The sequence below is a fragment of the Lepisosteus oculatus genome, chromosome 21, assembly GCF_040954835.1.
Source record: "Lepisosteus oculatus isolate fLepOcu1 chromosome 21, fLepOcu1.hap2, whole genome shotgun sequence".
Classification (NCBI taxonomy): Eukaryota; Metazoa; Chordata; class Actinopteri; order Semionotiformes; family Lepisosteidae; genus Lepisosteus; species Lepisosteus oculatus.
Window position 1 is genome coordinate 2764157 of NC_090716.1, and position 258341 is coordinate 3022497.

The 258341-nt window shown below is 43.7% G+C and overlaps 5 protein-coding genes and 2 long non-coding RNA genes across 13 annotated transcripts; 3 read left to right on the forward strand and 4 right to left on the reverse strand.

Moving 5' to 3' along the window:
- The first annotated feature begins 14441 nt into the window (after positions 1–14441).
- ano3 (anoctamin 3) lies at positions 14442–125869 on the forward strand. 7 transcript variants are annotated; one of them, XM_069181812.1, is made up of 27 exons: positions 14442–14999; positions 29134–29307; positions 74587–74781; positions 86550–86680; positions 88161–88316; positions 88925–89025; positions 90126–90170; positions 91511–91642; positions 93884–93990; positions 95149–95204; positions 95948–96069; positions 96358–96492; positions 98520–98616; positions 100959–101019; positions 114864–114946; positions 115455–115595; positions 116071–116235; positions 116838–116874; positions 116974–117085; positions 117719–117776; positions 118565–118662; positions 119780–119925; positions 120217–120369; positions 120966–121113; positions 121427–121507; positions 122129–122234; positions 122539–125869. In XM_069181812.1, exons 1-27 carry the CDS (start codon positions 14852–14854, stop codon positions 122719–122721), a joined length of 3171 nt encoding a protein of 1056 aa, XP_069037913.1. In that variant the 5' UTR covers positions 14442–14851; the 3' UTR covers positions 122722–125869. The 7 variants fall into 7 exon arrangements, with proteins under 7 accessions (XP_069037913.1, XP_069037915.1, XP_069037914.1 ...); XM_069181814.1 differs by having other exon boundaries at positions 115458–115595; XM_069181813.1 differs by having other exon boundaries at positions 14443–14999; positions 86553–86680.
- On the reverse strand, positions 101311–108616 carry LOC138224456 (mucin-15). Its single transcript, XM_069181820.1, has 4 exons — positions 108500–108616; positions 105662–106193; positions 104270–104440; positions 101311–103188 (listed from the first exon to the last, which is right to left on the reverse strand). The coding sequence occupies exons 2-4, from the start codon at positions 106170–106172 to the stop codon at positions 103064–103066; spliced, it is 807 nt and encodes a 268-aa protein (XP_069037921.1). The 5' UTR covers positions 106173–106193; positions 108500–108616; the 3' UTR covers positions 101311–103063.
- Positions 125870–128200: 2331 nt separating the features above from the next.
- slc5a12 (solute carrier family 5 member 12) lies at positions 128201–141733 on the reverse strand. The gene is made up of 15 exons (XM_006642723.3): positions 141018–141733; positions 140280–140345; positions 139308–139359; positions 138936–139003; positions 138407–138561; positions 138174–138314; positions 137260–137389; positions 136363–136451; positions 135302–135414; positions 134845–134912; positions 134446–134532; positions 132790–132968; positions 131414–131517; positions 130767–130891; positions 128201–130293 (listed from the first exon to the last, which is right to left on the reverse strand). The coding sequence occupies exons 1-15, from the start codon at positions 141369–141371 to the stop codon at positions 130126–130128; spliced, it is 1899 nt and encodes a 632-aa protein (XP_006642786.2). The 5' UTR covers positions 141372–141733; the 3' UTR covers positions 128201–130125.
- Positions 141734–182065: 40332 nt separating this feature from the next.
- Positions 182066–185066, forward strand: fibina (fin bud initiation factor a). Its single transcript, XM_015338630.2, has one exon. The coding sequence runs from the start codon at positions 182837–182839 to the stop codon at positions 183455–183457; it is 621 nt and encodes a 206-aa protein (XP_015194116.1). The 5' UTR covers positions 182066–182836; the 3' UTR covers positions 183458–185066.
- A 14053-nt stretch (positions 185067–199119) lies between these two features.
- Positions 199120–238502, forward strand: bbox1 (butyrobetaine (gamma), 2-oxoglutarate dioxygenase (gamma-butyrobetaine hydroxylase) 1). The gene is made up of 8 exons (XM_069181720.1): positions 199120–200452; positions 201817–202257; positions 203200–203314; positions 225860–226058; positions 231187–231292; positions 232209–232405; positions 234321–234487; positions 235400–238502. Exons 1-8 carry the CDS (start codon positions 200288–200290, stop codon positions 235558–235560), a joined length of 1551 nt encoding a protein of 516 aa, XP_069037821.1. The 5' UTR covers positions 199120–200287; the 3' UTR covers positions 235561–238502.
- LOC138224431 (uncharacterized) lies at positions 219565–222481 on the reverse strand. The gene is made up of 3 exons (XR_011182930.1): positions 222420–222481; positions 220709–221036; positions 219565–220105 (listed from the first exon to the last, which is right to left on the reverse strand). It is a non-coding gene; the product is annotated as an uncharacterized lncRNA (long non-coding RNA).
- Positions 235855–254384, reverse strand: LOC138224430 (uncharacterized). The gene is made up of 5 exons (XR_011182929.1): positions 252131–254384; positions 251121–251224; positions 246978–249397; positions 246163–246312; positions 235855–235943 (listed from the first exon to the last, which is right to left on the reverse strand). It is a non-coding gene; the product is annotated as an uncharacterized lncRNA (long non-coding RNA).
- Between the last annotated feature and the right edge of the window lie 3957 nt (positions 254385–258341).

Below are 258341 nucleotides of genomic sequence, written 5' to 3' on the forward strand. Positions count from 1 at the left end.
CATTCCCCAGCCACACAGTGAGTGCAATATAGTCACAATAGGCAGTGTAGTTTAAAGTAATTCTCTCAAATTGCTCAACACATTCCCCGCTGTACAAAAGAGTTCTCTCCAGGTCATTCCTGGAACAAATTGACTTACCTAAATAAATAAGAAAATAAAGTTTCAAAATATTACCTACTGTATACCAAATTAATGCATTTAAATATACATAAAACAAAGTTCAAGTAGGGAGCTCCATCAGCATGCGTAGGCTGCAAAGGAACAAGTAAAGGTTTAAGTAATTCAGGTGGGTAGCTATGTCAGCATGCGTAGTCTGCAAAGGAACAAGAAATAGGTTTATTCCCTGCTGAAAAGAGGAGAGAGAAAACAACGTTTCAGCTGTAAAGCCTTCTTCAGGTGTGAAGCCAAAATGTGTTTTCTTTCTTCCCTTTTCAGCATGGAATAAACCTTTACTTGTTCCTTTACATAAAACAGATACGAAGCATTTAATTTCTGAATGGTAAGTTCACATCTGCTTCAGGATGGGCAGAACATCATTCCAATCTAACGCCAGCCTTAAATACCAGTCACTGACATTTAGCAATACTTGTTCATCCATGGCCTTTAGACACTTCCTAGTTATCTTATCTATTTGCTGGTGTGACACACAGATATACTATATATATTTTGGCCCCGTCATCGCCATCATTTCCAGTCTTCAAGTGCAAGGTGAAAACTCTCCCACTAACCTGTTTTTCAGGATCATGCCAGTTCCATACTCCTTTTGTCTCTTTTGGTTTCTTGGAAAAGAGCTCAGCATTTCGTCATTCTGATCTTGCCGCTGTACGTGTCCAGTCCGTTCCATTACTGTGCCATTCTCCTAACTCTTAGGATGATGTCATACCTTATACCTTTGCTGGGCTCTATCACTTCCCAAGCGTGTTGTATATCCCACTGCATTTTTTCCTGTCACCTACAGTATTATTAGAGGATAATCTTTGTATTCTACATTTTGGTTTTACACTCGCATGTTAAAACTGGCAATATACCTTGCTTCTTGCTTTGTATTACCTACTTTCTTACATGTATGAGAGTCAGAAATTTGAAAAAGAGAACCAGCTTTCACACCCATAGATAATGAGGTGCTGTCGAGCTCTTTAAAGACAATTTGTTAAAGCTGATGGTTCAGCCACCTTCATCAGCACATGGAGTACTGGCATAAGACATGACCATTTCCTTTGCATACAAGCACTATAGACCCCGACAGTGGTTTTATTATCTCGCCTGCATAGAGTGGAAATCATTTTATGTCTGATGCAATGCAGCCTCCGGGGAAGAATCTTAAAGAAGGCTCGGAGATTAAAGGAGGCTGCAGTAATTAAAAGCACATGCAAATGAAGCAGAAGCATGCTGGGCTTCTTCTGTGGCACCTGAGCAACGCAGTGGAGTCCTGCCTGTGCTTCTCACCCCTATGTGTAAAAGTCTGGCCAACCCACCTGGTTCATAGGCCGAGCTCAAGTGAAAAATTAGGAGCTTAAATTGAGTCATGAATCGTTCAACCCTCTATAATGAGAATACATCTTACTCCTCGTATGGGTCAGGACAACCAGGACCACACCCCAGAAGAGTAGGCCCCAAGCCAGGTTTCCAGCCTGGATGGGACACAAGCACACACACAAAAGTCCACAGGGCCAGCCTAGAAATCCCAGCATTCCTAGCTGTATCCCAGAGGGGTCTAGCGTTTCTCAGCCTTTTTGCCAAGATGAAGTGTAGTATCCCAGAGGTCTCATCAAGCCCAGCACAGAGTGGGGAGTGAGGGAACTGGAGGAGAGGATCCTTGGACTGTGGACCCTGCACAGGGACTGAGGAGGAAAGTTCCTTTGAGGTCCTGCAGAGGACTGGCCAACAGCAGTTTCAGAGCTGGGACAGGGAAAAGAGACATGGACAACAGCAAGTGGCAGGGCTTGAGGGGACTATACAGATATTGTGCAAATCCAACCCCAGCAACTACTTGCTCAAGGAAAAGGACAATCACCCTTTTGAGAACTTTTTGTAGTTGTATGGCTGGTTAGAGTGTGTACGTATTGTGAGATGTACAGTATATCGTGAAATAAAGTGTATTGTGTTAGAAAAAAAATCCGACAGAGGTCCATCTCTTCTCAGCCTTTTGGCACAACACAGAGTGGAGGGTGAGAGAGCTGGAGGGGACGCTTGTGAAGCTCAGAGGAAGAATGAAGCAGGTGGGGTTTCCCACGGCAAAGGAGCAGGACTGTGGGTCCTGTATAGAGACAGAAAAACCTGGTCATTTGTGTTCCTGCGGAGAACTGTGCCATTGTAATGTTGGAGCCAGGACAGGTTTTAAAGACACTGAATAGACTACAGCAAGTGATAACAACCCAGAGGGACTCTGGCCTTAACGACCTTAAGGCTAGCGTGATGTGGCCCTTCCTGCTCACTAGTCACTGTAATAACTAATGTTGTTAGGCTTCCCAAACAAAGTGACCGACAATGGACAATCACCCCTTTGAGACTTCATTAATTTTTTTTTGCTGCAATTGTATTGTTTGCAATAATTTTATAGGTCAATGAAATAGTTTATTTTCTTAAACAAAAATCTCGGATGTTAACTCTGAATTTCTGTATTTCTATCTGTAAATGTCTGTATTATGACATAGAAATTGATCAAATTCCATATCGGCACAGTTGTCTCTCTTTATCCCAGTCCCCTTCATAACGCCACCCTCATATTTCATCAGTTCGAGTCTCTGCGGTATGCGGACGAAGAACTGAATTTGGCAAAGGCGAACATTATACACGGAGATGAAAAGCTTCGCCCACATGCCTATTGTTTCACAACGCTTTCATTCAAGATGACAGCTGTATCAAATGTCCTTTTGTCCTGCGGCAGGCAGATTCGTCTCTGAAATTCCAGCCCAATGTAGGCAGCATTGTTCTCCAGAGTCAGTGCATTGGCAGATTAATTACCTGGCCTCAGACTGACAGACGCAATGAATCAAAGGGGGTTCCTTTTGTTTGCACGAACAGAATTTGAAACACTTGCTTCCTGCCCCTATTCCTGTCTTCAACTGGTACAGAAGAGTCCAGACAGGTGCCCGCGTGGAGCAGATCTTATGAAAACAGTCCATTCTTGGCTGTATCTGGGGGGTGTAACTCTAAAAGGGGGCAAAACAATAGGAAAGCAGACCTCCTGAACACCTCAGGTTGAAGAAATCCAAAATATGTCCATTATTAAAGAGATAGTAAGCCATAAAGTGCCCAGGGAGACACAGCATAACACCTAATAAAGCAAAGCTCTTCGGCACCAGGCCTCATAGAGATTTATTCTTCTTAATAAACGTGTGGATTGCTGGATTTATATTGTTTCCCTGCAGACTGTCTTACATTATGTTTAAATTCACTTGTACTCCTCTGAGGGTTCAGATAATGAGTGAAGTTTTACACAGGGTGTGGGGAAGAGTTTTATACAGTACACAATAAAGCTTTTATGATGATCCTGGGAGTTTTCTACGGGTCTCTGGTCTTTTTGGCTGTTTTCAAACAGAAGGTCAAATTGTCCATGTCTCGTCTTCGCCAGTGTGAGCAGTGAGGAATAGTAGGACAGTGACCACAGAAATCCCTGGGGTAATTCTTAGTAATGCCGAAGGACATAAGACAGTGTGCATGAAACTGTACCAGTCGGTGTCGAGGTCTGTGTCGTAGTTACAATAAGACAAAACGTATACCACCCCCATACATGTAGGTGATCAAATACCATGACATACCGTAACCAACCTGAACACAACTTACCCAAGATGCTCTGACACTCAACAAGCAGCTACTACAGTACTTTGTAAAGCTAGAGTAGCTGCCAAGACATTTAATACTATTCAGTACTACTGCAAGTCCCTATCTTCCATTTGAACCTACATTTGAAGAACAAAACTGCAGTCCTGATATGCTTATTTACAGTAAATAAGTACTTTTTTCGAATCTCACAGTATTAGCTTGTTTGTGCACAATTACTGGTAGATTATATTTGGAGAAAACAGATCTATAAGTGGTTGACATGGATGGTTATACCTACTTTGAAATCTGGAAACTGATGCTAATGTCTATTGAGATACAGCCTGACGCACACAAGCAGCCTACTGTACGTCCCCTTCTTTATCCAAAAGAAGCTCCACTAAAAGCGACACTTGTTGCTTGAACAAATCTCTAGTGTTTCAGCGCCCCCTAGCGGTTGATATAGAAAGTACACATTGTAATAGTGTAAGTGTAGTTTTACAATTGCTCAAGCAGTGTTCAGCAGCAGTGCCTTCTAAGCCTTAATATTTTCGTATTTAGTGATCCAATTAAAGATTAATGATACTGTTAAATAATAGAGAATAATAATAGTAGTAGTAGAATCTGTAAGAGTAAATATATTTTTTTGGTTCTCCTGTGATCTTTTGAGTAATCAAATATTTTCATTCCATTTTAATAGTGATCCCCCCCCCCGATTAGAAATCCATGATTTGACTGTAAAATGATTAAACATACCTCAAACTCAAGTAAAAAATAAATAAATAAGGTTGGGCACTTCAATCTTCAGTTCAGTTAGACATTTCCCAAATTCTTACCGAAACAGAGCACGCCTGATTCAGTGGATCTCCCCCTTTTCTTGACATTGAAGCAGATTCCACACTGATGATGGAAAGTGATGTTTTTCAGTCTTGAGTTGCCTGAATCTTTCACAATGGTTTTTCACAGGCCCTTCAGAATTCTCTCGCGTTTGAGAATTGTTAGGAAAACCTGCCTCCTAGTGGTCAGGTGATTCAGGCATTGTATTACAGACAGACTTTTGAGTCTAATTAGGAAAGGTTTAATACTCTTGCAATCTCATAAACTAACCCTCTGTAACAAATTTAAAAACTGTATCTAAGCAATACCTAATCAATGTGCAGCTCAAGAGGTGCTGTTGAATCATGTAAGTTGGAGAAGACGGACAGTACATGATTTATGAAAGAAATCGCTCAACCCCCAAAGCTTATCCATGGGCTTTATATTACAATGCTATTGAATGTCAGTTTAGTGACTATAATGTGGCATCTAATAAGTGTTCACTGAAGACAGTTCAAATGGCTGAGTTAAGGAGATGCAAAAACAAACCTTTGTTAATGTGGAATTAAAAACTATTTGTTGTACTGTTGACCTGGTGTACAAATACTGAAAACCTTAAAAGAATTGAGCACGGACATTAAAATTTCAGCTGTGTTCCCTCCTGTTACTTTTCCCTCGTGTGCAACTTGGTTACGGAGGCTAATGGAGACCCATGAAACTGAGATGAATTGAAATAAAACAAAATTTAAGGCCCACTGCACTGATCCAATTAACATCATTATCCTGATGAACCCGTCCAATTTACTCATCCTGGGTCATTACTCTTTATCGGTTTGACAGGCACTGCTCTCAGCAGTATAATCTGTAAATTAAAATTAGCAACGTGCCAGACCAAATAACTTCATGACTATCAACACTCCAGTCCTCGCGTCCATTCGATCTTTCCCTTGCCTGGTCACAGGGACAGCACTGTCCCTTGTTTTAGCTGGTTGTTTAAAGGTCAGAGTGTCTGCCAGCCATCTGTGTCTCAGATGACCTGAGCCCAGCCGCTGAGTGTATGCTACACACAGTTCAGTTCAACAAGCTTTTATTGGCATGACCAATGAATAAATCAGTGCATATCAGTTGCCAAAGCATATACACTTAACACAACATCTACAGATTTTTACAATACAGACACATCATAAGACATTTACATACAAACATATGGAGCATTATTGAGAGACAGGCTCACTGTTGCTCAGGCTGGGTCAGGAGATCACACACTGTATTATTATTATTGAGAGACAGTTTCACTGTTCCTCAGGTAGGGACAGGAGATCACACACTGTATTATTATTATTGGGAGACAGGCTCACTGTTCCTCAGGCTGGGACAGGAGATCACACACTGTACTATTATTATTGGGAGACAGGCTCACTATTCCTCAGGCTAGGACAGGAGATCACACACTGTATTATTATTATTGGGAGACAGGCTCACTGTTCCTCAGGCTGGGACAGGAGATCACACACTGTATTATTATTATTATTATTATTATTATTATTATTATTATTATTATTATTATTATTATTGGGAGACAGGCTCACTGTCTGTTCCTCAGGCTGGGACAGGAGATCACACACTGTATTATTATTATTGGGAGACAGGCTCACTGTTCCTCAGGCTGGGACAGGAGATCACACACTGTATTATTATTATTGAGAGACAGGCCCATTTTCTAACTAGTTTATCCAATACACAGTCACATGGGAGCTGGAATCTATCCCAGCAAGCAACGGGCGCCAAGGGGGATACACCAGGGATGTACAACAGTCCATCACAGGACACACACACAATCACATCAAGGCCTGTCCATCACAGGACACACACACACTCACATCAGGGCCTGTCCATCACAGGACACACACACACTCACATCAGGGCCTGTCCATCACAGGACACACATAACACACACTCACGTCAGGGTCAGTCCATCACAGGACACACACACAATCACATCAGGGCCTGTCCATCACAGGACACACACACACACTCACATCAGGGCCTGTCCATCACAGGACACACATAATGTAACACACACTCACATCAGGGCCAGTCACTCACAGGACACACACACACTCACATCAGGGCCTGTCCTTCACAGGACACACACATACTTACCTCAGGGCCAGTCCATCACAGGACACACACAACACACACTCATATCAGGGCCAGTCACTCACAGGACACACACACATTCATGTCAGGGCCAGTCCATCACAGGACACACACACACACTCACATCAGGGCCTGTCCATCACAGGACACACATAATGTAACACACACTCACATCAGGGCCAGTCACTCACAGGACACACACACACTCACATCAGGGCCTGTCCTTCACAGGACACACACATACTTACCTCAGGGCCAGTCCATCACAGGACACACACAACACACACTCATATCAGGGCCAGTCACTCACAGGACACACACACACTCATGTCAGGGCCAGTCCATCACAGGACACACACACACACGTCAGGGCCAGCCCATCATAGGAGACACACACACACTCCGATTTGTCCAGAAGCTAATTAACCCACCAATGTGTCTTTGGGCTGTGGGAGAAAACTGGAGCACCCAGAGAAAACCCAGGCAAACACTCTGAGACCATGCAAACACAAACACAGCACCCCAGGAATTGAACACAGGCCCCCGGAGCTGCGAGGCAGCAATGTAAATGATTGTGTCACCGTGCTGTCCGTCCACCACGATGACATTAGGAAATGAAACACAAACAGAACCGCTTTGGAAGTTGCTCAGGAAGTGAGATCTTTTCCATCTTGAGAGAAACGATCAAAACTGAAGACATACATGGAGCGTCACTTACCCCTTCCATCCAGTTTTAATCAATCGGCAGATTAACCGCAGACTTCCTTTTAACTAAAAAAAGTAATTCAATTGAATTTCGTATGAATTCAATGAGAACAATACCCAACGGCCTCAGCAGCTTCATTTCAGAAAGAAAGCCTGCCTTTCTTCATGTTTTCTCAGCACGGATTTGTCAGCTACCCACTGCAACAATCGAATGTCTCTGAATAACTGACAGGCCTTTACAAAGTCAAAAAGAAGGGCTCAGAAATGTAAATGAGAGAGAGTAAATGATTTTCTGAACAAGCGACTTCTCCCTGTAAGACAGTCTCACGATATGGTGTAATGTCATTGACACACATACTTAGAAAGGATTGGGTGGAAATGTGCAAAAAGTGAAACAGCAAAACTAGATGTAACTTGCTAGCCTTTTGCATTCTCCTAAGCCTTTACAATAGGATTCTACTGTTTCATCATCATCATCATCATCATCATCATCATCATCATCATCACGGTCCTGATCTTTATCTTCACCATCATCATCCTCTTCATCATTTTTATCGTTGTCATCTTCACATGATTACAGTCTAATAAAAACAGTCCAGATGGGAATCCTCTCCAGTTTGTTTTTTTTGTGTCAAGGTGTTAATTCTTACCTTTGAAATGAGAGGTTGTATGAATGTATATATTCTTTAGTTATATGGAAGATATGGTGGTTGTTAGCTGACAAAGAGAACTTGCTGCTAAATTAGACATACAGAAGGTCAAACCCTTGTGCGTGTTATTACAACTGTTCCTTCACTCAGCCTGGGCTCTCTTCCACAAGTGAAGGTGACCCACTGTAAGAACTTTTTAAGGAAGACAGACTGACTGAATGTTTAAATACTGTGCCTGTGTTTTGTTTCCAGTTTGATATGGTCAACAAAATTTGATATGTGATGGGAGCTTTGATTTTTCTTTGCAAAAGCTAGTACTGTCTGCAGTTACCGTATAGGTCATGACACCATGACTCCTGCTGTATTGCAGGGTTACCCAGGTATTATACAAGCTAAGCACTCCCTACCTATTACTCCTTTTTAACTGATTCTCTGGATTTCGCAGCTCCCAGTATGCACTTGGTCTACTCTAATAAGCTTGATTGTGCTTCCAAAGTCCCTGCAATTTGGGTCAGGTTTTGGATGTTAAAAAAGTGAGTCCATTTTCACTGTTAAACACAGAGACAGATGACCTCTCGAAAGGTCTAATTTGCTCTGAAAGTCATTCATTATTTTCAGTCCAGGTTAATGTAATACTTGACTTGCTTGACAAATTTACAGTCCTAATAGGAACTCTTGTTTCAAGAGAGCACTGCATCAGACTTCCTGCTGGGAGGCCATAGGGAATTAGATCATTTACTCGTTTAACTGAACAACATGCTGTAGAAGGAATGGCTGAGAATATAAAGTCGATGGGCCTTATAATCAGGAATTGTACAGCCTCTTTAGACCAGTCCAGTACCAGACAGTGGCATAAATAAACAGGAAGTCTTATTTACTCAGCTTTACAGCATTTCTTTCTATTTTAGCTGGGTTTTTTTCTTCAGTTCTCTGCCTGGGACTTATAAACTGCAGTACTTCAAATATCTGCCATCTCATGTTAAACCAGCAGGGGTCAGTGAATGCTAATAAATCATTCCTCCAACATGAGTACAGTATATTATTGCTTTTTTACCTTCAGTCAAAAAAATCATGATTGGAACTGCAATATTTACTGATGGACAGCATACTTCCTAGTCTGAAATGGCATTAAACTAAATCCCTACCAGATTTAACAAAGTGCTATAACTAAGTGCTTTACGTTTTCTTAAAATTAAGTGCTTAATTGTTTTCTATTAACGGCTTATCAACATTCACAGCTAACTAACACCTTCCTGTTCTGGTTAGAAAAATTGAAATAAATGCTTACTATCACTGTATTTCTGTTCCAAAAATGCCCCCAAATTTCTGATATCTTATGGAAAAATGGGCAAATTCACAGGAGAATCTATTAATCAGTACGCCAATCAGTTTATTTTATCATAGCAAATATTAAGTTTAAACTCTGTAACTAGTCCTTCTTTTCATATTCATAAGAATTTGTGCCGATTTTGACCTTCCGTTTCTTTTCGGCTTTTCAAATAATTTATTCCACAGCTGAGCAGGACTCCGGAGAAAATCGTGATCCACAAGCTGCTTTGCATTGCCTTTTTTTTAATCAATTTTGCTATTACACTATCATCACACATATTTCACATTCGATATGCTAGAATACTTGTCTTCGATTCGATTGCAGTAAACGGGTTCACAGTCAGTTTCTTTACACTGGGATGTGCCCAGTTGCAGGTTACATATTGCCTTCCCAATCCACAGTATTAACAAAAAGACAAAAACAGTACCTTGCTTCAATTTAGACATAGAATTTTGACATTCAGCATAGAACCACAGTTAAGGAACCATCCCCTGAGACATATTTTCCACTGCAGAAGCATGCCTGATATTTGTTTACAAAAGAAACAATACTTTTGTATTCTTTTTTTGTAACAATACAAAAAGAAACAGCCAGCAGCCATATCACCCTCCAGCTCCTAGCTGGCAGCCCCACTGGAGCTCAGCAGGTGTGAGCCTGGTCAGTACCTGGATGGGAGACTCCTGGGAAAAACCAAGGTTGCTGCTGGAAGAGGTGTTAGTGGGGTCAGCAGGGGGCGCTCACCCTGCAGTCTGTGTGGGTCCCAATGCCCCAGTATAGTGATGGGGACACTATACTGTAAACAGGCGCCATCCTTCAGATGAGACGTAAAACCGAGGTTCTGACTCTCTGTGGTCATTAAAAATCCCAGGGTGTTTCTTGAAAAGAGTAGGGGTGTCACCCAAATTTCCCATTGGCCCTTACCAATCATGGCCTCCTAATAATCCCCATCTATGAATTGGCTACATTACTCTGCTCTCTTCCCCACTGAGAGCTGGTGTGTGTGGGAGCGTTCTGGCACACTATGGCTGCCGTCGCATCATCCAGGTGGGGCTGCACACTGGTGGGGGTGGAGGGGATCCCCATTACCTGTAAAGAGCTCTGTGTGGAGTGTCCAGAAAAGCGCTATGTAAGTTTAAGGAAATATTCTTATTACTTACAATACGCATTTGGCCTCCGTAGTGCTGAGAACAGAGTACCCTTGAACCCCAGTACGCAAGGATGTTCAAAGCATTAAATTCAGATTCAGCTCTAAGCGTGCATCTGTTTGTACTGCAATATTCTCTACACGTCGTTTTGTCTGGGATTTCACCTGCAGCTGCCCTTGAGCAGCGCAGGCAACTCTTGATCACAGAGCTGTCATCTTTCAGGTGACTAACCTGGAACCTTTGCACACATGTATGCAATGTACACCCTGCTCTTGTAATGCATAGCCATTGAGCAGTGGGCATTGCATGGCTTTTTCCACTTTCTGTCTCGTTAAAATCATTCATCAATGTGTCTGTTCATTTAGTCTACAAATGTCTAATCATTTGGGGCTTTCTAGCTGCTGAGCAATACTCTTTTAAATGCATTCATTACTATTAGACATACCCCTGCCCTGAGCCTTGAAATTAAATACAGACATGGAGTCTCTAGCCCTGCTTCAGCAATTTATTAAGACCAATTTTTCACTTAACTGGGAAAAGTGATCACATTTAGCAGTCCTCTGCTTACTGTTTGAAACTTCTTAGAAAACCTTCAGATTCTATTGATCCTTTGTTAAAGAAAATAAAAGCTTAATTCTAAGTTCCAGGACTATGGATCTCCAGGGCGAGCTCTCTAAATTTCATTAATCTATTTCTGAAGGAAAATAGGAGATTAATTAAGGTTTGGAGCTAGGTTTTTTTTAACTAATTGTAGTAAACATATTAATGTAATTAAATCACTTAAAAGACTATTGCAGTCTCTTCAATATAGTAAATGATTAAATCTTACAAGGTACCTGCTCTAGAGAGCTAACATGTTTGTCATCCTTAAAGCCGTATTTAAGTATAATGAGCTGCCTCCAGTCTTAAATGTATAAAAAAGGGAAATAGCTCAGCAGTAATATGTCCTAGCCAGGATATTTGGGTGCTAGTGTGTTCAATTTTCTCCTAGGTTTGACATCCCATTCTCCAACCCCAGGATGAATACACCTGTATAAGGAGACACAGACTTCTTGATGGGGTAGGACATTTTTAGGGTGATTTTCACTTGTATTCACCTGTTCTGCCATTAAGTTCTTCATTTTATCTAATGTTCATACTGTGTCCAGAGCCCAGGAACTCAACTGGCTTTGGAAGTTTGCCTTTAAAAATGCTGAGGAGGCACAAAAACTACTGCTAGATGGATTTTTGCACAACTCCGTGCAGTAAGCATGTTTCGCCTTTTAATTAATAAGCTATAAAACCACTTACTGTGGCTCTCATAGGATGACTGGGTGAAGAGGAATAACAATTCACTGTATCTGTGGACTCAATCAAATTGCTTGGGGTTCTTAAAGCCCTGTTAAAAGACTCTCCAGTTCTCATGCGGTCACTGTAATAGAAGCATGGCATTGATCTCTTGACGAAAGAGGTGCGCTATCTGATAGATTGTTCCAGGTAGCTGAGAAGGATGATAAGGTGGGGACTGGAGTGCATGTTTCTTGCAACAATGGAGTTATGATCCTGGGACAGATGATGGAGGACTTGGTGTGTGAAGAGAAAGTGCTCTACGCAGAATGACATCAATGACACAAAGGAGAAAGCTATCTGAGTGAAGTCTTCAGTGCTTCTTCGCACACAGCATAATTCTGGGTTTATGTGAAAGATGGGGAGTCCAGAGAAAGGGGCTTGAATACTGTCAAAAATGTTTTATTGCACTGAGTGATTTATCTGTCTCCTTTTGTTAGCTAGAAGGACAGCCACTTTTATTTTTCATTCATGTCTTTAGCTGATGCCTTAAGCCAAGGCAAATTCCAAGACATGCAGAATGCAGTGCCCCACAAATACTGCACAAACTCATGTTTTCACAGTTTAGCAGTTTACAAAGTACAATACAGGGGTTGGAGTGCAATAGCCAGTTGAACGGACACAGGCACAGAGAAAAGGTGTAGTTCAGTCGTCTCAGTCAGTTCTGAGATGTCACCTGGAGGTTAGCTTCTGATAATGTGGTACTGCTGTAAGAACAGGGCCATGTCTTTTAATGCACACTTGTTTACAGAGAGTGTTTTGACATCAAAGAAAGTTCACGGTTCATTTATTGGGATCTGATACTGAATTTCAGCTCAAGATCTGCTAACATTCAATTACCTCTCAATGCCTGGGTGTCAGAGAGTTACTTTGTTACCAGAGGGCTGTCATACACCCTGTTTACAGTACAACATGTCCAGTTCCCTCAGTACTGATCCTCTTTCAGATTCAGAAAACTGTTAGTTTTCCTTTTAATGGGTGCAAACAGGGACCAGTCATTTAGCAGGATATGCTAGGAAGGATATCGGCCTTTAAAGTAAAGGAAAAAACATGCATTTCACATAATGGTTACAAAATTATCACAATGGATGGAAACAAAAAACACGATGGTTCCTTCTGATAAGATCCGGCTTTACTTTCACAATAATGTGATTAAAGCCTTACTTGGCAGTAAAAATGAGAGATTTGTTGGAACTGAAAAAAATATTGTTACAAGTTGTTAAAAATGATTTGTTTTGAGTTTTCCAGTCCCTTAACTTTCTCCTGTTTTTCCTTTTAAAACAAACATGCTGGCTCGGTGAATAATTACTGTATTTCTCAGCTGAGCCTGTTGTCCTGCCTTGTGTCCTGTCCTCTGCTTCCATGTGACATTTGAACAGATTTGTTCCTTATCCAGTGGATGCATGTTTCTGTTTAGCCAAAGGCTCAAATACAAAATACTTCTGGTTTGTTCCCCAGTGCATTCCTCATTCCTCCAGCTGGGATGGGCTTGACCCTGGCCAGTTTTGTGCTGATGCTGCTCAGTGCTCTGCTGTGAGTGAGAAAACCTCTTTCTTTAGTACAGGTGTAGCCAGCCCAGCTGGCTCAAGAGATACTGGGAAGCTCATCCTCTCCAGGTGCTGCAAGAGCTGGCGACAGGTGGAGACTCTGTCCGGTCCATACTGTGTAGGTGTGGCCAACCCTGGCCCTGCAGGTGTGTTCTAGAGGCACTTTTCATTTAGCACCTGAATAAGGCTTTGCGTGCAGCCAGCTGCAAGCATCATTAACTGTAATCTTCACCTATAACCTTCACCAGCACTACTTCTTTCAGTTTTAACCTGCTTCATGCCCATTTCTTCCCTGCTGCCCACTGCTTTTAAACTACTCTGTCTTTTGTTCTCCTCTTTTATTAATCTGCCACTCTCCCTCACACCTGCAGAAAGACCCAAGCACTTCTCTGTGAATAGCAGGGACCGCAGCCGACAGGCTGAAGGGAGATCTCCCTTTAGCTCAACTGGCTGGGTCCTTGTTAAGTAACGCCGGAGACCCGGGTTCAAGTCTATAGCGGTGGAGGGGCGCATACCCACGTGAACCCGAGAGCACTGCACTTTTTTTTTCTTTTCCTTCCCCGTTCATATATCTTCACTCACGCACTCTCATCACGGGTTAATTTGCGCAATAGTTTACTAAGTCCAGGATTACACGAAATGATGGAAAACTGTGAATAAAAGCGGTCCCAAAAAAAAAAACTGTTACAGTATGTGTTCCAACGCGAGCGACATGAGCGCTCGAGGTGAACACTTCCCTCATACTGAATGTTAGCCGGTCAGTTTGCTGCCCGGTGGCCATAATGAGACCCATTCAACTCCTCTGAAGCCCAGAGCGGTCCCTACAGACAGATACCTTATTTTCTATCAGCGGGTTAAGCGGGGGGAGGGGGGAGGGACGCTGTTCGGCTTCTCCGCATTCATTCAGCAGTTTGAAAGTCAGCGCGGCTTGTGGAAATTAACGCGCAAGCCCCACCCTTTCGGTCTGCTCCGGCTGGAACTCGGGACGCAAGTTGCAGCGGAGCGAAGGAGACGCTCTGTCTCTGTGGGTAGCCGGGACACGCTCTCTACTCCTGCTGTTCCGAGAAGCGTTTTCTCCCACGTTTCATTCACCCTCTTCAGTTTTTTAAACTGTACTTGTTGCAAAGCCCTGTTTAGGATTCACCTAGTTGACGGGGCACCTTTGAAATCTAGAGGATGCTTCTACCCGCAAATGTCACGTCTGTAACTACATAACCTCTGGATTCCATATCTCGTTTTTTTTTTAAGGATTGCTCCGTGGTCTAAATCATCACCTTCCGGAATATAACTTGTGATCACCGTCGTTCCCTACCATAAAAAGTTCTCTGTATATACTTAATTCTTTTACTGAACTTTCAACCCCCTCGGCATTGCTGTTCCGGGTATTAATTGCTAATTGAAATTGCTGCCATGGATGTTGAGCTACAAGAAGTTACTTCAGAGAAAGCTGGCGGTAGCACTTCGCGGTCAGATACAATAAATACCAGGTCCAGCGACTTGCCCAGTGACGCCAGTGTGGACTTTAATTTGTGGGCAGTCTCAAGGTCTGCACCTTCTGGTAAGTTTATTTTACGCTCCTGAAATGTTTGTCGTTTCAAAGATTTCCCCCCTCGCCGGTTATTTGGCGTGCTCGGGTGTTTTTTCATTGATACTATTTACCGTGTGTGAGTATGTATACTGTATACACTCTGCCTCTTTAGAAAATGAACCGACATCACTACAGACTTAGTATTATCTGTCCCGGTTATTATGCCCGGTCCTGTCTGTAGAGTACAGTGTTACTCAGCATCACATGGAGGTGAATGGTTATTTCACAGCGCACTGATGGAGTTTAGTAAAAACGGAGTGAACGATTGGTAAAAATATGGTTACACGTTATTAAAACTCGTATAGTAAGGTGTTCCAACCGTGCGCAGACGGCGTGCAGACTTGTTATTTTGTGAGGACAGTGCTGCAGAATTACACTCATTCTGAGGAATCCCCACTGGGGTGAAGTCTCTACTGCTGCTGTCCAGGCGCATAGGAACACTGTGACCATAATGTCGCCGATCAATGATTATACAGTACTGTGTGTAAGAATGTTAACATAGAAGCGAATAACTTTGTTTCAAATGGAGAAGAGAGCCACGCTTCTGTCAATTTAGAAAGTCCGTCAAGTAGAGAGACTTCAATAACTATTGAAATTTTCGAACACCATCTTTTTTTCAAAAAAAGGTGTCTTGTAGTTTCGCCTAAGGAAGGATTCCGGGTTAATCGTAAAGGGGGCATTTTATGAAAACGGTTCAACGAAACAAGGTTATTGCATTTTCTTTAAACCCGAGGGGCTACACAGACCAAGTTTGCCGTGTACTCCTGTGTGGTTGCACTGAGTGTATCCAAAATTAAGAAGGTTAGTGATGATTCTGTTGATATACGTATTTCTGCACAGCCTTTCGAAATCCTAAAGAGGCAGAAACAGCTGAATGTCAGCAATCGCTTCTCTGTAATAATCTCACTTTCTATGGCTTGTTTCTACTGGAGACAAAGGACTGATGGACTGACCAGCAAAGACCAGTTGCCAGTAGAAAAGGAGGCAAAGATCACAGGCAGGTAGTCAAACACTGGGGGATTTGGGGAGCAGAGAGTGAAATCAGATTCAGGGAAAAGCTGTTCCCAAAGGGGACCGGATCCAGCTATTCACAATCCTCCAAGGCACTGGCAAAGACAGCCCCGGGTACATCTTCAGAATCAACAGTGAAACAAACACGAGCCAGGGGACACAACTGAAAACTAGTGGGAAATGCATTTACAACCGAGAACAGGAGGCACTTCTTTACACAGAGAGTTGTGGGAGTGTGGAACACGTTCCTCAGCCATGTTGTTGAAGCTGATATTCTGGTTTGTATCAGGATGAGATCATTGGATCAAGTAGCTACTACCTATGTCTAAACAGGCTAGAAGGGCCCATTTGTAACTGTTATTAATGGACATTCTTGCACATTGGGCGGACGAATACTTTGGGAATGGATGATCTCAGAAAATGTTTTTTTCTGTACTTTTTAATTTTTCTGTACTTCTGAAACCAATTAAATGAAAATACTTTCAGTTTTGTTGCAAATGTTGTTTAAAGTTAAGAAGGGCCACATACTGTATGTTTAAATAAGGCAGGGTGTAGCCTTTCAAAGATTAATCTGTGCAGTTTGGGATTTCGCCGTTCGATAGTTTCCTATTGAGGTTACCAGTCAGGAGGACAGAGACCATTTTAATGAGAAGTACTCTCAGCTCTCTGAAGCTCTCATTTTGTCCAGCATCTTTTTAGATTCCGTAAAGAGGAGTAGACTAATTCCTCAGAATCCAGTCATCCCTAACTACTTATGTAATGAGTCACTACTGTAGATAAAGCAGCCACAGGTTTTTGGGAAATAAACCTAAGAGCAGGCAGATCAACAAGGCATGGAAGCATCTGTGTGAGTAAACCGCATGGTGTTGGCAGCCAGCAGGGGAGACAGACTAATGCATCGGATCTCAACACAGGCAAGCACATTCCAGGCAAACTGTCCAAAGCCTTAAACAAAGATAAGCAAAGTTCAAAACCAAGAGACACCGTATATACAAAGGATCAAAGCAGAATCCAGAGAAAGTCCAGGAAGCAAACACAGAGAGCATTTGGGAACTTGGGCAAAGCTATAGACTAAGTACACTCTATGACGTCTATGGCTTAAGTAGTCTTGAATCACCTGAGGCAGGTTGTGGATAACAGCCTCCAGGTGGAATGAGACTCCTGTTTAATTACTTACTACAATAACCTGCCCTGAATGACTGGTGGGTGGCTACTGTATAAATATCAGCTTGTCCCACTGCTGCTCTGTGCTGAAGAGCATGACCGCTCTGTTTGAGAAATTCAAATGTGCTGCATATCCTTCAGCACCCTGATACTGATATTCTGTTTCCAAGGGACATTCTGCTCATAATTAATTGGGAATGCATTCTTATATTGCAGACTTAATTCTTTATTTTTGAAATAGGAGACTTTGACCTACTTTATAAAAAAATGTGTGATACATGGCCAAAACTGAAAGAATCTCTTTAAAACACTCAAACCTTTGTTCCTAGGTAGTCAGATAAACATTTTATCTAGTTTTCCTAGTGCTACATGTGTATCCCTTTTGTTAAGGTCTTCTAGATTTTAATACATCTAAATATGTACTTCCATCAATGGTTCATTTCTTAGAAACAATCTCAGAGTAGAAGTATTAATTTATACTAATCTTTATTCTACACAGCTGTGCAGTTGATAGAGTAAGTATAAAAAGTTAACAGAGGGAATACCTGAAAGCTCAGGTGAAACAAAAGCCAAGAGATGCTACTGTAGGTCCTCCGGGAATGAAGTCTGAGAAGTCACAGACACTAAAATCATCTCTGTGCAGGTTGTGCACGGTGCCTGTGAACTGCTAAAACTACGAAACTAAACTGTAATTCCCACTTCGCCCTGCGTTTCCGGGTGATTTCTCCCAGTGCTCCAGATTCCTATTACTTCCAAATAAAAAGGACTAGCAGGGCCGGATTTTGGTGTTCGTAGGCCCTGGGCACTTTCACTCCGAAATGTGCAGAAAGAGGGGGAAACGCCCATTGAAATACATCGACTGACATGATGCACTTTAAACTCTTCTAATGCTAAACCTCGTGATTGATGGAGCGAGTCGAGTGACCATCGCTTCGATACTTCTAGTTTCTAGAACAGGCGCTAGAGATCGTAGGATTATTGATTTGGAGCACCGAGAGTCGATCGCAAGCATGTTGTTTCAGCTTATTTTTCGTCAGTCACGAGTGTTTCCCTCCTTCGTCGGCCCTAAAAGTTTCATAGGCCCTAGGCACTGTGGGCCTGTGCACCTAAAGGGAAATCCTTCGCTATCTAGCGGCTGTTCTAGAAACTAGAAGTATTGAAGCAATGGTTGCTCGACTCGCTCCATCAAATACACGGCTTAGCATTAGAAGAGTTTAAAGTGCATCATGTCAATCGACGCCATTCAATTGGCGTTTCCCCCTGTTTTTACACATTTCGGAGTGAAAGTGCCCAGGGCCTACGAACACCTAAATACGGCCCTGGTGCTGTCCCCTTCCCAGCAGGATGTAGTAAAGAAAGATCTGGGATCCCACTGGGAAGTGGATTGTAGCCAAGGTGAGCAAAGACAAATAGTCTTTCATTCCATTAAACTATATACAGGATATAATTCACTGTCCAATAGTGAGCTTTGGAGTTATGGTAACTCAGACGGCAAGGGCATCTAGCTCCTGACTGGAGGGTCCCGGGTTCAATCCCAGGTAGGGGCAAGCGATGGAGCTCTAATTCCTTCCAGATGGCTCCCAGATCCACTCAGCCTGCTTTCCAGATGAGTAATGGGGGTTAATCCTTCCGGGGGTAATAGGCTGACGGAGTGTGATGGTGACCCCATCACCTCCACCTCCAACGTTGCATGGTTGAGAAAGATGGTGGCCCTTGCCCCCCATTCCCCCCATAGGCCTTGATGGCCTGAAAAGGGACCTACCTACCTAATATTGAGCTTTAGTTCAGGTTCTGCTGAATAAGGTTGGTCTTGGTCTATTGCTATGGCTCACATCTTGCATTCTACTTGAGTTATTTTCTTGTAACATATGTTTTAGTAAGAGCTAAAAGGGATCACGTGCAAGCAGGTGAAATGCCAGCGATTTTCATTTAATTGAAGTAGGTTATTTCTTTCCATTATTAAAGCAGGAGTTTCGTTACTTAATTCAATCACCTGGTTTTTAAGGGCTTTCTTTCAAAATGCAGACCTGCTGACTGACACTTCTATAAGCGATTGCTCTTGTGCAATTACTAATAGCTCAGGTTATCAATAACTCATGCATCCTAAAACCTTGTTACAAAGACAACCAGGATCAGGGAACACTACTGGAATGGCATCACTGTCTTCGGGTTCTTCTTTGTCCATCTGTGATCTTCAGCAGTAATAATACCATTCCCAGGTGTGGGGGAAGCCATGGTCTAAGAATGGAATCCACTGATGTTGGTTCCTTCCTGAGAAACTCTATTTGCAGAGGAGCCGAATTTGTTTATCTCATTCTGTTTCCATTTGCCTAGTATATCCACAGTTCTGTGCAAAGTAGCATCACTGAAATGGCCTTGAATGATATCCCATGTTTTGTTTAATGGGAAAAGCCAAGGGAAGATTTATGAAGAGGGTTTGAAAGAAGATGCAGTGCAAGTAGGTGGAGAACTGTTCTTAACATTAGTTACAGTTTGTGGTGTTCATGTGGTCAACACCTGTGTTCCTGACCTGTGCTTCAAGGGGCCGAAAGGGAGCCTCCTGGTTTGAAATCCTCTTAAACACTTAATTCATTGACTAATCAACTTAATTGACCTTAATTAGGACTGTTGTCAAATCGTGGAGGAGTTTGAGTTGTAGGAGGATCACCGGTCTGCAGGGTATGCAAGTACAGTTTTAGGTCTGTATTCAGACAGGAGCAGTTGAATCACTATACTTCACACTAACACACAGATTTTCTACAAAAGACTAATGAAAGTTTCGAGTGATTTAATGAATGTCACTCATTGTATGACCATTCAAAGTACATGTTTTCAGCTAATAAAAGGATTGGGGATCAATGAGCCACACAGGAGGTCTATAGGAGACTTCCTTTGTTGGTGCCAGGAAAGCTTTTGAGCTTTGGTTAAAGAACAGCTTCAATTGCTGGGCGTCTCTTGTTGGCGTCATTGTTGTACACTAAGTGGTCTGCCCCCACCACTGTGTTTTCTCTGTTCCACAAATCACCTTTCAACCTCAGTTGTAAAAGTTGGCCATTTGTGGGCTGTCAGAACGTTCAGCTGCCTCAAAGGACCAAAATATGAGAAGTGTCTTTCTTATGCTTTAAGATACTGCTGGAAGTATTTGGTGTAAAGTCGTGGTAGACAAACTGGTCAGTGATGGAATGATTATTTTTACTTTGTCTGCGACTGAAAAAGACCTTTCAGCTCAATTTGGACCCACTGATGAGGCTGCTTAAAATAAATCTCTTTTGTGCCTTTCCTTATTCAGGATGCAGGGGAGTTCCTTCATCTTGGGTCAGGAAAGCCCCACTTGCTGTTGTTACCAGTGAAGTATTGACCTGCAGAATTTGTGCAGCTGTGCATTTCCTTAGCCTTGCCTTTGCACTGACCCTTCAGCTTGCTGTGATGTCTGCTTTCTGGCTGCCCAGTGGTTGCATGCTGAGCCAGGGTGCAGAGAAACCACTGTGAGGTCAGGGAAAACACCAGGGAGTCTTTCTATCTGAAGTGCAATGCACCGATCAGTCCAAAAAACAAAATGTCAGATAAAATGTAGGGGTTAAAGCTTTCATGTTAAGCTTAAACCAGCATGTTTGCCCAATGTACCGTACCTTTTTCCAGGATCCACTTTTGACAGTAGATGCAGATTTGTCCATCATAATGAACAAACCAGTCAAGCACAGAGCACACACTGATGCTTCCTGGGTTTGCAAAAGAATGTTTTATCCTTTCTCTCTGTGTTTTATGGTATTTGTTGTATCTAGATGTTCCTTTTTTCCAAGAAAGTGGAGAAAAGTATTGGATGGGTGAGACCTGGAATTTGAGAGCCACATATTTGAGCATTATTTAATGGCAGGCTTTATTGAATTCTCTCTAGGTCAGGGTTTTCTTATTTTCCTAGAACAGTGCCAGGAGTTTGAAGAAACGCTAGGCACACCGATACAGAGAGTTCAGTAGCCCAGGAGGAGTGAGAGAGCAGCCCTGTCATGAACACAACTCTAGCCTGTGCTAGTTTCAGCATCGGCGTGATTCTTAACATGACCTTTACTTCACCTGAGATTCCCCAGCTCGCACACACACATAACTACTCTTTAGCGGAGACAGAACTACTCTTTAAAGCCTTATTTTTTCCCGGATTCGGAATTTATGTCTGGGAGTTGAGTTTGATAAGCAGCCTGCAGAATTGCCAATCATAAGGGAGGAAAGTGAAGACGTCTTCACTGCTGCCTTTCCTGCCTTCCTCGCGATTTATAGGAAATTCCTCACGATCTGCCTGGTTTATGTTAAGTCTTCTGTGCTGGGCTGGAGAAAAAAGGACAGAGATTAAAAAAAAAACATGAGAGACTGAAAATAAACCAACAGCCAGTGTCCTGTTGAAGACATCTTTTCTTCTTTCACTGTTCGTTATCTATTTAGTTTGAGTTCGCTGTTTAGTTTTCAATTAGAAGCAGCCGAGCTGAAATTGCATTTTCCTTCTTTTTAATGTCTGTTATTGTTTGTGAACGGCTCTAATGGATCAAGTCCTTCTGATCCTTTTAGTTCCACAGCTCTACATGGGGGGAGGATAGAGGAGGGGTCCCTTTTACAATTGCAATCTGTAAAGCTTAATAGTTTTTATAACTGATGAGGCGCTGAAGTCATCTGATCATTTGACACAGGGAAAAAATCACTATTTTCACGTTAGCGTTTCAGCTCTGGGCCAAAGTACTTTTGGTGGTAGGAAGTCAGGTACTCTTGTCCGAAGGCCTTTGCGTAAAAAAAAATAAATAAAAAAACAAGTGGAACTGTGGAAACTACATGGAATTGGGGGCTCATCTGAGACACAGAAGCAGCTGAGCTTCTGCAGCCAAAAAGCCATAGCCCAAATAAATCTGAAGGCCATGCAGACGATTTATCATTAATGATGCCGGTTGTGCACTGTCTCCATTAAATCATTAAAGTTCTGAATGGGTATATTCCAGCGTCTGATTCCCAGCATCTCCCAATAAAGAATTAAAAATGTGTTTGTCCCTGAAGTGGGCGCTGAGTGCAGACATTAACAAAGTTCTCATCCTTCGGAATAAGCGTGATGCTGCTTTGTTAGAATGTATTACTTTATGAAAAGCCTGGAGTCTGCTTCATGAGCTGTATTTAAGAGGGGAAACAAAACTGAACAAAAACCTGCCAAGATGCAAAGCATTTTGTGTTGTGGAATGGTGACTCATCGCAAAGCCCACATCGTGACATTTCTGATCATGTGGGATTGATCAAGGAGAGAGTGTGTCTCCAACACACACACATTGTTCATAGGGTCTGTGGGAAGGGCCTGCAGGGGCTTGAATTGTTTCAAAGCCGCATGTAAAGAATCTGATAACTGTCAGATCATGTGGAGAGTTTGTATGTGCTGTGTGTTGCCCTTACATAAGCCGAGACGATCATTTCAAACAAATGGGAAATAAAGAAATAAGAGTCAGCTTGTAAACTTTCTTATAGTCTCGTGTTCTGAACCCTTTACCAGATGAGTCCTCATCAGGTTGGAGAAGCAGGCAAATGTGTTTTTAATGGAGGCTGGGATTCAGTACAGTCAGCAAATGAAGGGAAATGTAGTTGTTTTTTGTTACAAAGACTTAATGTACTGGAAGATGCAGAGCGATGCCATCATCGATTTCACTAATGCATTATGTATTTCCTAACATTTGAAATATACATAAACGGTGGGTAAGCATATGAACTTTGCCAGATATTGGGAGACTCATTCAGAATATTCCATAGGTGAGTTTTAAACTGGCTGGTTTCTTGTGTCAGTAATTGCACCTGTTGCCCATTTACAATAGGTTTTAAAAAACAACTGCATGTTGAAATAACTACAGGATTTTTAGTGTGTACTTATGGAGACATGCTTGTCTCTTGACCCTTTCCCTGTAGTACAATTGCTTGCTTGGTCTACATCGATGAACTACAGAGATTCACAAGCTCTTAATGGACTAATCAGTGTTCCAGCAGAAAGCTGTTTTAGCGCCTGATCCCCAATCACACAACAATTAACTCCTACACTATGCCTCTGCTACAAAGATTCAAAGTTTTGCCGAATTGTTAGCTGATGTCGGTCTCATTCCTGGATGAGATGGACAGCATAGAGTCTGCTTTTTGTATCCCTCTGGAAAATAATTCACACAAAAGAATGCTTTGCTTTTCCTCCAGCTGCTCAGTTGATTTTCTTTCACTTTGGAGAAAAAAAGTTTATTTATTTAATTTAACTTTGAAGACTGCTGCAACAGATCTGTAGTTTAGGGTCTTCCAATAGCTCTGTTAATCCCAGAAAAGTTAATCAGCTGTATCATAGGAAACCTAGCAGTGAGTACCACTCAAGAGTGACCCATGTTTAGTGCTGTTTGGGTGAGTGCTGTAAGTACATCGGACTTACTGATTTTTGTGTAGCTGAACTTCTTGTTAAATCCCAGTTCATGGAACTAAGTAAATCCATTATAACTCTGCCCTTTGCGGGGTTAATCATGACAGAATCACACCACATCTCACTGTGATCCATAATACTGAGCACTTTAATATGGGTATGCTTTTTAATCCTACACGTTAATATCTTGAGTTAAAAGAATAAAAAACAGAAGTTTACACTTGTTTCCCATCCAGATATTTAGATGTTCCCCAGACCTTTTCTGACCGATAGTGGAAATCAGTAAGGATACATACCTAACAAAGTGAGGCAAATTTCTATCTTAAAAGCCTTAAAGGGCAGAACATTTCATTTGTGTTATTGTACCATACCTTAAATTGCTCCCCCAGAGATGAATAAAGTATTTTGAATTAAACTGAAATTGAATTAAACTAAGTGCTAAGTACATACTGGAGGACTGTTTTAATTACATATTTTAATCATAGTTCATTTCTGCACGCTCTTCCCATTAATTCTAATTCTAATTTGGTTTTTATGATCATTCCAAAATTCCCTCACAAGGCACTGCACATGGAGGAGAAAACAGACTGAAACAGATATATTTCTGGTCCTTCTACAATATCAAAGAAGATGTAGGAACACAGGACTCCAGAGATGCACGGACACACACGGTCATCTTGCTCGCTGAGAGCAGGAAGTTTTAAATACCTTCCAGCCACAAAATGAATTGAGAGTGAAACACAACCTACTGTTCTGTGCTCCCACCAGCAGTGTGGACCTGTCCTTTCCCAGCAGATGGATGCCTCTCTCAGGCACTGTTAGCTGGTGCCTGGCAATAGTAAAAGGTATAATGGTCAACCTTGTGCTTATTGCTCCCAGATATATTTGGGATCAACAGTGTTGCCCAGTGTCAAAGCAGAAATGTCGCTGCTGATGTGCATAATGTGTGCTTGCACGCCTTGCCTTTTCTGGAGGAAAAAACAGCAGATTTCTAATACGGAAGTGAAGGTTATTCCACCTTGTGCCTCTAGCTGCCAGCCGTGTTTTTGCCTTGATTTATGTCGTTTGAAGCAATCCGATTGGCCTAAATATGCAATGCTTACTTTTTATAAAAACACATGTGTGAAATTGTGTTAGTGTCCCACTGTGCTCTTGAGTTCCACTGTGGAAAGGTACAATGGTAGTCATTTATTTAATGTGACGAGGGCAATTTTGTAGGGGCAGTGATATTTTGTGTGTTTTATCTTTTCTGCTGCACGCCTCTTGCTTGGTTCCTGGTTTGATTCTGGTCTGGGATGCTCTGCAGGTTCTCTCTGTGTTTGTGTCTTTGTGCCTCAGCCTTCCATGGACGTTCTGGCTCAGTTAATTGCTTTCTTCAAATTGCCTCTGTGTTTGATTCTCATCCGTGGTGGAGTCTGACTTTGTACCTCCTTTTAACAGGACAGGCTCCGGCTCAGTGCCGCCCTCCAGAGCAGGAAGCGATACTGGAGAATAGATGTTTTGAACAGTAGATTCAGAATCATACCTTACGTAATCAGTGACTGGCAGAAAACACGAAAGACAATAGTATAGTTACGCATCAGGGAATTTGAAAAGCTGTATTTTTAAAACTGTTATGTAGACCCTCCCAAAAGTTTAAATTTCTTTACTAACATGTCAACTGCCTCATTGGGGTTATGATTGTCTTCTAATGTTGTTTTTGTATTCTGAACAGCATAAGCCAGATTCTATCACTGACTCCAGCATTAAAGCCCATACTGGTTCTCCAACAAGTGAAAAGGGCATATTGAGGGCCCAGTTAATGTCTAAAAACTACTTGACAACAGGAGCATAGATGCCAGAGACCAGAGTCCATGTTCTATTCTAATTAATGCCTTAGCTGCTGCGAGAGGAAACTATTTTTATAATCCCAAATCACCTGAAAGCCAGGTTCTGAAAGAGGCCACGAGTAGTCAGAGCTTTGAAACCTCTGAGGGAGCTGAGAACTGAGTGAGGTTCTCAAAGTGCATCTCCAAGATCGTACAAGGTGCAGCGTCTTCAAAAGAGATCAGGCTGTGCTCCTTAGAGAGAGGTTTACGAGAATGGAGTGAATGTGCATGCACTGCTCGAAGCTCTTTGCATGCTAAAGAATGAAGACGTTTTTTTTTTTAAACGAAAGGTTTCGTTCTCTGCCTACACACCGCTGTTTGAGTGATTTGCTTTAGGGTTTGAAGACCAGGGAGTCTCGGCACCGGGATTGCCTGTTATTCATGTGACTGACACCGGATGGCGCCAGAGATGCAGCCCGAAAAGATCCTACCTACTCCTGTGGTTTTTAAAACAAAGGTGGACTTCTAAAATTAGGCATGGCATGTGCCCACGTGTATTTAAAAGATCATTTCAAAGTTTCCATCGCTTAACCTAAGACTAAGAGATGCAGTGGCATTGATCAGCTCTGCTACATCCACATCTCCTGTCAAGGGGAAGTTTCTATTTCAAGGCCTGAAGCCGTTGCTGTTGGCAGAGTCAAAATCGGGACCCTCCCAAGAGCCATTGCCATATTTCTAGATCAAATAAACATTTCCCTTCATCCTCTTCCTCTCCCAGGGTCACATTTACATTGACAGTGTTCAAGATGTAAAGCCCTCAGAACAGATGTCAATAAATTTTGCCTCATTTAAAAAAAAAACAAAAAAAATATCTAGTAGCATGAAAAACAGTGGGTCACTAATTCAGGCAAAGGGATGAAGGGGTACATGTCGGAAACAGCCTAGCGTAGCTGCATGTGAGAGGATGCTTCCTGTTGGAGACACCTCCAGCCAACAAGAGAGGTTTCAAATGTTGTATTGTTGTTCATTTCTCAGTTGCTGGAATGGAAGTACTTCAGTTTTCAAAGGAAAGCTCCCTCAAACAGCTTCCTAGAAACCCCATGTGCGTGCTTAGTGAGAGCTGACGTGTACTGCCAACAGGGGCTCTTTTGTTTGGTAGTGTAGACTCTGAGAGGTCGCAGGCTAACCTGTAAGGGGTAAACATTCGGAGTAATGCAGGGATCAGGGCCCAAAGATTGGGAATTGGATGAAGCTCTGCTCTGTTCTATATTTTGGCTACTGTTCCTGCGTTGTGGCGCCTATAAACATGCAGAGAACCAGTCCTTTAACACAGAAGTCATTCCCTCGCTTTCACTGGTAAACATGAGATTTTTTTCAGGGGTTGACAAGCCTGGCCCTAGAGTGGCAGTGTGTCTGCAGGTCTCCTTTCCAGGTCGGGTCTTAAATCAATTGACTTATTATCGGCTAAATTGAATCAATTTAACAGCTTCTCCCAGGTCTTCAGGTGCTGGGGTTTTGGAGGCTATAGGGGACACTCTGAATTGTCGATTTAGCTAAAATATCAAGCTTACACTTGCCAGGATGAACGAACTGAGAAGCGCTGCAAATCCATCGAGTTTAACAGACAACCTAATACTTTAACGCACAGCACACAATTGCTTGTTGTCTGCAACTTTGTTTCAGCCTGATGAGAAAGATGAGCCTCGCACCCCCCAACTGGAACACAGCACTGAGAAAGGGTTTAAGAGCCCTGTCCTCTCAGCTGGAAGGTTGTGGGTTCAAGTCCCTGCTGTGGGCAGGGGTGGCTATATCCTCAAACAAAGATCTTCTCCAGCCTGCTCAGCTGTACCAGTAGTCACCAGCACTGTGACGGATCTGCATCCCAACTGATGGAGAGTCATATGCACTCCTCTTGCTTGACCTTTGCAAACTAGGATGAGGTCCTGACTGGTGAAATTTGAGGTTTGAAAAGCGGGCATTGCTGTTGGATTTTTTTGGGTTGTTTCTGGCAGGTGATGGGATACCCTGGCACAGTAAATTGGTCAAGCGTGGGAGTCAGAGTGAAAAATTAGGCATGTTTAAAGTGGAATACAGCACTGGATGTCTGTGCTGTTGGTCAGTCCTTATATTCTACAGCCAACTGCAACTTGGCTGAAAAACTTGTGAATCATTCGGTCCACAATGAGTTTAAAGGCACATCAGGGAGTCTTCTGGTTCATTCTGGGACCAGGCTTTCATCCAGTTATCTAGCATACCTTAATATCCATGATCAGAATATCACTCGGCAAAGCTTACTGACAGGAAAGAGTTGCACACAAACACTTAGTGTACCAAACCTCGTGGAAAACCAACGCAAAAATTATCCTGGGTCCTTGTTTCATTTGCCTTTATTATTTTGAAATGTTCTAAGGAGCAAAGATATGGCTTTCTGCTCTTTAATCCTTTGCGTATTGCAGAGGACACAGAATTTTCAAAGCCGCTAAAAAATGCATGAGGCTTGAAACCTGAGCAGAGTGAAAAGGGCAGGCTCTTTCTGAGTTATTTATGGTTAACGGAGAAACGGAGACGTGCCTCACAGGCGAAAATGTTCCTGCAGGTTTGGAAATAGAAATTTCAACAGGTACGGTACAGGAAGTAGGAGTTATGAGTCTCTTCAGAGAAGAGGCTGTAGTATAAAAGAATGCCAGTCGATGCTTAAAAGTAATGAAGGCCCCATCAGACAAACCTGGATGTCCTGGATGAGCAGAGCTGACATGTTCACAAATAAATTAGTGATACCTAGTCCCTTGGATGTTTTATTTATGAATTGCTTTTCATTTCTGACAGCCCTCGTAAAGCCTCCTCCCACATTATATGACCTTTTAGCTTCATTAGATAAGGGAAACAACTCAGTTCAGAGCTGCAGGCCAAATCTTATTTCTTTGAGTGTGTTTTTTTAGGAAATCCACATATTGCTCATTAGACCAAGACTTTGTGCATACATCTCCATAGTTCACTAGTAGCCAGCAATTCAATTTTAATATTTAAAGAACTTAAGAGCTTATACTGTATGTATCGGAGCATCGGCTTGCGTTTTTGCTGAAGTCTCTGGACACTTAAGCTATACCATTACTCTGCTGAGAGCCTGAAAAGTAAAATTATGACACTGGGAACAATGAATGCTGAAAAGCTCCTGTCATCTCCTCAGTCATTCATTGCACGTAATGGACTTTTAAAGCAATTACGAGTCTCCTAAGATGGTAGGACTGTAGAACTAGCTGTTTATAACACTTAACTTCATCAGTGGCTGGCTGCACTGTTTATTTGGCAGAACTCCTTTGTTGAATTTTTTTAGCATTTATCAGCACGCACAGCTGGTAATTGTAGTAAATTGCAAAATCCTCATGGAAAAAAATAAACGCAAGTAACTCTGTGGCTTAATTGAGCATACGGAAGGCAAGAAAAATGAGTGCAACTAGATTCAAAATGTTTTGCTTCTGTGCAGTGTCCTCCTGGAACTTTCTCTATAAAACCCAACTGTTAGACTTTATTCACACACAGAGATGATTAAATGTGTTTTCCCCCTTTCTGTGCGGCCCACTGTGTTGTCACGCCTCGCACGTTCCCTCTGGAGCCTGGAGTCGGGGGGGGGTTCTACGCAGACGGAGACAGTTGTCCGTCTTGCCGTGCTCATGGGAAGTAACGCCACCCTTAACTCTGTCGTTCGCTGCAGGGCTGTCCACCTCCTGCGCCTCGCACCGGATGAACTCAACGCCTTCCCTGCCGGAGCTCCTCGAGGACAGCTGCCAGCCGCTGTTGAGGCCATCTGCCTTGCACCACTCTGCCTCGTGGGCGTCTTCTCTTGCCACCAACCCCAGAGCTCCGGATATGGACACACTCTACTCCGGTAGGCTCCGGCAGGCCCTGCAGCCTCTGCCCTGCCCTGCTTAAGCCTGCAGCTGCATTTTCCTATTGCTAATGAAATTGTGACACTGAGTTTTCGGGGTGACGTTTCAAGAGCCTCTCCAGGTTAGGAGGTGCCCAGTTTTAGTCCTTGGGCTCTGCTGTTGTCTTGATTATGCACTGAGAAGGGCTTCATCGCATCGATACATAGATAGATAATACTTTATTAATCCCGTAGGGAAATTGATGTGTTACAACAGTCCAGCCCAAGACAAGCAAAACAGACATCAGAATAGTTATAAAACAAAAGACAAACAAAATAAATAAATACATAGGTGTGTGCAAAATGTGCTGATCATAGTCACTGTAGAAACAATAAAATATGTGCAAAATGTGCATAGGTTTATACAGACTGATTGTCCAAAAAGTACAATGGAGTAAACATGCTGTCCATAGAGGAGCAAATGAAGGGCTAACAGTCCTAGCCTAGGGCAGCGTCATACACCCTGACAGCCGCCGGGAGGAAAGACCTGCGGAAACGTTCCCTTGAACACCGTAGCTGGAGCAGTCTGTTGCTAAATGTGCTCCGCTGCCCAGTAACAGTCCCATGAAGCGGATGAGAGGCGTTGTTCATGATGGCTGTGAGCTTGGTCAGCATTCTCCTCTCAGCCACCACCTCCATGGGGTCAAGGCTCATCCCCAGCACAGTGCCAGCCTCCTTGGTGAGTTTATTGAGCCTATTTGCATCTTTTGTCATGATGCTGCTGCCCCAGCACACCACAGCGTAGAATATACATCTGACTGATATACATCCGTCTTCCAGAAGTCTGAAGCTCTCGATCTTTCAGAGAAAGCATGTTGCTCTGCACCCTTGAGGCCCAGGAATAGAGAAAGCTTCTGTAGAGAATTTGAACATTTGCTTTTTTTTTCTTGTGCAATATTTGGAAGTTTACATGCTCTCCCACAGACAGGAAGGCAAACGTTCTGTGAGCCATCCAGAAAGGGCAGACAAGTTTCCAGTAAGTTATTACTGTATGTTTTATGCTACCCTCTTGTGGTGAAAGATGGTCAGCACAGCTTTTGTACTCATTTAATAATAATATTCAATAATAATAATTCCTTACACTTATATAGCGCTGTTTCTGGACACTCCACTCGAAGCGCTTTACAGGTAATGGGGATCCCCTCAAACACCACCAGTGTGCAGCACCACCTGGATGAGATTTGAACTTAATATTGTTTAAAAATAAATTGATTAAATTAATTACAGCATGTAAACGTTTTTTAGACAACTTATTAATTCAGCATTTTCAACTTTGAGATTTCAGCAGTGCATGTTTTTTAGACAACTTGGTAAGTTATACTGTGTATTGTGTCTCGATATCAACTGTAAATGTGCTATGTGCATTCTCATTCCTTTGCTTAGAATAAGACCTCTTTTGCAAGCATGAATCATTAATTAATAATTGTCCTTTGGAACACAATTGTTATTGAGATACATTGCCAGAAGGGGGCGCTCAAGAGGTAACTGTACAGTCACCTCAGCCATCGATCCTTCCAAAACTTTAAGTGTGTCCAGTTCTAGAAATGTACCAGGTTTATAATAATAACTTTTATTTATAAAGCGCCTTTCCAAACCGACGGACACTGTACATTATGAATAAAGAAAAAGACAAAAAATGTATTTTTGAGTTTGTTGGGGAGTGGAAAAGTTCAGAGATATATGATGTTTAGACCCTTGAAAGTCAGTAACTGGATCTTATATTGAATATGTGACTTTACAGGCAACCGATGTAGAGACTTAAGTGTAGGGGTGATACCTGTACTGTATGTTACCAGAGTCTGGTGTGAGTCAGGTGTCTAGCTGCAGAGGTTTGAACACATTGCCAGTTGCCAAGAAGAGTTAGGGAGCCCATAGAGAATTGAGTTGGAGAAATCAAGCCTTGATGTTATACAGTACATGCATGAATCAGGCACTCAGCATCTAGACATTTCTAAGGTGAAAGAAAGATGTCCTCATCAGATTTTTCCCGTGTGGCTCGAAAGACAGGAGATCATCAAGTACAGTATGACTCCCAGATTCCTGACTATAGCTGAGGCGTGAATGGGGAAGCATCAGCCATTACTGTGAAACCCTTAAATTTATCAAGCTAAGATTTGCTACCCATGATACGGTTTCTGTTTTGCCCTATCATATATTTCATAATTTATATATAATTTTGTGGTTTTAAAGTTAAGGCCTGATAATTTGCACTTTATATGTTGTATATACAGTACAACATGGCTGGAATGAAGTTTAAAGCTTCCTCTTTTAGAGCCACTGTTTTGTAGGAAGGTATACAGTATACTGTGATTGCTTTTGACCCCTAACACGCTGCAGTCAGGAATCCAGAGTGACTCTGGCCTTTCATTGTGCTTCATGGTTTGACTTCTAATATACTGTATTTAGCATAGAGGTCTACAAATGTGGCAGCAGAATTAGATTCTCCCCTCAGTTAAGCCTTTTGTCGCAGCCTGGGACACTAACGCCAGCCGTGAAAGTTTCACTGGAGTTGCAGAAACGATTGTTTGTTCTCATGCGTTATACGCACCAAGTTGCAATCTGCCAATAGCTTGTAATTTTCCACGTCTTACCCAGGCTTGTGTATTCTGAGTTTCTTATATTGCTGTAATTGCATTTCTAAAGCCTGTTTTTTAATTGCCTTATAAAATATGCATGTCCATGATAAATTATCCATGATGTGAAAGTACTGCTCTGAATGTACATGTATATATAAGATTCTTTAACTCATTTATCTGAAGTAGCCTTACAAAGAGATTTTTGGAAGCAGTTATTCATTTTGATTTATCATCATTTCAGAGCTAATTAATGGAATGGAATGATCGTTTGCTTGTGTACCAAATCTCATTTCCGTTTGCTCATTAAATGATACTGTACCCTTTAGTTATGCAAAAACATTTTGGATGCAAAACACATTCCAAATAATGTATTTTAATTTGAATCAATTTCGAATATTTGTGAAGTTCTGGAGAAAATGCAGGCTTGTAATTAATCCATTTGCAGTTTAAGATTTCAAGAAAATTTGTGCCCTTTGAAAGAAGGGTGATCAATTCCGAAACTGAGGGGAAGAGAGGACATCAAGTGTACCAGCACCAGAGCACCAGACTATCAGCTGCAAACTGTGGGATCCAGAGGGTTTTCCTTGTTTCTTTGAAACATTAATGGCTGAAGGCTGGAGAGAAGGAATAAACTGGTCTACAGTAGTTCAACATGAATTGGATCAATATTATTCTTTTTCCAGGTGAGGAGTTGATCATACCTGAAGGATACAGGGAAAACCTTGTGAATTCTGGAAACTAGAAAACATCCAAGGGTCTCCCTATAGGAATCACGCTTTTCTCCCTTTGGTTACATTTGTTAAATTTTGTTTGGTTGTCAATTTTATCCAAGGCAATGTCCATTTGCACTTACTGTAAATGGTACATCTGGGTATGTCACTGAAGATAAGATGAGATCACTTTATTGACTATATACAATATCATACATTAGGAATTTGTCTTTTCGCATACCCCAGCTTGCTCTCCATGAGACACACAGGCACACAGATGGGGAGAGAGAAGCTTGGGGTCAGAGTGTGGGGTCAGCCATTTATACAGCACCCCTGGAGCAGCTGGGGTTAAGGGCCTTGCTCAGGGTCCCAACAGAGTAGGATTCCTCTGCAGGCCGCGGGATTTGAACCAGCAACCTTCCAGCCACAGGCGCAGATCCTTAGCCACAGTGCTACCACTCCACCCAAGCACTACTGGCTGAAGTACTGTACCTCACTCAGGTGGATAACAGCAGTGTCTCACCGGGAAATTGAGCCCACAACCTTCAGTTACAATCCAGAACCAATGCCACTACCACTGACCTCACAGTGCTGCCCTTAAAGTTCCTAGCCCTGTCACCTGATAATACCGCACACGATATTGCACAAAGTGTTAGCAGGTTAGATGCTGAGAAAGTAAATCTGTGGTACCTGGATTGCACCAGGCTGCCATGTCCATGTCTGCCTCCTCGCTGCCATTGCTGCCCACAGAGCACTGGCATCTTCTCTTACTTCAGAACCGAATGATTTACCCACCAAAAATCAGCCGATTCTGTCAAAATGACCTGTTCCGAATATGAACTGAGTTGGGGATTGTGAAACAATCATTATTGAAGAACAGTCACTCACAAGAGAGGGCATTCAGCCCATCGGCCCATCCGGTAGTTGGCAGCTAATTGGATGTCATCTAGATGTTTCTTGAATGAAGCCACCACCTTCATCAATATGACTGGGCAGCTTGTTCCACACTCCCACAATCCTCTTGGTAAAGATGTTCCTCCTGTTTTTGGTTTTAAATGTGGATCCATGTTGTTTCCACTTGTGTCCTACATGAACATAGTTGTGTCCTATCAGAACCGTCTCTTCTCCGGCCTGTGGTCTCAGGTGGCCTCGGGCTATGCATATTTCTTGGATGGGCTTTCTGCAGCATATTTGCTGCTGGTTTTGCACATGCGTTTCCATGACTTTGTGCTCAGGAGTGTGTCAGAAGGGGGTGTTGTGTTGATGTCTCTGGGTTAGGGGAGAAACAGCCTGTGGGGGGCTGACTCAGACTTCAGACCATACTAGGAATTTGTAGGCTCTGCAGGGGCATAACTTTTAAAACTAAAGAAAAATTAAATATGATGATTTTTTCAATGCTGATGGGGAAAAATGGCATAGGGTACTGTCCTGAGATTCTAGTATCAACTATATGTTATGGTTATACTTGGTAAAAAAAAATGTTTTCATGCAAAAGAACATTTAATTGCATTCTGAATACATCTTTCTCTCTCTCTCTCTCCCTCTCGCTCACATATACTATAAGGCTATTGAAGTATTTAGGACCAGGCAGAGCTGATATTTTACTAGAAACTGGAAGTGCAGTGATTTCTCCAGCAGTGATAACTGGAACTGAATTGCAGTGAAGTGATTACTGGAAATGAAATGAATGTGGACTTTCTAGTAGTGAAATTGCTTTCGCAATGGAAACTAGAAATGATTTAACAAGAACAACCCGCTCTGTAAGTGAAATAAACGGCAGATGATCGTGTTGTTGTTATTGCTATTAAGAAGCTGCCGATGTAATGCAAAATACTTGTCGCACCGGTTTTAATAGCTTGGTCTGACCTTTGCAGAGATGTGCGAGGTGTTGTTTTAAATTTGTCGCTAGCGAGGAAGGTGTGTAAGCAGACGTCTCATACTCCACTGAGGGGAGGTCATGGCAATGTAATATAGTGTCAAGACAAGACAGGTCTTGCTGTTTCCAATGTGCAGCCTTTGCCAGTCTGGGGACAATGAGACTCTACAGATGCAGTACTACTGTGTCACTGGGGCACAGCAGTCCTACACAGTAGGACAGACCCCCGCATTTAGCCACGTCTACTTTTTCTTGCTTTGCCAGAAATCCATCTTCCATCCCCAGTTTCCTCCTGTCTGTTTTCCCCAGTTGAATCCCCCTCAAACCTTTTTTCCATCGTCTTGCATAATGGGGGAAAAAAATGCACCAATGTGTCCGCTGTACTACAGCCGCTAGGAGTTCTCCTTTAACATGCTTTTTCACAAAACACTGAATTGTTTGGTTTTTTCGTGCCGTTTCTGTAATCTTGGCTTTGTGACATAACTAAACATTGTGCAAAAAATTCAATTCTGTTTTAACTTAAAATTTTAAGGTTAAAAGTAAAACAATATTTTATAAAAACTGTTGCAAGGTTTGGTGTGTTATGCTGCCTGGGTGCAGTAGTTTAATCGTACCACTAGAGGCCAGTGTTTGACTCCATAAAAACTCTGAAGTCTGCCGCAAGAGCATCATCTGACCTATATTCTGTTACAGGATTTTCTCTAGAAGAAAAAAAAAAGTGGAAATAAAAGGAGTTCACCTTTTTAGCTCAGCTAATCTTTTATTAATTGGTGCAGCTGACCTACTTCTGAAAACATGGTGCTCATCATCGACCGGGACCCACCTCGCAGGATATCTGGGGAGGGGCTGGGGTAACCACCAGTTTTGCGCCAGTGTGCTATAAATATTCTGAAAGTGGGAAGATGAGAGGAGCCACAGGCAGCGAGGGAGCAGATGGTACTGACAGAATAGAGAAAAGCACACCATCCACACAGACCCCTTGAAACCAAACCAAAACAAACAACAGTAGCAATTTCAATTGTTGCTTTCATCCGATCACACAAAAGCTGTGACAGTACATTCCACAATAGATATGGAATGGTACAGTTAAATGGCAGGAGTACGAAATGAATGGAGATGGTCCTGAGCTGGTAGCCAGCTGAAATGTTGTTCTCGATAATTGTCTCTTGAAATTTGTGTTTTTAGTCCGCCAGATCATTTCCCCTGCTTTTTGTAGAAGCTGTTTCAGCTGAAAGGAGATTTCGGAGCTCTCTCAAGGATTGCGAAGCCTGGCTCAGGAGATTTGTGTCAGATCGGAGGATAGCTAGGAGATAAACTCTTCTTGGGGGGATTTGGAACTGGGTAATTAAAGGTCATTTAAAGAATAAATATCCTTACATTGCAAACTCCTAAGATGGTTATCTGGCCATATCAGAATCCCACACCTGGCAGATAATGGGACTGTGAGCACAGCTCCTGCCCATTCAGCAGAACTGCCTGGCAGCAAAGAGCTGGGCTGTGCGCTGGGCTTTACTCGAACTGTGAAAGCTGCAGTGTCTAGGGACAAGCAGGAAATGGCTGTGGTGAGTGGAAGTGAATCTGCCATTCGGAATTGCACTTGCTTGGCAGTAATAAGTAGCGAGAAATGCTTTATAAAATAAGACCTTGTTTTTTCTTCTTGCGGCATTGCATTCTCCTACAGACCCCATTATGCTGTAAGTGTGTTTTTAATTCTCTCAGACCATTGGCCTTTACCTGATTCTCTCACACCCTTGACCACTCAGTCCCTTACAGGATCCCCAGTGAATCCCAGATAAGCCCTTGGACAGAGAGCAGAAGTCTCTTTGCAAAATTGATTCCAGCACTTCACACTCTCTCACACCTCCTATTGTTTTCATTTCCAGCGCCCTAAAGGCCTGACATATAACCTCTCCCAAGACAGCTAGGACACCGCTAATTACAGACTTTGATTACTCTGTGGAGAGCCTGGAGGCGCCCGTGACAAGGTTATAAGGCCACGAGCATCACTGCATTGTGTTTTATTAATCCATACATCATTTGCAGCCATAAGGGGTGAGATGGAGGTGCTGTGCTCTACGCATACCCCATACATCAGCATTAACAATCCTGGAGTGAACTGGCTCTGTAGCCCTGGCAGACTCCCTTGGCTTGACCCCGCCGAGCTCGTAGGATCTTGAGTTGATGTCACAGTAGCTGACCTTGCAAGAGCAAAACAATCCAGGTGTTTGGCGACTCAGATTGGGCCAGGTCACACAAGAGCTCTTGGCCGGCTCTCTGTCTTGGCAGGCTGGGAGAGTGGCCTTGCCGTCCTGGGCACAAAAGACGGCTGGGATTTCTCTTCAAGATCTTTTGAAAAAACGTCGCCCAGGGGAAACCTCGTTGCTCCCCAGCGCGGTGCGGGAGCTTGGCTGTCCATTTATAACTACGAGTCCCGAAACAAAAAGGATTTGTTTTGTCTAAAAAGAGTTGGAGATTAGGGATCCTGGCTGTAGACCAGGGCTGGACAATCCTGGCCATGGAGTTTGGATCTACAGGGTTTTAGAACATTAGAACTGGGACCATAATAATAATAATAATAATAATAATAATAATTGCTTACAGGAGGCCATTTGGCAGCTTGTACAGTAGGGAATTGATCCTAGGATCCAATCTAGGTCTTTCTCGAAAGAAACCTGGGTATTGGTTTCGACAATAAGGGTGGGTAGCTTTCTTCCACACTCCCACAGTTGTGACCAGGGTTTTCATGGCTTTGTGTTCTTACTGAACTGTAAGAAATCAACCCATTGCCAATTCTTAAACCTACCTTTATACGTGCTCAGTGGCTTTACCTGATGATAGCGGAAGGTGCCCCTAATTAATCCGATTTGTTTTCAGCACTTGGCAAAGCAGTCTCGTCCTTTCGAGACCACCTCCCTCCCTCCCTGCCTGCCAGCAGCACCTCCTTGCTTTTCGATTCTCACTTTAGAGCTGTCCCATTCACGCGCGCAGCACACTGCGCGAAAGATTCTTCGGAAAATGCAAACGACGCGTATTCTTCAAATTCCAAACAATGAGTTTCAGCGCTATTCCGCCAATGCAGTAAACCCAGCACTTTTTTTCCCCCATCGTGTTTGATCATACGTGTGACATGCAGCATGACTGAGCATCTCGGTGCAGTACGCCGACAGTCTGAATATCTGAACTCGAGGCAGTTTTGCGAAGGAGGTCCCATGCCGTTTTTGAGGTGCATCTGAGTGAAAGCACTGTTGCCAGTTTCTCTCTTTTTTTGGCTTTATTGTTTGTTTGTTGATGCTGAGAAAGCATTTGCCAACCCAAAACAATCTGCCCAGGAAGCTGTCCCGGCCTGACCTTCGCTTCGATCGATTGACGTGCAGAAGGAACACGCCAGTTGCTTCAGACTCCGATGGAAAAGCGATACAGGGCCCTGGAGACCAGAGCATCTCGTTTGTTTAGAGAGAACTGGGATGGGGGTGGGAGGAGGGGATCAGTTATGACTTCAGAGAAAGAATGGTTGGATTAATGCAATCCCTGTGTGTTCTTTGAAAATAAACAAACAAGAGCGAGCCTGACACAGCTAGTTTTTTAAATCCATGGATTACCTTTACAGCTGGGCTTTTTGTGTGCTTTGATGGAAATTTCTGAAGGGCTTTTGAGCTATTAATTAAAGTCTGATATAAAACTAGTGTTAAGCTGCAAAGCGATATGTATCAGTAATGATAAGAGATGCACAGAAGAAAGTATAAAATCTAAGGCATTCTTTGCATAGATTTGTTACTAAAGATATGTTTTGTACTGCAGCACCCAAGTATTCTAAGAAAGTCCTCAAAAGTATTTGCAAAACACATTGCAATTGGGGAAGAAAGATAGAGGAGAGGCATGTATTAGTTTCCACGTTTATGCACCACTAGCAATATGACTTGCTAATAATTAGTTTTCTATTGCATCTATCTCTGCCACTGCTGTTGACTAAAAAAGGGTTTTGCGGTTTGATTTTTTGGTGTCTTGTCCAGGGTGTGTCCCACCTTGTACCTACTGCTTTGCTGGGATAGACTCCAGTTCCCTTCCTACCCTGAAATGGATGGAGCTGTTTGAAAATGGGTGGATGTTTTAAATCTGTATTCATGATGTATCCGCCTGTTATATGATCTTGCAGGTTAATTCTACACATTGCTGATTTGGATGGTGTTTGGGAGGTGTTAGATCTTTTCTTTCCTCTCAAGATTTCTCAAAGTAGACGACACCCACTGAGATGGGTACCAGGGTTCACCTTTTTGTGTAGGTGAGCTGTGCTAATGTACCTAGAAATTCTGACAGTTTGTATACATTTATATTTACATTTAAAAGGAGTTTGTCCTCAATCAGCATTACCATACGTGATGAGGAAATGGAAATACCCTCCTGTCCCATGTCACTTGTTCTAAGAGTGTTAGATGTACTGTTTACCGTGAACAATAAACTCTCTCCCCTGGACATTTTTATATAGTTATACAAAATATATAGTTAATGTAGAAATTCACCATTTTGCATGAATGCCATGTAGCTCTGTATTAAATATATACAGTGCTTAATATAGCAATATCATAGTTAATATAGAAATTCAGTATATTAAGCAAATCAAATCCAGTGTTTTGCATACTATATATTTAACATAGAAACCCATTTTACTAAGTCGATGTTTCTATTATCATTTCATGTTGGAAGTTATAAATACTGCAGTCGTCTCAGAGATATAATTTAACACTATATGGTGAAATTGCAGTGAGAATTTTTTTAAATAATATATATATATAGTTGATTAACGTGCAAATATGCTGTATTTCAGTCTCTGGATTCCAAATGAAGAATGTTTATTCACATAGGCATATTTAATTTTAGAAAGCAAAATAAATTTGACCAAAAAAATACACTATTTTTAGTTTGTTGGGTGTTGAGGAGCAAAAGCGAAACACTGCTGAGAAGAAAATATTACCATTTTGCTTTTTTCCCCGATCGTTGTCTTTCACCAGGCGAGTTATAATGACAGCGCTGTGTTTTTTTAACAAGCAGGGAGAGGGAGGTTTGCTCCCTTTCCGGTGTCTGAAAGCTGTGGTGGAGTCGTCACGCAGTCTGGGGAATGTGCTTTAACTGTAGGGGAGTTGTGTGAAAATATTGCATCCGCTGATTTCGCTGATTATAATCACATGAAACGTAAGACACTGTAATGGGCTGGTGTTTGCACTTGCCAAAATGTAATGGAAATTGGAGCTGCCATGCTGTTGTTGTGCTTAGGTCATAATTTGCTTAAAATGTCTGCTAACAGATTGTCAGACACTCCTTTTGGCTTTGTATGTCAGTGACTGGGAGGATGAGAGGGGCCGGACCAGGAGCAGACACCCTGTTTTTCACTGTTGCTCCTCAACTCTTTATCTTAACCTGTGCTGCTTCTGTGTGTCACACAAAGTGTGTGTGTTGGACTTACAGACAACAGAGCAATGCTTTGCTTAGGATGCAAATGAAGAAATTGGAGTAGTATGGACACTTGTTGGTGTAGTGTCAAACAAATGACAAAGTTCAGGTGTCTGTGAAGCAGAAGTCCCTTTATTTCATATGCATATGGAAGTCCGGCTTGCAACCACCAGACTTAAAAAATAAGTAGCTGAAGATGGTCCTCTATACCTTCAAACAAAAAGAGTTACTATGACATATTCTAAACAAATGCTAAAACAGCAACACCTGCCACTTAATTATATCTAAGTTGCAGACTAGACAACAGTTAGTTCTTTTCATATTCTGGGTGTACAGCCAGCTTACCAAATACATGCCCCTTATCTTACTGACCAGGGACAGGCAGCATCTTTATATATATTTGAGCCCAAACCCTACTTCAAGCCACTAGACTGCATAGTTTGCAAAAACATACAAAAACAAGAAAATTATATTATAATCTCACTTCCCGGGCATTTCTCTTATCTGTTCATCCTTCATTGACTAGATGGGAGACCTCCTGGGAAAAACTAAGGTTGCTGCTGGAAGAGGTGTTAGTGGGGCCAGCAGGGGGCGCTCACCCTGCTGTCCATGTGGGTCTTAATGCCCCAGTATGGTGATGGGGACACTGTACTGTAAACAGGCGCCGTCCTTCGGATGAGACGTAAAACCGAGGTCCTGACTCTCTGTGGTCATTAAAAATCGCAGGGTGCTTCTCGAAAAGAGTAGGGGTGTAACCCCGGTGTCCTGGCCAAATCTCCCATTGGCCCTTACCAATCATGGCCTCCTAATAATCCCCATCTATGAATTGGCTTCATTACTCTGCTCTCCTCCCCACTGAGAGCTGATGTGTGGTGAGCGTTCTGGCGCACTATGGCTGCTGTCGCATCATACAGGTGGGGCTGCACACTGGTGGGGGTGGAGGGGATCCCCATTACCTGTAAAGCGCTTTGAGTGGAGTGTCCAGAAAAGCGCTATATAAGTGTAAGCAATTATTATTATTATTATTAGATGGGATCACCATTCTTGGAACTTGGGGAAAATATGGATTTGGATCCTAAGAATCCAAAACTGCTAAATAAGGAGACTTGTTGCAAGACTACAAGACACTTGTGCAAGAAAATGTTAGGTGAGGAGAGCTGACGACAGGAGAGTTTGTGGGGAAAATTTAAACGAGTCCTACATCTCGCAGTAGATCGATAAAGGCTGAAACCTGTAATGTCGCGTTGAACAAAGCTATCTTCCAATAAGGACCAAGTAAGAGGTTTATTCCGTGCTGAAAAGAGAAGAAAGAAAACGCAACGTTTCGGCCGTGGAGCCTGACACCTGAAGAGGGCTCCACGGCCGAAACGTTGTGTTTTCTTTCTTCTCTTTTCAGCAGGGAATAAACCTATTACTTGTTCCTTTGCAGCCTACGCACGCTGACGCAGCTCCCCACCTGAACTATCTTCCAATAACACACACTGGAAAACAGATTCCCACAATTATGGGAATCACTTGATGGGCTGTGACCTTTCTATCATCCAGCACTACCAATACATTTTCCTACAAACTCTGGCAAACCACGATCAAGTTTATGTACTGTAGCTCTGCGCTTCACTGCCATTATAATACTAAAGTTGTGCCGTGGATGTAATGAACTGTTGCAGGTTCCACTTTCATCTCTTAGGAGAGAGCGAGGCTGTGACACTGCGCCACACAGCATCCGCAGTTTTCTAGTGTCCAGTTACTGAATGGATGTTTTCAGCCTGAGAGCTTTAAGTGCAGGTATCCTGAAACAATAAGAGCATAAGAAAGGTTACAATGAGAAAAGGCCATGCAGCCCATCTAACTGTTCATCCAAAGGCCAGTGGGCTTCGGGGGCTTTATGAGACTGCGCCACATGTGCAGTAGATTAGACCTATTTGGGCATACATGGTGTTTTGATGGTAATCCCAGTGTGAGGCAGAATGACAGCATGCGAAAGACAGCATGGCATGTTTTATCACAGAGCATACTCGCCCCAGCTGTGCATTAAGAGAATCCTATAAATATCGCATGAACCAGCATTTAAAATTAAAAACCTTCCCCACGGAAGGGTGGATACAGCAGACCGAGAGCCTTTTTAGACTTGGGATTTCAAATAAAAAAAAAACACAAAAGGAAAAGGAAAACCCGAATTTCAGATTGGTGACCTCTTCCAGTCTAAATCTTGATTTGAATTTGAGTCTTGAATTTAGATCAGAGCTGGAAGCAGTGCCCTTGTAAAATAGCAGTTTCACTGACAGCTGTCCCGGACCGCATTCTTGTAACACGCTGATGTAATTTAGCCTGAAACTGTCTTTCGCTCAACAGCAGGCGCGTGTTTTCATGTCTCCGAATTAGCATACAGGGGAACAACTCCTGTTTTTGCAACTGTGAGGTTATTTTTTTCTTCCCTGGGCTCTTTCCCGGAATTCGCATTTCTTTCCAAAATTGATTAACAAATGTTGTTTTTTTTTTTTAGTAAAGCACGGATCCCCCCAGAACCACTCCCTAGATACAGAGCTTTGTTAAAGAGGCAGGATTTTCAAAAGGGTGTGCGGATCGTGACAACAGAAGTCCCTTGGGTGGGGGGGGGAACCCACCGGCATTCGTTTCAGCTGCAGCAGATCTGCTTGTGGCGCAGAATTGTTGTGTGATCAGGCCCATCGTTTGACTCACATCTATTGATTAAAGACTTCCCATCTGCCAACACCTGCTGTCCAAAGCTCTGTAGTTCAATCATTTTGATGTGACAGGCATTTCTTCCCCTTATTGTTTTCCTTCCGTGCACTACAGTACATCAACCAATTTTTAAGAAGCAATAAAAATGTATTAATCTCTCTCCTGGGCATAGAGATACTGGATCACAACATCCATGGGGTCTCAGTGGTTTTGAACAAGCTCTTAGTGGGTCAGCAGTGGGTTCACCATTTCAGTACATCTCAGCCCAGCATCTGAATATGATGAACTTTTCATGTATTCATTATTAGAGTAAGGTCTGCAGTAGCTTATGGGTAATTATCGCCCTGTGTTATTGATCGATGAAAGGAAGCTTTAGTCAAGATCGCTCCAAACGATCAAACAACTAAAAAAAAGGGCTTTAAAGCCCTTTTATGAAAAGGGCACGGTAACTGATTTCTTTTTTTTCGACCTTGTGATCTGAAAGGCATCGAAATGCTTTGTTTAGTGTAATTTTGACATGTCTGTGCTTTCAGGTCAATAAATATTTAAGTTTTTTCCCCACTGCCCCCCCCTACTGTGTTTAATATAAAAACTGGATGAATTATGAAGATATAAATAGGTCATTCAGCAAACTGAAATATGAGATACCTCACTTTAGCTTTGCTGTCGCAGGAATGCCTGACCATACGTTTCCAAAGTGTTTTAGTGCCATAAATGTTTAAGGAGCAGGAAATTCAGGTTTCGCAGAATCTTTGAGGATTTTTTTTCTTTTTTCTTAAAGAGCAGGAGTATGAAAATTTTAACGTGATACTATAGCCAATCCAAGACTGTAATGTGCTAACAAAATATATTTCAAGTTTTGTTTTAATCAATTTTAAGTATTCTTATTGGAAAATCTTTTTTGGTTTTGCTTTTAATTTTCGATTTAGTTGTGGAACCAAAGCATGACTCCACGAAAAGGCCCAGCTGCTTACAAGATTTAGTGTTTCTAATTATTTTTTGTAAATGTTCTAGGGATTATCTGACTCACTGGTATCTGTGAATCACTGGATTAAATGTCTACCCTTTACATTTTCTCAGTAGATGGATTGATCAGTCTAGGTTTTTATCACCAGTTTCTTTATCTTACTGCCTATAGAATTCAGCATTTCACAACTCTTTATCACCAGAACCACTAATTCTAAAGTAGAAAGGCATCAGGCATATACAGCAGAACCCTTGAAACATGTTGAAACAAACAGGTGATACACATGTAGAGGACATGCAAACATGAAGCATGAAATGGAGGAGACTCAAACACAGTATTACCTGGTAGAATGGCTCATATACAATACAGGGCCTGATGCCGAGACTCATGCAGAGGGCTATTATTTATACTGTAGGGGCCAAAGTGTTGAGGGAAAGCTGGATAACCACACTGTTTGCCCACTACAATAATTACTTATAGTTTTATTGTGCTTTTCTGGGCTCTCCACTCAAAGCTCTTTACAGGAAATGGGGATCCCCTCCACCCCCACCAGTGTGCAGCCCCACCTGTACTCTGATGATGCTCCAGTCCTCTCACACACACCAGCTCTCAGTGGGGAGGAGAGCAGAGTGATGAAGCCAGGTCAGAGATGGGGGTTATTAGGAGGCCATGACTGGTAAAGGCCAGGGGGAAATTTGGCCAGGACACCGAGGTAACACCGCTAGTCTTCCTGAGAAACACCCAGCGATTTTTAATGACCACAGAGAGTCAGGGCCTCAGAAGAACAGCGCCTTTTTCGATACTGGGGCATTTGAACCCACATAGGCCACAGGGTGAGCGCCCCCTACTGGCCCCACTAACACCTCTTCCAGCAGCAACCTCAGCTTTCCCAGGAGTCTCCCATCCAGGTTGTTACCTTCACCAGTTGTGAGCTGAAGGGTGATCAGACCTCTGACAACAATAATAAGGCGGCACTGAGTCACTGATACTCATTTTTTTAGCAGCAGGCTTGCGATGTGTTTCATTTAATTTCTTCCCTAGTCACCCCTTTCTTCCCCTTGTGCCCTTTGTTGCAGATATATTAAGTCACCTCGCACTGCACTGTTTTTATACCAAGTCTCACCATCTGGCCTGGGTATTCTCAAAGCTGTTAAGAGAACAGGGACCCTTTTGGGAAAGAACATATCCTGTCCAGGATTTCAGAGCTATAGTGTTTATTTTAAAAAAATAAAAATAATTTATTTTAGTAAAGAATGGCAAAAGGTTCAGGCCCATAGGTTGTTTTACTCTTGAGTGATAAATGCGTTCTATAATGCTGAGAGGGGAAGCATTGATTTTTTTTTTTACTTTTAAGGATGAATACTGTAAGTTTCAGAGGGATTTACCACAAAAATGTTCACCAGGTGTGTATCAGATTGCGAGTTGAGGGGAGAACTGAAGCAGAGGGTGGTAAAAGGTCCGCAGGTTACCAGACAATCTTACAGATGAAATTCAAAGTGTCTCAGACTTGTGCTGACGTGATGACTCGTCCTTCGGAGCACTGTTTCACCACAGGCAGGGTTCATCTCTGTGGCCCAGGCTCCTTCTCCAGGAGGAGGATACTTCACAGGCAAGCAGGGCTGGCTGAGGCACAGCAGGTCAGACTTACTGACTTACTGCCCGTGACGGGTAACAAGAGAACTGTCACCAGCAACGCCAACTGATTTAACACTTGTATACAGTTAATGGAAGATAAATATCACCAGCTTTAAAAGAGACAAAATATGACTGAAGGCTGTGGTCAGCACATTCGTGTGCTAATGACATTCCTCTGACTAATGTGTACAGTTATTTGACATATTTTAGTAGTTTGAACCGGCTTTAGTGTAACTCAAGTGGCTGAAGGAATGACACCCTGGCTTGTCTGTACTGTATATCGGTTACCCCCACCCCTATTTTGCAAGGGATGAGCCGGGGAGCTGTTGCAAAGGTGGAGGGCGGTGTGGGAAATGAAATGCGTATGCTGGGGAGACAGGAGCATGATATTTATATGCAGGTGAGTAGAAGGGAGTGAGATTAGGGTTTGACCTCCCCCTTAGTCTTTGTTTGCTTGTGATACTCCCTTTAGACAATATCAGTGAATTGGGTCCTTCAAAGTTCCAGTTTGTTGGACCCCTGTGTTTTAGCATCACACGATTCCTGCATTTCCTATGCTGTAACCCTGTTTTGTTTTTTTTTGCTGTATTTCTAAGCTGTCCTCCCTTGAGGCGATCCAGGATGAGAGTAGCTCCTTCTCCTCTTTGATGTAACATGGATCATTTCGGCCGACAGTCCCATCTGACTGAAATGCAAGAAGCCTGTTAACTGCTTATGCAGTAGCACTGCACTCTTTTTTAGTGTTTTTTTTTTTTTTAGTTTTCAGCAGTCTAAGAACCTTTCCTGTTCTTTTTGGCCTCCACTTTAGAAGTTTGAGTCTAAGTACAGAGTGTGCTAAAAATGACACACATTAGTGAGTGCGCCTTCAAAACCTGAATCTCAGCAAGTCATTTTTCAGCTTGACAAAGAGTGTTCGCTTTTCTGATGGACTGAGACTGGGTGACCTAATCTCCTCCTAAATGGCTGAATTAATGGTTACTCTGAGTCTCTTTTGCAGATGGTGTTTTCCTCCTCATTTAACCCGTATAAGCAGAATCCTGCCTAGTGGTCTTGTAAATGACATGGGGAATGATGCAGATGATACAGCAGAAGGCTGATATTTACCCTACAGGTGCAGAAGTGTCGTGATAAAGATTGGACGTTTCTGAGATTTAAGAGTACGCATGTCATAATTTGGCATTGCTGTGTCAAATAATTTCTAGACAGGTTAATACATGGAAAACTGTAGTAAATCACAGTGAAACTGGGGTGAAGCATGGAGAGGGGTGGTGAACTGTCATACCAGCTGATTGGAACCACAAAAAGCAAAATTGCTGTAAAAGCCTGAGAACAAAATTGGAAAGCTTCATAATTACCATGCAAATGTACAGTGCTAAACTTTTAAGTGTAGCTACTGCTTTATAAAGCCTTTGGATACACCAAATACAGCACAAAGACGGTGAGCACTGCAACCTGCAAGCTGCAGAACTCTGCAGGTCTTCGACTGCACTTAGAGATCATATCAAAGTGTGTGCCAGCACACTGACACTGAACAGACCACTACCCTGCAGGGCAGGACTGGAAAGACCACGTTCAGTGAAAATAATCTTCTGTACGCCGAAGGCATATCTGCTGCTAAAGCCTTCACCCTTGGGATGATCATGATTAAACTGCAGGCGAACAATCTAATTGGCAAATCCTCAACTTGGTCTGTTTACCAACCAGACTTTAACGTGGGCTCAAAATCAAATATCGATCAGCCTGCCCCTTCTCAATCACAGGGCACAATAACACGCAATCAGCATTATTTTATGCAAAAATACTGGTTTTCCTGTAGCTCGCGTTGATTAATTAAAATTGGCATGACACTTCAGAGTCTGCTGTATACGTCTGCATTAAAAGCTAGGACGTGGAACTCAATCCAATGAAGACAGTCTGCATGGAATACAATAGGAGACTTATTTCTGACTGTTAAATACTATTTTACCTCAAAAAGTAATATTTTACGATAGTTATTAATAGGTTAAAGTTCTTTAAGGCACATTTTACTTTCAAGGTATATGTTTTTTTATAAAAATGTTTTTACTTTTGCTTTTTATGATACATTTTCTTTTGAGCTTGAATTATGATGTTTAAAATGTGCTGTGCTTTGCAAGTAATGTTTTTAATTTACATATATTGCAACTTCACTGAAGTGTAATATTATTTTGTTAAAAAATGGGGGTTTGGATAAATATTTGATAAATACAATTTACAGTTATTTCTTTTGGGCTTATGCACTATATCAATACCAATGAGGAAGTTTCTATTATCTTCAGGTAGTGATTTTTTTTTAATAATCTTGTTGCAGAGATTCCTAACAAATGTATGTTTGAGGTCTGTAGGATAAAGTAAAAGAAAAAAGCAAAATTAGGTTGCAGTTTGAGGGCAGTTGAATTAGAAAAGAAGTTTTGATATCGCTAAAGAAATGACAAATTAATGGGAATGCAAGACAGCCTTTCAAGATATTCTGACAACAGACACTTTACAAAGCAATTCCCAGAACTTGGAAAGATAAGAAGAGGCTTGTGGGGAGAGAGCCTAATTTAGCTCCTTCCAACGACGCCGAGTTGAAGCTGAAAAATGTTCTCTTTGGAGCTCGTCTTCAAACAGGACTAAACCGAAATTAAAGAAAATGAAAGAGTGCTCGGTAAAAGTACTGTAAAACCGTCTTTCGTGTTCTTTTCACAGACCGTTGTCTGATTTACTCAGACGTGAAACGGGCAGAGAGGAATACACAAATGACAGTTTTTACACTTTGGCAGTTGAGCTGTAGCTGCGTGTGCTCTGCAGTCGAGGATGAAATACGACATGACAGGTCGCTCATCTTAAGATCACCAGACTCCATGTGTGCGTGTATACTGTATATATTTACATTAAAAAAAAGACCAGTTCACTTTTTTTTGTGACTCCGGTTCGTGTGAGGGCCTGGCGTAATTCTGGTCCTCCCTCACTCCGCGTTGTCATGACAACCCCCCGCGGACCGAGGAGCTGGCTGAGCTGCAGCAGGTGCCGGGGCTGCGCATCGCTTCAGTCAAGCGTCGGCAACGGGAAGCTCCGACGCAGTCGTAGCACATAGGTAGTCTTGTCTCCGTTAGGCTGGGAGTGGTATATAAGGTGTATTGAGAAGGGGAGGGAGACTGAGGTGCCGAACACACGCCGCAATGGTGCACCACTCCGGGTCTATCCAGTCCTTCAGACAGCAAAAGGGTTAGTAATGGTTCTTCTTCTTCTTATTGATAAGATGCTTTTTTTTTTTTTTCCTTTTTCGTTGCTTTTTATTAAGGCCGGTGTCTGAAAGCACGCTGCATAGGGTGCCTTTCTCCTTGAAAGACCGTTGCACGGCTTGGTGCAGTTTGTCACTTTTTTGGGGGGACGCTGCGCCTGGACCGCGTTTCTCCCAAACTAGGCTCGAACTTGCTGCAGCGCCGGCTGGAGCCGTTACGCGAGAGTGAGTTGGTGGGGTTGCAACGGCTGTAATAGCAGTGATACTGTGTTATTAATAATCCATTTATCCCTTCCTCACTGCGTCCACGCCTTCTCTCCGAATACACCTTCGCTTAATTGCCCTGCCTTTTGCTTTTTGAAAGATGATTTACTACCGTTGCCTGGATATTAGCACTGTGCCGCTGTGTTTGCCGGTTCCAGTCCTGACGTGCGCCGCCGGGTCTAGTCCTGACGTGCGCCGCCGGGTCTTGCGGTGTTCATCGCAACTGAACTTTTGTTAGTTTCATTCATCAAGCGCTGAAATTGTATTGTTGGTTGTATGTTTTTTTTTTCCCCCGAAACCGTTTCAGTTTTTAAATAGCAGCACGGGGTTAGAAATGAGCACGAACGAGCTCATTCTGTGTAGTAGAAATCTCAGCCAGGGGTCCAGCTCTCCGCAAGGTTTGTCTTTTCAATAACCCATGAGCCCCTGCAGCACTGAGAAGTGTGTGTGTTTGACAGAGTCATTGACATCCGTGTCTGCACATCATTAACCGATGAAAGGCTAAACACAGAGAGCTGTTCGGAAAGATGCAGCAGAGGAAAATGTATACATTCTGACAATATTATAGTCACTATGTTTCTGGGAAATGACATACTCAGAAGACGTGGCTATAGAGTAGAAGGACAATTTAAAAATCGATTACTTTCTTCAATTAAAGGTTATAAAAAAAGGTTCAACTAATTAAGAGCCCAACTGCAACAACAACAACAACAAAAACAACAGAAGGGACTCTAAAACCAAGACTGACTGTAAAACAGCTGATAAAAACTGTTCTGCACTTACAGAAGCAGAAGCAATTTACAGTAGTGCAATGTAGTGAAGGTATTCCCTGCATTAAAATTTGCAGGTACTTTGTGTTAATAATGTTTGTAACATATTGGAAATTGAACTTCCAACTGAGAAATGTATCTCTGACCATATCTCAATAACAAAACAGGACAGTATGAGTTCTGTAAAACATGTTTGGAATAACTGAGAGCTGTGAAGCTTTTATCTTTTCACACACAGGCTGATGGAGGGTTTGACCTCCCAGGGATTCTGGGGATGTCTTGACACACTAGACAGTAGCTTTGAGCTGGCTTTTGTGCTCAGGCTCTGAGGAAAGCAGACAGCTCCCCGATCTGTCGGCATTCAATATGAGGCTGCCACTTCACCCTGGGGATGCACTCTGGAACAGATAAAGATTTGTAATGATACTAAACCATTGGAGTTTATTACTTTGAGAACCCCAGTTAAGAATTGTTATTAGACCATTTGTCCTGTCTAGCCTGTTTTAAGTGGCTTGTAGTTAATTTAGCAGAAGTTCTCTTTCAGGTGGTTCTTGAAAGGAAACCGGGGTATGAGCTTCAAAAACATGGCTGTTTTGCTTGTTCCAGGGAATTCTTTCCTATACATTTTAAATTGAACGTTATCTTTGTTCTGCCCATCCCGTTTGGAATAGCCAGAAGGATGTTTCCCATGCAGTGGTTCACGGCTGTTAACCTCGTAACCACACACAGGAGAGAACGAGGAAGTTTGGACTACTCTGCCCCGCCCACCTTCGAACCACTGGTCAATTTACCCCCGACAGGCAACACAGACCTCTCCCAGAGTTTCAGGATAGATTGGACCAAAGGTGCTTTCCACCCCCAACAGCACAGTGGATCTGCAAGTGCACTGGTGGCCACAGGGGGTCGCTGTGTCCCCGAGAGAGCCAGTTGTGCGCCTTGGCTTGGGACAGCCCAGTCACAGTGGGCTTGTGACCTGGCACAGTCTCAATGATACACAGTTTAGCTTGCACCAGCTCATCTCACCCCATTGTCATCTGAACTGCCTCTGTGGCTGTGTGACGTTCTTTCTCCTGCTACCTCCTTAGTAAAGCTCGTTTCAAAACTCATTACCTATAACTTAGGCTTCACTCTCCAAACGCTGCAGCTGTAAAGAGTAAGGAACATCTGAACCGCGTTCATGTGAATGGTTCTAGATTGAGACTTAATTATGTCTGGTATTCTAGGGCTTTGTAATTATGGATATTTAAACCTGGAAATCAAGTTGGATTAACCATGTCACTGTTGGAAGAAAAGTGTGTTGCAAGTTACCTGTAGTCTTTGTTTGAAGGGCTTTCCCAGACAAGTGGCCAGGTGATTAAACTAAAGGGCTTGTTTCCAGGAGGTTCCTGGTTCAAGCCCTGGCACTCACTGCCAGCAATTTGTTGTGCATCACCATCAGCAAGTTCCTTAGCCCTCTTTGTGCTTTACATCACTTTATGAACCCTTTACAATTTCTTGCATTGGGAATTTGTCTTTTCGCAGACCCCAGCTTGCTCTCCATGAGACACACAGACAGGGAGAGAAGCTGGGGGTCAGAGCGCAGGGTCTGCCATTGTACAGCACCCCTGGAGCAGTTGGGGTGAAGGGCCTTGCTCAGGGGCCCAGCGGAGTAGGATTCCTCTGCCGGTTGTGGGATTTGAACCGGCAACCTTCCAGCCACAGATCCTGAGCCACAGAGCCACCGCTCTGCCCCAGAGTTGCTCTTCACATGAGATCTACAGCAAAGTGGCTCTGCGAGACACCTTGCATTGCTAAAAGCAGTGATAAATGGGTAAATTTGTATCTTTGCTGCTGTAACACAAAGCTATTTTATTTTCAATTTGCTGCCCTTCCTAGCTTGCTGCTGGGCTTGTTGATGAAATAGTGGATTCTGAATCTCCCTCACTAAAGAGCTATTTTTGTGTGTGTTGGGGGGGGGGGGATTTTCACAGTGCTTAGACTCACAGACCTAGTCTATAGGAAATTAGATAGAGGTTGTCTGTTTTATACAGACCTCATGATCCATGCTGCCTCCTCTCCTTCTCTAAGAGAAATGTGGAGGGCTTCTCACTTGCCGCCTGGACTCCTGGATTTCCCCTTGTGATCCGTGCAACACCTGGTTGAGTGTAACCCCAGCTGCATGATTAAATGCTGTGCTTTATATTTTCAATAGGCAGTTACAGTGAAAGGATTTTAAAGTTTATGCTGTTGACACTGTAAGCAGATCTACAGTAAAGAGCAAGGGACAGCAGATGAAGGCAAAATTCTCCGAACACTTTTGCTTTCCCTGAAAATCCTAAAGGAACTGTTTAAATACCACTGTGAGTAATGAAAACCGTATCATTTAGAGATCTTACCAGTTGCATGTCAGCAAATGTAGAACTAGATGTTACTGCGGTAAAGAAATATAATGAAATGAAACAGAAAATTAGGCAGTCTATTTCTACATTAATAAATACCGTATAGTCATCATCTGCTGCCTCGCACTTACATTTTAATTGTTGTTCTAGCAAGTATTAATTTTAAATTTAATTAGAATAAAGTGATTTAATCAGTTACAGTAATTAAACATATTTATCTTATATGTGGCAGGTGATAATGACTTTTCCATTTAATTTGTTAAATTGGGCTGCATAACAGAACATATCCTCATAATCCCGAATCTCTGACTATAAGGGGATGAAGAGGATTTGCAGGTGCTTCGAGACTTTTGCTTTCTGTGCCTCTGATGTGGAGGAGTAGGGCAGTTAGGCCATCAAGATGTATCTCTCTCATCCTAGCGTTAATCCCGCATCAGCAGGGTCTGCTTGTCGGCCCGTCTCCATTTGGTGGTTTGAACCAAATCTTTGGGCTGACATTGCCATTAAATGCGACCGAGAATACTCCAACCAGCACGTCGCTCCGCCTGCCCACATGGGGGGAGAACAAAGTAGCCAATTTGCTACTTTGTAGCCATAGATGGGGATTATTAGGAGGCCATGATTGGTAAGGACCAATGGGAAATTTGGCCAGGATGCCGGGGTTACACCCCTACTCTTTTCAAGAAACACCCTGGGATTTTTAATGACCACAGAGAGTCAGGACCTCGGTTTTACATCTCATCCGAAAGACGGCGCTCGTTTTTTTTACAGTATAGTGTCCCCATCACTATACTGGGTCATTGGGACCCAAATGGACTGCAGGGTGAGCACCCCCTGCTGGCCCCACTAACACCTCTCCCAGCAGCATCCTTAGTTTTTCCCAGGAGGTCTCCCATCCAGGTACTGACCAGGCTCACACTGCTGAGCTCCAGTGGGGCTGCCAGCTGGGAGTTGCAGGGTGATATGGCTGCTGGCTCAAGGCCATCAGAATGTCTAACAATTTGAATATGGGAGTTAAGTTGCCAGCTCAGCTTGTTGTGGTTTTCATGGTAGTTACTAACACAACAGCTCAGGAGACAAAGAGCTTTGTAAAGTGGAAATCAAAAAAAGAGTTGGTTTCATTGCCCACAAGAGAAATGTTGCCTGTTTTATCCAGTTATTGCCATACAGGGAGAACACACACATTAAGCTATAGAAGAAAAAGTGCTGTTAGGATGTTTTTAGTGACATTAAGCCACTATCATCTGACTGTTTATATTGTGTCCGTTATTGATTCAAGAATAAATTCCTGTGTCACAAAAGAGCATTAACATTTTACTACTGGAGGAATGGATTTATTTGTTTTGGAATTATCTGCCAAGTCTGTTTCCCCTCATGTTCCTGAAATCTTTTTTCTCTTTCTTGTGAATGTAATACGTCTACAGCATTGGTACCATGCTTTTTACCCAAGGTCAGCGAGAGATGCATGAGAAAAACAATGCTAATGATTGATGTTTTATCAGCGCCTCATACACAGTGCGATAATAGTGCCGCGAGGACATATGTTCTGTATCGAATGAGGGTTGGATCTCAGTCAAGGCCACGTGTTAGTTTCCTTGCCAAGATTCCACAGTGGGGAACACGTCTCTGTTACAAGCAATGAAAAGGGTTTATAAGTTAATAATGAAACTTGTGGTGATTTGATTTTGTTGAGTCGTGTAACCAGAAATGACAGCGGCTGTTAAATGCATCGTTGGCTGTCAAATGCTCAGGATAGATCTTTCATTAAAAAAAACACAGGCTGTCAGAAATAAACTCAATTAAAAAAATGTAATAGTCTTTATTGGGAGAGCTGGGTACTGGCCGTGACAGAGGTGGCACAGGGATTCTTAGTTCGTACTCCATCTGGGATCTCTGGTACTAACTGGTAATAACTGGAATGATTAATTACCTAATTTAGCCAATTTAACTCATTCTGAAGTCTTAAGTGCTTGATTATTTGAAAACTGCTCCAAAACAGAATGGTTTATAGACCCTGGAGGCAGGGACTCTGCCTCTATGCTACTGTATGAATAGTCCATCTCATTTCCAGTTCAGGTACTGTGTAGAGAGATTCCATTTGTCATTATAAGTGCTGTTACAGGAATTGCTTGCATTTATATAGCACTTTTCATCCCAAAGGGTCCCAGAGCACTTTACAGTACACACTGTATGCAGTGGGAGAGGACTCATTTATCCACCAATGAAATGCAGCCTCACCTGTATTATATCATAGTATATCATTATGTTCCACTGCAGGTGCCACACTTTGCTGCAGATCAGGTGGGGAAGTGAACAACTACTTCACCAGCTAAATGAAGAGGGAACCTTAGGTGTAAAAGATTGTGCAACCCCAGGATGGAGTTTAGCCAAGACAGCAGGCTAAAGTACACATACCTTTATGAGCGGTGCAAAGGAATTTCTAAAGACCTTAAGTAGACAGGACCATGGATTCATGCCTCCTTTGAAGGAGGGCATGTCCTACATCACAGTTTCCCAGGTCACCATACTGGGGCTTTGGTTTAGTTTGGACTGGTCCTGGTCCATGAGAGAGTCCGACGCCTACTGGTCCACAAACATCGCTTACTGTCCAACAGGAGCTTGGTTTTTCCTTGGGCTGCTTCCTCTCCTTCTCTAAGAGAAATGTGGAGGGTTTCTCACTTGCTGCCTGGACTCCTGGATTTTCCCTTGTGATCCGTGCAACACCTGGTTGAGTGTAACCCCAGCTGAATGATTAAATGCTGTGCTTTATATTTTCAATAGGCAGTTACAGTGAAAGGATTTTAAAGTTTATGCTGTTGACACTGTAAGCAGATCTAAATACCAAGGGACAGCAGATGAAGGCAAAATTCTCCGAACACTTTTGCTTTCCCTGAAAATCCTAAAGGAACAGTTTAAATACCACTGTGAGTAATGAAAACCGTATAATTTAGAGATCTTACCAGTTGCATGTCCGCAAATGTAGAACTAGATGTCACTGCGGTAAAGAAATATAACTCCCATAAATGAAACAGAAAATTAGGCAATCTATTTCTACATTAGTAAATACCATATGGTCATCATCTGCTGCCTAGCACTTACATTTTAATTGTTGTTCTAGTAAGTTTTAATTTAAAATTTAATTAGAATAAAGTGATTTCATCAGTTACAGTAATTAAACATATTTCTCTTATATGTGGCAGGTGATAAAGACTTTTCCATTTCATTTGTTAACAGAACATACCCTCATAATCCAGAATCTCTGACTATATGGGGATGAAGAGGATTTGCAGATGCTTTGAGACTTTTGCTTTCTGTGCCTCTGATGTGTGTGTGGGGGGTCTCCCATCCCTGCGATCTTCTGAGACCCAGACAGATCTGGAAATAAGTTGGTAACACTGCTGTCACTAACGAAACAGAGGAAGAAGAATACAGCAATCTCTCTTGTCATCTCCCCTCTGATGGGCTGTACATCTCCGGTCCCCTCTGGCCAGGAACCTAATTCAGAATGGCTCACACTTCTGAGTTGCCGGCTGTGTTGTGTTTTGCTGTGCTATTTGAAGAGGTAATGTTTCTGTATCGAATTTTGTCCCCCACATCTAGGATAAGGTTCTTGAAGCCTCATCTACTGAAACCTTTAATGCCAAGAGCGATTTTTTTTGCAAGTACTACAAGCCTCCCACCTCCTGGATCATAGTACAGTACATCAGAAGGTGTTAAAGCACCATGTGGATGTCAATCTGTGCTTGCCATGACCAATATTAGCATCATGTTCATAAACAGGCTGGCAGAGACAGAGTCTCAGTAGCTGCAGGGCAGTCATCTCCGTTGTGTGTTTAGATATCTCTGATCCCCATGTTCATCAAGAAATCACAGGTACACATCTTACAGGAGACATTAAGGGGAAATTAAAATATGTATTTATTATATTACCTTTAGGTTCAATATATCTTACGGGTTGAAATAAACCTTTTATTGATGATATTTTTCACTAGGGTGAAAGACTTAGAAAACCAACTGATTGGGGGTTACGTTGTAAAGTTCGCTTGCCTGATACAAAAATGTTCATGGACATATCATACGGGATTCCAGGATTTACCCAGTTGAGACAATAGCAACACAAAAGATTCTTGGGATGGAATGCTTAAACATAGGGAATGCCCTTGCTGTTCTCCAACACATGCATCCATGTCTCTTATCAACACGTGGTTACAGACATTCAACCTGGCCAAATGTGGTCACCCAATGGACTGTTCTTCTTTGCATATCTGTGCTTCTTCATTCTTCTTCCTGTTAAAGGAAATGGCATGCTTAGATTTTAAATAATTAGTCCATATATAAGTGGTTAAATTCCTGAGTATCTGAATTAGGTTTGATGGGGGTGATGTACTATAAAAGCCCAGAATGAAAAACCATAGGAAACCTACCAAGAACATCCCTCATTTTCAGTGCAGGTAAATTATTATTCCTTTGCAGAATTTTATCTGTTCCGGAGAGACTTTATATGCAATTACCAGATGGTGGCTCAGATATTCAGGCAAGGAAGATGTCAGAAATGAGTGCCAATTAAAATCACCAGTCCTTTCAAAAATAAAAATAATGAATACGATCAGCAAGACACCTAGACATCTGAAAGCAGAATGAGCAAAAAAGCCCTAAAACAATATCTGAATTTCTAAAGTGTGTGTGTTTTTTTTTTTTACTGGTGCTGCTGTTGTAGTGACATACATGAACAGAATTTATGTAGAGCCTGCCAGTAATCTGCCTTGATGAAAAGCATTTAAGAGTAATTATGTGCAGTCTTTATCAGTGGCCTACAGTATCTATCTGCCATTTGGCAGCTGTGCTTCATGTAGCTATAAGAAGGATTTCTTTATACACAGTAGTGTCTGTCATCCCAGTGGGATCCCAAGGCTCACTGCATGTAGGTTTGCACTTCATTCCCCAGCAAAGTGCAGTATCCACATGGGTGGCACATGCCAGAGCGCACTTTATCCAGGGCACTCTTATGAACAGTGCCAGGGGTTCTCTAATGACCGGGTAGAGGGGTGGAGCGGTAGCACTGTGTCTCAGGATCTGCGCCTGTGGCTGGAAGTTTACCAGTTCAAATCCCACAGCCTGCAGAGGAATCCTACTCTGTTGGGCCCCTGAGCAAGGCCCTTAACCCCAACTGCTCCAGGGATGCTGTACAATGGCTGACCCTGCGCTCTGACCCCAAGCTTCTCTCCCAGTCTGTGTGTCTGTCTCTCATGGAGAGCAAGCTGGGGTATGCGAAAAGACTAATTCCTAATGCAAGAAATTGAATATGGCCAATAAAGTGATCTTATCTTATCTATCTTATCTTAATGACCAACTAGACAGGACCAACAGTCCAGTCTCTCAGTCGAAGGGCAGCTCCACCTAAAGCGCAGGGTCCTCATCGTTTTAGAAATGCTAAGAACGTCCTCGGTCCAAAGAGTGCCACCTACTGGTCCACCAGCTCTGCTTGCAGCAGCAACCAGCTCCATTAACCTTAGGTTCTCTGGGGTGACCCATTTACCGGAGGCCAAGCCTGGCAATTGTCACAGGTGCAGCAAAGTCACTAAAAGTGTGGCCAATGTAGTCATAGCGATGGACGGCATGATGGAGAGGGTTCTTGTGTTCCTCCGTCCATCCACAGTGTGCTGGGTGCCCCTGGGAAGCTGACGCCTCCTCAGTCACAGCTTGGTGCTCCGTTAAACAGGTGGCGTTCCTGCTGGCATCTCTCCTGTGCTTTTCCCCCCAGGAGAGAACTTCTTGCTGTCGCAGAGGGACAGAGGGCCCCTCTGTTAGCGTTCTGCGGGACCAGACTGTCTGAGCCCACGAGGAATCTTGTGGCAGACTAAATAAAAAAAAAAACCCACACACACTTAAATCTCTGAAAATCCGAGATTGTTGCAGAGTCCTACGAAGAAATTGGTCTTTTTATCGTGCTGTTCTTGAGTGTGTGTGATGGGAAGGAGGGGGATTGCAGTTCTCGGAGCTGCTCATTTGTAGCGTAGTACAAGTGACCTTGCTAATGTCACATCTGCTGTACAGAAATGGAATAAGCAAGTCTGCATCATGACAGCAGGTCAAGTCCTGCGCTGCACTGCGTGCTCGAAGTGCCAGCCGATCACTGACTAATAACCAGCAGGCCTCTGTTCGCCAGCTGTCTGTGCAATAGCCTGCTCACAGACGCTGAAGGATTGATGCGACTTTTCTCTTTCCTCTGTCACTGCAACGTACAGGATATTAACAGATTATCCAAACGGTATTTCTTTATGATATTCCCTGAAGCGTTTCTATCTCCGAAAACTACGTGAACGATGAGGGACGAGGGGAGTGCATGCCCATAAAAGGTTCAGTAGGGTGTAGACAGATCTGATGACAGCACCGCAAAAAGCAAATAATATTTAAGCCAGTTGGTGTCCTTGTGTGAGGACACTGCCTATTGCATCACAGTTCGGCAAGGGCTTGAACTGCGATGGGTGGCTTTAGGGACATTTAATTTTGAGCATGTTTCCACAAGAAGAGGCTTTGCACAAATCCTGTGTCTGTCGTAGATGAGGGTAGTAGTTGCAATGAAAATCCTAAGCAAATCGCAGGCAAACCAGGTAGATGAAGGGTGGCAGTGGTGGAGACCATGAACAGCCGGCTAATCTCCTTAAGTGATGCAACAGGAAGGCCCTGTCATAACTGTATTATGGCCCTTAACTCCTCTAACCCCAACAGTGTTTCTGTGCTCTGGGCTTTTGAGAGTCTCATGTCACATGGCAGAAAGAGGTGGTCTGAGTCGATGACCTTTCACTCCATTGACCCCCAGCAGTGCTGTCTGTGAAAAGATTGCTTATGGTTGCCACTCCCTGAAGCAGGGGTGATCAATGGACCAATAAGTGAATCAATAAACACCAGACTCACTACAGAAGCACACATCCCATTTTTCCTTTCAGCTGTAAGATTATGTAGTTAAAAGTAGAGGCGGCTGCCGATTGTCTCAATTGTTGTTAATCAGTTTAACACTTGTTTTGTTTTGCTGTTGCCTCGCGGCAACAAAACAACAGCAAAAACAACAAAACAACAGCAAAACAAAATTCACGCGCTGTGCGGGTGAATGCCATTATAAGGTGTGAAACTTGGACGGGTCTCTGGTTGCGGTGTCTTTTGGCTCAGTGTCGGGTCAGCTTCCTTGAGAGCTAGCAGGCACCAGAGCGCAGAGCAGCGAACCCCTTGAGGAGAGAAGCAAATTGCAAAGCAAACTGGAATGTGTGACAGCAGCACTTCACACAGAGGAGTGGGCAGTCATGGGTGACGCAATGAGCGAAAAGCCGTTGTTCAGTGGCCTTAATTATAATAATAATTGCTGACACTTATGAAGCGCTTTTCTGGACACTCCACTCAAAGCTCTTTACAGGTAATGGGGATCCCCTCCACCACCACCAATGTGCAGGCCCACCTGGATGATGCGACGGCAGCCATAATGCGGCAGAACGCTCCCCACACATCAGCTATTAGTAGGGAGAACAGATTAAGGAAGCCAATTCATAGATGGGGATTATTAGGAGGCCATGATTGGTAAGGGCCAATGGGAAATTTGGCCAGCACAGCGGGGGTTACACCCCAACTCTTTTCGAGAAATGACCTGGGATTTTTAATGACGACAGAGTCAGGACCTCGGTTTTGCGTCTCATCCGGACGACAGCGCCTTTTTACAGTGTAGTGTCCCCGTCACTATACTGGGGCATCAGAACCCACACAGACCGCAGGGTGAGCGCCCCCTATTAGCCCCACTAACACCTCTTCCAGCAGCAGCCTCAGCTTTCCCAGGATTCTCCCATCCAGGTACTGACCAGGCTCACACCTGCTGAGCTCCAGTGGGCTGCCAGCTGGGAGTTCCAGGGTAATATGGCTGCTGGCACATTAATGATCAAATATTATATTATCACATTAATTATCAAAACTAACCATCCTCCTGTGGCAGTGCATGCATCCTCAGAGACACCAATTAGCAGATCACTACTCAATGTACGTCACAATTGTTTTTGGCTTTATTGATTTATATTGTGATATAGACCACTTCTCTAACCTCTGCTTCTTGTGTTCTGCTGAAAAAAATAAGGGAAACAAACAAGTAAAAATATGAAGATATGATGTTTGTAATGAGACATGAGGAGCACATGGCACCATCATTTTCATGAGATTATTCAGTGCAGGCCAAGAAAAATTGGGAAGTTGATCAACATCAATTAGTCACTTGTTTTTCATCTTTTGTGATGGGTGTACGCTTTGGTCTTCTGCATTTTGTGAATTAGAGCTTGGCGGTCTGTGTCTGACAAGCACCCACTTTTAACAAGGGGCTCGTAAAAACGAGAACACGCGGCTCATGAACTGTTTCTGAAAATAGAAAAGCAACCCAATGGCGCTGCTAAAGTTTCACTGGGGAAAAAAAAAGTAATTAACGTAGCAGTAAGTTGAATTAGCATTTCCTCGGTTCGATCCTCTTTTTATTCCTTAGTCTTCCTGCGGGCCCTTATCTCTCCCAGGCAGCCGCCAGTCCCCCTGTCCTTCTGCATGAGCGTGACCAGCCGGTCCCTCTTCAGAGAGGGGAGTGTCGTCGCAGGCCGGAGTCTGCTGCCTGTTACAGACGACAGTTCCAGTCTGCCAAGCTGTTCCTTCCTCTTTCGGATTCGCCTGCTCCTTGCCAGCTCTGTTTACAGTGCGTGATAGTTACAGGACATGATGGATGGCAAAAACAATGGTTTTATTGCCCCTTCCAGGACCAGAAGCCAAGATATTTTTTTGCCTTCAAAAGCACAAACTGCGAGACAGAGAGAGAAAGCAAGACTGACATGTATAATATGATCAAGGCGTTTTCCAGTGATACCAGGGCTCTTTAAGCACAAGAGCATTCAGTTTTGTTCCCCACAAGAGGAGAACCCTTGAAGAAAGAGAGAACTGGGAAAGCATCTTTACTGCCCTTGGTGTTAGGGCACTGACCTCACAGAACCTTCCCATCTGGGAGAAAGAGTGCTACTCCCTTATCTACTATCCATTGTATCCCTACTGTGATATCGGCCATTCGTCAGCGCTTTACAAACATTCAAGCTGTGCCGTTGCCTTAGAAGCTCCTTTCTAAGTTGTGTTGAACGTTGCTTTTTAAAAATTTTATACACACTGAGGGGCATTAACATAACAAATGCTATGTGTTCCAGTAGTCTTTTTTTGCGTTTTTAATGTCTGTCAGTATATAATAATAATCTTTATTTCACATACTGTAGCACCTTTAAAAGCAACACTCACAAAGAGGGAATCTAACAATTGAAAAAGCAAATTACTCATGAGTGCCATGATAATACCGAACAGGAGGATATCAATACTATATTATAATATGACCGAGAGAAACAGGAACGCATATTGGGATGTTGGGTTTGAATGCAGCATGTCAAAATTCGAGGAGTTTTTTTTTAGAGTGACAGCTGTAGCTGTCGTAAGCAGATTTTTAATCTCCTTTTACTAGCTAATCCCGAACAGCAATGACCCGCGACGAACTGCAGATCAACAGCGAAATAATTCCACGCTCTGCATCTGCCCTGCGATTGGAAGAAAGACATAACAGACAAACGAGAAATGATTTCTTTCAAATCTGCAGTAAGAAACTGAAAGCTGCGAGACAAAATCCATCCCACTGCTGGCGCTTGAATTAAAAACCTTTCCTACCGCTTTCCTAATATTTTACTGCTGCTGAAAAGGAAAAATAATTCTGTAAGAGAAAATGAGTCCATGGATGTTTAGTAGATATATATATATGAGGTACGTAGATATAAGTTGAATATTTAATAATAAATCTTAAAACTGTTCTGATTGATCAGGGGTTTGGTATTCTAATACTTAAGGTGTTCCACCCTTAAATTAGTCCACATGTTTTTTAAGGGGGACTATGTTTTTGTACTGTAGTTATATAGGAAGTGCTGGAAGTTGGAATGCTTCTTCAAGCAAGAGGAACTTCATCCCCAACCACACTCATTCACTATTCAAGTCCTAGGTGTATCTTGTTCTTGGAGGGTGAACACACAGGCACTGACACTGACAGGTTTGGCACACCTGCTGGAATGCCTCTGTATGAGTATTTAGCATGTTTTTAGTTCAAAGTAGGCAGCTACGTGAGCGTCACTGCCGAAACGTTGTGTTTCTTTTCTTCTCTTTTCAGCGTGGAATAAACCTTTAATAATAATAATAATAATAATAATAACTCCTTACACTTCTATAGCACTTTTCTGGACACTCCACTCAAAGCGCTTTACAGATGATGGGGATCCCCTCCACCCCCACCAGTGTGCAGCCCCCTCTGGGTGATGCGACGGCAGCCATAGTGCGCCAGAACGCTCACCACTCATCAGCTCTCAGTGGGGAGGAGAGCAGAGTAATGAAGCCAGTTCAGAGATGGGGATTATTGGGAGGCCATGATTAGGTTTGATGAGGTACATATTCTAACGAACGCTGGTCCTGACTCCCGTGAAGTGCGTAGTTTAGGACCGTGTGCAGACGGTGTAATCCGGAAGTGACTGGAGTAGGGCTATGGGGAAAATGCAGTGAGGAATGGAAGGGATGGCGAACAGGGGGCAGTGCCGACAGTGATCGGGTGCAAGGGGGAAGCGCAGGCGAACAAGTCCAAAAATCTGGGCGCAATCCAAAATCCAAAGCTGGGTGATCCATCCGAGACAAAACAGGGTTAAAATCCAGACTTGCGTGCTTTAAGGCTCTGTGTTGGAAAACGTTAGGGTTTTTTTCATGTGTTGAGAAAAGCAGAAAAGAACTGAGACTTCCATGACAACGACTTGAAGTTGTTCAAAGCCTTGCGAGAGAAAAGCTCGGAAGATTGCTGTAGCGATTATTTTAGCAAGTCAGCAGCTGCCTTAGAGAACCTCTGCAGAGCTGCTCTTGAAAGAGATCTGCATATCTCACCCCCCTTCCCCTCCTCCATTCACAGGTGCTGCTCTCATCAAATACACACTCTCACACTCAGATCTTTCAGGAAATCTAAGGGGTGCAAGCTGCAGAGGAGCAGAACAAATATGTTTTCTGTATGTTTCCCCTGTTGGGTGTGTTTGTGCTGTGGAAATGAAATGACAGAGTTGTGGACACTGTACAAACAAGACGTCCTTGCCTGAATCCCAGATCCCATGTCCTTCTCTCGTAACTCATTGCCAGCAGCTAAGGCGAGTGGATAAAGGCAGAGGGACACAATCAGAGACAAAACAAATATGACATATGTTTGTGCATGAGCATAATGCATGTTGCATTGCATTGTAAATAATAGAAATAGTGTAATTACCATGGTTTTTATCTCACCTACAATATCCTGATTAGGATTGTGTGTGTCTTCTGTGTTGTCAGTGTTACGGACCTCTTGCTTCAGGTTTAAATGGCAATAAGGGAATCTGTAACTGGCTAGACCTGAGCAAGTGGGAGGATCGTAATGTCTAAGTGTGCAGTAATTGGCTTGACCTGAACAAGGGGGAGGGGCACTGTATTTAAGTGTGCAGTAATTGGCTTGACCAGACCAAGTGGGAGGGTCATAGTGTTTAAAAGTGCCTCTGCCCTGTGTTAATCGTTGGGGAAGAAGTAGTTGGGAGTTTTCAGCCTCAAAATAATTTAAGGCTGTTGGATATTTAGAAATAGTGAATAGTTGAGATAATGGGTGGAGGAAGAGCTCCACTGTTTGGGGTTACCTTTCAATAAAATGTCTGTAGTTCGTTTTTGCTGTATTTTGAGACTCACGGTGCTGTTTTCGTTTAACTAACATTTTGTAGATTTTTGCACAGATCAGGTATCAGGTGAGACAGTGCAGATGAGTTCAAGGTGTTAAGACACATTAAAGAACAGATGGGAATACGCAGAGCTGAAGCCCAAGATACACAACACACCATTCTCTTTACACAAAGCTGTGGTTGTATTTTATAAATGTTCATCAGGTGTTCTTTAAATTTGGGATTAGTGTGAAGACAGAATGCAATTCAAAGTCAATTCATTTACCCTCCTTGTATCACCAAGCATTTGACATTGCCAGAAATATTTCTGTGTTTTTGTGTTTTTGTGTTTTGCTATTGACTGTTTGTTATTGTGACTTGCTTTACAATTACCTCTGGTAGAAATTCGCCCTTTTTTATAAGGTGTGATTTTTATTAAGTGTTTGGATTGCCTTTATGGAGGATAGGGGGTAGAGAAACACAATGATGGATTAGTAGTATAATCGGGGAGAAACAATGAAATCTTTCCTGCCTTTCATATATCTTTCTTCTGTCAGAGCTGAGCTATAATGCGGAGCCCACAAATGGCTGTGCTGTTCCATACAGTACTTTTGTAATATCTGAGGCATTCTATAGAATTGAATCTATGAATGGAGTGGAACTTCAGATTGGCTCAGGGGTATCTTTGAGCAATACTATCTTTCGTTTCATTTGCCTTTTAACAATTTTATGCAGTAAAGTGGATTTAGCTAGGAGCATTACATGAAAAAAATGTATTCCAGCATATACAGTATGCTTGACCGACTCATTTTCTGATTTCTGGTGTTTAATGCAACAATCACAGCATTTATGGAATACAGAACCTATTTGTAAAGAGTTGTTGAGAAGGGTTATAGTCTATACACGAGTGGAAGCATTCTATAAGTTTAGATGTTATCTGAGGAGAGCTGTGATCTATGGACAAATAAAAGAGCTCTGTAGGCTTAGAAGTTCTCTCCTCCAAATACACCCAACTGGTTCTTCTGTGAAGAGAATTTCACAGGCAGAGCATCCGTGTCAATCTGCTGAAGCTCAGTTAACTCACTGTCTGTTAGGTTAATGATTTAATTGCAGAAACAGTGGCAGTAACTGTGGGGAAAAAAACAGCCTTTTTTATTCAAAGGGAAGTGGGAGGCTGTGTGCAAAGCAATTTTGTTCTCCATTAGACACTTTGCTCTTTGATTGAGGTATCAGAACACTGTAGGCGTCCTAAAAGAGGTGGGTGGTGGACCCTAGCAGCTATTCACAAAGAAAATGAAACAAGCACGCAGTACATTTGAAAGCTGCTCCTCACTTACTTCACTGCAGTGTTATTTTTTTTTGCGTCAGACAAGTCTGCTTAATGATTTTTCCTTTCAGTTATTGTGCTTACCATTCTTGGTAATAGCTGATAGATTCCTTTTCGAGCTGTTAAGAGTCAATTTTCTTAAACTCCCAATTTCATGATTAGTGGGGCCAACAGGGGGCGTTCACCCTGCAGTCCATGTGGGTCCTAATGCCCCAGTATAGTGGCGGGACACTGTACTGTAAACAGGCACCGTCCGTCGGATGAGACGTCAAACCAAGGTCCTGACTCTCTGTGGTCATTAAAAATCCCAGGGCATTTCTCAAAAAGAGTAGGGGTGTAACCCCAGTGTCCTGGCCAAATGTCCCATTGGCCGTTACCAATCATGGCCTCCTAATAACCCCCATCTCTGAACTGGCTTCATCACTCTGCTCTCCTCCCCACTGAGAGCTGGTGTGTGAGAGGACTGGAGCATCATCCAGGTGGGGCTGCCAGAAAGGCGCTATATAAGTGTAAGCAATTATTATTATTAGTAGTAGTAGTAGTAGTAGTAGTAATAATAATTATGATTGGAGATTGTTGAGCAACTTTGTTAGAGAAAGGGGTGCATGTGAAAAGCCATTTATCCTTACAAATGATGTGTTTGACAGGGGGCTGGAATCTGCAGGACTAGGAATCACATGTGTGAATTCATGTACTGTAGTGGATTCTACGAGACCATTGCCCTACAGCAAATGAGAAGAGTGTTCTCCTGTTTGCAGAATTGTAAGGATATCTGATGAACTCTGGGACTATGGAGGTTTGGAACACTGACCTGGTTGCTTTCCCAGGAAAGTCTGCTTTCCTAAAGATGCACTGGGATATACAGTAGATTTTACATTAAAGATTAACAGTTTTTGTGAACAAATCAAATATTATTTAAACAGCGTTGCAATAATATACAATAATCTAATTGGTGGTCAGACAGTCCATTATAAAGTGATCCCGAGACATTGAAATCAAGATTTCTCTCTAAGGTAGGCTGCTCCTCTCAAGAGACCAGAGACCAGCTCTGTCACACAGAGCTGCATCTCGGGCTCTGAGGGTGCAGGGCTGCAAAGCTGGTACTGTTGAGAGTGGGAGCTGTTGAGGTTCCTTAGTGCAAATTCTCTTCTGGATAGGTGAAGCAGTCTTGAAAATAATTCTGCAGGACAGTAAAATACACAGTGGTGCAAAATGGTGTCAGTGGGTATGCAGCAGCTTGGAAGCCTTTGCTTCAACCATTTTGCTTTTTGTTTCCTCTCCTCAGCAATTCTGGTTCCACTTTTTCCAGCCCTCTTCATCTAGGGCGCCTGCTCTTTTGATCTGGGGATGCCCCGTTCTGTTCTGAAACCAGTGATTTCTAGAATTGTCCCGTTACACTACCTCCATTGTGAAAAGTAGGGTGCAGACTAGGGGCTAAAACCTAGGGGGCCCCAAGTATAAGCCTGCATCTCATCCTCTGAGCATGGTGCTTTTGAACCAAAGCTTTTAAGCTAGTTTCCCACTTATTTAATACCTCACTCTAAAATGTATGAAGTGGATTGCTATGAAATTGTTCAGTTGCAGCTCTTATCTTGGTTGCCTAGGGCTCTGCTTGCTTTTCTGCACATATTATTCCACTCCTTCGTTGACTGTGACCACATCGGGCCCTTCCTTCCTGCTGAGCCTATTTCCTCTTGCTCTGAACCTTAGTCATACTTTAAAGAAAGCAGTTGCGTTCATTGCCTTTATATGTTCTTAAATAAGATCACTTTATTGGCCATATACAATTTCTTGTATTAGGAATTTCTCTTTTCGCATACCCCAACTTGCTCTCCATGAGACACACAGACAGGGAGAGAAGCTGGGGGGTCAGAGCACAAGGTCAGCCATTTATACGGCGCCCCTGGAGCAGTTTGGGTTAAGGGCCTTGCTCAGGGGCCCAGCAGAGCAGGATACCTCTGCCGGCCACGGGATACGAACCGGCAACCTTCCAGCCACAGAGTCACCACACCGCCCTGCACTGAAAACATTCAAAGGCTATTTGTGGTGCACATCCATTGTCATTCAGATCAATTTTTGAAATGCAATGCACAAGTATCTCAGGAAGCTGGGCTTGTTGTGCTTTCCTTTAGAGTGCTTTTGTAACACATTACCACCTACTGTATCCTCTAATCATCCTTCAGATTCCCTCTGTCCCTATTTATTATGCACAACACCATAAACTTCTGATACTGTTTTCCCGGTAAGTCGCTTCTCGGATGGACCAAGGAGCTGTGGGGTACCAGCTGACGCCCCAGTTGTTGACAGAGCCCCCCGTCTGGGGAGTGCCAGGACAGAGCACTAATGCGCTTAGTTGATCCGGTTCACGGGTCTGCAGTCATTTGCTCCTTGAATTAAACCATCAAAGGGTTCTTTCATCCAAAGCCTTTTCCTGTGTGTGTTTTTTTATTATGCTCCTATCCCAGAGGGGAAAAGGGGAAAACTTACCGTGCTTAAATAAGAAAGCCTTGTTCTTCCCCAAAGGGTCCTGTCCCATTTTCATATGGACTATATAAAGTCGACCCACCGCTGTGTGGAACAGCAATGGTGGTGATGCTGACGGGACCGAGTTAGGGACTGTAAATCTCAACTTTAAAATGTACAATGTACTCAGCTGAGAATATCCACTTTCCAGCTACAGATTTCACTGCAAAGCACTGGCCAGTACAGTTTCATATGGAAGACAAGAGACAGCAAAGTGTGTCACTGCATTGACCAGTACAGTTTCACATGCAAGACAAGAGACAGCAAAGTGTGTCACTGCACTGACCAGTACAGTTTCACATGCAAGACAAGAGACAGCAAAGTGTGTCACTGCATTGACCAGTGCAGTTTCACATGCAAGAGAAGAGACGGCAAAGTGTGTCACTGCACTGACCAGTACAGTTTCACATGCAAGACAAGAGACAGCAAAGTGTGTCACTGCACTGACCAGTACAGTTTCACATGCAAGACAAGAGACAGCAAAGTGTGTCACTGCATTGACCAGTGCAGTTTCACATGCAAGAGAAGAGACGGCAAAGTGTGTCACTGCACTGACCAGTACAGTTTCACATGCAAGACAAGAGACAGCAAAGTGTGTCACTGCACTGACCAGTACAGTTTCACATGCAAGAGAAGAGACGGCAAAGTGTGTCACTGCACTGACCAGTACAGTTTCACATGCAAGAGAAGAAGTGGCACAGCAGCAGCTTAAACACTATAAGAGCTCCAGACCACAATGTTCCCAGCAGCAAAGCCGAGCTGATGAGTTAGAAAAACCACCCGCTTGATCAGTAAGACATACTGTACAGTAGCAGCTGCTGATATTACTAATACTCCTACTACTAATATTATTGTAAGTTATATATTATATTATTATTTTTATTATTATTAATAATGTCATGAATAATAATAATGTAATAATAATTAATAATTTAATTTTAGTCTACTTCAGTGGAGCATGCTAGTTCTACAAACATACTTCAAGCTGTGCCCCAGGTTAGTGATACTGTTTCCTGGGGAATAGATCAAAGGCGATGTTAAACCCTGTGGGAGTGGAGGGGAAATTAAACCGGGAATATGATACCACTCATACTGATCCAGCGCTTTTAATCTGGATTTAACCTGCTTTCAGGGAAATAAACAACTGGAAAGAGATGCTAACAAAAGCACAATGTTATTACTCGGACATCAGGATAAAAAATAAATCACCATTTCTATCGTTATGGAATTCAGCCCATTCAAATGATTTCACTTTGTCACCATAGGTTTTATTTCTTGAACCTTCCACAGCCTGGACATTACTGTGTTTTGGGAGCCATATTGAGTTTGGGTTTGTCGAATTGGTACAGTAGAAAAAAATATTGCACAGCATGTGCCCAGCAGAACACCTTTATGTGTTGCACAGGACACACCATACCTGATGGAATCCTCAGTTTCTTTTAGCTGGTATTGCACCATTCATAAGCATAACACCACTATGTGCATCCCTGCTAAAATACATGACTGTGACAGCAGATTGAAACGTACCCGAAACCGGTGTGAGTCAGACTAGGAGAGTAGAAGTGGTCGGTGAGCGAGGTGCAGTCCTGTGACCGTGCAGAGCTTTCCTCTCATGGCAACAAGATTGACTCCAGTTCTGCTCGTTGCATCTGCCTTCAGATGCTGGGGCTGCGTGTCCTGTAGATTTTAGAAGCTATGGAGAAGTAGATCACTTACATGTTGAGCCTAGAAGGTGGAGTAGCAGAATGTGGCCAGCAGGTGGCAGGTTGCCATTACAGCTCTCAGTTGTGATCAACCCTGGTCCTGAAGTGCTGTGTTCCTGCAGGTTCTAGAGGCACCATTCAATGAGCTCCTGATAAGGACACTGCTGATTGAACTCGTTATCCACTGAATTGGTCCAATTACGTCCCGCAGGTGGAAAAAACTCGAAAACCCATGCAGCACCCGGTGACCAGGGTTGGCTCATATTCCAGAGCTGTTGTGCTGTGCGTTAGAAACGGTGGCAGTAAAAACATGTTAAAATTAGACGTGCTTGACAAAATGAGTAATTCAGTTTCCTGCTGTGCATCTCAGTGGGGGATTGTGATTTATGGTCTCTGTCAGGCCGAGCTGGAGGAGGCTGGGCTGGTGGCAGATACAGCGTGGTGCTGAGGGCTCGAGTCCGGATGGGCCAGGGCTCTCCAAGACGGAAAACCACAGGAGACACCACGAGGAAGATAACCATTTTTCTGTTGTTAATAACATGGAAGCAGAATGCTTAGTACTATTTTCATTCATTGCTCAGTGTTTGTTGATGGGTTTCAGATCATATGAATGTCGTTTAATTGTGCAAGAATTGCACTGTGCTCCAAATATCGTGCATTTTTCTCACGGCCCTTTCATTCTTTCTCCCATTACCCATTCGTTGTGAATACAGAACCATCAATAATGCACTAACCCATTAGTGTTAACCCTATGGTAATGGGGAATGGAGAATCACTAAAATGATTTAATACTGTGTCCAATTGTTTCTCGTGCAGACATTGCAGATAGTAAAGCTGAAGGCGGAGGAGCTCCAATCAGGGTCTTATTTTAATCTGGTTCTCCTTCTCCTCACAAGGAGAGCTATAAAATTGCATCAAAGTGGTGTCTTACAGTAAGATCAATATCACATTTCCCCTCTGAAGAGTCAGGGTTTGTTGTCCAGATGAATAATGTATTGTCTGTGGTGTTGCACTGTGTATGGAGTTGGTGACAGTGATCTGTGTTTCATAGATCCTGTGTCTCTGAATCCTGAGATGGAGAGTTTCCTGGCCTGTGATACCCTGTACAGCTGGATTTGTAAAGCCTGTCAGTGCTCCTGGTATACTGAGAGTCCTGACAGAGCCACAGAGTAAAGCAGAAGAGAGAACCCTATATTTTAAATCAGTCCAGTGCTAAATACTGTATACCTTTTTTCTTATTTTAGAATGCTGTGTACGTCTCTCAGATGAGTCTCAAAACATTTCAGTTCTGTCGTTGGTCTTGGGCTTCAACAGTGTGAGGACAGTCTCCCTAAATGGTGTTAATTTCCTCCATTAATATGTCCAGCAATGCTGAACACCCACCTCAGGTCACATCCTGGTGCAGCTGCTGAGCAGTTTGGGATCAGGCGCCCCGGTGCTTCGGAACTGCGCTGTATCAGAAGCTTCTGATTTATTTGTGTACTTTTTTAACCTTTTCATGCTGTTGCAGCACATTCAGCTTCCTGTCACCTTTTTGTTTATTACCTCCAAAATGTCAGAAGCTCCTGTGAATAAATTCCCTATGCAAAAGCATCGGCAGAGGTACATAGCAGGCGTCTGTAGTTGCACCGCAGGAACCGAGATAGAAAAGAGCAGCATATTGCAAGTGTGGAAGGAAAAATCTGAAAAGCATTGTGACATTTTGAATTTCCAGACTGTGATTTGGAAAATCTCCAGTTCGTAGTTGCTGTTGTTTTTTTTTTCCATTTTAAGAGCAGCTGCAGTCCAGAAAGTTCCTGTTATCTGCAAACAGAATCACAATAATGTGCTCAGATGGGACTGTGCTGCAGGAACTCTCATTATGTTCATTACTGGCATCATTGCCAGCTCTGTAATGGCTCATTGCATTTTTTTAAGTGCTGTACAGCGATGCACATCTACTCTCCTTTTTCATAACCACTTGATTTAATCATAGACAGTTTGAAGAACTCTCATTAAAATGTACACTCCTGCAAACTGGCATGGCTGAGCAAGCTTTTACTCTTGGTCAGCAGCCTGGCAGGGATGAAGGAATCTTTCAGAAGTGGACTAGTGGGCCTCTTGTTGCTGTCAGTGGGTGGATTTCAACTGGAGAAAGAACAGTGATGAATTTAGATCAGCAGGATGTGGAGTAATATGCAGTTTTTCAGAAATGTCCGGCTTCAGTATACAGTACTTATTCTGCTGAATTATTTTATCAGAATAATTTATTTAATTTAACTCTGTTATGTAATTTACAGTGAACAGGAGTTAAATGGTTTACATTAGTGTATGTGAGAAGTCATTTTCACATTAAATAAAAACATGAGCTTCTAATGTACCAGTGTAATTACAGTATCTAAGATGGACAATTTCAAGACTTGCTTTGAGATCAGAGACTTTTGCTTTGTCCTTTAAGGCTTGAAATAGTTATAGACAACTCTTGGTCTATGCTGAAACAGAGTTTTCTCTGACTCTTAAGCAAGGCATTCATTTTGATTGACAATGCTGAATCAAAGAAGGATTTCACTGCTTTAACAAACGAAGTCAATCAGAAAAGAAAATGAAAGTCATGTGATAAAAGGAACAAGTAAAGGTTTATTCCGTGCTGGAAAGAGAAGAAAAGAAACTGTGGGACCTTCTTTGACCCAGAGAAGGTTTACTTGTTCGCTTGCAGCCTACGCATGCTGACGCAGCTACTTACTTGAACTACATAATTTAATAAAATACAACAAAAGGAGAATAATTAACTCCATCAACAAAATGCAGCTCTACTAACACAGTAGTTATTGAAAGTAGTTTATTGATAGTAGTAACATCAATAGGAATGTAAAAGCAGCAGCAGCAGTAGTAATAATAAAAATTAAGAAAAACTATTTGTTTAAAAATATAACACACATCTTGGATTCTCCTACCATGGTATCACTGTTTCTGTGTTCTGTCTGAATGGGAGGAAATTCTGTTCTCTACCCCAAGAAGAGAAGTTAAATATTGGGTAATAGTTCTTGAGAATAAATTGGTAGGAATAGTGGTTTGAGAAGTGGTACCTTTAACGGCCACGATCTTTCTGATCTCTCCAGCTGCATCCCATCCTCACAGGGGGGTTTCAGAACTGCTCTTGCAAAAGACATCCGAAACCAAAATGATCCTGAAACTTGGATCACACCTTCCCCTTTCTCTAAATGGCAGGCTCATCTCCTCCTAAATCCTCTCTTTTCATTTGCAGATTTCGGCTTCAGACCTCTCGTCCCGTTTTCCCTGAGTTTGGGCGTTCACTCTCTCCAGTCTCATGCCTGTTTCCTCCCTGCTCCCCACCCCCTCTTAACCACTCTGTCTTTTATTCTCCCTTGCTATATGTATTTGCTACTTTCCCTCTCCACAGCCAAAATGTTGTTTCTTTTCCTTTCAGCACGGAATAAACCTGTTCCTATGTGTGCACATTTGTCTCATAAGAGCATAGGCTGTACAGTAATACTGGAGGACATGCCTTGGAGCAGCCATTATGATCAGTAAGGTTGTGGGATTACCCTCAGGCTACCCAGCCATGTTGTTGAAGCTGATCCCCTGGCTTCTTTCAAGAAACAGCTGCATGAGATCCTGGGATCAGTTAACTACTGTCTTCTGAATGGGCTATATGGGCCAAATTGCCTCCTCACATTTTTAACTGTTATGATCTCTTATCTCTTATGTTCTCAGTAGCAGCTCCTGTGAGACTTTCATCCACACTCTCACAGACAGTAATTGCACATTGCAGTTTTAGTCCTGAACATCCTGGAAATGAGCCCGCCGAGCTGAACTGACCCCTAACACAAACTGAAAGAACCCTGTTTCATACACTGTCATTTACTCATTGTTAAATCCGAGAATTGTTAAATCCACAAAGGAAACATAAAGGGGAGTTTCTGAAAGCCAGCTCATAGTTCACAATAGCTTCTGATAGTTGTGTTATAATACTTTTTAAACCGCTGTGTAATATGATTTGTATGTATGCTTTACTGTATAAGCATATTCTATCAATTGAAAATTTAATCTGTGAAAAACTATTTATCTAACTGCTTTATCTTCATATATGTGAAATGTATATATTTTAGAGCTTAAGTTTTATCATATTTCCTTTTTTCATTATATCATGTTAGCTTGCCCAAAGGGTTAGGGCAGCCAGTTGACCTTGGACCCCAGGGGTTTTTTCTCTCCTTACGAAGGAGTTTTGGGTTCCTCTCCTCCGTTGTCTACTGGTCTTTTCTGTTCTGTATTGACAACATGTCTGGTCACTTGCACTGTTAAGTGCCTTGAGGAAACCTTGTTGTGAAAGGCGCTATATAAAGATCAACTGAATTGAATTTTTTTTTTAATCTAAGAATGGAGTATTTGCTTCGAGAACATTACCCACTCCCATGACTTTCGTGAAGCTGTTCTCCGCTCTGCAGTCAATGCACTTCCACGTAGTTTCCTCTTCTGTCCTCTGGTTTGTGTTTCACTGTTCGCTGTGATGAAATCCTCAATCCTTGTCAGTGTCCTGGGGGACTCTGGATATTTGTATCGGGTTCCGTCGTAGTCTCCTCTGCTCAAGACTAAAAGATTTGGTTCCTGCGGCCTGTCGGTGAAGGATAGTCCCTTCTTCCCCTACTGTATGTATCTCGTTACTCTTCTCTGGTCTGATTCCAGAGCAGCAATGTCTTTTCTATAACTTGGGGATGTAATAAATAATAATAATAATTGCTTTCAGTTATATAGCGCTTTTCTGGACACTCCACTCAAAGCGCTTTACAGGTAATGGGGATCCCCTCCACCCCCACCAGTGTGCAGCCCCACCTGGATGATGCTCCAGTCCTCTCACACACACCAGCTCTCAGTGGGGAGGAGAGCAGAGTGATGGAGCCAGTTCAGAGATGGGGGTTATTAGGAGGCCAATGGGAAATTTGGCCAGGACTCCGGGGTTACACCCCCATTCTTTTCGAGAAACGCCCTGGGATTTTTAATGACCACAGAGAGTCAGGACCTCGGTTTTACATCTCATCCGAAGGACGGCGCCTTTTTACAGTATAGTGTTCCTGTCACTATACTGGGGCATTAGGACCCACACAGACCACAGGGTGAGCGCCCCTACTGGCCCCACTAACACCTCTTCCAGCAGCAGCCTTAGTTTTTCCCAGGAGGTCTCCCATCCAGGTACTGACCAGGCTCATACCTGCTTAGTTTCAGTGGGCTGCCAGTTGTGAGTTGCAGGGTGATATGGCTGCTGGCGTAATAAACATAAGATCACATGGTTCTTAGCTCTTCTCTTGCACGTTGCCTAGGAATGTTGTCTCTGCGAGCTCAGGCAGGTGGCTGACGTGCTGCTCTCCCTCCTCCCCTTGCAGTCATGCACACCAGCATCAGTGAAATCATCAGGGAGAAGACGGTGAGGCCCTCACGCCGAAGTCTGCCCTGCCTGGTCCAGAGCCAGACTCACCCCCAGAGCCTCAACAGGGTCCTGTCGGCCCACCCAGCCGGTCAGGTGACGGCGCAGCCCCCGAGCACCAGCCCCTCCGTCGACAACGTCGCCTATGGCAAAGGTCAGTCTCCATGGTTACTGCCACACCCCCTCCCCCTGCCCCGCCCACAATCCCACAGTGCTTTTGCCCCAGATTCACAGCCGGTTCCTCACACCTCCCTCTTAGTAAATGCACTTATTATTTCTGTATTTCTCATTAGGGGGACTAATTAACATTTTTAGAGCCTTATTAGATATGTGAAGGATAAATCAGTAGTAGGCAGTGCATGTATCCCTGTGTTTTTTCATAATACAGGACAATAATAAATAAAAAATACAATTCATTTCCTGATTTCATGAAAATTATGTTTTGAAAGAAAATAAAAAAAAACAGTCTGCTGTCTGCTATTATGTCAACAAGATGATTTTTTTGGGGGGTCAGCTTCCTTTGGTTAGGAAAATTATACATCGCACCCAAAGGGTTGTGTTCAAGGAAATTTCACAAGAGATATTTTCAGGTGAAGCAATCCCTATGCAGGTGAAGAGGATCTCTCTGTGAAGTTCACTCATCGGGAACACCTGGGTCTTAAGGGAAAGACCTAATGACTGGATTCCAGAAAGTGACTTTATCTTCTGTAGATCATTATCTAATTGCTCAGCAAAGGTTATTGACTCTCTGGGCCAGTGTCTTGTTTCCCCCTCTTGGGGAGTGCCTTGTTTCTCCCTGTGCTGGCTGCAGCAGGCCTGAAGATGTACCTGGCCAGACAGCAGCTGCCCAGGAAGTGTGGAAGGATGACACAGTGGTACACTGTCCTGCAGCTGTGGATGTGCGATGCCATTTAAAACAGGGGATTGAGAAGAACAGCAATGGTTTAAAACTGCCTCCTCCACAAACTTCAAAACCCACGAGCCTTTCGCACAAAACCTATTGCTTGCACTGATTTGGAAACATGACCAACTAGTTTGTGATGCCCAAAAAAAAATCATCCAGAAGCATTTATGACATCTATAAATAACATTGGTGGCATTATTAATAATATCCCGGTCTGGGCCGGATTCTCAAGTTAACACGATAAAGGGGTTTTCTGCTAGTTTTGTTTTTGACACTTCATCTCATTGCTCACCTCCCATTACGGAAATTGGCAGGACATGAATCAATTAAGAATAATGCTCAAGCAGTCTGGATCAGAAATTTGGTTTAACGGTATGCCCACTGCTGAAGATGGCTCAACTGCCAAAACGTGTTTTTTTTTCTATCTGCTTTTCAGCATGGAATTAACCTCTACTTGCTCCTTGTCTGTGGTGGTACAATAGCTTGTAAAATTGAAGTCTTCCTATGGATCTCCAAGGCTTATAGCATGTAGTGATGTTCTTTTGCCATAATTTCGCACAGTTGATAGCATGGTGTGCCACACCTCTTGTGTCTTTTTATTATAATATCACCGCATCACTCTGCTTTTACCGTGTTATACCACAGTACACCTACATAACAGATGCTATAAACTAGTTAATACTGTTCTCCCTCTGATGTAAACTCTGGAAGGCAAAGTGCAGCCTACCCAGATAAGGAAAAGGCTTTGGACTCAGGAGTCGATTTTACTGTATGTTTAGTCAAGTAAGGAGAGCCACAGAAAGCAATATGAGGTGGTTTTATCAGCCTACAAAATATTCTCAGAGAGACAGCTGCAATAATGCCCAGTATACCCAATAGAACCAGACAGCTATAGATTTCTGAGGCACCCTTCGGCAGAGAATTGCCTTCGATGATGAACATATTGTTCACACTGCACGCGTGTCCACCCTCCCTGCTTTTCTCACCAGCTGATGGGTTTGGTAGCATAGCTGGACAGGGGATGAAGGAGTGAAGGTGGCACATCTGGATGAGAATGAAACTGCTGGCAAATGCTCAAGAGCTGTGCTTTAATACTTGCAGGGCCCTGAAGCTTTCTTCATAACTCCAGCGGAAGAGGAACAAAACATATAAAAGAACTAGCCGTAGATTGGAAAATGTCTTACACTAATTACATACTTGTTTTCAGTTTTTTTCCCTTCTTTGTAAAGTGACACTGGCAAATCTCTCTGTATTCCTTTTTTTACAGTTTTGCACGAGTGTACAATTGCCCCCATTTATAGCCTGCCAGTCTCAGTGCTTGTCCAGGACGTGGTGGTGCATCATCATTAGTATTAATCCTTTATTTGACTGATGCTTTTTTCTAGAGTTACTACATTTATACCCATTTAAACAGCTGCCTATTTCGTCACAGCAGTCTCAGTGAAGAGTTTTGCTCAGGGGTACACTAGCCATACCCCACCCAGCATTTGAACAAAGTCTTCTTAGGAAGAGTCCAGAGCCCCCACTGCCCCTTCGCCTTGCAGCAACAGAAGAATAAATAGCACACATCTTGAACTGCCAGAGGAAGAGCCCAACAAGCAGAGTTCCAGCTTGCAAACTGGAGATCATGACAGTTCTACAGACCACTGACTACTTGGCAGTTGTCAGAAGCAGTTGAGATCAATTGTGTTAAAGCTTCTTAATTTCAAGTCACAGGTAATACATCACTATCAACCTATTGATGAGCCATAGTAGTTCCAGAGGGTAGCTGCGTCACATCCACCACCACACTCATTCAAGGCCCCTCAGGACAATTCCGGATCACCCAGACAGCATCTTGTACCTCCAGCAACCTTATTTACTGTATCTCTTGCAGTAAATGCCCAGCCATCTACATTGGAGAAACAGGAAGGAGACTCGGAGACCGCTTCAGAGAACACGTCAGGGCTGTGAAGATTAAAGATCTCTCCAAGCCCATTGTTTCTCATTTCACCTCTGACGGCCACGACCACTCTAATCTCTCCGTCTGTGTTCTCAAAGACGGTTTTCCGAACTCATACATCAGAAAGACCACCGAAACCAAACTTATCCTGCAGCTAGGATCACACATTCTCCCTTCTCTTAACGACAGACTACTATTCTACTAAATTTTCTCCATTCATTGGAAGTTTCATTTCACACCTCTCTGCACACATTCTGACTTCTGACTTCACACCTCTTGATTGGCCTCTCTTTCTGTCCCCTGCTCCCGCCTCTCGCTCCTCCTCCCTCCCAACCTTTGTTCTCCCGCTACTTTACCTTTGCCTACTGCCCTGTCTCTCTCACACCTGAAGAAGGCTCCACGGCCGAAACCTTGTGTTCTCTTTCTTCTTTTTTTCAGCATGGAATAAACCTATTACTTGTTCCTATTGATGAGCCATGCCCTTAAGAGATGTTTACAGAGGTTGAGAGTCATTATAAATGCCTGCAGTGCTCTCTTTACTCTAAAAGATAAATCAGGTGAAAATGGGAAGAGGAATGGATTTTACTTTTCTGTGGTTTGCTTAACCAGTAGTATCTTTTCCCCCCCTGTTCTCCTTCAGGAATTGGAATGGACGTGAAATAAAAAGTGAAAGATGTTCCTGAATTCTGCAATGGGAGGCTCAGTACTTTCAGAGTAGCACAGTTAATCATGTGATCTTCCATTTGTTCATGATGTGTATTTGTTGTGGTGTTTCTGTATAGTAAGAGACGGCACACATGATGCTGTTAATGTGGCATTGCTATAAATCAAACAATCATAGAAATGGCTAATAGGTTTGGGCGTGGAGCCTTCTTCAGGTGTAAGAGAGACAAGGCCTGACGCACCTGAAGAAGGCTCCATGGCCGAAACGTTGTGTTTTCTTTCTTCTTTTCTTCAGCATGGAATAAACCTACAGTATTACTTGTTCCTTTGCAGCCTACGCATGCTGACACAGCTCCCCACCTGAACTAATCATAGAAATAATTCTTAACACTTTACTCCTGCCATGTACTGTAAGTGAAGCATTTGACCTAACAAATTTAACCCCACTATTGAAGAGTTATACCATAAAGTATTTAGAAACAAATGAGATACGAGCTGCAAATTGCTTATGCTTCCTTCTGAAATCTATCATAGGAAGGAATGACAGACTGGGCTTGTTAGTATAAGTCTATACAGTAAGTCTAATTTCTAATTCTAAAGCGATCCCATGGTTTGCTGTATTTTCTTCCGTTTCACCACAATTTCATGGTTCTTTCATGTTTTATCACAGTAGATGAGTGATATAGTTTACTTTAGTGAACGTCTGCAAAACTGTGCTGCCACCAGTAATGGTAATTAAGTTAAGATTGTGGAAGAGGTTATAGATTTTGTCTTTTATTCCTCCATAATGCTCTTAAAGTTCTGTAGGCTCTGCATTTTAAGGGTTTTATGATGATGGATGGCTTTTCCTTCAGGAATAAGGGAGATTGTTTTTTTTACAGATGTAGGCTGAGAGGATTAATGAATCCCACTGGAATTATTGTGAGCCACTGATTCTGTAATCCGCATCAAGAATACCTTTACTTCAATCTATATGTCGATACTCATCAACTCTTGAGTCATGGCTGCCTGAACGTCCAGTTTTTGACCTCAGATTGGAGCAAGATCAGAATGACTTTCCTGGCTAAGGCGGCAATGAGGACAGCAAAGGCACTGGATCAGGTTATCGATCTCTTCAACTCAATATGGTTGTCATGAGTGCAATTGCCCAGGATCTGCTCATTGACGGCATCGTTAAAAAATGTGATCGTTTAATCAACACATTGGTTCAGTTTATCCAACAAAAAGAGGGTGAATGAGCACTGACCTGCTCAAAATATCCTATCAGACAAATCAGTCAGTTGGTCATTGGGGCTTTGTGTTGCTGTGCGTTTGTTTTAATCAGCAGCAAGGTCTCAAAATGCATTCCAGTAATTTAAACGCATCTGAAGGTTCAAAAGTGTAATCCACCATATGTTCTGAAATGAATGTGGTTCAGTTTTAATTGTATGCTTAATGTAATGCAAATGCTTCAACATTACCAGTAGGCTCAATCTCTTGGCTAATTGGTCTTCAAATCTTTCCTGATTTTGCAATACGGGAGGTTACAAAAGCACAAGGAGTGTTAGGAAAGCTGTTGTCTAATTAAACATAGAGCAGACAGGCAATCACTGCCAGACAATTGCAATTATACAGAGCAGACGGTTCTCATTTAGGAAATTCACTCTTTTAAAGGACATCTGATGTAGTTCACTTGGCATTCTTTCTGTACTTTCCCTACGGACATTCACGCGGAAGCGAATCAGTAGCTTCCAAAACAAAATCAGGAGGATGTTGCGTTATTTTAAAATGATGAAACCACCCACGAGTCGACATCGCATCACCTCCTCCTGCAAAATGCCTTTTTTTTTTGGTCAGCCCTTCCATTCATCTTGCCTTTGATATCCCACGGTGTGCAAGTGAGCAAGCTGCCTTCTCAACGAATCACCGAGGTGAGAAAACTGTGTGTCATGAACAGTGAGTGTGCTCGCACGCCGGTGCCATCATCCCGTTTCACCTCCTGTTCTGTGAACAACGATTGACTGCCTGGAGCAGTGCGTCTTGCCCACACAATGTGCAAAGGCTACAGTAGAGTCATTAGCCAAAAAAAGGTGTTACATCATTCAAAGACTGAATACAAAGGGACTTTTACCTGAGGCCACCTGCTGTACAGTACAGTATGTGCAGTACATTTACAATGCAAAGCCCCAGCCTAAAGTACTGCAGCTCATAACAAGTGCAAACTTAATGTAATGCAACTCATAATTAAATGCAAATAGACAAGGATCTGGAGATAGCACAGAAGTCGGATTTTTTTTATGAGCCTATAAATAGCAGCTGCACCCATCTTGACTGACCCCTGAGCTCACAGCGTACACTGATGCTGAGGAAAGGGGGGAGGACAGATGCGTGTGCGTCTCGGTGTGCGAAACCAGATCTTGATTGAAACTGGAATCACTCTGCAATTGGAAAGAGACGCCAAATGTCCCGCCGCTCGGATCTCAGAGGCGGTTGTCGCTGCGATGCTTATTTCTGTGCTGAAGAATAATTAATGGGGGTGCAGTCCCAGAGTTTAAAAAAAAAGACCCCAATGTAATCAATGGCATAAGGTGTTGTTCACTTTCTTCAACCTCACAGAAAAGGTCGACTGTGCCACACAGCCTGCAGTAATTGGATTTTCAGTTTTCTTGTTTCTCTGCATTGCTTCAGAAGTGCCCCCCCCCGGCCTCCCTAAGGGGGGGTTCCTGGAATGGGATTGCGCAGTGACTTTTAGCTGGTTTTGACTCTGAGCTGCCGTGTTGCTGACGAGTTTTTCAGACTTGAGAGTTCAAGTTTATTGTCATTATACTCATGCACAGGTATATGGTGTAATGAATTGCTATTTAGCTAGCTCTCAGACGGTAAGCAGTACAAAAAAAAAAAAACAATACAATTGTATAAGAAAAGAAAGACAGTGACAACAGGCAGTGTGCAAAACAACAACAGATAATGTGCAAAACAACAACAGGTAACAGATAATGTTTAAAACAACATCAGTTGTGCAAAATCATACAGCAACAGAATGAAATAAAGGATAGAAAATTGTGGGGAGTGAACTTCTGGACATGTGAGGTGGAGGTAGATTTCAATGCATGTTTGAGTCTTGATAAAGAGAGGCACTGGAAGCCCCTGGAAAAGGCAAGGAAGTGGGTCAGAGGACTCTGCCTAGAGCAGAGCTCTGAACAAAGGCATTGTTTGCTATGATAGGCAGTTTATTATACCTGTAGTTGAGGTGGGGAGCTGCGTCAGCATGCGTAGGCTGCAAAGGAACAAGTAATAGGTTTATTCCCTGCTGAAAAGAGAAGAAAGAAAACACAACGTTTCGGCCCTGGAGCCTTCTTCAGGTGTGAAATAAAGGATAGAAACTCTTCCCACTAGAAGAAGGCTCCACGGCCAAAACGTTGTGTTTTCTTGCTTCTCTTTTCAGCAGGGAATAAACCTATTACTAGTTCATTATTATACCTGTGGCCACAGATTACATCATAGTTGCGGGACGCCCTGCAGGCGAAAGTTTCCCAGCCCAGTGCTCAAGGGTTGATTTCTCCTTGCCAGCAGCTTCTCATCTCTGCGCAATAGAAATCGATCGTCAATCGCCTGGTTTGAAATTTGGGATTTACAGGTGGTGTGGTTTTCTACATTCATTCATTTTTCAGGGTGGGCATAAAGTTCTCCTAACACTCACATAAGACCAGAGGAAACGTTACAAACGGCAGGAACCTGTTCAGCCAATCTGGCTCAATTTGGTTGCTATCAGCTCAATAATATAAGAATTCAATCAAGCAATCTCTTAAAGAGACTTTCATGTTGTTAAACTTAATGTGATCTACTCACTTGCTGTCATTAATAGAATTTCACAAATCTAAATTTATTGGATACGGTATAGAAAGGTCGGTATTTGTTCTGACAAATCATAAACAATAAAACAGGTGAGAGATACTGTACAGTGCTGTAGTTTGTTCACATTTGGCATCTGTCACAGTGGAATGAAAAAAACAAAGTCTTTATGATTTTTTTTTCTTTGCATTGATATTTTTGGCATTCCTGCTATTGGATTTTTAAAATCCCCCCTACAGTTTTTATTAAAAATACAGCTATGTTTGAGTTTCAGTAGCTTAACAAATATGGCACAAATGATTGTAGAAAGAAGTGTGCATGGTTAAAACTAAAAACACCATGTCTTAATGCATCATTCCTGTATGTGTTCCCAGTTTTTACTTTCTTAAGCACGGCACTATGTTTTTATCTGTTGCATGCCTGCTGTGCTCTGCAGAGGTGTAATTGCGTTGATACTGCAGGGACAGCAGTACTGCAGGCCTGTTTTACAGAGAAATCCTTTGTGATATCCACTGTGCAGTGGTCTGGGATCATTGTGCTCAAATACATCTCTGATTAAGAACAATAAGATAAGCTTATCTTGTCATGATAACGAAAGAAAGGTTCAAAAAGGGCAGAATCTGTTTGCCTCATAGAGCTTGATTGTTTTGTATTCATTCATGAATCCGTTGATCTCATCCAGACATTTCCATCAGCTTCAACAACATGGCTGAGTATCCTGATCCTCACTCTGACAGCCTCCTGTGTAAAGACATGCCTGTTTTAAGAGGATTTGAATCCTCGTAGTTTGCGTTTGTGTTCTCTGCTTCAGCTGTGTCTTCCTATCCATCGTCTATGATTGTTTTTCAAAGCTCCAGTCAAAATAGTGTATTATTCATTCATAATAATCATTTCTGTCATTCTGCCTGTGGTCACATGTGTTAATTTGTGCAGCAGGTTTCTAACAAAATGATGCTGTAACAATAAAACAAATCTTTTATCGAAGGATTTTTTTCTGGGGAAATACAGTTCTCTTCCTGTCCAATGAGGAATCCAGGGAGAAATGACAGTAATTTGCTCAGCGAGAGGCTATCAAATAAATGAGATAAATGACCACCAACACTCAACAGTTATAACTCTCCTAAATCATTGTATACTGTATTTTGTTTTATTATAAGGCCTTTGGTAGCAAAACTCAAAAGATTTTTTTTTTCTACAACAGAGTCAGAGTCTAATGGATCTCCTACAGTGCATTCATTTTTCATGCTTTAACAAAAAGTTACATTTAATTACATGAATATTATATTTTGGAATTACAGTATGCAGAAAAGGGTGATTAGGTGTGTAAGTGGGTGATGTGTTTATATTCGTAAAGATTTATGAGTTCATACACATTTAATCACACAGATCTGATAACATGGGATGCAGATGAAGGTGATTACGGTTCACTGGGGTAAAAAAAAAAAAGATTATATCAGCTTACAGTAAATTTAAGTCAAATCATCCTTAGCACAACAATCCTGCACATTCTCAAACTGCAACTATAGTCTAAAAACTATAATTGCAGGTATTTAAAAACAATAAAGCACTATGGCAGTGCAGGATATGGGTGTTTTATTTTTGTTATAAGGATCTGCGCCTGTAGCTGGAAGGTTGCTGGTTCAAATCCCACAGCCGGCAGAGGAATCCTACTCCGTTGGGCCCCTGAGCAAGGCCCTGAACCCCAACTGCTCCAGGGTGCTGACCCTGCGCTCTGACCCCCAGCTTCTCTCCCTGTCTGTGTGTCTCATGGAGAGCAAGCCGGGGTCTGCGAAAAGACAAATTCCTAATGCAAGGAATTGTAAAGGGTTAATAAAGTTATGTTATTATTATTATTATTATTATTATTATTATCCTTGTGATCTCTTCATCTGTGGCATTTTGATAGAGCCTCATTCTAAAGTTCACAACCAAGTTGGCAAATAATGTATTAAAAAGACACATATACCTGCCTGTGTTTGGCAGCATTATGTAAATAAAGGATTTTGGGGGGGTTATATTATCTCAGCATCTCCTGCCACAATCCATTTTGCCATCTGTTAAGTTTCTTCAAAAGTGCCTTTTCAGAGAAGATGAGTTTAGGACTGAAAAGATCTGTATACAAAATGCAGATGGGCTCTGGGGCACATTCACCTGGCCAAGCAAAATAGTCCTTTGAAATATATCATGTGACAGATGGAGTCCATAACAAAGATTTGCGATTTCAGGAAAAATGAATTGAGACAGAATAAGTCCACTCAGGGTCTTCACACTGTGGAACAGTCTGAGAAAAACACGAGAGGAGAAGTGATTAATTCTGTCGGTGATATAACTCTTTTAGAACACAATTTTAAAAATCTGTTTCTGAGAGCTGTTTCTATGACCTACATAGTGACATTGTTTTATTTCGTTTTTCATTTCTCAGAGGTAACCTACAAAACGTGGAACTGTGGAATAGAAATAAATAACTGTGAGAATTCAAAGCCTGATCGAGGCCCACTTGGCATCAATATTAAGAACGTGCTGAAAAGGCATCTTTCTGTGGTAGAAGCTCCGTTGAAAAGCCACTTCATTCTGGTTAGGCATAATAAGGGCTCGTTAAGAGAACTGGGGAAAGGCCCAGTCATTTTTCAATACTGGGAAACTGTCAGCAAGCGTGAAACTCACGTTAGGAAATTAAGAGGATATATCCTCCTAGCTTAAAAATTGATTTATTACGCCCACATTGTAGAGAAGATGGATTGTTTTCTTTTAGTGATTTTCATTACTGATTAATGTGCAAAAACTAAAATATTCTGTTGGGCTTTGCATCTGCATGCTGTTACATTACTGTATCTCAGTGTGTGGTTGAGGCTTAGTGGTCAGTTTGACCAGACAGTAGAAGCAGCTGGAGGAGACCATGTGGATTTAAGCACAAAATGGCTTTTATGGACTTTAAAACGTTAGACACGGCCTCTCTTCACCACATTGCGGTGTAGTCTACCATTATTATTGTGACTAGATGTTATATCGGTGTTCAAGAATGAATAAAACCAATCAGTGATAGAAAATAAAGCTCTTCTTCAGAAAGTCTTTCTGTGGCCAAGCACACTTGTACTGGCATTAGAGCTAATTCATTTTTTGCTCAGAAAAGATGGTCACCACTGTTAACAAATGCTTAAGGCCGTAAGGTTTTCACAGCTCTGGAACTATTTGCTTAATAATGGTCTGATGTGTTTTTAAAAGAAAAGGTGACATGTATCACTGGCCAGGAAGATGTACCCAGATTCACCCCCACTATTCAGAAATGCCTTTTGGCACCGCAGGAAAACTTATTGTTTTGAAATTGCTGCGATTAGTCTACATCTGCCAACCGTTAGTTTTAATATCTTTTTTTTTTTGTTTTTACTTTTGTTTAATTTGCAAAATTGCAAGCAAAGCATTGCAGTCCCTCCTAAGAATTAATAATGACTGCCTGCTGTCAACAGCAGCTGTAATTTAAACCCTGCTGGTGCCATTTCGTGCCAGAGCTTTCTCCCCTTGCTATACAAATTGCCATAAGCATTGATTCAATAACAGCTAATTGAAACACAGAGGAAGACTAACTCCTTAACAGAGCTGTAGAAAAGTGACCAAGGATACTCTTGCAGACCTGGTATAATGACCTGCAGTAATTGAAGGGGAACTGCAGTCCCAATTTCTCAGACCAGTTATTCAATCTCAGTAACAAATTCATTAATGTTATAGAAAAATTATACGAATTTCAAAGTGAACTAAAAATTGTGAACTTTTTGAAAGTACTGTATGTCGCATTTGATTTCCCATTAACAGTGACGTGATGCAGCCCTTCCTGCTCACTAGTCACTGTAATGACTGATGTACTGTGACGTACGAGTGAATACAGGTCATGCAGCCGACATTTCACTGTAGAAATGTTCCAATGTGATCTGTATACAAAGTTAACAAGTAAGTCGTATTTGGCAGCAAAACCGTCTCAAAACCAATATTTCTATTGGATTAAAAGAGATGTATTCACAAGCCTGCTTCTTTACAATGTAATAAGGTCGCAACACATCAAAGGAAATCTTGTTGCCTTCGTCTAAATCGCAGAACATAGCGCTGTGCATACCTGGAAATTTCGTCTGTTTTGTCATGTAAATCTGACAGTTTTGATGTACATTTTAATTTTATTGTAGTCTGAAATGCACTCATCAATGCTGATTCTTCCTAACCCCGAAATATAAGAATAGCATTGCAGTTCCCCTTTAAAGCAGTGGGAAACAGTCATTTCCTTCCAGGCTAAGCAATTAACAAATCAGTGTGTAAATTAGCAGAATTAGAGGACAGGTTTCCAGGAAGAACAGATAACTGATATAGATTATCCCACTCTCACCACCAAGTGGGGCTATATATTTTTTGTTCTCCAGATGAGTGCAAGGAGAGGGAGAGGATACGACAGGCCTAGTTTTGTTCATTATAAATGCTGGCTATATACTGTCCGTGGTGTGCTACAAGCACAAGGATGGCCATGAGTCAGAGAGCACAGTGTGTGAAATCCGTGAACTGAAAAGCAATGAGTTTATAGCTTTGGCTTCTGTTTGTCTAGCAGATGTTGGGAAGGACTTGTACACAGAGGAATCCGAACAGGGAACCTATGACTCCAGGACGGACCAGTCGCTTCTTATCCAGAAAACTACCATCCGTTCAAAACGAGAAGCCCTCACGGAGTCACTGCAGGTACGCTCCTCTGTTCATCTGTGTGTCCTTCAGAGGGGAGCTTCTTGGTCTCCAGAGCAGCCGAGGAATCTCGGAGGTTTGAAATGGATTCCTTTCCTACTGGCTGTCAGGCTGCATCTTCTATACTCAGGTTTCTCATTGAGTCATTCTGCTCTGCCACCCGTGACTGGGCTTTCATCACGGTGTGCTGTCGCTGCTTAACCTTTTGTAATGGGGAGCAGATGGACAGAAGAATGCTTCCAAAATCCTGGAGGGTAAAAAGCGGAGCTAGTGCTTCTAGCATTGTTTTCTAAGCCATTGTTACAGAATAAAAAAACAACACCTTTGTGTCACAGATTTTCCCCTCCCTTATCAGAATTAAACCAGGAAAACTCTTTTGCATTTTCTCAGCTCAGATTCTCAAGATTCTCTTGGTGCTCTATCAATCCATAAAGGACAGATGCCTCATTTGTCTATGTAAATAATTCATATTAATTTATTTAGCTGATGCTTTCTCCAAATGAAATTATGTTTACTGTATACCTATTATGAACACATGTGTTCTTTTAGAGCTGAGTATTTTACTGCAGCTTAAGGGTGTAACATCAGTGCCCCCATCTAATTAGGAGTCCAGAGCCCTAACAACTCCACCATTCTGCTGTAGCAGACAGATAAATAGCACATACAAAAGGTGCTTACCAAGGAGTTACCAAAGGGAGAACCCAACAAGATAGGATACCATGTTAGTTTTTTAGCTATACTTGACAGTTCCCAAAAGCTGTGGTGATCAGTGGTGTCAAAACCTCTTAATTTGAAGTCACAGTTATTACATCCCAATCAACCCATTAACCAGCCATACTCTTAAGAGATCTGGACAGCAATTGAAAGGTCTTCTTTAGTCTTCTTCTCAGTGTGTTCCCGTTGCCCTAAAAGATCAATCCCACACACCATGAATCCAGAGCACTCCACATTGCTATCACAGAATCCTTTCTGCTAAAGATTGCCTAATTGCCTAACATTTTCTCCTTACCCTGATTGCAGCTGAAGATAGATAGATAATACTTTATGAATCCCGTAGGGAAATTGATGAAGGGGATGTTCAGCTATGAAACACAGCCTATATGCAAGTGTCTCTGCATCTCATTGGTTCAGTGTGAATGGGCAGTTTGGTCAAGGAGGTACAGTGTACCTAGACTGCTGAGCAAGAGCACCTGGCATAAAGATCACGAGGGGGATGGGCATCTTTTTGGGTTGTCCACTTCAGGGAAGCAGATCAACCGCAGATCGTCTGCAGATGAGCAGATTGGAAAAGCTGAATAAGCAAATTCTCTGATGAGCGGGGAAGGACGAATACTGCATCGGAAAATCGACGTTTCCGTTCAAACCCCCCTGTGTTCAGTTCAAACCTCCGTGGCTGGACTTCCCGAGTGGACGCCCTCCCACTTCCCGAGTGGACGTTGTTGGGGGGCGTGTAGTGAGCAGGACTGCTGTTCATTCTTAGGAGAGCCAGCCCGAGGCACCAACGGGGCTGTTCTTTCGAGACAGGAAGAAGCGGGTCGACTACATCCTGGTCTACAAGAAGTCCAGCCTGCAGGTGGAAAAGCGGTGCACATTCGAGAGGAACCTGCGTGCCGAAGGGCTGATGCTGGAGAAGGAGGTGAGGTTCTGTCCGCTGTCTACCCCTCTCTGAGAACAAAATGTTATGAGAACCAAAGAAGGACGTTTACTCACTCCTCTAATGGAGCCACCCTGAGGGCCACCCAGTTTTATTCCAGTGGGGAACAATGTGCCTACCGTCTCTCTTTGTCTCCCCAAACTTGACAGATTTGGTAGCCTTCCATATCAAATGAGACTCAAACGTGGTCCTAGAGTTTCTCGAAGTGGTGATTCAGTTATTGAAGTGTTTTTTCAGAAGGTTGATTAGACTGACCTGCAGTGAGGTGAAAGGGTCAGGCACTTAGCAAGAGAGGAAAAGAGTTCTTCACATTTTATGTTTTGCCTGTTAGCCATACAGTATGTACTCTGAAAAGTTATTGATCGCAATTGTAATTTTTCTCACAATTTCAAAATTGAAGGAACCTAGTGTCTTAAAAACAGTAAGATCTATGCCTTTCCATCATGTTACTATAACAACACCACCAAAAAGGACACAACTGACTTTCTGGCTCTGGGAATTGTTAAGCGTTAAGTCCAGGTATTTTCTCTATTGCCGTAGAACGATTCGATCTTTGACTTTATGTCCTTGTATGACTGCTTTTTTTCCAGCCCTCGCTCACTAACAATGACATCATGTTCGTTAAGATCCACGCTCCCTGGGAAGCACTCTGTAAATATGCAGAGCAGATGAGCATAAGGATGCCATTCAGGTAATCCTTGCAAAAAAAGATCAGTGAGAGGCATGTCTGGAGTAAATGCAATAGACATAGAGGATTTATGTTTGTTTGTTAAAGTATTTCAGATGTTAATATGACCATGATGTTGGTGTATTTACTTATCATGTCTTAATAGTTTCATATTTAATTTAGTGGGACATGATGGTGATTGAATTTATATGTCATTGTGTTTGTAGTGTTTGAATTTAATTGCTATAGTCTGTTATCAACATATATCATGATGTGTTGTGGATGTGACTTAGTATATTGTGATATTGAGTAAATTAGTGTATCATGAGTTTGATGTACTGTATTTAAATGGTAAAATCCAATGTAAATAAAAAAGAAATCAAAAACATTCAGGCCAACACTGCAAGTCACTGCAGTATTAGATCATCGGATATTGTAAGAGCCATACACCCTAAAACACCTTGTTTTCTTGCTCTTGCCCCGCGCAGCGAGCATGTTCAAAGTCCATCAGGAAGCACCAGCTCTGAGCTGTGAACAACACAGGACAGTCAACCCAAGATTAAATTCAGGAATCTGGAATATTTCAGTCTGGTGCCAAGGACAGCTTTTACCCTACAATGATCACCATGCAAAGCTATAGTTTCAACACATCATTGATGGGCAGGCATCAGTACAGAGGCCTCGGTACATACAGAGGGCGTCATCCGTGGCCATCGAGAGGACCGATTTTTAAGATTGGCAGTGTGCCATTATAAGTTTGGAGTGTACAGTTGTTACACAATGGCTCAAAACAAGATGGGTTGGAACAAATGATTGTCGTACAGTGATCTAATATGTTCTGAACTGCATTTTGGTGGAGCTTTAAGTTTTATTTTGCACCAGATTACACCTGTAATTAGTGTATGTTGATGTTGACATACAGTACTTGCTCGCTATATAGCAATGTATTTGTTGAGTTTACAGTATATCATATTGTCAGTGAGTGTTCAATGCATATGGAGAGTTCCCTCTTAGGAACACTGCAATACATTGCTTTCTGGTTGCTTTACAGAAATGCCTTTCTGGTGACAATGTCAGTACACTGTAGTTTCGAGATACCTAACAGGCACTTTCTGTTCCTTTAGGAAAAAATGTTACTTCACCGACTGGAAGTGCAAATCCTTGGGCAGGTTGGTGGGCGCTGCGAAATTTAATTCCCTGTCTAATTTGCACAGGCAAACAGTCAAATGATCATGCACATATATGCGTGTTCATGCATGCATACTGTAGGTGCCCATTCATGCTTACAACAAAAGACATTCTTCCAGCTAGCTTGCATGATTCACACCAACAAGCCTCCAGGCACATGCTCGAGTGCTTCATTGGTTTTCCATTACTATAATCCTCTTTGTTGTGGCCATATTAGCTGTGTCAGATTGATTACAGACGTTTAAACACTCTGATCCTTTTAACAAACATCACTCAGAGAGCTCACTCTCTCTCTCTCAGCTGATGCTAGGGAAATCGGGGCTGACGAAGCTCAAAAGATTCCGAAATGGGATTGCAAGGCGGAGGAACGGCCAACAGAGAGCAGTCAGTGTGGATGAGCTTAATACTTTCCAAACTGACTCCTCGAAGTATAGAGGGCTGTGATTCCTCACGAAGCTTTTCCAATTGGAGGCTGCAGGTCATCCCCACTGACAATAAAGTATAAAGAACTATAAAGCCTACTTTACAGACGAACATTGACATTGATTTTATTAAATCTTAGGTATTTACTTTCTGAAGCCAGCAATAGATTTCCTTATTATTTTCTGATTGCCGTTTAGTTAGTACCGTTCCCTTTTCAGTTATTCAGTGAGGGTGCATTAATGTTTTCTGGACAATATTGCTATGCTCTTAATCAGAACTGATGGGAAATCTTGGCTGTCATGTCTGCCGACCTCGGAAATCCTCTTTGTAGTGTTAATAGTCTCTGGCTGAAGATTACTTTTGCTAGCGGGGCACAACAGAGAGGAACGGTGTGCACCTATTGTTTGCTTCCTCTTTGATCTGAAAGAAAATGCCAGAGAAATGTGGCTGGTGAAAACAGTAGAGTTCTACCTGGAAAGACTGAGTCAGCAAAAAATGTCCGTATTGATACACACATATTGACGGCATGGATAATATTGTGTGTATGTATTTGAAAAAAAGCATTCAAATGGGTAGATTTGTAAGCAAAGACTGCACACGTAAGAAATAAAAGTCTTTAAAGTGGAAAGCATTCTTTTCTATGCCACAAACTAAATGTGGAGGCACAACAGCTGTTCCTGCACTATCCCTCTGGCCGCCCTGCAGAGGAAAAGTATTTTGCAGCAACAGGAGTGTGTGTAGGTTTAACCTGACAGACACTGTCCCTGTTGTGCATTAGCTGGTAGCTGGGAGGAGCGATTGCTCACAGCAGTAACAGTAGCACGGTGTGCTGCAGTTCAGACCAGGTGGGGCAGCAACACTATAAAGCAACACCCCTCATTGCCTCCCCCTGTCCCAGGTTTCAGCGGAACTGGCGGAAGCTGAAGAGCTGGCTGCCGCGCAACCCCATGCAGCTGGACAAGGAGGCCCTGCCCGACCTGGAGGAGACGGACTGCTACACCGCCCCCTTCAGCACGGCACGCATGCACCAGTAGGTCAAGCCCTCCCACCCGCCTGCCGCATCCAGTCCTCCCGTCTCGCGCCTCCGAGGCGTCAGGTGGCCACAACGGCTTTATCCCTTTACAGCAGCCCAGGCAGGGAGCTGCGTCAGAGTTGCTTAGGCAGCAAAGGAACAAGTAAAGGTCTATTCCCCACTGAAAAGAGAAGAAAAGAAACATGATGTTTCGGGTGTGGAGCCTTCTTTGGGTGTTGATGTCTTTATTCCAGCTGGTTTAGTACAGGGGTTTCAAGCTGCCACCTCTGGCACCTCCAAGCTCCTCAACTGTTCAGCCCAGATGAGGGACAAGCTCACAATAGCCCTGCTAAACTCCTCCTCAGCAAGGCAGTGGACACCTCGGGGACCAATAGGTGTTAATCTCGCTGATGCATATGGGGGACCCATTACCCCCCCAATCCATACACAGTCAAGCATCCAGGCCACTGGCCAGCAAGGGTAGCACCCTGTGACACAGATAGGAGGCCAGGTGCCCCCTGGGAGTCCCAGGCAGTGACATCATCATACCATGCATTTCATTTTCGCTTCTCTGAAGCCAGCTGGAGGCAAAACGTCCTACTGACCAGTTTTACACCAAACATCCTGCGTCAGTCTTGGCAGCAGACAGAGGGAAGACTAAAAAATAAACTCAGTTAAAATAAACCAAGTGATTTCGTTCTTCATGCCTGAGTTTTCAGACGTTATCACTGCCCTTGATTTTGATGAGGTTATTATTGTGTCGTGAACTGTTTGCGCAGGAGATAGCTGCTTTTCCAGGAGAAATCAGGCTTTCTTCCAGCCCCTTGTGTTCCCCTGTGTGGTTGAATTGTTTGCTGAGCCACTGTCAAGCCTGGCTGGCCAGTCCGGGCAGAGATTCTCTCTTTGTGTTTCCTAAGTCTGTGATTCTGTTCAGAACATAAAGCAAAATGGCTGCCTGGTAACAAATGTTATGGGTGGGTTCTGGCTTGCTTTTCAGCTGTTACACAACTGCAGTTATTTAACTACGCATCTAGCTAGAACAGGCTCCTAGCTAGAACAGTCATCTGGGTCCCTCATGCTCTGCTGTGCTGTGAGCTCCAGTTGTTTCGTTCTTTCTAGCACCAATGAAGCTTCTGTTTTCTGAATTGAAAAAAACCCTGGTAATGGTCCTCCTGTTCTACTTTCATGAAGTGTCTTGCACATCCAGGCTCATCACCTAACTTCAGTTAGACAGTGGCTGTATGTTTAATATTTTGCTTTCAAAATCCTGCTAACAGACTGAAGGTTAAAGGATCGTAAAGCAACAGGATTTATTTTCCCCTTACATTATTCATTATTCTTCAGCGTCAGAGCAGCACTGTATATTAATTCCCTTTTCTAGCTCACTGTCTTTCTGCCACATCAGGTTTAGAAAAGCTGGCCACCAGGAGTCATTAGTGCAGGCACAGCCCCTTAGTCCAGATATCACTGTCCAAAACCGTCTCATTAACTGGCTGTAATCAGGATTCATAAAGCTTTGACAGAGAAGGGCGAGCTGGAGCTGTGAGAGTTTTGGTACTCTCACTGTGCTATGCCTGTGGTTTGCTATGCCCCTCTGAGCATGTAGCGTTAATCATTGAGAGCTCCATTCAGTGCTTATTCAACTGCAAACACTCTGGGCTTGTAGTTTGTTGAGTGAGAACTGCGTCAGTTCTCCCTTCAGTTCAAACTGTGCTGTTTAAGACAAGCTTCCACTTTTAATTAAGATACTTGTGAAAATGGAATGGAGATGTTTCACAGATGACAGAGCATGACTGAGGATTGACACCACTGACAGCTTGCAGTCAGAAACCCAAGTGTGTCTGGATCACAGGGATCACAGGATATAGGCAGACAGATGTGGGTTAGTCAGTGCAAATAGGCATGTCAGAGTGTTTCTGTGTTCTCGCCTTGTACGCTTTTCCAAATGTGATTCATGCAACACAGTGCTGTTCTAAAAATGGAAGGAAACTAACTGAGGAATCAAGGTAGAATTAAAGATTGCGTTCATTTTCTTAGAGTTTCAGGAATGTAGCACACTTAATTATTTTTTCAGAATTTAAAACCTTGTTGTGCAAGCTCTCAAGAAGGATATACAGTAATTCTTTCTCTTTAGCTGGCTAAAGAACTCTATAATTCTCTTTCAGATGGCTCCATACAAAAGGACTGAAACAATTTCAGCTTTTCAGGACCCTAAAAGGGTTTCACAAATGTGTCCATTTGTATCTCATTCATTTTCAGCTTTACAATCAACAACAAAGAAACATTCTTCTCCAATTCCACACGAAGCAGAATAGTTCACCATGTCCTGCAGCGTACAAAATATGAGGATGGGAAATCAAAAATGGGTAAGGATCTTCATCCCAGGGCTATAACATCAGCAAGAGGGGACTGTAACATCAGAAGGATCCTGTTAGAGCAGGATGCAACAAGTGCAAGAGCAGACTTGTTGTTACAGCTACTGTAGTAGCTGTAATACAAGAGCTGTAAGAGCAGACTACAACAACTGTAATACAACAGCTGTGAGAGCAGAATAAAACAGCTGTAATACGACAGCTGTGAGAGCAGGCTACAACAGGTGAAAGAGCAGACCAAAATACAGTAGCTACAATACAACAGCAGGTGTAAGCATAGACTACAGCAACTGTAATACAACAGAATATAACAGCTGTATTAACAGACTACATGTGACAGGACAGGGCTTTTTGCTGCCATGTCCGGGATAACTAAATGACTCCATGTTAACTGGGTGCAATTTGGGACAGGTTTTTAAATCTGCCCTTAAATAGAAAGACTTTCATTTGTCAGTTCTGAATTCTGTCCTTTTCCGAGATGACTTCTGCAATATACAAGTAGGTTATCCTGATCACTTCTCTATAAATCCCATCTTGCTTTAAGGTGCTTGATGAGTCGTACAGCATGTTCCACCAAGGTATTAAGGATACTTATAAATCTGCCCTGACAACATGCTGTACATTTTTAGAATGTTTTATGGTTTTTATATCTTACATTTATGTTTTGTTTTCAACATTGTAATTTCTGATCTTATTCATGTTAATATGTGCTTTTTCATATTGAGATGTTTTTTTAGAGGCAGTGTAAAAAACACTGAACGATCAGAAAGTCCAGGCTCAGTTCTATACAAGATTTTAGCTCTGTCGTGTTTTTCGTTTCTCCTTTGGGATGGGCTGTACAGAGTAATTTATTTCTCTTTGATACTTGGCCTTACATTCACTCTTCCTGATATTACATTGCATATAATGACTCAGTCATGTGGGGTTGTAAAAATCTAAAATAAATGCCAGACTAACTTCAGACGAGAAACAAATTAACTTGATTTAAAGTCTATAGTGGATGAGCGAAGTGGTTTTGTCATTGATGAGCTCGCCCACCTCTAGCCAAGTCATTTGTCCTTGTACCTGGTAAAAGAGCCCTGTATTATTATCGTTAAAGCCTCCTTGTCTTTTTGTGTACAAAAAACACTGTGTTCTTTTCTCACAATGTAGGTGTCAACCGGTTGCTAGGCAACGGGACTTATGAAGCCGCCTTCCCACCTCACGAGGTAAAATTACCGGGCTTTTCAATCAGGGCTGAGCCATTGAGTGGATGAAAGAAACCCCGGTGTGTACGCTGTGCTGACCAGTGGAGGATGTCCCACCCTAGTCTTACACTTTAAGCCCTTTGTTTGTGAATCAAAAAGGTAAAGGGGTGTCTAATGCCGCCTGATGGCACTGCAGTTCAGTCGCGCGTTGCGTTAAACGACGACGGAGAAGCCACCTCACTGTGGCTGGAGCATGACTCGTCTGCAGTCGAATATGATGACAAGAGTTTCCTTTTCGGCTGCGTTACAAGATTGAATCGGAGCTGAATAACGACAGGGTTCTCCCTCTGTCAGAAGGCCGGCTGTCTTTTCAGTGTGGCAAGGGAAGCGCTGAGCAGCACACACACGGGACCTTGTGTTTTAGTTGTATTTTCTCCTTTTGCTTAATTGATCTAATTATATTTTTATTTTATAATGATGTTATGATGCCTGCTCACCTGAAGGCCCCACCAGAAACAACGTTCTCTCTACAGAGGACTATTACGGTCCCACCAAGCGGAATTCATGAGTCCACTCATGTCCAGGGTTTCTTTTACTTCAGTACAACATTCCTCACTGCTTAAATTGATACTTCATGCTCACCCTCTTCTTCATGAGCCCCCTTTCCTCCCTCAGTCATTTAGAGAAGCCTCTCGGTTAGCCTCAAGGAGGCGCTGTAGAGGCGCTTTCACAGGTTTTGGCCTTGTGCTTTTGGGTGGCGGCAGGGCAGCTACAAAAGCAGACACCCCATCAAGACCTACGGAGCCCAGAATCACAGGCACCTGCTCTACGAGAGGTGGGCCCGCTGGGGGATGTGGTACAAGTACCAGCCTTTGGATCTCATCAGGTAAGTTTCTCCAGGAAATGAGACACCAGTCAGTGCACCACACTTTCACCAAGAGCGTAGCCTAACGTGATGCACTGAGTGCAGCGTTATGACTTTTCCCAGGCATAACGGCATTGAAGTTGGTTTCCATTTCTTAAAACTTTTTAACACACTGTGTTTTTGTATGTTGCACCAATGGGCCTGTAAGCGCCAGTAATGTGGACAGCACTGACGTTTGTGTGACCTGTGCTGCCGGTTGCTTGGCTGCCTTGCTCACTCTCTGCCTCCTGCCCCCTCCTGACCCCGCAGGCGGTATTTCGGGGAGAAGATCGGCCTGTACTTCGCCTGGCTGGGGTGGTACACAGGCATGCTGATCCCCGCTGCCCTGGTGGGGCTCTTCGTCTTCCTGTACGGCCTCTTCACCATGGACTCCAGCCAAGTCAGGTGAGCAGAGGCAGCAGCTGGCAGGAGGGGCACGTTTCTGCCACGTTTTCCCTCTGCTTTCTCTCAACGCTGTCTTGCTCCTTACCATGCACGCCGCGCTTGCTAGTTCGTGGGCACAAGAGCCTCCGAAATGCTACCCTGACCCCATCTGAGAGTCTAGTAATTTATTGATCTACTCCAGCTCCTCCTCTTTCTAAGAATCCAAAGTACTGGTTTCACCTTGGTCCTTTGTTGCTTTGGCTAAAATGGCTTTGTAGCTTGTTTCATATTCCCAGAATCCTTTGTGTAAAGCAGTTCCTTCCTGTTCTCGGTACAGCCGTACAGAAGTTGATTGCTCTCACACTCAAGGTACTGGATGTTCTTGCCATGATTTCTGTGTTTCAGCTCATGGAGGAGAGATAGCTCCTGAGTCTGTTGCAGGGGCCTGCTCCTGCACATATAGAGTTTTCTTTTTTGGTGCTGTTACCCCTTTACCCTCCCTGTTGGGCTCAGGTGCACATCTGCTGGTCTGAAGCACATGTGTGATGCGTTCATGTTGAAGAAGGTTTCCAGGCCTGAAATCCAGTCAAAGGTTGCTACTTGTTTCTCTGGCCTGTTGACCTGTTTCTGATGAGAACCTATTGAATATGATACCACACTCCAGGAAAAGTGAAAGTCTGCATGTCTGAATCAATATGAAGTTGGAAGACTCATATTACTGTACAGCATTTTTAACAACTCAGTAATAAAATGCCCTTTTACCATTTTTTTTATACATGGAAACTCCTTGGTTTCCATGGTCTTTCACTGGGTGTCTTTAAACGTTTTCTCTCTGGTACAGAAATGTCCTGCTTGTGCAACATAGCAAAATACTTGCATTCTGGGAACAGAAAAATGATTTTTAGAGGTAATCAGAAAGTCTAAAAGCATCAATGGTGTTTTATTTCCTCTTAAATTTAAAGTTGAGGTATCTGACAACACATATCTTTTCAATATGCAGTATGCTTTTTAAAGAAATGCTTGATCTCTCTGAAATTATATCCATTTATAAGTTATTCCCTTCTTACTCGCTGTCTTACAATGTTTCAGAACTCAATTGCCTGGAAGGCTATTTTTTCACTAAATAAATGGATAACAAAATATCAGCGCATGACCAAATTAGATCCCTCAGCGAAACTTTTGTTTGCATTTCAAAGGATTTAAAGGCTGTATTTCTCGGATGTTTAATTATCTGCTGCATCAAACAAAACCACTGAATTTCTGAAACAGCTGTGTGTGATTTTAAGAAGATGAGGATCATAGAAATCGCATTGGCCCTACCTAAATCCAATATAAATAAGATGGGAGCTGGCAGATGTCAATCAGTCACAGCTGTATTGTGGATAGACTACCATCTGGATGTATCTCAGAATTAAGATCAGCACAGAGCTATGTATTTGTTCAAGGTGCACCCAAGAATATCTAAACTTCATGTACTTATATACTTGATACATGTATTTGTGTAATTTTACTATTGAAGCTGTGTTAAGCCCCTTGCTTGTGCTGTATATAAATATATACCACAGCACATGTGGATGGGCTTCAAATAGTACTTAAGTACTATACTCAAGTACTTAAAATTCAGACAGGCCGTGACCAAGGCAACTGAGACAATCTCCAACAACAGCAGCAAAACAAGGACACAGGAACACAACTGAGAATCAGGTTCAGAAGCATTCAGGACAGAGAACAGTAGGCACGTACACACAGAACTGTAGAACTGTGGGTGACTGACACTTTCTAATCAGATGCTTCAAGCCGATGCTAGCTTTATGGAATGCAGAGATGGGATTCTTGGATCAGCAGCTAAATGAAGCAAGACGTGGTGAAGCACCACCTCTTGTTTGTACCTTTTTAATGTTTTATGTAGTTATTGTAAATTGTTCCTAAAAACATTAAAGCAAAAGAGAATACAACAGTATTCCCTAGATAGTCTATTGTGGAGCATGTTGTCCCCTATACATCTGACCCATCCACACCTCCATTTGCCCCTTGTTCTTCCCACACAGCAAGGAGATCTGTGAGGCCAACACCACCATCATGTGCCCCATGTGTGAACGCAACTGCACCTCCTGGAGGCTGAGTGACAGCTGCGTCTTCGCCAAGGTGAGGCCTTCCCTGCTGTTCTCCTTGAACCTGGAGCCACGCCGCAGCACCGCACTGAAGACTGTGGGAAATAGGGTTCCTGCATTCATGAATCTTTAAACAGGGAAACAAAGTGAAATACGCTGGGAGTCAGAGCTGGGGATTGACCCCTCCTCTATCTGCTCTGGGGCAGAGCAGTAGCTCTGTGGCTAAGGATCTCGAAGGTTGTTGGTTCATATCCTGCGGCTGGCAGAGGAGTCCTACTCTGTTGGTCCCCTGAGCAAGGCCCTTAACCCCAACTGCTCCAGGGGTGCTGTATAAATGGCTGACCCTGCGCTCTGACCCCCAGCTTCTCTCTCCCTGTTTGTGTGTCTCATGGAGAGCAAGTTGGGGTATGCAAAAAGACTAATTCCTAAGGCAAGAAATTGTATATGGCCAATAAAGTGATTTTATCTTATCTAAACATTTTTGTAAGTAGCATGACCGTACTGAACACATTTTGGGGTACACATGTGGTTTGTAAGTGGTTGAGTCTTCTAATCCTCTAGAATCTAAAGGAGGCACAGCGCTCCCCCCGATACTGCAGTCTTCCAACGTCACCCCGATTCTCATCCGAGTGAGGCTGCATTCCCATGGGCCCGACAGTCCTGTCTCGATTGAGACACTCTCCAGCTTAGGTGGCAAGTTAGGGTTAGAAGGCAGTTTTGCCACTGGTTTGTCTTGGTTCGTTTGAACTCCTCCAACCTGTGGTTCCTGAAAAAAGGCCGTGCTGTGTTTTTCTGGGTCCGGGTCCGAGGACTGGTTATGGATGCCCATTGCCAGTCTGCATTGCCACTTAGTCACAGCTGTCCTCAGTAGCCTGGCACGTGCAGAGTGTGCAAATACTGAACATAAAGGCTCTTGATGTTGCTGCGATGTAAAAGTGCCACATCTAGAATGACAGTGCTCTGCTTTAATTTTATTCAATGTGCTTTTTCAGTGTTTTTTACAAAATGTGTAGCTGTAGCCATTATCCATTTCTTAAGATCTGTTTTAAAGAAAGTTGCATTGGGAGTTACAATATGCTGTAAATTAGTCATAAGTTAAGAAACAAAAGACTTTTTAAAAATTGGTGGAATAAAGATCCAGTAAGCCTAGAATGTGAAGAAGCCCAGATCAAAGCAGTCAATCATTACTGTTAGCAAAGTATGCTCTCTAGTGTTGAGTCCCTATAGTGCACGTTTTAGCAATAGGCCCGGAACATGGAAATTGAAAAAGAGAAGCTTTTTTTTCCCCAAGTCCTCAAATTGCTTTTCTCATTCTCTTGATAACGTAGAAGTCTCCTGCCATGCATGAGATCCCCTACAGCTGTGCTCATGTAGAAGTGAAAACCCTGGCCAGTCACAAACTGGTTTGGCAGACTTCTCAGTCTCTTTTTCACACTATCTTCAGCACAGTAATGCTCCTCCATAATCATTTCTTCCAAAGAACTGCATTGATTCATATCTCACATTCAGAATAAATGAATATTCTGTGATCCCATCTCTTTGTACCACCTGAAAACATATGGATTGTCTTGTTATTACTTTTTAAAACAACTACAGTACATCACTTGTGCTCCATTATCCAAGCCGCTGTCATCTGGTTTAAATATTTAAGGTGGGATCATGGCCGTTGTCCTTTAACTGGAAGTGTTGGGAATTTATCTTGGAAGGGATAACTTTTTTTTTTCATTTATCTTCCTGCTTTTTTTTATTTCTGTGGCTGAAGATAATAATAATAATAATTGCTTACACTTATATAGCGCTTTTCTGGACACTCCACTCAAAGCGCTTTACAGGTAATGGGGATCCCCTCCACCACCACCACCAGTGTGCAGCCCCACCTGGATGATGCAACTGCAGCCATAGTGCGCCAGAACGCTCACCACACACCAGCTCTCAGTGGGGAGGAGAACAGAGTAATGAAGCCAATTCATAGATGGGGGTTATTAGGAGGCCATGATTGATAAAGGCTACTGGGAATTTTGGCCAGGACGCTGGGGTTACACCCCTACTCTTTTCGAGAAACACCCTGGGATTTCTAATGACCAGAGAGAGTCAGGACCTCGGTTTTACGTCTCATCCAAAGGACGGCGCCTGTTTACAACATAGTGTCCCCATCACTATACTGGGGCATTAGGACCCACACAGACTGCAGGTTGAGCGCCCCCTGCAGGCCCCACTAACACCTCTTCCAGCAGCAACCTTAGTTTTTCCCAGGAGTCTCCCCCAGGTACTGACCAGGCTCACACCTGCTGAGCTTCAGTGGGTTGCCAGTTGTGAGTTGCAGAGTGATATGGCTGCTGGAGGGTGGGGCCTCACTGTGTGTTTCTGTTTCCTCAGGTGACGCATCTCTTTGATAACGGAGGGACAGTGTTTTTTGCTATTTTCATGGCAATATGGGGTAAGTTAAGTTAATAATTTTGTTGTGGTACCTTGTACTATGTCAGTACAAAGAAACACACAGAGGAAAATCTCCAACATCAACAGTGGCACTTTTAAGCCCAAAGTATGTGCCATTTTGAACATTGCCATTTGTATTTTCAGAACTGTAGGATTTTGAAACCAAGAAAATGCTTTTAGTTTCCTGAAGAACTGGACTGGCTCATTTTTTTCACCCTTGTACCAATAATGAAATAATTAATTCTCTGCACAGTCAGAACGATTGAATGAAAAAGGGGGAAAAAGTCCAGCATTTTTACGAAACGTCTTTATTGCACATCTCTAAGTACAGTAGAAATACAATCATAATAGTAGCATGGGGTTCTGAAAGCCATTTTGCTTTTTTTCCATTTTCTTTGTTCAGATATTAAAAATTCAAGCTGTAATTAACTGATTGTTACCCTTAGAGGGTTGAGCCGCCCCCAAAACAAATCAAACGATTAGGGGATCTGATTTGGCAGGAACTTTTGAAATTCTGAGCTGTGACGTGACGAGCTGTGAGCTAAGCTCCATTGTCATCAGCACACACGAGACTGCCTCTGATAAGGGGATTTATTAGGAGACGGCTCTTGAGCAATGCTTCTCAGTTTCTTCAGTTCTGTGTCACTTTAGTCTTTATGACCCAGTGGATGTAAACCCTTATTAAATCCCACTGAAAGTAAAATAATGGTAAAAGCATAACGATAACATGGTATATAACATGGTACATCAGGCACTAGCTTGGAAAACCAAACTTTATGTGGTGTTGGTATGTAACCATCAGACAAAACTGCAAAACACTGTGCAGATTTACTGTAACACAATTTCCAACATTCTGAGCACAACAGAATCCATAGTTACACAGCTCATGTGTGTTTCTTGACGGTTTAGAAATGGTCAGACTAGTTTCAGGGATGAGGTACTGCATCATGGCTCTTGGAGCCTGGGATGCCTACTGTATTGAGTTGGCATGTTCTCTGTGAGTTTCTAGGGGTTGTGTTCAAGTGCTCCAGTTGCCTTCTACCTTCTAAAGACATGCTGGCTTGGTTAATTTGTGTCTGTGGGGTGCATATAAATGTGCACATGTGCCCTGCCATGAGTTAGCACCCCCTCCAGGATGTATCCTGCCTGTACCCCCATGTTTTCCAGGCTAGACAGACCAGGCTGTAGATGCGACCATTTCTGGAACTCTGCAGGTGATGGAAAGATGGAAGGTCTTTCAAAGGTCATCTTTTATCTTATATGTAGCAGTGCCCAATGAGTTTATAAACAGCCTTTCACATCTCTGTTTGAGTTGATGTTCTATGTGTTCTTGCAGCCTGGCACTAAAAGCAATAAAAGATAAGTGCAAGGGCTTGTTTTTTCAATTACATGTGCTAATCAAATCCTGTAAGAACTCTATCAAGGATGTATTGTGTGCAAATAACATTTGCATTTCAAATACACTTGAAGACTACAGATAACAGACTCTAAAGAACTGCTTTATTCTTCAGAATGGAATTGTATCCTAATTGAGGAAGGCGGGTGTGTGGGCTCAGAGGCATGCACTGCTGGGATCTTTCAAACAGAGCAGATTTATGTGCTAGCGAGCCACTAGCCACAGTGAATGGCAAGACTGGTGGTGTTTCTCCAGGCTTCTGCCTGACTTGTTTCATTTAGTGTAGTGAAATATGTGAATAGCTGCTGTTGGATGGCAGCTCTGTCTTGTGTGTATGTCCCACATGTTAGGCATCTAAGATTTACAAAACTGTTTTCAAACATACTGTAGTTCAGGAGTGTTGCTACCCCACATCATATTAATCTGTAAATTAAAATTAGACTCCAAGGTGCAAACAAGAATGCCCATCTGTGGCATGAATTTTCAAAGAAAGGCATTGTGTTCAATTTCCCCAAACCAAACAAAACTCCCTTCTACTGAAATCTGTCTGCAATCCATCTCATACAGGGACCACTTCATCCTCAACTTGGTGGTAATTCTTAGATCATGCTAAGAAGTCTGTTTGTCTGTGTGGTCTTCATCAGTCTGTTTAGGCCAGTTTTCCTTGGGGGAAGCTGGTCATCTGAATGTTGTCCCCCTGGAGTCCAGGATTGTAGTAAGCAGACCCGTCATTTCGCAGATCCAGGGGCTCCATGTTGCTCTCCAGCCGGAGAACTAGACAAAAAGAGAATTAATGGACTTGAAGACATGGGGGAAAGCAAGGGGGAACTGGGCTGCTTTCCTGTAAAGCATTGCTCGTTATTAATACGAAGTATCGATTGGCAGACATGAATTCAAACCGGTATGGTGAGAAATAAGCAGCACAGTGGAGTGGCAGGTGGCCCTCAGTTTGTCTCCAATCTTGGGCAACTTCTGTGCAGACTGCATGCCCTGCCATGTACCTGCAGGCCTCCTCAAGGAGCCCCAGCCTCCTAAAGGCCAAGAAATCGGGAAGGCGGATGTGTGTCACTGGAGCATGTGTTTATCTCGGTTTATTACTGTGCAGCTGAGTTTGTGCTTTCTGAAGTACACGAGGGTTAGAAATGTCTGGAGAGCACACGAGGCGCCTGTATTGTTCCAGAGCTCTTGAGTGCTTGAAACCCGGTCAAGAGATCGAGTGCGTGAAAGGCAGTTAAGAAAAACACACATTGCCCGTACTCTGGAGGAAGAGCTTACTGACGCAGCCAGCACCCCTATCAATGTACTGAGAGCCAGTGCACTCAGAGGCACGAAGTGGACAATGTCTGAGGAAATAGGTCAGCCAGGGGTTCGGCGCATTCCTCCCAAAGCTTTTACAGGGAAACTAGCATATGCCAAAACTATGCCTGCCTTTGAACAGGAGAAGCCTGTGTATTAAAGACCAAGAACTTATGAAAGTTTCAGGTTCCCACTCTTGCCCTGAAAACCCATTATTCTCTTCCCTCTTCAAGTATCCCTGTCCACACACACATACACGCACACGAAATCAGAAATCTAACCCTTTGGAGTGAAGCCTAACTAGGCCCCCAGTGTGGCTTTAAATTCTAAAGACTCTTCCCTAATATTAGCAGATAATCTCCATCCCAGTATAAATCACTAATTGTTAGACACAATTAGTGGCCAAACTCATTAGCCAATTCTTGACTTTAGAAAGAAACAAGTACTGGCTATTCACAGACGGGTTCATTATCTAATGGCAGCTGTGTCTGGTATTACCCTATATGTTATTATGTGTATTCAGCACAGGTTAAAAGATGCTTAAGTCTCTTGTATTTACCTGGGTCTCCTGGATATTCTTCGTACAGCCTTCTGTGGTGGAACTCCGACGGCTTTTTGTTCTTGAGGATGAAGTATATGGCTAATCCCAGGATCGAGATTCCCAGAGCAGTGCCGATGATGGCGCCCAGCACGACTCCACCTTTCTGTTCTTTCTTCTGGCCCGGCACACCTGAAACGCAAGGAGAGAGATGTGTACCCCTGCATTCCAGTGCCCATCCCTTTGAATCCTTGCTGTCCAGGGTAACCAGCTCCGCATATCCCATACAATTAAGAAACCCCATCCAGATGATTTCAGACCTAGTTTATTGAATCTATCTGAATACAGAGATGGGCCCATCCCGTTGACGTCCAGATAGAAAGTGTGTAACTGTAGCTGTTTCAGAGGCATAAAGTTCTGCCACAGTGTATTGTTGTCTAAACATTGTTGGTAGTCCTGTTTCCAGCTCCGAGTTTTTCACTCAGTTTTCAGTTACAGTACAGAGATTACACTCTGTGCGTCCAAGCCCATGTAACTGGACTCTCTTTATACCACCCTCACAAACCTGTTCCCAGACATTCATTCATAGAAGCCCATATTCAGCAAGATTGCAGACTCTTATTCTCGTAAATCTTTGCATCTGGCTATCAGGTAAACCAGTTTATGGATAATAACAGGAGCAGAAGAATGGCGTTTCTTAAGTGCAGAGGCTGCCTATTACCTCATAATTAGTCTGTCATTACTTCCCATTTCCTCTAAAACTCATTGTAATTTTCTGGGCAAACCGAGAGAAAAAGGTGTAAAGCTTTTCATCTTCTATTCCGCCTGTTCTTTACCATGTGATGTCTTTGCTGTTGTTGTCTCAATAAAACAGAGTGGGCTAGGCACAGACATCCACAGTCAAGCCCTGGGGCTCATCGCAGCAGAGTTTCTACTGTCATTAAGCAGACTGCAAATACAAGACCCCCGACTGGCACTGGTCCTCAGCAGGGTAACTGCATGAATACAGTTACCCATTTATACAGCTAGATGACTCCCAACAGCAACAGCAACGGAGTCTTCAGCATTAGCTTAAACACACAGCCCTCCAGTTTGGAGGTCAGAGCCCCAGACTGCATAGTGCCATGCACCTATAATGACATCAAAGAGTACTTTAAAAACCTGAATTCCCAAAGCGCTAGACCTTGAGGTACCAGAGAGAAATAGCAAACCTAGAAATTATTCTGCAGTGTTTAAATAGCTGAAAACCTGTTCTGTCACAAAACTCGGTAGTTTAATTATATATTCAACAGCACATTTGCAGTTTCTAAGAAGCAGTGGACATGAGACAGATAATACTGTACATGATGCCTCATTATTTGCTCATCTTATTGCAAAGATGACCTCCTGTGAAGAATCAGTGTACCAGCTTACCTGGTACTTCGTCTCTTCCTTCAATGGACTTGTTTTCTGAAGGTACATCACTGGTAGTGGGGGGAAGAGGTGTGGAGGTGCTGACAGCCGTCAGCGTGGTGGTGCTAGAGGAGTAGACGAGCGTAGGAGCAGCTGAAGTCGTGTTGACTGTTGGCTCTGGAGTGCTGGGGCTCTGATCTCTGTAGGTCCCATTGGCATGGCTGGAAGTCGGTGTGACTGTGGTCTCCATGGCCGTGTCTGTATCATTTGTGGGTTGTCTGGTCATCGAGGCAGTGGTTGTAGAAGCTGAGGTGGAAGAGGAGGCTGGGGTTGTGGATTGAAAGAGGTTGCTGGGGGAGGTGCCGGGCCCAAGTCCTGTGGTGTTGGACCAGTGTTCTGTGGAATTGCTAGGAGGGTTCTCAGTGAGATTTGCGTAAGTGGTTGTTGTTGGTTCCATTGTTCCTGACATGGCGTCATTGAACAGGTGAAGCACCAACACCAAACAGGTGACAGTACTGAAATGGACATCCATGTCTGTCTCGTATACGTGCCTCTGAAAATAAAATAAAAATAGAGTTATATTTTAGTGCCTATGAACACGTTGACAGTTCCAGACTGTGTGATGCACTTGAAAACGCATCACTGTTGTTTGGAACGTCACAGATTTCCACTTGCACTTTCTCTTCAGATGAGTACTGTCACTGAAATCGCAAAACCAGTAATGAAACCTTTTCACCCGGCCCCGAGGCTATAGTGATTTTTTTTTATTGATTTCTTAATCAATCAGAAAAAGACCCTTCTTCAGATTATGCTGTACTCACGGTAATTATTGATCAGCTAGGAGTATGTTGTATAGATGATGAGGATAATGTTATTATTAGTAGTAGTACCTGTAGTAGTTTTGTCACTGTTGTTGTTTAATCGTAATTTAATATTTTGAACTTCAATTATATAACTTTTGACTACAGTTCTGCATCCAGTCCTGCTTCTCTGTGAAATATATGGAGGAAATAGTGATCATTTTTCAGGTTAGGTGTTAGTACTCAATGTGCCATTGTTCTCCATGTTATGAGGCAGAAGAGAATTGAGTCCTTCAGCAACTATGCTAATTACTGGCAGCAGGAACAGCAAGCCTTTAGTTTCGCTTTTGATGTCCTATCTGCTCCACACTGCGCATTCCAGCTCTGGGCTGTCAGCACTCTTTTCATGTGCTGGGGGTTTCGGAACTGAAGATCCGAATCTCTTATTTTCTCAGGATGCTTCCAAGGAATGGCTTGTGTGCTGAGAATGGGGTGCACCTCTACAGGGGGGAGTGTCCCCAGTGTTTCTGTCCTTAAATGACCTAAAGAAAATGTGGCTGTACCTGTTTGTACGCACCAGTGCATGCAAAGGAGTGTCCCTTCCCCTAAAGGCATCACATGATTTGCACCAACACACTCAGATGGTATCAGCAGCCATTGTTACAGCTGTCACTGAAGCGCAGGTGTGTGACGGTCCTGCTTCTGCTCCATTCTTACAACTGTCATAACTGTGTCACGTTAGATTGGAGCCACTGCCTTTCGTGTTCCTCGCTGAAATACATAGCACTGCTGCTTGTTCAGATCACAGAGGGCAAAGGGACCAGCGCACTGCCATGGGTTAAACCCTTCGACCTTTGCAAGCAGTCTCCACCAAGGAAATCCCCACTATCTGAGTGCATTCACAGGTCAAGATGGCTCCTGGATTTGTTGCATGAAGAAGCCAGACCCACTGAAGGCTGCAATGGTGTATTTGTCCCCCATTGGAAGAAGACCAAATCTGCTCTGCTGAAACAGCACCATTAGTCTTCCCTCACTGAGCAATGAAACAGTTCCCCCAGTAGCAGTCCTGTCCATCAAGCCCACACTCCTTTCTGTTGGTTTAAGCTTTGAGTTTCAGCAGCTATCCCTTCTCTCTGTTTCCCAGAATCAGATGTGTTCAAGGAAGTGGAAGACAATGATATAACAGTTATGTCAACAGTTAATGTCTAGTAACACCCTGAATGTAGAGCCTTTCATTGGAGAATTAATAGAAACTTGCCGTGTTTTTAAACCATATTAAAAGAAACCTTTTGTGAGAAACGTTTTTTCCTGCTGGTCCGTATGCACCCAGCACTTTGAAATAAATATATTTTTGTAACTTTTTTTTCACCCCACATCCCAGTGAGCACAGGAGAACAGAGAAGAGTTGTCGCCACCTGAGAAACCCCTCAGTCCTGCTCGACAGTAACAATTGCCTCTCTGTCCCTCGGAGAGACTGCTTCTCACAGAGAGTGGTATTTGGTACTGAACGGCTCTGTGCTCAGTGTAATGTTGGGCCAGATCTTGTTAAAGATACCTTGGAATTTCTATTGTTCCGATTAATTCCATCAGAGTTTAGCCGATTATGATCATTCTATTGTTAATGAAGTGACTTTCCTTCACTGTTAATATTTCAATTACATGTACAACCACTTGTTTGTAATCTCTAGATAGGAATGCAGAAAACCTCAGGAGACTTCCTCAGAGCTACAGAGGAGCCACTGATTCTTCTCTGTTCGGCCCTGGTTTTCAGCCCATAAAACTTGTTTTTATTCCTTTTACAAAAACAAAGGCTCACTTCCCTCTTTCCCCGACGGCACTCCAGGATTTTGTTTCCATTTTTTCTTCCTATTTCAGGCGTATGTACAGTATGTATACAGTGCCTTCCATCCCTGTGTACTTGTTGAGCCAAGTGGTCCAGAGATTAATAAAGCAAAGCGTGCTCATACTTTCCGAACAGACCCCCCGTTTGCAAGTAAAAAGGAAGGATGAACTGTCAAGGCGGAAAGAGCTGCACTTGTTCAAAATCACGGGCACCTACCTGCGAGAGCAGGGAGAGGAGGCAGGAGTCCCGTTCTGCTTTGCTCTGCCAACAGGTGCAGGTGAGCAGAGCACAGCCGAGCCGAGCAGTCAGAGGCTGAGCGCCGACGAGAATGACGCGCGGGGGGGAGGTGGGATTTGCTCTGCCCTCCGTCCGCGCACAGATACACCCGAGAACTGGCTGAACTGGAAATCTTTTCTGTTTCAGTTTCCTTGTATCGCCCTCTGCATTCCCAGAGCACCCAGGAGCAGCAGGGGAGAGGGTGACCTACATGTATGCCACCGGCCAGACAATTCCCTGCTGCCTTTTCACAAAGACATACAGTATTTGCGTAACCATATCAGGGCAAACAGTCAGGACACGCCTTACCTGCGTGATTCGCTCGGGGATATACTGTATTAGGAAACAAGATGCTGAGCTATTTTAAACCTACTGCTACGTCAAAGCTAAACTTCATTGTATTGTTTGCTAATTTCTACTAAACAAGGTTGAAATCCTTCTGCTTCCACCAGCAGGCAAGCTCCTGATTTTGTATTTGTTTGCTGTCAGGTGAAGGTAAAGCTGAAGTTAGAAGTTCTCACATGCTAAATGTTTTTTCTTTAGGCAGATAATTTAGGGCTTACATTATAAGCTTTAACATTATGATAACAAGATTTCGGTTTCATGTTCCCTTTCAGTGATACACTCACAGAGAATTACTATGTGATGGAAAACGCCCCAGTGATGAATTCACCTTCACTTTATAGAATGGATGCTCTGTGTCCCCAGGCTGTCAGAAATGCAGTATCCAGTCCTCTTTTGCATAACTTTGCCCAAACTATCCAGCTGCTGTTATTGAGCTCGATCCCTGATTAACTAGACTTTCCTTAATTTTACTTTCTGTTCTTTACTCTGTTCGCATATCAGCTGTTAGCTGTGTCAGGCACAGGCAAGTACAGTAAGAGAATGGCGGCATGCCAGAAAGACAAAGATTTTCACAAGACAAAGTGTGCCCTGCAGTTAAAATAATCCAGTCTAGTACATTAACCATGCAACTGTATTCATCATGGTTCTTGTCAGACAAATTAGCGTAAAAAAGTGTCTGCTTTGTGAAGATAGTTTCCTGGTGATGCCAGAATGTATGAGCTCCTGACCTAAGGGAAGAGCAGCCTTCCATCCAATGAGCTTTCCTCCCAATTTTGGAAAGTCTTAGTTTAACCAGAAAGTGTCAAATTAACCTCGAATGCTAATGTTTTCCGCAGTAGAGAGGGAAAGGTGCCCATGTTTGTTGTAAATTACAAATCTAATGGACTACAAAAACAGAAGAGCTCTGCATCTGAACTTTTCCAGTTGTGTCTTTGTTACATTTTTCAGGATTTACACCAAAAATAGATTAAGCTAGCCACAATCTGAGAAAATAATAGTGTTTCTCAGACAGTCCCCAACTTTTTTTTACAGTTCAGTGGCCAGGTACAGTATATTTTATTTCCAGAATACTGTCAAAGAACATTTTATGTCTGTAGAAAAACGTTGTCACCTTTGACTAGCAGACTGAGACACATGTTGGTTGACATAAGGACTGCTGACAGTCCAATCTGAGTGCAATCAATTATATTTTAAAGCAGAATGACATACTTAATTTTGGTGTGGATGGGACCTTTTCCAATTTGATGGACGTTTAGGATACACTTTTTTAATATTGTTTTTCTGGTCATGTTTCCCATGCACAGATGTACCTTAATATATCAAGACTGAACAATGTAGTCTTTCACCAGTACAGGAAAAGTCAAATTCATAGCTACTGTGAATTTGCATGACACAGATATGTAAAAGCATGCACAGTGAGGTGTATCAGGCAGGAAATATCAGCTTTTTTCTGAATAGTACTGATTCGTTCAATGAGATTTTCCTGAATCGGTCAAACTAAGTCTAAGCAATTGGTTATGGCTGGATTCACTGTTTTTCAGACTTTTTATTTCTGTTTCTTAACTTACACCTAAACATTCAGAAATTTAATTTTTACTGTTTGCTTTTTTTGTTGTTTTGTTTCACATCCATTCATTTCCAGAGCACACAATACAAAAATTACTTCAATTTTCAGAAAAACACTTATTCTACTTAAGGGTGACTGCTGTGGCCGCTCGTACAGTACCATACATAGCAAGGCCAGAGAAAGGAACAATGTCCAGTAACCAGTCACACCTGGCCAGCAGGTCTCTGGAAAGTGTGAGGAAACCAAATCACCTGGAGAAAAGCCAGGGGTCCTTAATGAAAGAGAATCGGAAGACGGCGTGTCTCGCACGTGTGATCTAGACTCCAGAATGCACAAACTTGATTATTGAAAAGTGAACAACCTCAGTTTGCATCACTGCATGTGCTGTGCAGAACTCTTGACAGGTTTATTTTTTATCAACCATGTCCTCGTCCCTATTATCTTTCGCAGTTGTGATTTTAATGGAAAGTCGATGTGTTCGAATCATTGCAAAAGTTTTCCAAGCCTTTTCAATGAGGCCACCGTGTTGCAAAGACGTGAAATCCAGTAAGTGTTTCAACCCTGCCAATTCATGTAAAGCGCAGTAAGAAAGACAAGGAAGCTGTGATGCTGGATTTTCAGGTCCGATGCTTTTTCACAGCATGTGTTTAAAGACAGCTGCTATTAAATGTAATTTGTGAAATTCAAAACCTAAAGGGGTGTGTCTTCTTGTTAAGGCAGGGCATCCTTGTCTTGCTCCTGGGGCTGGATAGGTTAACTCTAACCCTAACCCCAGTGTCTCCTGGTATTTATTCCAGTGGTATTTATCAATTAGTAAATGTTTAAATCTCTTAATGAGATGAAAACACCAGATTTCCAGTTACTAAGTTATAAATTAAAACTGGGGTTCGACTAAGTAATTCTCAGCTAGAACACAGACCAGGAGAAACTGTGGTTAAGGTTTTGGAAGCTCTCCTTTGCCTTAGGAATGTTAGAAACTGTATTGCTCCCCACTGACTGGAGCCAATGCACAGCTAGCATGTATCTGTGCTGATTTTCTACCATACCTCTATCCCATACTAAGGTTCCACCTGAAGTCTCAGATGCATACAGTAGTGGGCCCTAATTATTTATTGGAACCAGTAAAGGTTCGTCCGATGCGAGAGAAGGAAAAAAACACGGTCTTTTGGCTGTGGAGCTTTCTTCGGATGTCACACCCAAAGAAGGCTCCTCAGCCGAAACATTGTGTTTCTGTTCTTCTCTTTTCAGCAGGGAATAAACCTTTACTTGTTCCTTGGCAGTTACACATGCTGAGGGAGCTCCCTACTTGACCTAATTATTTACATTAATTATTTAATTAACAGCATAGTTGTAATACTTTTAACCAAAGTGGTTTTATAAATATCTGCACTTACAGTGAAGAGAATATATGTATCCTACAGTACATGTGTAACTCTCTTATGCTTGTAGTCTCTGTTAATACATACTCTCCACCAAGCTTGTTAAACCAACACTTAGTGGTTGATAATGTCTTAAAATGTCACCTCTCAAGCAATGCCTACTTTTATACTGGGAAAGGAGACAATTCTTTTTATTATTATTATTATTTTTAATATTTCCTTTAACCCCTGTTGGTTTACGTATATGATACAAAAGTGCAGACACTTCCTGCAAAGACAAAAAAAAAGTTTTGTTGCTGGGAAACCAGAACAATGACCCCGCACCCTTGAGAACTTAAGAGAAAAGAATGCAAAACAGAAACACGGCACAGGACTGGAGTTTTAATCCTGATCTGTTTCAAACTCGTCTTTCAAGACCTTGTTTTCATGCCCTGGAAAATTCAGTCCCTCGGGTCATTTGCGGCCATTGATGTTGTTAAGGAGTGACGCACAGTGCTTGAAGTGTTTTGAAAGGCTTTGGTTAGCACAGGCAAATAAAAGTAATGCTGTTTTTTTTTTTGTTTTGGGGTTTAAAAATGGAAAACTATATAAAACTTTTACATGTTAATGGATACGTCTCGAGGGTTCGTTTATGGGGAATTTGTATCCTTAGCTGAGCTGCGCTGTGCAGCGTTGCGCATGTCATAGCAAGTGAATGACTCATGTTGACGTGACAGTACCGCCTGGGCCGTTAGAGGTGCATTCTGGGATTGGCTTCAGCTGTGACCTGCCATGGTGGAAGCACAGTGCAGTGATACAGTATGTTTGAGAGGACTGTAAAGCATGGAGAGGCACAGTGCACCACGAGCGAACCCTGACAAATCAAACCAAATTCATATTCAATGACAGTGAAAAGGATGTACATTAAAACTTAAAAAAGTGCCATCAGGAATCATCACCACTTTGAGGTAAATAGAGGTTATCCATGGGGCTAAGATCAAGTACTGTATGTGAAAAGATATCTTTCAGGTATAGGGTAATAATAAGAGCCCGAAGGGACCCTCATTACCCCCCACTGAAATGCAGCCCCCCTGTGTGTGATGTACTGTATAGCAGACAGTCTGCCCCGAAGCCTCACTGCACAACAGACCAGTGGGGGGAGTGAGAAATCTCTTCACCTGTTGGAGTGAAGTTTAGGGCGGCCAGACAGTACAAAGTCAGTGGAATCTAACCAGGATGCTAAGATTAACACCCCTACTCTTCTGGACACCCAAGGGATCTTTAATGCCCAAGCACAACAGACCTCAGTTTGATGTCTCACCTGAAGAACTGCACCTCCTGAAGTTTACAGTATAGTGTATAGTATAGTACGTACCACCTGCTGACCACTTACATTAGTAACCTGGTTTTATTTAGAGGTCTTCCATTCCAGTACAGCCCAGGCCAGGCCCTGCTTAGCTTCTGAGAGCCAATATGATCAGGCTACAATCCGGGAAGTATCAATTGTGACTGTGCCCACCAGGGGGCATAATATCCCATTTATTGCAGCAGGTACAGCCAGGTGCAGCATACAGCGATCCCAGAAACAGAAAGCACTCTCATCTTTCTACCACACACACTGATGCTAATCTTTTATAAAGTACCATGCAATTTACAACTCACAAAGAAAGGGAAAAAAACAACAACACTGAGAACAGACACAAAATGGAAAAACATATCGTAGCAAAGTTAAAAACAAGGCAACCTTTTTAAACATAGCTCAGTATAAAAATAGTGATGACATAAAACCTAACCACCATAGGCCTGATTAGGATAAGTGCTGGTGAGAAGCTGAAAGCTGTTTGTACATTGGTACATGTGGTGAAAATCCAGGGTTCAATAGTGTAGAAACCACAATATCAGTTACAGGCTTGTAAAAGTACAAAAATACCACGTGGATTTGCCATGGTAAACACCCATTAGGGAGTGCCATTAAAAACTGCACGCAAGCCTGCTGCACAGTTTATTATTCCTGCAGTGTGATTCCCTAATCTGTGCAGTAAGGGAGGTATTCGCGCCTTCTTATGGCCAAAACATTCACACTTGAACTTGAACTTCATTGCCGTATATAACCGGTACATGTACTGGTACAATGGAATTCTTACTTACAGAAAGTCTCTCGGTTCTTAAAACAAGTGTAAAAACACAAAGTGCAGACAGTGCATCAAGACAATATACAAACAAACAGTAGACAATGTACAAGTAAACAGTTTGAATGTAAACAATGCAGATGTGTAAACAGTGACTGGAGATGTGCAATAAATAAATACGAAATCGTAATGAGGTAGATGGTATAGGTGTGGTCCGAGGGGCATGGCCAAATGTGTTCGCCAATCGCACTGCTTGTGGATAGAAGCTATGGACCTTGTTTGTAGAAGGCATATTGTATCAATAATTGATAATTTTGTACTGATATGTCATCACAGCTGAAAGGGACTGACTAGGTGCTCTGCAGCTCATGATGTGTCTATATTCAGGTAATAGCTGACAGAATCAAGCCTTTAATGACAAATACAGCCGAGGTGAAAGTGCAGTAAGACAAGGAAGCAAGGTCTTCTAGACCTGCTACCAGACCAGTAAGGTTTTATGAAGTAGGAAAGGTTTCTCTAAATTGTAAAAAAAGAAAGACACAAGGAGGATCAGTTCATGGAAAAATATTTATCACCTCACTGCTCTACCAAATCCACAATGGGTCCCCAGAGTCCAGGGTTTTATCGGAGAATTAAGAAGCAATGTTATTAACAACTCTGGTTTCCCTTCAGTGATGCCTTGACGCCATAGTCTAAGCACACTAGAAATATGAATTTGCCAGTCGTACAGGTGTTCCAAAATCAGATTCAAGTGTACAGCAAGCTCACAGGAACACAGGCTGTGCGAACAGCGATCCAGCTGGGCGGATTAGCGCAACTCTTCCTGGAGGCTGCTGCTGTTGCAGGCTCAGTGCAATCCTTTTCACCGTCTCCCACTCACATGACCCCACATCCTCTCATCCCAGCCACCGTGTTCCTGGAATTCTGGAAGAGGAGGAGGGCCGAGCTCACCTACGACTGGGATCTGATTGACTGGGAAGAGGAGGAGGTGAGGCTGCCAATGAGGCAGGGGGCAGGGTCGTTTTTATACTGGATGACTTCACACCCAGAGCATGTTGGCTACCACGGTAGCCGCCCTCATGTTGTTTCAGAACCTTGGCCTTTTTAAACACTGGAAATGTGCAGGAAGGTGCTTTAGGACCTAGAATGGCTGAGGGTATAAAGTGCAGAAGACTCCATGTGTGCTTCTACAAGGTGCTCCACAAGTAAAATCAAGAAACTTAAGGCAAACAGCATGGTCATTAACTACCCAGCTCATGTCGTTGTACCCCGGAGGAATTGGGAGGCTGTGATGGCAGGCAGTGTCTTTTTCTTATTGAGCTCTAGATCAATGTGTCTTGTGATTGAGGGATTGAAGTGACAGTGAAGGCCACTCGCCTGAATGATCCTCATTGTCCTTCTCGAACACACGACCATGAGCAATGGCTTTTTGGGTTCCTCTGTGAACAAAACTTCTGTGGGTCTCTGCTCGCTAACCGTATGTGTATTTGTGTCAGGAGGAGTTGCGCCCCCAGTTTGAGGCCAAGTACTCCAAGGTGGAGAGGGTGAACCCCATCTCGGGCAAACCGGAGCCCTTCCAGCCCTTCACCGAGAAGCTGAGCCGGCTCATGGTGTCGGTATCGGGGATATTCTTCATGGTACGACACCCCTCGCCCCAGCCAGAGAGCAGAGATCAGGAAGACGCGTGAACGTGTTTACAGCACACGTCAGTATTGTTAGGATTGTTGGAATTCACCGAGTCCTGTCACAACAGAGTCATGCTGACTTAGGGTTTTCAGCATATGCAGTGTGAAACATCATCTAAAAGAAGCTTTCTCTTACTGTGAGTGGTTCTGGATAATGAGAGAATGCATAAGCCAGCTATAATTTCAATTAAAGATCCAGCTAAGTAATCAAGGGCTCAACCAGATCAGAAACTGGCAGAAGCAGTGGTCTGTGAAGGACCAGGACGGGGAACAACTGCTCCAGTGGACTCTTGCTTTTATTGCCAGTAAATCCTTTAGGTTTCGTGTTGCGGTATTTACTGATTTATTGAATTCGCTTCCTAAAAGAAGGGCTGGGAGTCCCCCAGCCCTCCTGTCTCAAACCTATCGCGCCTGGCTCTGTCCGCAGATCTCCCTGGTCCTGTCCGCCGTCTTCGCAGTGGTGGTGTTCCGTCTGGTGGCCATGGAGCAGTTTGTCTCCTTCCAGTGGGAGTTTGTGAAGAAGAACTGGCAGTTCGCCACCTCCGGGACAGGAGTCTGCATCAACTTCATGATCATCATGTCTCTCAATGTGGTGCATAGATTGCGGTCATCTGTTCTCATATAAAGAGACCAAGTTTGCGATTTCTGCATGTAGGGGATGTGTCATCTTGCGCAGGTCCCAGCCACACTGCCTTTTGGCAGATGGAGACACACAAGTAAAATAGGACTCCCATAATTGACAGTAAAAAAAAGTGAAAACTTGTCAAAGATGTCAGGAAAAGGAGAAGTTTGCTATTAAGGCCTAATGTTGCTGAAGGAATCGCAGTGACATGACATTAAGCTATTGATGTGATACATTTTTATGCTGGACATCTCTTTTGGTCCCCATTCAAGTTAAAACTGCAAGACCAAGAGAGGGACCAGAACAGCAGAGGGGAGTTTAATGTGTTAGAGCTACAAGAGGAATCAAGCGCTCTTGACCATCGCTGCCACAGCCTAGTTGTTTTACATTGATCAAGCAATCCAGTTCACCTTCTTGATTCTAGCAAATTTGTTGTTCCCAACGTCTTAACTGCATTAGCACCACACAAGGACAAATGTGTAAATCCATAACAATGACACATTTTGATTTGTCTGGCTTCGTTTTTAGTTTCTTTTCCCACACTAAATTCAATTATTTTTTCTTCTCTCAAGGTGTACGAGAAGGTAGCATACTTACTTACAAACTTAGGTAAGTAAGAACCACTTTAGCGTGACAACAGAAACTTTGGCCACAAGAACCATACTGCCTAAAACTGACCTGCTGCTTCTGCGGCTTGCCTGGTTTCAGAGCACCCTCGCACAGAGTCAGAGTGGGAAAACAGCTTTGCCCTCAAGATGTTTCTGTTCCAGTTTGTCAACTTAAACAGCTCCATCTTCTACATTGCCTTCTTCCTGGGAAGGTACTGCATCAGCCACACCTGTGATGTTTAATGCTGTAGCATGAGATGCATGATGGGAGACACAAATCTCCCTTTTAAAATGCTTTGTTTAGGCGTTTCCCATTACACACTTTTATTGTATTGAGCTTTAAACCACCAGCACTAGGGAAAATGGCCCCTCTTCTCATATCATGTGTAATCTTTTTTTTTTTAACACATCAATTTTCCTGCGGGATCAATAAAGTCTTATCTATCTAATCTGTGTTGCTGCAGCAGTTCACTATGGGTTAGAATAGTCAGACAGGGTTCTCTCAGCTTTCTGGCTTGCATTGAGAGACATGCTTTTCTTCCCCATCAGTGCTAACTCTCCTGATGGGCCCCTGTGTTAGCAGAGGACTCTGGGAGTTGTAGTTCTCCCCTGGCTCTCTTAGCCCCTCTGAAATGCCTCTGCCCTCTTGGGGTGTCGCAGTATGTAGAACTGATTTCAAAGCGCCTGATCAGCTTGTCTCCTGCATATGTTATCTCTAGTAGCGCTTGCTGGCAGCACATCAGGGTCATGCCGGTATGGGTTTCTCTCACCACTAATGTACTTGAGTTAAGAATCTGCTTGTTGGCATATTACCCTTGATAATGATCTCTCTGTCTGGTCCACAGGTTTGCAGGGAGACCAGGAAAGTACAACAAGCTGTTTAAGAGATGGAGACTGGAGGAGGTAATGGCACCCAGAAATTCAGCAATTCCATTAACTTGTGTCCATGTCGCTTCTTTGGTCAATATGCATTACTTAAGTTAATGAAACAAGGTAATGACCTCCAGAAAATGACCTCTTCAGATGTTATTTCAAAATACCCAACATAACAGTAAGCTAAATGTGAGAGATATGATTATCTTGACCCTCTGTCATACTTCAGAGTAATTATTTTTATGTTTCATTTATTAAACAAACTATTCATATCCTTTGAACCTTTAATGTTGAATTGTTCAATCTCAATTTTTCACTTGAAGTTCTTTCTTTTAATACCAACTGAAATAACTATTAGGTATTTTGTGATATTTGTCTTAATTATTATCAAGGATACCTGATCATCGTGGTTTTAAGCACGGCTTTTGTTCCAAATGCCCCTGTCATCACAGGCTCAGTTCTTGTCTGATTTCCATTTCTAGGTCTATGTTTTTGCATATCTTTATTGCTTTCTTCAGAATGAGTTTAGCTTCAGCTAGAACAGTAATGCTGATCAGGAGTATTTTTTGCTTTTTTATTGATTGTGGTTTGGAATGTCCTATGTGCTGTGATTTTATATGGGATATGTTCATACAGTCTCACAAGTGGAACACTTAACTCTTTAGAAATTGACCACCCTAGATGTCACTTTAAATCTACTGTATTCATGCACTCAGTAGGCACCAGAACTATTTGATTGATATTTTCTGATATGCTGCAAAAATCTTGTTGTGCTAATGACGTCTTGCTTTTAGATAATTATTATTTCTTTCTGTTAGTGTCATCCAAGTGGGTGCCTGATTGACCTGTGCATGCAGATGGGCATCATCATGGTTTTAAAACAGATCTGGAACAATTTCATGGAACTTGGTTATCCGTAAGTAACATGCCTCAGTGTCATGCTAATTGCAATCTTAACGATATTTCCTCTGTAGCAGATAAGAGATGTGGAAAAAAATGGCAGAGCACAGAAAAAGATGCCCAGAGAGTTAACACATGCTGGGGTATGAGCAGGTGCTCTGAACTAGCTGTGAGGCATACAGTAGGTCTGGGTTTGTTAGATATGGCGGTGCAATATTCTGGGCTGGTTCAGCTGCTGTTCGTCTTAAGGGCTTAGCTTCAGCCCACCTGTGTCCTGGTTTGCATCTGTAAAAGGCAGACAAACATGTTCCATAGTATAAGGAGGTACAGTAAATGCAGGTTCTGCAAGAAAGAGCTACCACAGCCATTGTCAGCCAGTGTGTGAAGCTTGACATGGAGTTTTAAACGTGAGCTTTGAGAAACATTCTCCACTCAAAACTCTGTACAGGTAATGGGGATCCCCTCCACCACCACCAGTGTGCAGCCCCACCTGGATGATGCTCCAGTACTCTCCCCACACACCAGCTCTCAGTGGGGAGGAGAGCAGAGTGATGGAGCCAGTTCAGAGAGGGGGGTTATTAGGAGGCCGTGATGGGTAAAGGCCTGGGGGAAATTGGGCCAGGACACTGGGGTAACACCTTTACTCTTTTCGAGAAATGTCCTGGGACTTTTATTGACCAGGGAGAGTCGGAGCATACTGGGGCATGAGGACCCACAGCCCACAGCATGAGCACTCCCTGTTGGTCCCACTAACACTCCTTCCAGCGCTAATCTGAACTTTCCCAGGAGGTCTCCAGTCCAGGTACTGACCAGGCACTCACCTGCTGCACTTCAGTGGGCTGCCAGCTGCTTAAACTGGCCTACCGTCCTGCCTCTCTATAAATATTGGCCATTATTCCTTTCTTCTCGCTGAAGGATACTGTAATTCCATGTGTTGCCCATGCAAATTCATCAATGTCCTGTCATCTGAATCTCCCAAAACCGCCGGTCTCAACAGACCATCTTGTCTCTTTCTCTCTTCATTTCTTTGAAGACCCTTAACACTGCCATACCCACACAACTTCACGTTTGGTGATGTACCAGAGCTCCTCCAGTGGGCTTTGAACGATGACCGCCCTGTTTCTCCCCTGCAGGCTGCTGCAGAACTGGTGGTCCCGTAGGAAGATCAAGAAAGGGGGTCAGCTCGTGCAGAACAAGGTTCTTCTGCCTCAGTGGGACAAGGACTGGAACCTGCAGCCCATGAATGCTCATGGCCTGATGGACGAGTATCTGGAGATGGGTAGGCCTTGCCGTGTGGACAGCCCGCATGAATCTGGGCTTGACCTACTGATGAGCCCATCAGTAATAACACAGAAAATGTGAACTGTAATGCATCACATTCATTCGTACTTTCCCCTTCAGTAAATCTGTTGTTTCTTCTGCATGTGCTTTAAACCGGAAGCTTTAAGGAATAAATGCCATCTCTTCGGTGTTTAAAGGCCCATATGCTTCCTTTGAAATTATCCTCTAAAATCAAATTTGGCAGAGCCAAGGGCTGAAGAAAGGTGTCTCTTCCCTCTCCTCCTCGCAGTGCTGCAGTTCGGCTTCACCACCATCTTCGTGGCCGCCTTCCCCCTGGCCCCCCTGCTGGCCCTGCTGAACAACATCATCGAGATCCGGCTGGACGCGTACAAGTTCGTCACCCAGTGGAGACGACCCATGCCAGCACGGGCAACAGACATAGGTCAGCCCTCCAGACCTGTCCGGCAAACTAGCAAGGGGTTGAGAGCTGTCGTTGGTCGGAGTGGATGTTATCCAGGGCTCTGGGGATAAAAGCCCTTCCCTTGTGAACAGTGCCATGGCATCTTCAATGGCCAGGTAGTCAGGATCTCAGTGGAGTGGAACCCCTCCTAAAGCACAATGTATCAAGTCAACATGTTGGGTTGGAAGATGGTCTGCCTGGGAGGGTGCCCCCTACTGGTGCTTCAAGACCACTTGCGGCAGCAGCCTGGTTTTCTCACCCCCAGCACTGAGACCTGATGAGCTCAGGCTAAAAGGTGGTAGCAGGTGCTATCAAGATGCTGGATGGAGGCAGGGTATTCGCTGGTAGGTGGGGTTTGTGATTGAATGAAACACACTCTGCGTTTCTTTGGGGTGACACCTTCCCGGATTCCTTAGGTTGGAATTTTAGGAATAATTTTCACTGATTCATTGAATTTTCATATTTAGAAGAAGGAATAACGCAATAACATTAGCTGGAGCAATGTGAATTTTCTGAAGGGCGTTTGTCGGGAGGCGGTAGCCCATATGGCTGCCCTGACAGCCCTGTCTCTCTGCCAGGTATCTGGTACGGCATCCTGGAAGGGATCGGCGTGCTCGCGGTGATCACCAACGCCTTCGTGATTGCCATCACCTCCGACTACATCCCACGCTTCGTCTATGCCTTCAAGTACGGCCCCTGCGTGGACAAAGGATACCGCAACGAAAAGTACGCCCCCTCTCGCCCTCCTTCACAAGACCTGACCTTTTTAATGCAGAGTCTTTCCACTCATGATGGTCTTTCTTTTATGTTTGGGTGTGTTTTTGTTTTTGTTTTTGTTTTAAATGCACTTTTTCTATATATTCTCATGTGCCAACTTCTCCAAGGTGACTTTCCGAGCGCGAAATGTGAGTTTAGACACATCAGTTCAATCGGTGAATCGATGGGTGGACTCTGTCACCTGGTTCCGGCAGGGGTAGGATTTTCTTTCCTGATGTCCACCATGTCGCCTTGCCCTGTGCTCTTGTGTGTCTCCTCCCAGGTGTTTGAGGGGCTATGTGAACAGCAGTCTGTCGGTGTTTGACATGGGCGAGATGGGCAATGGACAGACAGGGCCCTGCAGGTATGTCGATCTGTGTGTATCCCCTGCTTACATTCACAGGACTGTACAAACAGCACTTCTCACTCGGAGCTTTACAGATATTCATTAAAACCTAATTACATACTTAATCTTCATTACATTTTTGGGTTTCAAATATAGAAGACAGCACACTAGCTCAGGAGGTTAACAAGCTCTGTGATCATCAGTGGTTGCAGCAGATTGCTGGGGCCTTGGGTTCAATTATTGGGGCTCTGGCTGTATGGAGTTCACATGTTCTTACAGTGTTCATGTGGGTTTCCTCCAGACGCTGTTTTCCTCCCACAATCCAAAAACATACAGGTAGGTTAATTGGCTTCTAGGAAATTTGGCCCTGGTGTGAATGTGTGTGTCTGTATCAGTTTACACCCTGGGGTACAACAGGGGAACACCCTGTAAAGGTCTGGCACCCCATGTTGCGCCCGATGCATGCTGGGATAGGTGCTGGACAAAGCAGTTTGAAAATGGAAGAAGTAACGATGACATGCAGTTCACGTGAAACAGCACTGCGGCCCGCAGCTGATGAAGCAGGCGAACCGACAGCTGGACTGGGCTATGCGGTGTGGTCATGTGGACCAGTGATGGTGTCCTGCTCTCGGATTGCAGGTATCGAGACTACAGAGCCCCTCCGTGGAGCCTGGTGCCCTACGAGTTCACCCTGCAGTTCTGGCACGTGCTGGCCGCGCGGCTGGCCTTCATCATCGTCTTCGAGGTCAGGAATGTTGTCTTCTTCTCTGGTCTGAGCTAGAGCACACTCTCCAGGTGCAGCTCCCCAAAAAGAAAATGAAAGAAGTGTAGTCATTGCAGGGTGTCCCCACACATGTCCCAAGACAAGTGATCTGCTTGAGCCATTATTATTCATCTCTCCAATCAGAGGAGAGCGTGTGTCAGGTGCAGGCAGTATTTGTTTGCCAAGGCAGCAACGGGAATTTAACCCGACAGCAGGAATAAAGAAAATGACAAGGAGAGAACAGATAATGCGGTCATGTCTAACAAGGATTTGTGTTTGGTTCCAGCACCTGGTGTTCGGGATCAAGTCTTTCATTGCCTACCTAATCCCAGACATGCCCAAGGACCTGTGTGACCGCATGAGGCGGGAGAAGTACCTGGTCCAGGAGATGATGTACGAGGCGGAGCTGGAGCACCTCCAGAAGGAGCGGAAGAGGAACGGGAAGCGCTGTCACCACGAATGGCCTTAGCTGGAGCCCTTTTCCGAGACGCCGAGCCAAGCGGCAGCGCCCCAGGGGTCCCGCGGTCGCAGGGGGTCTCTAGCCTGCTGGGAGGCCTGCATTAGAAGGCAGGATCTTCCGGGTGAAAGCCGGGGACGCCACCACCCCAGGGGCAGGGGTCAACTGAGCTCGCCGCGGACCAGGGGTCCCCCAATTCGCATTCCCCGTTCGCCTTCTTGGAGAACTGACAAGAAGCGAGCAATCTACGGAGCAGTCCGGAAAACATGCCTTAGGCCACGGGTATTAGTTCATTCAACACAGTCACCACCTGTCACCTCACCAAGCGCAGACACAAACAACTTGGAGATCTGTTCAGAAAGGACAAATAAATGAACGAACTGGGTTGAGAAATTGAGCACAACATGCTTGACGGATGTTTCTATGCTTCTGTTCTTTCCTGCGTTTTATTTTTAAAAGGAAGACTTCGGACGTGCGTGACCCGACGTTGAACTAATGCTCGTTATTCTTATTTTTTTAGTGCTAGCCCCCCGAGCTACTGTAAGTCCCGCGGGGGACATGTCTTGCCTGTGCAATCTCAGTGCTTTGAAGGATGACCTGTGCAATTTCGAAATGTTTCCTATGCATATCAAGGGCTGTAGGACAGCGCTGTGTACAGTACAGTCATTTTTAACTTTCCTAGAGGATAACAGTGATCACAGAATGTAGAGACAAAATGGGTGGGTCTTCTACAGTGCAGCTTAATCCTCTGGAGCTCATGTACATTCACACACTCCATTGAAGAGCATCACTCTCATTCACACAACTCAATCCTACCAAAAATATGTATCTTTATGCAAATATATATTGCCCTTCAGTGTGTATATAGCATGCAAGATCATGTTCTATATTGTTTGGAGGTAGCACACACACACACACATATATATACAGTATATAAATATACACAGTATTGGTGTTAAAAGTTCCTTTGTTAAAACAGACGCATGTAGGTTTTTATTCATGGTTAATGTATCTTTGTTAAACCTTTTCTTTTTCTTTGCAGCTCAGGTCTAAAGTTTTTTTCTGTTTGTGCTATGAAGAAGGTGAATGCAGTGGCAGCAAACCAGAGCCACAGACACAGTACTGCACAGCTACAGTGCCCATGCATTTCTTTCATTACGTTAGATATACACTGTGGTGCAAAAAGCTTAGACAGAATCAGAGCCGCAACTTATACAGTATGTGTCATGAGTAACAGCTGCTTGCTAAAGTTATCCTCTGTTGTGACAGTTTTGACTGTAATGCATCTTCGCTTGGGTGAGAAAAAAATGTCTTGCTTGTCATTTAGCGATGTTTAATTCACACTGTTCACAATCTTCAAAAGCTGATCATAACAGCTTTGCCTGGGCAGCCGATAGAAAGTATTGGAGTAGTCACGTTTACCAATCAGATCTGACTCATTTTCAGATGTTCTTCATCGTTAACATCTGCTCCTCAATACACAGCCATAAAGCTAAAAAGCTAAAAGGCTACGTTTTCTACAACAACATAGAGATTTCCAAGATGACACTGATGACACTGCACGAAGGTGCATTGAGTCTGTTTGTCCTACACCCACCTTACAATACCCTCCCGCCTTGGAGTTCTCCTTTGTTGCAGGGGAAATATTGTGCTTTATTACAATATGAAAAACCTGCAGAAAGCTGGTCTGGCACGAACGCCTGCTAATTTAAGGAATCGCTTTAATCCTCAGTCTCCAGCTGTCTGCAGTATGGAACGATGTAATAATGAAGTTCAGCACAATCGGCCTGTCGGGGGAAATAGGCTATTAAGTGGGTCTGTAGCGTCTGAGCCAGATGCACCTTGCCCTGCTGTTCATTGGAAACTGTGTAGGGGGAGCTGTAGGAGACTTTACTCACCCCAGTTTAGATCCAGTGTCCCCCCCCCGTTTCAGATTTTTAATTAATAGGAAAAATGTGCTCATGCAGGCTGTAAGCCACCCCAAACAAATAATTGCACAAGAGCTGACTCTCCAAAGATGTATTATCTGCCCTAGAAGCATAGTCTTGGAAGGGAAGAATTTAAACTCTGGGACGTCTTCTGTTTATCCCATGTTAGCTCAGTTTCGGCCTAAAGACACTTTTCTGTGCAGGTTTGCAGGCTGTCACATGCACACAGTTCATTTAAAGCAAGATGGGTTGCTCTAGGCTCTACGGTTGTATCATTTAACAATTGTACACTGTGCCTATTCACTGTATATGTTTAGAAATATCACTCTTTTAGGAAGCCTTTAAAAAATTATCGTTAGAAGCTTTAGAAGAAGAAATGACATATTTGGAATCACTTTAATCTGTATCCATTCCACCCCTGAATTCCTTTGACTTTTTCCAGTTACCCTAGCAGAAGAGTTACAAAGCTGCAGATGTGAGTTTTAGTTTTCACGGAAAGAATTCACACTGTCAATTGTGGAATTATCTGTAGCACTGTAATGTGAGAGAGGCAGCAGCCTTACAGTGAGTTTTGGTTTCTGCCAATGTTAATGAGCAGCTAGGTTTAACTTAATTTTGACTCTTTCTTTTTGAACAAGAGAGCTGCACATATTTTTGTATCTAATCTTCTTTTAATTAAGATGCTTAAGAACCCTTCTGGGCATACCTCTTGTGAAATTCGTGCCTGAGGATGCTTTGTGTTAAAGCGTAAGTATGGAAACAAAATTTATATTTCTTAGAAAGTCTGAAAGAGAGTGCAGATCAGTTTAGAAGGAAAAGAAATCTTTGAGCCTTATTTGTTTCTGGGTTTTTTTTGCATTTGCAACAAATTCAGGTCCAACTTTACAACAGACATGAATAAAATCTCCAGGTATTTTCTCTGAAGCTCAAGTGAATTCCTTTATTCATGAATTTATACTCATTGCTCCTCTTCTGCCAACATAAAAATGCTATTCTGTCAAAGTGGCATTAATATTTGAGTCTTTGCATAAATAATTTGGATTTGTGTTTGTGTTATATATAGAATATCTTACGTTTCATCTACTATGAAAAGAATACACTAATGTCTTTTACACACAGCTGTATGTGTTCAGAATTATGCATTACTTATGTATAAAATGCAAATTATCTATTAAACACTACACACAGAAGCTCTTCTAGTGAATGTCCTTGGGACTCTGTGTGTTTGCTGATGATGCTGTTTCTGTACTTTATATATTTTTATATTTTTGCATTTAGTAATTGCATGATTATGCATTTTCAAGTCCAGCAAATGTTACTTGCAAAACAAAATAAAAAACAAAGCACTTTATAAGAATGTTTTTGTCTTTCAAATAATAGTTCCATTTTCCAAGTGTATTCTGATTCCCAGAACATAACTGAATGTGAACAAAAGGAGACTATTGTACCCAAATGCAACAGTTTCGCAAAGCTTTAAGAAATTGTACAACAGGGGAAAAAAAATCAAATATTTTTGTATTTGGACTTAATTATCTATAGGATTATCAAATATTTCATATAAAAATCTCATGTTACATATTTCATTCAATACAAATTCATTTAGTAGACCTAAATGAGTTAACAGTATTGGGCAAAGTATTTAATCAACATTCAATAACCAATCAAAAGATACTGTATTTAGTATTCTACAGTTGGATAATATCCCCCCTTTCCTATACACACGCACAAAACCCACTCTGACCTTTTCCCTTGCAGCTCAGATAGTAACTATTTTATCTTTTTAGGGATTAATATATTGTACATTACTCGTGTAAAGTATAGTTGCAGTTTCCCAATGTGGCCAGCAGAGGGTACTGTCTCACACTTTCATGCAGGTCATGTTGAGTACAGAGTTTTGCGTCCGATGATGGATTTAAACTTTAGAGTATCACTGTACCTTTGATCAATCACCAGTCCTGGTACTGTTACGTCTCACCCCTGAATCAGTTTGTGCAGAACACTTTTCCACTTAATCAAGCTGTTTGTGTAATGCTGCAGTTTCATGGGATGAAATGTGCTCTCTCCATGCAGGGATTGCAGGCTCTGCTCTCTTGGGTAATCAAACAAATGACTTGAGAAACTGCTCAAAAGTATAAAAACTGATAATTAAGAGGATCTGAACTGCTCATCTGTTAACAATTTTGGATCTTTGGTAGAAGATGTTTGGTCTACCTACGATCTAGACAGGCTGTGGTTTGACTCCTGTAGTTTAACTGTCCTGTAACTAAGCCACATCTGCTTAAAGCACCTTAGAGAAATCTAGAGAAACACTTTCTGACACTGAAATGCTCTTGTTGTTTTAATGGGAAAAAAACCTAAAGGTCTACCACTCTGGTCAGATTTATTCACACACAAGTGGGCTGTGGACTGTTTCTGAACAGATCTTTCCTGTTTTCAGCTGGTGTAAATTGGACAGTGCAGATAACAATAATAATTATAATTATAATTAATTACACTTATATAGCGCTTTTCTGGACACTCCACCACCACCAATGTGCAGCCCCACCTGGATGATGCGACGGCAGCCATAGTGCGCCAGAACGCTCCCCACACACCAGCTCTCAGTGGGGAGGAGAGCAGATCTTATGATCGCATACGCAATTATTTCAGTCCAATCTGTAGTGTTCACAGCACCAGCCTTTACATTTATGTCTTCAAAAGGAATGATCAGGCATACGGCTGTTTTGTTTTTGAATCAGGTGGTGTTGGATTTAATTGGGAAATCACTTTCTGGGTGATAACACAGATGAACTCCAAATCACTGTCTTCAGCCAGTTTGCACAGTTGCACTGAAGTGTAAACTTTCTATACGAGGACTATAGGATGAAGAGTCTACGTACACTATTTTAAAATTCTTTCTATTGGGCAATTGACATTCCTCAAGCCTTAAGTTTAAATTTAATTTGCCCGTTGTGCATCCTGCTATTCAATTTTCCCTTCCCAGATAGATCATCCACATTTTCCAACAGTTTTAAAATATCAGTCTGGTCAGACAATCTGCATTCGATAGATCTGCTCCTGTGATGATAGGCCTCTTGCGGTTTAAATAGAAGGGGGTTGATTGGAGTGGAGCACAGAAAATGTGGTCTGGTCTAAATGAAATAGACTCTTGTACAATTTGTCTTGCTTTTCTAAGGAAGGGGCAGGACAGAGTGAATTGCTACAGCCACAGGGGATGAATGAGCATGTTTAACAGAGAGCAAGCAATCCCAGATTCGAACCCTTTCCACCGAGAAATGATAATGAGGTCAGGGACTGTAGAAGAGTCTTCTTACGCTCTGAGGTTGATGCTTGTGACTCTATGAGATGTACAAACAATGAATAGTGCCTACTTCATCCTTGTTTACATGTAAAAAGGTGTAACTAATTATCTGTAAGATAAAGCATTTGGATATCACTTTCTTCTGTAATAAAGCAATGATTGTATCTTTTAAATAGTACACCCTGTGCATACTGCTGTCTTCTTCTTGTTTCTTAGCTTCCTTCTGCTTCTACATATAAGTATATATACACACACATTGTGATACTTAAAAAAAATCTTTATTTCAATAATAGAATAATCATTTACAAGGCTCAGAAATGCAATGCAATGCGAGCATTGCACTTTGTCCAAATAGCTGAATGAGCCCATTTATCACTACATATAGCATTTACAGCACCCAAGATAAATCCAGATTACTGTCCATTAAATAGTAGAAACGATAAAATAGCTTATCACAATCATAAAGTATCCTGGGTTGAAGGGCATCCCATAGCCCTGATCCTGGAGGAACACTGTCTGCTGCTTTTCACTCCAGCTGAGCTCTGTCTCCAGTGCTAACTGAAGACATCATTGACCTGTTCACTTATTTAGACTGTTATCTTGTTTCCTTAGTCAGTAGGGAGTGTCAAAAATGCCCAACTTCAAGGGAACTCTTTCCAACAACTTAAACACACAGCCTCTTCTCAATTTGCTTGTGGTTATGTCTGACCAAACTGCTCTGAATAGGTGCCAAATTAAGATGAGCCGACAAGACTGGGAGCTACACTGTATCACACACACCCACTGTAGGAGTGACAGTATTCGACTTGCCCACAGTGGGAGTGACACTGTATCACACACACACACTGTAGGAGTGACAGTATTCGACGTGCCCACAGTGGGAGTGACACTGTATCAGACATTATTTCAGTCCAATCTGTGGTGTTTACAGCCTTCATATTTATGTCACAGTAGGAGTGACTCTATAAGACATGTCCACAGTAGGAATGACTCTATAGCAGATTTGCCCACAGTATGAGTGACTCTATAAGACAGGCCCACAGTGGGAGTGGCTCTATACGACATGCCCACAGTAGGAGTGAGTCTATAGCAGACTTGGCCACAGTGGGAGTGACTCTATAGCAGACTTGCCCACAGTGGGAGTGACTCTATAAGACATGCCCACAGTAGGAGTGACTCTATAGCAGACATGCCCACAGTGGGAGTGGCTCTATAAGACATGCCCACAGTAAGAGTGACTCTATAGCAGATTTGCACACAGTAGGAGTGACTCTATAAGACAGGCCCACAGTAGGAGTGACTCTATACGACATGCACACAGTAAGAGTGACTCTATAGCAGACATGCCCACAGTGGGAGTGACTCTATAGCAGACATGCCCACAGTGGGAGTGACTCTATAGCAGACATGCCCACAGTAGGAGTGACTCTATAAGACATGTCCACAGTAGGAGTGACTCAATAGCAGATTTGCACACAGTAGGAGTGACTCTATAAGATAGGCCCACAGTAGGAGTGACTCTATACGACATGCCCACAGTAGGAGTGAGTCTATAGCAGACTTGGCCACAGTAGGAGTGACTCTATAAGACATGTCCACAGTAGGAGTGACTCAATAGCAAATTTGCACACAGTAGGAGTGACTCTATAAGATATGTCCACAGTAGGAGTGACTCTATAAGACATGTCCACAGTAGGAGTGACTCAATAGCAGACTTGTCCACAGTGGGAGTGACTCTATACGACATGTCCACAGTGGGAGTGACACTGTATCAGACTTTCCCACTCTATATCAGAAATGCCCATAGAGTGAGTGGCACTGTATCAGACGTGCCCACGATGCGCATTTTCTCCTTCTGCTGAGTTACATTTTAGGCAACAAACCTGAATCTAGGCAGTTCTCATACTAGGAGAACGGTACAGAATTGATGTCCAGTATAAATCTCATTTGACCTCTTAGAACTTGTAAGGAGCAAAAAGCAGGAGACAAAGTGTTACAGTCCTGAACCAAGATTAGAAACCACTACACTACTGCTGGAATTAAAAATTACTTGTGTCTACAAAAAATCTAGGCATGTGCTCTACAAAACTGTCTTTTTCCCTCCCCATGCCCTATTAAGAATATGACTTTTTAAATAAATTAAAGATAAGACTTTAGTAAAATAATATTATAAATATCAGCAATGCCCTAAAAGTATGTATCCTTGGTAAATCCAGCATTTATGTAGGCTTTGTCCTCTGGGCTGGAGCTGGATGAAATCTCTCTGGGGTCTTTGCTAAGCCCATTCACCTGGTCTCTTGGCTGTCCCTGTTTCATTGCCAGGGCGTCGCTGGAGACAAAGTTTTTGCTGAAGTCCTGCAGGCACAAACAGACTTTAATGAGCACTGTGCCCAAGACAGAGAACTTCAGCTCAAGGTCATGAAGAGGGGGGTAGCAACAAGGGGGCTCAGCAATTGCCCTCTTATCACTGGCCAATACTGAGACCACTGGGGTTGAAAATGCATTGCATGGAGATAAACCTTATGGATTGCAGCCAAAAATTCTGGTGGTTACAGGGGCAGAGCTTTTCAAAGCTATAGAGATGAAGCATGCAATTACTCTGTCAGATCTGCAAGACCTAAAAACTGCTGCTTTATACCAGATGCCGACATCTTGTTGAAGCCTTTAACCTTTAATCCTATGACATTACAGTACATTATGGGAAATAGATATGTGCAGAACTCTACTAAAGCGTGTCATATGTGACAATAACGCAGGCCAGCTCTTTTCCACTGCCTGCCCCTGCTTCTCCATGTGTGACATGCTTCATTGGAAACGAAATAACTTACCACAGTCTCTTCATCATGCGGCACCCCACACCAGCACAGCGTTTTGCATTTTTCAGACCAGAAACAGAAGAGGTTGCACACTGGCCGGATCAACAAAGGCTTGACATCTTTACCCCTCTGGGGGCCTGAAACAAAAGAAAAACCGCAGGCTCATAAACTGTCTCGCAAGCCTCGCTGCCGTCTAAACTGGAAAGAATGCGCATGACTTCAGACTCTGTTTCGCGGGCCAGGCTGTAAAAACCAAAGCACTCCCTCCCTGGCAATGCCAGCTGTCCTTTCTTAGGAGGGTGAAGCCCTGCAGCCTGTTAAATCGACGAATGTTCCAAAAAACGTGACAGGTTGTAAAAACTGAAAAGAAAAGATTTGATGGATTTTGATCAGCCGGCTGCCTACTGAAGGTATAGATCCCACAGAGCATCTCCTGGGATGCCGTACTGTTATTTATCCTAAAGTGCTTTAATTACAACAGCAATAAGAACAACAGGAAAAGTAGACAATGAACATTGTACCTGAGAGATCTGAACTTCGCCTGTTCTATTTATCCACACTGATGTCAATCAGGAAGAACTGCTGCCGTACCTAGAGTTGTACATAGTGCCGTACTGTAGCACCTGTAGCACCTGTTTTTGTGTAGTGAGCACACACACCTGTTACAAGACTGATCAGCAGGCCTGCTGTCATGGTGGCCAGCCAGCCCACAGCACTGTAATACAGGTAAGACATGGAGTACCAGGAATCCGCAAGGGCAGGCCTAGGGAGGTCAGAGAGGCAGTTTAAAGGCTGTCCACATCACAGTACAATATGTACAATAAAGGAGCACCAAGCCATGATGAAAGATTTAGGTATTTATTGAGAACTTTGCTTATAAAAATGTAATTAAGTTGCAGATGCTGAAGGTTGTATTTTCTGACACACTTGGCCGCTTGTTGAGCTGCCCGGACTGTCATGCTTTTCCAAGCTTAACCCTCCGCTGATTTTATTTCATTTTTTTATATTTCCCGAGTTTTTTAACGGGAGCTAATAAAATGATCTAGAAACCGCATTGTTGGAGTAGTAAAGTCTAGTGGGATTATAAAAAAATTGCACCAGTTAACGTGCTTATTTCCTGGATTCAAACATGTAGGCGATGTTAAGATAAGGGCACCGATTAGTGAAGAGCTGAAGTGAGAGATTAGTCTCGCTGAAACAAACACCTGTCTTCCATTAACTGGTGTTTTGCGCCTGTGTAAGATCTGGGCTTTTTCATTGGCTCATTCAGGGTCACATGACTGGCCTGGGAGAAAGCGCTAAAGGTTTCTCAGAGGAGCTGACTTCCTCGTTTTCCTTTGACTTTAAGGTATGTTTTTAAATTAGTGCTTTCTTCAATTGCAGGCACCGGTTATTTAACTGTATATGTGCCTGTATCTAGAATTGATGAGACTCATACAGTTCACAGACTTTTACGAATGTTAAAACAAACTAATTTGTGAGTTTATAAGGGTTGTTACACTAATTTAGATGTGTGTTGTACCTTGCACAAAGGAGATTAAGGGAGCCCTGATCTAAATTTCCTGAAAAGGCACTGGCATATGGCAAACCCATAGGGTTACTTAACAGTGAAATGAGGAGCAGGGAGTACAAGCAGATATTGACAGGACTGAAAATGGAAACCATTCCTCTCCTCAAAGGATTGTGTGTGTCTGAAACAAGATATCACAGGCCATTCATCTTGCTGAAGCATATCCCCAGGGATTCTGCAAGACGCAATAGGATGAGATCCTTAGATCAATAAACTACCAGGAATAAAATCAAGCAGGGTGGACTAAGTGGACTTGTCTTGTTTGAAAACATTTCTGTCTTCTTGAGCCCTAATGCACAAGGGATCTGACTCTGTGTTCCAGATTCTTTCCATTCTCACGCTGACAGGAGCTGAAAGCTGAATCGTGCCCAGCTATGTCCTGCGCTGACTCAGTGGGGGGATAGGGGGGTGGATCCTGTGACTGCAGCTGTGGGTTTTGCACACAGTTCCTTGGTGGACGGGTACCTTTCCGGTGCCAGCGATGGGGCCAGAGTGGTCAGGATGTCCGAGGTGTTCAGGGGGACACATCCGCTGGTGTTGAGAGGCAAAGGCATGGTCTTCCCAGGAAGAGCTGGGTGCACGAAGGCCCCAATTCCCGCCCAGAACGACAGGGTGATCCCTACGGCCAGGCCTCCCACCGCGCCCTGTAGAGAAGACAGCAGCTGACGCCCCCAGCAGGCCGGACACGGAAGGGTACCGCCTTTACTGGTGCTCACACACTCCTGTTGCTGTCACGGACGTCCAAAGGGACTAACCGTGGGGAGCAGGAGAGCGGGAAAAGACCCATATGCGTAGCGGCGAGACGGGAAAAGGGCCCGGGCTCATTAGTGCAAAGAGTTCAGGAATGCCGTATAGAAACCTATGCCCTCAGGGATCGGACGTGGGGCGCCCTGGTGCTCGGCGGGTCTCAGGACATCCGAACATCAATGCTGAGCGAGGACAGAGTGCAAGACCCGGAAATATATAGCCCAAGGGAAAGAGAGGGACAGGAAGGACAGCAGACTGGAAACTAGGGACAGGATAGAGAAGGAGCGCCCTCTGGCTACAGAGGGCGTGACAGTTGCCTTCCGAGGTCTAGAGTCAGACTAGAGAGCTGCTTCTCCACACTGTTTCTCCTCACGCTAACCTGAGATGAGATCAGCTTGACAGGGACTCCTATTTAGCAAATTGTTGTGTTGGCACGTTTTTGTTTTGTTTTGTTACTGTGATTCCACGGACTAACAGGCACAAAGCCCAGCACAGGCCCCAGGGAAACATGGGCATAGTTGCTTTTCCCATGAAAGATTGCAGGCAGTATTTTTGGCAGACGAAACAAGCCATAGAAATTTTGAAAAAAGCTTGTGTCGTTTCTATAAATCTGCAGCACTTCTGTGCTAAGACGCTATGATTCATTCTAGTAACACAAACTCAAACATGTAACATTTCATGTGTCTTACCAAGATTGTTATGCAATAACTCAGTGTAGAATGGAGAAATATTTAAACATTTGCAGCCGATTAGTTGTTTCTTTCCTGCCTGTTCACAGATAAGTCTGGGTTTCAATTGATTAAACTGTTTTTTGTAAAATGCAGATGGATGCTAAAATGCTGATTTCTTTGATGACCAAGTTGGATAAAGGTCACATGAGCATTCTAAAGCAGTGGCTGTCTGCTGGTTTTCATCCCCTTAAATCTCAATTTCTAGTGACTGATGCTGTAAACTAATGTTTGCATGTTCAGCGTTTACTTGTTTCTGCACTTGGTTTTGAAGATACTCTCCTTTCACACATCATCAGCTTACAGACCTTTCCTCTTTACTTGATCATTTACAGTGCGCTCCCTTATTTCTGCCCCAGCAGCTATTAATAAGTGATCATAAGACTGTATCATCAACAGGAGGGAATGACACTGTACCAGACACTGTCACGGTGAGCTTTTTGTCCCTTCTGCAGAGGTCCACATGGCTATACTTAGGGAAACACACCCTGAATGAGGGTATTTCTGAAACTCTCTGAAAGAAGAAACGGGTGCAGGATTGATACCACTAACACATCCCACTCCCAGGTATCACACACAAATCCAGGGTTGGAAACTTTTTTTTTTCTAAAGTGTGGTTTGTAAGGAAAACGTAGTTCAAACTCACCATCCAGTTTGTGCAGGGGAGCAGGATTCCCAAGGAGAAAAGACCCAGCATCGGGCCTCCACACATCCCATGAATGCTCAGAGCAGCCTGGATCGAGTTTCAGGGCAAAGGACAGTGAGCTTTGCGGCCTGTAGCCTGACAGTCTCAGAGAAACCCTATTAATGCAGGAATGCTCCACTGTTCAACGTGCAATCCGCTGTCTAGATAACTGATCACCACAACTGTATGGTGCTGCACAGATTATGATGCTGCTCTACGGTATTTGTAACGAAGCATTTACGGTACAATGCTGGACAGACAAATCCACGATGCCTGTATGATTTGTTAAAAGCCCGCATGTCAACAGCCAAGTCTGTGGAAAAGAAGTGGATGGACGCTGCGATTCGGAGACGAGGTTACCTGTACTACTCCACCCATGTAGGCAGCAGCCACGGCCATCGTGGTACAGGCTACCCCAAACACCACACCTGCAGGTTCGAAGAGTGGGTAACACAGAGAAAGACGCTGAATGAAATGTGTCATTTTCGGTTAGCATGACCTACATTAGGGTCCAGACTGGACTACAGCTCACCTGTACGTTTTAGACCGTACTGTGTATTTCCGACAGCAGCTGCTCTCTGACTGTGCTTACGTTGCTCAAACTGGCTCACTCCCTCAACACCCTGGGCTCTGCTGCTTTGTTTTCTTTAAGCTGCTCCCTGTTCCTGATCCTGTCCTACCCTTCTCTGGATTGTCTCTGTCTCGGCTTTGCCTGCTATTTGCCAACTAGTTCCAACCTGGTGCCACTGATAAATTTCTTTCTGTGTCGTTATTTCACACTTCATATATTTGGTTGGTGTTTTTTTTTCCCACTTACACAGCCCTTTGCTGATCCAGGTGCTGCATCTGTCCGTCAGGTTGTTAAAACAGTACTTGACAAAATCTTCGTAGGTCACGGTCGCGAGGGCATTAATGCTGGCGGCCACAGTACTGTGAAAAACGCAAAGAGTTGACTGTACAGTATAACATGGCTTGTAATACTTGATATTCCTGTTTCTCTGGGTAACAATACCAGGTCCCAGAGAGCCATCTAGACCAATATTCTGGTTTTCATTTCACCATCAGCTCTTGGTGAATTCAGATGACTTAATAATCAATTCAATTAATTGGTTTCCTCTGTTTATAAGTCTTTGTGCCCTGTGGAATTTGTTACCAACAGGCCTCAATAAGGCTGTGGTTGTCCATGATCAGGATTGGGTAGCACCCCTCTTAATTAACTCCCAGGTACAGCCGGTTTTCTTTTCCATCCTTTCCTGAGCTCTTCCTAAAGTGAGATTGGTGTGTAAAGTGGGATCTTAAACTGGATATCCAATTCTCCCTTTACCTACAGTAGGAGATTACAGTTAAAATGAAATGTTCTTTGGGGTATTTAAATATAAGGTGAATATATTTAAAGGTGTCAGACTCCATTATTGCAGCATTGGCAGAAGAACAGGGAGTTCTGTGGTTCTTAAATGCCCTTGAGAGCTATAGGTGTTTGCCCTCTGGGATGATGTAATATCCATTTTGATTAAACCAGGTGGGTATTCTACACATTTTGGCTTGTGTAAAATGGAAGTGCATTGTCTGATGTTTTGTTGGTGTTCTGGGCCGCACTCGGGAGCCCCTTGATTAAGGGCTGGATCCAGGTAACCAGTAGCATGAGCTCACTGCCAAGGCTCTGCTGTGAAAAACACAAACCTCTGAACGTTTTTTTTTTAACCCCAGGGGTAACACTGAACCTGTGGCCAACGCTGAGTGAGATCAGTCTGCTGGCTAATACACTCTCGTGCACCAGATGACCTCCGTGCACTTGAGCGTGTGCTCTCCGAGCCTCCACGCCAGATTCTCCCGACCTTTTCGTGGCTTGGGTGCTGTGCCACAGGCGGGTGCACGCACCTCAGAGTCCCGCTGAAAGCGCAGGCCACAAACAGGCCTGGGAGCCCAGGCAGGTGTCCAAGGATGTCCATGACAAAATAAGGCATGAGCTGCAGGAGGGAGAGAGGACGCTCAGAGCGGGCAATGGGGGATGGGGTTCCCTTTCTGATAAGGGTTCCCCGAGCCCCAATCCACACCTGTTACCTGGAACGTGCAGGAATTGTTCTGCTCTTCAAATTACCATACATCTTCATCTTCGCTGATCTTCTCCACTTACCCATGGAAACCAGCAGCACTACATAACAAGAGAGCTTTGACTTCATACAATTACGTTTTAAAATCATACAAGTGTGTTTTTGTAGTGTAAGCCTTTAAAGATCACCTTGGTTAAGGGTTTTAGCCATTGGACTATACATTGGCTGGATTTTAGCCTAGAGTCCGAGAAGCCAGTGGTTATCGCCGAGATAAGGGCGTTCCTGTATCTCAGAACTCGAGCTCCTTTTTTTAAACCGACAGATGATCCTTGACAATAAAGTGTAAATTGCCCAAAGAGACGGATCTGCTTTTGCTTCCTTTTCAATGTGTGGAGTAATAGATTTTTTTTAATAGGTAATAGATTTTTTCGTATTTAGAAAACCGCGGTGGAATTAAATCCTCTTCATTATAAGCAGTCAGATTAATATTGGGTATGTAAACTACAGCTTCATTTAAGACTACTTGCAAATGAATGGGAAAGAACTATTTTTTCAGGTATTTAGAAACAAATGCATTTCACAGCGCCTGTGATGAGTCTGTTACTGACATCAAGGCACGCACTGAAATGCAATCAAACATCCGGTCAGTTATCGTTATTGACCAGTCTTGCCTTCTTTTGACTGTAAGTTTAACAGCTGTACAAAAAAACATCCTCTGGAATACCTGATCTGGCGCTGACACGAAGCCTGCAGTCCAGGGGTCACAGTCCATATAGAAACTGTACATGATGAGTCCAGAGAAAACTGCGCAGACCAGGATCACCAGCAGCCCAAGCAGGTTGAAATACAAAGCGCTGGGGATTAGAGCAGACACCACAGAACAGAAGCATGTGAAGGATTTTCGGTGATTCTTTATGTTTCAGTGACATTAACTAATTACGTGGCCCTGTGCAGAAGGATTACTGGGGCCAGTAGGGGGTGCTCACCCTGCGGTCTATTTGTGTCCTCATTCCCCAGTACAGTGACGGGGACACTATACTGTAAAAAGGCGTCGTCCTTCAGATGAGACATAAAACCGAGGTCCTGACTCTCTGTGGTCATTAAAAATCCCCGGGTGTTTCTTGAAAAGAGTAGGGGTGTTACCCAGGTGTCCTGGCCAAATTTCCCCCTGGCCTTTACCAGTCATGGCCTCCTAATAACCCCCTCTCTGAACTGGCTTCATCACTCTGCTCTCCTCCCCACTGAGAGCTGGTGTGTGTGAGAGGACTGGAGCATCATCCAGGTGGGGCTGCACACTGGTGGTGGTACCTGCAAAGCGCTTTGAGTAGAGTGTCCAGAAAAGCACTATATAAGTGTAAGCAATTATTATTATTACATTTTTTATTTGATTTATTTAGATGTTTCTCAAATTTGCCCTCTGATCTTATCCCATAACGCCCACGCGCACATCCTGTCAACCAATGTTTCCAAAGAAAAAAAGAGGTGTTTTAAGTGCTATGAAAGCAGAAGCAATACAGAATGAAAAAAGTTTCCCTGCTGGCTCAGGACAAGCATTCTACATATGATTCTGACTCCTCTCTTGTGCTCTGTGGCCTGTGGTATCAGATGGTCATTGATAAAAAAAAAAGCATTTCTCACAGTTTGGCTTGTTTCTCCGACTTGCAGGAGATGCACCTCTGGATGGTGGACTGGTTAACCCCGTATATTCCCAACCAGGTGAAGGTTCCTCCAACAGTTATGGTCCAGAAGGTGTGTCTCCTCAGCGGGTCAAGATCAAAGCTGAGAGCACAGAGATGAGGTTTATCAGTAGCTGAAGGAAGTTGTGCCAGTGGTCTTCTGTGTTTGTTTGTTTGGCCTGTTCTTCTACTCACTCAAAGATTTCCAGTCTGGATCCCTCCTGGGCCTTCTGCCACACAACAGCGGTTCCCCCACTTTTTATGGTTCCTTGAATCAGAACTGTGAGGAAGCCCATCAGCATCACCACCATCTGAAAGGCGTCTGTCCACACCACGGCCTTCAGCCCCCCCTGTCAATCACACACAGTCAGGTCTGCTGTGCAGCTGCTGCCTCACATTAGAGGGGAGTCCTCTAGATTCTGCCACCCGGAACTGCAAAACGCACAAATCTACAACAGCCAAGACTCTGTATGATTTTTATGCTTTTTGTTTTTTGTTATGTGCAAGCACCCTTTGTAAACCCAGACTTACTTCGTATTATTTCCCACTCTCTTTTTGGTTTTGAATTTACAGAAATGCCCACCCCCCTATTAAGCTGGTGGGGAGCTGGTGGCGGTGTTTGTGGAAAATTAGCTCATTGAGGTCCTGAAGGGATTTCGACGTTGTGCGTTTTGAGATTTTTAGGAAATGAAGTGGCATTAAAGACAAGGTGAGTAGTAGTTACCAGTGTGCAGTAAAAGGTACAGACAACTCCTGTAGCAGCTATGGAGCCCCACAGATTGAAGCCAGTCACTGCAAAGGAAACAGTGGAAAAGACAAGTGTTTCAGGGCATATCTCTCTCTTGAAGAACAATGCTTAATTGACACAACTAGTCAGTGCTTAGTGCTTAACATGTCAAGGCCCAAACCTTGTAAAAGATACAGTCCTTGGCAAGCCTATCATGTTTTCTGTAACTGCAATCAAGCTTGGGTTGCTCCTTACTCAAACATGATAGATCGCAAAATAATTGACTAGAGGCCCTTCTGGATTCTGCTTCCCAATGGTCATGAAGGAACTATCAGTAAGTTAAAACCCCTGAGTCTGCCAATTGCTTACCTTGATTCAGAGCCAGAGCAGGGGCATAAACCACAACTCCAGTGTACAGAATCTGTAGGCAGAGTGAAATTAGAAGGAGTCAAGACACTGGAGTTTTTATAGGTCTTTCTTCACACATTAAGGGTTAGTGTAGCATTGAGTCAAGGGGTCTCCTGGCCTCCTAGCTGCATGGTTTGGGGTTGACATCCCTGCTGCGCTCGCTGCTGTTTTTACCTGTGGTCAAAGTAACATGACTCCAACCTTACAAGCAGTTACAATCCTGGTGGTAGCCTGCAGTGAAGGGGGAGCCTCCCTACTCCCCTACTCCCACTGCAGAGCCACGATAATCTCTACCCTGCCCTGATGAACCTCTAGGCTCGGGCTACACAACTCCCGTCCTTGAGGACCAGATGATCACTGGTCTTTCTCCCATCTGAACCCTTCATGAACCCAATTAAACTCATTATTTGCTCATTTGGACCAGTTGAAAGCCCTTCTGTGTGTCACTGGCGTCCAAAGGGACTAACCGTGGGGAGCAGGAGAGCGGAAAAAGACCCATATGCGTAGCGGCGAGACGGGAAAGAGGCCCGGGCTCATTAGTGCAAAGAGTTCAGGAATGCCGTATAGAAACCTATGCCCTCAGGGAGCGGACGTGGGGCGCCCTGGCGCTAGGCGGGTCTCAGGACATCCGAACGTCAATGCTGAGCAAGGACAGAGTGCAAGACCCGGAAATATATAGCCCAAGGGAAAGAGAGGGACCGGAAGGACAGCAGACCGGAAACTAGGGACAGGACAGAGAAGGAGTGCCCTCTGGCTGCAGAGGGCGTGACACTGTGCTCTTAAGAAGCTGGAGATATAGAGAGACCGACTGTACAACACCCCCTGGACAGTGGCCCGCTGAGGACCAGAGCTGAGCCTCCCTGGTCTAGGCTGGAGCACAGCCCTTATTGGCCTTCTCCACACATGGGCCATCATTTCCTCAGAAGGACCTACCGTCTGCACCACGTAGATGAGTGTAGCTGCCATGCGGACGGTCCTACTGAACCTCAGCTCCAGATACTGGGAAAAAGATGAGAAATTGTCATATTAACTGTCTCAGACCGACTATGTCGCAGCAGTTCTTTGTGAGTGGAGATTAAATATCTGAGTGGCTATTGACTGAACGATTCATTTTTGTTTTATAATGCGACCGCACGTCTGTGCAACAAAGTTAAAATTGAAGGATTATGTTCAATTTCGATATCTGTCAAATGGAGGTTTGGGACAGTCTCAATGACATGTTCTTTTCCTCTCTCCTCTTTCCCCTTGTATCATCTGACTGGCCTGGCTATGTATATAATGCGAAGAATAATCAGATTCACGTGTTTTCTACTCTGGAAGTTCTCGGGGAACATGTTTTATGATATATTGCTCTGGCTCAGATTTTATTCTCTAAAACAATGACAAGATAAAGTTCATTAGCTGGACCTTCAATCTTTGTCCATGTAGTTGGAGATAAAGGACCCAAGAACAAATGCCAAAACTGATTCTGATGAATCAACAATGTGGCATGAGTTGCTCATCAGCTTCATCATTGTTTCACACTTTCTTTATACAAAATCAAGGACTTGGACTGGCCTTGGTTTTCGGGAAAGCCCAGATGCCCTGCGTTTTTTAACCGAAAATGAAGACGGCCTCGCTCTGCAGACAGTCATGGCAAAACGTGAGAAAAAGGAAAGGACATTGGATTACCTCATACGTGCTGGTGATCCCAGATCTATAAAAGACCGGGACAAAGAGCTCTGCAGTCATAATGACCATTATGGTGTAGGCAATGCCGAAGATGATGAAGGATGCCCCAAAACGATACACGTCCGAGGGGGTCCCCAGCACTGTGACAGCGGACATGAAGCTGGCCGTCAGAGACAGGGCCACTGGACCGCAGGTCATCTGCTTGCCCCCCACCAGGAACTCCCTGGAGCTGACCTTCTTCCTCTCCTTGACCGCAAAGAAGATCCCGATCCCAGACGAGATCACAAACAAGGCGGCGAACACCACATAGTCCCACACTTGGAAAACGCCCACCCCAGGATCCTCGAACATCATGGTCAATGTGTGTGCGGGGAGGGGAGTCAAACCAGGAGACGAGATGAGATAGATCGAGCAGGACCTCTGTTACTGTAGGTGCCCCTTTATCTGTTCACTGGCATCCTCTAAAGGTATCAGTCCTCAGTCCTTCGAGGAGAGGCTGGTTAGGTCTTTCACCAGGAGTGAAGCTTCAGATGGAGAGGAAGAGCTTGTCCTCAGGGAGGTACAGCAAAAGATCTCATGCAATGTACTTGGAAAGCGCCTGGAAAGAATAGTTCTGCATTTCACAAAGTGCCGTCACGAGTGCCCCATCCTTCCCTGAAGACTGTATCCCTTGCACACTGCAATGCTTTATGTAGTCCCAGTGATGAGGTTAAAGTGCTGGAAATGCTTTTCAGTGATGGGATAAGCGTAGGAGATAACCTCCCATTCCCCCCCGCTCTTGAGCTCAGAAGGGCAGCAGCTAGTTAAAGATTACACAGGAAAGTGTAAGAAAAAAAACGTCTCTGACCTATCAAAATTCACAGCATCCCGCTGTGATCAAGAGCTGAGTACGGTGGCTGATAAGAAATGTCATTTTTCACTTTGTTGTCGCTGATTCATGTTGTTCCTTTCTCCTTCAGGGGGATTCCGTATCTGTCATCGATCTGTCTGAAGTTAGATCGACAAAGACTGCTCCTCAGTTCGGAGATCATACATATAACGATGTGCTTAACCCCTTCACAACCTCCTGCGGACTTCTAAAGCTCTGATAACTTGTCAAATAAGTATAAATTTATCTTTGTAGAAGAGGTATACTGACATACTGTAGATTGTTCTTTTGTGTACTTACACCACAGTGCCGTATGGTAATTACTCTTCTAAATCTTTTATTAGTTACTCATATAAAAGACCGTTGCACCTGAATCACAGTGAGACAGATGTGACCAATGACAACATGGTACACTCTGGCATTTGCTTGATAGTCACTGTAAACTACCAAAAACAGAACAGCTCCTGAGGCTAACAGAAGACTATATATGTGTGGATTTTGGATGTTTGGATGTTTATATTTTGGTTTTTGCAGCTAGGAATGGTTTCAGACTTTTTAAGAACATAAGAAAGGTACAGTAACAAACAAGAGGACTTCATGGGGACCATCTGGCCTATTTGGTACTTAGAAGTTAACTGATTAGTTGTGCAGCCTGTTCCATATACCCACAACCCTTTGTGTAAAGAAATGTCCCTGATGTCAAATTTAAACGCACTTCCTCTTAGTTTCCACCTGTGTCCCCTGGTTCGTGTTTCACTGTTGACAGTGAAGAGGCTCACTGGGTGGATGTGGTCAAGGCTTGGAGGGTCATTTTTGTTTTATTTCAGTCCTTTTGAAAGAAAAGACAGAAATGCTCAAAGTTGTACTTTCTCTCGGCAACTCTGCTTCTTGTATGCTACATGAATCGCAGCATGTTTTCACCACTTATCTTGGTTTACTCACCATTCGATAATGATAAACAGATTTATGGACTGCACTTGAAGGAGCAAGTTATTCACTGCAGTGTTTAGTGGTAGTAGTATTAAACACAATACATTCAGGCTGAGCAAGGATTCAGTCATCACACTGTATCTACTAAGACGAGACACTGAAACCACTGGTGGGCTGTGCCTGTAGTTCACAGCCTTCAACAATGAATAACGTGTTCAGTTAAACGTGTAATGAAGAGTTCACGGAGCTAGTCACTCATCAATTGCTCTGTTTTGGAATCCATGCTGATGCTGCTAAACACAAAAAGGGCATGGTGTTAGTATTATTCATTAATTGAACCAGTACAAAATAAGTCATTTACAAGGCATTTACAATATGCAAGGAGAGGTAATTTCAACACTTAAGCACACACCCAGACTTTCCAAAAGTCATTAAATGTCATTATAATGGGCTCCATGTCAAATGTGTGCTGTGTGAGCAAACTCTAAAAAAAAAGGTTATCTTCTGACCACCTGATGATTGTAATTTTAGTTTGCCATTATGCTAGAGCAATGTTATAACATTTAAACCGTCTCAGGCAATTGATTAAGTTCCAGTCCAATTTTATGTTAGGTTTGCAAAAACTAACATTTGACATTCTTGGATATCTTAATTAAAACATACTTTTTTCTTGCACATTTCCCAAATAGATTTTTCATGTTTTGTCTACTTAAAAAAATCTTATTATTCCTCTAATTCAGAATTATAAGAAATTATAGGTTTATAAGTTGCGGTATGTCATTAATGCTTTTACTAATTATAGGGTTCATATGATGCAAGTGAGCATTTGCTTCCTTGTTTCAGCCATAGTACTGCATTTTTCCCCAGGGAGTGTTTATGAATACCATAAATATTAGTCTCCCTTATCTTCATTTACTGCTTAGATAACATGGTACTGGTGTTCATTGTCACAGCAGGTGTTCTGTTATAGTTAGAGCACAAGAAAGAAATTGCACAAGAAAATGGATACTAGTGATGTGTAGGTGATATATTTGGACATGGAAGACCTTTCTCCAGGGACTAAGTGCAGACATTGTGGTTAGGAATGAAATAGTTCAAATTTCTCACCCAAAAAATAAAAACTATTACCAAAATGCTAGAAAAGGAAACATATGTGAGCACTGTAATAAAATGTTTTCCATGCATTTTAATAGAATTTTAAACTGCATGGGATGCATATTTAAAACAGATCCGTCACAACCCAGTTCCCCGATATGCTCTGTCATTTCTGTGAACCATTAGAAAACATTGAATGAAGAGACAGTCCTGTACTGCCCAGTACCAGACAGGGTGAATTTCAAAGGCTTTGCATCCAGTGCAATCCCTTTCAGCTTCTGAATCTGATTATAAAAGACATAGATGCTAAACAGGCATGGAAAATGCATTCAGGTGTTATCGCTTAAATCTTACTGGTCTGGAACAAGAAAAGACCCACAGTGAGGCAAAAACAGTTTTGTATAAAATCCAGTCATTCCTGGAGCTATTTAAACCCAACAGTCCAGATTCAAACTTCTGCAGAGGGCTCGAGTTCAGAATGCTGTTCTTTGGATTCTCTGACATTTTTATTATGAAACACAAACATCTCGTCTGAAAAGTGGGGGACAGTTTGGTGAGACGCTCAGGTCCATAATTTTTTGGGGGGCAGCGGTCTTTCAGAGGAAAGGAATAAGGATCTCTTCGTTTAAGTATTTAAATAAACCTGCTTATTTTCACCTTGACGTATGTACTGTACTACATCATGTTTTGTCAATTCTACAACGTTCCAACGACACAAACTAAACTAAATTGCGGGGAACGTCTGTTAATCTATTAAAGTGCACAGGTCACAGTACATGGTCCTAGTTGGATTGATTACTGGGGTTGAAAGAGAAGGGGTAGAGAATTTCTTTGAACAGATAAGAAAATTGGAAAAAAGTGTGTCAGTCAAGCATGCTTCACATTAATGTTGCTGAACCCAAAGAACTTACTTGTGATAGTAATATGTTAGATTTTCAACCTCTCTCCCTTGTTAATACTGATTGTAAAATAATTGGTTGACCACAGAAATGGCTTAAAGAGTTGGATAATATTGCTATTCAAAGGAAAGCTCGGTTTATCTTTGATGACTCCTCCCACCCTCTTCATTCCCATTTCCAGCTGCTACCTTCAGGGAGGCTGTTTAGAAAGCATCTACAAGAAATCCTTTGGTCCTTGTGCATGGTATATCGAACTTCCTCTATAAAGCTATCCGATTAGTGTAAAGGCAGTGCAATATGGGGAAAGAGAGATAAATGTATTGTTGCATGTCTAGGACTATTGTTTGTTTTTAATGTATATTTTATTTTGAGTTTTGTTTTTTTACTAGTTTTGTGTGGTGATACCAAATACAAATGTGCACCCTTCTGGATGGTCATTTATTTGTGTCTTGTATCTCATTTTATATTTCCTGTAATTCCAATATCAAATGAGCTGGAACAATGGCAGAAAAATGCTGTTAAGATGGAGTATTGAGAATGAGTGTTCTGAAGCTGTCTATGCACAGATGGTGTTTTTCTTGGGGTTCTGGTTGGACTTATCATTGGAAAAAGAGTGTCCAGACTATAAAAGAGTATATAGAGTTGGGTATACCTGTAGTTCCCAGTTTGTGTGGATATTCCAGAGAGCACAACTACTCCGGGAGCAAATTAAGCTGCAAAAACATACAAGGCAGGGCTGTCAACGTCCTATTACACCTGGTAGCTTCCAGCACTGTCACTGTGCTGCACTAGCTGATGCTGAGACAGTATTGCAGAGAGGAAGGAACTTCGATGAAACTGCAGCCTGCTTCTGGGGTTTCATTGAAAAAGGGTATCGATCACTGTCAAAGTGTGGCAGTGGAGATCTGATCACAGGATTAGAGGAAGACTAAAAGAGGGAGCGAATGATGAGAGGGACATTCAGAAATAGGTAGATCAGGCTCACGTAGGGATCTGAAGTCGGCTCAGTGTACTCAGGTGACAGGCACTGCGTTACAGGGTGTCTCATCCATCCAGGGCATTTTAGGCAACACTCGTGGAGTCCAGACAGATTGAAAATTGCAGAGATAGGAACCACTGTGGACTAGCATGGGTTCATCTGGCATAACTCTTAAGAAAATCCTGTTCGGATTCATTTATACATCGTAGATATGTTGAAAATGCTGTAACTACCTAAACAGGCTCATGGGCTGCATGGCCTCTTGTCATTTGTAACCTGTTAATGTTCTTATTTAATCCAGCTCTGTGTCTGAGTCAACTAGTAGTTTCACTAGAAGTCTTTAAAAATGTACAGAATTTTCTCGAAGTCACCTTGATTGCCACTGGGTAATAACGGAGGCAGAATACTCAACATCACTACTTCCTAGGGTAAGCAGCAGTAATCCAAAGACTACTTATTGTAAAGGATTATTGAATCCAACAGCTCTAGACACTACTGTAGAAAATCTATAGCAGATCACACTTTTAATGGTCCTGTCCAATAATCCGAAGGAACAGGTAAAGGTGAAAGGAGTCCTACCGATGCTGATGCAGCTCCCAGCTCGAAATTCTTCAGTGTAATTCAAGGCCATTAGAGATTGGATGCTACTCTACAAGGAAGAACATATAAAATGTTTACCAAGCTGTGTGGTCAGAAAAGTGGTTCAGGACAATAAGACGCATCCAGATGCAGCAATTAGGAGTTTTCAGAGATAACTCTGGCACCTCTGGATAAAATGTCTCCAAGAGTACCATTCAAGGGCAGTATGAATTTGTGTTAGAGCTCCATTGTAACTTGAAAAGAGATCCAACCAGCAGTGAATCAGCTCCTAGGTCTAATGATGTGATTAGCACTGAGGTTCCACCAGTGGAAAGATTGGCATAGAAAGGTGAAGCTCGTGTTGAAAGAAATAATGTGAAGAACTGCAAAAGATCCCTTGTGCTTAAGGGCTGTTTTTGCATCTTCCATTCCCGATGTTCTCAATAGAGCCCAGAAACGAGCCAATTCCCCAGTTTCCCACGATAGTTGAACTAAATGCTGGGCTGGCTGGTGGCTTCTGTTAAAGAGCTCAGGCTTGGGCACGAATGCAGTTTCCAGCAGGATAACGATGTCTCAAAGCAAGCCTCCATATTTGCTGCCAGATGGCTAAGCAAGCATGAAATGAAACTTCTTGACTGAATGTCAGAGTCTCAGGATTTGAGTCCAACGGAAAATTTGTGATCTGAAAGCAGTTCACAAGTGCAAGGCATGGAGAACGTCTGCTCAGAGGCATGATCAAAACAACCGAGAAGTGCATGGGTTTCTTATAAGACTGCAGGAAGCACCTCCTCTATGCTATTAAAGCCAAAGACGGATAAGATTTTAATAACTTCCAGCCTTGGCTTTTTCCAAAAATTTGCAGCTGTTTTGGGCAGATGTGTTTGTGTGCATCTAATGCTGATAATCTAACATTTTATCAAGTCTTCATTTATGCACGCAACAAACAGTGGTTGTGCACTTCCATGTTTTTTCTCTGACACTAACTTTTACTTGTGTTGTACCAATGGTATCAATAAATCTGGAGCCAAGTGTGGGTTAATGTTGTTGATAAATTACATCGGTAAGGACAGTAAGACAAGAGCTACAGTATATGTGTGAAGCAGTTTTCTTCTTTGCTGTTACCAATCACCATTAAAGTCCACCTGTGTCATTGACACAATTATACCAGCTTTAATCCATGTGGCTGGGTTGCTTGTTCCAGACAAGTCTGTAGAGTACAAGACTGAGTCATGCTAAGACCCTGAATCACAGGAGAGGTCTGAGAGTAGCCCTTATGGGTTTGCAGTTCCCAAAAGATATATGCTTGTACCTGTACATTTTCTCACTTAATTTTTTTTAATAAGCGTATCATTTGTAAAAGCAGACTATAAAAAATGAATAAACCAGACGGTGATTTATACAATTAGGTTGACATCCAAAAACCTGGAAAGGTTTGTTTTGTTTGCTTCGATGCTGACACAATAAAAGAAGCAGGTCTTTCAAGCTCTCTGGACAACCTTTAGAAATTGGAAATTTGTCATATGGAGCTGAGCTTATGAAAACGTTTCCGCACTGAAAATATTGGTTGTGCTGCAATTGTCACATGTTCTTTTAATGTGTACATTCTGATTAATCTCTAGTAACAGTAACTTTATCTAGGAATGATGTAATAGCACTTCTCTGTGATGTCCAGTGAATTCTTCACTGTACTTTGATTTTCTTATGCTTTATTAAGTGTTTATTTTAGTTTGTTTTGAACTATGCCTTGGCATGGTCTCAACTACAATAGTTAATGATATACTGCAGTTGCTCTGACTAATCATACAATGTTTTGGAATTGGGCAGTTCCTGGTCATGGGTTATTACTTGCCCTGTCATATAGATTCTAGAATCTAGATTTGTTTTCTCGAAATCAATTTATGCTTGAGAGCAGTGTTTACGCCTGCACATCATTAAGGAACAGTTTTGGATCTACCTCAAAGCAGACGGATTGGGCGGCACTGAGATTGTGGTCAAAGGGAAAATGTGCTTTTTGTCTGTTAGTTATTTTAACCTGCTTTATGCATTGTGGGATTATATACTGTAGGGTATAAATTTGTTTTAGACATACAGTATTTTCATTTTGTCATTATTTGCCGTTACTAGCCTATGGGTGGCAGTGCCGTACAATCTATCTATATTTTTAGATTATTTCAGCTTTTAATGTGTACTGGGCTGACTTCATGGGCTGAAATGTAAATCTGATTCAGGATCGGTTCAGACATTTTTAATCATTTCACATTCTCTCTGACGCGCCTCACATTACAAGCAATTTGTCCATTCTTGTCCTGGTCATCCAGTCCTTTACAGAATTTAATCTATCTCACATCTGAAGGCTTCTCTGGAATGAGAGGGGGTTGCCATGTACTGGGATGCATGCACCAGACTCTGATGACTTTTCCTAGGAACTGATGTGTCACCATTTCTTGTCCTTGACAGGCTTGTCTAACCAGCAAAGACAATGATAATGCAAGATACCATTCACAATTTGTCAGACAGGTTTCTGAAAGGCTCTCAGCTGAAGAAATTACACCTCTGTTGCTTGTTCTTGTCCGTGCACTGTGCTGTTTGGGTGTGAAGGACAGCTGATTATTAACTTTATTAAGTTTCACATGAACTCCAGTGTGGTGACACTGTTGAGATTTCTGCCAAAAAAAGGTTAACTAGACCAACCTCATGGCACAATCTAGACCTGCACTGAATACTTTTCATCTTTGTGCAGTGTGAGAAACCGATCTCTGTTCTGTTAGCATGACTGAAAATTACAGCAGTTCCATTTTTTTTTACTTTGCTGTCTTAAACACAATCACGTCAACCTTGTTGATCGAAACCTTGTGGGTTTTTCTCATTTAGATTGACGTAAGGAAGAAACGCAACATTCAGCTCTAATGGATTTAATCAAGTCTTTTAAACACACACTAAACAAAACGGCAAAAAATGTAAACAAGTACACATCAGAGAATCATAAGCTTTCTGTGTGACACTCCATGAAAATGAGCACATTCAAATGTTAGTAACCAGGTAACACAATCCAGGTACTGCTGACCCATGGACCCGAACAGCCCTTTAGACAGACTGCTGTGGGATGTTCTTCCACACTTCCTGTGGAACTGCAACCAGCTGGTGAAGTTTTGAACTAATGTTGGCCATTTTAACTCAATTTAGATACGAAACACCCAGCCAGTGAGCCATTAATATAAAGACAGCCGTGTTTTCATTGTGCATCAGTATTTGTATGTCAGATCACCTCAAAGGAGAACACATTTCTTTAAGGGATAGCGCTCCATGTCTATCTAGGCTCTGAATTACACTAAGAGGACATGGCGTGCACGAGATGTACTTCTGAACGTTTTCTTTAAAAAAAATATTTTATGAGCTGGACTTGTGTAGCTGGATTTACAATAAACCAAAACTAATTGTGTGCAACTGTTTTGCTGAGGCACGACACAGGAATACTCTAGGCTTCATCAGAGAGGCTATCACAGGGCTAAGCAAGATGTCTGCTTCAGCCTGATCTTCCTTATCCCACTGATGCCCTCCGCTGCGCTCTCTTGGAAGCAGATCCTGCAACTCGAACTCATGCTTAAACAGCTCCATCTGGTAATTGCCACAATGCTTGTACTCATCAGTCATAAACCATTCTGGTAGGGTCTTACTCATCAGTCTGAGTGCATTTTTTTAATTGTGACATTCCAGTCTGTTTGCATGCTTGAGCTGGTCGAATGTTCCATGTGAAAATTGCCTGTGACTAAATCACAGGAATCAGCTGACTAATTAGCGCTGCTGTTTGCGAGCGTTTTACATCTGTTTAGCTGCCCGAGAAACGTTACGTTCTTCACATCTTGCAGGACCAACATTTTAATGAATGAAACTTGCAACAGGGCAATAACCAGAAGCTGGCTTCAGAGTTCAGGGCTTAGTTTTATTTGTGATATGCACAGGTGCAATGAAATGCTTATTTGCACGTCTGCTCCAATACAGAGACATTAAGGAAACACCAACTCAAACACAGAACAACAGCAGCAACGACAACAAAGTTAAATAACACTCAAATAAAACTCAGCAACAAGCAATGTGCAAAAAACACATCGGTGTGAGTCAGTGGCAGAGGTATAGATAAAGTTTTTTATGTAAGTGTAAGCACAACGTAGGCGTCCACATTGTGTTTACACTTCAATAAAACAAAGAAAATGCTGCTAAAATGGGATTCTGGACATCCCAGACTCAAGATTTCCCATTTCTAGAACTCTTGTGGGATGAACTCAGAGGAAAAGTATGAAGGCTAAATATGAATGCAAAACATTTGGTGGAGAACCTTAACAATGCATCTTTTAGAGGCTTTTTGTATGCATTAAAGAAATGTTTAGAAATGCTGTCAGTGTAATTGTTAGTTGATCACCTCAAACTCTTGTTGAAACACTGTGTACAGGACTTGAAAAGAAATGTGTATATTTCCTCAAGTGCACACTTGAAAAATGCTTTTGACCTGTACTCTACTGTACAGGCACTATTTCCAGTGCCTAAAAAATTCTATTTTCGTTTGACGCAAAGGTTCCAGCCACTGTTAGGTTAGGTAAGACAATGTTAAGTTAAAAAAAGAACTGAATTTCGCTTTGAGAAAGCTTGGAAAATTGTGCCTTCAGTGCCTAAACCTACCCATCTTTTGGAAGTCTTCCACCGGATTTTATTGTAGTATTTCAAATAAGATTCATTATACTGAAGGATTCCCAATAGAATCTCTGAACATACAGTAATACAAAAAAGATCATTTCAAAGGCTCTCTGTAGGAAATCCTAAAGTGTTAAGAATCATAAGAGTGAGCATGTATTCAAACGTGTATTCCTTGCAAACAGTTTAATTTCGCAACCCTCGTTTGCAAAATTCTTTTTACGGAAAACCTACATTTATGCATAACTCAAAATAAAACAATGACGAGCGTTAAGTGTTTTGGTTGCTACACAGTTCGTTTAATTATAATAAGATGCCCATGACAACATTTTTGCAACAGTTTTTTTTGTGTTAAACCCAGCCTCTTAGGACATCTGCAGGGAATAATTTAATTGGACTGACAAATGTTGGACATAAAACAGCATTGTTATGCAAAACATTCGAGTTCTCAGGAAACAGAATCCAGTAGAATAATATAATTCCTTCAGTCTTGCTTCCATAGAAGTTAGTAGATGGCCTGCATTCTATTTCAAAAATCATATCTGACACAAGAGATCTTCTAGTACTCTGTCAGAATATCTAATAGGAGATAAAAAAGCTTATAAGATTATAATGGAAAAAAAAGAAAATCCTACTGGACAGTTTGACCGAGGATGGCAAGGACAAGACATCTCCATTTATTGAAGTGAGATTTCAGGGTCCCACACCATTCTCCTTGAAAGATAAAACAGTGAAACTCATCAGCACAGGCAGACTGTAGCCTCATCCTGCACAAAGCCCGGGTGTTCTCATGTCATTTGTCTCTCCTGCCTCTAGCACTCTGCTGAGTAGCTGCTCAATGGTCATTTAAGAAATTGAATCAGTCTTCCTGTGGCCACTGTAACCTCCCATCCCCAATGCCAGAGATGTTGTACTATACAGTATCTCTGTGCAGCTCACATCTCAATGTGACAGTTCTGGGGGAGTGTTCTGTCTGGTGGAACCGTGGGAGGGAGCATTAATGTTGAAGCACAGCGGTCTGGAACAGACCAAGTTTAGTTCAAGTAGAAGGAGACCCCACAGCCGAAAAGATGTGTTTTCTTTTCCTTTCGGCATGGAATAAGCCTTCACCTGTTGGGTTTAAATGCGAAGCTGAATACCCTCAGGAACCTGAGAGATAATAGACAGCAGATTCTCCTCACATTTTGAATTCCCAATTCCTTTCCCAGTAAACAGGCAAAAGAGAATAGGGTCTGTGGACTTGAGAATATTTTAATGTCTGGGTCCTTCTTAAAAAAAATCTTTCTCTTCAATACACTTTTACTGATTTTTCTACTTTTGTGGAAAAAAACCCTTACAAGATTTCATTTCTTTAAATCATTTTTCACTGCATAAAATGGAACACCTACTGAGAATTAAATATCCCAGGACTATGTTCAATGAATCATACTCCCAAGGCACTTATAAATCATTTTGCAGGCAACCTGACCTGGTAACATGTTTTATAGATGCATTACAAGTAATTTGGTAATATCAGAATAGTTAAAGATCCCCAATCTGGTCCTCTTCAAACTTCAAATGACATCTTTGCACAAATGTAGAACTCGCTGGCTCACTGGTTCACATTACAGATGAAAAAAAAAGGAGAGATCGTTCCAAACACTGGAAGTGGGTATAATAAACTCTTTTATTAAAACATTAGAGATTTAGGAGGCTGTTCTGAGTTTCTATAGTCCGTCCCTCATAGCCAAACCAGCCCTTAACACTACCTCAGCTATTTTTATTAATATCCTCTGTGCCACAGTCGTGTACTCCAACAATTACAACACTAGTCCAGCTTGCCAAAATGAACAGCTCGCCAATTCATATGGAATGCATGTGTTAGTACTGCTTAATGCCAAATTAAGACTCTAATGCCAATGTAGACCACTGCATTGCAAGACCTAAGCAGTCTCAAAATAGTTCTGATGGGAACACGTCAGGTCAGGAGCTGTGAGTTTATTAATTGTATTTATAAATGTGTTATAATCCGTAAAATATAACATTAACAAAATGTCACTAAGCTGGCAGAAGCTGATCTCTCCATTTCTTCACAGAGCATGAAATATCCCGAAACGTAGAATCTTATTAATGTAAATCTGCTATTAACAGCTTAATGGTTAGTGTAGTCTTGTCTGCAGCCTTCATATTTAAGTGTCACTGATGGAATTGTGCCTTATCTCATAAGCTCGATATTTATAAAAATTGGTTAAAAGCTACCAGGAGACACTCTTAAACATAATTTCCTGGATGCAAAACTGCTTATTTGTTTGGAAAGCAAAATCGGAAGATGTTTTGTTTAGAATGCTGGAATAGCAAAGCCAGAGAGCTGTTTTTTTATTGGAAATGTGTAGTGGATTAGCATCAGATATAATTTTACCCCTTGGTGCAATTACATTTAGCAAAACGCTTTCCTGTTTTGTTTACAGCATGCTTCTGGACAGGGTTGACTATGTCGATGGCTTTTATTAAATCTGCTACAGAAAGCGATACTGACGGCAGCTACAAACAGCGGAACTCTCACACGCCAATTGGAAGACTGCGGTCGCAATGTGGCATGTCCGTGTTACACATGCGGAGCACCTGATCGTGAGAGAAAAATGTAAAAAAAAAACCTCAAGAGAAAATTAATTAGAGCTTCAGAATCACACGGGCACTTTTCAGACATCTCTGTCCACAGGCTGTCCCATACTAAGACACACAGGGAAGGGGGCTCTCCAATCTGTACCGTACACACTTGGTAATACCTCTATGTAATTTCGAGTCCAGTCTCCTGAAGAACCAAAATTGATCATTTTAACATTTTAACACCTGGCTGTATACAAGCAATATTTCTTGTCCGCCTGCTCAAGTGGCAGAGACACGTAATGCACCGCAGTCAGCGAAACAAAAAACAAGGTGATTGGAAAAGCTTGAAACAAAAGCACCCCCCTCTACAAAAAGCTGGGAAAAGCTGCACATGAAAGACGTCTTTGGGAAGGACGCCGTCTCCCTGATCAAGCTGCGCCCTGTGAAGGCGCCGTCAAAGGTGCGTCGAGGGCGTCGTGAAAACTAAGGCCCCCTTTTGTCTTTTTTTAATTGGCATTGACGTGGAAACCCAGCTTTGAGTTCACGCTGCAGTCGCTGTTATAACGTCTGCACCCCAACTTGGGCCAAGCGAAAAATTACCGAGGGCTGCACGGCAGCGGGAGCGACACACTAGCGCTTGGTCTGGGTCTGCAGTAGGGAGAGGGGATCGAGAGTCCTACTGTAGAAGTCTAAAAAAAAAACCCAAGAAAAACATCTTGCTGATGGAAAAGAGGGGAATCGTTTTTCACAGGAAACCTGGAAAAATTAAAAGAGGGGGCTGCCTTAAGAACGTTTCCAATTCTTGCACGTCTTCAGTGGCATTTACTTTGGCAGGTTTGCAACACATGAGCCACGGAAAATATGCCAGCTGGGCTCCGAGAGCTGATCTTTGTGTCAGGTACAGCAATACTGTAGCTAACCGCGGGGTCCCTGAGGATCTGTCGTCACTGGAGACTCGGGTTCTTCAACTTGAAATTTGTAAACTTTATTTTTCAAAAGAACATAAATTCAGGCTGCCCGGTTGTTACTTTTTTGCGTGTTGCTGCAGAATTTTAATTTTCAGAATTCGCCAGCGAGGGAGACTCGCTCTCTCTCTCTCTCCCGGAATCTCCCTCACCGGAGTGATGAATTATTCTGAAGGTCTGGAGTCAGGATGATTTTTTTTAATGAGTCATTTCGATGTTTGTGCTTCTGCTAGGAAATTTATGGCGGAATCTTTTTTTTTAATAAATATATTCTGAAGATTTAAATAGCATGTGTGTAATAAATTAGTTACGTAAGTATGGGCACTTTAAAACCCTATTTAACTTTATTTTTAATTAATTTGCAAGAACAACGTCAAAATTTTACTCTACCTAATACTGAAGCTGGCTGTAAAAGTCCCTGTTGAAGATTGAGACCCTCTCTGTCTGCTTAATGTCCTAAGACTGTTCACACGATACCTGCGAGTGTTATTTTGGAAGCACAGTTCAGCAAAAAAACGCGTTTGTCTTTTAGAAAGTTGCTGGATGTCACGCTGAATGAGAGGCTTTGCAATTCAACACACTACATACCGATAAACGATGGGTTTCGTATCAACAGCGAATTCGTACCATTCATAATATTATATTGTTAATATAATATATTGTTATTGTATTGACACAAATGGGGATTACGAAAATGGTGAAAATTAGGAACTGGCCGAGCGGTTGACTCAATAAGTGAAATGAGTATTCACAACCCCCAACTGGTACGTGATTTCTCTAAAATATGCCCTAGCATTTGGTATAATTATACCAAGTGCTCTGGCACAGCTTTGCTGAAAAAGAGTAATAATCCAGGCATACTTGGTTGAACAAATGTTTATTAACAATGACCAGACAAACACTACACACAACAAAACATGCAACACACTAGTTACTATATTTATAGTGTGTACAGACAAGGCCTTTCAGAGGCCTCACATCGTAATCACACAGAAATCCCCAGACTGCTTCTCAGTATCAAACTCTTCATGAATAATGCCTAGAGGCCAAAATAAGAGAGAGGCTGCCTTCTTAACAAATACAACCTGCAGTTGAATCTCTCTTTTTCTGCAAACACAGATGCCACAAAATAAATGCCAAATCAAAATCTCCCTATTCTTAAAATGCACCCATACGCAGAAAAGACCGTGTTTAACCGAGATATCTTTTACTCAGGAAACCCAAGTCCTCTCAAACACACAGAATAGCAAGCTCTCTCTAGCACGGTTCAAGTACTGAACTCCAATCTGAGGTTGTTTGGATGACCACGAAGTAGGGGCTCTCGCCTGGCGCAAGTCCCATCTCCCCCCAACTCGTCTCTCTCCTGTCTCTTTTTTTTTGTCCTTCCTCTTCTTGTATTTTCTTCCTTTCTCTGCGGTCTTAATGTAATCTTATATGGTGTGTTTCTGGTCTGCTCACTGACAAACATCCCTTCTGCCTGGAAGATAGCAGTGTTTACACTACTATACACACTTCATCTAAACTCTCAGAGACACTTCCTAGCCACCTGTAGCTGGAACTGTAAGCAAACAGATTTGTTGATTTCTTTGAGTAGCCTTGTTCCTTGGGATAACAATACCCTGAGCTCATGTCATGTTCTGTCATAAAACCACTCAGAGTTTGGGTATTTTGAGTTGACTGAGAACCTGAATAAACAGCCAGTTTAAAAAAAGACCCATGATCTTAATTAATTCAAGGACAGCGATAAAAACGATCCAATTGTGTCAGGAAGCTGGAGTAATGGCAGCAGGCTTGCACAGCGGTTTCCAATCCTAGTCCTGGTGACCCACACACCTGTTGGCTTTTGGTCTAGCCGAGTCCTGAGTTATGCAATCAATAAGAAGAAGACGAATCTCTTCCCAGCTCTTAATGCCATATTTCTGACTAGAAGTACAATGCCAATATTCCAATGAAGCAACTTCTGTCACGATTATAGTCCCCCCTCCTTAAGGGTGCTCCAGCCCTTTCACTTTAGACTTCATTCTCTGTACCTGTTTCCCATTCCCAGCCTACCTTAAAAGCCAGGCGCTGACGCTCATCCGGGCTCTGCATCTGATTCCCATATCGTGCGAGTCCGGGACCTGGAAGCGCCTGGTCCCGTTAAGGTTTTAACCTCGGTTCCCGTTCCTGTTCCCCGTCCGCCGGTTCCGACCCGGCCTTCGTGGTTTTTTAATTCTTGCTCTGATGGATCTTCTGGTTTTGGTTTTACAGAAGTGTAACGAACAGTTCTTTCCGAACCCTATGCGGACGACACAGTCCGACGGAGTGGGGGAACACTGGGGAAACGTCATGCAGGAAAACGGGGCTGAAGACAGGGGGGCGTGTCCAAGGTGCGCTGGTGCACGGGGGAGGTGTGGCCGAGGCGAACAATCCAAGAGTAATCCTTAGGGAATATCCAAAAACACACGAGTAAGTCCAAAACCAGAAGATCCATCAGAACAAGATAAAAACCACGAAGACCGGGTCGGAACCGGCGGACAGGGACAAGGAACAGGGGTTAAAACCTTAACGGGACCAGGCGCTTCCTGGTCCCGGACTCGCACGATATGGAAATCAGATGCAGAGCCCGGATGAGCGTCAGCGCCTGGCTTTTAAGGTGGGCAGGGAATGGGAAACAGGTGCAGGGAATGAAGTCTTTAGTGAAAGGGCTGGAGCACCCTTAAGGAGGGGGGACTATAGTCGTGACAACTTCTAAATTCAATTAAGGCTTCAGTTATCTAATTCAGGTGGGATGGAATGAAAACCAGCAGTATGTGGGTCACCAATGGTCACCCAAGACCAGGACTAGGAACAGGGTCTGATTTTGGTGTTCGTAGGCCCTGGGCACTTTCACTCCGCAATGTGCAGAAAGAGGGGGAAACGCCCATTGAATGACGTCGACTGACATGATGCACTTTAAACTCTTCTGATGTTAAACCTCATGATTGATGGAGCGAGTCGAGGGACCATCACTTCAATACTTCTAGTTTCTAGAACAGCTGTAGATAGGGTAGGATTAATGATCTGGAGCACTGAGAGTCGACCACAAGCATGTTGTTTCAGCTTGTTTTTCGTCAGTCACTAGTGTTTCCCTCCTTCAAAAATTTCGTAGGCCCTAGGCCCTGTGCCTACTGTACCTAATGGGAAATTTGGCACTGGTTGGGAGCCATTGGCCTAGTGGTTATCGGCCTGTCTTTGAGATAGGTGGCCCAGACAGTAATGAGCAAATGAGTCTAGAGGAACCTGGGATCAGCTGTGTGAGGACCGGACCGCATGCCAAAGACAGACAATCATGGGACCGGCCCAGGACTGTCTGACCCAGGATGTGGAGAGTTTATGAAAACCGCGTCGTTTGGCATACAGTAGTTTGAGTGTAGCCTCGCTGCTCGACAATCACCCCCTCGAAGTCTGTGATCCAACACTTTTTACCCCCCAGTCGGTTACCCAGAGGGACAGGTGGTGCCCGATCAGACTGCGCTGGCATTACAGTAACAGCGTGAAGCACGACTTCATGGAAACGATGTGGCCTCCTCACCTGGGGGTCCAGCTCACCCACGCCCATCAACAGGACTCCATGGCCGCCTGCTGGCCTTCACTAGCTGCCCAGGAAGAGCAGGTACTGTACATCCCCCCTGAGTCCGTGCCTCAACACAGCCAGGGTTCTGTGAGTACCCCAGACTTTAATAGGAACTAAATCTGGAATGTTTGCATTTTCATGACGGTGTGTCATCATTATTGCTCTTACTTTCTAGGCCTGACACTTTTATCCAAAGCAACTAACTGTGCCTTCATACCCATTTAGAGGGCTGAGTACTGTACTGGATCAATATGAATGAAGGATTTGCCCATTCTGACCTGGGCGTAGAGCTCCAGCTGGTGATGAATCTGAAGCCACTAACCCATTACTCCTCACTGCTGTCCCAGCACCTGGTTTCATACCTGAAACACTGCATGATGCTTAGATCTGATCTTCCCAGTTTTGTTTGGCATCTATGCGTGAAATGTTTCATTGGATTCTCTAGACCTGAGTGCAACTTCCTTGTGCACTAGTGTATATACTATTTATAATCATTGACATATATAATGGGAGGCTTTAACTACTTTAATTAGGCTTTAATTACTCGGTCTGTTTCCATTATTAATTTGCTGTTTTTTTATATCTTTTCGTTTATATATTTATTATATATCCTAAGAGACTCCAAATTCATATTATTTCAAGCGTCTGCTTCATGCGACTGTACTGTATATCTCCATTGCATTTTTGGTATTTTGTAACAAGTTTGTATTGTGTTGTGAGGAACGTGATTTCAGAATGAAGCCAACCTTCAATGTAAATGACTGAGGGAAAAGAAACATCACACAGCTACTCCGTTCTGAAAAGGGTGCAAGACAGAACTGTTCAGGTCGGCCACGGTTTTGAAAGAGCGTTTTTTTTTAACATGCTGCTGTTCCGAATTAACAGACAATAACTAACCTATTCTGTTCCGTTCCTGGGAGTCATCTTTTAAGGTCTTTGCTCTTGATTAGCATGCAGTTAAAGCTTTAGAAAAGGATGTTCATCTTAATTTCATTTGTTGTGTTCCCTTCTTCTTTGGAAAAAATCCTTCAGCACGCAATTAAAAACAGATGTCCACTGTAGCCTATTCCAACAATGTACAACGATCTTCTCCAGTATTTCTATATTTTTCTGGTCAAAACAGTGATTAATAGAAATGTGAATGATCATTTATTGAAATTACACATGGTGCAAAGGAAATAAAAAAAAACAGCCATAAACTGCAACCAGAGTCAGATTACTCTGTCTGATGTTGAAAAATGTCTGCTCAGGAATGAAGTATGGTTTGATTTTGGGGGATTTGTTTTCCATTTGTAAATTGACTGGATTTGCTCAATGTATGCAGAGTGCAATTCTCAAGCTTAGTTTTGCAGACTACTCTTGGCAGTCAAGGAATTAGGTTCTGCCAGAATGACTGTGTACACACCAAGTGTTTTTATGATCTGAGATGTCCATTTGAAAAATCATGTCATACTTTCCATTCATTATTTAATGTTTAGAAAACATGCTGATTTTTTTGTTGTGGATCGCAGCTGTATAGGCCTTTTAATAGTTTATCTCTGTGTCTTCTTGTGGCTTACAGTTCACACCTATGTACGTCTGTAGAAGAAATGAATGATGCACATTGAAAGAACATAGCAGATTATGCTCCGTTTTATCGCTAGATGGGGATTTAAGAACGACTTGTTGCCCGTTACTTAAATTAAAACAAGCTCTGTTAATTTAATCTTCTTGGTTGCATGAGCGAGGTATGCGGAGCTACATGTGGATTTGACTACCAATACTATACATAATAGAGCAGGCCCTATTTGATTTTCATAATATGAAGTTTCTAATTATTCATTAAAAAAAATAGGTGATGGTTGGGAAATATACTTTTCGTACCTATTGATGTGGAATTGACTGTCAGCTCAGTTCTCTGCTATGACACCTCACAGCAGCTCAGAGTGAACGAAAAACGACACAAGACGAGATCCCAGGATTCATGCTGCAGGTCGATCTCAGGCTCCGGAGAAGTGACGCGCCTCACGCCGGTGTTGGTGGCCACCGGGGGGTCGCTGTTGGTCAGATGGTTGTGCCCTGCTCCCCCATGGGAATCTCAGTCATCCTCACCTAACACAGCCCTGACAATTCCAACGAAGCCCAAACTAAATGGAACACAAGCAGGTGCCTTTTGGTTGGGAGACTCGGGAGCCAAGTGGGGATTCATTTCGTAGCCCCCACAAATATCTACAACTGGACTTCTTTCACCATCTTTTCACCACCTGTCAGCCCTTTGCTGGATTCAGTTGTTGATTGATATTGTGTAGCTATTGATCAACTTATGTGTATTTGGCCTCCCCTTATAAAACTCTAATGTGCATCACACAATAATGCAGCACTGAAATACTAGAGGCCACTGCTCATGTGACTCTTGTGGCCAATATGTTTTTAATTGCTCATTGCATTTGTGGTCAAATAAAAGCACAGACAGAACTGGAGGCTTTGTCATTATGAAACCCCCCAGTGCACCAGAAAAAACAAACTCTCAATACTGGAATCGATTGCCTCCTCAGAAATATATTTTCCTTCCTCTTCAAGTCTGGATTTTGTTCTTAGGCCTTCAACTCCTTTTGTGCTTTGCGAGCTCGTCCCTGGGTGGAGAGCAGCTGGAGCTTTTCCCACTTGAGAGGAAAGAGAGCAAAGGGGGAGGAGCAGTGAGCTCATTGATCAGAAATTAATTCTTTTTGGAAAATATGGCCATGTGGTCGTGGCTAACCTCAAGGCCTCATCCTGACTCGTGTGGAAATTTGAGCGATTGTCGTTTTCCGCGTGTTTTCATTTTTAATGCCGGAATAAGGGCCAGTGGAAGAAGGATGAATCCTCTGCTGCTTCCAGGCCATCAGTCTTTTCCTGGGAATCGGAATCGTTTCGGTGTTGCCTTGAACCACCCCGTAATGAGCTTTAAATGCGCGCCCCACGCTGTTCTTGGAAAAGGAGCTTTTCCATATATCACTGTGATAGACGAAGGTTATTAAGCAGCATTCACAGGAGAATGCCTTTCAGGCAGGCGTTCAAGGAAAACCTTCGGAGTCCTCCAATGCAAATGGCTTTTGTAGCTTGGACACAGTATCGCCTTTGTGGCCTCACTGATCTCAAGCACCAGACGTTTTGTGAGATTTCTGAGGGGAGAGGCTCTTCATTGACACACCACCTGATGGCCCCTTTAATGTAATCTGCCAGACCATTCTGACACATCTGACAAAAAGCCAATCGGATCGTTATGTGTGTTCACCATCTCACAGATCTTTACCACTACACTGAAATGAGGGTGTTGGCCGCATGTGTTAATCTCTTTTTCAGGAAACACGGCCGGCAAGTGCAGTTCAACTGTGTTGTACACTTGAGCAGAGAACAGCTTTGCAGGCAAAGATGTTCCTTCACACCTGTGATTCCCTATTATACAACTTTATTATGGCCAGCATCCATCTCACCCTGCAGCACACTGCTGGCAGCCCCACTGGAGCTCAGCAGTGTGAGCCTGGTCAGTACCTGGATGGAAGACTCCTGGGAAAGCTGAGGTTGCTGCTGGAAGAGGTGTTAGTGGGGCCAGCAGGGGGCGCTCACTCTGTGGTCCATGTGGGTCCTAATGCTCCAGTATAGTGACAGGGACACTATTCTATAAACAGACGTAAAACAAACTGAGGTCCTGACTATCTGTGGTCATAAAAAATCCCAGGTTGTTTCTTGAAAAGAGTAGGGGTGTAGCCCCGGCGTCCTGGCCAAAATTCCCCCTGGTCTTTACCAATCATGGCCTCCTAATAATCCCCATCTCTGAACTGGCTTCATCACTCTGCTGATGATGATAGCTGATGTGTGGTGAGCATTCTGGCACACTATGGCTGCTGTTGCATCATCCAGGTGGATGCTGCACATTGCTGGGGGTGGAGGGGAGTTTCCATTACCTGTAAAGCGCTTTGAAAAGCACTATATAAGTGTAAGCAATTATTTATTATTATTATTATTATTAATCCTAAACCGGGAATTTGCTTGGGGACAGAGGGGGCATGCTTTCACCTTACAGAACATTCCTGAATGCACACATTAAAAGTCAAAGGCATAGGCCATAGGCAAAAATACAAATGACCCCCCCCCACCACCCTCACCCGTCCCACTGCCCGTGTCCCAGACCAAAAAAAGCTTAGCTCATCCAAACCCCAAACCTCATGCAGATGGCAGAACACTAAGGCACATCCCTAGAAAATCAAATATAGCCTGGCGTTTGAGAACACAGGAGTCTGGTGAAGGTTAGGCTCCACACGCTACTGTCTACATGACGGTATGTTTTTAATTAGGAAAAGCAGAAGTAAACAGGGCCCTTTTCTCTTTCTTTCAAGTTTAACGGCCTTCCTTGGACTTTTTCCCCCTCAAGTGTCTGAAAGAAGAGCAGATGCTGTTACTGGAGTCTTTTTATATTTTTCTGTGGGAGCCTCGCCGAACCGAGGGGCACACTTCAACCGAGAAGGTTCCTTTGTCGGAAAGTATTTGCTTTTCTGGCACTTCCACAAAAAAAACAGCGGCTGCATCTGACCAGCCTGTGACTGATGGTTACGCTGCGGAAGGTAGCTGTAGCAAAAGGATGGGAAAAGAATTAAGGAGAATGTGGCAGAACTCACCGCCTCACGTTTAAGTGTGTAAGTTTGAGGTAAATAGAATTCTACTGTATAACACCCTCTGAAGATCTGTGAACAAGACTGGATAAAAGCTGCTGGTTGTTCAATACAAGGACTCATAGCTGTTCTTGAGATTTAAATTGTCAATCAGTGTCGTTCTGACACCTAAGTTCTCCAAAACTGCTCCAAAAGTATTGTTATTTACATTATTTACAAAGGGTACAAGCCTTTCCAGGTATGGTTTTCTTAAAATAGTTATTTTTTTAACTTACTTTCTACTCCAGCTAGAAGGGCAGTTCATCCACAGATTAATAATTGGGTAAAACACTGGGATGATGAAAAAAGTGCCCGTTTTAAAGGTGGGGGTTTAAATGCTGCAGTATAAAAGTGGAGTTTTACGGACAACAGTAAAAAAATACCTCAAGCATTTCATGTTTCAGACATTCCAAAACCAGAGTACAGCGGTTCATGGCCCTGGAATATATTAAAAACCGTAAGATGCACTGTTGTTTCAGCCAGATATTTCCAGCAGTCTTTAAATCATCGGGGCTTCAGGTCTGATCGCAGTCAAAGACAGATCTGCGAGGAAAGGGAATGATCGCTCATACCGCTGGCAAGAGTCTGGATCATAATTCCATCTCCATCTGGAAAAACAATCCACAAAAAAACAAAACATGTAAATCAGTAGGGGCCGTGGATTTAGGGAGGGGAAGAACCACAAATCAGTTTTAATCGGGCAGAATTTGAGAATGTTATTGTTACAGCCCAAATTCCTTGTATTTTCCACTGCTTTTAGTGAAATTTATTGATCTGAAGCTGGATAGGAATCCTCAGGAAAGGCCCCAGTATTTTAAGCTGCTGTCCCAGCGACAGTGAGAGAGCTGCCTCTTACTGGCTGGCTGGCTGGCTAGGGATAGCACTGTGCTGTGGTCCTGCTCCCTAAGGGCTTTCGCAAGACATGTCCTCAGGGATTTGACCCTTTTCACACTCCACCAATCCATGCGTTATCGCTCATAGCTGAGCTCCTGAAAAAGAGGCACAGGGATTAGTAAAGCTGGTAGAGATCATGATGGAAAACATGGTTCTTGCAGGTCAAGGCTCAACATGAAGAGACCTGGCAGCCGCACCATCTAAAAATGGATCTACTGAGCCATGGTCCCGTTGCACTGTGGGTAGGGAGCTCAGGGCAGGCACGAGTGATTAAACTGTGAGAGAACTGGAGAGAACCACATGGAGCCATCACCCATCTCTTCTTCAGCATGCTAATATATTTAACATCAATCCTTTTATAGCAATGCAATTAACATTTGATGTTCCCCCAGGATGGCTTCTGGAAAGGCATATTCTGCTGTTCTTAAAATGACTTCAGATAGCAGGTATAGGAAAAAGACTGTAATAAGAGAGGAACTTTTGAAATTCATTACCAAGCAAAATTTCTTTATCCTGTGCAGGTTGTGGAGGAGGGAGAAAATGTATTGAGTGAACACTGCTCTTCTTGGATATGGCAGGTATTAAGTATTTAAATTAGGGTTTTATTAAAGTGTAGAGTTTAATTAGACTCAATATTTGTTTTTCCTCATTTGTATAAGATACCCATTACTCTGTGACCTGTCCAAAAAGCTGAAAGGTCTTATTCAGACCATTGAATTGAAAAGCAATTTAGTCCTACCCACTAGTAACCAAAGTGTTGCTAATTAACTGCTAATCGATATTACCTAAGCATGTGAATTAGCAACAGTGCTTCAGGAATATTGAATAGGGGTGATTTTATAAGATGAATGTCTTTCACTGAAAGCTCTTAAGTTATTCCACAATAAAAAGCTGTCTTGCATATTGCAGTGTGTGTGCAGTGTTTCTCATGTGTTCATGTTTTGAACAATTCTCCTCCGAACCTGTGAAAATATCACAAGTGCGCAGAATTCTTCAAATATGTTCTATTGTGTAATAAGTGAAATGCAAAACGTGCAGAACTTCTGTGCTTTGATGGTTTGGTCTTTGGCCCCAGCATCTATTTTTTTTAAATTTGACCTTATGTTCAAGCGGTTTAGAGTTACTCAGAATCTGAATCGCATCACAGGGGCTTTTCTGTGCTTCTTACATGACTTCAGTACAGAGGATTCTCCTGCTTATAGAAAAAACAGGGAGATTGTGTCCCAGTGCATCACACTGTGCCATTGTTCAGGCCCCTTCTGGTTATGATGTCATCACTTAACCCAAGCCAGTATTCCAGAATGGGCTGCGTAGAGCAGTTTTCAGGGACTTTTCCCGATTTCCTTCTGTATTCTTTAAAGCGTCACTCTCCAAGAACTTCTTTTTCCACAGAAGGTGAAACACCAGTCAAAGTGCATCTCATGAGCTTATACTGTAACAGCCAAATTTAAACATGATCAGTTAGGTCCTACGAGTATTACTGTAATCTTCCATTCCTGCACTTTTTTTTAAAGATTCTCCCCCATCGCCAAAACAGATTCTCAAATCACCAGCTTTTAACCACTTTGGTCAACTCTGTACACCGTTACAGGCCTAGGTGAGGACATAAGAACATAAGAAAGATGAAAATAAGAGGAGGCTGTTCGGCCTGTTAGTAGCGTAACTGTAGGGTTCATGCAATGGTGGTCAAACACTCTGCCAGTATGGATGGGAACTGGATGGAGATGGATATTTATTTTTTCTTTGCAGTTTATTACTGGAAAGCCACATTATCAACTCCACGATCCCTCCCACTCTCCCCCTCTCCTGTTCACGTTCTCCCCCGTAACCAATCAGAAAACAGAGAAGCGCAGTACCGTAAACCTGGCCACAAACTGAACCGGAGAACTCCACACAACTCAGAAACATTTCAAACTGCTCAATTGAGCCAAACAACAACAGGAGCTACATTTTTGGGGGGCGGTTTAAAAAATCCCGCGGCCGGCAGGGGAATCCTACTCCGTTGGGCCCCTGAGCAAGGCCCTTAACCCCTGCTGCTCCAGGGGCGCTGTATAAATGGCTGACCCTGCGCTCTGACCCCCAGCTTCTCTCTCCCTGTGTGTCTCATGGAGAGCAAGCTGAGGTCTGCGAAAAGACAAATTCCTCATACAAGAAATCGTATAGGGCTAGTAAAGTGATCTTATCTTATCTTCACTCCAAGTATCCAAGTATCTCATATCCAGCTGTTTCATGAAAGAAATCGGGACACCAGCTTCAGCAACACGGCTGGGGTGGTTTGTTTCAGACTCCAGAAGGGCCCTCTTCTCCGTCCCGCTGACCCAGCTGTTGGGCAGAACCGCGCGTGACTTTCACACTGCGAGAGCTCAGCAGTGTTACTCCTCCGCAGCACCATGAGCACGGGCTGAGAAACACGAGGCAGCTGGCAGGGTTTCAGGGACTCAGGATTCGGTTAGTCCAGGGGGTCACTCCTGCATGGGTACCCCCAAAGCAGGCAGCCAGTTATGTGCAGCCACTTGGGAAATCCCAGTAATAGGAGTCTCATGGCCTAGACAAGACTCAGACTCTGAACGAGCACCTTAACCACTTGGGCCACACAGGAGCCCCTTTTCACATTCTTTTAGCAGTATTTAGGCAGCCTGTCTGTGTGCAATTTCCTTTTCCTAGTATCCTAATTAACTCATCCTGCACAGGGGAAATATAAGCTCCCTATTCTTCTTTGTTCTTTTGTTTCGGTAGTGGAGGCAGGAGGGGTAGTTGCCCTGGGCAGTCTCAGAGGTGGCCAAATCCTAAATTCAGCAGTGAAAGTCTCCCCTATATTCCTGTCTCACACCTTTCTTTTCAGGAATCCTTCCTAAACCACATACGGACAGGAAGGGAGAGTTTTAAAGGAGCTCTTTTTGGGGTTTCTTTGCCTCCTACATTGTTGCTGTGTAATTAAGCAAATATAAAGTGATCTGCTTGACTGTACCCACTGTGTCCATGTTTCTAATATCTGTTTATATTAGAAAAATAATCAGCTTTGCTTGGAAAGAGAAACAGCTTTCCAAAGAAGCAGGATTAGCCACTGCTGACTCAGACTAGGCTGTCTGAATGAATTAACAAATGACTGGGGGGGATTTGGCAGCAGTTCGGGTTCGACCAGACTGTCTGCTGATTTATGAAGGTTATCAGAAAAGCCCTTCTCTGTGTGAGCTGAGGCCATTCACATGTTCAGTGAATGTAACATTGTACAGTACATAAGTATGGGTCGCAAATTACAAGATCTGATTCAACAGGGTTTTGAAAGTGATCTCAGAAGTTGACTTGCTGTGGTTGCGAAACCTGGAAAATACAGAAAGACTGTACAGTATGTACAGTATGTAGATATGCCAAGCGGAGCTCAGGAACAGTACTGCATGGAGCAACAAATTCACGTGCAAGATCCGAGAGCTCATGTGTGTGCCTGCTGACAAAAGTAATGATAGTGACAGGCCTAGGAAAACTGCTTATTGATTAACAAGGCTGAAATGATCAAGAGAATGTAAAATGGGATTGTCTGCCTGCCTTTCAGTCCTTCTTGCTCATATGGAATTGACTGAATTGATCCCAGGATCTTCCTGATACAGGTCTGGGTATCAGCTTCAAGAGCATGGATGGGTAGACGGTTCCAGACCTCCACAAGCCTCTGTGTAAAAAAGATTCTCAGTTTCAAAAGCACTTACCCAGAGTTTCCCCTGCTGTTCTTTCTTTCATATTTCACTTTTGGTTCAGAAGAAGTCCAATGGGTGGACTTTGAGCATTTTTAAGGTCGCCTTGTAGTCTACTCTGTTCAAGCCTAAAAATACTCAGTTCTTTTAGCCTGTCAATGTACTGAAGGACATCCCTTAAACCCAGGAAACTATCAGTCCTCTCTTGTCTGGACTGATGTGAAAGCAACAATTAATTTTTTTAACATGATGACCAAAACCGGACACTGCATTTTAAATGAGGTCTTACTACAGTAGGTTATTGTAGAATGTCAACATTTTCCAATCCCTTGAATCAAATTATCCACTTTTAACAAATCAAATGTATCCACTTTTAATATCCCACGCTATTCTACATATACTGCACTGTAATAATATCATAGCATTGTTTGTCTTTTTATCGTTCCTCACACTGCCTCATTGTTAACCTACATTATCTTCTTCGTGCCAAGTTTCCCATTCTATATCTACAATTTGTTTCTGCTACCTGCATGTAACATCCTCTATATAATGTCATCTGCAAAGTGTCTGAACAGTTTGGTCTTTTTTTAATTGTCTTTGCTGCTTCTGCAGAGTTTGCTATAATCTTCCTAAATTTGGTATCATCTGCGAACTTTGACTATTACAGGTCCTTTGGTAGCCCACTAATTTAATCAACTTAATGTCACTCATTACCTGGATCTCTCTCGGTTCAGAAGGCACAGAAACTATTGTGCCAAGGCAGAAAAAAAAAACTGACACTCAAATGTGTCATCTCCTCTGTAGTCTGAGAGCCGCTGACATCAGCTGCACTTCAAATAATAATTTCAAATTGAATTAAAAATGTTGCATCTGGCCAAAAAGATAATTATCTTGTTTCAGCGTTTCCTTTCGCCACCCAATTCTATCACCACCAGGCATCTGTGCTGCAGTCCCTTCTTTTTCTAGCAGTCTGGCTGAATTTCAATCAGATTAACAAAAAAGCAAGTTCGTGTCAAGTGCACAGCTAGTCCAAAGTTCCTTAAGAAAGGTTGCAGCTTGTCTCTACTTAATCCTTAATCGGTTATATTAATAATGGGTTTCAAACCAAAGGGAAAAAATCCTAATGACTGGACCTCTAATTAAAAAAAAATTGATTCAGACCTGCTAATGTGTGTTTTTAACTCTCAGTTCAAACATTGACTCATTAACAGAAATTGAACTGCTGGATTTTTATTAACCTAATTCACAGAAGCTGTGAGACATGATACTTTGATAACTCACATTCAAGGACAATACATTCTTTTCACCACTTATCTAGTTATAGTGGGACAAGGCCAACTTTCCCACTAGGCATAATGTATCCCTACAGGATTAATAAAGTATTATGTATCTATCTAAAGAGCAAATACAAGTTTAGATGCAATAAAATTGATAGATCCAGTACACTTTGGATCAGGACCTTTCATACTGTACATGGGATCCAGCATGGAGCTAAAGAGACACAAATAGAAATGAGATGGTCTTTTAGGACTTTTTGCCACAAGGGAGCAATCAGATGATAAGTTCACTTCCCATCATCACTTAAACATTTAAAAGATTATTGAAATGTATTCATACATAGCCATATCACCATATCACCCACGTGACCCTGCAGCTTCCAGCTGGCAGCCCCACTGGAGCTCAGCAGGTGTGAGCCTGGTCAGTACCTGGAGGGGGGACTCCTGGGAAAGCTAAGGTTCGTGCTGGAAGAGGTGTTAGTGGGGCCAGCAGGGGGCGCTCACCCTGCAGTCTGTGTGGGTCCTAATGCCCAGTATAGTGACGGGGACACTATAGGCGCCGTCCTTCGGATGAGACATTAAACCGAGGTCCTGACTCTCTGTGGTCATTAAAAATCCCAGGGCGTTTCTCGAAAAGAGTAGGGGTGTTACCCTGGTGTCCTGGCCAAATTTCCCCCTGGCCTTTACCAGTCATGGCCTCCTAATAACCCCCATCTCTGAACTGGCTTCCTCACTCTGCTCTCCTCCCCACTGAGAGCTGGTGTGTGTGAGAGGACTGGAGCATCATCCAGGTGGGGCTGCACACTGGTGGTGGCATCAGACGGGGTGCCGTTTGCATGTTCTTTCCATTCATGTGTAGATTTTCATCTCCCAAAGGCAGGCTGGCTAGGTCTGATTTTACATGAAATAGGCTTTTCCTCTTTGGCATTGAGATGAACTTGTGTCCCATCCACGAGGAGGACATTCTCTTGGATTCGTTGGAACCTTCAACAGGATAAACTGCCTGGAAGGGTTTCAGAAGAACTGGCTATAAGTCATGTGGATGTGTAAGATTACTTTTATTTTAATTTGTATTATTATGATAAGAGCATATGTTTTATTTCGCTCCAGCACTCACCTGGATTGACTTTGATCTCAATCATCCTGCAAGCTAGCAGCTGGCAGTACACAGGTGGGAGATTAACTCAGATCACCTGTTTCACCGGTAGGTGACACTCTTCCTCCTGCGCAGGAAAATCACAAACATTTAAATGCTGAATCTGGCAGAGTCTGCTCCCTCCCTGCTGGGAGTGTCAGGATTGGTTATGAATGAGTACAAGATACGACATTGTAGTAATGTGCAATTAAGATACAATGTGCTGTATGTGCTGTACACTAAAGCCTCCTTAAATCTTTCTTGTACATAAAATCACTGTAACTATGACTGTAAAGGAAATTGTTTCCAGTTGAGCTCTTAGTTCATTAAAATCATTCAAACCTTAATTATTATTTTTTTTGCTTTTTAGAAACTGGGTTTCAGAATTCCTCTCATTTAGATCTATTGCTGCAAACTGGAGCTTCTCCAGTGGTTGACTAAGAATGCTGATAATCTGGACAGTATCATTTCCTCCTGTGTCTGAACATTGTTAGCTAAAAAAAAAACAGTTCATTTTCGAGAAAGCTCTGAGAGAGAACCAATTTTAAGCCTCGCTTTTCTGTTGGGAAATCTTCACCATCAAGGAGATTATTTCTGAAACATGGGGCCTGCAGACGAGGGTTAAAACTCAAACTGGTGGCTCAAGGGCCAGGTAACCAACTGCTCAGCTGGAGCTAAAATCGCAGAGCTTTGAAGTATTATACAGAATGGACCTACATTGCAATAGCGACTGGTAACCCCATTCCAGACAAAGACTGGCGGATTGCCAGTGTTGTGTCTTCTGCAGTTGTCAGAATTGTGTGAAGGTAGAATCTGACACTGGAGCAGATCCGAAACAAATGAATAACAGTATTTGCGACTTCCCACTCATTCGTTTTCTTCGGATTTGCAAGGAGATTATTTTCCCCACTGGGTGTTAGTACAGACATAAGGGGAGCGGAACGAAACTCTAATGAGGGGGGGGTGGATCCTGTGCAGCCGCTGGCGTGGCCGGCAGTCACGGCAACAAACTGTCCGAATCGAGAGGCGAGATCGTGGTCAATGACAGGAAGGGAGGTCGAAATGCAGATCAGGCACAGGTGGCAAACAATCCGGATCGAGAGGCGGGGTACGAAGTCAAAAGGCAAAAAGGGGTAGTCCAAAATCCAGAGTGACATAAGGTATAGGAATCGCCAGGCAGAGCTCTCTAAGAGAAGACTCCATACCGGGCAGCAGGAACCGGGTCTGGATGGTTTAAATAGCGCCGCTGTGCTGATGGATTAACACGTGCGGCGGCGCTTGTTGTGATTATTAACCCGCTGCTGGTACTGGTTAGCTCTTTTGCAAGATGATCTCCGCTGGCTGGTGGTCGTGACAGGTAGTCCCCTAATTCTGGGGCGCTGGACATTTTGAAGAGCCCATTGACGAAATGGCACATGCAAGACTAAGTTACATATTTTACACACCAGAGAATAAAGAGTTTGTCACCCAGCCGTTCTCAAACGAGTAATAAAACAGAAAATACTTGACATTTTCCCCCTGCTTAATAGACCTCATTGATAGCACAAACAAAACAGAACAGCCAAGCAATAGTTTTCACAGCCTCCACAACACCCTCTGCAAAAACAGCATTATGCTTTCTTTCACAGAGTCTTAACGAAATTGCTCATGCATAAAACAAAGCATAGTAATTATTTTTTTTCACAGCCTCTCACTATAACCTCCCAGAAATCTCAGTGTATTCAAAAAAGATCTCAAGTGATAGCCCGTTTTTGCAGGACGAGCATCTAGGCTGCCCGTTCCAAACCTCAGGTTTCAGGACCAGGAGGAAGACTGCTTTTGGAATGCCCTTCTAGATCTGAAACATCAACCAAAACATTCATCCTTGTTGTCCACTTGGACAATTTAAATCCCCTTTAACGTCCCAACCCTCATAGCACTGCAGAGAAACTGGATTTCTCTCTGAACCTTGTGCGACCAGATACAATGAGGAATTCATTTCTTAAGCTGTTCTTCTCCTACCAGAGGCTCAGAAACCCACAGTGAGACGTGTCCTACATGTGCAGGGACTCTGGACTCTGTTTATTCCTGCTGAATTTGACAGTACAATCTCTTTGGATACGTCTCACATTAAAGCAATCTCTTTCTGAGCAATAGTTTAATTTTAACTGGATATCACGTAATCCGGCACATGTTCAGTTCATAAGTGGCGTACAAAGATCTGTCTGATCCCATCACTAAATACACTGAAGGACTGGGATTTGGATTTTTATGCTATTTCTTGGTCATCCTAGCATAGTCAGTCAGTGGCTTTCCACTGCTTTCATAAGGGATTCTGAACAGAACTAGTGGGAATGAAAGAGCCCTTGGAAAACCAGCTGTTCTGTAATGTATGAATGTTTATTTCTAAACACAAGTCAGAATCTTAGAGTCTTAAACTGCTGTATTAGATTTGTTTAGCTGCATCATAAACTGGGTTTACCAGTATCCGTAAACTGCGGTGTCCTCCAACTTTTGATCTTGCTGTTTTGTTTAATCTAAAACCTACATCAGTCATTAAATTGAGTTAAATTTTGCCTGAAAGCTTTCCCATTTGTGTTGGCTGTAGTGCTCCGTGTGTGTATGTACAGAACTTCAGGGTATCAGACCTACAAAAACGTTCTGAGTGCCCGAAAGCAAAATCGAATTTGTCCACTGATTCAGAGAACCAGATCAACTCAGTGACTGAGATCCGTGAGAAATGAAAACCAGACACCTCTTGCCTCGTTGTACATATCTGTTTGGATCAGGAGCAGCTTTGGAATTCAAAACATTATGTTCGTGGAAGCCCTCGTTTTTTTTGTAGAAATGCTTTAGGAAATCCCATTGCACAAATCAGGCATCTGTATTTTGCAAAATGGTCCGTTTTCAACCGGCTCATCTGATATGATTTCACGAGAAGAGATGACAAAGCGCAATACAAATACCTGAAGAGTATCTGCACCATATGGACTTTTTCACCGACGGTTTCTGCTTTCAGTCTCAACAGACTGATTCCTAATTCTTCCACACTTCGTTAAAACATTAACTAGACACAATATGCAACACATTTCCTGAACAGAAAACCAGGACCACATGTAGAAAACCTGGATTTAAAGAAGCACGTGCACCGAGCTCAGGCTTTCTGGCTCTTGTCTTACGTTGCCAACGGCAGAGCAAAAGTTATTTCACTGTTTGCTCGCAGTCTTGTGCATGATAAGACTAACCAGCATATATCTGGGTAGAAAGTATACAAAAGCATATAGCAGCAATGTACTAATATCATGAATAGATGGGAACTACTGTACAACTCCCTGAAAAAGCATTCAATACATTTCTGAACCTAAAAATCAGCTCATTTTTCTAGACACCCTTTTCTCAGTCAAAACCAGTGAGTTTTTTCTTGTCCTGTCAAACACATTAATCTCATTTAATCCCAAGGTACCCCTGTCAATTGACATTGGGAAAATTGTGCAAAATCACTGGAATACAATACCTTTTAGAAAAACATCTCTCCACTTGGATGGCCGTTACAAAAATGCTGAGTACGACATTTCTTTGCAAATAACATGCACGCGTGTATCAGAGCATGTGTGTGTGTCCGCTGCGGTCTTTTGACTGAGCAAACCAGGGGAAAGAGTCATGTGGGAAACAAAACCGACCGAGCAAGGGAGAAGTGTTTAAGTACAGAACCAGCTTAAGCCTTTCTTAAAATGTAAACTTTCCCTGACCCTCTTGGCTGTGCACTTTCCAAACTGTTCCTCCGCCCGATATAGCGCCTGCCGATGAGCCCGTTGCCCTTGTGTCTTTGTCTTTTCTGGGTTTTGTCTGTGCGGCGCTGTAATGGCTGGGGACACCACAGCTCACTCATGCTCACTCCCACTGGCAGAGCAGTGAAAGGCTGCCTTGTGTCCTTAGAGCTGAAATAAATAAGGTTCCTGACAAAAGGGCTTCCAGCAATGACATCAGCTGTGTTCTCATCGTCAGCCTTGATCTGCTTTGCGCCTAGCAAGTCCAGATTTGTGGCACCGTAGATTGTCCATAAATCAGGACTCCATATTAAATTTGGGGTTTCTTTGTAAGGGCAGTATTGAGGCTGACCTGGCCTCTGAAATGACTTTAGGGGAGAGTGCACTAACATGTGTTTGATAAACGAATGTAAAGGATCAACCATCTCTCCATGATCTTGCGTCAGTCATCTGTTTTTTCGATGCACAGATAAACAGAAAAGAGCCCCTTTGACAAGGTTTTGGAATTGTATAGTGTTTTGTTATACCAGCAGTTTAGGTCCCATTTGAAGAGATGGGGCCCATTGCTCCACAAAAACAGAAAAGACTCTGAAAACAGAGATCGAGCCACAGTGCACATCACAGAACAAGACTGATGAGAGAAGCTCCCACCTTCCTGTCTCTAAACCATTATCTTTGACTGCCTGCGAGTGGAGCCAGGATCGCTATCAAGAACATTTAGCATTTTGATGTTAGACACACCACTGTAAATCATATCTGGATTTTCTTGTAATGTTAGTTTTTGGCACAGCCACTTAATTGATATTAATGTTCCCCTTACATACTGCAGATTGTGGTTTGGTCCTTTAATTACACAATTAAGTACAATCTGGCTTTAGTGGGAATACTTTGCTCATTCTCCTTTTTTCCATAACCTTGAACTCAGTACAGAAAGTCCCCCCTTCTCTACTTTGGAAAAATGAAAGTGTTCATATTCTAGCAGATATATTATAAGGAGGATTGTCCTTGCTCATTCCAGTACTTGCAATCATAACATAAGCTCTTTGAGCTCTGGGTTCTTTCTTCCTTTTTTTTTTTAAGGCTTACGCTGCCCCCTGGGGGGCGAGGTTATCCACACACATTTGTTGAATGTCAGCGGCAAAACAGCAGCATCTCTGTTTATGTTCTGTATCTTATCATCATCCAGACCTTTGGCAACTGTTCCTCTCTGGAGCTGGGACTTGAATGTTGCAAATGAAAAAAAACACTTCCTATTACACTACAATATTGGGTCTTAAAAAATCCTGTTCACTGAATAATTGACTTGCGTTGTTTCCACAAGGAGAACGTGATCCCTCTTACACTCCATTCTAAGAACCTTTAAACACCGGTTTTGTGGATTATACAAATGTGATTTCAGTTTAGAAGCCGGTTTCCTCTTTTTTCCTACTTTTCTTAAACAATGATGTACCTTTTGCTCCGGCTAAACTGTAACTCTCAAAGCAGCAGAAACAGGTGTGGCTGATTGGTCTCACTGCAGCATAAAAGATTTTAATACTGTGTTGTGTGCCTCCTAGCTTGTTCCCACCCCTAATAGCCTGGCCTGTCTTGATGCTGTTCTCCAGCAGAGCTATGGTGGTGCTGCTGCCAAAATCAAATCTTATTTTTACCTGAGCTGTCCGGTTGCCTTTTAGGGATTGTGAACTGAAATCCTGGAGTGGGTGGTGGTGTGTGTGTGTGTAGGGGTTGGGTCTGTTGTGTTGTTTTCTTGCATTTCTGGAAAATATTTCAATAACACATAACTGGATACAAAAAAAAGACAAACAAAATTGTGGTGGAAGAAATTTCAGATCCAGTTAGAGCTCGTCTCAACTACCACAAGAGCAAGAATGGCCTCCTCTTTTTCTGAGCCGTGCAGAAGTTTTGTGAGAGGAAATCGGAGGTTTTAAGATGTCCCAGTATGAGAAGCCTGCGTCAGGCACAAGGCTGAAGTTTTCTGCGCTCCAACCCTGGAGAGTGTCCATTCGAGCGATTGGCAAAAACAAATCCCGCATCTCAGCTTTATTTTCTTTTCAGTTAAATCAGAAAAAAAATCAATGAATGGCCTTTTTTATTAGAACTCCTGTTGCTACTGAGATCATGTCTAACTTAAAGGCAGAAAAAAAGCCTAACCCAAGAGACCTCGCTGTGTTTTTCTCCTTTTTATTTGAGAAGGCAGCAAGAACTATGCCGAAAGCAAACAGATTTGAGCTTTAATGAGATCCCCCCCAACCTTCCAAGAAAGACCATTGTAATAAACAGAAGGTTATGATTTTTTTCAACAAACAGCTTATGATTTTATATAATGTTTTAGTAATGGCTGTTGGAAAAGAACCATTCATCTGGAGAATATGCCTGTTAACTGCATGGGATGGAGTCAATGTGTTTTATAAAGAAGCACATATCACAGTGAAGTATTTTCTGGATACACTCAGATGGAGTTCAATGCCAGTCCCCACTCTTATTTGTTTATATGCATTTACAATGAGGGTCAACACAGCACAGGCCCATAAACCCAATCTGAGTAACTATTTCAGGGTAACACATATGGAAGACTGAGTGAGATGAACTCTTGGGAAAGGTCAAGACAGTGACTATGTGGGGAAGAGGTTTTCTGTTTACCCCTAAGACAACTGCCTTTCTGCAACTAAAGCCTGTGATTTTTTTTACCCCTGTGTGTAAACAGATTTTACACACAGAACAGATTGCAGGATGCCAAATGGAGTGTTCTGGTCCTGTTTGTTTGTGCTTGACAAGACTTCTGCAATTGCCTTGTGCTTCGGATGTTTCTTCGATGTCTTGCCTCGATTTACAGTATAAAAGGAAAAGTGTAACTACAGTCGAGTGAGCACATTTACTGAGTGCTAGGGGAAACCCCGAGTATGTGCAATGCTATGCGCCCCTTCAGCTGACTGAATACAAGATCTCTGACAGTCTCCTAGCCTGAGTGAAGCCCAGGTTTTCCTCAAGACACAGTGACACCATGCAGTGCATCTAATGTACAAGAGAGTAGCGCTTACTAGCATTGTGCATACACACACCACAGACACATGTTGATCACTCCAGATGTGTTCCTCAAGGTGATGCCACCAAGGGGTGTCTTCTCACTGCCCATAGAAAGATCTCACGGGCTGTTGGGAAACACAGGTGTCTTTGAAGGCAAACTGACACACCTGACAGCTCTGTTAGTGCAAGTACAGAGGCAAAGACTTCAGCCCCAAGCTAGGGGAAAGAGGTTCCTTGACAACATCTGCATGCAATTTAATTAATATATGGAGTTTGTACCAAAAGTTCAGGAGGGATGACAGCAGGCAAGTTCAATCAGACTCGGCTGTCAGCAATTAGTAATCACTCCCGATGCCATTTCCTCTCCTAAAACACTAAATACTGTACGTGATCCCCTTCTCTCTCTCTCGCATGAGGTCTCCTGCCTCCCTCCTCCACCCCATCTCCCCCTCTGCAGCTGCCCCTGGGTCACCCCTCACTCTGCAGGGGGGTCCAGAGCCACTCGTCCTCTGGTCAGGAGGTCAGCCCTCAGCCAAGCAGGTTCAGCCAAATTTTCATGACATTTAATTCTTGGGTGTTCTTATTCCTACTGAAGCTCGTTCTGGAGAGAGAGATAAGAGCGATCACGCGTTAAGGAATTTGGAGAATATTTTATGGGTATGGCTCAATTTGTTTTCATCGGGAGATTTTTAAAACACTGTATTTGTGTCCAAAGTGTTACAGATTGATGGCTTTTTAAAATAAAATGGAACTAAACACTGAGAGGAATAATGGTGTGTATTTGCTGAGCTCATTTCCCACAGGCCAATTAGGAAGGCTAATCATTTTTATTAGCTTTCTAATTTCTCGGTAAATGCTTCAGAACTGCAATTTGTTAAAGCCGGGACTGACTCTTCCACCGCATTATTGACAAGAAATATTTTAGTTTTACCAAACAAGCTACAGAGTGAGTTGTTTTTGGTTTCCACCTCCCATTGTTACGAGACCTTCAGCTTTGCGTGGAAATACCCTACTTCCTGTGTGTCCTCTTAGCTCAGTAAATGCACGGCCGCGGAGCAGGAAAATCATCCTTAGATGTGTGTTACAGCCTTGCACGTTTTTCTCTGCAGCTGACGGGACCCCAGTCTCACCCGGTGGGCTTTGCCTCGTTACAGACCACTGGAAAGAAACAAACTACAGTATTTACCAGCTGGGGGTGGTGGTGGGGTACCGACAATGAAGTCTTTTCAGTTTCAGTGACTCGTCACTGCCTGATCTCCCGCGAAAGAAAGGCGATTTTTTTTTCTTTCATTATTTTTCTTTATAAGGCTTCCACGTTCCTCCTGAGCTCTGCTCCCTTCTCTCCCTGCTGATGACTCCTTCAGCCCGCCCTGCGCCAGGATCTCCTTTCCGAGAGAGGAGCCCCGGAGCGCTACCGCCCGGAGAGGCGCTGGCTACCGTCAGTGCGCAGCGAGACAGCTCCCACTGACCAGCTTTCACGACGGAACATATTCGATGATGACTTCGGCAGCCCTGCGGCGTGCTCTAATCTGCCTATGCCCATCTTCTGTTAATACCTCTTTCTCAGCACACGGCACGTCTAGCACCCACGAAGCTTGCACGCAATGGGGGCTTCGGATAGCATTTCAAAGCCCCACGGGGAAGAATCGGGTGTGGGCAGTTAACCGTGGTGATGGGCGAGCAGAGCGTGTGATCGTCTCATGGCGACTAACGCGTAGTCTCTTCTTCCGGCAGTCCAGGTGATTCCTGTTTTGCAGATATGCAAGGTCGTGGTTTAGAGGGAAAAGGATAGGGTTTCCCTCGCTGTAGAATCATTTGGTATTCTGGAGTGTTTCAACTGACACTTTGGGATCTGAGTTTTAATGAGCCTGTTGTTGTTGTTTTTTGATAAAACAGAAGTAGGAAAATGCCTGAGGTCATTGTTCTGGAAAGCTGATTTTAAACGGTTTTTTTATGTCTTTAAAAAAGTATTAAAATCTTTCATCCTTTTCTGTTACTAGACAAACCTAAGGCAGTGCACTCTTCGTCTGCAGTACAAACATTATGCTACAGTACGTTTTTATCGGACAGCAGATTCAACTCCTTGACATGATGTCATAAAAACACTTAAAAGCGGATTGGCTTTCAAAGCTTCTGGCTTTCCTGGGGTTATTTAGGAAACCAGAGTCATATTTCAAAAACAAACATCGTCTGTTAAAAAAGGAATGTCTGCTCTTAGGTGAAATATTAAAAGATTTTCCTTTTTATCAAGTAGCACTGGTTATGTAAACACGAGACATTCCTAAAAAATGACATCCAAGTTACACATTTTCTTTTTTAAATTGGTGTCTTTTTTTCTCGTTTGGGATGAGTTGTGCTCATAGCGCCGTGGTTGCACAAAACCGAGGAGTCTCGTAAATAAGAGCATAAGAAAGACTAAAAAAACGAGGTGAGGGTGTTTGGCCCATCTAACCTTTTTGGTCGTTAGTTGATCCAATGATCTCACTCAGTCGCTCCTTGAAAGGAACCAGGGTATTGGCTTCTACCAAACTCCCACTGGGTAGCTTGTTCCAAACCCCCACCACTCTTTGCGTAAACACGTGCCTCCTGTACTCAGTATTTAATGCACTCCAGTCCACTGGGTTGACCCCGGCAGTGCCTTTGGTGATTTGGGGATTTAGGGATCGGTGTCTTCTCTGTTCAAGGCTAATAAGGTAAATTCGCATGTGCGCGTAACGGAATCTTATGCCATACATTTCAACTGAAGCAAAACCGAGACCAAACACAGTAGTCACAAAGGCCGAAACGTTGTGTTTTCTTTCTTCTCTTTTCAGCATGGAATAAACCTATTACTTGTTCCCCACTGTAGTCACAAGTCAATGGGGGAAAATAATGAATCTAATATAATGAATAAAGAAACGGTATATCTAATATAATGGAACTGTATAATAAAACGGAATAATAAAACAGTTAGGAATCATGAAACACCTGAAGAAGGCTCCACAGCCGAAACGTTGTGTTTCTTTTCTTCTTTTTTCAGTATGGAATAAACCTTTACTTGTTCCTTTGCGGTCTACGCACGCTGACGCAGCTCCCTACTTGAAATAATGAATCCCGCCCGCTCAATTAATTAATCAGTTTCAACGTGTCACCTCAGTTCAGATCAGGCAGAAGCAGAAAGTTTTGCTCGCCCGCTTTGTTTCTTTCTGGGATCGTACACAGCAATTATAAAAAATACGAGCAGTGTGAGCACTGGTTGCCATCAATGCAAGGAAACACAGCAGACACCGTGCGCAGCTCAGCTTGAGGGAGACGTGGGCTTCGGGCACGGGGCCGCGCTGGGATGGGGCTGTAGCTGACACGCGTGGCGAATAGGGCTCACGTGCTGTGACTGGGACAGTCCCTTGCCCTTACACGACTTGGCTACCTCTGTCCTAATCTCACCGTAAAACCCTTCCCTCTGACAATTGCAGAATGACTTCAAGTTGTTGCCCCTTTTTCCAGTATCTATTTTCGCATTAGGACAAAGGCGGCGCTTATTTAAACTCTACTAAGGTTTAAGATGCGTTCACGCAAGTCTATGCAGCGAATATTAGAAGGCACACAAATCTGGTTTTTATTACGGGCAGACGGCTGGTAGAGTTGTTGAAAACTGGAGCACTAGAAACAATGATATTCGCATGGCGGCGAAACCGGCTGATTCGCATATCAAATACGCTCGGTATTGCGTGCCTCTTGCACAGGGGCTGTACCAGACGTCTACACGGGATAACAGCCATTCTTCATAATTCCCTCCGACGTGTTGGTGCATTTTGTAATTGTACATGAAAACCCAAAATAAACCACCCCTACAGCGCCCTCGTGGGGTGAAGGACCGGCGGTTCAGGCCCGATATGGCAAACCTATTAAAGAGGTTTGAAACGAAACGAGCGTTTGCTTTTAAGGCCATGCCATATATATTAATATTGAGCGTCAGCCGTCACCTTAATCATATTTAAATCATAATAAAGCGGTTGAAAAGACATCGTGGTTACCGCGACGAACTGAGGTCGACACCACGGTGACATGAACAGAACAGTTCGGGGAAGAGCAGATGATACAACGGGGCAGGAGGCACCAGGGCGAGATCATGTTAAGTAAAAGTACTGTAGAGAACAGATTTAACCCAAAACACCTTAAGACAGTCTCGATTATAGCTGCAATTTCGACGGCCAAACGGTTTCCTGATTTTTTGCCCCACCTGTGAAACAATCTCAAGAGCTTTTCGACCTCTATTCTTGAACAGGTCCACGACAATTCTCTGTTACCGGACATTCTTTTAAACAAAGGGGGGACCTAATAAATGATGGAAAGCTGAAATAAACTTGGCTTACGGTACGTTTTAATGTGTAGATGACCCGCGTTGTGCAATAATTTCAGTAACACGACGGTAGAATCGACGTCGTGGAAAGCGCTTCGTGAATGTGGGGTTCCCGCAAGCCGAAAAGAAACCAATTCGCAAGTTTATACGGAAGAGCGTTTTACTGGAGGAATCTGACGGACACACCAGCCGTGCTCCCCACTCTATCGCACCTTGTCAAGCATCCGGTCCTTAATGCAACATTATTCTGCATAACGCTTTGGCGTAAAGGAACAACAGACTGCATGTGCAGGCCTACATGTAACAGGTTCAGGAGGGCACTGGTGCCACCAAAGGAAACATATTGCATGTGTAATTGCGAGAGACATTCTCGCTACTGTATGTGATCTTCATGTGATAGCACAATTGTCACACAATACCTACACGATCAATAGTTGACTTTCAGTTTTCAGCCGTGTTCGTTTTAAGCAGTGGGGTCGATCGCACGAAACGTTCTTTCTTGTTTAAGGATGAGTCCGAGTGTCCTCATGCTTATCAATGATTCCGTTCACATGAGGTACAGAGCTGTTACATGTCACCTGCGAGTAAACCCCAGTGCGAGGTCAGGCCGTGTAATTTCCGCAGCGCTCGACACTGTCCCGAACCCTAAACCCACAGCTGAGCTTTCAGTAAATTGGAGGTGCTCCGGTGGCACCCTGCGCTGGAATGATCGTTTGTGTCTCTGAATCAGGCGCTCATTTTCTATCTCGCTACAACACATGCAATGCGTTTATCCCTCGATGGCACCGATGCGCTTCCTTACAAATGGGTGAAAAAGGGACTCAATATTTGCTTTCCTTCAGATTAGCACATTAGCACAGTTCCTCGAGGGTTTGCGTGAACGGGCTTACGGTATTAGTACGGGGAAAGATTGCGGCCGCGTCTGGGACCCCCCGGCGTTATCTGTGTGAGCCAGCGCAAACCTTCAGGTGTGCGGTCGGTGAGACGCCCAGGTTGTTATGACGTCTTCTGAAACCTCAGCACGAATCCCTCTCGTGTCAAATAATACACCACCCGTCATTTACTGTACGACCTCTTCGCAGTCGCCTTCCTTTGATTCTGCATTCTTCTGTTATTTCAGAACATTAAGCTTTGTTCTTTCTACCTGACTGGAAATGTCACCCTGTTCCTAAAACAGGGGAAGCCGGCTTTCTGAACGAGGTCGCGAAACTTTAATAACAGGGTCCCGTTTGACAGATTCCTACAGAAATTGTTCTTTGCCTTTTAAGTGACGAAGTAGGGCTGTAATTTGAGAGCCGAGAGGGGTATCATTAGCCAAAACGGAGAGCACTGCCTTGGCCATCCAGATGTTGAAATAGTAGCGCGTAGACAGCCAAAGACACTACAGAATCCGTCTTGAGCCGAAAAGTTTATTCCACAGGCCTGGAAACGAGTTCAATAAATAAACTCAGGACGAAGAAAGAGGAAACCGCGCGGCTGCAAGTCTGGATGTTATCACCGGGAGCCGCTTTCGGCGATCACGTAGGACAAGGGACGATTTGAAGGGGACAGGACGCGCAAATCGCGGATTATTTTTACTGTTGTTATTATCTTGTCTTAAAAGACGATCAGAAATTGGAATTTTCCTATTTGTTCGAATCCTTTTAACTTTTCTTTAATACACATCCTGTACACCTACCTACTACAATAAAGCGTTTTTGAAGCTAAAAACCTCATAGTATGACGGGGGAGAGTGTTAATATGCCCTGCCTCATTGATAAATAGTCGATTGCAGAGCACTGCTTTCCAACAGATTTTTCGCTTCTTGCTTCGACTTTAAGGATTGCTGTATAATCGGTATTTTCTTGGCAACACCGAGTAAGAAGCACGATGTTTCTTCCCTTGCTCCTGACTGTCCTGACGCTGTCACTGCCTTCGGGAAAAGCCTATTTCGCCGGACCGCTTCAACCAGAGATGTCCAACGGGACATTCCACCACTATTTCGTCCCAGACGGAGACTACGAGGAGAACGACGACCCCGAGAAATGCCAGATGCTGTTTAAAATGACAGACCACCGAAAATGCCTGTTAGATGAGGATCAGGACTCCGTCATCCGGGATGATTTCACCATCATCAAGCGGCACATCGAGGACGCGGCGAGGGTCCTGGAGGGGGTCGGCAAAAGCATCTCTTACGATCTGGACGGCGAAGAGAGCTACGGCAGCTACCTCAGGCGAGAAACCACCCAGATCGCGGAGGCGTTCGGCAACTCGGAGAAATCCCTTCTGGAGCTGGAAGTGAAGTTCAAGCAGAGCCAGGAGAACGAGCTGAAAGAGGAGCACCGCATCAACGACGACTTTCTGGACATGATCATCCACACCAGGGAGGCGCTGAAGGAGACGCTGGACATCTCGCTGGGCTTGAGGGACAAACACGAGCTGCTCTCGCTGGTCATACGGAGTCACGGCACCCGGCTGAGCCGACTCAAGAACGAGTACCTGAAAGTCTGACCTCCGTCAGCACCGCCGCCTCCCCGGCCACACAGATGTTGTGCTGAGCCCAGGAAAACCTGAATTATGTCAAGCGAGAAACTAGGGGAATTCAAAATCACAAAACGTCAAACGGCAGTCTCACACCTTCAGATTAACGCGCTGCCAAAAAGTAAAGCAACAATTAAAAGATGTTTAATAACTGATCCCGTTCAGCTCTTCTACAGCTATTGGGATACTGTACTGTACTTTATCATATCTTGCACTCGGTCTGGGCTTTCAGTATTTTTTCTTTCTCCTTGAAACACAATGATTCACATTGGGTCCCGCCATTTGTTATGGGGCAAAGGCTATTTCAGTTCGGTTGGCTTCCCTTATAAAGTTTGAACACACGCTATATTTCAGGCAAAACAAGTCCTTAAGCGAGGAGGTATTTCTGAAAATATTCCAAGGTCGCCAGTATCTGATACTTCATCAATAGGGAGAACTGGAGAGCAGCTCAGATCCCATCACTTAAAAGAGTTTTTTTTTTTAATATGACGTGAAATTCAGGAAACAGTGAGATTTATATCTCGGGTATTACTGTGAAAAGACACGTCCTGTACAAAATTCACGCGTACTGTAGTACACTTCGAATTAGGGCACAAAAAAATGTCTGTAAACGAATTCTTACAATTAGCGTGCTTTAAAGCCACACCATGTTCCAGAAAATAAATGTTTTGTGTTGACATAAGAAACAAAAAACTCAAAAGCAGCTTTTACTTAGTCCGTCATACTTTTATTGGGAGTGACATTGCCTGAAGTTCCTTTCGGTTGCAATTCCTGTTCTAAGGCTTAGTTTTCCATGTATGTTTGTGTGAGGTTCCAATTTAAACAGGAAATAATTGCTTAAGCCTGATGAAAACAGTCATGGATTGTGACTGGAAACGTGGAAATACGTTTTTCTCCTCAAACGTTTTTGCAAAATAGAATTAAATTTGGCGTTAATACAGTATACGCGCAGTTTAGGAGCAGATGTGACCACACGGTCATTATTTATATTCGAACCTACTAACACTGTCAGTCGTGGGTTCAAAAGAACATGACTTGATTCTCATAAAGTAAACCGAAGCTTCTCTCAACCCGCCTTCTCTTCTTTGAATAAATTAAGCGTCAAGCAAAATTAAATATTTATGCCGACTTGTCTTGCTCACTTAAGTCTTAACGCGCTATTCACTTGTAAATGCTTAGGAAAATTAAGAAAAAAAATCTCTTTCCGAGTATGAGCTTTAGTTTTTGCGCCATTATTATGTCCCTTTTTCCTAAAGGAAAGTAATTTGTAAATAGAAAAGGTTTTCATCTGTTGTACTAAATGTGTGTTTAATGAGTGAGCTTTATAATGATATTAATTTAATGCTGTGAGTGTTTATATATTTAATGATCAAAAGCAGATCGGTAATATTATGTTTTTAGTATTTTATTCTCGTGGTAACTCATTTTTTCTAGCTTTGGGGAGTAACGTTAACGGGGATGACTTCAAAATCCAACATTGTTACAAATACTGCGGGCAGGAATGGTACCTTAAACTTAAAACGTGTACATGGAGGTGATTATGCTCTGTCTTTTTTGTAATAAAGACTTTTAAAATACAGCGTTAAAACTCTTACAAGTATTTCTGCTTGATCTGATTCATACCTCCCTTTATAATCGGGGATTTGCCCAGTTAATTTGTTTTTGCCTGTCTTGTATTCTGCTTTGTCTTCAAAGTTTTTCAGGTGGTCACACAGATTACTGTCTTAGGCCAGTATTAAATATAACTCCGTAATAATTCAATTAAATATGGGCTTTAAAATATACAATAGCTCCAAAAAAGTCCTACTCTCTGCTCTTCAGTACTTTCTGAATACATTTGACATTGACCTGCTTCCAAAAGAAAATCCGTAGGGCCACAGATGAGACTATCTCATCTTGCCTGGTTAGTTACTGACAGCTCATTGATCTGGAGTTCTCCTCCAGCCATTCCTTGAGAGATCCCAGAGGATCATCTTCAGCAGTATGTCTTAGACTGCTTCAGATACAAATCACTCTTTGTGTAAAGACGGTCTGCAAGTTTTCAATGCTCAGTGCATCACATTTGAGTCCTGAAGTAACCTGTCCACAGGACCATTGTCAATATCTTTCAGGATTCTGAGCATCTCAGGTTTTTTTTTTGCAACAGCTCAAAATGTGAGGCTGGCTTTGAACCTGAGCGCTGCGCTGCAGAGGGAGCAGACATTGTAGAGGGGGCAGTTTAAGGGGAGACAGCTGTTCTAAAATGGCTGTGCAAAACTGCTCTGGAAGGTGAGCTGGTGACAGCTGTGGTGCTGGTGTCCTGGAGCTCTGCAATGCAGTGGAACGACCTGCAGGTGTCCTTTCAGGTAACAGCATTCACAGCTTCATGACACAGGGCCTTCAGACCTGTCTGGCTCCTAGGTTTGTGTCTTCTTCTGTCTTGCTGTATTCAGCAGTGGCTGGTGCACACTGTCCGAAAGCTGCACTTAATCCACGGCTTTGTTCTGACAGAAGCGGTTTAGTGCTGAATGTGTCAGACAAGGAGCAGCTATTCTGGAGCAGGACATTAAACATGGCTCCACAACAAGGCGGGATTAGGAAAAAAAAATCCAGATAATCAATTCAGGCTGGAAGAGAAGGGATAAAAAGAGGGGAACAAATACATCTCATATTGCATCTTGATGTATTAATACAAATATTTGCACATAGTATATCCTCTGTAGGTGTGTTTCCAATTTCTTTTGGCTTGGTTAGATATTTTAACTATCACAGGTTATATAAACTTCAATTATGCAGCAGTTTATAGAAAATGTTTCTGCTTTGATTTATTTTACAGTACATGGGCCTACTGCGATTGGCACCCATAAAACCTCATTATGTTTCAAAGCTGAAGGTCAGATTCTTTGGCGCTCTCCTCCAGTTAAAGTTTTTGAGTGGTGCTGGTTAACGATGAGCCCCTGAAACACAGCGTTTGGATCCCGTTTGTCAGAACTGTGTGAGAAAGCCCAGCCTGCTTGTTGGCATTTTTGTGAATCGGGTTTCCAGTAGTTCTTTCTTTGTTTGTTAGTGTTTTTAACTTAAAACAAATGCGTGCCACAAAAAGACATAAAACAACCCGCTGCTTCAGTGTGTGGAGAAGTCAAGTGTGGAAAAGCAAGATGGGTTTTGGACTCGTTTTCGCCACTGCTCAGAACACGTCATTTCCAAAGTAGAGGGCACTGTCTTCTTCAGTAACGAAAACTTCCAAGTGCATGTTTAGTTGATAATTGAGTTACCAACACCACTGTCAGACAGCATCAAAACAGAGATGTAGTATAAAATAGAACCTCCACCTCTCCATTGCGTACAACATTACCTACTGTTTGTAGTGTAGCGTTTGTGTACATTAATACAACACTAAATGTAAATCAGTCAAATAATGAAGTGCTTAGTGTGTCACATAAGCTGCAAGTCAGTTCGAAATAGCAATATATGTTTCATTCTGTATTTTGAGTGCATTATTTACTCTACATTAATGTGACACTGTGTCTTTATCGAAGCCTTTGAGCTTGACAAATAACTGGAACAGGTCCCCTCGCCGTCTTCTGTGTTCAAGACTAAAAGGGTTCTGTTCTTTCAGCCTGTCAGTGTAGGACATTCCTGCCTGTGTCCTGGAATACATCTGGCTGCTCTTCTCTGGACTGATTCCAGAACAGCAATATCTTAACTGCACACAATATTCTAGTAGGCCTTACTAGGAAATTATACAGTTATTAAAAGAATATCCCTTGATTTCAATTCTGCACTTTTGCCAATATATATCTTACTTTACTTGCCTTTTTAATTGCTTCCCCACATCGTCTAGAAGAGGTAAACAATGTGCCAAAAAAAACGACTTGCCTACATTAAACATCATGTTCCATGAATTTGCCAAGTCTTGAGTTTTGTCAACATCTTTTTGTATTTCATTTGCTGCTAAATAAATAGGAGGAAAAGTAGTCCCAAAACATATCCCTGTGGTACCCCACTAATTACAGCACCCCAATGTGAGCTTTGACTATCAGTACTCTCTTGTTTTCTATTAACCAATTCTCAGTCCATTCACAAGTATTTCCCCTGTCTCCTCTAATGTGAGAATTAATCGTTTATGAGGAATTTTAGCAAAAGCCTCATGCAAATCTAAACACAGCATATCATACGCCCTGTGTGTATGTAGTGTTATAGGTGTCACACACTGAAAATCAGACACCCAAGGTAACATCTTCTGTACCCACCTTTGTATTTGTAGAACCGGCAAATAAAGATTCAAAAGATTCTGGAAAACAAAAAGCCCCACCTGACTCAAGAGCGACCCCCTGCCTGATGACTGCGTAAACTACAACTCGTGCACTGTTCTGCCAAAAGGTGACCTCAAGACATCATCAACCATCTCTTTGCAATAGATCACAGCATGCTCTGAAGCCTGCACCCCTGGACAAGACCTGGGCAAGCTGCTGGAAGAGGTGTTAGTGGGAACCTGCATTTTGTGTGGATCTTAATGCCTCATTATAGTGACAGGGACACTACAATGTAAAAAGTTCCTGTCCTTCGGATGAGACATAAAATTGAGGTCCTGACTCTCCGCAGTCATTAAAAATTCCAGGGTGTTTCTCAAAAAGTGTAAAGGCATTACCCCAGTGTCCTGGCCAAATTTCCCCCTGGCCTTTACCAATCATGGCCTCCTAATAATCCCCATCTCTGAACTCCTCCCCACTGAGAGCTGGTGTGTGGGGAGAGGACTGGAGCATCATCCAGGTGGGGCTGCACACTGGTGGGGGTGGAGGGGATCCCCATGACCTGTAAAGTGCTTTGAATGGACTGTCCAGAAAAGCGCTATAAGATAAGATCACTTTATTGGCCATTAGGAATTCATCTTTTCGCAGATCCCAGCTTGCTCTCCATGAGACACACAGACAGGGAGAGAAGCTGGGGGTCAGAGCACAGGGTCAGCCATTGTACAGCACCCCTGGAGCAGTTGGGGTTAAGGGCCTTGCTCAGGGGCCCAATGGAGTAGGATTCCTCTGCCGGCCGCAGGATTGAACCGACAACCTTCCAGCCACAGATCCTGAGCCACAGAGCCACTGCTCGCCCCCTTAATAAAAGGTTAAGGAATTATTATTATTACAGGCAAGAGACACCACTGGATCTCTTAAAAATATAATCAGATTTTTTATATCCAAATGGTATTTTGCTAATACAAATAAAAGGATTACTGTCCTCGTCATGACGCAGGGTTTAGCTGCGCTGCTGTTTGACGACAGAGCAATGATGGACTATTCAATGGCTCGATACTGGTGATCGTCTAGGACAAAAGATGCCTCCACTCAGACTTGGGTCACCTCTGCACCTCTCCCGCATTTGACTCCTGCTAGCTCGGACCTGATGTTTGACTTTCAGGTATGTGCATTTTTCAAGGTATCTTCTGGAGCTGGATACTGTTGCTACCCCACCCCAAACAAACAGCTAAACTCTGTGATGGCTAGCTAACCCGGCGGGGACCTCCAGGTGTGCAGAGGGACCGGTGTAATGGAGCAGAAACATGAGAAACCGTTTCCTTAGGCTGGCAGCGTGTTTCGCACCCCTAGCCTTGCCACTGTGACAGAGATCAGGTGCTGATTAACGGGTGGACGGGGGTGGTGTCTGGCACTCTTTCAGCACGGCGCTGGGAACGTATAACTCTTATTCCCACAAACGCTTGAGGACCAAAAGGGTTTCATGTTCAAAGTGTGGCAGAAGATCAAACTGCAGATGTCAGGTTTTCATAGAATACACTGGGGCATTAGAAATGCAGCAAAGACTGTTGGGTCCCAACTGCTGTTTCCACTCTCAGGAATTTCTTACTGAGACTAAAAGAAAAACTAAAGAAATTTGTTTTAATGTCAAGCATGATGGAATGGAAACATTCACAGAGAAAGTCAAATTTATATCAAAAGTATTATATCAGCATTGTATTAGTATAATTAATATTGTATTAGTAGTGCATTAGTATCAGTAATATTATTATGCTGGAGGTGATGGTGGACTAGTAGGAGGAACTCTTCCCTTTGGATTGGAATTGACAGTCCAATGTACCAGTATGGTGACCAGGGACACTGTGCTGTAGGGTGTTCCCATCCTTCCGATGAGACATTAAACTGAGGTTCATATGTCTTAGTCATTAAAGCTCCCATGTTTGGATGTACTGCCGGTGTTAGCCTTGATGTCCTTCAGCTCCAGTCTGGGCTTGCTCAATCTGACCTACCTGAAGTCTTCTCTCAGTTCAGCTGATGGAGAATTCACTTCAGCTGCGTCAATTCTCCACCAGACCTGCTGTGCAGCGGGGCTGCTGGTGTGGATTGGCTGCCTCGTGTTAGCCAGGCAGGGCCACACTTTAGTGTTGAATGAAGTAGGTTTTCTCCTCTGTGTCAATCATTCTTTGGGATAAAATATCAATCTTGCAGATTTCTTCAGAATCACCAGTGACACACCAACTACAGGACACAAGCGGAATTTAAAACCAAGAACAGCAGGCACAAGCAGTACATGAATGCAAGGGATTATATTAATATATATTATACTATATTAATATCTTTTCCATATGCAACACCAAGGGTATCCTCAGATTCCACAGATGTCACTTGTAACCAGATGCAGCATCTGTGTCATGTATGCACTGGCAATAACTGCAATGTGTTCTATAGGAGAATGGACAAGATCAGATCAGGCAGAAGGGACCACAGATAAAATCGTTCAAAACCTGTGGTCAGAAATTTCTCTCCACCAAGGAATGACATTGGATATTTGCTGAGTACGTTCCTAAACACACGAGGCTCTGCATTTCTGCCCGGCTTTAGACCTATTTCAGTATCTGATTTTATTTTTTTACAGCAGGAAGCCAATAAAGTTGTAACAAGCAGGTGTGGCTGTTGATCTTTGTGCTTGTCCTTAAGGGCTGGCTCTCCGACATGAGGAAAGAGCTCTTCAAAGACTGCTGGTGGAAGGAAACTCCTCTTGCTTGGAGAAAATAATAAACCGGGACCGATAGGAACATTCAGTATGTACTGTAAAACGCCGTAATTTCTACCAGGCGTTTCCTATTCGTGCCCTCATAAAAACAAAAATTGCATTGCATATTAGATGTGGAGTAGAGCATTTTAATTCTGTGAACTACCATACAGCTATAGCTGTGGGTTTTATTTTCTCCTTTCCACTTGGCTTTTCCTATTTGAGCGTCATGCATTCAGCTTGATTCCATGTACTATGTGTCTGTGTGGCACTGATAAGACCCTAAAGGGTGCTAAAGGAATTCATTCCAACTCTATCTCTAGAGCACTTCATTCTCATTGGGTGACGACTAGCCCCGTCTTGTGCTGTAACCTCCTCTTTCAAGTACAGTACTCTGGAAACTGGCGACGCAGAGCCAGGGGGCCTGGAGTAGCTAAGACAGTTTCCACAGGTTATTGAGTTTCAAGACATGGAATTGTTGTTTTTTTTGTCAGTGTTTTCATTCTTTCTCAGCTCTTCCATGCAGTCTCGCTATGTCCCCGGAGTTTGTTGTGAGTCCTACCTAGTGGCAGCTGGTCATCACCAGCCGCTGGGCCCCATTAGGAAACAAGAACCTAAAAAAAAATCAAAGCAAAGTACTCACACTTTTAAACGTGCACAACCAGTACCTTTTTACAAGGTAATAGCTTGCCCTGTTTCACGCTAAATACAGGCAACCATACTCCTACAGTGCAATAATGCTGTAGGAAAGAAAGTCCATGTACTCTAGGAATTACGAAGTAGCATGTCAAGCTGATTCTACACTTGTTTCCAACACGTGAGTCCCACACTCTTAGGGTTTTTTTTAAGCAGCTGGTCTGTAAACGTAATGAAACATAACTTGTTCTGGTGCTTCTTCCTTTCTTATCAACGTTAATACATGGAAACCTATTCAGTAACTTTGCAGTAGGTTATACCATTTAATCAAGGAAATTGCATTTTAGTTATATTACAGTCCTATCGCTGATTAAATACAACATTCACTGTGCATCAACGGTAGATGAAAAGACATTCCAGACCATATATTTTTGTGATGTATGAGTGGAGATCAAATGATTCTTGGCTACTTCAGCTCTCCTACTGTATGTATAAATATATCTATGTATCGTGCACCCGGGACTTTCCTTCCTTTCCTGCATCTCTCAGCGTCCTTCCCCCCATCCCATACACACCCTTGTGCAGCTCCCTGGCTCATGCCTTTCATTACTCAGGGGGGATTGTGCTGCCTCATCCTCGAAGCTAGGCCATTCCCTCAAGTAAGAGTTACCTCAAATACTCTCTACACATTTCATATTCTGTCTTTCGGATGAGATGTTAAACCGAGGTCTTGGCTCTCAGTGGTCATTAAAGATCCCCTGGCATTTCTCGAGAAAAGTAGGGGGTTGTCCTGGTGTCCGGGCCAAATTTCCCCCCTCGGCCTTCACCACGGCCTCCAAACTGTCCCCATGTGTGATTGGCTTGCACTGGCCCTGCGATGGACTGGCGTCCTGTCCAGGGTGTACCCTGCCTTGTGCTCATTGCTTGCCGGGTAGGCTCCGGCTCCCCGCGACACCGTAGGGTATAAAGCAGTTTGGTAAAATACATGACGTGTCATTTCATATTGCTTTCACTAGGATCTCACTGAATTACTGTTACGATCCCTGCCTCCCGGCTACGGAAGAGGCAGAAGAAGGCGTAGCCTAACCCCATCAGTAACCTATCAGTTTTCCTATTCACCACCACACCCCTGTCTCATCCTATACTTAAACACCTGTCTTTTCCTACCTCCTCGCTCAGTATTGGTTTTTCTTTTGAGCTTACTAGTTGCGCTACTCCTTCTTCTACCTTGTGTCCTTCTTGGTTTACGATTTACGGTTTTTTCCCCTTTTGACGACAGTTTTTCGGATCACGGCTTGGCTTCCGTACCCACGCTCTGTTTTGGATCTCTGGCTTCCCCTGGACTCTCGGATTGCTCTATTGTCTACGGTTTCGGATCACGCTTCGGCTTCGGTAACTCGTTCCCTATTTGGATCTCTGGCTTCCCCTGGACTCTCGGCTCCTTCATTCGACTACGGCTTTCTTCGGATCACGGCTAGGCTTTATCAGCTCCTGCAAGTGGGTTCATTCACTGGTTTCGGTTTCTCTTACCGAATCCGTAACAATTACTGAAATTAATTTTGAGGTTGAGAGCTCTGTATGACAATTCATGTGCTTCCTCCACTTCAAGAGTTTCAGGATGTCCATCACTGAAGTTAAGTGAAATTAGTTTTGATTTACATTTTTTCCCTGAGAGCAGCCAGGATCCCAGACATGCTTTGACACCTTCAATCGTTCAGAAAGTCGTGCAAAAATGGCTATCGTAAAATAACGTAGGTGAAGGGGGTACTGAGAGTTCCAGGAAGAAGACAGAACCCAAGAACAAGAACAAACGACATTTTGGCAATTTGCCCAAAGGCCTTGAAACAACGATTTCTTTCTTTGAACAAAACTGCCTGACGAGTAAACTACAAAAAAATGGAACAATATTGCATTGTGTAGCAGCAGTAGCTCCAATGCATTACAAAGAATACAGGTTTGGATGCAGCGTGCTGAGTCGAAATCACAAGTGAAGTTTGAGGGGTGAAAGTTATTGGTTTTAGACACTGCAGCCTCTAAAGCAGTAGCAAAGAATAAAACCAAAGATTTTCTGATTTCTGTGTTCCAAGAGTTATTTTCACCACTGCGTGCTAATATGCCTTCTTGATAACTTCCAGGAGCATATTAATAATTGCCTTACTGCACATGGGTCACGACTATTTTATACAAAATAGTTTTCAAGCACACTGTTTGCACCTGTTTCATTTTTCTTATTTAAAAATGTCCTATTTTTAATAATACAAATTAAAACAGGTATTTATACTACGGGTCAGTCAACTCTTGTCAGTTACAGTTGCAACCTGACTGAATCTGTCTACTTTTAATTTTCTTAAATAACCAAAAATGAACACTGTGGAGGTTTTGTTCACAAGAACCTTTTGCTCCTTGACATCTAACCCTAATCCTCTGACCTCTACTCAAAAGGGAGAAAGTACAAAAAATGAACTTTTAGCACCAAAGTGATTTGTGAAGAGAAGATGGCTTCTTGCCAGTTTTCAAACTAAGCCCCTTCATTGTCTTCCCTGACTTCAAGTTCGTGGAGATACTGTCTGGAGCAAATGAAATTACAAATACTTCCAACAGTTCCCTGAAAGAATCACACCTCTGGAAAGTTGTGGAGGCACATGTGGAGAATCAGATTGCAATGGGAGCCGGGCCAGGCTCCGGTGAAGCGTAGTTCAGGACCCTGTGAAGACGGTATGATCCAGAAAGTAAGTGGAGAAGGACAACAGGGAGGCGACGATAAGGATCAGGATGGATTGACAGACGGGGGGGGGCGTGATGGGGGTGCTCGGGGGGGGCTTGACAAAGGCAAACTGATCCAGACAGTCCAAAGGGGAAATCCGGGGCGCAGTCCAGAGTCCAGGAACCGGGGGATCCATCCAAGACGAGACAAAGAAGGTTAAAATCCAGAACAAGGACAGGGAATAAAACCAGGGGAACGAGGCCAGGCGCTCCGACCCCCGGAGCCAGATGGTCAGGATGCCATGATGAAGCCTGTGCAGTCGGGTCTCTCGGGGCCCGCTGGTAGGGGGGCTTCCGGGCGTCCATCTCCTAACGCTGAGCCCGGAATAGCGGGAGCACCAGGCTTAAATAATGAGAGACAAACAGGGGGCAGGTGCACATAATCAACTAAATACGAAAGGGTCAGAGCACCCTTAAGAGGAGGGGTGAAGATCGCGACACAAATTCTACATCATGAATCAAACTCACCATCAAATCAGAGCTACCAGCAATACTTGACATCTGGGGCTCAGACTGGCAGTAGGTACCACTCAATAAAGAAGCCGAGTGCGATAAAATAATCAAAGCCTGCTTCGGTCAAGATGAATCAGCATCAATCCAAGTGATTTCCATAGTATTTTTGAAGCAATCTGCGATGGAGTTTCTTGATTAAGTCATCCCTATAAAAGTCCAGCGGTGTTCAAAGAGACACCCCAAACCCTCCAGAATTCATGTTTAAATGACATATTTCAACTGTGCCAGGAGGAAATAGCTCTCTCAAGCCAGCATGCTTCTTGCAGTGCAAGTAGACAAAACAAACACTGTTGCTCTCAAATCAAAGATGCTGATAATACTGCGCCACCATCAGAAAATAAATATTTTGAGAATTCATCGAGGTGAATGACAAATCAGAAACCTGCTAGAGAAGATCTATGAGATTTTTGTTCTTGCCCAGGACCTCTGACAAACTGTGCTGAAAAGAGGCTAGATTACTGTGGACATAAGAAATGGGATTCTTTTACAAAGCAAACAAAGACCAAGTTGAACGTGCTCCTCTCCACACATGACAAGCCTGGAGATTAACAGATGCAGTAATTGAACAGTTTGTGTCATAGGAAACGCATAAGAAACCCTTGTTCTCTGTCCTCATTATTGTTAATATTTTTTCAGATTACACAAAAATGACTTTGCATTTTTGAATGGAACGGTTGTTTGCTCAAAATTTTAATGCCTGATCTGAATCATATTATGATACAGAATTGTTTTTTTCTCGGCATCTACTGTAATCCCTTTCTTTAAACGAAGATACTTAGCATATATCGTTTATCTCCTCTACAGTTACTGTAGCTCATCACGGGAATGAACATGCCTCCGTATTAAATGAACTGACCACCTTCATGATATTGACAGCAGGTATTAAACACTTCCTTTATCCGATCATTATGCGACAATAATGGATCATAATTAGCGCACTGTGCATGCCACGCGTGGGGTTGAGTAGCGTCTGTGGGCGGGTGGAGCGAAAACGACAGGTGGTCATGCAGTTGAGACAGAAGTGATGAACAACTAATGAACAACTTTCTAAAACGATCCCATAACCTCATCAATCCCACAACCAAATACGGACAGCTGCCTGGGACTCTTTACGGGCATTTCAGTGTTAATAAGCGACCGTAGTCCCATCACTACCCCCTCCTCCCCGGACCTTTCACCTACTTCTTCTGTTGACTCAGCCGCTGACCGGCGTTTGTGCTCCTCTTCTTTGTCAATAAAGCTGATTCAAAAAGAGAGTGTTGTGACTGCAGGTCAGCTCGGTCAAAAGCAGGTAGGTCTCCTGTCTTTTATATCTGCATTCTCATTTCTTCGGCTCTGTAGCACTATTGCCATGCTTTTATTTATTCAAGTCTTTAGGTTTACAGGTGGATCTTGCTAGTTGTTTTTTTTTTGGAGGAGAGTTACAATGTTGGTATCCTCTTTTGTGGTATGCGTACAGTACTGTCTCTGCCCAGCTGTATATTAGGAAGTTTTCGTCAGCAGTAGTAAAGATGCGCTTTCTATCTTTAAATGCAGGCGAGCGTTGTTCCTCTGTGAGACGATTGCATTTTTGTTTTTACAAGGGTCTTGCAAGACTGAGGAAGAAAATCGTATTGTGCAAAGAATAGAGGTTTTTAAGATGAAGCGCAGAAAAAAAGAAGATCGTTTTGGTAAATGATCTTGCTAAACTTCAGCGCTATAAAAGTATGCACAATTGCAGATTTGGCTGTCCCGTGGATGAATCGGCTAAACGTGATCGCAGCATATCCATAGTGTAATTAGTGGTTAACTCAAAAGAAATACAGTAATTGGTACACTTTTCAATATTGCCTTAATAGAGAACGTTGGAGAGCACGTTATACTGTAAATTAAAATCTAACTTGCTCTAATTAGTTCGCCTGTTAAAGACGGATTATACACGGGTTACAGGTGTATAACTATTTTTTAATTGAAGATAAACCTTTAATTTTGTAATGTGTAGGACATTGGATGTTCACCAAGCCTTACATGATCATGTTATTTCCTTTAATCATCTTAACCCCACATAAAGATAACTTCTCTGTTACTTAGTGGAATCGAAGGTGCCTGATAACATTTGAGGAATACAACTGACTTTGTTCTGTACCTGCATATCCAGCCAGGTTAAAACAGAAGCATCCTCACCAGCCTTGTTTTTATATGTCTAATTCCCTGTAATGAATGCCTTGAACTTGAGAACATTATTAGTTTGTTGTATAAACAATCCCAAAATGTCCATGTTTGGGATATCAAATTATTTAGATAAGAAGAGACAGATACTTGGCAGGAAAACGTACTCTGTGAGCTTTCCTAAAGGCAGTTAGCACTGTCGGTACAGCTTTCTCCCATGAGTTCTGTACTTTGGCATGGTTTCTCTGCCTCTCTGCTTCATTGTATTGCTGCTAGCTTATTGATTTAATTCATTTGTTGCTTAGGGGATCTTGGATAATTGGCTTAGGCTGTACAGCTGGGGAGTTCCTGCCAGAGACCCACTTCTTATTTTCTCAAGGAGCTTCTCCTGTTCTTCATCACAAAAACCCTTCCCACCAGCTTCTGCTAGCAGTATCCTCTGGTTCATGGTCCACTGTACCTCCTGTTGGGTTCACTTTTCGTAAGTGAGGGGTGTCATATTATTTGACAAGGGAGAGGTTAATAGTGACGTATCGGAAGACGTTCTAAAATAAACAAAACTGCAAGTCCTGTGGACCACACACCTGAAGTTTTGACTCCGTTGGCTCCAAGCTATTGGGTTCACTTTGCAGCACATTTGCAGGTTTTGAACGCTTGAGTCAAGTCAGGGATTCTGTTAGTTTGGCCAGTTGTGAGTGTACAATTACTCACAACTGTAACACAGTTGACCATGTAACTCTGAGTGAGGAGCCATGTTATATGAACTGTTCTGTAGCCTAGCGAGCACAATTGTACCAGGTTTTCTAATGTGAGGCTAAATGCATTGCGCAGTTTTTTGGAATCATGCTTTATTCTACCTGTCGCTGTGGTTGCACCGTGCTCAGCCTTTACAATGGTTTACTTCTCCCAACCTGCATGTGGGTACCGTTGGCTGCCGAGCTGCCTGCAGTGTCCAGTTATCTTGATTACGAGATCAAGAGCCGTTATTTTAAGGGGCGACTGAATCAAACAGTTGACTTAAGTGTTCCCATTAAGGAAAACAAGACGGGAAGGCTGTGTTGTCAGCTGGTTCCTTCCATGATTTTAAGAAGGGGAAAAAAACAACAATGTCCTGAAGTTTCCAGCAAACTGAAAACAAAAGGAGTTCTGTATCCGCGCGATACGTGGGGTCCCATAGTTAACGCCTTTGATAAAGAAATGCCTTCATTGTCTCCTTCCTTTACGTAACAATTACGTCGCTGTGATTTGCAGTAAAATGTGCTTTCAAGTTCAGTGATAAATTCAGATAATGTGGTGCTACTCTTCCCTCCCCCCCATGTTTTAAAAAAACATTACAGATGAGGAGCCATTTGACCCAGTTTGATTGGTAGTGCGTCGCTGATTGGTGGAGGATTTGTACCCCTTTCTGGAAACAATCCAGGGTGTCAGCGTTGAAAACACGGCTGGGTCGCTGGATCAAGTCAACTTCCACGTCTGTGTAAAGAAGTTCCTCTTGTTCTTGGTTTTAAATGCATTTCCACGTAGTGTCCTGTGGTTCGTGCTTCACTGTTCGTTCTGAATGAACAGTCATCAAGAGAGCTCGGAAGGAGAGGATTAAGAATACTTTTTGTGACTTTTATGTGCAGAGAGAGGCATTGACAGAGATAATAAACAACGATAAAGTAGAGAATAGTGACTAGTTTGTGGTGGGGAGGGGGAAAGGCATTGAAATAATCAGCCCATCAACATTTAACTATTATTCCCTTTGAGGATACTCCAGGACACTCTGGCCTACCTCAGTTCAGTGTCACATTGATACGTCTACAGTTAACATGATAAAACAAGTCTATTAGTTCTCTAATAGAGAAAAAAGAATGTGACCATGACAATAATAAAAAAAGATTGCTTACAGCGTGAGCACTGCGCAACGAGCTAGTGTTGCCATGGCAGCTGGCCACACCTCTCTCACCTGCTTGTCATGGATACACATCCTGACAGGAAACCCATTTCACCTGTTGGCAATTCTCGACCACTCCGATCTCAGCTGAAGCAGGCTACTTATAGTCTGCGCTGGCAGTGCTTTGGGCTCTGTTGTAGTGTAGCCGGTCTAGTTCTCAAATTCTTGTGTTCACTGGTTGCCTGTCTGGTGCTTGGGTTGGAATCCCAGACCCTGCTTTGCCTTGACTTTGTCACTTGGATTTGTCCTTGGTGCTGTGTACTATTCTTCTCTGGCTTTGCACCCTGCTCATTTTTAGATTAATTCTCTGGACTGTGTTTATCTGTATTTTCACTAGTCTATTGCTTCCTGGCTGCAAACCCTCCTGCGTTCTCCAACCGTGACCCTGGACAGTGTTTTGCCTGTTGCTCTTGGCTGCCTGTCCCCACATTTAGTGCTGCCTGCTCTGCTGCTCAGATCACCCTGCACATGGGTTCTCCCCTCAATCTTTGCACTGCTACTTACTGCCATGAGCTTTAGCTTTAGCTATAAAGAAGCAAACAGTCTGCCTTGCTGTCGCATCAGTAAAAATCAGTGCCATGCGTCTGGAAATTGTTTTGCTGCAGGGTCTCTTGGGCATTGCACTGCTATGGGAAGGATTGCTCAAATTGTTTTGCTGCAGGGTCTCTTGGGCATTGCACTGCTATGGGAAGGATTGCTCAAACTCCTGGGCGGATCTCTGGGAAGATCCTCCTCCTGCCAGATCGCCATGTGTTATTAGTTCAATCTGCACGTCCCCAAAAGGCTGGAGCCCGGTTGGAGGTGGCATGCAGAATTCCTGCAGTAGTGTGCATCATTCAAGGAAACCGGCACCCGTGTCTCAGCGTTTTCCCAGCAGCTGGAATTTAAGCAAGAGAGTGATTTTCATGGATGGACTTCAAAACAATTGGATGATTAATCCGGCGATTTGGGACTGTGGAGTCCAGAGGGTGTGGCGTTGAACTGTGACAAGAGCCAGCACAGCCTGGTCTAGTTACATCCGCTCCTTAACTGAGCCTGCAGTTAGGAAATTAGTGACGAACTACACCGTCTATAGCGAAATAATGGCTTATGCCTAAAAACAACTCTTACATAAGAAAGTAAAATGTCCAGCTTTCCTAGATTGTTGAGTTTGATTATACACTGAATCGATTAGACTGTGGCTTAACAAATGGGTCATTTTTTCCAGCCCTACACCTAGTCCACCTGACTGAAACAACACGCAACTGAGACGGGTTGTATTAAATTTTACTTGTACGTGGGTCAGCAAAAAATACTTGAAAACAATCTTTTTTTTTTTTTTTTTAAAGACCGGTTGTAATATACTCCACAAATACAGCAAATCTAGCTGCCTCCACTACACTCTGCGCAGTTCAGCAAGGAAGCTCTGCAGACAGGAAAACGACAGAGGATGTCATTCAGTTCAGACTGCGCTGCTGGGCTTGGTCAGTGACTGTGTCAAGTGAACAATGGTGGACTTGTCCTCATCTGTGGGACCTGTGGATAAATATTTGCCCGGCGGATATTAGCGCAATTAAACTAAGTGTCCAATCATCCAAAACATCCGGCAGTACCTCTGCTGTCTGGTACAGCAGTGTTACTGGTGCCTTTCAATGCAGGCAGGCATGGAAAAGAGTTCAGGAGCAGCTGGGGCACCTTGTAATTAGGGTGTTTGAGGATTGAGTGTTTTTTGAGTATGTAGGTGTAGTGAGATTTTTAAAAGATTTCATAAAAGATCACTTCATTGGCCATATACATTTATTGTATTAGGAATTTGACTTTTCACATACCCCAGCTTGCTTTCCATGAGACACAGACAGGGAGAGAAGCTGGGGGTCAGAGCGCAGGGTCAGCGCAGGTTTATACAGCGCCCCTGGAGCAGTTGGGGTGAAGGGCCTTGCTCAGGGGCCCAACGGAGTTGGATTCCTCTGCTGGCCCCGGGATACGAACCGACAACCTTCCAGTCACAGGTGCAGATCCTTAGCCACAGAGCAGTGAGATATGGCTTCACTTCCTGGCCAGGGGATGATGCACCGTGAGGCAGCTGCAGTTACTGACGTGTTAATGTGTACCGAGCCTCTCGGTGATGGCTGGCCAGGGCTGTTGAACTTCTACAGACCTTTGTGCTCAGTTTATCCTCCTGTGCAATTCAAGCTACAATCCAGCTTGAATTGCAGATGAGGGCCGCACTGAACTGGTTTGCTGGGTAAAGCAAATTCCACATTGTGCCCTAAACTAGTCATAAGACTGACTACTGTTTTAAAAACAACAAGTGAGTCATTTATTTTTCAACATGCCATTTGATTGAATAAGACTTATTTGAAAACTGACTCTCACCAGGACAAGAGGATGGGATAATGGATGGATTGAATACATTGTTGCTATAAAAAGACACTCTAGCAGAGCAGACATGTTTTTCTTATAGTTAAATGGATGTTTATTGGGTCTGTCAAGGTTTTTAATGGTGAACTTCGCTATTTTTATATTGGGCGGTTAGATCCGGCATTGATGAGTGCATTTCTAAGTACAATGCAAATAAAATGTACACAGTAATGTGTAAAACCTCCAATTAATGTCACAAAATTGACAAAAATTTCCAGGTATGCGCAGTGCTTTATTTTTGTCGTTGTCCGTGATTCAGAATGAAGCACCAATACCTTGAGACCTGAGCCGGACCTGATAGTGCAGTAAGAGAATTGTGATGTGGAGCGTCCCTTCCTGCTCACTAGTCACTGTAATGACTGCTATAATGTGATGAGCACAGGTCGTGCAGCAGACATTTCACCGCAGAAATGTTCCAAAGTGATCTACAGGCAGGGTGAACAAGTAGTATTTGTCGGCAAAACCGTTTTGAAGTTGAGTGCAATGTTTCTGTCCGATTAAAAGAGATGTATTCGCAAGCCTGCTTGTCTACTGAGTAAAAAGGCCGCAGTACATCACTGGAGGTTTTATTACCTCGTTCTGAATCATTGAATATGGCGCTGCGCACATCTGGAAATTTAGTCTATTTTGTGATGTCAATTGGAGGTTTGACTGTGTGCCTTTTGCTTCCATTGTGATCTGGAATGCACTTATCAGTGCTGATTTTTTTTTTCCCAATCCCGAGATGTAAAAATAGCTTTGCAGTGAGACTTTAGTTTGGAATTTGCCCAATTCTGCGGTCCCATCAATTCATTTGTTTTGTTACCGAGGATCAAGAACCCCGTCTGGAAAAAGTGGGGAATGTATTTACAGCTTAATACACACCACAGTAGGTATGGCATGTCGCACAGCTGTGTGGCTTGTCTCTGAAACCTGCGGGATCTCTGTGCTTCGATTTCTCCTCGCTCTCCAGAGCTACAGCTTCCTGCCCGGAACATCGCCCGTTCCCTTCGGCTGCATCTCCTACACCGGGCCCAGCATGTGGGCTGGTCTTGCCAAAGTCCTGACCCGGCTCCAGCCAGGCCACGGTGGCCCGCGGGTTCTGTGCGAGGCCCTGGTCCCGGGCCTGGTGCCGGGGGGGGCGCGCCGGCACCGGCTGGCCGCCGCGCCCCTGCCGGAGGGGACGCCGGCGGGGACCTCGAGCATCCGGCAGGTCCGGGCCCTGGAGGAGGAGCGGCTGGTCAGCGTGCAGTGGGCAGACGGGTCGCGGAGCCTCTACCCCTTCGTGTGGCTGCGGGACAACTGCCAGTGCCCGCGCTGCTTCCTGCCCTCCGCCGGGGCGCGCCGCCTCCCGCTGCCGGACCTGGATGTGGACACCGGGGTGGACAGGGTGGAGCTGACCGAGCCCACCAAGGTGAGGCCCCGCCGAGGGCTTAGAAAGTCCGCCTCGGGGCGCTCCAGCTGCTCGTCGTCGATCTGTTCACTTGCATGGGCCTGCGAATGTGCCAGCATGGCGCATTAATTTTGTGTGGCCGGTTTTGGCCTCTGATGTGGCTGCTGGCAGACGCTGTATCACCCTGCAGCTCACTGCTGGCAGCCCCACGGGAGCTCAGCAGGTGTGAGCCTGGCCAGTACCTGGATAGGAGACCTCCTGGGAAAGCTAAGGTTGCTGCTGGAAGAGGTGCTAGTGGGGCCAGACCCTGCGGTCTGTGTGGGTCCTGATGCCCCAGTATAGGGACAGGGACACTATACTGTAAACAGGCTCCGTCCTTCGGATGAGGTAAAACCGAGGTCCTGACTCTCTGTGGTCATTAAAAATGCCAGGGCTTTTCTTGAAAAGAGTAGGGTTGTTACCCCGGTGTCCTGGCCAAATTTCCCCCTGGCCTTTACCAATCATGGCCTCCTAATAACCCCCATCTCTGAACTGGCTTCATCACTCTGCTCTCCTCCCCACTGAGAGCTGGTGTGTGTGAGAGGACTGGAGCATCATCCAGGTGGGGCTGCACACTGGTGGTGGTTTAGGGGATCCCCATGACCTGTAAAGAGCTCTGAGTGTAGTGTCCAGAAAAGCGCTATATAAGTGTAAGGTATTATTATTACATCTTGGAGAGTTAAAGACTTGGAGGCAATAAAGGCTAATAAAAGCCTTATTAATTAGCCTCTGCATAAAAGCTTATCATTGTTATGATCTTGTAGAATGGAATCCAGCTGATAATAAATCACCCAGCTTAACCTGACCTAGGAGCCCAAGAACCATTTTACACCTGAAACCCATTCAGATGCCCGATAACCGCGGTGTGCTTGCTGACGTTCCTTATCGGCCTGTGTCCTTTTCGCTCATCTGATGCTTTGCTAGGTGTCCGTTGTGTGGCCTGACCAGCACACCAGCGAGTTTGATGCCGACTGGTTGAAGAAAAGATGCTTTTCTCCCTCGGCAAGACAGAAGCAGCGGGAGAAGCTCTTTCTGAACGGTACGGTCCAACTGCGTCTCGAGCTGTCCTAGGATCTCACTGAAGGAAAGCCCTTTCTGTATTAATTACTGGCAGATTTAATAGGGCTCAACGTGCGTTTTCGTGCTATAGATATCGGTTGTGCCTTGCAATGACTTGACTTGAACCCACTTCAAAAACGTCACTGTTCATCCCCGAGCCCTGGTGATTCATCTTTTCTTATGGATCATCACCAAAAAGATGGGGCGGGGGGGGGGGGAGAGGTTTTTAGGAAATAAGATCCATGTGTGACTCCTCTTAATTTTCACTACAAGCCTTGCAGTCAAGAGAAGATGTGAAGAGCTTTGTGAGGTCTGAAAAGCACCGCAAGGATCTTAGCCCAGATGGCCCAAATGTCTGTGCTTTGTGCCAATTTGCTGCTATGTCCTCCAAGGATGAGATGCTCTTTTCTCGTCCTCTGAAGCAATCATGGGACTCTTCTCTTTTTGCTTTCCACTCAAGATACTTCATGAATTTATAGAATTATTTCTTGACTTAACTGGACTGGCTTAGCTCTGCGTCTGTGTGGTCTCCAGTCCTGGACGTGCAAGACTTACAGGTAAAACTCCTCAATTACTAAAAACGGCCGATAACAACATTAATGATCTAAATGATATTAATTAGTAGTCCAGGTAGGATGAAAACGCCACACAGGGCAGTGAGTGAATACAGTCCACTGTCCTGTGGTCTAGGACAGTGGAACTCAACCCAGATCCTGTGTGAACCTGCTCCGGCAAAGTTTTTAAATGCAGGGTAATTTACTTCAATCTTCTAGTTGAGGTCTATAATTTGCTTTCAGCTCAAAAAGCTTGAATGGGTTTTTGAAATTGGTGTGAACCCTGTGCTAATGGGTTGAGTGTCAGGACAGCCCCGAGTGAGGTGTCACCTGAACTGTAACCAATCAGACTAAAGCAGAAGGAAAAACACTCACTGTGGTAGTTGTTGTTCCCACCTGTCTGTTAGCCAATTTATCTTCTGTTTGAACAGAAATCAGGGAGCACATTCTTAATTGGCAAGTTGAGGACAGACTGCATAACCTTTTGTGTGCTGATGTGGGGGGGAAAATGCACTTTAGCTAGGGTATTTTGGAAACCAGGAACTGATTGCAGAAAAAAAGGTCTGAAAGTCTAAACCAGCACGCAGATCAGTTACAGGCGCCAATTAGCACTGGTGATTAATGATGCAGCTGGAACAAAAACCGGGAGACACAGAGGGTCCCCTAAGACCAGAATTGAGAATGCCTGGTCTGGATTGAGCAAAGCAAAGAGGAAATAATGCCATGGGTGCTGCTAGCCTTACAGTTTTGCCTCAGAATCAGTTTAATATTCATCCAACCTTTGTTGCAGATAATCGGTGTCATATGAAATATTTCACAAAGAATATTTTCTTTTCAGTTTTCTCACTCTTAAGGTGCAGCTGGCTGTCCTTTGCTAATTATGAGATATACCCCAACTGCCTGGAAATAGAGGATGTTTAGGATTTTCTTTTCTGTGACTTTGGAAATTATTCAGTGATCACTGACTATTTTTGCTGTGTGTGTCCAGTACTGGTTCTGCACGGTCAGTATTTTGAAGGCAGCATCACCTTAAGAGCTGGGAGAAGCTGTTTAAACTGGTTCTTATGCCCTCCTTTAATGTTTCATTATTGGAAAACCAGCATTGTCTGTATTTAGTGCTAATGCGTCTGTAATGAATGTCTTGGCTATTTTGAATAACGTAACTAGTGTGGTAGGTGTGTAGCATTTAATGGAAATTTAACATGTAACTCCGGATGCACAGTTATAACACTGTCTGCAGAGGCTGCCACAGCTGTATTTTCACAGCTGCTGTTCCAGGCCTCACCTCTGCTGCAGTAATTTTATCCATTTTAGACCGATTTAAATCCTCTATAACATTTCCTTTTTTCATTACAGAACTTCTTTAATATCTTATACCATTTACAGTTTTCATTTGCATTCATAACATCATGAAAGCATTAGTTTAAGGCAAGTTTATTGCCGGTGAAAGTACAGAGATCAAGGTTGTTATAGCAGGCCAGCTCTTTCACGCGTCATGGATCTTAATTTGTCACCACCTTATTAATCACCCTTCCAACAGGCAGAATCTGTATGTGCAAGGTTGCTTTATTTTTTTTTTCCTGTTCCCTCCCTGGATTCTAATTACAGTAGTAAAGACAGATTATTGACCAGTCCATTTCCTGGGAATAATGTTTGCGCAGTCCGATGAATTTTTTCCATGTGTCTTGAGTTAGGTTTTCAGATTTTATGCATAAGGCCCGTCCTCAGCCAGAATAATACTGAAAATATTCATGATTATAATTGGTTTCCAGTTTGGTGAACTGTTACAAGGATTGTACGCTAGTATGAGGAATTAAATTCAGATGTTGCTTCATGTAGTGCATGTAGAATTTAGTGCAGTTTGCGTCCTTATGCACAGCAAATTGATGGCTCATGGTGCTTGATTTGCGTGGAGCTTGTCTATGGATTGGCCACATGTAGTAGTTTGACTTTTGGAAGGCAGCAGTCCATCAGCCTGCATGATCCTGGCCTTGTGCTGAAAGGAAGTGCCAATGGGAGAATGGAATGGCAGTATTTGCTCTTCAGGCGGCTTTAATATAACTACTCAAGCTGTTGAGAGCGAGGTGCCATGTTAACAGTCTTAAAAAAACACCAACCAGGAGCACAAAGTGTTCTGCCTGGGACATCGGAAACTATTTGATAATTACAGTGCAACCCAAGTCACTGCGGACTTCAGACCAATGTAAACGTAATTCAAGCAGGCTCTCAGATGTGGGTTGGGTGATGTAATTCAGGCATTGGAAGACCACGGTCCTCACTGCCATTGCTAATTAGCACTGACGATTTCCTGGAGGATTAAGTAACAACAAGTCTCCTAGCGAAGGCTGTTTTTCTGTAAACTTGTGGGGAAATCTGTGCAGTTTAGTTTCCCAGAGTGTGCGGCATTGTTTCTTAAATTTACTTTAGGAAAAACTGGAACCAAAGGCATTGGCTGCTGTATCGTCACGGTAGGGTCAGGAGATGGCTGTAAGGCAGGATTGTCCTGCTTCTGCTTCTTCAAGGCAAGAGTCCAGCAGGATCTTTAATTGACAGCACTGTTTCAGGAAAAATGAAAGAGTGGCTTCTGTAATCTGAAGGCTAAATTGGACATCAGACCCATGTTACTCTCCTGCTCAGGTCTGAAGCTGCAGAGAATTGGTAGGCAGCAGTGTGGTGCAGTTATTAGGGACTCAGGACTTGTAACTGGAAGGCTGACAATTTCTGAGCTTGTAAGTGAAAGATAGGTCAGTACTGCTTCACCCTTGATCAAGGGACTTTTGTGCTGTAGTAAAATCTCTTTGGATAAGAGCGTCAGCCAATTACTGTAAAACATACAACTTTGGAATATCAGAAGACCTGCTAAATTGTTGTCCTTGACTAGCGAAGGTTTAATTAAGAGAGCAGATTTAATCAATTCATTAATCATTGTTAAATTATCCCAAGTCTTTAGAAATGCACAAAATGATGTAATGGTGGCCTGCTGGACTGGTTTTATAGATTTTGTTGCGCTGTATAGGTTATGTGCTGTGCTTGGGGAGAAGCATTGCTGTTAATTTAATCAGAAACAGGTATTGCGAATCCTGAGCTTGCAGTTCTGTGCTGAAATGAGAAACAGTTTTGGCTAGGTTATTGTTTTCCACATGTTTTTATGTTTATTTTGCAGCTCCATTGAATTCGGAAACCTTAATACAACTGCTTTTAAGCAGAAATGTGGAATGTGAGCTCTTCTGCCAGTCCACTGGGTTTCACAGGGTGAATGATCGTGTTCCAAAACCCATGTAAAAATAGGAATCGGAATCTCTTTCTGCTGCTGTTTTTGTACCTTCCAAAACGTTTACGAGCGCATGGTTTCTTTTTAGAGCTCTGTTTTCTCTCCTTGCATCTTAGGCTTTTAAAAGAGCACATTGCCAGACATCACATGGAAAAGAGGAAGAGAGGGGAAAAAAAAAAACAGGGTCACTTGGTGTTATCAGCCAAGCAAAGTACAAGTTCGTTCAGTGATTTTTATTGTCCACGTTTGTAAAAACAAACTGTTGAATGCACAAAAAACCTCTTTGCCTGTGGCAAACCTTTCACCTTTTAGTGAGGTTTAGAAGTGGACGGGGGGGGGAGGTGGAGATCCCTTCCCCAGTACAGTTAGGAGCGAGAGCTTATTTAAATTTCCCGATTCTAGCTTAGCTGAGCGTGCCTGCTCTCCGGTCTGCTGAATTTAAACACCGAGGCGACTGAGCCTTAAGAAAAATGAAGGAACATGAACGATGATTGACATAAATGAAAGTATTCAGAGGGGGCTTGGCCCGCGATAAGCGCTGGTGGGTATTTTTAGCTGGATCGGCCGGCGCGCACAGAGGAGGCTCATGCAGCAGGGGAGCTGGGAGGAGAGTCAGGCTTGCCAGCAGATTCCTCCTCCCTCTTGCAGCGGCTGGTCCCATCCATCACCTCTGGCTGGCCGGGGCTCCTCTCACTGGAGAGCCCCTGTGTCGGATTTGATTTCTGCGGAAAGCGCTCTCTCTCCCTTCTTTTATTCCTGCCGTTCCGCCACCCACAGCTGGGCTCTGACTCTCTGGGACGATCCCAAGAACTTGACAAGACAGCGTTTGTTGCTGGAGAAATCTTCAGAAAGTAGTTTTGTTTCTGAACCAAAAGCGCGGAGAGTACTTGGTCTTGGTGATGTACATTTGGAATGCAGGTGTTTTCCCCCCCCGTCATTCATTTTCTTTTCATGCTAGTCTGAAGGAAGGGTGGCACACTGGGGCAGTGTTTAGCATAGCTGCCTCATGGTGAAGTGGTCCTGGGTTCGATTCTGGACCTGGGGTGGTCTCTGCATGGAGTTTGTATTGGTTTCCTCCCAAAGTCCAAAGAAATGCTGGTAGGTTAATTGGCTTTTGGGGAAAATTGGCTCTGGTTCAAGCATGGTGCACGTCTGCATCTGTGGGTACCCTGCGATGGACCGGCGTCCCATCCAGCGCGTACCCCAAATTGTGCCCACTGCATGCTGGGCTAGGCGCCGCCGCCTCTCCCACAGCCCTGAATTGGATGAAGTGTAAAGAAAATGGATGGCTGAATGGGAAGTCATTTACAGCGTTTATGAAACACAATTCAGTTGTTTAGCAAGCAGACTGGGGTTGTGTATGCGCACAGGTCGTCCATGCCCACACATTAAGAGCCTCCCCTGCGGAGCCACATGACTGCCTGGCTATCGGCAGAGTGAAATGTAAAAAAAAAAGAACGGGAATGCTGGGAAGGCACTTCCATTATGTGTTAAAAACCACTTCAAGACCGAACGACAAGGGAGAATTTGAAAAAAAAACGAACAAACTCCTGGCTGGCAGCTCGCCCTACATGCCGAACATCAGGGTGAGCAACGCTGTGGAAACTTTTGTTCAGCTTCCTTTGTCGACGCATGCGAGACTGATTTAGCACCAGAGGAAATGGGCAGCCTACCCCTCTCCTGTCTAGCCTGCCTGTGCTACTCTCTGGCCGAGCTTCTGTGTCAGACCGACCCCTCAGCCGAGTGCTCTCCTGCTCCAAGATGCGTCCCGTTCGACGTAGTTTCTAAGGCACTTTTCTCTTTGCTTTAATTCTTTGGATTTACGACCCAGCGGGAGCAGGACGATCTGCTTCCCCTAACCGCTCCTTGGCAGGAGATACTTTTCCCTTTCTAGCCGGGGCAGGGGAACGTGGGACTGTGCAAGCGCCAGTGTTTCACCTCGGGGTCTGGAGATGAAATGCCCGGGGTTCTGAAATGTCATTCCCTCCCCAAAACAAACATCCTGCGCCTGTAGATTAAGCCGTTTGGAAAAATAACTTCAGCTAGGAGGATCTGGCTTTTGCGTTTTCTGTGGTGAAAATACCAATTTGTCAAATTCTTGATGCAAAATGTGCTTACGTGTTTCCTAATCAAAATTGTTCCATATGTCAGGGGAGCCTTGCCGTCAAGACTCACCAAAAACCTTTCTGCTTTTGGAAACGGTGTTAAAATCTAGTTCTAGCAGAGACTCAGTACTTTAATTGTTCACACCATTTTAGTTTCCCAGGTCTTTAGGCTATGTGTAATATCGGACTTCTCTTACATCAATAGTGAGGATTCAACAGGCTCCTCCTTTACTTTTTTATTTTGGTATCAAACAAGCAATGCTGCCGATTGTATAACTTTCCTTTTTTCATGCCGGGTGGTCTGTCCTTGTCTCTCAGAGCCTCTACGCTATCCTGGATCTACCAGTGGTTCCCTTTTAGGCAGACTGTATGGTCCTCTTCCATTCAGCAAAACGTCACACGAGCCTTTTCCCAAATCCCCTTGGCTTCTCTCCAGCTCGTCAATTATCTCTCATTCGTAGGTTGTCAGGCACAAGAGAATTCCACTCAATTACTTTGTCGCCCTTTCCAATTGTCATTAGATTGTCATCGTTGCTCAATCTCGGTTTAGCCCTTCACCTGATCCCCACTTTCTCATCACTAATCCCCTTTCACAACCGGAATTAGAACGTCGAACATCACCTAATCCTTGACACCAGCTCTCGCATCTATCGCCAAGTTTATTAACACTATATTGACTCTTCATCTCGCACTTCCACAAGCAACAAATCTCGATGAGCAACCACTAAGATTCCCCTGTAGCTAACTTTGCCACTGATCGTGTTTGGCCATAGACAGCAGTCTTCAAAAAGAATTCCCGTTACCCACCAGCAGCAGTCCTGTTGATGTTCTCACTAACCACAGTCTGTGACTTTGTTCATCTGCTGATGTTAAAGCCATGGAATACACACCCTGCACTATCTAGAAGAGAGCATGTTTCTGCACTGACCTGGGATGCCCAATTCCATCAGGCTCTAACACGGGGGTCACCAGCCTTTCAGCGGGGGCGTGCCTAGAGTTAGCTCATATTTCACAGATTTTATTTTTACAGATTTTGAGTGGCATTGATACTTTAACGCCAATAATAGCCATACTTACTACATTCTCATTAATCAAAGTGTATTAAAAATATTTAAAATTAATAGGTTAATATGGACATCTTACCATTCAGTGTGGTCCTTGCTCTTGCTTTCGTTTTGAGTTCTCCAGTCTCAGCCTCATAGCAGCACGCAAGCCTCTGAGTTTTCAGTTGTTAACTGGCTACAGAAGGGACAAAGAACTGACCGCATGCGTGAAAATACTTGTTCACTGTGGCATGTTGATCCAAATACTAAGAGCAGTGAAAGTCCCACTTTCTTCAAAAAGTCCACCTTCAGTGGCAAGGACGTCCCAACAGGTCATGATAAAGACGCTGAGATCGATTGCCGTAGCCTGATTAACCTGAAGGCTGAGCACTAGAAATTCAATTAGTTGCATTTCAAACGCCCAATCCCTGAAACACTGGAAAAAATCCAGTGTTCTGGCATCAACACCTGTTGATTTCATCCGAAAAGAAAGCATCAGGCCAAAACATTAGAAATTTCTAATAAGACAAATTTCTGGTGCTAGTTCTCGTATATACTGTACACTGCAAAATCAGCAGCTCGGATTGTAGAATGTTTTGAAAGTTCTTCGAGGGGTTGGAAATAGCAGAAAGTTGAAGTGTCAGTATATTTTCTCGAAGTAAATTCCTCCAGCCTTCAAAAATAATTCATAAAACGTCTTAGCTACATCTTCCCAGTAGTTGTGCCATGCATGAGTTTTAGTCAGCACAGCTCTTTTCCAATTCCATTTGAGTCACAGTATATCTCTCAATAATTCTCATTTCACTTATGCGTCTCGTTACTGATCTAGTCGATACAGGCAAGTCCTTAATTCTAGAGATGGCCGTGCCTTTGGTGGGCAAACTATTAAATTAAACATTCAAACAACTAGGAACAGGTAACGGGTTTATTCCTGCTGAAAAGAAACGCAATGTCTCGGCTGTGGAGCCTTTTGCAGATGTGAAAACGCTTCCTTTCTTTTCAGCAGGGAATAAACCCTTGCAGCCTACGCATGCTGATGCAGCTCCCTACCTGAACCAATTCAATCAAATATTTGATATATTCTGCATATGTAAATGGCCTTCTGTGTATCGGAACACATTTTGCAATTTTGTAAAGTCTGAAATGAGCAAACCTTTAACTTTGTTTCCTCTCCCACCCCCAGGTTTCATTTTACTCTTAAAAACACATCGGCAGCATAGATTGTGAGCAGCTTCTAAAACTAATGCACTAAATAAACCAAAATGAATCATTTTTTCTGTGCTCAGTGGTTAACATGTTGTAGAGGATTACAGAGTAGTCAAGTATTGTTTTTTTCATGGCTTATTAACTTTTAATACATGTGCTGTTAAAAATCCCTTTGCATGCCAATAATGGTTTTCAATCCCTGCTGTGATACTTCCCCATCACCTCTGCTGGCCACCCTGATCCTCAGAGTGCTACAACTCCATTGACACTGGCAAACGCTCTGCCCCCTCAATCACCTGTCCAGCATCTGTGACACACCTCAGGACAGACTTAAGTATTCTCAACTCACAGAGTCTCTTAGGCTCGTAGGCCAACTTAGTCCAAATCAGGAAGCTCACCACAGTACAACACCCATCTACCCTCTCCTCTAGATACAGACTGCTCCTTCTTTCTCACAGCTGCTCTTGTATTCCTTACAATTAGCCCAGAGGTGTGACCAGCCATGCATAGAGCCTATCAGACCAGCCCTTTTCCCTCATGTGGAATGTCATTCACTCTGAGTGCTAATTGCCCATTAACAGCATCTCTGACTCATTCAATGAGCAGTGAGCCTTCCTGCCTCTCAGCTTCTCCGATGCAGAGATGGTTGTTGTGCAGTGGTGTTGGTTTATTTAGCTGTGACCTTAATCTGGCACAAATGCATGTTTGCTCTCTCACATGGTTATTCAGCAACCATATCACCCTGCAGCTCCCAGCTGGCAGCCCCACTGGAGCTCAGCAGGTATGAGCCTGGTCAGTATCTGGATGGGAGACTCCTGGGAAAGCTGAGGCTGCTGCTGGAAGAGGTGTTAGTGGGGCCAGCAGGGGGTGCTCACCCTGCAGTCTTATGTGGGTCCTAATGCCCCAGTATAGTGACAGGGACACTGTACTGTAAAAAGGCGCCGTCCTTCAGATGAGACGTAAAACCGAGGTCCTGACTCTCTGTGGTCATTAAAAATCCCAGGGCGTTTCTCGAAAACAGTGGGGGTGTAACCCTAGTGTCCTGGCCAAATTTCCCATTGGCCCTTACCAGTCATTTCCTCCTAATAATCCCCATCAATAAGATGGCTCTGTTCTCCTCCCCATTCAGAGCTGGTGTGTGGGGAGCGTACTAGTGCATCATCCAGGTGGGGCTGCACACTGGTGGGGGTGGTGGAAGGGATCCCCATGACCTGTAAAGTGCTCAGAAAAGTGCTATGTAAGAGTAAGAAAATTTTGTTATTATTCATGTTAGAACAATTAGCAAATTTTCTAAACTGCAAAGACAAATACTAGTCTCCCTTATAAAGACACACATATATTTTAGTAAAATAACGACTGTATCTGAAGTTGAATTGGAAAGGAACCCTGTAGTGTTCAGCAGCCAGTTTGGCATACAGATACTGCAGGAGTTTGGTAGCACTTTTAGTACAGGGGTCCCCAACACTGGATCAGGAGTGCCCCAATTCTTCGGTGTCCCTCTAAACCACCTGTTTCTAAAGACTGACACTTCATTGATACTATATATTAAGAAAGTTATCTGCTCAATCAGTTAAGGACCTTGGAGGTACGATTTCTGTTCCAAATGTTTTCTGAAGTTAATTTAACACTCAGCTTACGATACAGTGTTCCAAGAATGTGGAAATTGCTGCTTTAATGGTTTCTTATATAACCTACTGCAGTGGGAGGTTAGGAAAGAGCTAGATGAGATCTCCAGGAGCAGGGTTGCCTGCTTTAGTATTTTTCCTTGTTTGTTCGGCTTCGGAAGCCCTCTCTTCCATAAAGCGTTTTTCATTCTGCCACTGCGCTGTCCATCTGCCTGAATGCCCGTCCTGCTCGTGGTGCTTCAGCGATCTCCGCAGTCTCCTGGTGCTCTGTTTGGCCCAGTTCTTCAGCAAAGTCTTTTCTGTCTGTGACAGCCAGTCCTCTTGCTTCTTACACATCGCCCTGTGCCAGTGAACCTGTCAGCACGAATGTTCATGGCTCTTTTATTGACGTCTTGCGTTTTTTTCTTTCTGAAAGTCTGTGGTTTGCACAGTTTTCTCCATATTGTCATCCCTCAAGGGATAGCAGGAGTTTTTTCTTTTTTTTAAATGTTTTCGCGAAGTTGGGGAAAAACACATTTCACAACCATATGTGTGTTTTCATGTGTTGAAGTCTTTAGCGTTTATGCTGTTTTTTTTTAATTATTTTAAGTCGTGTGTAAACAAAATAACGTAAATAGCTAAAACAGAGTTCTTTACAACATTTTTTTTCTTCTGCTCCCTTTTTGTATACCCCCCTCCCTCAACTGGACAAAGTAACAAAGTTTTAGCAAGTCCCAGTTGTCTTGCGGCAACATGTGTTCCTGTTGTTGAGTGCATAAGCCAGCTCTCTGCAATAGGCATCCACATTATTTCAGATACTGTCAGTACAGCCAATGTACTGTGCTCAAATAATTCTGAATGAACTCGGCTGGTAAATAAAATCCAACAAAACTGTCGGGGACAATGTACTATATCCAAAAGTATGACTGTTACTAAATGCTTGACTTGTCATGCAATGTACTACACCCAAATTAATACTGCAGTCTGATGGTTGAGAACTTGAAATGTCTATAAAGGAGAGGAGACTATTCAGCCCAATTGTTAGTATTAGAACTAATGAAGTGATCTAATTTATGCACGGATCTCCCACAGCTGTTTCGAGATGAGTCGACCTGGCTTCTTTCTAGAAGTGTGTCACTTGGGTCTCTTTTTCTCGACTCCCATAACCCTCTGGGTAACGCTGTGCCTCCTGCTCTCAATCTTAAAAGTGTTTCCACATAATTTCCACTTGCGTTCTCTGGTTTCTGCCTCAACACAGACACTAGAGAACGCCTTGGCTGTGGGGAAGAGAGTTGGATTGTGCCAGTACAGAGCTGAAAAGTGTTGGGGCAGTTCTTTCCAAATAGCTTAGTTAAGCAAATACATAAGTGTTTTGCTCGAGAGAGAGGGATTTAGAAATGACAAAAGAGAAAAGGCAGAGCACTCGTTAATACAGATATTTTTTTATCTTTACAGTGAGTGTTGTGCTGCATCTGGCTCAGATACAGCTCTTGATAGTTACCTATAGGGGCTTTACATCAAAGACTGCTTCAGAAGTCAGACAAGCACGCAGGAGGTAATCCACAGGGAGCAGCTGCGTCTCTGGTATGGCCCGTAGAATAATTCTGTCCAGGGTCTTCCGCTCATGTACAATAACCCTAATTCTTGTGGGAAGGGGGGGACAGTTTGAAATAAGAGTGAGAAAGCGAATCCAGCGTCAGTGCAATACTTCAGACCAGCAGGGAGGGCGAGTGTGGACTGGCAGGATTCGTTCGGAGTGAGCGAGGGGTCAGTGGGAGAGAATGGCCGGCACTGGAGTGGTGCTGTAGCTCATGCAGGTGAAGAGCAGGTCTCGGGAGCGTTTGCAACGCAGACCTACTTATGTTGTCTGCGCTTTAAAAACGGCGGCAACGTCTTACATGAAGGGAAGACGTTTTGCTGAATAAACCGGGCAAACGTGTCATTGGTGGGATAATACAGTGGAATTACCATTCACAGTGCTGCTGTGTTGTGGGATAATAGTTTTGAATAAAATGTGAAGGTGCAACCGAGTCCAAAGAGACCCGTGTAAGTCTCCCACCTGTGTTTTGGAGGCTGGGTCCTTTATTACACCACATATCTGCAAAGGGTTTACAGAACAGGAGGTTGGTTTGAAAATATCGAAAAATGCACCTTGTTTTCAGGGTAATTAAGACTTAATTGCAGTGTTTATGTCCATCTGCCTACTTTTCTGCATCCGAGCATCACTGTAAAATAAGAATGATCTAAGAACTGGCAAGGAATGTTTTTCAAATACAATCGAATCCGGTTGGATTCAGTTTGAAATAGCACATTTCAGTAGGGAGTGTGAATTTAGACTGCACAGTTTCTTGGGATGCGCCAAAGCGCTGGAAGAGGTTACATCATTACAGCTGATTTTCCTCTGGAGGACAGCGAAAGACTGTCTCTGGCAATCGCTTTTGTTTGCTTTATCGTGGGTCACTCAGGTCTGTGCATGTTTTCATCTTAAAACTGCTTCATCTGCTCTCAATTTTCTTGTGTTCCTTTTTCATGGAGATAAGCTGCTGGCCTCCCACAGGCTCCCCCTCTTCAACTGGCAGGCTTTGGGATTCCTTTTCTGACACGCACCTACCCTCTTTCCTCGGGAATCCGGCTGCCTTTCCCTACTCGCGCTCGTCTTCCTGTTTCTGTCGGTCGCCTTTCAGCTCCGGCCCGGGAGTAACCTCAGGCTTCCTCCTGGACTCGGCCACGTCCCTGGAAAGTCCCCCCCCCCAGCCCGCGTCTCGCTGTGTGTCGCCCACTTCCTGTGCCGCAGAAAACCCCCCCCGCGCTCCAGGATCAGGAGCGTGGGAGCAACACGAGCAACAGTACCCTTCAATACAAGTTAAAAGCACCCCCGAAAAAAACTAAAAAACAAACTCTGAGGAGTGTGGTGCTTAGGGCTTCATTAATTATACCTGATCACTGAGCAACTAAAAAAGGACAACTTCCTGTCCCCAAGCAGTGCTGGGACAGTTTGGTTGTTGATCTTTTTTCTTATTGGAAATGGCGCGAGTTCAGGTTGCAGGATGCATTTCCCTATGTTTTTGGTTTAGCAGCTGGAGAACAACCTCCTTTGTTCTGATTCCCACCCCCCCCCCCCCGCATGCAAATTCTTAAATGCACGTTCAAACAAAACTGTGATGAAGAGCAGTCTTGCGCGGCAGATGTGAGCTTTCACCCCCCTTTCCTCTCACCTCCCGGTGGGGCTCATTCGGGATGAACCATTGCTCCTTCGGGGTTTTCTTCAGAGCTCTTTCTTGGAACGGGACTGTGCACGAAGACGCTCTAGGTTGCCAGAGTCGTTTGCGCCTTATTCTTCTGTTGCAGAGGAAGAAAAGGCGTTTGTGGCCCTGTTCTTTTCTGGATAGAAGCTGTGACGTGCACCATGTACCCTCTGTGTTCTTTCTCTTGTGCCCTCCATCAGAAAGAGATCAGCGTTGGTGCGGGATTCAAAAATCCCACGAAAACCAAGAAATTAATACTTGATGAAAAGTTGAGTTCATCGTGACTGAAAATGATTTAGACTGCTCTGCACCGTTGCCCAGCTGTCAGCCAGCACTGTATAGGAGGCGAAGGTGAACGTTATTTAAGATGCCTATGATTCTCAAACAATAGCTCCTGACCGCTGCCCACGCCTGCAGAAATGCCCGACTTTCTGTCAATAAAGTGGGCTGCCATAACCATGCCATAACCATGGGCTTGGGTATGGCCAGCAGGGCCATGAAAGTATCTGGGAGTCCTGCACTGTCTCCACAACCGACCCTGCGTCTTCCTGTTCTAGAGACACAATCCGTGCCAGGGGCTGTTCTTGTAGGAATCGGTGGTTGTGTCCTCTCTCTCACCGCTACGAGTCCCACATTGGCAAAGTCCATGGTTTCAGCTGTTTTGTGTTTTTTGTTTTTTTTAAAGACAAACAAGTTCAAGAGCGTCATATCTTCCTGGGGGCTGGCCAGAGTCCACATCCGACGTGGCCGGGGTCGCTGAAGTTGGCCTGCCGCAGCTGGCAGAAAGCAAATAGGACATTTCCCTGAGGGGGCCTCAGGTCTGATGTCATTGCACAGTAGAGAGAAAACTGCTGCTTTAAAGCACACGTGTTGGTTTTCTTCTCCTTTAGATCTCTTATCTCCCCACCCGCCTTTGTGTATCTGCTTTTTTCAAGAAACTTGAATCCTTGTAATAGTTTGCATTCTGTTACACCTCTGTTCAGATGTGGCCTCGACTATGCTCCAGATAAAATCTGTTCAGCCCGAGTAGACGTAGTTTGTGTGCTTGTTCTCCTCGCCCGCCTCTTCATTTAATTCCGCCAGGAGCTCTGCAGTTTGACAGATTTGGAGGGGGTTGGGTCGGCAGCCCCGCTTGGAGCCAGGGCCAGCATTTCCCTCGGCTCACGGGGCAGTTAATGGAACGTGTCTTGGAATGTAAACTGAAGGGGAACAGCAGCCTGGAGAGCAGGATTAAACGTTGTTTAACAATCGTGCACCGTGTGGGCGCTAATAATAATAATGGCGTGAGGGGGAATCGGGTGCAGTTTTAAAAGTGACGAAGATGATATACACCTGACCGACCACCAGATAGCTCCTCTGAGAGCTGGGTGCTTCACGCTGTCACTTTCACGCAGAGTCATGACTTTAAACAGCCGCTGTCCAGGGTGTTGATGTCCTGCTCTTTCTCAGCCAACCTCACGGACCTGAACGGTTCCTTAATCTGAGTAATGGTGCCATTTTCACAGCAAATACATACCGTGGAAGTTATCATGTGCTGGTGTCGGTTATGGTGCATTCCTCACTGTATTTGTAGGTTAAACAGCCGTACACACACAGTGTGAGAGATCTGGCTTCATCACTCTGCTCTCCTCCCCACTGAGAGCTGGTGTGTGTGAGAGGACTGGAGCATCATCCAGGTGGGGCTGCACACTGGTGGGGGTGGAGGGGATCCCCATTACAAGTAAAGTGCTTTGAGTGGAGTGGCCAGAAAAGCACTTTATGAGTATAAGGAATTATTATTATAATTTGTCTTTTTCAGCCACAGCCTGAAGCCACTCAACAATGTACCAGTTCATCTGATCAGTCTCTTCCATGGCACAGTGGTAATGTTGATTGGCATTCTCCACTTGCCCCTTACAAGCAGGCAGTCCTTTCTCAAAACATTTTTCTCCTCCCCTTGCATTTTGTTGGACTCCCACAAGTGCCTTAATTAACACTCGTGTCCTCTGGTTCATCCGCTGGGCTGAGTTTGTCTGCACCCTTGAGCATATTGAATCCTTATATCAGGGCTCCTTATGGGCTTCCCTCTTCAAGACTACAAAGGTTCACATCCTTCATCCGTTGGTAAAGGACTTTCATTTAGGCTCTCATTGCCTCCAGTGGTGGCTAAAGACCCCACTGGTCTGTGATTTTCACAGCAGACTCATGCAGATGAGAAATGTTTATCAGTATAGTGAATTTAACTGTCATGTCTGTTCAATAAAGTGTCAGTGCACCTGCTACAAAAAAAGTTGCAGAAAATTTATTTACAAATCTATCAGGAAAATGAGATTTGTAAGTCAGAGTTTCCAATGATGCTTATGATGGATTTTGACAATGTTCATTTGTCTTCTTAAGTACTTCATTCATCTTGAACTTGGATCTGAACACCACAGTCATTTTGCTGTTATAATCAGAAGCTGAGAGGGGAAAAAAAGAATACAACTTTAGAAACAAATCCAAAGACATGGTTAACACACACATTTTTTATGGGAGATTGTTTGAACCGTGTGACGCGATTTCCTCTTTGACACAGACCAGACTTTGCCCAGCTCTGTGTAAGTTCACGCTGTGCTGCCAGGAATTTACTGAGCAGTCAACCCAAATGGGTTCAGTAACTGAATTACTAACTTCTCACTTTTAAAGAGCCCCTTTATTGAGTTTGCTCATCTTTCATTAACACATCTGGACACGATAATAGCAGGCGAGGAAAATGAAACAAAGCCAGTTGGATCTTGTTCCAATTTTCTGTGCCCAGCCGCAGAAAGGTGAGAGAGAGAGAGAAAGGGTTAATTGTACTGCCTTGACTCCTAAACACAGGAGCTTTTCAGAGCTGAACTGAGAGTGTTTTGATTTAATTTTCTGTTTAAGCAGCAGCCCTCCGTGGTGACAGCTGATGGACCTTTAGCTCAGCATGGTGGGTGTATCATATGTGAAATGCCCTGTCTGTACCAATTGAATGAGGGTAATGTTTTTTTTTTAAACGGTCAAACCAGATCCTTTTTTTCTGTCATAGACCCAGAATTGCATGAGTTGGCTTGAACAACAAAAGTCACTTTCCAAATCTATAGCTGCTCAATTTCACTTCTCTCGCTAGATTTCAGTTTGGTCCCATTCTGATTTTGCATCGCACTGCAGGAAGCAGAAAGTCTGTGAAAAAGAGGACAGGACTAGAGACCAGGTTTGCGGGTGGTTTTTATTAATGAAAGTATTTCCCTGGCTCTATGGTAGGAAACCACACATTGCTTTAAATCTAGCAGAACCGCTCGCTGAGATCTAAGTGGCATGACGTTACCAAGTCTTTCCCTGCTCTTGCTTTCTGAGAGAGTGAGGAAAGTTTGCCAGACAGGAACGAGTCACTCATCACTGATAAACTGGGGAGTTGCTTCTTCCCACATGAGCTAATATTAATGCAGCCTGATAGGCACTATAAGCCTGTGATTTTCTTGAAGGCATTTCCTGATGGGTACCGAGGCTGTGTCCCGCAGTCCCGAGCTGAATCCGATCCCACGCTCTTGCTCTCCCGGGAGGTTCCCCGTCTCCTCTGGGACCGCAGCCCGACTCGGCCGAAATATAGCTGCCTCCCACAGAGGGGCCTCGCATTTCACGTCTGGGCGCTGGAGCAGTCAGCAGAGGAGTGTATCGCCGTATGTCCGTGAGCTTTGCAATTCGTCCAGGCCTCTCGGGACATGCACAGTACAGCAGATGACACCACACAATCTATTCTAGACGAGACATTACAAAACGGTACATGATAAATAGTGATTGTATGCACAGTCAGTAAATAACCAGCACAATAAATACCTGGTAGAGAGCCAAAAATACATGGTAGTGAACAAAAAATACACAGTAGTCCAAGTTAAAAGTGCATAGTGCAGAGGTGCATTGAGTTCTGAGGCTTTGCACAGTCAGCTGTTTATGATGGGACAGAAGGGAAAACCTAGTTTTTTTTTATCAGGACAATATTGTGAACTAACGGTCCTCATGTGAACCCGCACAAAAGTTTCTTTGCCTCATAAAAGTTTTCTAAACCGGATGCCTGCAGAGCGCAGTGGCCGGGGGTTGGACAGTCAAAATCCCTGGGAGATTGACGTGCTTCAGGAGCAAACCCCACTTTTGCAAGGCAGTGAAATAGTACAATTGAGAACTTGAGGGGAGCCCTGCATTAACTCCTGCGTTATTTCGAGTGTTCATTTCAAATTCTTGTAGGAGAGGTTCTTGGCTGACAGGAAGAGGATTGAACACTGCTGCGCTTGTTCTTCTGCGTTGGGAAGGAGGGCTGCTTTGGATCGTCCCGTGAGCTTGAATTACACTCCGATTAAAAGTACCTGGCAGGCAGGGGAGACAGTGTGATGCTCCAGCCCGGTATTGGACCCTGCTCGTCTGAGCCTGGTGCTGCACCTTAGCAGGATACGGGTGGCGTCTCGGAGAAAGCGAGGCGCTCAGTTTCCAGTGTGTGGGGGGTGAACTCGTATTGTCAGAGAATCACAAATGTGCCATTGTAAGGCGCGTGTTAAATCAAAACTTTAGTGCACCCATGTGCAGATTGCAGCCCCTGATCCATCTGCCAGATTTCCATTGGGTTGAAGCAGGAAGCCATCAAGTGCTGGATTTGAGTTCTGATTTGATCCAGGTTCAGTTCTCCGTCTGCACAGCCTGCCAAATCAATAAATAAGAAATAATGGCAACACTCAACGGGCAGCTTTTTCAGGCACACAGATTCCTGCAGCTGCAGAGTATGGCGGTAAGCATCCCCTATGTTTTTCTCCAATGGAGACGTCTGCAGCCAAGCGGGCGTCGCCTCGAGTGGGACAGACAGGAGTGTCACGGGGCTGCTGGGTATCATGCTCGTCAGAGGGCCAGATCTCGGCATGATGTGCTGAAGCTGTAGTTTCATGCAGTTCGATTGCCAAGGCTGTGTGGTATGCAAAAATAAGCTGCTGAATGGCTCTGTGGCAAGCCAAGCCCTAGACCGTGGTGTACTGGGTAGATGATTTCATTTGCTTTGGCAGACACAAGACTGTGGGTTTCTTCATGGCAGTTTTTAGTGTCCTTGTAAACCTACAATTTTGATACCACTAAGCCTATGCATTCAAAGTCCAATTTTCTTCCTCCACCCCTTTCGCTTTGTTTATATTTAGAGATGCGCATCTTGGGCTTCTTGTTTCACACAGAAATAGAATTCGAGGCTTTTTAGTGGCTCTTTATCTTGTTTTTCAGTGGTGATGTCATTGCAAAATTGTGGGGAAGGGGGCTGTTGGAGCAGGAGCGCTCACAAAGGACCTGAAAGGAGATCGGTCAAGTCTCACCAGAATGTACTGTAAGAAAGCAAAGCTTGCAGGCAGTGTGGTATCGCTCCTCGGAAAGGATCTTTAGCTTAGGCTGGTAGTGTTGCAGAAGACTGATTGTTACAGTTTCTCTCATACCAGTATCATGACAATCTAATGCCAGTTCCAGGGACGCCAGAAAGACAGTGTCGTCTGCGGTAGGTTTCGCTCATGTGCAGTGCATGGTGGGTGCTTGCCATGAATGAGGTCATGCCCTCTCTCAGGAGTGTTTAATCACTGCAGGGTCGAGCTCCAGTTCCCAATAAGTGAATGAGGAGCACACAATAACCTGCAGCCCCTTGGCGTGCCTTACACTCGACCTGCAAGCATCTGGGAATCTGGCTTTCGCAGTATGTGTGCATGTACTGTTAAAGCCTGCAAGCTTAATCAAAAGAAGTTGGAGGAACAACTGGATAACCCATTTTTTGGAATGCTGGGAAAAAAATGACAAAAATGCAAATCCTGGCTTTTTCAGCTGCATTTTACTGTATGATTTTTTGAATTATCTCAATATGAATTTGATTAAGTACATAACATCATTCCAAGATGACATGGAAAACAGCCCCAGGGCATCGGCATTGCTTGTAGTGAGAAGGTGTTGCCATTAGGACCCAGGGATCCAGTCGCTTTTAGGAACTGGTCCTTCCATTCAGAAATGTGTTTTGTATGTGTGTGTTCCAGTACCCAATCGCAAGGCAAGTCGAACATTTACCTTTGATCGCAGGTATCTTATGTTTCTCCTTTTCTTACCCGTTCTTGCAAGTTGTGTTTTTATTATTGCAAAATTCTCTGTGAAATAGAAACAAAACATAAGGGAAGGAAAAAAGCTAATTCACAGCCCCTTTGCAGTTACCGGTTCTCTCCAGTTTCTTTTGTCATTAGAGCATTAGGAGGTGGACTTACAAATTACAAAAGAAAGAAAGAGAGAAGTAGGTTTTACATTTTTAGAAAACTTAATACTCTCAAGGCTCGAATGATGTCATAGAGCCATTTTTCAAGAAGGAGAGGGCAACTGAAACTATAATTGAACTTTAATGAGGAACATTTGCTCTCCGGTGTAGCATTCTGCTAGAAGTGCGTTTTCTGACCCCACTTAGGCACAAAATGGGAGGATAATACTCTAATAAAACCTTGAATGTGTGCGTTTCCAAAATATGAGATATCTATTTTTTCTGGCTTCAGTTCTGCCCTGATCTGGGGTGTAAGAAGTTAAAAGAGGCTGGCTGTGTGTGTAGACGCATCTCAAATAAATAATACTGTTAAATTAATTCCTCTCCTTTGCTAACAACCTCTGTGAGGTTTGCTTCTGCTGGTAATTGAAGTGCTTATACAGTTCATAAAGATTATAGGTACACAGGTATGCTAATATTTTTTCTGGATATGCTCAGAATTGTTAGACCTTGTTGACGTGTAGGAATTTCATATAAAATCAAAAAAAAATCTCCGAAGAAGGAGATTAACCATTGACAAGGTCAACTAGTGGTCAGAACACCAACTTAATGGGAGAATAGCTGTTGGGAGAAATCTGAGTCGTTTAAATTAGGGCTCTGTGGCTCAGACAGCCACTTCAACATCAACAGCACAGTCAGCAGTCATACAGCTTAGTGAAAAATATGGTATTAATGACAAAGAGCCAAGTTTCCTACACTTAGATATTGCATGATAGCCATTTCAGTCCTTGAGGGATCTCTGCCTAAGCATCTTTAGAAAGAGAGAGCCACAGAGAAGATTAAATTATTTTTAAATGTGACAGTATGTTGTAGCAATATGGAGGAAAATAACTTCGGGATATGATTTTAGCTGAGATCTTTCTGCCTCGTATTTTAAGAGCAAAAAATGTCTCGCCATGTTATCAAATCTGGTGATCGGAAATTTCTTGGTGAAGAGATCATGGGGAATGGAAACCGGTAGACAGTCCAGCTCTTGAGGACTGGAGTTTTGCACCGCTGCGGTTCATAAACATCAAGCAGAGAGCTCAGGTTTTGAAAAGAAAGTGCTGAAATAAACAAGCCGGTGGTTGATAGGTGTGGATCGTGCTAGTACTCCAGCAGTTTCCACTGCGTGGTCTGCGGTTCTGCAGTAGATCCCAGGACTCTTCCTCTCAAGTGGGCTTTAAATGCAGGTCCTGCTTCGGCGATCTCCATCCCTGTCTCGTACAGTTGATGGAGTGTCAGAAGCAGAGGTTGGAGATCAAGAGGCCCAGTCCGTCAGTCTGGTCCATGCAGTTGTAAACGTGGGTAAGACTCGTACCCCTCCTATGCCCCCCCCCCCCCATCGCTGCTGCAGCCGCGTCTCGGCTGAGGGTGTTCCCATGGCCTCGTCCCCGTGGCCGGGCTGTCAGTGCCAAGGCTGTGTGCAGCTCCACAAACCTGAGGGCTTTGTCTGACCTTCATAAACCTCCTGTGGAGTAAAGGGGTGGTGCAAAACTCCAGTCCTTAGGAGCTGGATTGTCCTTCCGGTTGTCTTTCCAGATGATTTCTTCACTGAGTCATTTAATTGACTTCATTGGAACAGTTAAGGTCAAAGGCCTTCTGCATTTGGTGATAAAAAGAGACCTCTATACCCTCCTGGACTGTAATCCTTGAGGAGCAGTAGGCCAGGACAAGGTTGTCCTCTTCTTCTCCTTGGAGAATGTTATCTATAGACCCTTCAGGACATCAGCTGATTAAGCGAAGACTCTAGATCCATTGTTAATTTGCTCTGATGAAGCACCTCAATATCCTAATTTGAATATGTACAATTTAGTGTATGAGCAAATATTCAGATTCAACTATTTTTCTACCTTTATACTCACTAGAAATGAGGCAGAGACTAAGTATTACTTGTTCCTGTTTATTTTTTACACTTTTAACTGGGACGATGCGACATCAAGCTTCTTGATCGCGCAGTGCTGTTTTAATAACGTACTCAAGGTTACAAACAAGTGGAAGCTATTGGACCCATCTAGCTCATGTGCTAGTATCTAATTGAACAGAGAATCTCCTCTATCTGTGAACTGAAGGATCCAAAGGAATTCTTTCTCTTTTGATGGCACAGCGCACTCTTCAGCCTGGTGTTTCATCATTGATGAGCTCTTTCCGCTGCAGTTGTTGAAAATCATTGCAAGGATCTCTGAATGGATTGGAAGGGCACAGTGAACTACAGCCGGAACAGACCAAACGTAGCTCCACAAGACTGCAGGACTGCTCTGGGACACCTGTTCCCGGAGCTTCAGAGAGATCACAGATTGATTGCTGGTAGATGTAGAACAAATTAATTCTTATTTCTTTAAAGAACTTTTACCGCAAGGGGGTGCATCATGAATATATGTTTTAAGGACGTCCAATGCAATTGTGGTTTTTGTGCTGTGGTGATGAGTTGCTTTTGGGTTTCCCCATCTGCTGATCTTGGCTTACACTTGCATTCTGAGGCACAGGTGAATGTTCTTCCAGGCCTCCGAGGAGAAACATTGAGCCTTATTTTTAATTTGAAAAACACAGGAACATTCGGTAGCAAAAACATCAGCCCTCCACATGGTATTCGAAGCCAGCAAGAGTCAAATGTGCTTTGCAGCTGTGTCTCAAGTGCCCCTCTGCAAGTGCGTCCGCAGGAAAAAAATTTTAAAGGGAGCCCAGCTGTGGTGTTGGGTAGCTGTCAGTGTGAGCTCTGTGGCCCTCTCCTGTCCTGAGGTGTGTGAAGACCCACTTGTGTATGGTGAATTCAAGCTCCATGCAAGAGAGACAAACTAATTGAACACAAGTAAAGATCTGCTGACTGCTTATTTGGGCTTTGCAACAGGAGAGAGAAAGCCGGTTGCCTTCGCCAGATGACATCATCTCTAACGTATGTTTCCTGATGTAGTGTGAATGTCTGAGCTGTCAAGACATGCTTTTGTTTTCCATTCAGACTACTGGAGGGATTAAGCAACATATTCCAATTAAGAAGAAAACTGCTTTCGGATGCCAGAGAGTTTATTTTCTTTTACAATTCTCTAGAGGGTTTTGCGACTGGAGTTGACACAAATTCATCAACTCATTTGTTTGCCTGCGTCTGTATTTCCTAGAGGGCCGTCGCAGATGTGACTCTGGGCTGGGGCTTCTGGGATTGAACCCAATTGTTTTTTTTAATTCTTTATCTCCTCCCCCCCCTCCTTCCCCCTTCCCTTCCTTGTAGACAAGCAGTACTGGGGATCAGAGTTGCGTATCCCCACCGCCAGCTTCGAGGAGGTCCTGAGCGATGACAAGGCCGCCTACTCCTGGCTGACCACCCTGCGCAGGGTGGGCATCGTGTATCTGAAGGGCGCGCCAGCAGAGCAAGGCCAGGTGGCGAGGCTGAGCGACAGGATCGGGTACCTGCGGTTGACCTTCTACGGGTGAGTGGAGCCTCCTCTTCCATCTGCACTGCTCTTATTAATACCGTAACAAAGGGCGCACCCCACTCGTATAATAATAATAAAGTTTATTTTATATAGTGCCTTCTCAAAGCGCTTTACAGAATGAGAGCAACAATAAATAAAAAGAATACGCAAGATAAAACACAATTACAATATGCAGAGGAGACCGTGGATGGTGGTACTAAGAAAAGCAGAGGGGTGAAGAATGGAACCAGTTAAGGAAAGACTTTTCTGAAGAAGAGGGTTTCGAGTCTGGATTTGAAGGAGTTTAGAGAAGGTGACTCTGATATCCTTGGGGAGAGAGTTCCAGAGCTTGGGGGCATAACAGGAGAAGGCCCTGTCAACCGTACAACGTAGACGGGCTTGGGGGACAGTAAGGAGAGCAGAATTAGAAGAGCGAAGGTTGCGAGGTGGGGAGTAGGGCGATAAACCTCGTGTTGGATAAAGCAGTTAGAAAATTGATGAATGGAGGTGGTTGATGCCTTTATCCAGGGCGGTTCGGTCATTGAGGAGTCCTTTAACAAAAGGAGTAGAGCAGAATGCCTTCTACAATATTATACCTCACCACACTTGGAGTCTTGGCTTGATTGTGTATTGCTGTGTGTGGAGTTTGCATTCTTCTGATGTCCATATAGGCTTTCAGTAGGTTCCATAATGCAGTACTTGCCGTTAAGAGGCTAATTGGTCTCTCTGAATTGTTCCTGTCCACTGGTGTGTCCTGTCCAGGGAATATTTCTGCCCTGAGCCTTTTGCTTCTGAGATAGACTCCAGGTTGCCACCTTACGAGGGCTAAACGACTTTCTGATGGTGGATGGGTGGAAAGATCTATGTCCTACACTATCAGCTCACACGTATGCACGTATGACAGCAGCCAACATGATCTGTATTGCAGTTTGCTTCTACAGTAGTTCCATATGCAACTGTGGTGGTTTAAGATGCCAGGGTGAAATCTGGGGCCAGCTCTGCATTCTGCTGCCCATTATGCATCCCACTGAAGATCAGCAGGTGTGAGCCTGGTCAGTACCTGGATGGGAGACCTCCTGGGAAAGCTGAGGCTGCTGCTGGAAGAGGTGTTAGTGGGGCCAGCAGGGGGCGCTCAACCTGTGGTCCGTGTGGGTCCTAATGCCCCAATATAGCGACGGGGACACTACAGTAAACAGGCGCCATCCTTCGGATGAGACTTAAAACCGAGGTCCTGACTCTCTGTGGTCATTAAAAAATCCCAGGGCGTTTCTCGAAAGAGTAGGGGTGTAACCCCAGTGTCCTGGCCAAATTTCCCCATTGGCCCTTACCAATCATGGCCTTCTAATAATCCCTATCCGAACTGGATCACTCTGCTCTCCTCCCCACTGAGAGCTGGTGTGTGGGGAGCATTCTGGCGCACTATGGCTGCCGTCGCATCATCCAGGTGGGGCTGCACACTGGTGGGGGTGGAGGGGAGTCCCCATTACCTGTAAAGCACTTTGAGTGGAGTGTCCAGAAAAGCGCTATATAAGTGTAAGCAGATTTTAATTCTTCTTATTATTATTATTATCTTTGCGTGTATACCACATGCTGAATTACAAGTGTCTGGATGTACTGATAACCACATTAGTTGAATCCTGACATGTTATTCCTGCTGCTGAGGACTGCTCTATTATGAACAGCTGGTCACACTTCAAGCTTGTCCAGAAATGTCAGGAGAGCTGCACACATTTCTTTGCACTGATCGTGGACTGATAAGCCAGCAATCGAACAAAGCCTCTTCGTCATGTCTGGTCTTTGCGAGGGGAGGTTTGAATTAAAGAACAGTGTTGTGCATTCAATCAAAGCACACGTGTATTTAATTATTATTTTCAAACAGATGACTAGTGGTTATATGAGGATTTCCTGTTTTTTTAAGGGTAATCAGCAAAGATAAATACTCTGACCTGCCTTAGTTAAATTCTCCCCTTCATTGTTTTGTGTCATTTTGAAAGGTCCTAAGACGTCTTTGGATGTTACTGTGAACAGTGTCGCCCTGGTTTTCTGTTTTCTAGTTGTGTAGCAGCCAAACCCAAAGTGTTTGATCAGTATGCCTGACTGGCTGTGTTGTGTCCAGCAACGAGCATGGCCACATCTGACTGCTCTCCTGGTCTTCCTGGGGTGTTGGTGTGGCATTCTGAGAACCGCAGTGTTCCACACTGTCCCTGGAGATCTGCAGGACTGATTTCCATTCAATTCATGCTTCTATCCAGTTGGATTTTTATTTCCAGTGAGCGGGTAAGCCCAGACTGTTGGAAATTAATTTCAGTAGGGTTTTGCCTGTACACCAGTAAGCAGAAGCAGATGTGGCGAGAGTTCATAGAGACGTTTCTGTAGCCTCTCCCCGTCTGGCGGGGGACAAGGTGAGTCAGACAGGTCCCCTGCAAACTGCTGGATAACTACCGCAGTTTTTTTGAGGGGAAGAACCACAAGCTCTTTACTGTATTTTTAGCACCGGCCCATTTAACTCCCCCAGAACACTGCTGGCTTTGTTGGAAATGTCCCAAGCCTTCTCCTCCTTACCAGATCCTGGCTGCTCCAGGGTAATTCCTAGGCTTGAGTTCTCTCCCAAGCATGCATACATCTTCTGGAGATCTGTATATCCTGGTAGTAAAGAGAAATTGTGTTGGCTTTGGCCCCTCTGATACTCACTTTTAGAGGCAGGATATCAGTGGGACAAATAACGTGAAAGAGCTTGTTTGTGGGAGAGAATGGTGTTTGGCTTCAGAACCTGTTGAGCTTTGTTCTGCCTTTCCTGAGAATGGACACAGCTCCTCTCGCTGTCCCCAGAAAGCATGTTATGGACCGGTGTCCCGTTAAATTTGAAGTGTACGTTAGGACAGACTCTTCAGTCATGCAAACTCATCAACAGCGGGCATGATGACCAACAGATTCTTTAAAATTCTGTTTAGGAACGCAATCACGGTTTCTAAGTGCAATCCCTTGATTGTGTACTTTGTGTATACGTACTGTTTTTACTTCTGTCCACAAGCCGCACCCTCTCCGATCTCAGAGGAGGAGTGTGGCGAGAGAGGATCTCTCTCTCTGGCATGCCCCTACCCAGCCCGTTCAGGCGAATCTCTGCACCAAGGCCTCAGTGTCAGGAGTGATCCATCTTTCTGACAGCCGCCTCGGCTTTATTGGAGTCAAGAGGGCAGCCTGTGAGAGCACCCCAGCGCAGCGCTGGTGAAGATTCCCCGCACCGATGACAAAGTACGTGTCGACTGACGAAGTCCAGATGCGCAGGTCGCGGAAAATAGAAGGTACCGCTCTGTCGGCTGCCTGCGTAAACAGTCACCCACGTAGGTCCTGATGAATTTGAAATTGCTGCACGGCATGCTGGAGAGAGAGAGCTGGACTCGCAGCTTTAACTGATAATCGAAGCAGTCATCCGTTTTACTCTCCCACCTTCAGGCAGTGTGTGCAGAACCACTAAGGTGATGCCACATGCCTCTTCAGGCAGTGTGTGCAGAACCACTAAGGTGATGCCACATGCCTCTTCAGGCAGTGTGTGCAGAACCATTAAGGTGATGCCACATGCCTCTTCAGGCAGTGTGTGCAGAACCACTAAGGTGATGCCACATGCCTCTTTTTTTTATTTTATTTCCGCACTCAAAAAAAGCTTAACGAGATTTAAAAGTAGAAGAGAAGGATTTGGCTCTCGGGCTGCATTCCTTCCACATTAGGACATCAGCTCTACAGCTCAGTGAGCCGTTCCACTGTCGCTTTCTGCTGTGCTAGACCAGGATGAAAGATAAGCCCAGATGTGAGTCAGATTGGGGGGGGGTCTTCAATACCATAGGAAGCTGTTTTCCTTTTCCAAAAACACAAACTCTTGAAAGCTATTTCACATACTGGAGTTTCTCTTACCAACCATTTCTAAATGTTAGCTTTTCTTTCTCCAGTGTCTTCAATGTACGGTTGTAATTTGTGAACAGGGGGATGTATTTGCTAGCCCAAACCGGGCAGGAAGGATGCAGACTTTCGGGAACACTGTGTTTCCGGTGAAGAGGTGTTTATACTGTACAGAATGATAGAAGAAAGCTGTGCCTCCCGTGAAAGTGACACAGACAGCGGTCCTGTGGCCCCAGCAGTGCTGCTGTCCAGATGCGTTCCTTATTTGACAAGCCCTGGGATAAACTACAGCTGTGGGACACCCAGACCCCAAATAGCACTCTCTATTAGGAAGACACTGAGGTCCGTTTGTTTTTAGAACACCAGGGCCAGTCCCTTTGCAGCAGCTTCAGGCAAAGATTCAACCGTCTCCCAGAATCGTTGGGCATGACAGTACCCTGCTTCCTCTTCAGACAGGAACCACAAAGAGACTCACTCAAGAAGGCATTGCCTTTATTATTATTAGTATTATTACTAATGAATTTAACTTTATTCCTTTGTTAAAGTCTAGGAGCTTTGTGAGCTTATAGAGCTGGAGTAATAACAGGAAAAGTGCAGGGTCAGTACCTGCTATAAGTGTGATATGAGGCCAGGTGGCGCCCTCTTCTGCCAAAATAAGGAACAGCAGCTGACTATTTGGTAGTAATAATTCCTTACACTTATATAGCACTGTATATTTAAACTTATATATATATTTTCTGGACACTCCACTCAAAGCTCTTTACAGGTAATGGGGATCCAGTGTGCAGCACCCCCTGGATGATGTCCCAGTCCTCTCACACACACCAGCTCTCAGTGGGTAGGAGAGCAGAGTGATGAAGCCAGTTCAGAGATGGGGGTTATTAGGAGGCCATGACTGGTAAAGACCAGGGGGAAATTTGGCCAGGACACCGGGGTAACACCCCTCCTCTTTTTGAGAAATACCCTGGCATTTTTAATGACCAGTCAGAACATAAAGGACAGAGCCTTTGGTTTATGATTATTATTAGTATTAACATGTCAGGTGCCATCCACACTATTGCAATTCCATATCCAGCAGCTCCTCAGGCCACTTCAGGATCACCAAAAAGGCCTCTGTCCTTGCAGCCTGTAATGTGAACACCCCCTGGAAGATCTGCTGGGGTCAGAAGGGAGGCCATGGCGACAGGCTCGTGTTGGCAGGGGTGGAGGACACTTTGCCTGATTCCGCACTGTGGATTGCTTCTTGCAGACATACCTGGCAGGTGCAGGACAAGACGGACGCCAACAACGTGGCCTACACCTCAGGGAAGCTGAGTCTGCACAGCGACTACCCAGCCCTGCACCATCCCCCCGGGGTAAGACCCCCCCCCTTCCCGCAAGGGAGGAGACAGCCAAGAACACGGCCTTCTAGGTGATCCTGAAGAAGCCACAGGGGCGGTTGGATATGTCATTGTAATCAGTCCCTGGTGGGGGTGGCAACTGGGGGTAGTTAACTGTGAACAAGAAGGCTGTGTAGATCAGGGGTCAGTGGTGGGAGGTGCTGGTGTCTGTGGACAGGGAGGCTGTGTAGATCAGGGGTGTGTTGGGAGGTGCTGGTGTCTGTGGACAGGGAGGCTGTGTAGATCAGGGGTGTGTTGGGAGGTGCTGGTGTCTGTGGACAGGGAGGCTGTGTAGATCAGGGGTCAGTGGTGGGAGGTGCTGGTGTCTGTGGACAGGGAGGCTGTGTAGATCAGGGGTCAGTGGTGTGAGTTCCTGGTGTCTGTGGACAGGGAGGCTGTGTAGATCAGGGGTCAGTGGTGGGAGGTGCTGGGGTCTGTGGACAGGGAGGCTGTGTAGATCAGGGGTCAGTGGTGGGAGGTGCTGGGGTCTGTGGACAGGGAGGCTGTGTAGATCAGGGGTCAGTGGTGTGAGTTCCTGGTGTCTGTGGACAGGGAGGCTGTGTAGATCAGGGGTGTGTTGGGAGGTGCTGGTGTCTGTGGACAGGGAGGCTGTGTAGATCAGGGGTCAGTGGTGGGAGGTGCTGGTGTCTGTGGACAGGGAGGCTGTGTAGATCAGGGGTCAGTGGTGGGAGGTGCTGGGGTCTGTGGACAGGGAGGCTGTGTAGATCAGGGGTGTGTTGGGAGGTGCTGGTGTCTGTGGACAGGGAGGCTGTGTAGATCAGGGGTCAGTGGTGTGAGATGCTGTAAACAACCTTCTTCTGTAGTTAGGAGACCAAAGCCCTCACCACTCTGCCCTTCCAGGTCTAATGCCCTCACCCTCTGCTCTGTGCAGGTTCAGTTTCTGCACTGCATCCGGCAGGCTGAAGAAGGGGGCCAGAGCGAAGTGGTCGATGGCTTCAACGCTGCCAACCAGCTCCGGAGGGAGAATCCCGAGGCCTTCCGAATTCTGAGCTCCCTCAGAATCGACTTCACTGACACAGGGGCGGACTACTGCGACTTCGCTGTGCAGTCCAAGAACAGGATCATCGAGTGAGCATCCGCCGGCTGGAACAGCTGTCTCAGGGCCGTAGGCAAACAACTACAACAGCACTGTCACTACAGCAGCCTCCTGACACAGCAGAGGCCAAGGGAAATAGTCAGGGTCTAACTTAAAGCAAGCGATTTACATAATGTGAAAAAAAATAATAAATGATCTACACCAGTAATAATAATAATAATAATAATAATAATAATAATAATAATAATAATAATAATTGCTTACACTTATATAGTGCTTTTCTGGACACTCCACTCAAAGCTCTTTACAGGTAATGGGGGTCCCCTCCACCACCACCAGTGTGCAGCCCCCACCTGGATGATGTGACGGCAGCCATAGTGCGCCAGAACGCTCACCACACACCAGCTCTCAGTGGGGAGGAGAGCAGAGTGATGAAGCCAGTTCAGAGAGGGGGGTTATTAGGAGGCCATAACTGGTAAAGGTCAGGGGGAAATTGGGCAGGACATCGGGGTAACACCCTCTACTCTTTTTGAGAAACACCCTGGGATTTTTAATGACCACAGAGAGTCAGGACCTCGGTTTTACGTCTCATCCGAAGGACAGCGCCTTTTTACAGTATAGTGTCCCCGTCACTATACTGGGGCATTAGGACCCACACAGACCGCAGGGTGAGCGCCCCCTACTGGCCCCACTAACACCTCTTCCAGCAGCAGCCTTAGTTTTTCCCAGGAGGTCTCCATCCAGGTACTGACCAGGCTCACACCTGCTGAGCTCCAGTGGGCTGCCAGTTGTGAGTTGCAGGGTGATAATAATAATAATAATAATAAACTTTATTTTATATAGCGCCTTTAAAGGTGGCTTCTCAAAGCGCTTTACAGGATGACAATAACAATAAATAAGAAGACTACAACAATAAATAAGAAAATTTCACAAGAGAGGACACAATTATAATTACAACAATACAACAATAACAATAGAGGAGACCGTGGAAGATGGTATTAAGAAGAGCAGAGGGGTGAAGAATGGAACCAGTTAAGTAAAGGCAGTAGCATCCAGCATCTCTGTCTGTAAGCTTATCCTTCAAGCTGATCTTAAATAAGAATGCAGACAAAACTAAAATCAAAGGACGGATCCCAAATGAGAGTAATTCATGGAAAATCCTGACCTTCTAGTGTTGAAACCCTAGAAACACATGCGCATCAAGCGTTTTAAGCCTGGATATTAGAAGGTCCCAGAGCTTGCATTTCAGTCAGTTAGCAATGAAAATGATTGTTTTATTCAGGAACTGATCATAAAGCACTATTAAAATTGAATTTGCAGCATAAAGTAATAGAGGTGGACAAGTTCTAAAGGGGAACTGCAGTCCCAGTTCCTCAGAGCAGTTATTAAATCTTGGTAACAAAATACATTTCCAAAATTTTTAATTAAGCACAAAATAGTCGCCAATAAGTCACTAGGTTGTCGCAAACCTCTGTTTACAGTCTAATAAGGCCATATTGCGTCGGGGGAAGTTTTGTTGCCTCGTTCTGAATCGTAGAATATGGCGCGGCTCATACCTGGAAATCTATTTTGTGATGTAAATTGGAGGTTTTACATGTTACTGTGTTCATTTTACTTTCATTTGGGTTTGAAATGCACTCACCCCTGCCGGTTCTTTCTAACCCACATAAAAAGAGTGGAGCTGCTCCCCTCTACGATGAAAGGCCCCACCAATTAAAACAGAACTGGAAAAAAACTCTTGAAAGATTTTGCCCTTTTCCCCCCAGAACTTTCCGTCACCCCTGCGGTGCTGAAGTATTTGGTGAGGTGTTAGTGAACTGGGTAGGTGGGGAAGCAGAGGGAGGAGGGTTTTGGGGGCCTCCTAGCTGGGGAGACGGGACGTTTCCGGACGTCTCTCTGCCCGCCTCTGGGAGCGCTGACGCTCGTCTGTCCCCCCCTCGCCGGCAGCGTGGACGCCGACGGCCAGGTGGTGCGGATCAACTACAACAACGCCACGCGGGACTCCGTCCTGGACGCGCCTCTGGAGCAGATCCAGCCCTTCTACGGCGCCCTGAAGGCCTTCGTGGACCTCATGGGCCGACCCCAGAACCTGGTCACCTACCGCATGGAGCCAGGTCAGTCCGGGCTGCGGGGGCCAGCGCAGGGCCTCACAGGGATGCTGCGTGCCTAACGCGTCACACGCATTCGTGTGCGAGCGTCCGTTTTCATCTGGTACCATCCCTTTACCCTTGTTAGAACGGCCATCAGAAAACCTGTTCTTTAGCGCAAGACCAGGTATGTGAAAAACAAGGATAACATGACTCGGAGCATTTAACTTGCATTAATGCGTACAAATGATTTGGGATTCATTTTTTAAGGGGTGGCAATAATAATAATTAATAATTGCTTACACCTATATTGCGCTTTTCTGGACCCTCCATTCAGAGCTCTTTACAGGTCATGGGGATCCCCACCAGTGTGCAGCCCCACCTGGATGATGCTCCAGTCCTCTCACACACACCAGCTCTCAGTGGGGAGGAGAGCAGAGTGATGAAGCCAGTTCAGAGATGGGGGTTATTAGGAGGCCATGAGTGGTAAAGGCCAGGGGGAAATTAGGCCAGGATGCCGGGGTAACACCCCTACTCTTTTCGCAAAACAGTCAGGACCTCAGTTTTATGTCTCATCTGAAGGACGGCACCTTTTTACAGTATAGTGTCTCTGTCGCTATACTGGGGCATTAGGACCCACACAGACCGCAGGGTGAGCGCCCCCTGCTGGCCCCACTAACACCTCTTCCAGCAGCAGCCTCAGCTTTCCCAGGAGTCTCCCATCCAGGTACTGGCCAGGCTCACACTGCTGAGCTCCAGTGCGCTGCCAGCTGGGAGCTACAGGCTGATGTGGCTGCTGGCCGGTTTTGAATTTGGGCTTTTCGAATGCGTGTGTTGAGTATCTCGCGCTTTTCATTGGCTGCTAGCTGATTAGATTGCAGGGCTTTCCCACTGGTGGGAGTATGGGAGTAACATACCCCCCCCATGTCTTGCCACCAGGTGACGTGGTGACCTTTGACAACTGGCGCCTGCTGCACGGCAGGCGGAGCTACGTGTCGACTCGCGGGACCCCGCGCCACCTGGAGGGGGCGTACCTGGACTGGGACGAAGTCATGTCCCGCCTGAGGATCCTCGGGAAGGCCATCCGTGGGGACAGCTAGTCCGCAGAAGCCGGGACAGGGGTGCCCGCTGTCCCCTGCGAGCTGCCAGCACCAGGACTTTGAATCACGCCCGGGCACTGGACAGACACCGCCCTTCTTCCACCAAAATTATAAGGCCAGATGAGAAAGGGGAGGACTGTTCTTTGGCTGGTGATTTCTATTTAATTTGTCGACAGATTTTTTTGGGCCTTTGACAGGTTGCCATTTGGGTAGAGCAGGTCTGATCAGCCCTGAAGATCCTCAGTGCAGCACGTCCTTAATTGGTTTAGCAAGGTAAATCTTTCACTTCAGTCCCTGCAGTGCAGCTGAGCTCTGCATTTCTTCGTCAGACTCCCGGCTGGAGAAATAATTGGCTGATTCCAATCCTTTCTGTGGTTTCAGCTCTTAAAGAGATGGAGAGAAGTCAAGCATTCAGTGTAGTATCTCAAATCAGAGGAAGACCTGTGTTCTTTAGGAACAGGGCTAGAAACTGCTGCGTTAGAGAAGGCATTTAGGGTTTGGGATGCAAAGACAGTTTCCCTGCCTAAAGTAGACATGTCTGCTGCTAGCATTTCCAAGAGGAATTGAGCTTTTGAAAACTGTTATTGGCACTTGGTTGGTGGTGTTGCAGCTGGGACACAGGATGTAATCGGACTCAGGATGCATCTTTTTTTTGTTAATGGTTGTCACAATAATATTTGTGTTGATTTTGGTTACTGAAATCTATTAGCAGGGCACATACTTTAATACAGCAATGCAGTGGTTCAGTGTAGAATTGAAAACCTACCTGTTTAAGCAAAAAGAAAACAGTTTATAAAAGGGAGATTATTGTTCTCCTGCCTGGCTAATATTGTGAAGGTGTATATTAGCTTTATTGGGTTCGACATTCAAAAAGGGAGAAGTGGCCTTTACTTGTATGATTGAGAACTGGAATACAGACAGCACCTCACTTTTTCCATAGTGGACGAGACTTTTAGATGTCCTGGACAAAGTAAATTTTGTTGCATGTATATTGTGATGCAGCAAGCAATGCAGTTATTGAAGAAAAAAAACAGGGGGCATTTTTGTTCCTCTTGTGTGGCTCAAGTGCCTGCCCCCGACAGTGAACGTGCTTGGCTTATTGGGACTGTACTATATGTGCTGAAGATGTGACGCACTTTTACAATGTGGAACACTCTTATAGGCCTAACAATACCAATCAATTACACAAAGACTGTTTGGCTTCATACCAGTGACACTTCCCTGGCTGCCTTCAAAGGAACTAGCTGATGCATTGTCATCTGTGCCACACTGTGAAAGCATGTGAAAGTCCAGGAAGTGGTCAGTGGTGAACCACGCTTACAGAGCCTTGAGCTTCCTTCAGTGTCCTGCTGTGGACAGGATGGGCTGCCCTCACAGACACAGCCCGCAGAGGCTGTTCTCGGCTCCTGTGAAATACCAGGTAACCTTTAGCACTGAAGCAGTTGCTTTCAGGAGAAATAAAGGCACCCAAGAATTAATAATAATAATAATAATTGCTTAAACTTATACTGTATACGTTTCCAGGACACTCCACTCAAAGCTCTTAACAGGTAATGGGGATCCCCTCCTCCACCACCAGTGTGCAGCCCTACCTGACTAATGCGCCGGCAGCCATAATGCGCCAGAACGCTCCCCACACACCAGTTCAGAGATGGGGATTATTAGGAGGCCATGATTAGTAAAGGCCAGGAGGAAATGTGCCCGGGGTAACACCCCTACTCTTTTCAAAAAGCACCCTGGGATTTTTAATAACTACAGTCAGGACCTCAGTTTTACATCTTATCTGAAAGACAGCACCTTTTTACAGTATAGTGTCCCCGTCACTATACTGGGGCATTAGGACCCACACAGACCGCAGGGTGAGCGCCCCCTACTGGCCCCACTCTTTCAGCAGCAGCCTCAGCTTTCCCAGGAGTCTCCCATCCAGGTACTGACCAGGCTCACACCTGCTGAGCTTCAGGGGACTGCCAGCTGGGAGCTGCAGGGTGAGATGGGCTGCTGCTGCTCATTCTCCAGTTAGATGCACTGGGGCTGTTTGCTGAGGATTGAGGTGTTGTGAGATTTGGCTCAGCCCCCTGGTGGAGGTGGAGGGCCCTGGGACACCCAAGCAGAGTGAGGAGATACCCAAGGGGCAGCTGTGAAGGTGGAGATGGGGTGGAGGAGGGATGCAGGAGACAAATGTACCTCATACACAATTTTCCCTTTTAGTCACATCTTCAAGAAATGATGTGGGGGGGTGACTGAGATGAAAGTGCCTTGATTGTCATCCCCCCAATTCTTTGGATAAGCACTTTCATTCAGTGCACTTTGGTTTACAAAATGCTGGGATTCACTTCAAGTTTAAATCCAACACCACAAATGTGTCTCCGGTACCACTTGGTTTGTATTTGCATGTAATCTACTGCATTGCTCATTTAACATGCAAATACATGTGCAGTGAGAACCTGTATAAGGTATATTTCCTAGTGGGCACTAGCTCAATCAGAAAAGACTAATTTATTTGAGTGTTTATGCATCATCAAACCAGAAAGCAGTTCAAACACTAAACTCCTGTATCCAATATGAATGAAGAGACCTTGCCTGTAACTGATACATCTCGCTTGAAGTCCAGTGCCTCATGGCAGCTTGTGGTATGAATTGTCAATACAGGTTTTAACGTAATCAATGCTTGAACTTGGCACGTTTCGTAACTAGGCACATCAATGCAATTCCACGCTTAGGTTTCTGCTAAACAGCACAACCTCAAGCAGCACATGTGGTAGTTCTCTAGTGAAAGATACACATTTTGAAATTCATCAATATTATAGTCTAATTAAAACTTAACTAATTGGCTAACCTGAGAGCCATGTCTACTCAAGGAATGTTCTATGAAATGCTTGATCTTTGCACCTTCTGCTCTGATTTACCCCATTGCAATAAAATGTAATTTAATCAAATAAAAATAGCGATAGTGTATTATTATTTTGTACTGTCTCCATTAGATTTCCTGGATTTATGGCTTACTGGGAGATGGAAAGCAGGAACCTCTCGCTGTGTATTTGGTTTCTGGACCTTTAACAGTCATTTCAGTATTCAAATTCACCATGGTAAAAGTATTGTGAAGAAAGATGAAATTGCCAAAGAATCATGGCAAACTACAGGGAGGCACTATACAAGACTGGAAATTTCTTCAAAAATCCTTTTTTTTAATTTAATTGGTGTGTTAGCTCCTTGCATCTTGTACTGCAGTCTCAACTCTTGTCTTTAATTGTGCCATCTTCTATCTTTAACTTTTAGCTAACGAATTTAACGAAACACAGGAGAGATAATGTAGCAGTTTTTCCGGGAGGGTTTGTGCACTGTTAGATGTTACAAAAAGATGTAATACGGTGGAATACATTTTCTGTACAATTTCGAGGGGAAAAGCTGTTCGACAACCCTCCCCTGCAAAACCTGTGGCCATACGCTGCTCTTTTCATCTAAACCACAAGGTGGCGCTTGTGCAACACAAGTGCACTGCATGTTCAGAACTACCTTCAATACTGTATCAGCTCGCCACAATTCACCGTCACCATAAGATGGCACATCTGCTAGCATTGCTGCAGGTGCTGCAGTGCCATGCTAGCAGAACTGCATTTTCTTCCTTATCATACAAAGCAGGTCATACTCCCCCATGGAATTTAATTTATGTAGCACATACCTTTCAGTCAGCATCAGAAAGCTGATTTTACCCAAGGGGTGTCTTAACAGCCCAGAGTCTCTGCTGGAAACTCAGGGTGCAAACAGGAAATACTCCCAGCCCACAGGGCCTGAACGCTTTTGAAAGAGCACACCAATGTTCTCTGGCTCATCTGAAAAGCTGTGCTTTTGGGGAATGAAATAAACATATAGCTGACTGGTATGCTGAAATTATATAATCAGTCAGAGCCTTTGCACGGTCATGACTTCTTTTTGGACACAACCCAGTGAAGGATAATAGAATCCTATTGGAAAATGGTTTATTTTACAATATTTTGCATCTCAGCACAACTCTTTCCTCCTACAAGCATATTAGTTTCCCCCATCTCCACAGTTTTATCAGAAATCCATAATCAGCGCCTGTGATGTTTAATATTTAACTTGGGTGTTTGGACAGGATTTTAATAAATTGGAATTCAATACCAGGCCTCTTGATTGCTCAGGTCCACTTTCATTTGCTCCCTGTGGCAGGGAGGTAAGAATGATTTTCACGGGAGATACCATTGTCTGTCAGTTGTGCCTGTTACCTGGTACTGGTGCATGATAAGATTGTGCAGAGAAAAGGTGTGTGGACTTCTTGGAATAGGAAAGATAAGCAAACTATGTTTAACACATCTGTTTTAAGCGCAGTGATAAGGGCTTGCAGTCTCTCTTTTATGACCAGCTGTACTTCTGTACCTACCCTGTACACAATGAGAATTATTCCACTCTGCCGATTAGCATTAAATCACTGCAGATGCAAAGCCCAGCTAAATGCTGCAGAGTTCGGACTTTCATTGGACCCACACAGTGAGACCCTGTCAATTTAAACTGTCGTCTGGGACACATGGTTTCGACAGCAGAGATTGTTCTGGTCCTAGAGAGCTGCAGTTCAACGGGTTTTTTACAAGTAAGTTAGAACTTTCAATGAGCAAGAGCCAGGAAGCTGACTTAAAAGCAATTAAATGAACAACTGATACTAATTAAATCAGGAAGTGTCCAGTGCAGAATGAAAACATTCCAGAAGTGAATGTCCATGATCTACAGAATTTCAAAAGGCTGTCCTTCTCTCGGGCAGAAGGACAGGGAGCGGCTCCGTGCAGAAATGGGTTGAAAAAGCAGGTTCAGGCTAGGAGCTGACCGTTCAGTTCATAGCAAGGTACTGAGAAAAATGAGACCTGAAACCCCACCTATACAGGTGTGAGAGATTATCCCTAAAAACAACTGACCACCGTTTAACAGGATTATCCCCAAAACCAAATGAGCACCCGTCATCTCGGCGCAAGGAAATACAAAGAAATCAAAACAGAAGGGGGAAAAGCCAAAGAAATACCAAAAGGACATACTGTAGCAGTGGGTGTGAGAAACACCAGGTAATTCAACACACTTTTCAGACATCGCCATCAAGCAAATAGTGCAGGAGGTCGATATAATCATTAACTGGCTTGACCAGCCCTTGCACAGCGAATCTGAGCTCCTCCCATCTGGGTGTCGATTAAGACTGCCTAGATTCAAGAGCAACAGAACTAAGATCTTTTATTCCCACACGAATAACCTGCCCAATTTGGACAACCGCTGTGTTAAATGTATTGTGCAATGTGTCTTTTACCTGCCTTCATAGCACATCTCCTCCTCTCGGATGTCATAAGAAAAGTTTTTTCGTCCTATTTTTACACTATGTGGCATCATTTCTGCGAAATGACAACGTAGTAAATTACACAGATCCTGAAATAGATCACAGCTCAGAAAGAGGTACTGTATATCAACCCTACAGTGTGACACGGCATAAGAGAGATGGCTCACAAAAACATTTCCTGTATTATGAAAGTGTACAGCTGCATACATCTTTCCCCTTCAAAACTAGTCTTAAAAACCTTATTATGCTCTAATTAGGCACTTCTTCGGAGTCTTTGCATTCATCATTATCCAGTCCCAACCTGCTGAGCCACCCCACACATCAGCATTGCACATCCTGTATCTTCAGCTCTGACACTGGCTAATGTATTATGGCATGAATTACACCCCCCAGACAAGGCAGAGGAAACCAACCAGAACTTGCCCATCTCTTCACTGGGGGCACGCCCAGCCTCGCTCAGGCCTGTCACCAGCGATCCCTTCTGCTCCAGCAGGTAACAGCCTTGGCCCCAACTCCCAGGTCTCCAAAAAAAACACCATGACAGCTAAGCCTCTGCTCCAGAAGTCAGCTCACGTTGGCTGCGATATGGATGTCAAAAACCTGCCTTTTAAGTCCTGATGCTCATTAGCAGGGAAACTAATGAATTGCTGTGGGCTTTTGGCAGTGCACAGAGCTTAATGAGGTTCAAAGCCTGGTCTCATTAGACTAGCTGGAACGGAAGTGAAGCCCTCTACTGCGTTTTAATGGAGTCTCCAAGTCTGATCGCTACAGTTGTACCCTTCCCTTGCATTAGTGCTGTGCAGGCAGTACAAGCTTCAGGGAAACTTAGTGTAACTAAGCCTGCAGGCATTCCTGTCCACTTGATTGCAGGAGCTTGCCATAACCAGCTCCCTTCATTGATAATTACCAGGGTCAAATGCTGGAATAGTGAATGTATCAATGGAGATCCAAGCTACCGCAAAAACAGACGCTTAAAACCTGCTTATACAGAGCACCAAAGCAATTGCTCATCCGATCAAACTAGCTAGCAAACCACCACCAGCAAAGGGAGAAAAACACTTGTTCTCTAAATCAGCTCCCAGTGAAACAGCAGGACAAGGGAGGGAGACTGTTTTAACAGGGGGAACCCAGGACTGCAGGTGAGTCAGGCTACAGTGCTATGAGGAGCCGAACGGAGGCGTGCTCGACTGTGGAACAGAGGTCTGGAAATGAACGCAATGACCTTGGCCAGGGTGAAGCGCTGCAACACCCTCCCATTTCCTTGTGGCGGCACAGCGGAGTTTCTCGTGTAAACAGGCTGTGCGACTCAGGAGGAAGCATGCCTGGTTTCTTCACTGCACCCGATGAGGCAGCGCTGACAGATTTGACCCTGGGTGCATTTTTTTAAACATCCAGGCTTGCTAAGAGGAAGCTTGGGCCCACAGGTTCAGACCACCCTGGGTGTCTGTTTGGACTGCTGGGAAATGCCTAACCCCTGACTCACGACAACAGCGCAGACCTCCGCGGCAGGTTCGTAGGCAGAGCCCCCTTCCTCTTCTGCCCTCTTTGCGTGTCCAACTCCTTGTCCGACTAGCAAGGCCCCCCTCCAGGACATCTCTCTAAACTTGCTCAGCTGAATCCGATCGCTTCCCCGGCAGGGAAAAAAAAAGGAGGCACTGTGGACATCTTTCTACTCACGTTGGTAGCGTCCAGACACGCTTATGTTTGGAAAAAACAGACTTTTCATTTCTTGTTTCTAAGCAAGGACATTCCTTATTCTTCACAAGTACTTTTGCCATTACTATTTATAACCAGAGACATATGAGACGTGAAACCGAGGTCCTGACTCTCTGTGGTCATTAACAATCCCAGGTTGTCTCTCTCAAGAAGAGTAGGGGTGTTACCCCGGTGTCCTGGCCACATTTCCCCCCTGGCCTTTACCAGTCATGGCCTCCTAATAACCCCCATCTCTGAACTGGCTCCATCACTCTGCTCTCCTCCCCACTGAGAGCTGGTGTGTGTGAGAGGACTGGAGCATCATCCAGGTGGGGCTGCACACTGGTGGGGGTGGAGGGGATCCCCATTTCCTGTAAAGAGCCTTGAGTGGAGTGTCCAGAAGGGCGCTATATAAGTGGAAGGAGTTATTATTATGACTAAGTGACAATGTAGATGTTGGCCTCCCACAGAGAGCCCCACAGCAGCTAAATAAGAAGCTGGTGCTCCACATCCCTTCCTCTAGAATCCCTGCATCCTCTCCGGCCTACGGAACTCTGCACGGCTGGGACCTGGGATACCTGGAAGGGGGATCCCCAAGTCCTGAGCTCTTTTGGTGGACACTAGGAAGGGGTACCAGAAAGGTGGAGGGTTGGAAACGTTGCTGACTGCTATGCTGTTCTGCACTCATTTCAGACAGCTTTTAAAGACTTGAAGTGAATAAAAACCGGTTTCTTCAAAAAAGGGGGAAAAAAAATGACAAAATCCCGCCAATTAAGGGACCAGCATAGCTGCTACCCTCCTCTTTCCCTCTTTCAGCCTCAGGGCAGTGGTGCTGATCACCAATCCCAGAGCTCATTTAACTCCCAACCCAGTCCAGCAGTTTCACGAGTTATGCCTACAGAGGATGTTTTTAGAACACTGACTTTTACCAGCAGTGAAACACCACATCCAAACCCATTCGTTTCCCCGGAACAGAGGCATACAGTATACCATGCTTCGGACAGTAATTACAAACAATGATCTCAAATGTTGTAACCAAAAAAAAAAGCTCCCTAAATACAAGGGACAGCGAACATGTTTCACTAAACTGGGATCCAGTTAGGCCTCACTGGCTGCTGGTCAAATGTTTAAAGGGAGGTAAGCAGATGCAAAATAAACACTGAGAACGAGGCGCGCTAACAGCGTTCAAACCACTACAGGCAATAATCTAAACCCCAAGGTCCGGCACTGCGCATTTGAAAAGCCTTCATTAAGTAAACTTGGAAATTACAGTATATGCTCCCTTTTCAACTTCAGCATCACAAAATCATTCGGACTTGGTACGCCATTAAAGTGACAGATCCCATTTAAACAGCTCCAGGCAGCAACTATGGCAAAAAGTGAACTTTTGGTGGGGGGAGTTTCTCTGTCATTCTTAAATTAAGGGGGAAAACTGACCGCAGACTTTAACGGGCACACCAGTTAGCTCCTTAGAAAACCAGTGCCAACACAGATTGTCAGCAGAAGGATATAGCTGGGATACTATCCCTGGCACAATATCACCAGTTGTCTTCACTTGAACCTTTATATTCCATAACCTAGCTTTACTTGTCAAAGTAACAGGTAGGTTAACACTCAGCAGTGGAAAGAAGAAACACTTTTCAGCTGCTGAGCCTTCATCAGGTGTTTCTCCTTTCTGCTTGTCAGTATGGGATTAGCTTGTACTTCTGCAGCCAACACATGTTGCCACAGCCCCCCGCCCCACTCCAACACCTCGTTTTTGTTCTCTTGTCCGGGTGTCAATGATTGAAACTCGGTGCTCTTTTGGTTTCTGGGACTAGAGCGGTGTAAATGCTAGTTACAATGTGGCTTCGTAAGTTTTTCTTCTGCGCAAGTCAGCGTTTCATTCACAGAGCCCGCCGGCCCCCAGCACAGCGTGGGCACGCCCCGGGAGACCGGAGGTTTCGCAGGGGACTGCGTGAGCAGCCAAGTTCTGTTCAGCCAGCCTGAAGGCTGAGCCTTCTCCCTCAATGTAGCTCCTGCCTACTGTAACTCTGCCAATGTCAGACTCCATGTTTTTTTTACTCTGGGATACTCGGCGTACTGTACTGCTACATTGCTGCTTTTTAATATTACCAAAGTCCTATAGATGCTAGAAAAGAACATTAGACAATTCACAAACAAGAGGCTATCTGACTGGCTCTATCCCACAATCCCTCCTGACTTTCCTGTAAAGGATCCCAGAGCGTCATGACTCAGCAGTATTGTCCTACAAGCCATCAGCGCTGTGCACCAAACCCTCTGGTAAGGGCCAAGAGCCATCAAGAGCCCAGATTCTCACTCCTTGTCCTGAGTGACCCCTCTGCCTGCTTTCTTTTGCTGCATCAAAGTTCTTAATCAGGCTAACTTACATCAGTGATCCACCCTGCAAAGGCATGGTGTACATTCGTATCATTTTTCGTCGAAATTCTGTACATCAAAAGAGTACAAAAAAACATAAAAGCACCCATCTCATTAGAGCTTCTTGCTCTGCCATTTTCTTTAGCGAACGGCCATGTCCTCCTTTGTTTTTAAACACACTCGCTCCGAAAGTACCTCCCACCCCACACTCCCAGCCCTTCACCAAGCGTCAGGCCAGTCCCCTCTCCTGCGTGTTCTAATGGGCACTGTGGGGACAGAGGAGAGGGGCAGCAGAGTCCTGCAGGCTGATGAAGAGTTTCTACGGGGAGTGCGAGGAAGGAGACCCGCCTCTCTGGCTGAGGCTGGAGGAGAGAGACACCCAGCTGCAAGAGGACCAACATTCCGCGCCTCGGAGAAGCGAAAAAAGCTCTCCCTTTGGAGGGAAGAGATTAAGGGACAGGTTTGGAGAGGCAGGTCAGAAAGCCTCATACGAGGCGATCCATCAGTGCAAGCCTGCCCTCTCTCACAGCGAGGAAGTGTAACCGACAGGCTAGACGCACACGGACAGACCAAACCGTCCTCAGTGAGCAGAGCCACGACACAAAACAGAGAAGGAAACGAATACTGCCACTCCCTCCCTCAAAACAAAATCTAGCTCCTACCGGGAAAGCAGGTAATGAACTGGTTACCCTTAGTTTCAGCACATTATGTGCCTTCCTGCGTGTTTGAACTGAGCCTCAGAGATTTGCCAGCAGGTGGAGCTAATGAGCACCAGCGTTGAGCACACAAAAACTCCACAAGTAAATTATTCCTTACACTAATATAGCACTTTTCTGGACACTCCACTCAAAGCTCTTTACAGGTCATGGGGATCCCCTCCACCACCACCACCAGTGTGCAGCCCCACCTGGATGATGCTCCAGTCCTCTCACACACACCAGCTCTCAGTGGGGAGGAGAGCAGAGTGATGAAGCCAGTTCAGAGATAGGGGTTATTAGGAGGCCATGACTGGTAAAAGTCAAGATGACTTTTGGCCAGGACACCGGGGTTACACCCCTAATCTTTTCAAAAAACACCCTGGGATTTTTAACAACCACAGAGAGTCAGGTTTTCTGTCTCATCCAAAAGCCAGCACCTATTTTACAGTATAACGACCCCCTCACTATACTGGGACAGACCTCATGGTGAGCACTTACATTAGCACTGGTCCCATGAATGCCTCTTCCAGCAGCAACCTTAGTTTTTTCCAGGAGGTCTTCCATCCAGGTACTGACCAGGCTCACACTCCTGAGCTTCAGGGGGTAGGTCAGTGGTGAGGGTGATATGGCCACTGATGTGCCTGAGTGCTAAACAAAACAAAAGGTACATATTTGATTGAAGTAAATACACTTGTAGGAAAAAGGAATAAGTATAAACTTATGTTCTCTTGGATGTTGGGTTCACAGTTCAACTAGCCGATCACAGGGAGATAATTGAAAATGAAAGGCCAAATAACTCAAAATGATTTGTATGAAGTGTTTTTTGGGGAACAAAAACCAACATAAGTGGCATTCTAAAATACACAGTCCAAAATAGGCATTATTATAGTACATTTAAGATGGAGAGATTTGTTGCAAGGAGCGTGATGTTAAAATTGCACACTGGGCTAGTAAGACCTCATTTAGAAAATTGTGTACAATTTAGGTCACTGCTTTATAAAAAAATACTGATGCTCCAGGGTTCAGGAACTGGACCTTTTGACGAGGGAGACTGCAAGGAGACTTGAGCAAATTAAGTCAAAGACGTCAAAGGCAACCTGGAAGACTGCTTCAGAATGAACAGCCAGACAGGATGAAGAGGCCACGAGTGGGAAAACGCGTGCATTTAAAAACCAGAACACGTCTTTCCACAAAGGGCTGGTGGACTAGGGAAAAAGATACACGGCCGTGTTGCTGAAGCCAGTACCCTGGCGCCCGTCCAGAAACAGCTGGGATGTTGATGAGATTTTGGGAATCAATTAACTGCTAACTACCGAATGGCCTGCTCTCGCTCGGGTTGCCTTCTGCTGTCCAGGACTCTACACGCCACAGCAGGCCAGCGAGCAGATGAAACTGGTCTCCGTCTCCGTGTGTACAGCCACAGAGCTCACCTGGGCCGCAGGACCAGAAGGAAGAGATGCTTGCAATTCGGCCTTTTCAGAATTCTTCCTTCTCTTCCAACAGAGCCTACACCAGGAGTGCAGAAGTCTTGGAAGTGTGGCAGATAAGAATTCCAAACGGGTTGACGAGAGGCCCATTGCTGCCAGAATCACATCTGGAACATGTGGGTTAGAGCTTACTCACTGGCAAAAAACTTGTCTTCATAGGACATAGAACCTAAGGGCAAACAAACCTGGGCACTGCCATTTTTTGGTTCCCCTCTCCCAAAAGCCAAAGGCTTGATGTGTTAACAAAGTGTGGTTAGTTTACTGGGACAGTGAGCTCACATGTGTTTTTACTATTAGGTACGAATGCAGCCTTCAACTGATTTCCTCGGAGTCATCAATCATGGAAGGCGGAGTGGAAAAAAAAAAAAAGAAGCTTTTAAACGTCTGCTGGTCGCCATCGCCCCGACAGAGCGCCAAGCAGGCCGCGCGCTCCACCATGGCTGAAATCAATCTAGCAGCTCTGCAAACCTGATCAGGTAAAACCCCTCTCCCAGCTTTACCCAAGTCAGCGACCTACCCCAAAACCACACTTTTGTTTAAAGGAATAACACTACGATTGCTATTAAAAATAATCTGACATGGGGGAAGAGTAAAATACATTTGAAAAGGAAACAATGAAAAGTATGGGTCCTTTTTTTATCTTAGGAGTGTGTACACATTTGCTCCCCATTCAGGTTTATTCGATGAGCCTTTAACAAGCTACAAATACCCCCAGCCAAGTTTTCTTCCGCCTTCCTGTTACAAAAACTGAGGAACAGAATGAAAGGAGGTGTAATTTAGACACTCACAGGTGGGAAATGGACTGGCTGCGCTCATCGGGAGGGCAATGTCGGAGATGTCTGCTTTAATTCCTGTATCCTCAATAAACAATAATACCCTTGGTTTATTCATTCTTTAAACAAGAGTAGTACCTGCAAAACACTTCATGTCGCCCGCCAATGCTGGAAACAGAGAAACAGAACTTCCAGATGGACTTTGAGCTCATCCTGCAGTATAAGCAATGTTCGCTTTCAAAGGGCAGCTAGATGAAGACAAAAAAAAAACACACAGACAGACAGATGGACAAACAGGCAGAAAGGCAGGAAAAAAAACGACAGAGACAATCGGAGAAACAGCCTTACGCACATTTTTGCTCAGCCAAGCATTAATAAGCCAGTGCGACAGGAAGATGAATTAGTGCCGGAAAGAGTTAGAGATGGAACTCAGCCTGAATGGAAATGAGCAGGAGCTGACAGATGTTATGCTCTGTAAAGAGACGAAATGCAGTATTGGGAGGCTTCCTGGCCCTAAGAATCTCCACCCATCATCATGACTTCTCTGTGCAAACACCTCAACAGTGATGACCACGTGTATGGAGCAGGTTCCTACACGCTGGAAAATGCTTGAAACCATGAAATGGGGCTCCCCACGCTCCTCAGTGCTTTTTGAGAACTTCTCCTTGCGAACTTGTGGAAGAATTCAGCCCGAGTCTGGCTGGATCTGTGGGTTTCGGCCTTGTTCCACTTCTGGGGAGCGTGCTGTTCCATCAGCCTTCCGCGCTGGACGAACACTGCAGTGCTGCTTTCCAACACGATCACGCTACAGGAGAACTGCAAAGGCAACCGAGGTTGTTTTTCCTTCTTTCAAACCTTCTACCAAACGAACTCCAGGCATCAGACGGTTCCCTGCCTGTGCACGTTTCTTTCCTTCTGCAGGACCGTAGTGGAAAAGCAGGGTGCCGGTGCAGTATTTGGGATGGTTAATTACCAGAGCGACAGCACGACTGCAGGAGAACAGAAGCATGTGGAAGGCATCAGGCTTGCAATTTTCGACATGAGCTGCACTAATATACCTATCCCATTGCCAAGCACACCCCCCCTGTAATTCTACAAATTAGACCATGCCCCTGGGAACTATCAGCCCACAGCTGCTAAACAGATGTTTCAGATTAAAAAAAAACAGAGAGAGGAAGATCCATCCAAGTGAACGCGGCCAGTTTTACAGCTAACGAAATAACCGCTAATCTGTACTTCAGCAGCTGTCCAATGGAGGAGGCACAGCAACTGGGATTTGCACATGTTCGGATGCCTGCTGTATAAAACCAGCACCCCGCCACACAGGTTCTGCTCAGTTTTTTTTCCTCTGCTCGTCCGCACCCAGTGCGTGTTCTACGTTCTCTTCGGGCCCCGAGAGGTGTCCTGGGACAGCCTGCCAGAAAGCGCTCCGATCGTCACGCCCGCGCTGTTGTGTCTTCTAGGTTTTCGATTCTGCCAAACGATCAAAACCCATCTTTACGAAGGAGGCGCAGAGAGCGGCGTGGGTCTTTAAAAATTACAATGAAAATTGCAAACAATGAAAACAAAAACACTTGCGAGCTCTTGAACAGCATCTGCTATCAAGCCTGTATGGCAACTTGCTGCTGAACTACTGTACTTGATGCACTTTAGGTTGCACAGGAGGTCGTGCTTAAGCACACCATGCTGTTACTCTAAATTCAAAAGGGAAAAAAACCAAGATCATTACACAACGTTTTCCGGCGCGGGCTTAGATCTCAATCTAACTGAGGAAGACAGCCTAGTGCACAGCCCACAGCCTTACGATTCTCTCCTCCAGGGCGATCAGAGATGGCAGTCATGTCCACTACAGCTAACCGACTGAGCTGGTACAGCCTGGCCACAGCAGACCAAGAAAATGAGAACTCCAAACCCAGTTGTGTGAGCAACATACATCATGCCTAAAATTGACAAAAGCTACAAAATACAAATGGCGATATGCAATATAACGAATACAATATAATGGCAAAATTACATGATGGTCTTGGTGCTTTGTGAGCTTTTTTCCCCCTTGCCTTTAAATATTGAAAACATTTTACAAGAATGTATATTGTCGCATGGTTGAGTTCATTACAGCTTGCCAAGTTGTTGCCTACAGGCATCTAATATGACAGCACCACAGCCTGGTTTTCCCGGAGCTCAGGAGCTTAGCAGGGCTTGGCCAGGGCTGTGATGGAGACCTCCAAGCAGGGCAGGTAACTCTTCCCTCTGGACACAAATTCCCAAAACCGATGCCATAGTGACCAGGGACACAATGCTATCCTTTAGACAAAACAAAGGTCACGACTTCATGCTCATCCAAGACCTTGGAGGCACTTTTTGGAAGATTTAGAGGTGTTAACCCCAGTGTCCTGGGTAAACTCAGCTATGGGCGCCACTACAGTCTGGCCTCCCCTGATTCAACAGGTGATGTTGAACAAAGTTGAAGACATACAGAAAGGCAGGAAAACACTGAGACAATCAGGGAAATAGCCTTAAGCATCGTGCTGCACCAGGGCAGTGGAGCTGCTGGGCACTGAAGGGCAGCTGTGTATCACCCAGGCAGATGCGCCAGGTGTAGGCAGAAGTGGGCCAAATCCCACACACCAAGTGTGTAGCCCTGGGAATGAAAAGCAAGTGCCACACAAATGCAGTTGTTACTATTAAATCATAGTCCCTGGTCAAATCTGACTGGTTAAAGCCAACTGTCAGTGACCAAGATGAATTTGATAGGTGTTCAGGGCTGAGAGCATCTCCGACGGCGTCCGCTGATCCACAGGCCGCGAGGAAAGCGTGACTGGCGATGTCAGAGGACGGGAAGAAACAAAACGTTTGTAATTAAGTGGCTTGGCAGGCAGCTCTGCGTCAGTGGAACACGCTGGCTCGGGCAGAGGGAGGTCTGGTAAATGACGACCCCCCAACTCCCCCTGCGCACTCTCTCCTTGACTTCACGGGGCGACTTGGCCGAAGACGCCGCGCGTTTACGGCTCCCAAAACCAGCGCTGGCACCGAGCGCCGGCGAACTCCTGACCTCGCTGGTTTTTCTCGAACGTGTGTTTTCCTTTGGAAGCCAAACCCCGCGGAAAAATAACTGGAACCAAATGCCATGTGAGGCTCGCCAATGATAACACATGGGGAAACCTAAAATAACAGGAGGAATACTGCGGTAATGTCTGACCTTCCGAACCTCGCGCAGGGACGCAGGAGAGGAGCTACTGCTCGCCACAGCCAGGGGGCGCTGGGGGGGGGTCATGCTGGGTGCCATGATCTCTCCCGTTAGGCCTTTAAAAAAAAAATAATCAAGTTTTGGAAACGAAACGACGCGCGTCCGGGAATTCTTCATAAAGATAGCATGCCTGCTCTTAACGTTACAAAAAGGCCATCCATCATTTTCTGGAAATCGGATTATTTGTGGCATTGGGATTTCAAGGCCTATCCCTTTATTTCTCGTACAAATGGGATGCAAAATCAATCTGCAAGGCGGAAAACCACCCGGCAATGGTGCTCAAAACGAAAAGGCACTCCATAAAAGAGGGGAAAAGGAGAGCAAGCTCACTGGATGGCTGTGCTGGTTTTCTTAGCCCAAAAGGGGCCACATCAGCTCTTATGTCCAAAGCGCTGGTATTTTATTCCCGGAGAAAAAAAAAAAAAGGAAATTTTATGTAGATGGTAACTAAAGCCTAATAGCCACACATCAGTGTCGTTTTTTTTTTTAACTTTAAACTTTTGTTGAGCCTTATCCTACATTCATCAGCTGTTTTTGTGAATGACACATACAGCAATACTCAGATAAATTAAAATCTCTAAAACGCGGGCGTTGTGATAATAAACCTCTTATCAAAGGCTGCAAAAACAACGGGGTGCAATTATGGAAAAGGGCTAAAGGTTTAAAATTAAAGAAGGAAAGCAAATGCTTAAGCACAGAGGGACCTGACGCCGAGAATCTTTTCATGCAAATAGTTATAGGCATCAGTTTAAAACTTCAGATTCCAGAACCAAAACAGTCAAGTGTCTATTTGACTTTTTTTTATCCTCGCAGATGGGAAATAAAACACTTAAAAAGTTACTAAGATTTATTAACAGAGGAGGTCTTTGCAAGAAGCATTAAATATTTTTTACATCTCACTTAAAACCCAAGAATTCCAAGTGTCAAAACAGTCGCAGTCTTAATTATGAGAGCATACTCACCTCTGACCCTTGGCGATTCCTGCTGAACATTCAAAATGGGCCATTTCCTGTTGTAGAATCAGTCTAATGAGCCTCTCTTTGGGATGGCTGATGAGGAGACATGAATATATCAGCTTCCTATTGGTTATTAGACCTGAGCTGACCTGACTTTAACCACAAATATCAGCAGCATTCAATATATTCAGTATTAGGATTTGCTGAATCTATTACAAGGTGATGTAATCACCTAGGAAAGCTAGGGAGCATTTCTAGGGCAATTCTCTTACAAAGGGAGGCCTAGCCTTTTAGCATTGGGGAATATTCCCAGGTGGGAAGTGGTCCTGTGTGACTCTAATCCTGATGTTGCATGATGTGTACTTACAAGCCAGGCAACTATTGTACATGGGTGGGCAGGTGGTTTAGGTAGGTGAGGTAGGTACATGCAATCGATTTTAGTTTACGAAGCGTCACTTGACATATTTTGTCTTGCCAACTCTTGTTACATTTAGGTGTCTTGTGACAGAAGATGTCTTTGAGGTATTTTGTATAAAAGGGAAAATCCCACTTCAGAGAGCTCAGTACTGAATAGGTCTTGTACACAGATCCAGATTCTGCGATGCGACCTAGAAGACCTGTTGTCTAGTTCTGTTTCAATAACTCCTTGGGAACAGTCAGTAGCCCTAAGCCCCTGTTCATGGCAGCTCTAAAACACACAGGCAGCACGGACTCAACCTGGATTTCTTCTTGAGGTGACGTGCCGAGAAAATGTTTTACTTGTTAATAAATCCCAGTCTAGGCACTGAGGTATCGGAAACACGTTCTCCATCTGAAGGCTTCCAAAACTTTTTGTTTTGGAGCAAACGAAGATGAAAAGATTGATAAACAGTAGGAAACATTCATACTCAAAGCAGGAGAGAGAAAAACAAAAGAGCGCGCCCCCTAGGCCTGTGAACGAGTGTTGGTTTTCGCTTGCTCTGCTGGCCTATAATTCATCGCCCCGTTGGCTGTAAACACAGCGCGACACAGGCCTGAAAACAAAAAGAGTCGCACCTGAAGGGAACCTGCCAGTTTTTCTGATTAGTGCTCAGTTTATCTTGGATGGACTAAATGACCTGGGGTTGAGAGGAGGGGAGGTGCTTGAGGGCAGTGGGGGGGGGAGACTCAAGCTGTTGAAATAATTACTTCTTCTCCATGTTGGTTTAAGCTAAAGGAAATTCCAGCAAGCACTCAGGAGAGGCCTAACACAAACAACCCCAGTGCCACATTTTCAGTTCCGCACTTTTCACACAAGCGGCCGGTCCTATCTCGCGGCTCCTTTGCTTCGAGCAAGCAGACACGGTCTCTGGCAAAGAAAGCAGGGGAAAGGCCGTGCACAACCCAAGCCGCGGCACCAGGCAAGCAGGGACAGTGCGGGGGGAAGGAGCAGCATTAAACCCGAAGCCATGAGACGCCACTTGACAAATAAAAAAAAAAACCTGATCAAATCCCAAATCCACAAATGCAAGGGCTTGTCCTAAGCTTTTAGAATTAATTTGCGCTGAAAAGCAAGACCAACGATTCAGGGTTTAAGACGCCACGTGACGAATCTGGAGTAGTTCTGGGCTGGCCATCTTGCGGGAAGAAAGATAAATGACGACAGGCCTCATTTAAACAGCAGCAGGTGTGACAGCCAGGTGATGATGACATCAAAACACCTTGGTGACTCCAGAATTGATACACTTAGCATTCTCCCAACAGATTCTACAAGACGAAGCAGAAGACCGCGACTAGCCAAACACTTAGCGTGGTTTGTCCAAGATCTACAACAATGGAGGACCCAGGCAGAAATGCAGGGTGGGATGGTGTTGAAGTGAATTTGAGTCCGTCTTTGACTGCTTCAGATCAAAGGTAAAAGACCTCCGTGACACCTCATGTCAGAGGTCTGTCGGCCATCCCACTGCACTGCCCCTGGGGCAGCACCTCCGGAGAAGACCTCTTGGTGACAGATACTGACAGCTGCTGACATCTGCAATGGGAGTGGCAGTGTGGCAAGCAAGGCCTTCAGTGATTCCATAAACACCTCAATGGGTTAGGGTTGGAGTGAGGGGGAGGGAACAGGCATCAGCTACAAATATGCCCTCGCTAGCAAAACAAAACTAAAAAGCAAAATGGATGCAAACAGTCACTGGACAAATGCCTTCCTGCTGGTGCCCATGGTGCATAGCTCCCAGGCCTCTAATTTTCTAGATTGACCGCAGTATTTCATATCTATTTCATCTAAAAAAAACAAAAAAAACAGCTCTCTTCTACAAACCGTTCCGACTGTTGCACGCGTGTCCACATTTCTGCTTCACAGCACGTGGAGTTCTAGCCTCAAAAATCCATGAAGCTTGCTGGTCGAGCTTTTGGCACAAAAGTCCATAATCAGACATTCTGGTATTACCTAGGTATAATTAACGCTCTATGTGTTGAAACATGTTTCAATTTAGTACACAGCTTGGTCAGCACATAAAAACAGGAACAATATATATGCAAAAGGCATATACAGGTGATACTATAGACATTATTAGCGGTCAGAAAAGGAATATTGTATGATACTAAAACAAAGACTAAACCTACAAGATACCAACTTGCTTATTTCCTGATAAATTCGTATGACTTACCCATTGTTGTCTTGGCTGATTCCCTTAGCACACACCATTCAGCTCCAGCATACTGCTCAATTATAACATTTTTAATGATTTACAGTTTGACTTCAACCGATTCTAGGTATTACATAGTTCAATTTAAAGAGCAAAAGCAGTTCTGATCTAGGTCAAAGAAATATACAGTTTACTCCTACATGCATTTGTAAAAAATATGCTACTGTTTTTGCTCACAGCTTCCAGGATAAATCCATTTAAAAGTATCTTTTCTTACTCTTCCCTTAATAGATATTTTATGTAACCATAAATTACATTTTCCAGAACCATGTTAGGTTTGATGACTCAATTAAAGATTATATAGGCCGGAATACATGTTACACAGTCTTTGTTTCATTTTCAAAACAGAAGAGATGCTTCAAGAATTCTATGTTTTAAGTATGACTGAACAAGGCATTAACCAAGACCATCCCAGTCCCAAGTACTTGAAGAAGATTCAAACCTACAGACCAATTCCTAGAGAAACAAGGCAACTATCTGGCAGGAAGCTCAGCTTCTGGCTTGTAGCAAAACAATTTTGGCTGTGTACAGATCTGTCTGAAATAGATTATAGCCCATGTTGCCATATTAATTAAGGCCCTAGAATACTAGACAATGCTCCAAAACTAGAATAAAAAATAATATAAGGCTACTCATACATCTGGATCAGAGTTTTGTCACAAAACTGTGTGTACACACTGTTCTACAGAAATCCTGTTGGAATGCACTTGAAGCAGTGATCCATGCACAATCAGCAAATTATTTATGAAGAACTGGCCTCTGGGTCTCTAATGGTAAACCCAAAGTGTTTCAGTTTATTCTTAGACAGCTCTGCAAAAACATCTGTGTGATGAAAAAAAAAGAATGCTTAAGTGGTCTCTCACAGATTATAAGAGCCAAGCAAAACCTGAAATGGTTTTTCAACACAGGAAGTTTTTCCTTCCTAAGGTTCACTGCTATTTAGAGATAGGCAGTGAAAAAATGGAGCTTTATAAAAGCACTCTAAAAATCAAGAGGGAATTTAAAAGCTTAATTACACACCACGAGCTGTGCTTTTTGTAAAACAAAAAAACTTGATTTTTTTTTTTATAAAACAGAAAATAAGCTCTCTGGGGCAGAAAACGCACATGCCCCATTCCCAATATACCAATTAGATTGGAAAACACGTCACAGATTGTTTAGTGAAACCAAAATGTCTCTGGAAAAATCTCCTTTGGGCACAAAGCTGTAAAATCCTAAATTTGTTGGGAAATGGTTTCAGTAAAACCTCTTTTAACGAGCCCTTTAAATGTCACATCTGTGACTGGATTAATCAACCATAATTGCCCTGAAATCTGTAGTGACTGAAATAGAGAAAAGGGCCTGGTAAACCAAATGTGGTTAGTTATATGCCTGGCAGACTCAAGGAAAATATGGTATTGTGTGTGAATAAAACACAATTCAATGGGAGTTTCTGCATATGCCAAATGCAAAAGATGGGGAAAAAAAGCATTTGTCCTCTCATTAACACTTGCACTGTGTACAGCTTGATGTAGAAAGAATAATGCATACAGTACCTACAATGCTGAAGCAGAATGTAATATAAACTTGATCATGACTCAAAAGTAGACCAGAAAGCTGTTAAAATCGTATCCTCAGAAATTTTGACCTACTCAGGCACTCGTGTTTGTAAATGTAAATCAAAGCATCCTTTGCTTAAAAGAACAAGGGCTAATTAGTTCTAATTAAAAGAAAATAAATTGAACAAATCAGCTTCGATAAACAGAAAAGACAGGTGACTGGAAGAATTCTGTCAGGATTTAAGAGCTCAAAGCTCTTAAAGATAATGCATTGAAAATACATGAATCTGATTCAAAATGGCATGTTTTAGGTACTATTTTCCTACCTGCAGTCTTTAGTTTAAAAGAACAGATTTCTATTAAACACAAAAGGCATATGTTAAAATAAAAAAGCTATACGTATGGTTTAAACATCATTCCAATAACAGTTTTACATATAATATCTTAACGTCTCTTTGAATGTGAATACCAAAGCCTAATTCAGAAATAGTATATTGCTAATCACATTAATATATGTAGTTCAGGTGGGTACACACCTGAAGAAGGCTCTACAGGCAAAACTTGTTTTCTTTCTTCTTTTCAGCATGGAGAATACCTATTACTGTACTTGTTCCTTAATATACATATACATTAGATACAACCAATTTCTTAGAGACAGAAAATTATGCAATAATGTATAGTACCATGTACAAAAGGACATGCTAGCCAAGCACAGCATAGACACACATGTACATTTTTCTTAGTATAATGTTAAGAGCACCACCCATATTATGTATTTGGTGTAGTCCTAATAGTAAGCAGCAGGTGGCAGCAGTTGTGAGCCACAAGACCAGGTTAACACCTGGAAATCTTAGAGACTGAAAACGGCATGGTGAAACACTACCAAAAAATCCCATCCATATCATCTAATTAATATACAGTACCAGTAAAGCCTATTAAAGATTACTCCGCTGCTGGCAATTATATAACATAAGACATTCATTCTCCAAGCTAAACACAGTGTAGGTCATTCACAACCGTATACCGAACTACTAAACAATGTGCCTTGTCTGTATAAGTTAGTTTGTGAGATGTCATGATTTGCCAACACCTCAGATCAATACGTAGTAACTGTAGGCACCTTCTACAGCTACAGACTACACACTTTCCTAATAACCCATTACAGTGCATTAAAAACTGTTCCTAAAAATACATTTAGATAAGCTTTACACTGCAGAGATAAAATTAAGAGCATTCTAAACACAACCCACCACTATATTGAATCAGTTCCCATCTCTGCATATTTTCAAAGTGAATGTGTGGGATAGAGAAACCAAGACTGCTCTTTAGCAATTAGAGGAACCAGTATTGTAAGCACTTAGGCAAAACCCAAGACCACGCGTTTGGTTAAATGCTGACAGGAAAGCTCAGATAAAATAGACATGAAATGGTTTGATTATCACATGAGGTACATAAAGTATATTCAGCAACCTAAATTTAACTCAGCTTTGCCATCACCGTCTCATTTTTGACTTCTGCGAGGTTTCTTCTTGGACTGAAAAACAGGTTAAGTGAACTGGCAGGAGGTATTTGCCTTCAAGTCAAATCCCCACACATAGCAATCAGCAACCATCCCATAACGAGTGCTTCACTTAGCTACTCTATTATTACCAAACAGAATTCTCGCTATATGACAGAACATGGTCCATAAAATGCAATTCAGGTCTTGCACATTAATTAAAGCTGACAGAAAAGAAAAATGCTCTCAACTATATGTTAGTGTAACAGGATGGAATGCTATTGCACAGATTAGCTCTGAGAACACTAGTCTTGTTCCTGTAAAAAATGTATCAGACCTTTCAAACCAATCTGTACTTCAGTTAAAAAAGAAATATAGAATCACTAACACTCTCATCTACATTAATGCAATCTCCTGATATAAAGTGAATTTTTAAGATTAGCAAAAAATTGATTTTTTTGTGGAGGATTATGATGAGAATAGAAAAGAATTAGTGAACTGCAGACTAATTTTCA

Coding starts and splice junctions, on each gene's coding strand:
- ano3 (XM_069181812.1), top strand. CDS start 14,852: ATGGATGTTGAGCTACAAGAAGTTACTTCAGAGAAAGCTGGCGGTAGC. Junction 15,000..29,133: donor CTCAAGGTCTGCACCTTCTG/GTAAGTTTATTT, acceptor CGTTCGCTGCAG/GGCTGTCCACCTCCTGCGCC. Junction 115,596..116,070: donor TATCGGGGATATTCTTCATG/GTACGACACCCC, acceptor CTCTGTCCGCAG/ATCTCCCTGGTCCTGTCCGC.
- LOC138224456 (XM_069181820.1), bottom strand. CDS start 106,172: ATGGATGTCCATTTCAGTACTGTCACCTGTTTGGTGTTGGTGCTTCAC. Junction 104,441..105,661: donor AGGAAGAGACGAAGTACCAG/GTAAGCTGGTAC, acceptor CTTGCGTTTCAG/GTGTGCCGGGCCAGAAGAAA. Junction 103,189..104,269: donor AGAATATCCAGGAGACCCAG/GTAAATACAAGA, acceptor CTTTTTGTCTAG/TTCTCCGGCTGGAGAGCAAC.
- slc5a12 (XM_006642723.3), bottom strand. CDS start 141,371: ATGATGTTCGAGGATCCTGGGGTGGGCGTTTTCCAAGTGTGGGACTAT. Junction 138,315..138,406: donor TCCAGACTGGAAATCTTTGA/GTGAGTAGAAGA, acceptor CTGTGCTCTCAG/CTTTGATCTTGACCCGCTGA. Junction 136,452..137,259: donor TCGTGTCAGCGCCAGATCAG/GTATTCCAGAGG, acceptor TCCCTCCTGCAG/CTCATGCCTTATTTTGTCAT.
- fibina (XM_015338630.2), top strand. CDS start 182,837: ATGTTTCTTCCCTTGCTCCTGACTGTCCTGACGCTGTCACTGCCTTCG.
- bbox1 (XM_069181720.1), top strand. CDS start 200,288: ATGAGACACAGACAGGGAGAGAAGCTGGGGGTCAGAGCGCAGGGTCAG. Junction 200,453..201,816: donor CGACAACCTTCCAGTCACAG/GTGCAGATCCTT, acceptor CTCGCTCTCCAG/AGCTACAGCTTCCTGCCCGG. Junction 231,293..232,208: donor CCCTGCACCATCCCCCCGGG/GTAAGACCCCCC, acceptor TGCTCTGTGCAG/GTTCAGTTTCTGCACTGCAT.